This window comes from Callithrix jacchus, chromosome 5 (genome assembly GCF_049354715.1).
Source record: "Callithrix jacchus isolate 240 chromosome 5, calJac240_pri, whole genome shotgun sequence".
NCBI classification, from domain to species: domain Eukaryota; kingdom Metazoa; phylum Chordata; class Mammalia; order Primates; family Cebidae; genus Callithrix; species Callithrix jacchus.
Window position 1 is genome coordinate 57791063 of NC_133506.1, and position 275659 is coordinate 58066721.

Consider the following 275659-nt stretch of genomic DNA (forward strand, 5'->3'; position numbering starts at 1 on the left):
AGGGTCAGAGAAACAGTCCCTTCCCTCCACAAGGCCCTGAACCAGGGTGGGGGTTGAGAATTGCTCAAGGGAAACCTCCCTCCCCCGCATCTGGGCACAAATCACTGTCACTTGCTGCCTCCACGCCTCCCCCCACACACTCAAACACACTCACACTGAAACACACACTTCCCCATTCCACACATACACCTCCCCATTCCACACACACACATACATGCACTCACACGCATACACACATTTCCCCATTCCACACATACACACGCACTCACAAACATACATGTTTCCCCATTCCACACGCACTCACACACATACACACACACTTCCCCATTCCACACACACACACAAACACACTGTCCCCAATTCCACACACTTCCACTCAAACACACACACACACACAGACTTCACATTTACACTCATACACACACTCCCAATCCCACACATGTCCACTCACACACACACATTCACTTCCACACACATGCACACCCCAGTTCCACACTCTCTCACACACACTTCCACTCCACTTCCACACGCACATTCACACTCACACACTCTGTTACACACACTTCCACACACACACAGCCAGAAAGCAAGGGAGCAAGCCATCTGCCTGGGCTGTCCAGGGAGCAGGGGGAGTGCCTGCGATGGAGGGGCTTGGTGGCCTTGTACAGCTGTCTTTGGGCCACACCACAGCGGCACTGTGTGTCCTGGCTGCAGCTGGAGCCCGAGGTCCCCGGGTCAGATCAAGGGATGAGCAGGGGCAGTGCCGGACCTTGACGGAGGACGATGGAGGAGCTCTTACACCCAGGCCAGGAGCTGCCTTTGCAGAGGATGGTGGGGCCCGCTGGGCTCCCCTCATGCCTGGGGGAAGTGCTGTCCACATCCCCGGGCGCTTGTTACCCTGGTGCATCCCCTGCCCCCTCCCTACACCAGCCTGACCTCCATCTGGATCTGTGTCTTCCTGGCAGCCCATCATCCTCTCGCTTGTTCTGAGGTTGCTCGGCTGATCCAACAGAGATGGGAGTGCCCAAGGGATGTGCGGCGAGGTCCCTGGGTGACCCCTCCCTGGGCTCTGTGTCCCACCTGTGCAGCACTGGATGAGCCAGTGGTGGAAAGACATCTGGGGCTCCTTGGTGTGTGTCTTGAGTGCCCACCTGTGTGTCGTTCTGAAGGGAGAGCCCAGACCCAAGTGCCCTGATGAGGAGAGGAGGGAGTCAGAGACCTGCTGGGACAGGTGGCCGTCCTCTCCCTGTGTGGAGAGCTGGGTGGATGGCTCAGGATGCTTCATGTACCAGGATGGAAACCTTGCATGCATCCGAGAGTCCACCGGTGATGCTTTCTCCCTCAGGCATGGCTGGATCCAGGAGCCCAACGGCTATCATCAGAACTGGTGTCCTCACCCTGGGCTCAGCCTGCGGTCCTCTCAGGCAGCCCTTACCCTTGGCATGGCACCTCCAGGCTGACATCCCAGCTCAGACCTGGGGTCCATGAAGGACCCAAGTGCAATGTGCCTGATTCTCCCTAGGCAATGAGTGATGCCCAGGTCCCAGGCGCCCCTGTCTGGGGCAAGAGGTGGGCTTAGTCTAGTACCAGCCTATGGATGATTCCCAGAGGAGGATTTGGGGCTGTTCCTAGATGTGGTGGATGCTGGGCAGAGCCCTGGCAATGCCCACCTGCCCTTTAGAGGGCTTTCCCTTGCTCTGCCTCCTCTGAGCCTCACCAAGCCCTGAGGAAGTTGAGGCTCAGAATGCCTCTGTGGCCCATCTAGGACCTCCATTAGCAAATGGCCAGGCCTAGACCCCGTGGGCTCCAGTTCCACCCCAACTCCCAGCCATCTGCCCAGATCAACTTGCACGGGCTTCTGGCAGATGCCCTGGGCATTACTGAATGCCTATTTCCTGCAGTCAGCCAGTGGGTGGGAGCACTGGCCAGCATGCTCCTCCCTGGTCCTGGGGATCTCCCAGCCCGGGGCCATGCGACTCCTGGGCAGACTGCCTTCCCCCAGCTTGTGCAGGCTGGCACCAGGCACAGGAGCCCAGCACAAGGCCTCTTATCAGCCCCTTCATCTCTTCCCCAGAACAGGCCCAGCCTGCTCGCCTGGCTTGTCACCATGCTGGGCAGGGATGGCGTCACCCAGCTGGCTGCATGAAACTGCTGAAGCCCTGTGGGCTGGGCATCCTGAACCACACCCTCCTCACCCAGGGTGGCTGCAGAATTTACCAGGCCCTCTGCACAATGAAAATGTGAGATCCTTGCCCTGAGACGACAGAGAATCTCAGGACGGCCATGGCAGAGTGGTGCGTTACCCTTGGTGCCCTGAGCCCTGCATGATGATCCTGGTGGGGCAGCTTGGCCTCCGGGGTCACCCCTCTCTACCATGCCCATGAGGACTGGGCTGTGACCAGTACCCTGCTGTGACCCCTGACACACAGACCCCAGCCATCTCCTCCACCCACTCCCTGACTTCCTCTTCCAGGGATGCAATTGGGGGAGCACACACATCCCCAGAAGGACCCCGGATGCCTGGCTGTCTCTTACCCAACCCCTGCCCCCAGCTACAGCTGAGGGGCCAGCGTGCCCTGTAGATTACTCCTGAAGAGAAACCAACGTCACCACCCGCAAGCACCCCAACGCTCCTCATCCTGAGCCCCATCTCTGCCCCATCTTGGCTCCCCAGGCATATTTAAATATTGCCCCTCCCACCCCCGTGCCTGGCAGATCCCCTGGCACTGAGACCCAGCCAGTGGCTCCGGCCAACGCACTTGGCTCCTGTAGCAAGTTAAATCTAACCCAGCCCAGCTGTCTCTCCTCCGGCTCCCACCTGTCCCTCCCGTTCCCTGAAGGGATGTGCCCACATCCTGCCCACCCTAAACGGGCCCTCAGGAAGGGCACAGAGGTCCCCAGGGTCCCCCACTTTCCCACGCTTGGGAAGCCCTTTGCCTAGCGGTCTCTGGGGTCTCTGCCCTGGCCATGGAGGTACCCTGCTGCCTGCCCAGGGTGGGGCCGGCAGTGCATCGAGTTTTTAACAGGCATTTCGAGAAGGAGCAGGAACCCACTTCGCATCAGCCAGGGTGCAGCCAGGAAGAGGGAAGCTCCAGGCCAGCACTGAAGCTGGCCATTCCAGCACCATGCTGGGGTTATGGGGGTGGGACACAGACCTCACGCTGCAGGAACGCCAGGGAATGTGTGCTGTCCGCTCTGCCTCGCATCTGGGGCTGTTGCTTCTTCCGAGGCAGGGCACTCGTGGGCTGCTTCCAGAGATGTCCGCATTTCTGGGCCTGGGATGCTCTAGGCCTGGCTGTGGGGCCACCTATAATCTGCTCCCTGTAGCCGCTGCATGTTTTGTTTAGGCTGGCAATGCACTCAGCTAAAATGCTGCTGTCCTGGCAAAAGTGGCATAGGACAGAGTTCTGGGTGAGATGTGAGCAGAGGTGCTGGGTGTATCTTCAGGGAAAAATCCTCAAAGGGTGCTGACTCATCCAGGGGCAGCACTTCTGCTCTCCCTCTTTTCTTTCCTTTTTTCTAGTCAGTTGTGCTTGTGATGGCTGGAGTACCGGCAGCTGTTTTGGGCCACGAGGCAGAACTGAGACTGGAAGACAGCACAAGGACAGTGATAAGTAAGACAGGAGTCGCATCCTGGAAGATGCATGGTCCCTGCCAGCCAGTCAGCCCAGGCTTGTGTCACCTGAGAGAAAAGTATTATTCTACCTTGTTGGAGCCTGTTATTCTGAGCTTTCTCAGAAACACAGCTCTAACCAGTCCAAAGGGCAGGCAGCCATGTTGGCTCAAATGCTTCCCCCAGCAAGGCAGGAGGCCACTCCAGTGTCCTGCAAGAAACTTCATAGGAAAAAGGCTCCCATCCCCCTACGTCAGGGGTCCGCATCAGGCCCTTCCTGGGCCCTGGAGTCTCCATGTGCACCTGAGTGAGGGGCTCTGGGAAGCCTAAGGTTGTGGAGGGCGCCTGTTGACTTCGTTTACATAGTTTTCTCAAACCTACTTGATGGAGGAACCCCTTCCTCCCGAAGCAAGGACTTACAGTCAGAAAGGCCTCTGAGAGGCCGCCGTCTTCCCTCACAGCGGGTGGGACATGCCCCCAAACTGCTGCACTCGGAGGAGCTCGGGCCGGCCCTGGGCACACAGCAAGCCCTCAGGAGGCTGGGGCTGCTGCCAGGGAGCCCAGCAGTGGGGCCACTGCCAGCCCCGTGAGCGGGAAGTTGGGGGCCTTTCTCCTCTCCCCAGCCTCCTCATTCCGACTGCTGTGGAGCTGTGGCCTGAGCGCTGCCCTGGCCCTCTGCTCAGACCGGCCTGTTCCCTGGGCAGGCCTCAGTGCCGATATCATCTGGCAGAGGCTGGGAGTGGGAGGGGGCTGTGGAGACATGTGGGATCACCCCAGGAAGAGTGGGTTTGCAGAGTTGCAGCAGCGTGAAGGCTGTGGGGTTAGAAGTTTATAAGAGGAACACTATTTTTCTCTTTTGGCAGATTTTAATGGGTGCAGATTGTTCAGGTCCCAAAGACATAGAAAAAAAAGAGAGAAAGAAAAAGCCCTTTACTGCTGCTATTGATAACTTGTCTCGCTCCACGTGGTGGGTTCAAAACTAAAAATACTCTCCTTCCAACGGTAGAGAAGCCAGGGCTGTCACGTTGCAGAGGAGATTGGAGAGTTTCAGTGGGGAGGGGTCAGCTGCAGCCACGTGAGGGCCAGGGCCAGGTCTCGCTCTGGCTGCCCAGGCTGTATCCACATGGAAGATTCCATAGCTTTCCACAAAAGAGAGTGGGAGAATGTCCTCTCCGAAGGCCTGGGGAGTGCCTGGGGAGAGGAGACAGCCTCAGCCGGGGCTCACCAGCCAGTAGCTGCCAGCCAGGCCAGCAATGCCAAGGCACCCGGCGTTCCTGGAAGCCAAGCCCTGTTTGATCTAATGGGGCAGCTGTGGGTGCAGACCCAGATAAAGAGATAAACCCAGACCCAGAAACCGGGAGAAGAGGTAAGAGTGAAGCGGGGGAAAGGGCGGTGGGTTGTGGGCGGGACCGGTGCCGCCAGGCCCTGGGCAAGCTGCTTCTGCTCTCTAAGCCTCAGTTTCCCCATCCAAAAGGTGGAAACAACAACCTCTCTTCCGCCTCCTTCACAGTGAGAGGAAAGGAAGAAGGATGGCATAGGTGTGGCTGGAACTGCTGGACCCAGCACGCCAGCCCTGGGGGGCACATGGGTCATGATATCTGCCCACTGGTCACCTGCCCCATTGTGAGGGACGGAGAGAGCTTCTCCCCTTCTTGGCTAAAGAGGACAGAGGGAGGAGCCTAGAAATTCTGTCAGGCAGCAGAAATTTGGTCTGAAAGCAGTGCAGGTGGGAGAAGACACCCCCAAAATTACCTGTAAGATGAGCAGGTCTCGAGCTCTGGAGAGCATGTGTGGCACACACAGCCGCCAGTGGACCTGCTGTGGGGTCCAGCAGCCACAGCCATGGGAACAGCCAGGCACATTGTTCACATGCAGATCCCGGTTCGAGAGCCTGGGTGGGGCTCTGCCTCGAGGATGACCTCTGGGGCCAGGCCTGGTCCACCCTGGAGCTGTGCTGGGCCCCTTCCCATTGCAGGGCTAGGGCAGTCACTTAACCTGTCTGGGGCTAGGCCTGCTCATCTGAAGAGTGGGAGTGATGGCCCCTGGTACCCACTTGATCAGCTGTTGCAAACATGAAACCAGATGGGCCTGTAAATCGAAGGGCACTCAGCCGCCATCATCATCCCCATTATTGTCATCCTCACCATCGTCCTCAGCATCATCGCCCCAGTTCATCCATCTTTGTTGCCTTCTCCATCCTCATCTTCCATCCCTGGAGAACGGTGCCTCTTGAACCGGCCTTGTGACCTAGTGAAGATCATCACACAGATGCCTAAGTTGGTTTCAAGGCACCCTCCCTACCACCCACCAACCGAGGAAGGATTCTCGCCTGGTGCAGGCAACCGGCCCCGGGGAGGAAGTGCCTGTCCAGTCCTGGCAAGAATCCAGCAGTGCTGGCTGACGGCAGATTGCCCTCGGAGCTCAGTTACTGCATCTGTGAAGAGGGGTAGAGTCCCTGTCCTGGACCCGGGGCCATCTGAGATCACACCTCCTACCCCCAAGGCCAGCGTGGTTCTCCCTGCTCGGCCCTGGGGTGGTCCCTGGGCAATGAGAAGGGCCTTCTGCCAGCCTCCGAGGCTGCCCTTACTGCAGAGCTCGAAGTCAAGGGGTGGGTGGGCAGGTTGGGGCCCCTCAAGGGCACAGGGGTTAGAGTCTTAGAGACTCAGGGTGAGGGGCATGGAAGGGGTGGGTTTCTGGGACCCTGAGCTGGCCTTGGCCAGGCCCACAGGGGAAGCTGTGGAGCGTGGTCATCTCCGTGGCAACTGGCTTCATCGTCCTTGTCCTGGCTTGGGAGCTGCATGCCTTCCCTTCCCTTTCGGTGGCTGGAGTCACTTTCTTCAGGGGTAACCATGGCAACCCCTTTGTTTCTGAGGCCTGCCCGCCACCCTCCCCGTTCTCTCTTCAGGAGAGGCTCAGCCGGCTCCTTCCTAGTCCTGGCACGTCTCTAGCTGCACCGGCTGACAGTGGCCCACCAGTGAGTGGGGCCAGCCCCTGGGATGGGGGAGAACTTCCCTGCTGGGCCCAGAGATGTCGCCTGGGCCACCCCTGCCTCGGAGGCCACATTCATTGGCTCACTCATGCCCTGACACTGATCGAGTACCTGCATCTGCCAAGGGATCACAAATGGGGCAAAGGCCTGTCACTGCCCCTGAAGCCCTGTGAGGGGCAGCCTGGGAGTGGGGAGACAAGGCCTGAGGAGGGGGTGCAGAGGCCTATCGGGGGGTGGCTCTGCTGCAGGATGCACTGCGGGAGTCACAGGTCATTGCCAGGGCCCTGGAGGCTGCAAGCAGCCCAGGACTCTTGGCTCTGCCTCAAACTGGCTGAAGCAGAAATGAGCATGTGGTTCATGTAACTGAAAAGTCAAGCACAGCACCTGCTGATGTGCTGTGGGGTCCACGTGCACCAGCCAGGGTGGCTCCTGCTTTCCTCCCGCTGGCTTCATTCTCACGGAGCCCCGTCCTCAGGTGGTGAGATGTGGAAGAGTTGCCCCAGACTTCCATCTCTCTCTCACCTAACCCAGTTCTGGGGAGGTCTGTGGGCAGATGGGAGAATCATTTGGCTTCAGCCCCAGCTCTAGTCTGAACTCTGACCCCACAGCAAAAGTCCCAGGACTGAGCTGCTTTGGTCAGAACTGGGTCACAGGCTGACCCCTAAACCAACTGCTGTGACTCTGTGTAGCCAGCCTGGTTCATGTACTCCATTCCCCTCAAACCAGACCCGACTTAAATGAGATGATGACAGGGGAACCGTGGTTTGCAAATGAAACTCTGGGTGCTCACAGACTCAGAGAAGTTAATTTGTCCAAAGCCAGGCAGCTGGTAAGAATGAAAGTTCCAGGTCTGATTCCAGAACTTCTGGCCTTAACCGTGGAGCCACTGCAGGTCAGTGGGAGTCCAAAGGATTTTAAGTATGGCAGTGGAACGGTCAGGGATGCACCTGGGTGGGTAAATTGGCGCTGGATTTTGGTTAGCGGTGAATGGCATGCAAAGGAGGTAGACAGTATTCAGGATTTGGTAGGACAGTGGGAGCAGCGATGCCCCAGCCATAGCACGGTCCCCAGCACCTGTAGGAAAAAGCCCCCAGGGCTTTGGGTAGCGGAGAGGTGGGCCTATGAGGCCTGCACCGCCACCAGGGCGCAAAGCACCCGCGGGCGAAGAGCCCACGCCCCGCGCCACCTGATTCACTGTTTGTAAACTCAGCTTTCTGCAGCCACGCCCTTTCCTCCTTCCCTCCCTCCCCTTTTGGCTCAGGGACTGAAGAACCCCGCCTTTCTCCTGCTGTGACTGGCTGTTCTCACCGTCACTCCGCAGCGTGGGCGGGGCTCCGAGGGGCACCGGGAAAGACTCCTGGGCAAAGGGATTAGCATAGTCCCGCCCCCCGGCGAGAGCCTCGGGCCGGGCGCTGATTGGGCAGACGGCGGCCGACGCGACGCCGCCGGGCGCAGCGAGTGGTGGGCGTGAGCTGTCAGTCGGCGAGGCGGCGGGCCGCACTTCCGCCTCGGTGTCAGTGGGTCGCGGGCCTGCGGGGCGGGGGCGGGGCGGCAGCGAGCTCTGCCAGCTACCGAGGGACCCGTGTCCAGGTGAGTGGCCTCCGCTGCCGCCACGCGAAGGTCCGGGACCCCGGCGAGCTGCGGGGCCTGGGTCGCGGGCCGGGGGCGGGGAGGAGAGGGCGGGCCGGGTAGGGCCCGGGCCCGCAGGCCGCCTCCAGCCACGGCCCCGGCCTGGACCCCCACGGGGAGGCGCGCCCGGCGTAGGCCGCAGCTCGGCGCCCGGGGTAAACTTTGGGTGGAAAGTTCCGGCCGGGCCTGGGGCCTGGGCATGGGTCCCACGGCCGCTGCGCCTCCCCCTACGGTCACCAGGCAACTGTGGTCCCGACCCCTGGGATCCCCGGCCCGGCTGCCCCGCGGAGCAGAAAGTGGGGACAGGCGCACCTGCTCGCGGCCTCGCGCCCGCCCCCTCTCTGGGAACAGGGAAGGGTTTCGTGCGCATTTAGGGCGATCCCGCAGGTGAGGAGGGCGAGTTCTGCCGCGAGGAAGAGAGCAGGGAGACGCAGCCCCACCCCGACCCTGGCCTCCTTGTCCCCCAGGCCTGTGTGCGCGTCCTCCCCACGAGGGTATCCACGGGCGCTTGTCCCTTCCCCTGGACTCTCGTATTTTTAATATATAAATTTTAGCGGACTGCACACGGTTGAGAACTTACTACCTAACACCTACCTTTGGTCATGTAATTTTAAGAGGTTCCTTCTTTCGCCACATATGTTGGTTCTCAGAAGAATACGTCTTTAGACTTTCTAAGTTTATAAGCTCGGACCAAGACTGTTAGGTCACCACAGAACCTTAGCCTCCCGATTTCATGGGAGGGTGTACCGGTGGCGAGGCGGTGGGTGTCAGGGTGTTGCAGGCTCTCCTGGGGTGAGGTTCACGTCCTAGGGGTGTTTCTATCTGAACGTTTCTCTAGGACAGGCCCTGGCCTGGCTCCGGCATCTTTGAAATGACTGCCGGGGACACCTGAAGAAGGCGTCCGGTTCGGTTTGGTTGGACAGAAGTTTCTCGAATGCCTGCTGCGGGCCTGGTTGTGGGCTGTGCGGCCTTGCCCACCCGCTGGATGTGTGGCGAGGACAGAGGAGAGTTGAGGAGGCCGGAACTGGCTCAGGGGCCACATGCTGGGGAGCCACGGCCCTCCCTGCTGCCCTTGCTGCCCTTCCTAACTGGTGGTCCCCACAGCCCCTTTCCTGGCTGTCAGCCTCAGCTCCTTCATCTGGACACGTAGCACTTTGCTGATAAGAGAAGCAAATGAAATCATTTTCTCGTTTCATGTTTTGAGACGGAGTCTCGAGGCACTCTGTCGCCCGGGCTGTAGTGCAGTAGTTCGATCTTGGCTCACTACAACCTCCACCTCCTGGATTCAAGTGATTCTCCTGCCTCAGTCTTAGGAATAACTGGGATCACCGGTGCACGCCACCACGCCTGGCTAATTTTTAGTAGAGATGGAGGTCTCACCATGTTGGCCAGGCTGGTCTTGAACTCCTGACCTTAAGGGATCTGCCGGCTTTGGCCTCTCAAAGTGCTGGGATTACAGGCGTGAGCCACCGCGCCCCGCCCTTGAAATCATTTTCTACTGCAGTTTCTGACACCAAGTGTGTGCCCTGGACTGCCAGTTCCCTTCCCCTTGTTAAGGACAGGAACCTCCTCTGTGGCACTTCTCCCTGCCCAGCCCAGTACCTGCCACAGTGTTGTCTTTTAGAACGTGGTGGAGAGTGAGTGGGTGATTGAGTCTCCCTCGTAGAATTCACCTTGTTTTCTTCATGTGTCCATCTGTTAATGACAGCTCTTACCTAAGCAGACGATGATATTTACAATGATTGTTCCGGGACTGTTATGAGCATGTGGTCTTCACAGCAGTTGACAGGTACTGACATTATCCTTAGTTCATTCATGAGGAAGCCAAGGAACAGAGAGGTTAGGTAACTTGCCCTAAACCACACAGCAGTAAATATGGATTTGAACCCAGGCTCCAAGGGTCACACTCTTAAACATTACCCTGTATTGCCTTTTAATATCAAGATTTTCATTTAATGTTTTTGTTTAGAATATTCTAATTGTGCTGCATTACTGTGTGTCAGAATTTTGTTTTTTGCTGCATATGGAACTAAGAGATTTTCTCTTTTTTGTGAGCCTAAGCGTTTACAAATCCATTTTGTTTCTTCTGAAATAATTTGCTGTCTGGCTATTCAGTATTTAGCCAAAATGCCCTCCCTGCTACCCAGTTCCTTTGTTACTGGCAGATTCAGGGATGTTCTCTGTGTGAAGGGGGAGAATTGGGGCCATGGGTGCTGATGGGCGTGCAGTCCAAAGTATGAGGTCTCCTTTTGAGTTCAATTCCAAGTGGACTTCACACAGTGCCTTGGAGTACACATGTAGGACATTTTTCTTCCTGCTCCCAAGTGCACCAAGAGGGTCAGACTCTGTGTTCCGTGTTTTAAAGAGTGGCGCTGTTTGAATGTGGAAAGTGCTGCTTGCTTTAACCCCAGCGTCTCCTCTGTGCCCTCCAGGAGATGCTATCAGATGGGGCTTGGATTTGTCTTAAAACTTTCTTGACTTTTAAAGTTTTAATACATTCAGCCAATTACAAAAGTGACTTTTTTTCTTGAGATGGAGTCTCGCTCTGTTGCCAGGCTGGAATGCAGTGGCATGATCTTGGCTCACTGCAACCTCTGCCTCTCGGGTTGAAGCGATTCTCCTGCCTCAGCCTCCTGGGTAGCTGGGACTACAGGTGCATGCCACCACACCCAGCTAATTTATTTTTATTTTTATTTTTAGTAGAGATGGGGTTTTACCATGATGGCTGGAATGGTCTCGATCTCTTGACCTCATGATCCGCCCACCTCAGCCTCCCAAAGTGCTGGGATTACAGGCGTGAGCGTCCGCATCTGGCCAAAAGTGACATTTTTTAATAAGGGAATTGTTGATAGATTTTAGGTACTGTTATGCTGCCTTCAAACAGGGAACCTGCTAGCTCCTGAAAGTGATTTCTTTTGTGTCCCCGTGCAAGCTATGTCTTGTCTGGCCACGCAGGTGCAGCTGGTGCCTTGCCTTCCTGAGTCACAGCATCTTTGGGAAGGTAGTGCCCTGGACCAGGGCTCTTGGGTCCTGGGTGAGTTCCCACTGGCTCCTGCCCTCAGTGTCTTTGCCTGTAAGATGGATTATTGCATGGAATCTGTGTCTGATATGCTGTGGGTGCCAGGGACACCCTTGGGTCCGCCACCTGCTGAACCTGGCGCCACCCAGCAGTGCAGCAGCCACGCCCTCGGGTGTCCTGGGATATTTTTATTCCTGAGTGACTTATTTCAGACAGAACACAGCTCTGCCATGCAAGGCTTTTCTCGGCTTCTGTGCTGAGGCGCCCCGTGTGTATGGCATCACTGGCGGTGTCGGGACCTCTTTGGGCAGTGCAGTTGGGTGTGGGCTGCTTTTCTCCTAATCATCGTCATACTTCCTGTTTGGGTGTTGACATTTGCTTTAGTGTTTAGCACTGATTGTCAAGTACGAAGTTTAATTCCAAAATGTAGTGTGTTTTCAAGTTGATTTATAACCTTATCTACACTGAAAGGAAGTCAGTATTTGAACACGACTGATTATTAAAAAGCCTGAGTCCTGAGTTAATATGTTGGCTTCTGGTTTGATAGTTTAAGTGTACTTCCTGTGTGTGCTGGTTGATTTGTATCTCCGTTGTCATTTTTGCTTTTTCAGAGTGTTCTTGCTAGTAAGCATCAGGCGTGGTGCCCCAGCCTCTCAGGCTGCTGGTTTGGGCTAGGGTCCTGCTGTGGAAGCGTGCCAGCAAGCCGGCCTACCTGCTGCTCTCTGTGATAAACATCTGTTAACTGGTTCACGGCAATGTTTCTGTGTAATTTTTGCCACTTCTTTCCTTTTCCTTCCAGATTCAGAAAAGAACTTAGGGTCATTTGGCAGAATTTCAAAGCATCCTCATTCTTTCAGCTGGAGCTTCTGTTGATACAAATCCCCTGACCTGTGAGTTGAGCTGGGTGGTGGAGTGAGCTTTCCTAAGGGACCAGACCTAAGACTCGTGCCTGATGTGTGTCTGTTTCTCTTTTCTTGCCTTCTTTTTTCAGCAGAATACTTGCTTATTTTGAGAAACAAACTCTGGGATCAGTCCTGTCGAGCTGGTGGCTGGCTCCATAGTTTGGGGCCTGAAGAGCGCCCTGCATCTTCAAGGCTTGTGGCAGGCGTCTGGCCCTCGCTCTGGGGTGTAAAGTGGCTTCCTCATCTGTGCACTGAGGGCCTGGGGGCTCTGTCTCTGATGCTGAGGCATGTCAGCAGTGGGAAGGGTCTGAGGGGCTGTTGGCTGAGCAGGCACTGAGCACATTTCTTTATCAAAGGGACTGGGACCACAGCCTTCCGGGTGCCTAGAGAGTGTCTGTTCTGGGGTGATACGGGGGGTGCCTGATACAGGGAGTTTTTGGGGGAGCACCAGGCAGTGAGGACTGCGGTGTGTAGGGAGTTGTGTGGAGTCTTGGTTCTAGAAAAGATGAAGGCAGTGGTAGAGGAAGGGGTGCTGTGGTGTGGAAGCGAGTGCCCGTGCCTTGTACTGAAAAACCTAAGGCTGATCCAAGGCTGATGGTGAGAAGGAGCCCGCTGTGAGCTGCCACCTTGTGCCACTGTGCTCGGCCAGAGAGCAACTTCCAATATTGCCTTAAAACCAGGGTAACCGTGATTCGGTGTCATTTCGGGGACCCTGATAATGACAGCAGGTGTCAGGTGCACATGGGGCCTGGGGATACCCCCTCACTGTGAAAGAGGACACGGGCCAGGTCTGCGATGCTGAGCTCCTGCGGGTGCCCGGTTCTAGCTTGGCCTCTCTTGATGATATGGTGGACCCTGAGATGCCTGAGCTGGGGTTGAGGGAGGTAAGCCTCACTCATCTTCCAAGTAAGCCTCACCTGCGGGAAATGCTGAACACTTGGAGGTGCCTGAGCTGGGGTCCAGGGAGGGGTCCCAGTGCAGAGGCGGCTGAGGAGCCCTCCCACCTGCTCCACAGCTCCTGCCCCACAGCTCTGCCTCTGCACTGGTTCACCGGTCAGGGGAGAAGCCTCCTGGGTTAACATCTTGGAGTTTTCAACCCTGGCTTCTTATCAGAAAAGCCTGGGGAACTTTGTAAAAGTGTGAGTTCCAGGCCTAGCCCCAGCTTCACTGAGCCTGGTTTCCCGGGAGGGGCCCAGGGAGCCACATGTTTAACAGATTCGGGGTCTGGGGTGGGTCCCCGGCAGGGAGTCCAGTGCTGCAGGCTACTGCAGGGGGTCAGAACCCACTTCTAGATCAAGGACCCCTTTGAAAACTTCATGAATATGAATAATCGGAGTCATTGTTCTAGGGGAAAAAATGAACACAAAATTTTTCCTTTTCTTTTTTTTGCAGAGGGTAGGGGGTTAGCGATTCCTGGATTTCCTGGCCTGGTTTGAAGCCCACCCTGTAGGTGCTCAGGAAGTATAGTTGGGAGCCACGTGGGCAGGTCTGATGTTAGGGTGACAGGTTTCTCAGCATAGGGGGACCTGTTAGGGAGGCGCAGGGTGAAGATGGGCACAATGGTGACGAGGGGCTGGAGCCAAAGCCACAGAGAAGGAGGTGGCCAGACGGCGAGGGGCACTCCAGTGAGCCAGGCACGCCTTGGTTGGGCGGGTGCTCTGGGGACGGCAGGGAGCTCTGTAGGACAGCAGCCTCTCACGCTGTATACTCCCTTCCGTCTGCTGTCTTGGTCGTCCTCCTGCTCCCTTACCGCCGCCCCCGCCACCGAGGTGGCCCCTGCTGGGGTGTGACATGTGGGTGGAGGTGTCGCCTCCTCCTCCAGCCGCAGCCGCAAGCTGGGCTCCTCTCAGGACTGTGGGTTTGATCATCAGAGACACACAGTGGCAGCGGGCGGCCGGGCAGTGGGGGGGCTGCCCGATGCTGCCGCTGCCCTCGGAGTGCCCGCCCTGTCCTCTGGCGCAGCTTTCCGAGAGCAGGGTGCCTGAGAGCCGTGGGCATGTTCCCTGTCCAGTGCTCACCCGCCCAGTCTTGAGGGCTGCACTGGAACCGCTTTTCATTGAGTTGCATAAGGAGGAGGTTGGTTAAAACAAATGATTTTCTGCAGAAGAGCTTGCCTTCATCTTGTGTGTTTGGAAATACATTGCACCGCAGTATAAGATAACGTTCCTCGAAGTGTGTGATGTACTTTTGGCAATTAATATCCCACAGAAGCAGATTAGTCAAGTCAGCGATGGTACTCGAGGGAGCTGACTGCGGTGAGTGGGGCTTGAGGCTCCGCTTCTGGGGCGTCGGACCACATTGGCTTCGAGGCCCGGTGGGAAGAATTGCCACTCCCCGCAGCTGCTTCTTGCTCACCTTTGCCTGCCTCCTGAGGTCACCCTCTTGGCATGGAGAATGGTAAACAGTAGGCGTGCTGCTGTTCGCACAGTGAGAGCAGCTTCACCTGCCTTTCTCAAGTCTCAAAACTGTTTCCTGCATGAATTCCAGGCGGATTCAGAGCCCTCATGTGCTCCTGGTAAGCTTGCTTGGCTGGGGTGCTCAGCACAGGGCCTTCCCGAGTCAGGGTTGGGCCATTCTCTTGGGATGAAGAGCTGAAACCTGTTCTTTTTCTTATTATTTTTTTGATATAGTGGCTTGCTCTGTCACCCAGGCTAGAGTGCAGTGGCATGATCTCAGCTCACTGCAAACTCCTCCTCCTGGATTCAAGCGATTCTTGTGCCTCAGCCTCCTGAGTAGCTAGGACTACAGGTGTGTGCCACCTGTAATTTTTTTTGTATTTTTAGTAGAGATGGGGTTTCGCCATGTTGCCCAGGCTTGTCTTGAACTCCTGACCTCAAGTGATCTGCCCACCACGGCCTCCCAAAGTGCTGGGATTACAGATGTGAGCCACCGTGCTGAGCCTGAAACCTGTTCTTCAGCTAAGAGGTGTTACACTCTGTGTGGTGTTAGGTAGCTGATGAGCCACATACAGCCCCACACTAAGAGAAACCATGGAGATCTGAAGAAGGTGGACATGTTTGTTGAGATGAAACCGTGTAGACCTAGAGCCTTCTGGTTTGCACTCAGAAGGGCTGTGTCCTGGAGCTTCGTGTGCAGCCGGACTTAACCTCATTTGGCCAAAGCAGAAAGCGCCAGCATTCAGTAAAGGTCACTCTTGATTCCATCCCGTCGCCACCAAAACCACAGTGCATTTAAGGGCAAAGGTCTGAGCACCTGGTCTTACGTGCCTTGCTCATGACAGGCTGCAGACGGTGACAAGGACAGACAGCTACGCACGTTTCCCTTTTTTAAAAAGGTTGTTGTTGTGAATGGCATATGACTTGTTTACTTGGTTCTAAATTTATAGAAAATCTGTAAAAATAACCATTAAGCTTTTACAATGACAAGAATATTAGGGCTTGATTTTTCCTCAACAATTGGCAGAAAGCATGTTTCAGTGAGCACAGATGGAGCGATCCCAGGAGGTCAGGAAGGGGGAAAGGAGGAATGGCGCCTGGCCTGGCGGCGGCCTTGACAGCACTCCATCATGTCGGGTTGGTCAGGGTAGCTGCGGTGCAGGGACTGCCAACATTCCCAAGGTTGCAGAGGCCTGGTCCTGCAGCTGGGGCTGGCAGAGCCCCTGCTCTCACTGCTGCTGCCTCCTCCATCTTCCTCCATATCCCTCTGGTGGGACATGGTCCCGTGATGGCTCAGTTGCGTGGGGCCCTGGGACGCCGTGTCTAGGCTGGACGCCACTGCCCTGGGTGGCTGTGGAAGTGTAGTCAATTCAGTTAATTAGCATCCAGCATTCACTTCTCCCTCACACCCGCCGCATCTCAAGTGTTTGCAGTCACCTGTGGGCCGCAGGGACTACACTGGACGGATGACATTTCCAGTGCCGTAGGAGAGTCTCCAGCTCAGCTCTAAAGCTGTGAGATGTGGAGTCTTTAGTTAAGTCTTGTTTTCCTTTGCAAAAGAAATGAGATTGTGGCGTGGTGGCCAGCTGGCTGTCAGTGGGGCGAGGGCCTCTAGGCATCGGGGTGATGTGTGGGCTGAGTTTGCAAAGTGGAGGTGTGAGACTGAGATACCGAGGAGCATTGCACACGCAAGGGCTGGACGCGCAGTGAGGGATGAGGTGCCCGAGAGGCCCTGCCTGCTCCTGCCCCTGGGCTTAGAAGGTGCTGGGTGAAGAGAGCTGCGCCCTGCCCCTCAGCCCTTGCCCCGGCCTCTTGCCCTCAGTGCTGCATGGAGGCAAAGGCATCTCACACCAGCTTCTCCCTTGGTGTGCTCACGTCACTGAGCAGGCTTGGTCTCGCTCTCTGTGATTTCATGTTCCCACCCTCCAGCCTTGATCCGGGAGACCTTCTGATCTTTAATTCCCACAGAGAGCTAATTCTGTCCCTTGTGTTAAACTTTGTGACTCTGACGCTCGTAGGTGACACTTGTTTCCCTTCCTTGTGCTCTGGCAACCTTGTAGTGTTATGGTAGCATCTTTCTGAGCATTTGAGTGGCTGGGTTAGGCCCTGCCAGGTCGCTAACTGCTTTGGGGAAGAGAAGTCCTGCGGGGATGTGACGGTGGCTTTGGTTTGCTCCTTGGCTGGCCGAAGCCTGCCCTAGTTCTGCTCTCCACTGTGGTTGGGCTCATGTGTCAGCCTTGACCTTCAGCGGATGGCAAGGGCTCTTCAGTGCACGATGCCACACCGGGAGCTCTCCTCGGCTGTGGAAGCTGGTTTGAAGTTTGCATAGGCTTGAGCGAGTGCAGGGATGGCCTAGCTTGCCTCTTGGCTTAGGCACTGAAGAGCTTCCTGTGGTTCCTTTGGGGTCACTTGCTCTGTGGTTGTGCTGGATGTGACCTCTTGTGGGGCATAATCAGGAACATGGAACCCATTCCTTGTGGCTGCCCTGGCACCTTGGCACATGATTGCTGCTCCCATGCCCCAGCCGCCTCCCTGTTAAGCTCAGCGGGGCTGCGGAAATTGAGGGACTGTAGCTCCCTGGCTGAGCCTGGCCACATTGTGATTCCCCAAGGGAATGAGGTTGAAAGTTTCTGCCTCGTGGCTTTGAATTGTCAGGAGGAGGAGCATTCTCTGAAGTGGAAGCGTTGAGTGGTCTGTAGGGTCCTGAGACAGACCCTATTCTTGTTAATCATGGGAACGTTTTCTCTTTCAGCAAGGCGCCACATAAGGCTCTGTGCACAGTTGATTTGTTAGCACTGGTTGCTGATGTATTTTTAAGTTATGAAATAGAACTTACATTTTCTTTCTTTTTCTTTTTGGAGACAGAGTCTCGCTCTGTTGCCCAGGCTGGAGTGCAGTGGCAAAATCTTAGCTCATTGCAACCTCCACCTCCCAGGTTCAAGCGATTCTTCCACTTCAGCCTCCTGGGTAGTTGGGAGTACAGGCGTGCGCCACCATGCCTGGCTAATTTTTGTATTTTTTTGGTAGAGACGGGGTTTCACCATGTTGGCCAGGCTGATCTCGAACTCCTGACTTCAGGTGATCTGCCCACCTTGACCTCCCAAAGCACCGAGATGATAGGCATAAGCCATTGTGCCTGGCCAGAGCTTATGTTATTTTCAATAATTTAAACTTACAACTAATGTTTAACCTCAGAAGTGGTTTTAGAATCTTCACGTGATCAGTGTACTTGTCTGTGCCCAGCATACTGGGGTGCCCTGGCTGTTACTGATGGACAGAGTAATGGTGTGCAGTTGAACTTCCAGCGAGTCGCCCGTGGTGGTCAGTAGCAGATCCCCAGTCTCTTTCGCCGATGTCCTCAACTGGCAGGTCTGCTTTATTTATTTTTCTGTAAGAGGCAGAGTCTCGTTCTGTTGCCCTGGCTGGAGTGCAGTGGCAGCTTGGAACTCCTGGGCTCGGGCAGTCCTATTGCCCTAGTCTCCTGAGTAGCTAGGACTACAGGCATGTGCCACTGTGCCCAGCTAATTTATTTTACTTTGTTTTTTATACAGACAGTATCTGTGTTGCTCAGGCTGGTCTCAAAACTCCTGGGCTCAAGCCATCTGACACCTCGGCCTCCCAAGGTGTTGGAATTCTAGTGTGAGCCACCATGCGGGTCCCAGATCTGTTTTTCTGAGAAAAACATAAAGATGGGTTTGTAAGACTTGAGTCCAAGTCTTCATACCACTGGTAGGACCTTTTTAGATCCTGATGGGATGGGGACAACACTTTTAAGAAAATGTGCTGGGGTCCTTTTCAAGGGACTGGGGGGTGCCTTGGGCTGGGGGACTGAGACTCGCTGGGGCCTGAAAGGATGGCACCCTGGGGGCCAAGGCAGTGCCCCCCCACCCCTACCCCCGGAAACTCTGACTGGAGAAGGATGAAGGGTGAGAGGCCAGCGAAGATGCCCAGCACAGGCGCAGGCTTCAGGGTTTCTCTCTAGACGCGCAAAGGAGAGTTGACCAGAAAGAGCCCATGAAAACACACAGAAACCCCAGCAAAGTTCACTCCTGAAATACTCCCTCCTGGATTGTTTTCTGAGTGCGGGGTGAGAGCTCCATGTGCAAGAGCATGTTCAGGAAATACACTCTGCCTTCTTAATGCTTTTTCTTGAACATTTAACTTTCTGTATATTCCTCAACTTTGGTAGAGTACTCAGTTATGAAGCCTTACTTTTGCTTTTTAAAATTATTTTCCTTTTAAAATTTTTATTTATTCGAGACACGGTCTCTGTTTCCCTGGCTAGAGTGCAGTGATGTGATCATGGCTCACTGCAGCCTCAACCTCCTGGGCTCAAGTGATCCTCCTGCCCCGCCTCCTGAGCATCTGGGACCACAGGTATGTGGCGCCTTATGTCACACACGTAAATAAATTAAAATTTATTTTAATTTTTAGAAGAGATGTGGTCTTGCCGTGTTACCCAGGCTGGTCTTGAACTCCTAGACTCCAGTGATCTCCTGCTTCAGCCTCCCTCCATGCTGGGATTACAGGCATGAGCAACCATTTTTGCTTCTTTTAATGGAAGATTCTTAACTCTGGAGGGCTTTCTGTACACAGCCCTGTAGCCCACCTCGGGGTGTTTTGGCTGGATGGCGGTGGTCCCAGGGCTTCTAGACAATCAAGACCTGTGTGCCCAGTCCTTCCTGCCATCTGCCCACCCAGGCCTTTGAGAAGTCCAGGGGTGGCAGATAGGAGGAAGGACTGAGGACCTGGCTGGGGTGGGTACTCCTCCACCCCATGGGCCATCTGTGCTTCCCAGCATACCCCGGTCCTTCAGTCTTTTCTCCCTGCCCCCAAGGCTCACTCTGGGGTCAGCTCCGGGGTTGTTCCCCTAAGGACTTGTCCATGAAGGGCTCTCCTGGGAGCACCTTCGTGATTGGCTTCACAAGGGCTGGACCGCCAGTTTCCACCTCAAGGCCTGGCACTGGGGAGGCTCTCTGTGAGTGTTCAATGAATGAGTGAGATCCTACTTGTCTTGCCTTGATCATCTGTAGCAATTGGGTAGTTTTATAGGTTCCGGATAAAGACTCCTCATTTTTCTGGGCCTTGGTAAAATGTAGGAGACTCAGGGCATGTTGGCTATTGTGGCAACTTTTCAGGAGTGTCCTTGAGGCTGTGTTAGAATTCACTGTCGCTGGTGCAGATGTGGGGGTCTGAGGGCACTGTGACCTCGAGGGGGCTCCTGGTGGTTGGGGGGACAGGCCTCCCAAGTGGGTCATGCAGCACGAACACACGGTGGCAGGTGGTGTTGGTGTCTCACTGTCCAGCCAAGCTTGTGCCTGACATCTTACACCTCATTTTAAAGGTTTTCCGTAAGCTATGATTGATTTACCTTTGACCTTAGGACTTCCGTTATCGGTAGGGAAGCATTTAAAAAAAGGAAAGTGGGCTGGGTGCAGTGGCTCACACCTGGAATCAGCACTTTGGGAGGATCACTTGAGCCCAGGGGTTCAGCACCAGTCTGGGCGAAAGAGAGAGACCCTGTCCCTACAAACAGTTTTTTTAAACAGTTAGCTGGGTGTGATGGTGCATGCCTGTGGTCCCAGCTACTCGGAGGCTGGGGTGGGAAGGTGGCTTGGGCCCTGGAGGTCAAGTCTGCAGTGAGCTGTGATTGCGCCACTGCACTCCAGCCTAGATGACACAGCAAGATCCGTCTAAAAAAAAAACCCAAACCAAACAAAGGGGAGAATGAAATGGTTTCTAACCTGCTTTCTATTCTGGGAGGCTTTTTGCAGAGTGCAGAGCAGTGGACAGGGTTTCCCTAAAAAAGATACTCATGTTATCGTGACATCTTAAAAATGAGCAAGAATCCTCCTGTCATCAGATATTCACTCTTTTCACATTTCCACCATCTTATAAATGTCTCCATCAAATCCTGTCTGGCTGAGTGAAGGCCTTGTGTGAATCCTGCTTCAAGCAAGTGGTGTGGTCATGGCTCACTGCAGCCTTGATGTCCCAGGCTCAAGTGATCCTCCCACTTCAGCCTCCCATGTAGTTGGGACTACAGGTGGGCACACCACCACACCCTACTAATTTTTGTATATTTTGTAGAGATGGGGTTTCGCCGCGTTCCCCAGGCTGATGTCCAACCCCTGGGCTCAAGCGATCCACCTGCCTCAGCCTCCCAAACTGCTGAGATTATAGGTGTGAACCATCGCACCTGGCCAGTGTGTCTTTTTTTTTTTAAAGATCGCTTTTTTGAGGTATAATTGGCATGTAATACATTGCACACATGTAACGTGTATGATAGGTTTTGACATGCATGTGCACCCCTGAAAGCATGACCATAATCAAGATGGTGAGAAGTCCTTCTCTCTCCCTCTCTGTGTTTGTAATTTGCTTCTTGAAGAGACCAGGCTGTCCTGCCTGGGTTTTGCTGATTGCACCCCACGTTGACATGCAACTTAACATTGTGCCCACGCCCAAGTGGCCACTCAGTCAAGATCACGAGGTTTCCTTTGTCCTTTTCCCATATGGCTGATTTTCTGCAGAGGCCGGGTCTGCCAGGTGAGGCTCCTGGGGTCCAGGCGCAGCCGCTGTGCCCCTATGATGTGGCCTCTGGTCTCTGTGCTTCCCCACATTGCTATCAAGAAATACTGGAGACTGGGTAATTGATAAGGAAAAGAAGTTTCATTATAGCTCACGGTTATGCTGCACAGGGAGCATGGTGCAGGCAACTGCTCAGCTTCTGGGGAGGCCTCAGGGAGCTTCTACTCATGGTGGAAGATAAAGCAGGTACAGGCGCCTCACATGGTAGGAGGAGGAGTGATAGAGGGTGTGGGAGCCACCAGACACCATCACAAAAAGCATCTCCTGGGAACTCATCCTTGCCCTACCAGAAGGACAGCACCAAGCTGTGAGGGATCTGCCCCCATGACCCAACACCTCCCATCAGGTCCATCCAACAACCAGGAGCACATCTCCACAGGAGATTTGGTGGGGACACATCCAGACTGTGTCAGTTGATGAAGCTAGAGCCTGGACACACGTGGGCTTAGTGGGCTTAGTGTTCCTGGCAAGACTGCTTCAGTGGTGGCAATGCCATCTGTCCCTGGGAGGCACCTAGGGCTATCTCTCGGGAGTCAGTGCCTGGATGTGTGAGTTCACCAGTGTCATCTAATGGTGACGGTCACATGCCTGTGTGCCTCGTTCGTCCATTTGCTGGGATGAGTCCATAAAGCACAGTGTCCTCACCTGTTACCTGATGATAGTGGCACAGTGTGTGTAGGGAAGGCAGGATGCTGTCCCCTTGTTAACCAGTTTCAGAGTAACTTGTGGGCTTACTGGCATCATCCTTCATGACGAGTTCATCTCCTTTCTAGTGTCTTAGGAACTCTGGACTTGAGTGTATCCTCTGTGTTTCAGTCTCTTGCTGTGTACTGGTGCTCAGATTGTCTCCTCTTTCTTGTGGGAGTTTCTGTAGGTTCATCCTGAGTCACTGGACCAGAACCCCTGGAGTAGTCTGTATTGTGCTGCTACAGAAGTGTCCCAGGCGGAGCAGTTTAGAATAAGCAGCAGTGTGCTGGCTCCTGGTTCTGGAAGCTGGAAGTCCAGTTCAAGGTGCTGGTATCTGCTGAGGGCTTTCTTGCTGTCATTCTGTGGCAGAAAGTGGAAGGGAAAGAGAGGAGGGAAGAGGGGCAGAGTGGGGAGAGAGGGACAGGAGAGAGAAGGAAAGGGAAGGAAGAGGAGGGAGAGAGAGGGAGGGAAAGAAGGGGAGAGGGAAGAGAGAGAAAGGGAGGGAGAACGGGGGGGGGAGACAGAGGGAGAGGAGAGAGAGCACACATAAGGGGGCAAAACTCACCCTTTTTAAAATGTATTTATTTATTTATTTGTTGAGACAGAGTTTTGCTCTTGTTGCCCAGGCTGGAGTACAATGGTGCGATCTTTGCAACCTCTGACTCCTGGGTTCATGTGCCTCTTCCTCCTAAGTAGCTGGGCTTAGAGCAGGAATGTGCGTTCTTCACACGCATGCTGAGATCTCACTGCCACGTGACAATGTTAGGAAGTGAGGCCTCTGAGAGGTGGTGGGCCATGAGGGCTCTGTCCTCATGAACGGCTCAATGCTATCTTATAAAAGGGTCTGTCGGCCGGGCGCAGTGGCTCACGCCTATAATCCCAGCACTTTGGGAGGCCGAGGCAGGTGGATCACGAGGTCAAGAGACGGAGACCCATCCTGGGACTACAGGCGTGCACCACCATGCCCAGCTAATTTTTGTATTTTTAGTAGAGACGGGGTTTCATCTTGTTGACCAGGATGGTCTCGATCTCTTGACCTCGTGATCCACCCGCCTCAGCCTCCCAAAGTGCTGGGATTATAGGCGCACACCGCCACACCCGGCTAAATTTGTATTTTTAGCAGAGATGGGGTTTCACCATGTTGGTCAGACTGTTCTCAAACTCCTGACCTTGGGTGATCCATACGCCTCAGCCTCCCAAAGTGCTGGGATTACAGGTGTGAGCCACTCCGCCTGGCCTTTTTATTTTTTGAGATGGAGTTTTGCTCTTGTTACCCAGGCTGGAGTGCAGTGGTATGATCTCGGCTCACTGCAACCTCTGCCTCCTGGGTACAAGCAGTTCTCCTGCCTCAGCCTCCCGAGTAGCTGGGATTACAGGTGTCCACCACCACGCCCGGCTAATTTTTTGTATAGTTTTAGTAGAAACAGTGTTTCACCATGTTGGTCAGGCTGGTCTTGAACTCTGGACCTCAGGTGATCCATCTGCCTAGGCCTGCTGCAGTGCTGGGATTACCAGCATGAGCTACTGTGCCCGGCACACTCACCCTTTTATGACAGACCCTTTTTTCTTTTTTTTTTGAGACGGAGTTTTGCTCTTGTTACCCAGGCTGGAGTGCAATGGCGCGATCTTGGCTCACCACAACCTCCGCCTCCTGGGTTCAGGCAGTTCTCCTGCCTCAGCCTCCCGAGTAGCTGGGACTACAGGCGTGCGCCACCATGCCCAGCTAATTTTTGTAGTTTTAGTAGAGACGGGGTTTCACCTTGTTGAGCAGAATGGTCTCGATCTCTTGACCTCATGATCCACCCGCCTCAGCCTCCCAAAGTGCTGGGATTATAGGCATGAGCCACCGCGCCTGGCCGACAGACCCTTTTATAAGACAGCATTAAGCCGTTAATGAGGGCAGAGCCCTCATGGCCCATGACCTCTCAGAGGCCTCACTTCCTAACATTGTCACGTGGCAGTGAGATCTCAGCATGCGTGTGAGGAACGCACATTCCTGCTCTACATTCCTGGATTCGCTGGGTTTCCTCTGGGAGCCCTGGCTGCTCAGTGGCTCTGAAGGGAGAGCTCGCTGCAGCTGTGGAGCGCTGTGGGTAGAGGACCCGAGTGAGTGACAATAACCTCTCCAGTCTGCAGGGCGAGCACACCCTGGCCAAGGGCAGTGTGCTCTGTCTTCGCTGGTTTTCAGGGGGACCTCAGACCCGCTGGGCAGGAGGGAGGAACCAGGAGACACTGGAGAGTCTCTCGGGAGGCAGTGGCTGTCCTGTTGTCTGGAGGGAAGCTGCTGCTGCCCGGTGCAGCTGTGGCAGGGCTGCAGGCTGAGCCACTTGGGGGGTCGCCTGGCACTGGGGACTGTTCTCGCCCCTGGCCCCCTCACCCTCAGAACTGTGCAGAGAGCCCTAGGCTGGATTTTGTATTTCTGACTCAAGTAAGGGTGCTGATTTTGGCTTAATTCTCTTGTCATTCATCAAATGCTGCTCTTCCCGATGGGAGACACTAATGTGCACGAGTTCTAGAATGTCGAGCCGAGGTAGTTGTGAGAAAACGTAAGTGTACTTCAGTTTATCCTGGCAGCAGCCAACTCACATAGCAGCCTCAGTTCACTTTAGTTTATCCTGGCAGCAGCCAACTCACATAGCAGCCTCAGTTCTCTAGAACATTGGTTTCAGGGAGATGTCACATTTAGATGTAAATTTTCCGTTACCCACAGCTACTTCAGCCTCTGGTGAATGTTTGCAGTGATTTTCAGCAAAACTTCCTGAGCTGTGTTTGAACCTCACGGAAGCTAATCTGCTCATTTCAACTGCCCCCATGGCTTTTTCTTCTTTTCTTTTCTTTTTTTTTTTTTTTTTTTTTGAGATGGAGTCTTGCTGTGTTGCCAGACTGGAGGGAAGTGGTGTGATTTCAGCTCACTGCAACCTCTGCCTCCTGGATTCAAGTGATTCTCCCGCCTCAGCCTCCTGAGTAGCTGGGATTACAGGTGCCCACCACCACGCCTGGCTAATTTTTGTATTTTTAGTAGAGATGGGGTTTCACCATGTTGACCAGGCTGGTCTCTGAACCCCTGACCTCAGGTAATCCACCTGCTTCAGCCTCCCAGAGTGCTGGGATTACAAGGGTGAGCCACCGCACCTGACCTCTCCCCATGACTTTTCCCAAATTAATGTTTTATTGTTTTCTTACATAACTATAGATAAGATTTTTTATTTTATTTATTATTTATTTCAAGACAGAGTCTCATTTCATCACCCAGGCTGGAGTGTAGTGGTGCGATCTCAGCTCACTGCAATCTCTGCCTCCCGGGTTCAAGAGATTCTTACGCCTCAGCCTCCCAAGTAGCTGGGACTACAGGCATGCATCACCCTGCCTGGATAATTTTTGTATTTTTAGTAGAGGCAGGGTTTCACCATGTTGGCCAGGCTGGTCTCGAACTCCTGGCTTCAAGTGATCTGCCCACCTTGGCCTGTCAAAGTACTGGGACTACAGGCGTGAGCCCCCCGGACTGGCCGATAATGCTTTTTAGAAACAGCTGTTTTGATAGGAGCGCTTATTGGTCTGTTATTCATTGATTGATCTTACATTATAAACGTTTCCTCTCATTTACTTCTTGAAATATTGTTTGTGATGTGATAATTTTACTGATTTGCTTACATGTAATTTAGATTGATTTTAGGATGGTGAGTGGGTATTTAAAATGTTTCTAAACCATGAAACTTCTGGAAGCTAAGTCTGCAAACATTTTTTTTCTCTTTAGATCTTGAGTGTCTATTGGATTTTTCCAAGAGAAAGTTCAAAAAGTTCCTTATACTGTAGATGTGGGTCAGATACGATGGTTCAGTAGAAGACCGCATGTCAGGGGCAGTGGAGGCCGGCTGCTGAAGGATGAACGGAGAGGAAGAGTTCTTTGATGCCGTCACAGGTGAGTTGAAAGGGGACCAACTGGGGCCATAATGGAAGGGTGAACGTCCCTGGACTCATATGCTGGACTTGGCGTTTGGGCATGAAGATGGCTCAGCAAAGCCACGGGCGAGTGTTCACAATCCCAAACTCAGCCTGTTCAACACAGCCTGGCGTGCATCTCAGATGGGGGAGAACCTTGACCTTGGCTGACAGGGTTTGAGTCTTCAGAAGAGTTTCCTGGGGTGCGTGTTTCATTTGGCTCCTGAGATGGCCGTCTTGTTATTCCTGCTTCGTGATGGGGACGTTACAGATCTGATGCCCTGTCTTGCTTGGCGTTGCTTAAGGCATCCCATCAGACAGTAATCCCACTGGCCCCACAGCAGCCCGCACAGCCGCAGCGTGCAGTTATGTTCCTCTGTGTTCCTCCTTCGCATGGTGATTTAAAGCACGGCAGACTGTAGTCTGAGTGAAATCCTGTGGCCTCATTGAAAAAGAATGTGTTTTGGAGTCCAGTCATTCTGAATAAAAGACAAAAATGAAGAGTATGTTGCCTGGCTCATGGGTAGGGAAGGGCAGGTGGGACTGGCAGATTGACCTCCCGGAGCCGCCCCTTCTCCCTGGCACTGGGAAGAGCCCTGACCCCTTCAAGCTCATGTCTGTCAGGTCCTCACACTCGGTTTCCACTCTCTGCACTCAGAGTCAGCATCTGGAATTTCACTTGGTTTTTTGGGGAAGGACCATTGCTGGTGGGCAGGGGCATCAGGAGATTCTCCTGGCATTTCCTTGTCCTTAGGTGTTGGGATCAGAAAGGAGTGGCTTTGAAAATGTGGCCGCAGGTCAGGAATTCGTGACAATCTTTAGAAGCGCTTCGGCAGTTGCTGCGGCCCAAGGACCTGTAAAGGTCTCTGTGGCCACTCCCTGAGGACATGTTGATGGCTCCGTGCCCTGTGTTCTGTGCCCTGTGGCATCTGGTCTGTGGCCTTGCCGGAGCAGTTGTGTCAGGAGTGTCTCTGGCCATGCCCTGAGCACTCATCGATGGCTCTGGTGGTGCCTCCGGTCTGTGGCCCTGCCAGAGCGAGCTGAGTGTTCCGAGGCTGTGCTGTTCCTGTACTTGTGCTGGCAGCCCAAGCTGATTGACTTCCTCTTATCCAGCATCCCAGGAGAAGGAAATGCTGCACTGCTGCGCGCCTTACGCCTTCAAAGGCTCAGTTGCTAAGTCATGTTCCGTGATTTCATAGCTGGATTCTCTGCAGCATGTACTTCTCGGATGCGCTCCCAGAGGAGAGTCTGCGGAGTGGGCACCTCATCAGCGGTCGTTCTGTGTTCTCTGCTAAATCCCACGAAGTGGAGGGGTGGTCAGGCACTCATACCCTTGGGCTGCCTCGCCCTTGAGTGGAACTCCACGTCTGTGACAGAGCGCGCAGCCTTGAGGTTCATTCTCTCCCAGGAGTCTCATAGGATGTCCTTTTTGCCTGGGGTCTTGGGGGACTGATACTTCTCCAAACACCTCTGAGCATTTTGAGTCAGTTTGCTGTGACTTCCCAGAGGCCTCAGCTATGTGTAATGTGGAGCTCGCCTGGACTCTGCCGTCCTAGGAGCCATAGGGGGTGTGGGGCTGTGGGGCTCTGCTCCTGCATGGAGGGCTTCTGTGTGTGTCCCTGAGGGTAAGGTGGAAGGGACAGACATCTAGGTGACAATAATTTCTCCCCTTACTTCTTGGGCTTCAGAACAAATAATGGAAGGAGAAAACCACTGAGTCTCTTACTGCAATGAAATACCCATGTAAGAGGCAGACTTGACTCCTTCACCGCCTGTGATTCATCTGAGTCTCATCTGAAAAGTATGTGAACTAAGCAGTTCTTAAATGAATGACTTCATTAGGCATTTAATTTGTCTGAGACTCAGTGCCTTTCAAAGGAAAGGTTTGGAGGACATGCGCAGTGTGTAGGGGATTCAGGGCTGTGAATGCAGAGGGGTCTATTAAAGCAGGTGTTTCCGAGGGAGCCGATGATAGGTGACGCAGCTTCCTCCTCTGCTCATCTGTGTTTTCTGTTTTTCTATGATAACTGCTTGTTGTGTCTTAAGAGTGTTGTTAAGCCATCCATGTAGCATTGGCTAAATCAGAGACTGCAGCGGCTGCCAGGGAGGTGCTGCTTTATTCTTCTGGGCAGGGGCAGCTCCTACCCCATGGGATTCCCTTAAGTGGGGAATGCTTTCAAGATAACTTCAGAGTGAGGAGTTACAGATGTTGCTTTTGGGATAGATAGCAAAACACAAGAGGTGGCGGGCTATTTCAGAAACCATGGGCCATTTAAGGATTCCTTTTTAACCTACCCTCTCAAAATCATGATGCCATCCACCCCAGCACTGCCTTTATGGATGAACTCTGCAGGTGTGGAGGGATAGGACACAGCACCCTGGTTTGTTCTCATGGAGCCTGTAGCAGACCCGCCTGCATGTGAGGTCCGACAGTTGTCGTCCACTTGACCCTCCCGGGCCTGTGTCCCCCGCGTGGAACCCTCAGCCCCTGGAAGCGTTGATGGCCACCGGCTCCTGCAGGCCCAGAGCCCCTCACAGAATTGACTCATCATGGGGCCACAACCCCCACTCCAGCCAGATGTGGAGACTTGGAGTGACAAGAGTTGAAGGGAGAAGCGTGTTCCTGTTCCCCAGTCCCCTGTTCTGTTATGGGGAAGGGCCCTGGAGCATCACCAGGGCAGCGGCCGTTTCTTCTCTGGGACTTTTGGTCTAGGAGCACGTGCATGGCTGCATTTCACTCAGATTCTAAAGAGCTCCTTCTCTAGAGTCCCCCTTCGTCTGGAGTCCACTGCGAGTCCAGCCACACGTGTGGCATTTCTATGATTGCTCGCTGGCTGGTACAGTTGAGTGGTGCCTCTTCGTGCTAGGATGGTCTCCCTTGAAACATCGTCAGGAGGCGTGTTTCAGACCAAGACGCAGAGCTTGGTCACAAGCCCTGAGCCACAACGGGCGCCTTGTAGCCTTGGGGTGGGTTGAATCTCGTAGAAGTGGCCCACCCAGAGCGAGAAAGTCGCAGTCTAAAGTGATGAAAGGGTTCCTTCCGGAAGATGGAACTCGTGGCCTGGGACTGGACCTCAAGTCACAAGCGTGGGAGGAACCTGAGGTGCTGGAGCTCCGCTGGGAGCAGCGTTCTTAGGAGGGAGCGCCCTGGTGTGCTCCTGTTCTCTCTGTACCTCTTCTCCTGGGGAAGCAGAGTGAATTCTTCTAAGTGTATCCATTGAGAGCAATGTCGAGCTTTAGTAGTCTGCTTGCACAGTCAGAATTCTGGAGGTTTTATATCTTCCAGGTCTAGTGAAAATGACCATTTTCTTGTCTCGCACAGGCTTTGATTCTGATAACTCTTCCGGGGAATTTTCAGAGTCGAATCAGAAGGTCACAGGAATGATTGACTTGGACACCAGCAAAAATAACAGGATTGGGAAAACTGGGGAGAGGCCGTCTCAAGAGAATGGAATTCAGAGGCACAGGTATGTTCTCTCACGTCTGCTGTTTCTACCCCACAGTGCTCTGCAGTACCCCTCAGCCCTCACGAGCAGTGAGCTGGAGCGGCACCCACATAGCTACTGTGTCCGGCCAGCAAGGGTTCTGAGAGACTTGGTGCCTCTCTGTTTGGCTCCTGGAATCAGCAGATGGCAGTTTTTTGGGCAGTGCTTTTCTCCGTTTATGCCTCCGCTCCCCTCGCTGCCTTCAGGACTTGCTGTGGGAAGATTAGGGGACCCTGGCTTTGACAGGGCCTGGAAAATAGTACCTGGTGTTTTGATCGGCAGGCCCCTTGCTGATTTCCTGCAGACCTGCCTGTTCTGCCGTCGACAACAAGCTCACCCTCTTCTCGCTGGAGTTCTATTGCAGTGTGTTGGTCTCTGACCCTGTAGGACAAGGAAGGTTTAAGTTGCTTGGTGTAGCATGGCCGCGCTCCCTTTCCTCCTCCACCTCATTCATTTTCGTGTAGGTAGAGTCCGAGGACAGTGGCCATGATGAGAAGTCTTCATCATGGCCGGGCACGATGGCTCACGCCTGTAATGCCAGCACTTTGGGAGGCCAAGTCAGGTGGCTCACTTGAGCCCAGGAGTTTGAAGCTATGGTGAGCTATGGTGGTGCCGCTGGACTCTAGTGTGGGCAGCAAAGCAAGACCCTGTCTCAAAAATAAAAGGGAAGAAGTCATCAGTCTTTGTTGGTAGAAGCAGGAAGGCAGGACAAGCTGTTGGTGGGGCAGGCAGTGGCCCTGGAGCTGGTGGCACTGTGGTGCGGGCTCCAGGCACAGCTGCCAATGTGTGTCTCGGCTCTGGGAGCTGCTCCAGCCTGGCCTCAGGCTCTGCTTTGAGCTGTAGCCCACATGCCTGCTTGGTGCTTCCCCCAGTGCCCACGTCTGCATCTCACCTGTTGTTTGTTCATGTCTCAGCCCTGCTCCCTGTTCTCCAGCCCTGACTCTGGTCATTTTAAATGCTGTTGGGTCCCTCAGTTCTTCCATCTCCTTTGTCCCATGCCTGTGTATCCCACCATCCTTGTTTCCAGAGTGGCCTCTGCATCTCTGCCTTTTATTCCTGCCGTGTACAGAGACATTTATATATGTATGTATGTATTGTTTTTGAGATGGAGTCACACTCTGTCGCCCAGTCGCCCAGGCTAAAGTGCAGTGGCGCAATCTCGGCTCACTGCAACCTCTGCCTCCCAGGTTCAGGTGCTTTTGCCTCACCCTCCTGAGTTGCTGGACTTAGAGACATGTGCCATCACGCCTGGCTAATTGTTGTATTTTTAGTAGAGACAGGGTTTCACCATGTTGGCTAGGCTGGTCTCAAACTCCTCAAGTGATCCACCTGCCTCGGCCTCCCAAAGTACTGGGATTAGAGGCGGGAGCCACCATGCCCAGCCCAGAGGCAGTTTTCAGAAGACAGATCTGGACCCCCCTGCCCTGTCACTGTCTGCCTAAAACTCAGACAGGATGGCCACATGGCCGGCCTCACACTCCTAGTCCTACAGAACTGTGAGTAGCACTGTGTTTTACTGGGAGAAATGACATGCCTTGGACACTGCCTTATGTGGTCACTGTCCTCTTAGGTTGAAGGCCAGCATGCTCGCCTTGTGCCCTGGGCCCGGCCCTGAACACTCCCGTGGCTCTGGCTCCCCAAGCCCTCTTGCCTCCAGTCCTGGCTGCAGGGGCCTCTCAGGTCCTCAGGTGCAGCCACTCCCCCTGCTCCCTCGCTCCGGGGCCTCTGTCCTCCTCCTTCATGTCTGCAGTTCTGTGTATCCCATCTCCCTGCAGGATCGTATCCTCAGGGCGGTGTGACCTGATCCTCTGCAGAGCCACGTCCCCTCCTGGTGGCACCCCCCGAATCACAAGGTGTGCACTGGATGCGTGCACGAACAGTGGTGGAGTGGAGCTGAGTGCTGGCTCCCACCTGACACTCAGCAGATGTTTGTTTTCTTTTCTGCCTTGCCTCACAGCTGCTGTGTCCTCTCCCTCCTGCCCCCTGACACCAGTAGTGTGTCCTGACCCAGCTGCCCTGATGTGGCATTCCGGGACATGGACCAGAGCAGGCAAGAGCACCTACTTTCCTTGCTCTGGAGGTCTGCTGGGAGCAAGGCAAAATGCCCCTCAAGGCAGCTTCCGTGAAATGGGAGTTCAGCAGGAGAGCCCTGGGGTGTCCCTGGAGGGCTATGAGCAGCAGGGAGTCCCAGGACCTCACTCTGCAGCACCTTTGCTGCACCCCACTCTGGGTGTCTTCTGCAGTTCTGGCACGCCTCTCTCCAAATCCAAGTTTATGTCTCCAGGCGCTCCCGAGACCAGGGCCCCGGGTCTGTGGCCCCCAGGTCGATCAGTGGTGAGCAGTGGTGGGGCGTGAGGATCTCCAGGTGCAAGCGTGATGGTGCGGGTTCCCCATTGCAGCTGACTGGAAGATTGCCTGAAAAGAACACTTCTCAGGAAAGCTAACCTGTATTTAAAGCGCTGAAAAGCTTCTAATTTGGGTGACTCTTGGTGCCCTAGTGGGCTGACCTATGCCTGAGGTCTGGCAGCTGCCCTGGGACCCAGCAGGAGACCCCAGAAGCCTGTGGGCTGTGCAGGCAGAGGGACCCTGTCCTGCGCCGACCTGTCCCCCAGCTCTGGGAGGAAACCAAAGTGCAGCCACTGAGGGCCAAGACTGCAGAGTCGTCTTTGTTGTCACGGCCACTCCCAGGAGGCCCTCCAGAGTGCTGTGTGGAAGCCCGCTAGGCCCCCGTGACCCAAGGCATGCTGGATTGCAGAAATGCCGGGGTTGAGGCATTAAAATTTAAGGGAAATGGTCATTGAGCAAAGCCGCCTTGAGAGGTCCAAGTCCCATGCTGAATTCACCCACATGTACCCCTTTGGTGCTCCCGCAGGACGTCACTGCCAGCCCCCATGTTCAGCAGAAGCGACTTCAGCGTGTGGACCATCCTGAAGAAGTGTGTCGGCCTGGTGAGTCCGGGGCCTGTGCTCACTCGTGGGAATGTCCTGCAATGCTGGTGGTTTAGGAAAGTGCTCATGTTTACAAACAGCATGAGATTAAGACAGTAAGACAGAAAGAACAAACGTCCCGGGGCAAGGTGCTGTGTGAAACAGGGGACGTGAGAACTGTCCTGGGGGCACCCGTCTAGCCCGTGTCCTGTGTAGCAAGGTGGGTGGGGCTTCCCTGGTGTCCTCCCCGGCCACATGCTGAGCTGCAGGTGGGGGGCGTCAGCCTTTGTCAGTTGCTCAGGGTTTGGGACAGAAAATCCAGCTGGGTAATGAGGGCCCGGAATTTGTAAGCCTTCCCTTTCATGGTCTTTCTTGACTGAGAACCCAAGCTGTGCCTCACAAGGGAGGGGTTGTCCTGCGCTACCTCACCGCCCGGCCGACCGTTCAGCGCTCATGACTGAACACTCAAGTTAAACTGCCTGCGGATTCGCGTCACCGTTGCTCAGCCCACGTCTCCTAGTGCTGGTGATTTTTTTGCCCTTACCCATTTTAGTCCTTTTTCCCCAGAGGGAACTTCACTTTCTCTCAAGTTTTTATTTTGAAATAATTTTAGACTTACGGAAAATCACAGAATACCACAGAGCATTTCATGAAGCCCCAGCCAGCTCCCCCAATGCTGGCACCTCTTGCAATAACCGTAGCCCAGTGACTAAAGCAAGGGAGTGCATCCTACCTCCGAGTGTCAATTTTGTTTCCTCAGTCCCCGATGTCCTTTCCTGTCCCAGGACCCTCGTGGCATTTGGGCTCCTCCACTTGGTGGCAGCTGCTCCTGGTCTGTTACTTAGAAGACTTTTCCTTAATTTGTGTTTGTCTGATGTTTTCTTCTTAGATCGAGGTTCTGTATTTTTGGCACTCAGAGAAGTGAGGTACCTTTGCCAGGGCCTTGTCTGAGGGGTTCTCTGGCATCCACATGTCAGTTAATGGGGCTGTTAACCTGCTCAAGTGTCTTCACTGCAGAGTTGCTGTGTTTCTCTTTGTAATCAGTGTTTTGGGGAAGACACTTGGATTCTGCTTGCTAATTTTAGCATCTATTGGTGGGTTTTACTGAAATTCTAATGGTGATTTTCTATTTTTGTTCTTCCTTCTACCTTTATTAATTGGAATTCTTCTGTAAAAGAGAACTGTCCCTGCTTCCCTAGTTATATATTTATTCAGTTAATATTTGTATTAGTGTGGACTCATGAACACGCGTTATTCTGTGAGTCGAATTCCAGGATAGTCCTTATTTGCACAATTGCTCACAGTGTTCTGCCTTTGGCATTGGGAGTTCTTCCAGGCTGGCTTTCCCCGTTCTGTGGGACCCCCTTTCCCCTTCTGCTGAACCCCCATCCTTTCTGAACACTTATTTCAGGCACTAAAGAATGCTCTAGTTCAGTTTATATTTTCCTTGCCTTAACCCTGGAATCAGCTACTTCTCCAGGGAGCCCATTCACTGGGTAATGGTGTTTAGGCCCCGGCCAGGTGCTGGGCAGTCATTGCCTGCAGGCCCACTCAGCAGATGGCGCTGGAAAATACAAGTGTGTGCGCTAATGCTGATGCATACACCTCTGTATTTCTGTATGTATCTGTATGTTTCTTTTAAAATAAACCATTTGAGATTTTTTTTTCTTTCAGCAGTATTTTTTGTACATTTTTGACTACGTGGATAATTCAGGTCTTATCAAAAGTATCTCTCTTGGTATAGATGATGAATGTCTTTTTGTGAACTTGACAAAACCACCTAATTTTGACTCTTTTAAATTCTGAGATAGGCTGGGTGTGATAGTAGCTCATGCCTGTAACCCAGTGCTTTGGAAAGCTGAGGGAGGAGGATTGCTTGAGGCCAGGTTTGAGACCAGCACCTGGGCAACATATCGAGACCCACTTCTGCAAAAAAAAAATTTTTTTAATTAGCCAGTGGTGCATGTCTGTAGTCTCACTTACTCCGGAGGCTGAGACGGGAGGATGGCTTGAGGCCAGATGCTTGAGGCTGCAGTGCACTGTGATTTCACCACTGCACTCCACCTGGATGACAGAGGGAAACCTTATCTCTTAAAAAAGAAAAAAGGCTGGTAGCTGGTGGCTCATGCCTGTAATCCCAGCACTTTGGGAGGCCAAGGCAGGTGGATCACAAGGTCAAGAGATCGAGACCATCCTGGCCAACATGGTGAAACCCTGTCTGTATTAAAAATATTAGCTGGGGGTGGTGGTACCCACCTATAGTTCCAGCTACTTGGGAGGCTGAGGCAGGAGAATCATTTGAACCCATGAGGTGGAGGTTGCAGTGAGCTGAGATGGTGCCACTGTACTCCAGCCTGGTGGCATAGTGAGACTCCACCTCAAAAAAAAAAAAAAAAACAGTTCTAGGACCAAAGGTATTTTTTCAACAACATGAAATGATGTCAGTTGCATTCCCTAAGTAAGGATCATGGAGGGGTTGAGGTAAAAGTTGCATGTGAGCATGTAGCACTGGCAAGCATGGAAAGGTGCTGGGAGGGGACACACAGACTGGCTCCACCCCTCACCCTTCACTTCCAAACACTCACCTCTGGAGGTTTTGGTGGAATCGTCAGATACCTGCCCTGTGTTCAGATGCCCTGCGGTCTCATGTGCCGTCTTCTGTGTCTTCAGTTGTGCGTGTGGACCTCATTACCCGCCCTGTGTTCAGATGTCCCGTGGTCTCACGTGCCGCCTTCTGTTTCTGCAGTCATGCATGTGGACCTCGTTACCCGCCTTGTGTTCAGATGTCCTGTGGTCTCATGTGCTACCTTCTGTGTCTGCAGTCGTGCGTGTGGACCTCGTTTGCATCTCTCTGTCAGGAAGTCTTCTTTGTTGCTCTTTCTCTGAATTTAAAAGCTGTGAGCAGGCCAGGCGTGTGGTGGCTCACACCTGTAATCACTGTCAGAAGCTGAGGCGAGAGGATTACTCCAGGCCAGGGGTTCAGAACTAGCCTGGGCAACAAAGTGAGATCCCGTCTCTACAAAAAATAATTAGTCGGGCATGATGGCATATGCCCGGGGTCCCAGCTACTCGGTTGGTTGATGGGAGGATCGCTTGAGCCCGGGAGGTTGAAGCTGCAGTGAGCGGTAATCACATTACTGCACTCAAACCTGGGTGACAGAGTGAGACCCTATCTCTAACAAACAAAAAGGCTGTGGGCACTCAGCGCGGGTCCAGTAACTCACAGAGTTGCTAGTTGGAGCCATGCCAACATGATTGCTTGGGATGTTGCCATAGTGAGAAGTTTCCCTTCTTTGCTGTAAATGCAGTTTGTGTAGGAAAGCCAGGACGGGTGAGCAATTCCTCCTCTTTATTTAACTTTTGACATAATGCGTTAGCTCATTGGCATCACCCAGTGTCACTCGTGTCACCAGCTAGTTTGTCTTATTTGCCTCCTAGTGTTTAGGCTAGTGGATGTCTTCCACACATTGTTCCATCTTTGGTCACTGAGAGTCTCTTCAAGGTGGCCTGGAGTCCTTTACAAAAGGAGCTTCAGGCCTTGCCTGTGCATTTACTGTCTGGGGTCTGGAATTAGCTACTTGTCCAGCGACAGAAGAAGAATTCAGGACCACGGCCGGGCTCTTGGGAGGCCACTGGAGTGGTCTTATTTCGAGGTCTGTCCTACAGCTCAGAACTGTGTTTTTGTTTGTTTCAGTGATGCTTCAAATTGGGGCTGACAGGCTCCGCCTAACCCCTTGGTCTTCTGTCTGTGTCCTTCTCCCTCACTGATGATCCCTGTTTCGGCAGCCCTGGCGAGGATGGATTTAGACAGGAACGTAGTTGTGACTCACTCGCTTTGCCCCACTTACTCGAAGGACCGGCTCTGCTGCTGACGGCGTTGTCGCTGAGACAGCATGTTTGTGGCTCCTGCAGCTGTCTTTGTCTTCAGGGCCTGTCTCAGATGCCAGCATTTTTAAACCATCTGGGCACCTTTCTGGGTGATTGTGCCACCAAGGGAATGACATAGGTTCATTTGTTTCATTTTTGATATTTAGATATGACTTGTTAAAATTTTACTTTATTTAAATAATAGGTTCTGCCTCAAATTTATCAAGCAAGGTATATTCCAGGAGGGTCAGCTTCCTATCCCTGTTCCCTCCAGGTGCTCTCTGCTTTCCCTGCAGGTGGCCAGGAGCCACGTTCAGGGCATGTCTTTCATGCATCACAGCTGGTTCCACATGTATATTCTCCTCAATTCCTTACGTAAATGAGAGGCTTTCTCCACCTTTTAAATTTGACCATTTATCCATAGCAACGTGCAGTGACTTCTTAATCTTATTATTATTTATTTTTAGAAATTGAGTCTTACTCTGTCACCCAGACTGGAGCGCAGTGGCAGGATCATGGCTCACTGTAACCTCAACCTCCTGGGCTCAATCGAACCTCCCATCTCAGCCTCTGGAGTAGCCGGGACTACAGGCACCCACAACCATGCCCAGTTACTTTCACAAAATTTTTTGTGGACACAGGGTCTCACTTTGTTGCCCAGGCTGGTCTTCAACTCCTGGCCTCAAGCGATCCTCCCCGCCTTGGCCCCCCCAAAGTGTTGGCATTATAGGCGTGAGCCATCTCCCCTGGACGACTTCTTAATCTTTTAATGGCGCGGCGCTCTCTCACTTGGCTGCCCCCAGCTCACTGACTGGCGCCCTGTTGTTAGACACATGGGTCATTTGTGGTGTTCCATGGATCCGGCCATGCTGCAGCAAAGAGCCCTGCATGGGTGTCTGGCCGAGGCTCTGTGGAGTAGGTTCCCAGAATTGGGACTGCCGGGTCGGGGGCAAATGCCCATAGAGTTTTCTGGAAGCAGCCCATTCGCCTTTGTGGGGCTGCATCACTATGCTTTTCCACAGCAGCCGGGGGGCTTTCCTGGGTGGGAGCTGCACGCAGTTGTGATACCATCTCTCCTGACCTGAGAGAGGCATCGTCTCCCCACACTCAGGGCCACTGCCATCCACACTTCCTTCCTGGCCTCCCTGGCCCCATCTCTGGCCGCTGTGGGCTATGGCCTCTTGTAGTTTTGCAGGCGTTTAGAGCCCGGGAGGGCGAGTGTAAATTGCAAATGCTGCCCCATCTGTCTGCTCCTCTGTTCATTCTTTCGGGGCTTCCTTCTTTGTCTCCCATGTGCTCCTACAGTGCTGAGCTCCGAGTCACGAGGGTCACATCTCTTCCTGCTCTCCTCGGCAGTCACATTCCCCTGTGCAGTCTCGGCCACACCCACACGCTGGGGCTGCCTCAGTTGGAACCGAGTTCTAGCCCCTCCTGAGCCCCACAGTCCCTGTGTGTCCGGTGCCATCTGGGCCTGCTGGTCCCTGTAGCAGCCTGGGCCGCAGGTTCTGTACATCTGCCCCATGCTCTCCACCATGGTCCCTGCACTCACCCTCCACCCAGTGTCTGAGCAGAGTCCCCCATGGACGCTGAGTTTTGGCAACCTAATGGCCCAAGCCAGGTGCATCCTGTGGTGCAGTGCTTTGCACACCCCGCCCACCCTGGGACTTAGAGCAGGTGGCCCGGCAGTGCCCATGGTGTCCTGAGGCCTTGATGGGGCCGTCCTAGTCCCTGGTGCAGACCAGGAGCCTGAGAGGCTCCGCAGCTGGTGTGTGTCGGCTGGGAACCACTGGCAGACAAGACCCAAAAGCTCATGCTGTCCCTGTTGCCGCCGGCACCTCCTCTGCTTCCTCCTGGCCTCTCTGGGTCCTCTCCTTGTCCATCTCCCTCTGCCTCTGCTTTGGCCACCCCAGACCTTGCTCCTTCCTGAAGAGGCTGCCCTGAGGTGCACAGCTGTGCTTTCGTGGAATGCCTGCTGTCCAGCTGTTGGGATCCCTTTCCTAGAAGCCCAGCTGGAAGAGTGGCTCCTGTGGGCACTTGTCCCCTTGGCTCCTTCCCAGCTTCTCCCATTGACCCAGGTGCTTTCTCTGTGCTGCACAGGGCCTGTGAGCAGACAACTGAGGTGCATTTGCCAGCTCGGACGGCCTTAGGGCAAAGCTGCGTGGGCCACAGTGTGGGAGGCCTCGTTTGCCGGGTTCAGGCATGTCCGAGGCACCCTGGAGTTGATGGGAAGCCAGGGACTATTTTTAATGTTGTGAGTGGCTCTGCTTTGGAACCACTATTCTGTTTTTTGTTTTTGAGATGGAGTCTCACTCTGTCACCCAGGTTAGAGTGCAATGGTGCCATCTTGGCTCACTGCAACCTTCACTTCCCAGCTTCAAGCGATTCTCCTGCCTCAGCCTCCCCAGTTGCTGAAACTACTGGCATGTGCTACCATGCCTGGCTAATTTTTATATTTTTAGTAGAGTTGGGGTTTTGCCATGTTGGCCAGGCTGGTCTCAAACTCCTGACCTTAGGTGATCCACTTGCCTCAGCCTCCCAGAGTGCTGGAATTACAGGTGTGAGTCACCATGCCTGGCCTTGGACCACTACTCTGGAAGTGGGGTGGAGATGTGGAGTTGGGGAGGGGGCATGGGAGGGTCCAGGAGCCCCTATGGCAGTCTCTGTGTTTGGAATGGGGCAGTGCGCTGGGGAGGCAGAGAGGATTCATGCTGGAGACCTCTCCAGGCCCAGCCTAACATTGTCTGTTAGGTCTGATGTCAGCCGAGGCTCACAGGGCAGGGGTGAGGGGGCAGGCAGCAGCTCATCCATGGGGGATTTGAAGATCCTGTTCAGCCCTAGAGTCTGCAGCTCCATGAAGGGATGCTCAGAGCAGGGGCATGGGGCAGCCCGGCAGTGTCAGGAAGGCAGTAGTGACCAGCATGTCTTCCCCATCCCTCCAGGAGCTGTCCAAGATCACGATGCCAATCGCCTTCAACGAGCCTCTTAGCTTCCTGCAGCGGATCACGGAGTACATGGAGCATGTGTACCTCATCCACAGGGCCTCCTGCCAGCCCCAGCCCCTGGAGAGGATGCAGGTGGGCCTTGGGGGTACCAGGTGTGAGTTTGTCATGAATTTACACCCATTGCATGTCTGGCCAAACAGTCTTGGGCCCTGGGCATCTGTGAGAAGGGCATGCATAGCTCCCCGCAGTGCTCAGTGCCATCCTGCCTGGTGGCTGTCAGCACAGGTGTGTGATGACAGAACTTGCAGGAAATGCCGTTGAGCTCTCAGCGGCCCCAGGGGCTCCTTGCTGCCGCCTCCTGCTGGGAGTCTCTGCCTTTTGGAGCTGCAGGTGGCGGTGGGCTCTGCCCTTGGGCTCCTCTTGGGTCCTGTTGCACTACTGCCCCTGTGCTTGTGTGTGACCGTGGGCTGGGCACACATGGTGCCTCACGCCTGTAATCCCAGCACTTTGGGAGGCTGAGGCAAATGATTCGCTCCTGGAGGTTGAGATCAGCCTAAGCAACACAGGGAGACCATATTTCTACAAATTTTTTTTTTAAACTTAGCCAGGTGCAATGGGGCATGCCTGCAATGCCAGCTACTTGGGAGGCTGACGTGACAGGATCACTTGTGCCTGGGAGCTACAGGCTGCAGTGAGCCATGATTGCACCACTGTACTCCAGCCTGGTTGACAGAGTGAGACCCTGTGTCTAAAAAAAATAAAACACAAGGGTGTGAGTGTAGGCACGCCTATGTGTGTCCCTGCATGTGTGCATATGCTTCTCTGTGTGCTTTGGGGTGTGTGTCCATGTGCATGGGTGAGTGTGTAGTGTGTGTGCATGGGCGTGTGGGGAGTGTGCGTGTGCATGGGTGTGTGGAGTGTGTGTGCATGGGTGTGTGTGGAGTGCATGCATGGGTGTGTGTGTGGAGTGTGCATGGGCATGTGCGGAGTGTGTGTGCATGGGCGTGTGGGGAGTGTGCATGTATATGGCCGTGTGGGGAGTGTGCATGTGCATGGATGTGTGTGGGGAGTGTGTGCATGGACATGGGGAGTGTGCATGGGTGTGTGTGGAGTATGTGTATGGGCATGTGTGTGGAATATGTGTATGCATGGGCGTGTGTGTGTGGGGTGTGTGTGCATATGCATGGGCGTGTGTGTGGGGTGTGGAGAGTGCATGGCCATGTGTGGAGTGTGTGTGCATCAGCATGTGTGTGGGGTGTGGAGAGTGCATGGCCATGTGTGGTGTGCATGCATGTGCATGGGCATGTGGAGTGTCTGTGCATATGCATGGGTGTGGAGTATGTGTGCATGTGCATCGGCATGTGTGTGGAGTGTGTACATATGCATGGACTGTGGAGTGTGTCTGCATGTGCATGGGCGTGTGTGTGGAGTGTGTGCATGTGCATGGGTGTGTGGAGTGTCTGCATGTGCATGGGTGTGGAGTGTGTGTGCATATGCATTGGCATGTGTGTGGAGTGTGTGTACATATGCATGAATGTGTATGTGGAGTGTGTGTGTGCGGAGTGTGTGTGTGCATGTGCATCAGCATGTGTGTGGTGAGTATGGCCTTGTGTGCATATGGGACAGAATGACATTACTGCAGCATCTTACAGGAAGGGGCCTGGGGATGGAAGGCAGCTCCCAGTTCCTTCTTTTTGTGCTGTTGGGCAAGTGGTGGGTGGTGAAGGGTGTTCCCTGGAAGTCATATTGAAAAATCACCACAGAGCAAATAGTGACACAGAGAAAGCAGGTTCCTACCGCTCTCCTCGAGGGCCATCTTCTCCAGTGCTTTTCCTAATTGAAGCTGTTCCTGCCTCCCCTTGTGGATTATTTACAGTCTGTGGCTGCTTTTGCTGTTTCGGCCGTGGCTTCCCAGTGGGAGAGGACCGGCAAACCATTTAACCCGCTCTTGGGAGAAACGTATGAATTAATCAGGTAAGGGAAAAAGGCCCCATCATAAATATCTTGTAAATATAATTCCTTGGATAACAGATGAGTTTGATTCTTTGACCAGCGTTGATTCCTCTGTCTGAGAATAAACTTAGAATTCGGAGCTTACTAAAGCGTGTGGCTGCTGTAGGCGAGGTGTTTCACATGGGGGTTGTGCTCAGACGCCATGGGCCTGAGTGAGCATGAGGCATCAGCAGTGGGATGCTTTAGGTGCTCCACTCAGGCTTGGAGTCAGCGCGTGCCTAGACGCTTCTGTGTATGGGTACAGCGTCTGCGAAACGTGCAGGATTGTTTGAGCTTCATCAAAAACAGAAACAGGTGCTAATGAGCAAAACTAGGCTGTTTTGCCAAAGCATTTCGTGACTGCTATTGAAAGAGCAGGTAAATCCAAAGGCAGAAATGATTCCAAAGAGGGGTTTCACTCCGGAGGCCACGTTTGCCACCACACGGCCTCTCTGGAGTTTCAGGAGTGGTCAGATGGTGCTGGCCAAGGGAAAGTTCACCAGACATCCCAAAATTTCTTCCTACGGAGCTTTCTTCCAGGGAGCGTAACGCCTCAGCTTCTCTCCTGCCCCTGCTGGCCCTCAGCTCACAGACCTGAGACTGACCCCAAGTCCCAGGACTCTGGCCCCAGAGGTCCAGCCAGACCCCAGATCACGCTGTTTGTGGCTAGGCCCCTGGAAGGACTCAGGGTTCTCTTCACCCATGTGGTTAGCCTGGGGACTGCTGTGGTTATTCACAGAATCATCCTGGAAAATTCTGCCCAGGTGACAGTGCCCACCCAAACCAACAAATGAAGTCAAAAGCAGACCAGACCACAGCGTGTATGTGGCAGTGTGCTAGTTCCTCAGCCACTTATCAGCCTGGCTGGGGCTCTGGGGAGCTGTGGATGAGAGAGTAGAGGTGTGTGGCTTATGTCTAAAATGATTTTTATTCCACTGCCCCTGGCCCCCCTCCTTCTCTTGTAGATGTGTGCAGGTGCCTGCAGGCAGATGTGTAGGGAGGGTCTGCGGGGCCCAGCTGAACCGCCATCTCCACGACAGGGTTAGGCTGTGGTTCTGAAGGGGGAAGGGGCAGGGTGCTCTCAGCTGGACCCTTCTCTCTTCCATCGTCGGTGTAGCCCAGCACACAGAGCTCGCTGCGTCTGGGGAGAAGGAGCTTGCTGGAGGGACGTGGGTGGTTATCTAGATGAGTCTGCTGTGCAGAATGCAGGCTGTTTGCCATGGACTGCTGGGCTGTACGCCTCCCTGCCCAGGAGCTGAGTGCAGACGGGAGAGAAGGTGGGCTCCTTTATTATCTTGTTGTATTATTATTCTATGAAAAAGGGAGTTGAGCCAAAACAATTAGCCTCTTACTTGAATTCTGATTAGTTGAGATTCTGTTGGGTTATTTTATTAGGAAGTCTTTGTTTTTTTAATTACAATAGCGTGCTCTTTATAGAGAATGTCTAATGTTGAGAAAGGTACAAAAGATAAGTCAGGCATAATCCCATAAAAGACAATAGCTGGCTGGGCTCTGCCTGTAATCCCAGCAACTCGGGAGGCTGAGGCAGCAGGATCACTCGAGCCCAGGAATTCTAAGTTACAGTGATGCCGCAGCACTCCAGCCTGGGCTGCAGAGCCAGACCATGCCTCTTTAAAAAAAATACAAACTAAAAAATAACTCTCAACATTTTGTCAGATTTTTGTGTGTGTGTTTCAGAATATGATAATGTCAATTTGTATGTTTTTATTTAACATAATATGTTATAATCATTTTCCTGTGATATTTTCTAAATTATAGTGTTTCATTGATTTTAAGACACATTTTTCATGTTGCAGCATTTCTGCATGTCAGTTTCTTTTTCCTTTTTTGAGACAGGGTCTCACTCTGTTGCCCTGGCTGAAGTGCAGTGGCATGGTCACAGCACACTGCAGCCTCGGCCTCCAGGTCAAGTGATCTTCTCACCTCAGCCTCTCAAGTAGCTGGAACTATAGGTGTGCGCCACCATGCCCAGCTAATTTATATATTTTCAGTAGAGATGGGGTTTTGCTGTGTTTCCCAGGCTGGTCTTGAACTCCTGAGCTCAAGTGATGTGCCCACCTTAGCCTCCCAAATGCTAGGGTTACAGGTGTGAGCCTGTGCTTACCTGGCCCTTGTCACAGTTCCATTTTGCAGCAGTTTTTTTCTTTCGTGTGCAGTGCAATTAATGGTGTGCAGTGCAATTAATGGCATCTTGGATTCAAAGAAGTGTAGTTTCTTTGAAACTTCAGGTCACTGTTTCGGGGCCTGTTATTGTGTTTTATGTGTTATTAATGACTCATAACTTTTTTTTTTTTTTTTTGAGACAGAATCTCCCTTGGTTGCTCAGGCTAGAGTGCAGTGGCACGATCTCGGCTCACTGCAACCTCTACCTCCCAGGTTTAAGCGATTCTCCTGCCTCAGCTTCCCGAGTAGCTGGGATTACAGGCGCACACCCCTACACCCGGCTCATTTTTGTGTTTTCAATAGAGACGGGGTTTCACCATGTTGGCCAGGCTGGTGTTGAACTCTCAACCTCCGGTTATCTGCCTGCCTCAGCCTCCCAAAGTGCTGGAATTACAGGCGTGAGCCACTGCGTCCAGCCATGATTGAGGTTTTTATCCGTAGTGAGCAAATGGTTGCGGGATTTGGTTTGCTCCAAATGGGCTCTCTTCTGGTACATAAAGAGTTGAAAAGCGTGTGCCTGCATTTGTCCTGGAAGGTGTGAGTGTCTGCACTAGCTGTCAGACCATCTGGGGAGGAGCTGCTGTTAGTAGCGCAGGCTTTCCTGCGTGTCTGCATAGAATCACTATGCAGTTTGGAGAAGCAACATAAATGTCACAGCTTCAAATTCTAATCTGTTCCTGGCTTATCCTGGATGGGTCAGCTGCTGGTTCTTACCCACACGCTGCTGGTGCATGAATGCCAACTTTATGTTTTTTGTTTGATTTAGAAGTTGGCTGGCACTGGGCAGTCGAGCACCTGTTCTCAAGCTCTCATTGCCTTTGAGGAAGCAGGACTAGCGTGGGCAGAGCGTGGTGTGGGGATGGCAGGGTCCAGCAGGCAGCTTTGGGTCGTGGCACATGCTGCAGGGAGCAGCCCTGCTTCTGCTTCTGGAAATGGGGAGACTGGGGCCTTGACAAGGGGAAGACTGGCCCTAAGAATCCCTTGTGAAGGAGTCTTCTGTTCTGAGTTCGTGTGGAGTATGCTTCCTTTTCTGGATATTTCTCTGGAGCAGTATCCCCTTTGCTGCCTGCCGGCCTTCCCTTCCTCTGGTCAGTGTGCTGTGCCACTGTCGGAGGGCACTGAAGGGATCTGGCTCTTAGAAAATTACTAAAACGTCTTGAAAAAGATAAATCAGGCTGGGCATGGTGGCTCATGCCTGTAATCCTAGCACTTTGGGAGGGTGAGGCAGGTAGATCACTACATCAGGAGTTCAAGATAGTGAAACCCTGTCTCTACTAAAAATACAAAATCAGCTGGGTGTGGTGGTGGGCACCGGTAATCCCAGCTATTCAGGAGGCTGAGGCAGAGGAATCACTTGAACCTGGAGGTGAAGGTTGCAGTGAGCCAAGATCACGCCACTGTACTCCAGCCTGTGAGACAGATAAGATTTTATCTTAAAAAAAAAAAAAAAGAAAAAAGAAAAGAAAAAGATAACTCAGAATAGGAAAAAAGTTCTAGATGCTGGAGAAGAGGCAGTGCGGGTAAGAGGAATGCAGGCCGCCGGGGCTGGGTAGAGCAGGGCTGCCCCCAGGGCCGGAGCTTGTGCTTTGTGGCAGGAAGCACACCATGCACCTCTCAACACCGACACGCGTCGTCTGTCATGCACTCACTTCCAGATCGTCCCTGCTGGTGTCTGCCGTGTGCTGTGCGTCTGTGAGACCCTGGCAGTCTGTCACGTTAGGGGCCATGAATATGAACCTAGTCTTTTCCTGATACTCTGGATCCCTGCAGATGCGTTATAGCTAAAAATACACTTTCTTTTCTTAGACAAGTATTCATTTTGTAAATTACATACCTTGGTAGACAACCTTTTAAAATCTAATTTTTCAACTTTCCTTCCTCTGTAATGATTGGAAATTCTGATTCCAGTTAAGTTAGTAATTATGTGGTTCAGCTTTTATAATTTTTAATGACTACACCTGTAGGTGTATTCACAGTTCCGGAACAATTAAAAACCGACATTTTTTATTGAAAAACAGAATATACTAAAAATCCTGTTTCCTGGCCAGGAATATTTTGGATTATAAGCCATTCCATCACTGAAATTTCAGGGGCCTTGTAGAAAGGCAAGGAGTACCCCTTCAGAAAGGGTTTCGGGTCCTGAGTTCCCAGGCAGTGGGAGTCCTCAGGGTTCCTGAGGGTTTGGAGTCAGGGTTCTGTAAGGGGTGCTTCTCCACCCGCGTCTCTGGGCACCTCTGGCCAGACACCACTGTGGCTCAAGTGCTCCCATGGAAGGTGAGTGGGGCATCGGGGTGGAGGCCTTCCTGCACCGTTGCCTTCTCTGTGTGGTCAGATGGGCTCGGGAAGCTGTGGCTGTGTGTGTCTGTTGCCATTGTTAGGCCAAGTGCGGCATCAGAGCGGTGGGCGTTTCCACCACATCTTGTGGCATGGAGGGCTCCTGCTTCCCAGCGTCCCGTGAGGGGCTGTGCGTGGTGTCTCAGCTGCTCTTTCTTTTATGTTGCTGCCATTAATGTGTCTGTTTCTCTTTTTTATTCTTGGACCTAGGGAAGATTTAGGATTCAGATTTATATCGGAACAGGTCAGTCACCACCCCCCCATCAGTGCGTTCCACTCGGAAGGCCTCAACCACGACTTCCTGTTCCATGGTTCCATCTACCCCAAGCTCAAGTTCTGGGGCAAGAGCGTGGAGGCGGAGCCCCGAGGCACCATCACGCTGGAGCTGCTCAAGTGAGTATCGGTGCCTCCTGCTGAGACGGGCTTCCTGGATAAACTGGAGTGGGTGCTGGTGTTGTGGAGGGCAGTCCTCCTTCAGGAGGAAGCCCTGTCCTCTTTCTCCTGCGGTGGTGGCCTTCCCACAGCAGAAGGGTTCACATGAGCTTCCTGACCGTCTGAAGATGGGTTCATGCTGCTGGGGGATGTCCTCATCTCTGACTGCACTTGGAATTCATATCCCTTTCTGTCAACTGATTGTATTCCTTGTCTTTTACTGCATGACAGCCCCAAACTTAGCAGCGTACACCCCGGTCTGGCAGGGTTTCTGAGGGCTGGGGACTGAGGGCTTGTGGTGGGGATGAGGGTTGGGCTGCCCGTGGCGCCTGTGTCCCCCTCGCCTTCGAGGCTGCTGGCTGGGCCCCTTCAGGGCTATATGCTGCAGGGCACTGCCTCCCACAGCGGGAGAGAGCTTAGAAGGAAGCCAGGGAAGTGGCTCTACGCCGTGTTCATGTGGCAGGAGTGACTGAGGGTTGGAATTTCAGACGGCCTGGGAGGGGACCATCCAAGAGGCTGCCCACCACCCCTCTTCACTCTCAGCCTACATACTGCCTGATCCAGTGTCGACCAAAGACACCTCAAAGCAAAACACACTTCTCCAGCAAACACCGGCCACTAAAACCCGGCAGACACAGACTAGATGCTGGTGTCCCCCTGGGCCTCCGGTTCTGAGGTGTGAGTCTTGCTGAGCCACTGCCTGTGGTCTTCTCGTAGGCACCAGGTCCTGACAGATGAATAAGGAGATCTGTAATCAGCGCCACCTCGCCATGATGAAGCATTTGATACGGGTTTTGCTTCACATTGGCCCAGCCTGGATGGCTGCTAGAAGGTTCCACAGGGACCTGGAGAAGCTCCCGAGGAGCATCCTGGGGCTGGTGTGGCCTTGTACCTGTTGTGCAGTGGCCTTGCTTACTCAGGAAGAGGCCTGCAGAAGGGAAAGTTGCACACCTTGCTGATGAGCATGCTTGGGCCCTGCCTAGGAAATTCAGAGGATCCCACACGCGTCATGAAGTACCCTGCTCTGAGCATATTTTCACCTTCACTATGGCTCCTCAACATAGCCCCTCAAAAATGGGGCTGCTGATCTGCTGCCTCACGTTTGTGGGGTGTTTTCTTCTTGGGCAGGGCTATTTGGGAGAAAGCCATGCACCCCTCCACAGCCATGTGCCAGCTCCCCAGATGGCCAAGGCCGCGTGCCCATGACCTGCATTACCGCAGATGTGTTTGGTGAGGTGGCTTTTCTTTTGAGACTTCACAGGAAAGCCGTTTCCCTTTGTTCAGTCTTCTTTGATTGCTTATTAACGTGTCTTGACATTTAAGTAGAAAGCTTTGTAGATGCTACAAAGGAAAGAAGTACATTTCAAACGCTTGCTAAATACACAGCCCCCGTCAGAGGGGCTTCAAAGCAGCGCGCTGCTCTCCTGTGGGCGCGGGTGGTGTGGCCCAGCCCTGCCTGGCCTTTGCATCTTAGGTCACAGTGTGTCTTGGCCTTTTTGGACTCTGACTGCTTGTCTTCTGGTGTCCTCACAGGCATAATGAAGCCTACACCTGGACCAACCCCACCTGCTGTGTGCACAATGTCATCATAGGGCAGCTGTGGATAGAGCAGTACGGGATGGTGGAGATTCTAAACCACAGGTGACAGCCCCCATGGTGGGGTGAGCAAGCCGGGAAGTGGGGATGCCCGTGCTCCTGGTGGGGTTTAGCTCAGTCTCACGAGCTGCTGCCGTGTCCTGGCTGGAGTTGACTGACTGGTGCTGCATCGCCACGGGTGATCCTTGTTCACAGCTTTGTTTTCAGTCACAGTCGTTACTTTCAGGCTTTGAACTGTGCCCAAGAGCCGTCCCATTGCCAGGCACAGCACAGTGGCCGTCCGCAGCGGTCAGCCACTGTCCAGGCGTGAATGCCTGTTCCTGGAAGCTTATGATGGGTGGGCTTTGCCTTTTCACCACTTTCGTGAGGTGTAATCGATGCATCCTAAAATCCACCCATTCTGAGTTGACACCCAAGTGGTTTTTAGCAAATTGACCGGATCATGGAGCCATCCCACAGCCAGTTTCAAACATGTCCCTAGCTCCAAAGGCCCGCTGCGCCCATCCACAGCCTCTCCCCTGCCCACCCCAGGGCCTCCACCTCACTTCTCCCGCCACGGAGGTGGCCTTTCTGGCTGTTTGCTGTCTCACAACAGAAACCTGTGCATGTTTTTCCCACAGAACTGGACATAAGTGTGTGCTTCACTTTAAACCGTGTGGATTATTCGGAAAAGAACTTCACAGAGTGGAAGGACACATTCAGGACAAAAAGTAGGTCCTTGCCAGGTGGTCCCTGGACACCACTGCAGCCTGCGTGTCCACGCTTGAGGGCTCGGGTGCTGCTGGGCCTGCGTGTGCCAGTGTGCACAAGAAGCGGGTCCCAGTGCCGTCTGTTCATGCTCCACAATATGACTCCTTGTTGTTTAGGAAAGACATTTGGTTATTGAGCATAACAGGAAATAAAGGGTATTTTTGAATGTAGTTTCTAGGCCACTTGTTACTGGGACCATCTTCTTTTGATAAAATCGTTTTTGTTTTTTGAGATGGGGTCTTGCTCTGTGGCCCAGGCTGGAGTGCAGTGGCTTGATCTTGGCTCACTGCAACCTTTGCCTCCCGGGTTCAAGTGATTCTTCTGCCTCAGCCTCCCGAGTAGCTGGGACTGCAGGCACATGCCACCATGCCCAGCTAAGTTTTGTATTTTTAGTAGAGACGAGGTTGTCACCATATCGGCCAGGGTGGTCTCGAACTCCTGACCTCATGATCCACCTGCCTCGGCCTCCCAAAGTGCCAGGATTACAGGTCTGAGCCACTGAGCCCAGCCAATAACATTGACTTGAGAAGCCAGCTGTTTGCGCTGGGAGGTGAGACGAGACTGGTTCCACAGCAGAGCTGAGGTGGGAGCATGGCTGTGCAAACTTTCCCCCACCGGTATTCCATGCACATTGTCAGGCGAGATTCAGATATTAACTTGTGGGGTGTCAGTGTCATGTGCCTGGTTCACTCGAGTCTTTAAATCAGGGACTTTTACAAGTTTTTGTGAGTAGAAAAACGGTCAGTACAGTTTTAACAAATTTTTCAGCTTTTGTTCTCCCCATTTGGGTTAATTACGTTGTGATCTGAGTCTCAAATTTGTTAATTTGTTTTTGGTAAGGAATTTGAGCCATAGAATGTCATGAGGGTCCTTCTAGTTCCTAAAATCCATACATTTCCCATTAAAAACTAGGCCCCCATTTGAAACAGTTGGGCCAGGTGCAGTGGCTCATGCCTATAATTCCATCACTTTGGGAGGCTGAGGTGAGCAGATCACATGAGGCCAGGAGTTCAAGACCAGCCTGGCCAATATGGTGAAACCCTGTCTGTACTAAAAATACAAAACTTAGCTGGGCATGGTGGTGCATGTCTGTAATCCCAGCTACTCGGGAGGCTGAGGCACGAGAATCACTTGAGCCCAGGAGGTGGAGGTTGCAGTGAGCTGAGATCATGCCACTGCACTCCAGCCTGGATGGCAGAGCAAGACTCCATCTCAAAAAAAATAAGACGGGTGATGCTTCTGCTCTGTCCACCCTCTGCTGTGTGTCAGAAATGCACCTGTTTCAACAGCCTGTAAAATAAAATGCCCAGGCTTATAACTGACCATTTCTCCCCTAAAACATGAGAGGATAAATGTGTGGACCTAGAAGGGACAGCAGTTTATGATGAGGTGGCAGTCACCTTGATCCCCCCCCGTGGAACTCAGCCCAGGGAGCAGCTGGATGTCAGTTTCCAGAAATGGGCAGGGGCGCCGAGGCCGGCACTTGCTGTCCTCAGTGAGCGCGTGTAAGGCGTGTTTTGCTTTTCTGGTTTTTCATCCTAAATTAAGGGTGTCTCATCCTTGGAGAAATAGAGTTGTCCCCAGGCCGTCTGCTAGGTGAGGCCTGGCCCAGTTCCCTGTGCCCGTGTGCTGGCTCTGTAGGGTCTTGGGCCTGTCAGAGCCACACTTCCAGGGGGTCTGTGGTTGCGGTGGACTCTTCCCAGCAAGAGGCCAAAAGAAAGAGAACGGAGCCTGGCACTATTTGGCTCCATCCCTTTTGGAATCAGGAGCTCTGGTGGCTGCTCTGCACAGGTCTCGGGGTTGCTTTTGATGAAAAAAGGCAGGTGGGGAAGCAAAGACCCAGCAGTGTTGACAGCCCTGTTGATAGAAAAGCACTGAAGGACACGTGCACATTCAGTGTGTTTCAGACCGGCAGTGGGCGCAGGCAGCTTTTCACCTTAAAAAGCTCCCTTTCTTCGCCCCCTCCCACCTCCCGCAGCCCCGTGGGCCATCTGTCCGTTGGGTTTCCGGCCCTTCATTTTCCTTTCCTTGGTGTGTTTCAGGGCTAGGAATGGTCCCAGAATGCAAATTTTCACCTTTGCGTTTATGTCCAGAGATGTCCCAAAAGGCATAAGAAGACGTGCCTGAGGGGAATTTATTCCAGGGGCAAAATTAAGGTGCTGCATGTTTAGACAAATGGTTTGTGATGACTAAAACTTGGCTTTACAAATCTCATTTAATTATAGCAAAAAGAAGCTCTTTATGATCTATGGCAAGTGGACGGAATGTTTGTGGGGCATAGATCACGCTTCGTATGAATCCTTCAAGAAGCAGGAGAGGAGAGGCGACCACCTGAGGAAGGCCAAGCCGGTAAGGGCTGGGGCGCCCCGGGAGAACTGTGCCCTGGGTGCTGAGGGCTGTCAGGTGCTGCGGCCCTTAGCTTACCTGTCGGGGGCCCAGGGAGCCTTTGGCCCCCACCAGGAGAGATGAACATGCAGAATTTGTCCAGATTAACTGCGTGTTGTTGTGGGTTCTAGTATTGGTGGGGAGTTTATCTGTATTTCTTTCTGTTTTTTTTTCCAGCCTCTAGTTACCAGGCTCAAGTGATCCTCCCTCCTTAGCCTCCTAAGTGGCGAGGACTGTAGGTGTGCACCACCACGCCTGGCTAAATTTTATTTTTATTTTTTCATAACGTTGGGGTCTTGCTATGTCTCATAGGCTAGTCTTGAACTCCTGGGCTCAAGCAGTTCTCCCGCCTCAACCTGCCAAAATACTGGGATCACAGGCATGAGCCACAACACCCAGCCGATATATCTATATTTCAGTTGCACAGAGGCTGCTGCTATAAACGGTGGGCACCGGTGCCCTGGAGTCATAGTCCCCTGCCCCCATGGCTAGAAGTACCTGAGGGAACCTCATGCAAGGCTGTTACTTTTCTGGAAGCTCCAACTTCTGGGTCCTTCTTAGTAAATCTCGCTTTCTTCAAATTAACTTAGATATGTTTAAAAAATAAAGTGAAATTCAATTTTCTGTTTTTAGTTGTGAGTACCAGATAATATATTCAACAGCCAGAAAGTATTGGCAAGGTTTTCCCCAAGAGCTTTGGTGTACTGATTACCTTAAGACTGGTTGTTCTTGAGCTTAAAAATAAGTGATAGTTCAAAAGAGGTGTCACACTTTCTACGTAGTGAATTGGAACACACCAAACCTGAATCGTTCACTATTTCACGAAAACATTCAGCCTCCTCCAGGATCCTAAGTGTTTTTACATTGTAGTATTTGATGTGTGCCGGTAGACACCTTTTCTAATCCTTTTTTATTTAAAAAGGTGAAATTCTGCTTACAGACTCCACAGGCCTGGAAGGGTAAACCCATTTAGCGATGTCTTTTGATGCTTTCCTGCTCCTGGAGGTGACCTAGAAACAGGAGTGTTTTCTGTGAATGCTTGTCCTTGAACCTCGGCTCTCCCTCACCCGGCCTCAGGCCAAGTGGCCCACAGCCAGTGTAACACAGCCCCACTGATGCAGGAAGCCCAGGGCTTGACTCCCTTGTTTTCAGTAGTCTCCCTGAACAGCAGCATCTGGTAACCATTCTCTTCCTTTTGAAAAGCAACGTGGCAGGTTTTGTCTTCTCATTAGGGTGTGCTGTACAGTGGGTTCTGTCTGAGATGCCGAGAGATCCTGAAACCCCCACACGAGTCACTTCTTGATGGAGGACAAAACTGCCCCATCTAGGAAGGCTCTCAGTCCCAGAGCCTGCCTTCTGGAGAGGCGCCATGAGCGTGAATGAACGTGTTATGTGGAAGGCATCGCCCATACAGCAATGCTCAGACTCCATAGAGCGCCCTTTCACATGCCTGCTTCTCCCCAAAGGAAACACGCCCTGTTACCGACTTGTCATCTTCTGAGTGTCAGAGTAGACAGCATGTCCCCATGAAGGGAGCGTGAGCTGCTTTAGGGACTGGGGCCCGGCTCCTCTCCGAATAGTGACAGACAGGGGATAGACTAGGGAGGAAATTCGATTTTCTCCTTAGTTTAAGAAAAAAAAGGCTGGGCGTGGTGGCTCATGCCTGTAATTGCAGCACTTTTGGAGGCCGAGGTGAGTGGATTGCCTGAGATCAGGAGTTCAAGACCAGCCTGGCCAACATAGTAAAACCCTATCTCTACGAAAAATACAAAAAATTAGCTGGGAGTGGTGGCGAGTGCTTGTAATCCCAGCTACTCAGGAGGCTGAGGCAGGAGAATCGCTTGAACTTGGGAGGTGGAGGTTGCAGTGAGCCTAGGTCTCGCCATTGCACTCCAGCCTGGGCCACAAGAGTGAAATTCTGTCTCAAAAAAAAAAAAAGGAAAAAAAAGGCCAAGGCCGCCTGGCTGTGCTCAGGCATGGTGACTGGTCTGAAAAGCACTCTGAGAATACCTGTCCTCCCAGCCAAAGGTGGCCTGGCCCCGGGTGGCCACACAGCAGGGTTCTGTGTTTCAGGAGGACAGCTCCAGGAAGGCTGAGAGTGATGTGGCTGACGACGTGCCTGTAGCCCAGGAGACCGTGCAGGTCATCCCTGGCAGCAAGCTGCTCTGGAGGATCAACACGCGGCCCCCCAACTCTGCCCAGGTCTGTGCCCCTCTGTGGCCTGACGCCTCTGCCTGCCCAGGTCAGACCTGCCTTGAGACATCCCAGGCCAGCCCCTCTGCTCTTCCCTGTCCTTGGGCCCTTGTCTGCCACCTCGCCTGAGCCTGTTGTCCCTGAGCAGATGGAGGGGCCTTCGCCAGTGGGGTGGGCCTCTGCTCTCCCTGGAGCTGCATCCCGGCCTGTGCCTACCTGCTGGTCTCGAAGCCTGCTGTTGGGATCAACACCGCTGCTCCGCAGGACGTGCAGGTCGAGGTACCGACGCACGCTCAGCTGTGTGTCAGAGCCGCCTGCGGGGCACACACGTGCTCTTCCCAGGAACATCAGACAGGCACATGGCCATTGCCTGTCAAGGCCTGCACTGAGTGTGTCTTACCACAGAGGCCTCCAGACCTGCCCTGGGAAATTGTTTTCTAACTTGTCAGTTCACGTGCTTAAATACATTGTGATATTTATTTTTGAAAATTACACTGATAATTTTATTAAATATATGGTAAATGACATGTCTTACATATATATAACAAAATAATTGATATGTGGTTTATGATAAATATAACCAAATTAATATCTTGATATCTTTTATAAATTCTTATTTATATACAAAATATATGCAACTTAAAAAGTTTTGTATGTCCCATAAACAGAGCAGAACATGTAAAATACAGAAAAGGAGCAAAATCTTCACCTCTGAGCACATTGCCTCAACAGTCACTGTCATTATTTGAGTACAGCATGAACGGGTCTAACAGTGCTGTTTTCTTTTTTAATAGAGGCAGAGTGTCACTCTGTCACCCAGGCTGCAGTGCAGTGGCGGGATCTCACTGCAGTCTCCAGCTGCTGGGCTCAAGTGATCCTCCTGCCTCAGGCTCCTGAGTAGCTAGGACCACAGGCATGTGCCACCATACCAGACTAATTTTCTATTTTTTGTAGAGAGGAGGTCTTCCTATGTTTCCCACGCTGGTCTCGAACTTCTGGCCTCAAGCAGCCTTCCTGCCTTGGCCTCCTGAGTTGCTGGGATCACAGGCATGAGACACTGTGGCCTGCCAATGATACTATTGGTATTTTGGATTTTTTTTTCCATGGAAATCTCTTTCAAGATAACTTGTGCTTCCAGCCTTTGGCTCAGCATATGTGTTGAGTCCACCTGCCTGCCAGGCACTGTGGGCCTGGGCACAAGGACCAGGCGGACGAGGCCCCAGCAGGGAGGCAGGGCAGGTGGTGGACTCATGCTTGAGAACCCAGTGGTGCCTTAGGTGCCAGTGAGGGCATCTGAGTGCTGTGGCTTTGGTCATGGAGTGGGGGTTGTCCAGTGATTGCATTTGGGCAGAGGGGGCAGCCAGGGCAGAACCCCCTGGAGTAGACTAGTGTGTGAGGGCCAGAAGGCCTAAGGGAGCCATGGGGATGAGGGTGGAAGGGTGCAGGGGTCCCCAGATGACTTCAGCTTTTGCTCTGAATGACATGGGACACCATGGAAGTCATTTAAGCAGGGGGTGACGGTTGATGTTTCCTGTGGCCCTTCTGGCTGTTTGAGATGCCGTAGGGGCAACAGAAGAGGGAGGACACGGGTGGCAGCTGGAGGGCCTGGCTGTGGCGGGAGGACCTGAGAGGTCCCAGGGCCATGAGGGATGCAGACCGTGGGTGCAGAGTGCTGCAGCAGGCCTTCCTGGGTGTGCTGTCCAAGAGGCACTGAGCAGACAGAGCTGCAAGCCAGAAGCGAGGCAGAGCAAGGCTCAGGGCATCCTGGGCACGGGGTGACTGTCATACCCTAAGCATTTCAGTTTTTGACATGACAGGTTAACTTGCTCCCAGGGCTGAGGCTTTGGCAGCTGGAGAGTAGAGAGGAGGGACCGCGGGCAGGTGTGGTGAGGGCAGGGAAGGAGCAGGTGCAAGCTGAGAGTTTAGCAGTGGGAGACAGGTGGCCTTGGCCAGAGTGTTTCCAGCAAGCTGGTGACAAATCTGTCGATGACATTGTGATGACAGAAAAAGAAACGTGTGTGTTTTGCTGTCACACCTCAGACTGCAAACGTTACAGGTGCAGCACAAGATAAGTGCTTAGTGAAGATGGCAGAGGCATTACATTTGTGCGACAGCTCGAGCGGAAGTGGGTTCTGGACGTGGCAGTCAGGTAGCACCTGCAGGGTTTCCAGGGCCCACTGGGGGTCTCGGAGCATGGTCTGTGGCTCAGCGGCCCTGCTGAGGCCGCGTCCCTGTGTCTGCTCCGCAGATGTATAATTTCACCAGTTTCACTGTGAGCCTCAATGAGCTGGAGACGGGCATGGAGAAGACCCTGCCGCCCACGGACTGCCGCCTGCGCCCTGACATCCGTGGCATGGAGAATGGCGACATGGGTGCGTGCTACACTGCCAGAGAGGGGAGCTGGGGCCAAGGACGGCCAGCTAGGGTGGGGAGTACAAAGCACCCGCTGGCAGAAGCCAGGCTCTCCCCTTCAGGGGGGCGGTCCCTTTCCCTAAACAAACAAGCAGGCCACGGCTTTCTAGAGCCAGGCTTCTCAGACCATCTGCGGCAAAGGACTTTGAAGAGCTCTCACCTGCCTCAGACCAAACCTTTTTGTAAATAAGCTAAATAAATTTGTAAATAAATTTACATTACTAGAAAGTGAAATGAAAAAGAATACGCAGAAAGTACAAGTCCTAGGCCAGGTGTGGTGGCTCACGCCTGTAATCCCAGCACTTTGGGAGGCCGAGGTGGGTGGATCACCTGAGGTCAGGAGTTCAAAACCAGCCTGGCCAACATGCTGAAACACTGTCTCTGCTAAAAATATAAGAAGTTTGGCATGCTTGGTGGCATGTGCTTGTAATCCCAGCTACTCTGGAGGCTGAGGCAGAAGGATTGCTTGAACCCAGGAGGCAGAGACCCTATCTCAAAAACAAAGTGAGAGTTTCTGATTTTTTAATATTAAACAGAAGTTAAGGTGACATTTTGAAAACTGCACGTGTTCCACCATGAGGATCCGTGCAGCCATCGGTGCCGTCACTGCACGTGCATGGCGTGTCCTGCAGCCTCACACTCCCAGTGAGCACGCAGCATTCATCTGCAGCATGGCAGGTGCACGACTTACTCATCTAGGTCGAATCTGCAGTGGAACTTCTGGCTAGGGAGGCATATTTAAAGTGTCCTAGGTTTTGAGTTAGTGATATTTTATTTATTTGTTTGTTTGTTTTTAGAGTTGGGATGTCTGTCACCCAGGCTGGAGTGCAGTGGTACAATCACTGCAGCCTCAACCTCCCAGGTTCAAGCAATTCTCCTGCCTCAGCCTCCCAAGTAGCTGGGACTATAAGTGCATGCCACCACACCCTGCTAATTTTTGCGAGGTTTTGTTTTTGTTGTTGTTTTTTTTTTTTTTTGAGATGGAGTTTCACTCTTGTTGCCCCTTCTGGAGTGCAGTGGCACAATCTTAGCCCACTGCAATCTCTGCCTCACAGGTTTAAGCAATTCTTCTGCTTCAGCCTCCAGAGTAGCTGGGATTACAGGCACCTGCCACCACACCTGGCTAATTTTTTGTATTTTTAGTAGAGATGGGGTTTCACCATGTTGGCAAGGCTCCTCTCGAACTCCTGACCTCATGATTGTCCCCACCTGGGCCTCCCAAAGTGCTGGGATTACAGGCGTGAGCCACTGTGCCAGGCCTAATTTTTTTATTTTTTATGGAGATGGGGTTTTGCTGTGTTACCCAGGCTGGTCTCCAACTCTTGGGTTCAAGCAATCTGCCTGCCCCAGGCCTCCTAAGTGTCCTAAGTGCTGGGATTGCAGGCACGCATGAGCCACTGTGCCTCGCTTGAGTTAGTGATGTTTTAGGAGAGAAACCCCGGTCACACTGAGAAGCCACGTGGCAGTTAGGAAATGGAAGCCACGTGGTAGGAAATGGAAGGCTAAGTCGAAATGGAGCTTGTCTCTGTTGAGAGATGGGCTGTGATTTGCACAGCCAGTGATTGGGCCGACTCTCCTTCCTGAGTGCCCTCTTGAAACTAGGGTCTCAGGTGGTGCTAGGGCCCTGCGTGAGCTCCAGACTGCTGCACTGCAGACCATACCTTGAGTAGCCTGTTGGAGAACACGCAGCACATGCAGCCCCATGCTCTACTGAGCTCCATTTAGCAGGGGCCCTGCTGCTGCAGGGGCAGCTGGCCTCAGCAGCTCTGATTACGTTTGGTCTCCTGATGACAAAACCTGTTGTCTGTGGCTTTCTAGCCACAGTAGGACATGCCATCTAAGAGGTCTAGGTGCCTGGGGGGTGGGGGTTGGTTCTAAGGTCTCTGACCTGAGCTATTTACTTGGATCCTAGATCTGGCCAGCCAAGAGAAGGAGCGGCTGGAGGAGAAGCAGAGAGAAGCACGGAGGGAGCGTGCCAAGGAGGCGGCGGAGTGGCAGACCAGGTGAGCGTGATGGTAGCCACACAGGGTGGGGCAGCAAGGACACCCAGGGACAGTGAGGAGGCTTCATACACACCCAGGAACAGTGAGGAGGCACACACACACAATCCTGGGATAGTGAGGAGACACACACACACACACACACACACCCCCCCGGGGACAGTGAGGAGACCCCCCCACATACACACACCCAGGGACAGTGAGGAGACACACACACACACACACACACACCCGGGGACAGTGAGGAGACCCACACACACACACCCAGGGACAGTGAGGAGACACACACACACCCGGGGACAGTGAGGAGACCCCCACACACAAACACCCGGGGACAGTGAGGAGACCCACACACACACCCCCAGGGACAGTGAGGAGACACACACACACAGACACCTGGGGACAATGAGGAGACCCACACACACACCCACCCAGGGACAGTGAGGAGACACACACACACAGACACCTGGGGACAATGAGGAGACCCACACACACACCCACCCAGGGACAGTGAGGAGACACACACACACACAGACACCTGGGGACAATGAGGAGACCCACACACACACCCACCCAGGGACAGTGAGGAGACACACACACACCCGGGGACAGTGAGGAGACCCCCACACACAAACACCCGGGGACAGTGAGGAGACACACACACACACCCCCAGGGACAGTGAGGAGACACACACCCAGGGACAGTGAGGAGACACACACACCCAGGGACAGTGAGGAGACACACACACGCACACACCCAGGGACAGTGAGGAGACACACACACACACCCAGGGACAGTGAGGAGACACACACACACCCAGGGACAGTGAGGAGACACACACCTGGGGACAGTGAGGAGACACACACACACACACACATCGGGTACAGTGAGGAGATACACACACCCAGGGACAGTAAGGAGACCCCACACACACACACCCAGGGACAGTGAGGAGACCCCCCCCACACACACACCCAGGGACAGTGAGGAGACACACACTGGGTACAGTGAGGAGACACACACACCCAGGGACAGTGAGGAGACACACCCAGGGACAGTGAGGAGATACACACCCGGGGACAGTGAGGAAACACACACACACACACACACCCAGGGACAGTGAGGAGACACACACACACACCCAGGGAAAGTGAGGAGACCCCCCACACACACACCCAGGGACAGTGAGGAGACCCCCACACACACACACACCTGGGGACAGTGAGGAGACACACACACACACCCAGGGACAGTGAAGGAGCCTTCTCACCACCGCATACCCCTGTGGCTGACCAGTTGCTTTTCCATGGCTCCATTAAGGTAGTGACACCTGCAGCTGCCCAGCTGCCCCTGTGCATGCGGGTCCCACTGCACAGGTAAGAACCAGTCCCAGTTTAGCACATACCTTGCCAAGACCACCTGGCTGGGGGTGGCCTGTGCAGAGCGCCTGTCACCTCAGACCTGGGTCTTCTGCTGGGCCTCATGGTGTGTTGGCCCAAAGCTTTCTTCTCAGCTGTGGCAAAGTTAAAGAGAAAATGTTGTCTGAATGTGACTGTTCCCTTCAGTGTATATATGGTGAGTGTATAGGTGAGGTCCCCCAGGGGCCACAGCCCCCATGTTTGGGCACGGAGCACTGTGTGGAGGCCACGTCCGCTGCACCAATACCACATATTCCGGTCAGCACTGCCCAGGCTGCTCTCACGTCGTGACCCGGAAAGGTTTTGTGAAATTCAAATGCCATGCACTGTGCTGTGGCATCTGTGCACACGTGGGTCTCACCGAAGCACCAGACAGCATCAGCTGCGGGGACACTATTCCTGTTTCCTGAACCGTCCAAAGCTGGGTGTATTTTTTTCTGTAATAGTCATAAGACAAAGAACTGTTTAATAAGGATTCAGTCAATAATGTACTGTAATAAGCATAATTTTAAAATGTATATATAAGTAAAAAATGTTAGTCCGTTACAAAAATCTTCAGGTGTTTTTGAGCCATTTTCATTCTGTTAGGCCACATGCTTACAGGATTTGTTTTGAAGCCTCTGTAACAGTGATACCCAGTGACTTCTGTGCCTGGCATTTTTGAAACCAATTCTTACTGTTTTGGGCTTTCAATTTAATATTAGCCTTCTAATGGTTTGCTATTTACAATTTGCCTGTAATCCAGAGGAAAATCAGCTTCAAAATAGGTAACCTTTGTTCATTGTTTTTTTTTTAAGTGTTAAAAAAAATACTGTGAAAAAAATGATCTTTTGTCCTTTGAAGAAAATGGCTTCTCCCTTGTGAGTCCCCCTACCCCGATGGCCCCAACACTAAGGATGCCCCTAGGGACCTGGGGCCCTGAGTGCCAGCCGGGGCTGTGGATGGGGGCTGAACCGGGCCCAGTGCTGCCACCTCTTTGCCTAGAATGTCTTCCTTTGTGCTCAATTAAAAAAACAAATACTTGGTTTGCTTTAAATGAAAGCAAGTGTGAGTAGTGTGACTGCTCTTGACTTGAAAAGGGAGAAACATTTCTTAGGCTCCAGCAACTTCCCTGATAAGGGCCCAGTGTGAGGGTTTTGTGTTGAGTTCAACCCTCCAGATGCTGTCGGGAAGTGAAACCGACATGGGTGGCTGGGTCTCTCTAGGTTCCAGCATTCACGTGACCACGTGATCAGTAATTCTCAGTTGAAGTTGTTACCCTGGGCTGCATTTTAAAACCCATGTTACTGTCATGGTGCTGAATGAGGGGAGCAGACTCCTGCACCCAGAAGAACCAGGGCTGCGTTTTCTTTTTGGGCTGAGCATCTTCTGACCCCTCCCTTGTGTCCGGCAGGTGGTTCTACCCAGGCAACAACCCCTACACTGGGACTCCTGACTGGTTGTATGCAGGGGATTACTTCGAGCGGAATTTCTCTGACTGCCCAGATATCTACTGAGGGACTGGAGGGTCCTGGGGCCGGGACTGGAGGCCCGTGAGTCTGGACTCCCTCGGGTGGCCACTCTGAGCTTCGTCACAGCAGAAGCCAACTTTTCTAATGATTGTTTGTGGAGATAGCACCATCCCCAATCAAGGACGTAATTCTGATTCACTGTTGATTGCCAAACATTTCACTCTGCTGTGCAGTCTCTTCATAAAGCTTCACGTGGGATCATCGTCTTCATTAAGGTTTCGACAGGGAAATTCTTCATGGCCCCCTTTGAGGTAGCAGAAATCAGCTGGGGCTTGTTTAGCTAGCGTCCGGCACTCTCAGCCATAGAATTTGTAGCTAAAGAAAGTATGGGAAGGGTCCATGTTCTCCTTATAATGCAGTGGCAAAAGGTTTCTGAAAGCCTTTTAATCTCGAACCAGTGGGGGAAAGATGGATCTTGAAAATAATCCTGCAGAGAGCTTTATAAAGGCCAGGATTGCTTTCTAAATTACGGTAAGACAGAAGTGAAGATTTTCAAAGCATCAGATTGAGTGAAAAGTTGTCAGAGTCTGTATTTTTTAACAGTCTTCAATAATGTAAAGATTACTTTTAAAATATTTAAGTTAAAACTACTTGAATAGTATTTTGCTGAAGAGCAAGATATGCATTAATCACCGGTTTATACTGGCCAAAATGAAGCTTCACCATGAACACCCAGAGCGGGCAGAAGCATTGAGAGTTGGACGCGAAATCCCCAGACGGCTCCGCCGCGCATGCGCTGTGGCCAGCAAGGCCCAGCCGTCTCCGCGCACCGCGTCCAAGTCTCCACGGGGTCATTTCTTAATGACACTTTGCCTGTATCCATAGCACTCTGTGTTTCTGTTTTTCCCAGTATGCATGTATAAAATAGAAGTGATAAGAGTCACATCTGGTTCAGAGGCAGAATCTACTTACAGTGGTGTAATTAAAGTTAGGTAACCAAATAGGTATGCGTCCATCTCAGCATTCACCTTTATCAAGTGAGTGATTTTCCTTTTTTTTTTTTTTTTTTTTTTTGAGACGGAGTTTTGTTCTTGTCTCCCACACTGGAGTGCAATGGTGCGATCTTGGCTTATTGCAGCCTCAGCCTCCCAGGTTCAAGCAGTTCTGCCTCAGCCTCCCGAGTAGCTGGGACTGCAGGTGCCCATCACCATGCCCAGCTAATTTTTGTATTTTTAGTAGAGACGGGGTTTCACCATGTTGGTCAGGCTGGTCTGGAACTCCCAACCTCAGGTGATCCGCCTGACTCGGCCTCCCAAAGTGCTGGGATTACAGGCGTGAGCCACCGTGCCCGGCCATGACTGATTTTCTTTATATAGAAGTGTCAGCACAAGAGCTCACAGTGGACCACTTTGAAACACCATCAGTTGTGTGCACACACATGCACACACACAGCTGCATGGAGTGCGGGTTACTAAGGCCAGTACTTCTGAATGGGGGGTGGCACTGGCGTGTGTCAAGGCTTTAACGTCACCTCTGTAACGGAAGCAGTGCTGGAAGCAGACGCTCGTTTTGAAAGCTTGATTTCGTAGCTTTGGAAACTGGAAAGATGGTGTCTGGGGCTCAGTCCTGTGTCATCCCCTGGGCCTTGATCTCTGAACCAGCCACTCAGAAGCGTCTGAGCAGAACCACTCGGTGACTTTCAGATGGGTCTGAGGATTTAGGGTTGTGACGTGATTCCAGGAGGAGACTGAAATCCCCGATGACCGGAATGCGGAGCCCACGTGCCTCTGGTGGAGGCTCATCTGCTTCCCCGGACTGTGCTTGTGAACGGGCTCATTCTCCAAGAGAGACTGAAAGCTGCGAACATCAAAGGGTGAGACTCGGACACACTGAAAACGACTGTGTGTCAGGAAGTTTAGCGGCTTCTTGCTGATCATTCCACTCTTCACTGCTGAAGGTAATTTGCCAATGGATGTGGTTCCATGTTCTCTCCCAGGGCCAGGCTCCTGGTATTTCAGGGGCTCGTGGGCTGCACAGACAGCCCCACTGCTGCTGTCCTTGAGCGCAGGTGGAGGAAGAACAGCAGGAAGGTGATTGTGAAAGCAGCCGTCTGTCGGGGTTATTTTAATTTTTTATGATTTTTTGTTGTTTCTGCAAATGCTAACACACAAACTATCACCTGCCTTTGGTCACCTTTGATATCTATTGAATGTCAAACCTCTCTAATAAAGATGCCACCCCTTCACGTGTGGAAAGTGATGGCCTTCTCGTGGGCCACACGTTTGGCTGCGAGTGTGGCCTTGACCCAGGGTCTCAGTGCTTTATTCACTTTTACAGACAGGATCAGTTGCCCAGGCTGGAGTGCAGTGGCGCAGTCACAGCTCACTGCAGCCTTGACCTCCTGCGCTGCAGCAGTCCTCCAGCCTCAGCTTCCAAATAGCTGGGACCATAGGAGCATGCCACCAAACCTGGCTATTTTTAAAAAGTGTGTTTTGTAGAGACAGGGTCTCACTATATTGCCCAAGCTGGTCTCAACCTCCTTGGCTCAAGTAATCCTCCTGCCTCTGTCTCCTGAAGTGCTGGGATTACAGGTGTGAGCCACTGTGCGAGGCCCTTGGTTCTTTTAAAATTAATCCTGTAACTTAGGATGTCCTTGTGGAATGAAAAATCTAGCAGGCTTTTTCCCTACAGAACCTAATACCTGGATTTGATTTGCTCCTCACTGAAATTAGAATTGGGCTCCATGGTCATCGGTTCAGGACACGTGCATTGTGAGCCCCTGGAGATAGAGGTGAATGGGCGCGCGCACATCCTGGAGAGCTGTATGTGGAGCACGTGTTGGCTTCACAGCACATGCTGCTGCTCACCAGCCTCATTCGGGATGACGGCGTGGATCTGTGCCTCTGGCCACATAAAACATCTGCCCTGCCCTGGTGTCCAAGGTGGGTGAAGGGTCAGCTGTCACCAGCACCTGCAGCCTTCTCACTGGGCAAGGCTTGGGTTGTGGGAAGTGGGGACAGCTGGCCCTGGTCCCCGGCCCTGATGGGTGTCTGGTGTTCTGCTGCTGCCCTGAGGCCAGACCCTCCAGAGACTGCTGTCTGGAAGGAGAGGGAGCCAGCAGCCCAGATGCCTCGATGAGGGGAGCCACCTGTGTGTGCCATGTTTCTCAGCCTCCGTGAGCAAGTGGGAAAGCCGGCACGGGAAGAGTGGTGCCTGCAGGGAACCCCAGCCTGCTCCCTGCAGGTGCTCACTGCCCCTTCCAGACGCCAGCCCCAGAGTTCACATCTTTGTCAGGGCTACAACTCTGCCCGATAAGCAGTCTGGTGCAGGGGACACAAATGTCAGACCCAGCAGGACCCAGCTCTTGGAGAAGTGCCATGTGCCACCCTGATGGCCTCTGGGTGCCCCACTGTCCACGTGTCAGCATGGAGCTCTCCATCTGGGGCATTGGCATGGAACACCAAGGACCTGCCACAGCTTGCCAGGCACATCTGAACACAAGGTCAGGAGGTTAAAACAGGACAAGAGAAATGCCTAGAGGCCTCCTCACAAGGCATCCTGCTCTTTGGGGAAAATTTCTCCCCAGCAGAAATGGGGATTTACAGGTTTATACAAGTCGTTGTCATTTCCCTGATGGAAAACAAAGTGAAGAGGGTGATGAGTTCTAATGAGCTTCCCATTGTGCTGGGCAACCCTGAATTCACAGGGCACAGGGAAGGGGCGCAGTGGGATCCAGAGGAGAGTTCAGTCCATCTGCAGGAAGTCCCGACAGTTTTCTCTGATGGCCACATCTGGACTTGCCTGTGTGTAAAGTGGGCACGAAAGACAAGGACCCTACTGTGGCAGAGAACATGGCTGTGGCTCCCTTGGGACCCCTCAAATGATGGTTCCTCACCGTTTTCTACAGGCTAATGGAAGATTTCTGCAAGGCAAAAGCCATGTTTGCCATCTCTGGGTACAAAGTTCACTTTATAGCCGGCCCTTCACTGGGTGGGCTTTGGAAGCAAGACTGCTGTGGCCAGATCTTTAGGAGAGTGATGGCGGCTCTGCAGAGGGCAATGGTGTGCGCAGCCGGGTGTTCCTGCCACCCATGCGTCGAAGGCCCTCAGCCCCCGTTGTGCCTGTGCCCACCTGCTCCTCCAGTGCCATTCATCCCACCAGGCAGCGTGGACACGGCAGCTGAGAAAAGATGCCAGCAGAGCACACTTATTTGATCGTATTTAATAACTGTCAGTGCCAGTCTGCATTAACACAGTCAGCATATTTTTTGGAGGACTGTGTATACATCTGTGAAAATGTTAGCCTCCAAGTTCTGAATGAAGATACTGAGGATGGGCGGCACGTGACATTTGTTTTACATTGAGCAGTTTTTCACCATCTCAGCCATTCTGGCCATTTTGAAAAGGGCCACAAATCGGCTATGAATGAGTCCTCATGCCCAGTCACCAGAGGTTGACTGTGTGTTCTTGAGAACTGGCCAAGCAAATGGCTCGTTTCCAAAAACTGCCCTGTGGAGAGGGGACTGGGGGACACTTGTGACACTTGTCAGGCAGCACACGTGGTGGATGGCTCGCCCAGGTTCTCCAAGCAGCAGGAGGTTCTGATGGACCCCCCTCCCCTGGCAGCTACTGCTGTAGAAGCAGTGAAGTGCCCAGAGTGTGGGGGTCAGAGCGTGGGGTCACCACCACCCGCAGGTTCTGGCTGCCTGCCTCTGCCCTGAGTGGCCCCAGCAGCTTGGTGCTTTTCAGGAGGGTGAGCTGGGCAGACACAGTTGTCCCAGTGGTCGCTGTGACTGGGGCAGAGGGACAGACAGTCCTTGAGACGTCCATGCCCTTGGAATGCTCCAGGTGTGTGGCTGTGGGGCTCCACCATCACTGCCTGAGCCTGGAGTTCCGGGAGGCACAGCCCACCCTGCCTGGTCTGCCCCACAGATCATCAGCACCATGTCAGATGCAGAGAGCAGCTGTCACCAGACAGCCAGGCCTGCCGCCCCATTGACGCTGACTTCCTAACCTGCAGAACGGCAAGAAAGTGAGTTTCTGTCCTTTATAAACTGCCTGGTCAGGGGAGGTGTTACGGCAGCACAGACGGACCGATGGTGGGCTGTGACAAATGGCCGACACTGGGTGCTGACCCGGCGTTGGTGCAGCCCACAGAGCACCCAGGGGAACCAGAACTCTTTACCTTCCGCTTGGTTGTGACTTGTCTGTTTTTTAAATGTTAAAAAAAAAAGAAAACCCCGAGAGGCGCGGTGGCTCATGCTTGTAATCCCAGCTCTTTGGGAGGTCGAGACCAGCCTGGCCAACATGGTGAAACCCCGTCTCTACTAAAAATTCGAAGATTAGCTGGACGTGGTGGCGGATGCCTGTAATCCCAGCTACTCAAGAGGCTGAGCCAGGTGAACTGCTTGAACCCGCTTGAACCTGGGAGGAGGCTGCCGTGAGCTGAGATCGAGCCACTGCACTCCAGCCTGAGGGATAGAGCGAGACTCTGTCTCAAGAAAAAAAAAAAAAGTTTAAAAAAAACCCTACCCCGGACGAACACTTTTCCCAAGTAGCTGCCACTGATGTTCCCACCGAAGCTGACACCTTCCGTCATTTGCTTTCAGCCTGGCAGGTGTATTTAATTTGCATTTCTCTCGTGAATTATGGTGTCGAGCAGCTTGCCACCATGCCTTTGCCACCTGTGATCTCTTTGGTGAAATGTCCAGAGGTGTCTTCCACCCACGTGGAGGTGCAGCCTGGCTCTGCTACCCAGCCTTTCACCCGAGGAGCCTGTGGCAACATGGAGAGCGTTGGGTTGTGCTTTCTTCAGTTTAGGGCTTTTATTGAGACAGGGTCTTGCTCTGTCACGCAGGCTGGAGTGCAGTGGTGCCGTCACAGCCCACTGCAGCCTTGACCTTCACCTCAGCTGCCCAAGTAGCTGAGACTACAGGCATGCAACACCATGCCTGGCCTTGTTTTAATTTGTATTTTTGTAAAGACGGGGTCTCACTGTATTGGTTAAGCTGGTCTTGAACTCCTGGGCTTCAAGGGATCTTCTCACTTTGGCCTCCCAAGTGTTGGGATTAAAGGTGTGAGTCACTGTGTATGGCTGGGGAGCGGTCTTTTTTTTTTTTGCTAAACAGGTTGAATAGAAATCTCCTTTAGAGGATCTCTTAATCCAGATCCTTTAGCCGAATGCACCTGTCCCGGTGAGGCTGCTCTTCTAGATGCTGTGGGCATTTTGTAGATATCCCACCAACTGCCCTCAGCGACCAATTAGAAGATAGCCATGCTGCGCTGGTCACACAGCCCTCCGCACCTTGTGTGTGCTTCCAGGGCTGCTGGTGCTCCGGCTGCCACACCCCACACTCGCACAGAGCGGGTGCACGGGCCGGCTGGCTGCGGCTTTTTTCTCTGCAAGCGTGCTCACAGGAATGTGGGAATTTCACTTGAAGCCTTAAAGCGTAGGTAGAGTTCTGTTTTTTGTATTTTGAGCTGTCCCCAGCCACAGGGCCCCCAGGAAGAGGAAATACTGAGTCCAGGGTCCTCTTGGCCACTGCCTTGGCTTCTGTACACATTGCCCCTGTGGCTGCTTTACTGTCTGTGACGTAAACAAGCAACACTTGCCTGCCAGCCTCGTGCCAGGAAAGCTGGATTGGGTTTTCTCATTTCCGCCTTTTCCCTGTTTAATACGCGGGCCTGAGGACGGGGCTGCAGTACCAGTGACACAGATAACTGGCACCTGTCGCCAGCGGGTTGGAGCTTTGTGTTAGCCCTCCTCAACCCCTTTAGACTCTGGAACCCTCTAGATTCTTAAAAATACGGGACCACAAAGAGCTTTTGTTTACATGAGGTTTATTGACATTTACCATACTAGAAATTAAGAGGACATTTAAAATTATTTACATAAAAATAACTACTTGTTAACATAATTTTAAAATGAAAAATAGCTACATTTTTCAAAGCAAAAAACCTGAATCTTTAGATAACTAAATGTTTCCATTGGAAGCATTATGATAGTGAAAAGTGGCAACTGAGCAGGACAAGCTCTGCCCCGAGACAGTGGAGGCCTGGGCTGTAGACTCCCTTCAGAATGGGAGGGCTGGGGCTGCCAGCGTCCATGCCAACACATCTCCAGCAAGGGTGAGTGAGGGCACACACCTGAGGACCTCAGAGAGCAGGTAAGCACACAGCTGTGCACAGGCTCGGAGGGTGAGCCACCAAGCACAGGGTGACCCCAGGGAGCGGCCGAGTGGAGTGGAGCCTCCGAAGGCGAGAAGGAAGCAAGCGGTGGGCAGGCGAGAACCTGACGCTGGCACGGTCTCAGCTGCAAACATCTAGTCCCGCTTACCTGGGCGCCGAGGCCACTGCACCTCAGGCCCCTTGAGAAGCGCCTGACCTATTTTTATTTTTAATATTTTTTATTTTTAGTGATGGGGTCTCGCTCTGTCTCCCAGGCTGGAGTGCAGTGGCGTAATCTCCACTCACTGGAACCTCCAATTCCCGGGGTTCAGGCCATTCTTATGCCTCAGCCCTCTGAGTAGCTGGGATTACAAGCATGTGCCACCACACCTGGCTAATTTTGGTATTTTTAGTAGAGCTGGTGTTTCACCATGTTGCCCAGGCTGGCTTGAACTCCTGGCCTCAAGTATCGGCTCGCCTCGGCCTCCCAAAGTGCTGGGATTACTGGCGTGAGCCACCGCTCCGGGCCCCTCTAAGCGCCCCCGCCTGGCGTCGCTGTAGGCAAATCCCACAGAACGGGTCCCTCTGCAGCAGCCTGCTGGGGCTCCACGAGCGTCTCTGTCGTCTTCCCTTTAGTTTGTGTCCAAGTGACTCAGAGTTACTGGACACTGGCGAACGACTGCAGCCTTTCTACTCCGTGGCCTTTCCCATCCGGGCGTCCAGAGGGTGAGCGGAGGCAGCCAGGTGGTGACTCCTGACCTCTGCCCTCCCGGATCCACCCCTCTCCTCTCGAACCCTTTCCCCTCCGTGACCCCTCCTTTCTAGCACCTCTCCCCTTCCTGACCCACCCCTCCCGGATCCCTCTCCTCCAAGACTCCACACCCACCGGGCCCACCCCTCCGAGACCCTTCCCCATCAAGACCCCACCCCTCCCTGACCTCTCCCTTCCAGGGCCCCTCCCCTCCCGCACCCTGCGGTACTACACATTTGCAGCTGAGACCGTGTCACCGTTCTCACTCCTGTCCTCCCCTCCTGGACCCCTGCTCTCCCGGAAGCGTGGACTCCAGCTCCTGCCCGGGGTCCCGAAGCGTTGAATCCACGGTCATTTCTGTGCGTAGCCCTGGTGCCCGCCGCCCACAGCCGGACCGGACTCCTGGGCCTCCGCCTATCCCCTGGCTCCGCCCCACGAGTCGGCCTGCCCGGGCTGGCGACGCCGAGGGGAGGGCTCGGCCCCACCTGAGCAGGTCCCCAGCGCCCTGCTGAAATCCGCCTGCGGTCCCCGGCGTCGCCTCTAGGAGCCGCCGCCGCTCCCCTATGACACAGCAACAATAGGGGCCGCTCTGGCCCACCCGCCCCGGGGCCGACGCTTCCGCCGGAAAAGAGCCGCCGGCGTGGGGGCGGACCGGGGAGGAGCGAGCGCGATGGACGGCCACCCTCGCCAATCGGTGGCAGCTTAGGGCGGGCTGCGCGGCCGACGGGGTCCAATCGGCGGCGAGAGCGGCAGGCGGGGCGGGCCAAACGCGGGCTTCCGGCGAGGCCCGGCAGGCGCCGAGGAGGAAGAGCGATCCCGGACGGCGCGTCTTGAACGAGTGTGGGCGCGGGCCAGGTGCGGGGGCCGCCGGGCCGGGGACGGCTAGGGGCGACCGGAGGCGGGGGCAGGGGCTGCTGGACAGGGAGTGGGGCGGGGGCAGCCAGGACGAGAAGGGGGCTGGCGCCGGCGCGGCGGGCGGGGCCTGCGGGGGCCGGGCTGGGCGGGGGCTCTGGGGTCTTGGGCGCCTCCCGGGCTCCGCCTGCGGCCCTGAGCGTGGGGCTCGGCGGGGGTTCGGGAGGGTCTGCCCCGCGGAGGGGGTCGCTGGTGCGGTGCGTCGAGGCTGGTGCCCGGTGGAGACGGCGTCACGCCTAGGACCGACCCCACTGGTCTCGGCAGGGCTGCCCCGGCCCCGCGCCGACTGCGGGCGGTGCGGTCGGCGGGCGGGAGGGAAACGCGGAAAGCAGTCCGCCGTAGGCTCCAGCGTTTGGGGCTCTGTGGCCGGCCCGAGGCGTGCCCGTGTACACTGGGCCCGCGAGGCCTTCGGCATCCCTGGGCGCAGGCTCCCGGTTTCCAAACACCCCGGGTGGTGGGGGCTGGCCGGACCGCCGGCCACAGTGACCGCCACGCCTCGGCGCCGTCTCCGCGCTTTCAGGATGGCGACCTCAGGCGCGCTTTTCCCAAGCCTGGTGCCAGGCTCTCGGGGCGCCTCCAGCAAGTACCTGGTGGAGTTTCGGGCGGGAAAGATGTCCCTGAAGGGGACCACCGTGACCCCGGACAAGCGGAAAGGGCTGGTGTACATCCAGCAGACGGACGACTCGCTCATTCACTTCTGCTGGAAGGACAGGACGTCCGGGAACGTGGAAGACGTGAGTGTCCCCGAGCCGCAGCAGCGGGACAGGCGACTTCTCGGGAGTTCGCGGTGGGGGCTTGGTCGCATCTGGGGACCGCTCGTGGGGCGGTCATCGGCTGCCCTGCTGATGGGTCGTCCTGGTCCTCGCGGTGACAGGGGTGTCTCGGCCACTGTGTATCTTGAACTTTCCGTGTGGGGTGCCTGGGGTTGGAGGCCTCGGCCCTGGAGAACTTGGAGCTCTGCGAAGCCGCTTCACGTAGTCGTCTTTGTTCTTCAAACTCTAAATTGTTCTTTGTTACATTTGAGAGCCGCTCAGAACTGACCTTTTAACTCTCCGGGAATGTTGTTCCCCACACGTTGCCACCTGAAAGGCCCTACCCTGCTCGCCTTTCATGGGGTGTCTCCCACCGTGGCTTCTCTGCTGTGTGGAAACCCTGCTAGTGAGGGGGCTGGCGGTTTAGCTGCCCCTTTGTGCACCTCGCCCCGTTAGACCCGGGCCTGGTGTGCTCTGCCATCTGTGCTGCTGACTCTCCTCCTCGGCTTGCCAGGACTTGATCATCTTCCCTGACGACTGTGAGTTCAAGCGGGTGCAACAGTGCCCCAGCGGGAGGGTCTACGTGCTCAAGTTCAAGGCGGGGTCCAAGCGGCTTTTCTTCTGGATGCAGGTATGGGGCAGGGTTGGCTTGCGTTGAGCTTTTCTTGCTGTCTGCGATTCGGTTAGTAGCGTTCTTACTGTGTGGTGCACTTGGGTTTAACACAGGCGGGCGCCGGCCAGGCGGCCTGAGATGCTCCTAGGGCTGCGGTGTGTGTTACCAGGGCCGAGGTCCTCTCCCAGTACAGAGGCCCAAGGCTGGGCTCTGCACACCTGACTGTGGTGTGGAATTTCCAGGCAGGCAGGCATGCTGCCTCTGGTTCAAAGGACGCCTGGCGCCTCTGCCTCTTGCCAGAGAGAGGGTTCATTGAGGCAAGTAGAGACAGGGTCAGACAGCATGGAGCCGTGAGCACACAGAGCTGGGGAGCAGGGCGCCAGGGACATAGGTACTCCCTGCCCTCATGACATGTGCATGCACACACCCAGAGCGGAGGCAGGTTGTTCTGTGTTGCTTCCAGAAATGCATCCTCCCTATGCTCTCCACAGCCCTGCCCCTTCCCTTGCAGTGTGTCCTGGAGGCCGTGGGTGTGCCTGGGCTTTCTCTGACCCCCAGCTGCAGAGCGCCCTTCATGTCCGGAATTTCCCGGTCATTCTGCCACCTGGTCAGTGGCTGTTGGGCTTGTTGTCATTGTGCTGTTAGAGGCAGTGCGCAAAGCATTGCCTGAGATGCAGTGTTTTCCTTGCGAGAGTGTGATCTGTAGGTTGAAACAGGCAGCCGGCCTGTGTGGTCAGAAGGTGTGTGCGTTTGCAGTGCGGAGAGAATGCGGGGCTCTACCAGAGGTGGAGCTGCCGTCCCCCCATCCACAGCACTTTCTAGAGCAAGGTGGACCCTGTGTGACAGGCCTCTGTGGGGAGCTGGTCTGTGTTGCCGATGCTCACCTCTGCAGGCGTCGTGCAGGTGACCTGGGAGAAGGAGCAGGCCTAGTTGAGGGCGCGTTAAACTTTATTTGCAGGCACAGATGGGGCCACAGTTTGCCACCTGCTGGTGTAGAATGTGTTTTTCCACAGTTTTGGAAAAACTGTCCAACCGTTACTACCCCGTCCCTTTTTTCCTTGATGACTTTCTTCACCTTTCCCCGCTTTGCCATGAGGGCAGGGAGTCCCTCTGTCCCTGGTTCCCTGCAGCCTCCAGAGGTGCTCAGGGATGGCATGGGTGCTCTGCTTCCCAGCTCTGGGTACTTATGGGGCGATGCTGTCTGACCATGCTCTGCGCATGTGGCTGCACACATGCGTGCTGGTCTGTGAGGGCCTGCCGTGGCCCTGGGCCGTGGTGTGCTGAGCCAGCCAGTTTGCTGCCTTCCACTGGTTGAAGGAAGGAGACACTGTGTAAAGAGCCACACCCCAGAGGATGACAGGGCTTGGCTTGGTGGCAGCTAAGTGCCTTCGGGGATCTAGACTCCCCATCTGTGAAATGGGCAGAGGGGACGGGGCACGGAGCATTGTGCTCGGGAGGCACCACTGCTGTCCCCTCAGCTGCTGGGCCGGGTTGTCTCCGCAGCACTGTGTGGCCAGGCACACATGCCTTTGCCTCTCAGGTCCGTCACCTGTAAGCCAGGTCAGAGGATGGCTGTGGCGGCCCTCAGAGCTGGTGCCGGCCCCTGCCCTTGCCCTTACACGCCCGGCCTCTGCAGGAACCCAAGACAGACCAGGACGAGGAGCACTGCCGGAAAGTCAACGAGTACCTGAACAACCCCCCGATGCCCGGGGCGCTGGGGGCCAGCGGGAGCGGTGGCCATGAGCTCTCAGCGCTAGGCGGTAACTGTCACGTGTGTCACATGAGCTCAGGGTTTCCTGGGAGGCCAGAGTCTACTGCGGGTGACTGCCCCTCCACGAAGGTTGTTTAGAAGTGGAAATAGAAGATGCTAAGTTAGAGGCCCCATTTGTGAACGGGGACAAGGCTCCCTGGGGCAGTCCCCACTCCCATTTTCATGGGGTAAGATGGGGCTGAGTCCTGCCCATTGCCCCATTCCAAGAGTTCAGGGGCAGCCGAGTGGGGGCTGGGCAGTGTCGTGGGGCTGGCGTGCCTGAGCTGAGGTGTTTTCCAGGTGAGGGCGGCCTGCAGAGCCTGCTGGGGAACATGAGCCACAGCCAGCTCATGCAGCTCATCGGACCAGCTGGCCTCGGAGGACTGGGTAACGTGTGCCACCCCGGCTCTCGGGCAGCTTGCGCTGGGAATGCTGCGAGGCCCAGCTGTGATTCCCTTAAGCCGCTGCTGGCTGTGTGTGTGGTGTCAGGAGCCTGTGTGTCCCCAAGCTGGTTCCCCTTTGGGAAGGTGCTCGCTGGCCTGTGGCCGAAGCTGGGTAGGCACAGGCTTTTGTGCGCCTGGTGAGGACCCCAGCTGGGTCCTTTGGAGCATGGCTGGCCGAGCAGCGGGGCTGGAGGACGGGAGTGAGCTGGGGTTCCTGCCCAGGGTCCCCTGGCCCCACATGGCTGCCTGCCTGCTGCTGCTAATGAGTGCAGAATGCTGTGCTTGACCCTTCAGAAATACTTGTTCCTTTGGGTAGGACCTGGACTGAGTTTGCTTTGAATCTAAGCACATGAATGGTATAAACGGGATGGAACAGAAGTGATCTCGCCTCCAGCACACAGCCCCACATGTCCACCCTGCTGCCCCCAGGACCGTGGTTCCCTGCCGCCCTGCTTGTTCCTGGCTTTGGTGTTGGAAATTCCTCCTCCTCTGGCCTGGGGAGGGCCGGGATCTTCCTGGTGAGCTGGAGGATATCCTGACCTCGCGTTCCCTTGCCCCTCGCAGGTGGGCTGGGGGCCCTGACGGGACCTGGCCTGGCCAGCTTGCTGGGGAGCGGCGGGCCTCCGGGGAGCAGCTCCTCCTCCAGGTGAGCCTCCATACCCTAGCCCCACCATGCAGGCACTGCTGTGTTAAGGGAGGGGACGTAGGGAATCCTGGCCTGGTGCCCCAGACTCTGTAAGTAGGTCCTGCCGTGTGGGGCGCATCTGTTCCAGCCCTGCCCTCTCTCCACAGCTCCCGGAGCCAGTCAGCAGCGGTCACCCCATCATCCACCACCTCTTCCACCCGTGCCACCCCGGCCCCTTCTGCTCCAGCAGCCACCTCAGCAACCAGCCCGAGCCCTGCGCCCAGTTCTGGTAACGGAGCCAGCACGGCAGCCAGCCCGACCCAGCCCATCCAGCTGAGCGACCTCCAGAGCATCCTGGCCACCATGAATGTGCCGGCCGGGCCGGCAGGCGGCCAGCAAGGTAAGTGTGCCAAAGTGTGTCATCCCCCAAGCTGGGGGCCGCGGAGACTGCTGCCCCTCACGCCCGCTCGCCTTCCAAGGTGTCTGCCCAGTGTGCACTTGGGGTGGTCGGGCCATGGGCTGAGCCCCTGCTTGCACACTCTCCGCATGGGCACTTAGGCTGGCATCAAGCTGATGGCCCTGTGTTTGCACCCCAGTGGACCTGGCCAGTGTGCTGACGCCGGAGATCATGGCTCCCATCCTTGCCAACTCGGACGTCCAGGAGCGCCTGCTTCCCTACTTGCCATCTGGGGAGTCACTGCCACAGACCGCAGATGAGATTCAGAACACCCTGACCTCACCCCAGTTCCAGCAGGTAGAGGCCGGGCCCAGGAAGTGGGCAGGAGGGAGGAGGAGGCCCTGCCCCACCTTCACCATGGCTGGTGCCTCTTGTGCCCGGCCCACAGAGCTGGCAGCTGAGTGGCATGGCTGTAGGCGCAGCCCAGGGGAAGCTCAGCCCTGCGCCTGGCTCTTCCTTGCAGGCCCTGGGCATGTTCAGTGCGGCCTTGGCCTCAGGGCAGCTGGGACCCCTCATGTGTCAGTTTGGTCTGCCTGCAGAGGCCGTGGAGGCCGCCAACAAGGGCGGTAAGTGGCTGCACCTCCTGGCCAAAGCCAGAGGGCAGGGTACATTCCTGTCTGTCCCCCTGGATTTGCACAAGTGGGACTGAGGGGGCAAAGGTCATAGCCTCTCTGCCCTTGACACCATTGCATTGATTCCAGTCTTGGGCAAGGGTTACACACCACCTTGTGTCCAATGCGTTCCAGATGTGGAAGCGTTTGCCAAAGCCATGCAGAACAACGCCAAGCCCGAGCAGAAAGAGGGCGACACGAAGGACAAGAAGGACGAGGAGGAGGACATGAGCCTGGACTGACCCGAGTGCCGTCCGCCGAGGGACCGGCTCGGCCCGTGACGTCGGCAGACACCTGCAGTGCATGGCACACCCTCACCTGTCCTACCCACTCATAATAAAGTCTTTTCTTTTACCTGCCAACGCTCACTTTCTTTGCCCAAAGGGAGTTTTCTAGCGCCAAACAGGCGCCGCTAGTATGAGAGCTGCTGTGGGACCCCAGAGAAAGTCCTTTGAGTTTGGTGCCTGTGTCTAGGCCAGTTCCATACCTGTCTTGAGACTGTTTTTCTCCATATTTAAGTCAACACTCAATTACACAGAAGTTGCTTTTTAATTTTTGAGGAGGAGGAACCAGTGATTTACAAGTCTCCCACAATTAAAAATGGGTGGAAGGGCCATAAAAAGTATAAGAACATTTGTATATTTTATTCTTATTCTTTCATTCAAAAAGTTATAGCTTAAACCATCTCCAGAAACAAGCTCTGTCACCGGTAGAGCCTAGAGTCCCAATAACAGGAGAAGGGCATGAGGGCGGCGGGAGTCACCGCACAGGGCCTGGCCGGGGCCGAGGTGGCTGCACCCTAGGTGGCCGGGCAGCCACCAGCCCCTACTGCCCCATGGACCTCTGCAGAGCCAGCCATGGTGACGGGGGACTGGTTCACCACCAGCCGCCTCATGCAGCCACGGTAGGGGGGGGGCCAGGGCTTCGCAGCCATGGGCTCTGGAAGCAGGGAAGAGGGAAGAGGGCTGGTTGGAGGGCAGCCGGGGTCCAGGGGCCCTTCCAGGGCATCAGTTACCCACCCAGCCTCTGCCTCATTCCGTATCACAGAAGGATGGGATGGGGGTGGGTCCTGAGGGGCAGTCCCCCCCCGCCCCCCGCCACAGGCCAAGGCTGCACTTACCAGGCAGGCCCCCAAGATACAGAGGGACTGTGGCACTAGCCATGGCCGCCAGCGAGGGGCCCTCAGTGTGGTTGCTCCACGAATCTACCTCCAGCCGGAGCATGTTCCCGCCTTTCATCACTGTGGGGGTGGGGGGGACTCCTGAGTCCAGGCAGCTCCCAGCCCAGCCTCTCCAGCCCCGAAAGAAGCTGCCCCACCCAGAGTCTCGCCTGACTCCCAAGCTGTAGAAGGGTTGGGGGTGGCAGGGTGCCCTGGCCACAGGAGGGGCCTCACCTGCCAGGCGGTGCCACTGGCCGTCACATAGCACTGAGGGGCGGGTCACCGATGTGGAGAACTCCCCTGCTCCATCATCTGCCCGCAGCAGGACCTGATAGGGTGGGAGGAGAGGGTCAGGTGCTGCTCCTAAGGTCACCAGAACAAGGAGGCAAACTGCCCTGGCACTGCCACCCCTGCCACACCTACCTGCTTCTCAGTCACCTCCAGCTGCAAGTAGGGGGGTGCCTGGGCCTGGCCCAGGTGCAAGATCAGGCTGGCGACAGCCAGGGGCCGCACCTCCAGTTCCAGGCTCATGTCAGGCAGTGTAGCTGCTGGGAGGGGTTGTGATGGATGAGGAACGGGGAGCCCCCTGCCCTACCCTGCTGGGGCCTAGGACAGCAGCACCCACAGACCTAGTGTGACAACTCCCCCGCTGCCCAGGAAGAACAGGCCCTCCTCCAGGGGGCCCGAGATGCAGGGTGTGACCCCTGCCAGCCGTGTGGGGGCCCCCAGGGGCCTCCTGTGCAACCTCAGTCTCTTCACGCAGCCGCTGAACCCGACGGTCACCTATAGGGAGCAGATAGGGCTGGGATCAGGGCCCAGGGTGGCTGAAACGGGTGAACGCTGGGTGGGGAGGGTGGGGAGTGGGGGCTATGGTGAGATGGTTCTCACCGGGAGTTTGGAGCTGTGCCTGCTGGCCTGAAGGCCCCCCACAAAGAGGGTGTGGGGCTGGGAATGCTCCGCCCCCTGGTGCTGCTGACTCAGCCCCTCCTGGCTCCAGGCCCGGGTCCCATCCACCAGCAGCAGGATCCTGTTCTTCTCCCAACGCACAGAGACCTGGGGGCGGGAGGCAGGGTGGGAGGTGGGGCGGGGTGGGAGGTGGGGCAGGGCAGGGCAGGGTCCGGCTGTCCCTCTTCCTTGCCCTTACTGTGTGCCAGTGACCAAGCCGGGAACGCTGGTGGCTCTGGACACGGAGCTGGGGTCCAAGGCCTTCCATCTGAGCGACGAAGTGTCCATTACTCAGGAAGAGTGCCAGGGAGGGGCTGCCAGGCTTGGCGGGGGCCGCAAAGAGCAGGAGGCCTTGGGGTCTTCGTGGGAGGACATGCAGCGAGAGGCTGGGCCTAGAAGCCAGGGTGGGTGTCAGCCTGCGTGGCCCCCCTCAGCCCACCCCAGCCAGGCCCGGCCTTACCAGTTCCTGTGTGGGGCCAGGATGCCCACAAACTCCAGGTGACTGGACAGGGAGCCCCCAAACTGGTAGGTGTCTCGGGTGGTCCTGAGGTAGGGGGGCAGCATGCAGGCAGGGTCCTGGGAGGGCTGACGGCTGCGGCGGGAGGCCTGGGGGTACAGACGGTGAATGCAGGGTCTGCCCGCATGGGGGCCACCCTTCTAGCCACCCAGCTTTGCCCGCTCACTGCTGGGACACCCACCTTCCCTCCGCTGGCCTGCAGTCCTCTAGGCCCAAGGTGTGGGGTCTGGGCTGGCAGGGCAGGGGCACAGCCTGTGCTCACATTGACGCTACCCATGTTCTGCTGCAGGTCAAACACGCGCTGCGGCCCCAGGAGCCTGGGCAGGGTGGGCGGGTGGGCAGTCAGCAGCTGGAGAAGGCCAGCTGGGACCTCTCCCCGCTCCACAACACCCACCAGGCTCACCGCCGCACAAAGACGTTGCTGATGCAGCCACTGAAGTTGTGAAAGGTGCCAGACTCAGGCAGGCCTCCCAGGAGGAGCCTCGGGGGCCCCTCAGGCTGTGGCTGGAGCTCAGGGGGCAGCCCCCGGTGGGGCTTCATCTGCTGGAGTTGGTCATCGACATAAAGCCAGACCCTGGGGGGCAAGAGGCCGGAGGCTTGGTTTTTCACCTCGATGCCCACCCCCACCCACCTCAGAGGGAGACAGAGGTAGGTACAGGCGGATACGTCTCCCAGTGAGGGGCCAGCGGCTGAGCTCACCCTGTGGCATTGCTGTAGAAGGCGACGTAGTGGGGGGCACCATCGGCAAAGCCCCCCTGAGTTTTCACCTCAGTCCTCAGGAGCCGTAGGGTCACATGGCCCTGTTGCAGGGACACCTGGCATGGCCCATCCTGGGGACAGCAGCCAGGTCAGCTGGCCGCAAGCCTGGGGGCCCAGCACTCCAGCCACCTCAGTCCCGACTGCCCCCACGGCCGCCACAGGTGGGGAGTGAGCAGGGTGCAAGGTCTCACCGGTGATGCCCGGTAGTAGAGTAGGGCACTGTCCTGGGTGCTGTGGAAGCCAAAGCCGGAGTAGATGTCGCCAGTGAGGGGTGCCACGTTTGGGAATGCCAGCAGAAGGAAACCGTGGCCGTGGAAAGTCATGGCCCGCCCCACCTGTGGGGAGGCCATCCCTGAGTGCCCTCGGGCACTACGCATGTCCACAGATGCCACCCTGGCCCAGGGAACGCTGCTCACCAACAGGTCAGCGGTGCAGCCGGCGCTCACGCCCGTCGTGTTCAGCCGCTTGAGGTCCACGTACTTGCCCAGGGCCTTGATACCTTTGATGCAGCCTCGGACTGAGCCTCCGGTGGGGAAGAGCTGCCGCAGGCTGCGGGGATGCAGGGATGAGGGGATGTGGGGATGTAGGGATGCGGGGACACAGGTCAGGGTGCCACCTCCCAGCCCAGCCTGCCACCCCAACAGCCTGGCCTCAGTGCCCCAGCCTCAAGTGCTCATCTTGGGGGCAGCTGTGAAACAGTGGTGGGTGGATGAGGGGGATGGGGGAATGCGGGGACTCGGGGGACATGAGTCAGGGTGCTACCTCCCAACCCAGCCTGCCACCCCAACAGCCTGGCCTCAGTGCCCCAGCCCTCAAGTGCTCACCTTGGGGGCAGCTGGTCAGGCGGTGCGCCCCCCAGGAAGTAGGAGTCAGCCTGCTCCAGGGCACTGTCCTGCTCCACGCTGAACACCGTGGCCCTCTCCACGCGCACCAGCACGCGCTTGCGGCTGCCCCCCAGCAGGAAAACCTGGATCTGCAGGACCGGTGGTAGCTCCAGGGCCAGCTGTGTCCCTGTGGCCTGCCCCACCCCCATCATCCCACCTCCTCTCCCTGCCGCCCTGGTCCCCATCCTGGTCCTACCGCCTTGCTGGCCGCGGTTAGGGGCGGTGGGGGTTGCAGTGGGACAGCTTCCTTCAGGCCAGCACCGAAGTCGTAAAGCAGCACAAGGCTGCCTTCTCGCACCGCCAAGCATAGGAACTGGCTCTGCAGAGAGGAGCCGGGGTCAGTGTGGGGCAGGGTCAGCGCAGGGCAGATTCAGCGTGGGGCGGGGTCAGCGTGGGGCAGGGTCAGGGCAGGGCAGGGTCAGTGTGGTCAGCATCAGCGCAAAGTGTGCCACGTGTGTGTGCTGGGCGTACCTGCTGCTTCAGGAAGAAGAGGACCCCGCTGTAGGACACCAGCCTCAGCTCTTGCTCAAAGCGCTTGGTGGTGCTCATCTGACTGTCGAAGGTGATGCGGGCAAAGCCAGTGCCATCCAGGTAGGAGCCGTCTGTGAGCCACGGGTCCCCAGTGGACTTGGAGCTGCAGGTCAGAGGTTCTGAGGTCAGCAGAGGGTGGGGTGGGCGGAGGCAGGGAGGGCAGGCCACACTCACCGGGCACAAGGCCTATCCACAGCCGTGTCCAGCTGGAAGGTCCTCTCAAAGTTGTAAAGGCTGACCACCTCCTCGTTCAGTGTGTCCATCTCGATGCAGCCCCGGTAGCCAGGGAAGTGAAGCAGTGGTGGGGGCTGTGGGCACAGGGCTGGGTCAGGGCATCTGGCCTGAGGCTCCTCCTCCAGGATGTACCAAGGGGACTTCAGACTATAGCAGGACGGACCAAGGTGGAACCCATGACTCTTCGGGATATAAGAGACTCAGGGCTGCCCTGGCCAGGCAGGCTCACCGTGAAGTTACTGGGGTACCCCCCAACGTAGAAGACAAAGTCGTCTGGCTGCAGGCTGAGCAGCCCCTCTGCCCCGGGGGCCACCGTGTCACCCTTGGTTTCCTGGATCATCTGTCTCTCCACTGTGACAGACATGTGGCCAAACTGAAGAGTCCTGAGGGCAGAGGCAAGGGTAGTGAGTGGGCAGGGAGCCTTGCAGTCGGAGGCACCCAGCCTCCCTCCTGGGCCTCCCTCCTGGGCCTCCCACCTGTCCAGGCTGACAGCTGCGAACTGTTCCCCAACGTCCTCCTCGATGCTCAGGACTGCAGGGTCTGCGTTGCCAAGCCGGTACACCCAGTGCACCTTCTTGTCACGCAGAGACACGCCCATGTAGTCCCCAGTGGCCTGCAGCAGGGACAGAAACACAGTAGTGACAGGGACCAGGCATTTCCAAACAGAGGCTGAGCTTGGACCCCATCCACCCAGCAGCCCGGTACCTGGCGGCTGCCCATGTACATCACAAAGTGATCCCCGGCACCCTGCCCAGGCGCAGGCTCTGGGTCCTGCAGGTAGAACTTGAGGGCAGTGTAGGCAGCAAGGTCAGCGAGATCCCGTGGGGTGCGCAGCTGCACCCATGAGCGTCCGTTGAACTTCATGGGGACCTTGACCTGTGGGGCATGGTCCCTTAGCATCTACCACCACGCTCCCCGATGTCCACCTCCCCCTGGGACTCTCATCCACCTTGCTGGCAGCCCCCCGGGCCTGGGCTATGAGCCCTCGCACACGGCTGATGCTGGCAGACAGGGCCAGGCTGGCATTGTGGGTCCCGCGGTTCTCCAGAATGCTCAGCTTGGCCAGCAGCTGGGGCAGAGTCTTCTCCAGGGTGGACGCTGCAGAGAGGAAGGGACAGCCCTGAGACCTTTGCCTCCCACCCTGCCCCGCCTCCATCAGGAGCACCTCGAGGGCCATAGGCGCACCTGAGCGGCCCGCGTCAAGCACCACCTGGCCCAGGTCCTGGCCCTGCAGGCCCTCATACTGGCCCTGCCACCGTTCCACGCTCTCCTGCATGGCTTGCAGCTGGGACTGCACATGGGCGGCCATGTCCTGGGCTTCAGCGGCCACTGCCTTGGCGTGTGCGATCTTCTTGCTTGTCTCGTCTGCGGTGGGCAGAAGGCAGGCTCAGCAGGGGCCAGCGGGGACCATTCTGGCTTCATGTCCCCAAGTCCTTCCACTGGGCCATCAACAGGGATACAACCCACTATGGGTCTTGTGAGACGCTTGCACCCTGCAGCTCAGTGCAGTCCGAACCTATCCTAAATGCCCCACCAGATGCCTGTCCATGCCAGGATAGGCACCCAGCCTCTCAGGTGACGGCCAGTCCCTGGACATCGCCTGTGTCACCTCCCAGCACCTGGCCCCACCATCTCTCCTGGGCTTGCTGGGGACAGTCAGCAGCCACAGGGGTCCCTGAGAAACTAGGTGAGATCGCATCATCCTCTGCTCCAAGCCTCTCAGGGTGGGAGGCCTGGTCCTCGCTGCCTGAGGTCTTGCCAGCTCCTTGGTTCTAGCCACGCTGACCGCTGTGCCCTCCTGGGTGCCCCTCCTGCAGGGTATGCCCCAATGTCCCCCCAGGCCAGTGGCAAGGTGCTCCAGCTCCTGGAAGTTGAGTGGACTTAGCAGACCCTCATCTTGCTCACAGCCACCTGACCCACAGCCCTCCCAGCTCCACCTCAACTTCTGCCTAAAGCACGTCCAAGCCAGCCGGGCTCCCCAGTGGCCTGGCCTCCCCAATGGCCCAGTCTGCAGCCCTGGCTGGTACCCAGGCCACCCACTGTGGGCAGAGTGAGCGCTCCCCAGCCACATGTAACCAGCGCCACTGTCACAGAGCCTCGAGGTCCACTGGCTGCAAGGGCCCAGCCGAGGCTCGGCGTACCTGTGTCCATGGCGAGCATGGCCTGCACGTCCTGGATGTGTGCCTCCAGCTGGTCCTTCCTGGCCCGGATGTCTCGGAGCTGAGTCCCGGTGCCCCGGAGGGTGGCCCACACTGCAGGGGAGGCAGCTTTAGCTCCCAGGAGCCCCCACCCCTGGTACACCAGTGCAGCCCACCTCCACGCTTCTGATCCCAGGAAGACCAACACACAGTCAGACAGATGCACAGGGACACTCAGACGGGGTCCCCTGGCCCGTGGGCACAGCCTCTGTTCCCTGAAGACCACTGGTCCCACCACAGGCATGACTGTCCCCATTTTACAGATGGAACAATAGAGGCTCCGAAGAGCCGGCCCTCTGGTTCTAGCGGCTCACACCTTTTTCATTGCGCAGCTTGGCATACATGTGGCCCTTAGGTCAGCAGAGCAGAGACCACATATCCTCTTGCCCCGGTGCCTCAGTGGCAGCCAGTGCCTCACAGGAAGCCGTCCCTCCCTGGCTCCCCTGCAGGTCTCCCAGGGGCTGACACACAGCAGCGGGGAATGCAAAGGGATGCCGTCTCCAAAACTCCTCCATGCAGAACCATGCCGCGGCAACCCACAAACCCATGTGTGCATGTGCCTCGGGGCTGAGGGTCCCGGGAACTTAGATGCCCAGCAGGCCTGAGGGTCCCCATCAGAGCCCAGCACTCACCGAGACCCAGCCTCCGCTGCTCCTGGAGCACAGCCTCCTCCAGTGCACTGCTGTTGGCCAACAGCTGCCGGGCTCGGCCCACCAGGCCCTGCTGCACCACCGTCTGTGGATGCAAGGACACACCATGGCTCAGACCACAGGCCGGGGCTGTGAGAGGTACAGGCTGGGGGCTGGCGCTCTTGCTGGAGTTGTGGGGAAGGTAGGGCCTCACCGCCCACGTGTGGTCTGCCTGCTGCAGGGCCTCGCCAGCAGCATCCTCAGCAGCCTGCACAGCCTGCAGGATGCGGCTGTAGGCACTGGAGGCCTCGATGGCCCTCTGGGTGAGGCGGTCCTGGTTGATGTCCAGGATACTGCTGCAGTGGAAGGCGGGTGGAAGGAGCAGGTAAGTTTGGCAGCCAGACACCCTCGGCCTGGCTCTGCGGCCTCCTGCACTCACGGGCAGCTGTGCCAGCCGCACGGGCGCCTGCCTGCCCACCAAATCCTGCCTCCAGGCCTTTGCCCGTGCCTATCACCTGCTGGGTGTGCCGATCCTGCCTGCTCCTGTCACTCTAGGCCCCAGCTTGCCGTGGAGCTGAGGAAGGCCTGGCTTGAGGACTATAGCCTCAGCCCTTAGGAGCCCTCCTGGACCAGCTGGCCCTCCCCAGGCCCCAGCTGTATCCCCAGGGCGGGACCAGGCCCCTCCTCTCCTGGCCACGTACCTGGACAGGTTGAGCGCCAGCTGGCCCAGCTGCTGTGCATGGGCCTCGGCGGCCTCCACCAAATGCAGCTTGCTGCCCGCAGGGGAGAAGGCCTGCATCCTCTGCAGCAGTGGGGTCCGAGCCCCATCCAGGCTGGCAGCGAGGCGCTCTAGCTCCTGAAAGCGGAGTGGCCTTAGCAGACCCTCATCCTGCTCACAGCCCCCTAACCCATGACCAAGGGTGGCACTTGCACACAAAGCTGCCCACAGGCCTGGGAGGGAGCTAAGGGATGGGGTGGTGACAGGGATGGGGGCTGTACTCACCTCCTTGGCCTGGTCCAAACTGTGCAGCAATCTGAACACGCTGGCCAGGGTGTCCCTAGCTGCATTCAGAGTGGCCCTCAGGGTGGCATTGTCCTGGGACAGCTCCTGCTTCCTTTGCTGAAGGCAATGTGGGGGAGTTGGGGACAATGAGGGGCGAGAAGAGAATGTGATGGGGGTGGGGCCAGTGAGGCAGGTAAGGAGGATATAAAAAGAGTGAATATAGGGGGGAAGAGGGGAGGAGGAGGAGGGAGGATGGAATATGGAAGAGGAGGGGAGGAGAAAGGAGAAGAGGAACAGAAAGAGAGGAGGAGGGAGAAGGAAAGGAAGGAGGAGGCAGAGGAGGAAAGGGTAGGAGGGAGAGGAGGAAAGGGGGAGAAGGGGGAGGAGGAAAGGGGAAGGAGGGAGAGGAGGAAAGGGGAAGGAGGGAGAGGAGGAAAGGGGGAGGGGGAGGGGAGGCAGGAAGAGGAGCAACAACAGGTCCCAGGTCCTCACCAGGGCTTCCTCCAGGCGCTCCTGGTTGTGGCTGTTGAGCTCCTGGGCCTCCCGGGTGGCATCCACTGCCCGGTTCAAGGCTTCTCTCAGGTCCATGAGGCCAGCCTCGTGCTGGGCCAGCCAGTCCTGAGTGCGTGTGGCCAGCTCCTGGTTCTCTTCCCAGAGGCTGCGCAGCTGCTCCTGCACTCGGGCCAGCACTGTTCGGGGTAAGGGTGGTCACTCCAGCAGCCAGGGCCCTTTGTGACCCCTGCGTGGTGCCCGCCAGCTTCGTTTGCACAGTGAAGCCCACCTGGTGCCACTCCATGCTGACCTCCCCCCCCTTGAGCTCCTCTCCTCACCCCACCTGCCAGGACCAACACCACTCACATCTCTGCACTGCAGCCAACTCAGCCTCAGCAGCTAACCTCGGGGCCCCCAGGTCCCGGGCCTGCATCTCCCGGAGCAGCCGCTCCACCTCAGCCATCGTCCGGCGAAGATGCTCACCTGACGGAGCCGAGGCATTGCCCAGCCCCAGGTGGCCCATCTGGGATGTGAGCTCTGTGGGGCAGGGCTTCGTCAGAGCCTGGGCTGGCTGTATCAGTGCACCTCTGCCAACTGGCTTCCAGGCCCAAGACCACAGCCCCACCATCCTACGCAGGCCCTCGGCCCGGAACCTGAGTGCACCTGGGAGGCCCCCAGGGACCCTGAGCCAAAGGCCACGGCTGCCTGGCCTGCCCAGCCCCCACCTCCTGCAGTTCCCCAACACTGACACCAGTCTGCTCAGACAGCTCCCAAGGCCTTCTCATGCTGGTCCTGCCCCTCTCTGCCTGCCCACCCTGCTCCCAGTCCTGCTCTCTGCTGAAATAGCACTCCTGGACGACCCTCAGGGTGGGCCAGCAGGTCCTGTTAGGTCAGCTTGGGGAGCCACATCTGTCCTCAACACTGTCTCAGTTTGCATTATGGGGTCTGTGAGTGTGAACATGTAACGCATGTTTCCTGGGGAGGCTGGCGAGGGGTCAGGTGTCTCTTGGGCTGCCTGTCTGGCCACACAGCTATGCTGCCCACCTCCCAACCGTGTTCTACTCCAGAGGCGCCATCTCCCACCTAAGCACACAGACCTTGCCCGTTCCTCCAGGCCAAGCTTGGCCAGGACTCCCTCCCCTGCCCCAGGTGGCCCTCCTGGCTCTGAGCCCTGCTGGGCTGGCCCCTACCACTCAGGGTGCTGTCCACAGCCCGGATGGTTGCCAGAAGCATCTTGGCCTGGCCCAGTGTGACATCGGTGCCGGCCAGCAACCGTTCCGCCTGGTCTCGGGTCCCTGCAGCCTGTGGAGGCAGAGCCCACTAGCCCGAGCTGCTGGTGGGTGAGGGTCAGGGGTGGCAAGGGAGGGCCTGGGGTCTGGGGTGCACTGAGGGTCCCAGGGAAGAGGGAACAGGGACCTCATATCTATTTTACTATCTGATGACTTGCTGTTTATTGCTTGTTACTTAACTAATTGGTTATTATTTGCCATTTGTTAATTACTGTCAATTTAATAATAGTTACTCATTAAGATATTTGAGGCTGGGGACAGTGGCTCACACATGTAATCCCAGCACTTTGGGAGGCCGAGGCCATGTGGATCACCTGAGTTTGGGAGATTGAGACCAGCCTGACCAACATGGAGAAATCCCGTCTCTACTAAAAACACAAAAGTAGCTGGGCGTGGTGGCAGGCACCACACCTATAACCCCAGCTACTCAAGAGGCTGAGGCAGGAGAATCACTTGAACCCAAGAAGCGGAGGTTGCAGTGAGCTGACATCACACCATTGCACTCCACCCTGGGCGACGAGAGAGAAACTCCATCTCAAAAAAAAAAGATGTCTGAGTGAGATTATATGCTGTAAACAACCGCATTATGTAAACAGCAATTCACTGACGTGGCCAACCCCTACCACTCTTGAGCTTCTGTCCCCTACACGGACACCTGTGCAAAGCCTGAGGTAACATCTGCTAAACAAGGATGAGGGAAGCGCTGGCAGGGAACCCAGGTGAAAGCTGCCCGGGGCCCTGGGGATCTCGGGGCTCCTGCCTGGCCGCCCAGTCGCTGTGCGTCCTGCCTGAGGCTCTCGCTCTGCTGCTCCAGCACCTCCAGCCGATGTGCTGTCTCGTGGCGGGGGCCCAAGGGGATCCGGAGCTGGCTCTGGGGGAGGTGGAAGGTGAGGGCCTGCACTGGCCCCGGATTAGGGAGGGAAGGCCAGGACGCTCAGTACCTGCAGGTTGGTGATGGAAGCGTTCAGCCTGTGCAGACGGGTCCAGGCGGCGGAGCTGGCATTGATGCTACGCAGCTGCTGGCGGATGGCAGGGAGGAGGACGTCGGCCTGCTCCAGGTCATCCAGGAGCAGGACCACGCAGTGGTCACACACTGCAGGCAGTATGGAGTCACAGGTCAGAGTCATGGGGGCAGGGCAGGGGAGGATGACCAGCTGGGGTCCCAGGGTCATGAGGTCAGCTTAGGGACACAGGACCCATGGAGAGGTCCTAGGGTTCTGGCAGAGTCATGGGGTCAGGTAGAAGTGAGATGAGGATGAAGGGCCCGGAGTCAGCCAGGGAGACAATGAGGCCAGCACCAGGGTCACGGGGGAAGCCAGAGGAATGGCACCAGGGTGGGGTCATGAGGTCAGCATGGGGCTGGCAGAGGAGACTGCGCTGGGATGAAGACGACAAGGTTAGTGGAGGTCAAAAGCCAGCATGGGACTCCCAGGAACTGAAAGGTCATTACAGGGGTCAGGTCAGCAAGGAACTGAGTGGATACCAGTAATTCAGCACAAGGAAGGGGTGAATATACGGTGAGGTGGGGATGAGGCCCTGAGGCCAGTGGAGGGGGCGGGTCCCGTTGGTGAGGTGGGGCCAGGGCCAGTGGAGGCAAGGGGTGGGGCCAGTGGAGGGGGCGGGTCCAGTTGGTGAGGTGGGGCAGCATGTGGGTGGGGCCAGAAGGGGCTGGGCCATTGGAGGGGGCAGGGCCAGTGGAGGTAAGGGGTGGGGCCAGTGGATGGGTGGGGCCAGTGGAGGAGGTGGGGCCAGCGGGTGAGGTGAAGATGGGTGGGGCCCGTGGAGGCAGCTGGCCCAGTGGAGATGGTGGGGCCAGCAGAGGTGATGGGGCCAGCAGATGGGGTGGGGTCAGGGCGCATAGGAAGGCTAGGGACAGTAGAGGGGTGCAGCCAGCAATGGAGCCACAGCGCTCCACAGCATGGATGGAGTCGGACAGGCATGGGTCTCCACAGGGAAATGGAGGGCAGCTGGGAACACTCTGGGAGGTCGAAGTTAACACAGGTCACCAGGCAGTGTGGGGCTCAGATCCCACTCCACCCAGGTTGGGAAAGTGGGGTGTCGTAGACGCACCTTCACAGTGGATGCTGTGGCCCCCAGGCCCGCCCGGAACAGGCACCTGGTGCTGCTGGCTGCAGGTGTCGCAGCGCTCCCCGCTGAGCCCCGGGGGGCAGGTGCAGTGGCCTGTGTGAGGGTCACAGCGGCCCCCGGGGCATTGGCAGCCTGAGGTGGAAGGCTTGGGTGAGTGTGGCTGGCCTGGGACCTTGGGGCATCCCCTACCTAGAAGTCCCCACCCACCCTCCTGTGACCCTCTGGCACTCACGCCTGCAGCCCTGCTCTGGGATCCCCCAGTAGCCAGGGGCACACTCGCGGCACTGGGGTCCCCTGGTCCCTGGTTGGCAGTGGCACTGTCCACTCTGGGGGTGGCACTCGGAGCCCTCGGCGGCCGGTCCACAAGCACATGGGCGGCAGCCCACACAGCCATCGAAGCCGAAATGTCCTTCCTGTGGCACAGGTTGTGGTCACTGTCCTGCCCAGCCCTCAAGACTGTCCCAGACCAACCTGGAGGCTAGGGTTCCTGCCCATCTGGCCCCAACCACAGAGGCTTTGCTCATCAAACCCTGCCCCTCAGCTCCATCTATCACCCTCTCCCCAGGCCCCACCTCTAGTCCCAAAGCCCCACCCACCCAGCCCTGCTTAGCCCACAGCCCTACCTGACAGCGGTCACAGCGCTGCCCAGTCACGCCCACCTTGCACAGGCAGCGCCCGCTGTGGGGGTCACAGGCCTCTGTCCCACATGGGGTGCAGTCACAGCCTACAGAAGGGGTCCGTGACTGCAGCCCTAGGCCCTCTCACCCCCCAGATCCCCCCTAGGCACCCCCTCCAAGCCCTCATTTCACTCCTGCTCTGTCTGCTCCAGGCTGCCCAGACCACCCAGCTACCCACTCCCATCCCAGGCCACCTCCACCAGGCCTGAGGGACCTGTGGACTCCCCACAATGGCCTGCTCTGAAGGCCTATGTGCACTGAAGTGGTGGGGCATTGGTGGTAGTGTCTAACCAGGGGGCCTGATTGTGGGGGGAGAGGGGAATGTGATCGTGAAGTGGGGGGCCTGATCATGGGCCAGGAGTGCCTGATCATAGGGGAAAGGGCCAGATCATGGGTGGGGGCAGGACTGTGATACTGCTATGAGGTGGGTCTGATTGTGGTAGGCAGAAAGGGTGTGATGGAGAAAGGCCTGATTGTGAAGCGGCCTGATTGATCATGGCAAGGGACAAAGGGTTGACCATGAGCCCAGAGAGCCAGCTCCACCTTGTCCTGGCTGGGTCCCAGCACCGGGCACGCAGCCTACTTTTGGGGTACGCCCAGCAGGCCTCCCTCCTCCCTGTGCAGCCCTCCCAGGGCGTGGCTCTCCCAGCCCAATGCCTACGGGTGCAGTTGCTGGGCAGCAGGGCGTTGCCATAGAAGCCGGGGGCGCAGAGCTCACAGCGGGGCCCGGTGGTGTGGCGCAGGCAGCCACGGCAGGCGCCTGTCAGGGGGTCGCAGTCGCTGAAGAGCAAGTTGGGGTCACCATTGCCACTGCAGTCGCAAGGCTGGCAGGAGCTGCCCAGTACCAGCGGGTTCCCAAAGAAGCCAGGCGCACACCTGGGGGGGTGGGGAGGGACCGTCAGTGGCCTGTGGCCCCCACCCTCTCATATTCTGGGGTCAACACTCAGGCCCTGCCTGGCTGCCCCGGCCCTGGCTCACCGCTCACAGGAGGTGCCTGCGTAACCAGGTTTGCAGAGGCACTGGGTGCGGCCACCTCGCAGGAAGCAGCCCTCAGCGAAGCTGCAAAGACCAGCAGTGTCGGTCACTATGCCCCAGGTGGTGCCTCGGCCTGGGTGAGTGCACTGTGCTCAGGCTGGGCCACACGCCAGGGATTGGGGGTCCAGGCCTCTGGCGAGGGCAGTGGGGAGAGGGTGGGATGTCAGGGCTTTGCCCCTCGAGGAGGCTGGCTTACTTGTTGGAAGGCACTGACAGGGGGCAGGGGCAGCTGACACAGGGGGCGCTGGGGTCCTCCCCGCTGCTCACGAAGCCAGCTTGGCAGTGCTCGCAGTGGGGCCCTTCGGTGTTGTGCTGGCAGCCCTGGGGCAGAGTGGACAGTCGGTGCCATGGTGGATTCCCACATCCTACCCCCGAGTCTGCAGCTCCCCCCACCCTGCCTGAGACTGTGCCCAAGGTCAGACAGTGCCCTCCCTACCTGGGCAGTGCCCTTTCCCACACCTCAGCTGACCTAGAAGTGCAGCTCCTGGCTTTTCCCTGGCACACCTGACTGTGCCTTTGGTGAATGCTGCCCCCCTGGCCCCACTGGTCCCCACTCACCACACAGATGCCAGAACCAGGGAGGCAGCGGTCTGAGTGTCCATGGCACTGACATGGGATACATCGGCCCAGGAAGAGACCTTTGACATCCCGATAGAAGCCAGGGGCACATTCCTGGGGGAGTACAGGGGGCGGAGGCGGCAACAGTGATTGAAGAAAAGGGCCCCACCCTTCATGCTCATAGGTCAAACCCTCAGGGATCCTCAGGCACAAGGCACTGGGAGCCCCAGGCCCACGGAGCATGGTCACCTCTGGTCAGAGGTTGGTCAGGAACTCCTGGTCCCGGCAGGCTGGAAGGGGGCCAGCACCTGGCTGCTGTGCGAGGACACAACTCTCAAAGCCACATGGATGTCCTGGCTTGGGAACAAACCAGGCCTTGGGGCTGGGGACCACCCCTTCCAATGGGCCAGGGCCTTCTCTTTCCACTCTTTGCAGCTCTTTCTAGGAGATGTCCAACCACAAACCTCCCCATATGGAAGGAGCAAAGTTACAGCAGACAGACTAGCAGCTGGACGAATGAGCACAGGCAGATGTCAGGATGATTGGTGGGGGACATCCGGGTGACCCAGTGAGCAGGGACTGGGATGGGTGGGAAATGGGTATGGAGGATATGTTCATGGAGGGCCAGGCAGAGGGGCAGGTGGGCAGGCGGACAGGTGGCAGGGGACGGGCAGACCCATGAGTCAGCCAGCAGCATTCGCAGGGCAGGGGAAGAGAGGTGAGGAGGGTGACAGGAGGTGGAGGCAGCAAGGAAGTGGACACCAGCACGCTGGAGGGAAGGCCATGTGCAGGTGAGCTGCCTCACAGCCTGGTGTTGTCCTGACCTCACCTGGCATGAGTCTCCCCGGTAGCTGGCGGGGCACAGGCACAGCTCCACATTGGTGGCCAGGGCTCCCTGGCCTCCTGGGCTGGCCACCTCCAGTGCCACCCTGCCGAGGGAGACGGCTGAGGAGGTCTGCGAGAAGAGGGCACGAATCTGCAGCTGCTCCAGGCTGGCCAGCACCATCATGAGCTCCTCACGGGACACAGTGTTGCGAGTCTCCGTGTGCCGGAAGTTCCCCTGCAGGTCCAAGATGGCACCTCAGTGGAGCCACACCCAATAGGACAGAACAGGGAGCCTACAACAGATCTCCCCAACCCCATAGGGGATGGAGGGGCACAAAGACCACAGGGGAGGGGGAGGTACACACAGGTAGAAAAACCAGTTTCCCATGTGGCCAGCTAGCACCTAGATCCCTGCCTCACACCACACATCAAACAGCTCCAGACACCTTAAGAACTGAAATACACAAAGACAACAGCCAAGCTTCTAGAAGAAAATATAGGTGTGTACTTTCTGATCAAGTAGAGATAAATACTTTCTTAAGATGCAAAAACGCTTGTTGCCAAAGAAAAAAAGGACAAATTCAAGCCCTACCTGACAGTGGTCCAGACCTCTGACAACTATAAGACCATTCATCAAAGACAGCTCAGGCTGGCCATGGTGGCTCACACCTGTAATGCCAGTGCTTTGGGAGGCTGAGGTGGGAGGATCACCTGAAGTCAGAAGTTCAAGACCAGCCTGGCCAACACAGCTGAAATCCCAACTCTACTAAAAATACAAAACTAGCTGGGCATGGTGGTGGCTGCCTGGAGCCCCAGCTAGGCTGAGGCAGGAGAATCGATTGAACTTGGGTGGTAAAGGCTGCAGTGAGCCGAGATTGCACCACTGCACTCCATCTAGCCTGGGCAACAGAACAAGACTCTGTCTCAGAAAAACCAGCTTAAGGGAAACCAGATGAGCTGTGAACTGGGAGGAGACAGTTGCTACTCTGAAGTGTGACAGGACAGGCACCGAGAATAATAAACGGATGGAGAAAGATCCACAACTCAAAGAGAAATGGGCGAAAGACGCTAACAGGCAGTGCACAGAGGAGCAAGCCAAGGGCCCCTGCACAGCTGCTCACCCCTCAGCGATCAGGGACTCACAAAGCAGGCGGGAAGACAGCGTGAAACCCCCAGGATGACCAGAGCAGAAGACGTCTGACAATGGGTGTGTGGACTCCCCAGCCCCCGCCCTGCTTCTGCTCCTGAGCTGATTTCCACCGTGGAGAATGGGCACAGCAGACTGGTGACCCTTCCAGTCTTCCTGCCTGTGCTGAGGTCCAGGAGGGACCTGGGTGCCCAAGCCAGCTCCCCTCACCTCCACCAGCTGCAGCTGCCTGTGGTGAGCGTGGCCAGGCATGGGGTATGCTGGCTCCAGGAATGCAATGCTCATCTGGTTGCCCTGGGGAGGCACATGGGCCAGGTCAGGGTGGGCACACACCCTGGGCCACACCCACCCATCCGCCCTGTGACGTCAGCTCAGTGCCCTGACCTGCAGCACCACATCTGGCCTACTCTCCATGGGGACAAAGACATCTCCCCGCTGCCTCTCTGAGTGCAGTTCATAACGGAGGGTCCCGCCATAGGATGACACCTGGAGGTAGACAGACGGAGGTGACCTGGCCAGACCCTGGCCACAGACTCAGAGCCCAGCAGCATTGGTCTGGGCCCCCGCCAGGACTGGGCCCTGAGCTGGGCCCAGATACCTGTGCTCAGGGCCCCTCACAGAGCTCTCCTCCCTGGACAGAGCCCCACTCCCAGCTCACAGCCCTCCCAGGTATCCTGGCTACCCTCATGGTGCCTTCCCCAGACCTGATGCCCTGCTTACCCGGTCCCCTAGGTAGGAGGGCGGGGCCTGCCAGTATAGCTCGGGGAAAGTCTCGGGCACCTGCCGCAGGTCTGCGTGGAGCACCTCTGTCCCTGGCCGCCGCTCATGGGGCACCACCTGCCTGTCGGTGCTCAGCAGCACCCAGCCGTCCATGTCCATGAACTGTGGGCACACACACGTCAGAGGGACCCATCTTGTGTGCAGTCCCATGTGCGCCCTCCCTGGAAGGCACCACACCCCCCTGCAGGCCCACCTCCTGGCGGGTGTAGGCTGAGCTCCGGCAGCGCTCCGTGGCCCCAAAGCAGAAGCAGCGGGTGCAGCCTTTGGGGTTGGCAGCATCCAGGGAGAAGGTCCCAAGGCTGCACTGGTCACACCTGGGGCCCTGCACGTTCTCCTAGGGATGAGAGGACAGCGAGGGTGGTTGGCAGGTGCCAGGTGCCTGACCCCAGGTTCCCGGTACCCACTTACCCGTGGGGATGACTCTCCCAAAAGCTTCCAGGAAGCCCAAGCTGCCCAGAAAGGTGCTGTTTCAGCTGAGGAGGCTGGAGGGAGAGGCCAGATCTGGGCCCAGCCCTCATTTACCTTACAGTAGCACTGGCCGGTGACAGGGTCGCACACACCGGGCGCAGTGCCTGCGTCATGGCAGTCGCAGGGGTGGCAGCTGGGGTAGCCATGAAAGCCCGGAGAGCAGGTATCACAGCGGCGCCCGCTCACATTGGGTCTGCACCTGTGGCGGGGGCAGAGGCTGAGCCCCTCCACCCCAGGTCACTCAGGCCTAAGTAAGACCTTGTAGGCACCCCTCACCCAGGCAGCATCTCCCAGAAGTGGAGGAGAGGGCTTTGCTGCATCCAGGGAGCACAAATCGGGGCAGGGCGGGCACCAGGATCCGCTGTCAAGAGGAAATTTTGACCCTAAGGCTGCCGGGGGCTGCAGTGATCCACTCTGGGCCCTCACTTGCACTGCCCGCTGTCCGTGTCACAGGTAGGGTCTGTGAGCTCCTGGACGCCAGGTCCTGAGCAGTTACACTCCTCACATCCGACCAGGGGGTGGCAGCCGAAGGTCTGGGGCTGGCACAGCAGGCAGTCGGGAGGGATGGTGCGTGGCGGACAGATGCACTGGCCCGTGAGCTCGTCGCAGAGGCGGGCACCGCAGTCACAGGCTGTGGGTGGGCACAGGGACTGCTCACCCGTCTTCCCCAGCCTGCCCCTCTCAGAGGCCCCGAATGTAGCCCTAGGGGATGGGGCAGTGTGGTGGTGGGGAGACAAGAACACGAACCCTTGCCCCAGGCGCTGAACCTTGGACAGCTCTTGACGTGGGGCAGCTACTCAGAATCAATGTCACCATCATCGGGGATGGGGACCACCTGCTGGTCCCTGAAGCCTGTCCTGGGCCCAGGCCCACGGATGGGGCAGCAGCACTGCCCTGCCGGCTCCAGACATTCTCCTGACCTCTGTGCCCTGCTTTCTGGTCGCCCTGTCCACCTTGGGCTCTAGCACCATCTCCCCACCACTGGGCACCCTGGGACTGGGGTACTCACGCCTGCAATGGGGGAAGCCCCAGTAGCCAGTGGCACAGCGGGAGCAGTCACGGCCAATGACGTGGGCACGGCAGGGACACTGGCCCCCGAAGGGCTCACAGGTGGGACCCATGGCACCCACTTCGTGGCAGCCACACGGACGGGCTCCGTTGTTATAGAAGAGGGAGAGGGAGGCAGCAGCATTTCGGCAGAACAAGGGTGAGCTGCTGGGGCTGCATGGAGAAGCAGGTGGTGAGACCTGCTCCCGGCCCACCCCGCCCCAGACCCCACCTTGCCGGAGCCGGCCCACCTGACATGGTAGCCCTGGGCTGCGCAGTGGCTGATGAAATCATAGGACTTGTCCAGGGGCTCCTCCCGGAGGTAGCCAGAGCTGTAGGTGTTCTCAGGGACCACGAGTACATAATCCTAGGGGTGAGGCCTGGTCACCCTCACGCGGGGAAAGAGCCTACAGCGGGGAGGCCCCCAGAGGCTGGCCGGGACAGGGTCCTGCAGGCAGTTCAGGGTCCTGGTGACAGCAGCACAGCCCACTTCTAGGCCCTGGCCGCTGGGGGAGCCACTCCTAGCCAAACAGCAGCTTTGAGGGGAGTGAGATGGCAGCAGCGTGGATGAGGCCTCCTGGCGTCTCCACATCTCTGTCTACTGGCCACGCTTTCCTGCTCCCTCTCTCATAGTCCAGGCCCCACCTCCTGCAGGAAAGCCACCCTGACCAGCAGGGTGCAGGGTGCAGGGCCCAGGGCCCCTGTGGAGCCTCACAAGATGGATTGGGAGGTCTCCAGAGGCAAAAGCTGCTTTGCTGGGCACAAGGCTGGGCCTTAGCAGGCCTAGGAAAGGGCAGGCCTAGGAAAGGACAGACCCAGTCCAAGTGGTGTGACTAGTATAAGGACAGCTGGTCCCTGAGCAAGACACCAGCTTGGACTCACCAGCCAGAGCCACCGGCCCTCAGGCACGCGCACAGTCACAGTGAGCTCGCTGTGGGTCACGTCCAGCAGGACCTGGCCCTCACACACCACCAGGGTGCGGCAGCCGTAGCCATGTGGGCAAAAGCTGGCATTGGCGTGGCCTGGGCGGGGGACAAAGGCAGGGTCAGGCCCAGCCCCAACACCCTAGACTCCCAGAGGGAGGAAGAAGGCAGTGCCAGGGCAGTCAAGGAGTGTCCCCTGGCCGACGGCCACAGGCATGGGGCATGCCCATGAGGCCTGCCAGGCCCACCCCTCACATCACAGGGGCTGGCCACATATGACAGGGCAGATGTCACGTGGGGCACCTAGAGGTCAACTCTAGGTATGGGACCCCAGCTTGGCCAAGCCAGGAACCAGAACAAGCTGAGGGTCACACATGCTGCCAGCCAGCATCCTGGGGCAAGCTCTCAATTTGCTGAGTGCCATGGAGCCCGAGGGGCTTCCCAGTGCATGAGGCAGACATGGGACCCAGGCTGGCAGATCCAGGCTTTTCTGGGAAGGGGGCGGGTGGGCAGGTGGGTTGGGGCGGCGGCCTACAAGGGCAGCTAGTTTGAGAACTGACAGCAGGATAGTCACGTTGCCCGTCACTCGTAGCAGGCAGCAAAGGCCACGCTGTGGCGCAGGCTTTCCAGGCTCATCGTGTGTGGGAGCCCCTCCAGCCCCCACCCCAGATACTCACCCTGCCACACGCGACCAGCGTTGATGAGGACTTCCACAGGGAAGGTGGGGTGGGCCGGCTGGTAGCCGTGCAACAGGAAGGCATAGCGGCCCAGGCTGGGCACGTGGGTGGTGAAGACCACAGTGGCCTGTAGAGACAGGCTCCAGTGAGCAGGCTGAGCTGTGAGCCGCTGCAGCCCCCTGGACCGCCTGCCCTGGGTTGGGGCCCAGAGTCCTGCCCCGACGGTCCCATCCCTCCAGATGTTGTGGCCCTCACCTGGGGCTCACGTAGCAGGGTGGGCTCTGCATCGGGGTCCACAGCGGTAGGGGGCCGAGGCTGGGGTCTGGTTGGGGACGTGGCTGGCGTGAGGTCCTGTGCGTGGGTCAGCGGGAGGCCGGGTGGCAGCGGGAGCACCTGGCAGTCCCTGAGGACGATGGGCTGGGGCGGCTTTGGGAAGCGTGAGGGCAGACAGGCGGCACTGGTAGGAGCACCATGGGTGAGTGAGAGCTGGCCCCATCGCCAGGCCCTTGGCCACTCAGCCCATCCCAGCCCCACTACCTGCTGGGGCCAAAGGCACCGTGGCTGCTGATACAGTGCACCCGGGGCTCCACGAACTCTGGGCTGAACTCCTCCATGGGTACCAGAGTGATCCTGTGCTGCAGGCAGAGGGACAAGATGCTGCAACACCAGGGAACGGGGAGGACAGGAAGGATGGGAAGGATGGGGAGGACAGGGAGGATGGGGAGGATGGAAAGGACAGGGAGGATGGAAAAGATGGGGAGGAAAGGGAGGACAGGGAGGATGGAGAGGAAAGGGAGGACGGGGAGGATGGAAAGGACAGGGAGGATGGGGAGGATGGAAAGTGCGGGGAGGATAGGGAGGATGGAAAGGACAGGGAGGACGTGGGGATGATGGAAAGGACGGGGAGGACAGGGAGGATGGAAAGGGCAGGGAGGACAGGGAGGAAAGGGGAGGACGGGGAGGATAAGAAGGAAAGGGAGGACGAGGAGGAAAGGGGAGGATGGGGAGGACGAGGGTACAGCAGTACAGTGCGGAGTGGTCACCCAGCTCAGACCCAGGAGGGGGCAGACGAGGTGTCCCACCCAGTCCTGCTCTGTGCAGGCAGCCCCCCTGCCCCTGCTCCGGCTGCACAAACCATAGCCCTGGACCAGTGTGGGCCGGTTCCTGGGCCTGTGAGGCTCCTCCTGCGACCCTCTTCCTCCCCCTCCCCTATCCCGTCTGCCACTGTCCCCCTACCCTCATCTCGAGAGTTGCTTGGTGCCAGCAGGTGGGACAGGCCCAGCTCTCCCAAGACCTGGCGAAGGCCGTGAATGAGCCCTCCCTGCCTCCCTCCCCTGCGTGGTCAAGCCAGGCTGGCTTCTCGGAACACGGCAACCCATCCGCAGACACAACAGTGGGAGACTCGGCTGCACAGAACACAATGTGTGGCACTTCTAGAAAATTCCAGACCAGGCGCAGTGGCTCCCCAGTCTGTAATCATAGCACTTTGGCAGGCCCAAGTGGCTGGATCACCTGAGGTCGGGAGTTCAAGACCAGCCTGGCCAACATGGTGAAATCCCATCTCTACTAAAAATATAAAACATAGCCAGCCGTGGTGGCAGACGACTACAGTCCCAGGTACTTGGGAGGCTGAGGCAGGAGAATCACTTGAACCCAGGAGGCAAAGGTTGCAGTGAGCCGAGATCTCGCCACTGCATTCCAGCCTGGGCCGCAGAGCGAGACTCCATTTCAAAAACAAACAAAAAAGAAAAAGAAAAAAGATCCAGAACAGAAAACCAGCCAACAGTGTCTGTGCCAGAAGGCAGCTGCCTGGGACCTGGGGGCATCTAGGGCGGGGCCTGGGCTCCGGGAGCTGTGACTGTAGGTTCTGTCCCAAGCACACAGAACGGCTTGAGGGAACGGCAAAAGGGACTGAATCTGGAGCACTCACAGGAGGAGTTCCAGAAAAAACATGCTGGGCACGAGTCCATAGGTGCAGCCACCATGGGGACCTGGGACCTCCACTGTCCTCTCCCATCCAATGATGTTTCAAATCTTCCAAAAGAAGCTGACCCCTTGGGGTGGGGCCGAGGGGTCCTTACCAGGAAGAAGCGCGCTTGCTCGGCTATGAGCCGCACGCTGGCCTCAGAGTCCAGGTGGAAGACAGCCAGGTGGTCCTGGGAATCCCGGGCAGTGCCCCGGCACAGGGTGCTGCGGCAGGGGGGGAGGGGGGAGTGGTGGTGGTGAGCAGGTGGGGCAGCCCCAGGCACACCCTCACTCCAGCTCCTCCGGCACCCACTCACCTGTACAGGCAGGGGTGCAGGGTAAGCAGGCCCTGCTGGGGGCCCTGCTGGGGGGTGTGCACAGCCACGCCCACCTCCTGATGGGCATCCTCGTTGGCATACTCCACCACCAGGGCATAGCGGCCCGGCTGTGGCACTGCCACCTGAAGCTGGACATCCACCTGCAGGGAAAGCGGGGTGATGGGAAGCCCACCACCCCTTGCCCTTCCCACCACCCTCCCCTCCCACTCCAGTAACTCCCTGAACCCAGGGTGTGCCCTGCCCCCGCTCAGTCCCAGCCCCCCTGCCTGGACAGCTCCTGGCATGTGGTGGGGGCTGGGCTGTCTGTGGAGGCCGCAGCAGACCCCATGTACAGTTAGGCACCAAGGTCACACGTGGGAGGCGGGAGGCGGGGGGCTGGGTGCCCCGAGTAGGTACTGGGCTCCATCGCCTGAGGCAGTACCCTGCTCCTGTAACCTGCCACTGATACAGGACCCCCAACCCCCGGGCCAAGGTCCTACAGCACCCACTGCCCTGCAGGGTCCCAGGACACGCACGTCACTTCCCGTGCAGGTGACCATCGGTGGGTGTGATGGGCTGAGCTGCTCTGTGGGGCAGGGCCGGGGCAGGCTGTTGTCCTGGCGACACAGGGCCTCCAGACTCGCGGCCGAGGGGAAGCCATCCAGGGGGAGGTGTGTGTAGAGGAGGCAGCTGGGGGGACAGAGGCTGTGGTCAGCCCCAGGTCAGCTCAAGTCCCCAGAGCCAGCCTAGGTGGGGGAAAGCTAGGCACAGCGGGGGTCCAGGCAGCCCCCCCCCCGTCCCGCCGCCTGCATGGCTCTCACTTGTCCCCGGACTGCTGGGCAGGGGGCCGGTACGTGCAGGCCTCAGTCACCCGCAGCTGCAGGAGCGCTGCCTCGTAGTACGAACTGGGCAACAGAACCAGGTAGTCCTGCAGGGTGGAGGTGGAGGTGGAGGTGGTGCTGAAAGTGGACAGGCCTCACCTCCCAACCCTGCCCCCAAGTCCCCCGACCCAGCCCCCAGCCCCCCTACCCTGCCCCCAGCCCCCCTACCCTGCCCCCAACCCCCCTACCCTGCCCCCAACCTCTGACCCTGCCCCCCACGGCCCTGCCCCTGCCCCCAGGCCCCCAACCCTACCCCCAGGTCCCCAACCCTACCCCAGGCCCCCCGGCCCTGCCCCCAGGCCCCCTGACCCTGCCCCCAGCCTGCACTCCGGCCCTCGCCTCACCAGGAGCACCCCTTCGGCCTCCACTATCAGGGCCCAGGTGCCAGGGTTCAGCACAAAGGGGTCTCCAAAGCCCCTCTGGGGCACGGTGATGAAGGCAGGTTCCGTGCTGGGTGGGAAGTCCATGGGCTGGCTCTGTGCTGTGCCTGGGGAGGTAGGGTGTGAGACTCCTGAGCCCAGCCCTTTGGGACACCCCCAAGGCTGCATGCCCTACAGGGTGGGGGACAGGTCAGTCCTACCACCCACATGACCCAGAGGAGAGTGAAGGGGTTTGGGGGTGGGCAGGGCAGGAGGTTCGGCCCAGGGACCCCACTCACAGTTGGTGCAGGCGGCCGACCTGCCCTCCTCTTGCACAGAGACCCGCCCACTCACACTCGTGGGCCCCCGGTTGACATATCGGAAGACGAGCCAGAAAACATCAGGGGAGGTCAGGTTCAGCCTGGCCACGATCCGGGGCTGGGTGTCCAAGAAGCGTCAGGTCACTCTCCCTGGCCACTGCCAGCCTGAGGCCTGGGCCCTCGAGGGGCCTACCACCCCTTCCTGCCAGCCACACCTGGCTCCACTTCCATGCTGAGCCTGGGTGGGGAGCACGGCACCCACCTGGACGGGAGCCATCTGTGCGTAGCCCCTCCAGCTGAAATTCTCGAACTCGAGGGGGTTAAAGGCAAAGCGCACGGCATGGCCCTTGGGCGTGGCAGCCTCCTCCAGCTCCAGGCGCAGGTGGTGCAGGTCCGGGAGGTAGTGGTCCCTTGCAGGCCTGGCCACGGCAGGGGCTGGTCAGGTGCAGCCCAACCATCCTGCCTGGCCCTGCACAGAGGCCCCGGATCCCCAGGGAGGGTGAGGCCTGATGTGAGCCCATGGTGAGAGAGTCCCGGAGGACAAGCTGCCTGCCCTGCCCCCTCCATCCAGTGGGAAAGGGGGACTCACTCGCTGCAGGTGGGGCCCTGGGTGTTGGGGCGGCACAGGCAGGCACCTGTCCTCGGTTCACAGCTTGGGCCCAGCGCACCGCCAATGTCACACCGGCAGCCTGTGGGGAAGGCGGGGTGTGAGAGGTCAGAGGCTGCCCGGTCCCCACACAGCCTCCGATAGCCCCTCAGGCCCCTGTTCACAGGGGCCCTCACAGCCAGGCTGAGATGCCTGCCTGGGGCTCTCTGGATGGTGGAGTCAGGCCTCGGGCTCGGGCTTGGGCAAGGGCGCTGGGATTTGTCAGTGCCCCTGCCCAGGGGCAGAACGGGGAGAGGGAGCTGCACATCTGGTGGGACCACGCCTCCTGCCCCGCACCCGGCACGGGCTGGCCAGGCACCAAGGGGCAGCTGTCCGGCACCCGGGCCTCATGTTGCCCAGGCTGCATTTGTCCCTCCAGGCCTCGGTTCCCCCTCGTGAAGTGAGGGGAGGCAGGGCGGAGATCTGGGCCGAGCGAGTGGACACTCACTGCGGCAGCCAAAGTAGTCAGCCCGATCCAGTCTGAAGAAGCCGTCCTTGCAGGCAGAGCAGGCCTGGCCGCACACGTGGGGCTTGCAGAAGCACTGGCCGCTGCCCTGGGAGCCGAGGGAGAAGGTGAGGTGGGGCAGGGGAGGGGCCAGACCCACCTTCCCCCAAATCCCCCACACCTCAGTCCCCAGACTCACTGGCTGGCACTCAGCAACTCCACCCAGCGTGCCCCTGGGGTCGCAGCTGCAGCCTGGGGAAGGCAGAGCAGGACTCAGATGCTTGGCGGGCAGGAGAGCCCAGCCCCAACCCCCCGGAGTAACCCCTGCACCCCAACACTTCCTCCAGGGAACCCTTACAGGTTCCAGCCCCCCGAGGAACCCCTGTATGCCAACACCACCTCCAGAACACACTCACAGACTCCAGCCCCCCACCAGAACCCCCATACTCCACCACTCCCTCCAGGGCACACTCACAGGCTCCACCCCTCCCCCCCCCCCCCCCCCGAGGAACCCCTGTGCCTCACCATTCCCTCCAGGGCACACTCACGGGTGCAGCCTTTGGGGTTGCTGGGGCTCAGTCCCCAGAACCCAGGTTTGCAGCGGTCACAGCTTGGACCTTCCACGTGAGCCCGGCACATACAGGGAGCCTGTGCCTGATAGAGGACAAGACTGCTGGTCAGAGTAGACCCCTGCTCTCCCACCCATAAACCTCAGCCATGGAGCCCTGACAAGGGGTAGTGAGGGCAGCTAAGGCCCCTCACCTGCCGTCACCCTGATCATAGCAGTCACCCGCAGTGAGGACCAGCCCAAAGAGCAGACAGGCCCTGGGACTGCCATGGCAACTGAGCAACAGGCGTGAAGCCCTAAGCTCAGCATGCTTAGGACTCTGAGCTTGGCCTGGGTCCCTGCCTATCTCCTGCCCACAGACAGACTTGGGCTCACCTGAGGAAGGGCAGGATCCACTGGGGCCAGACCGGCAGGATGGCAAGAGCCAGCTGTGGAGAGACGAGGGAGCCTCAGTCATTCCCCAGTGAGCAATCCTGAAGGCCGAGGGCGTCCCAGGCCAGAACCCACGACCCCACAGTAGCTGAGGGGCAGCACAGGCGCCTCCCATCCACATGGACATGGAAACACACTTCTCTGCTTCCTCCAGAACAACACACGTGCCACACCGCCACACAGCACCTGCTCGTGGGCATGCATGCAAATGGCCCTGCACAGGATACCCGTGGACCCTGCACACATAGCAAATGACACACGAACAAGCATACGAACACATGAGCATTCACCCACTACACATGCACCAACACGTGCACAGGCCCATGAAGGAACATAAACACACGCGCTCAGGAAACGCACAACATACACACTCACAAAACACCACACACACAAAACACGTAATGCACACCCACACTAACAAAACACATGACACACACACATGCTCACGAAACACGCAACAAACGCAGCCATGCTCACGAAAATGCATGACACACACAGAACACGTAATGCACACCCACACTCACAAAACACAACACAGCCACACTGACGAAACGCACAACCCACACACCCACGCTCACGAAACACGCAACAAACGCAGCCATGCTCACGAAAACACATACACAGAACATGTAATGCACACCCACACTCACAAAACACATGACACCACCAATGCTCATGAAACATGCAAATGCAGCCACGCTCACAAAATGCACAACACACACCCACTTATGAAACACAAAACACAGCCACGCCAACAAAACGCACGACACACACACTCATGAAACACCACACACAAACACATAATGCACACATATGCTCATGAAACACGACACACACACACTCACGAAACGCAACAAACACAGCCATGCTCACAAACACATGACACACACAGAACACGTAATGCACACCCACGCTCACAAAATACACAACGCAGCCACTCACGAAACGCATGACCCACACCCATGCTCATGAAACACAACGCAGCCACGCTCACGAAATGCGTGACACACACTCACAAAACATGACACACACACCAATGCTCAGGAAACATGCAAACGCAGCCACGCTCACAAAACGCACAACACACACACCCACACTCATGAAACACAAAACGCAGCCACGCCAACGAAACGTACGACACACACTCACAAAACACCACACACAAAACACAATGCACACCGACGCTCACGAAACACAACACACACACACGCTCACGAAACACGCAACGCAGCCGTGCTCACGAAAATGCACAACACACTCACAAAACACATGACACACACACCAATGCTCACAAAACACACAACACACACACCCACACTCATGAAACACAAAACTTAGCCATGCCAACGAAACGCACGACACACATCCACGCTCACAGAACACACTACACAGACACACACGAAACGCATGACACACACACCCACACTCACAAAATACACAACGCAGCCACACTCACAAAACGCACGACACACACACCCACACTCGTAAAACACACAAATGCAGCCATGCTCATGAAATGTGTAACACACACACCCACGCTCATGAAACACACAACGCAGCCACACTCACGAAATGCACGACACACACACCCATGCTCATGAAACACATGACACATCCACACTCACAAAACACCACACACATGCAGAACACATAATGCACACCCACACTCACAAACACATGACACATGCACCCACACTATGGAACGTGATCCACACGTGCACCCTCACGAAACAGGACAGACGCAGATGCTCACACACAGACACGCCTGCACAGCACGAGAACAACGTATGAACACAGAGCATGTGGATGCAGTCGCAGCACACCCAGCACACGGCTGCACATGACAGGGTCGCAGGATGGCAGCGTGTGAATAGCATGCAGACCCTCAGACAGGCGTGGTACCTGGTGCACACAGCCACCTGCCCACTCACCTTCACAGTAGGGGAAGTTGTAGGCGCCAGTCACACACGCGTCACACCGCAGCCCTGTCACCCGGGGCCGGCAGCTGCACTGCCCACTCCGGGGGTCACAGGCTGCGTACAGGGAGCCTTCGGTGGAGCAGTGGCAGGCTGTGAACAAGGATAGGGTATGGGCACGCAGTGGGGACTGACCCCACCGTCCCCGCTTCCTCCCTGGGCACTCACGGACACAGCTGGGGAAGCCGTGGAAGCCGGGGCTGCATTCCTGGCAGGCGGTGCCCATGTAGCCGGGACGGCAATGGCACACACCACCCACCCCACAGAACTGGTCCAGGGCTCCCCGGGGGTCGCAGGTGCAGGCTGTGGGGGGACAATGGGGTTAAGCCCTGGTGCCATGTGGGAGGCCGGGCCCCTTCCTGCCCTGGTCGTCTGCCCACCTTGGCAGTTGGGGAAACCATGGTAGCCAGGGTGGCAGCGGTCACAGTGAGGTCCAGCAAACCCAGGCTGGCATGGGCAGCGGCCAGCCTCGTCACAGCCCTCGGGCAGGGTTCCTGCGGGGCTGCAGCTGCACACTGCAGAGCAGAGAGGGTGTCATGGCAGGCCAGGCCTGCAGGCCTCCCCCACCCATGCCCACATGGAGAGGTGCCACTCACACTGGCAGAGAGGGAAGTGGAAGTAGCCGGGGGCACAGCGATCACACATGGGCCCCTCGAAGCCCTCCCGGCACCTGCACTGGCCTGTGTCGGGGTCACAGTGCTCATCGGTCACTCCGGGGCTGGAACACTGGCAGGCTGCAGGGAAGGGCGGCCAACATGCTCGGTCAGAGGGTCAGAGGGTCAGAGGCACTAGGCCCCTGGCGTCCGCCTTGAGCACAGGTGGGGGTGAGCAGGGACCAGGGACTCACGCTGGCAGCCCGGCCCATGGAACCCTGGTGCACAGAGCTCACAATGGGTGCCTTGGAAGTTGGGTTTGCACATGCAGTGTCCCACACGAGGGTCCTTCCGGCAGGCGTTGCCCTGGGTCCCTGCCACGCTGCAGTCACAGTCTGGAGGGTGGGGACAGGCAGGGGAGTCTCAGATGCCCTGCAGGCCCCAGCCCATTGCTCCTGGCAAAGCTTCCCTCTCCACAAACTCATTTTCTTACACTTTTACAGGACACTAACTAGAAACTAAAAGAATAAAAACCCCAACAAGGGAGAGGAGGCCTTTTGGGAAAACGGTGGCGTGCAACCAAGTCAGGCCGACTGTAGAAAGCTTTGTCAATTATCCGTAATGTGGATTCCAAGTTAGCTGCAAGCGTCAACACAAAGAGAAAATGCACGAACAAAATCCTAACAAGCTGCAAGACAAATTCTAGTTTCTCTAGAAACCATGTCAGTAACTGGGAAGAAGACAGAGAGTCCATCCAATGTCTTCATTCATGCATGAAAGGAGGGCCATGAACACGCTTCAGCTTTTGTGACTGAGAAAAATAAAGGTTCAATACCTGTCCAAAGTGTAATAGGGGCTGGGCGAGGTGGCTCACGCCTGTAATCCCAGCACTTTGGGAAGCCAAGGTGGGCAGATCACCTGAGGTCAGGAATTCAAGACCAGCCTGGCCAACGTGGTGAAACCCCATCTCTACTAAAATACAAAAATGAGCCAGGTGCAGTGGTGCGTGCCTGTAATCCCAGCTACTCAGGAGGCCGAGGCAGGAGGATCGCTGGAACCTGGGAGGCAGAGGTTGCAGTGAGCCAAGACTGTGCCACTGCACTCCAGCCTGGGTGACAGAGCAAGACTCCGTCTTGGAAAAAAATATATATATAAGAGTAATCGCTAGTCAAACTAGAACACAGAAAGAGAACTTGCAAACCCTCCCCAGAGAGGAAACAAGAGCAAAAGCAAATACCCAGACCAAAATCAAAGCACATGTTCTTGCTCTAATTTGCCAAAGTCAGTAAAGGAAACATTCAGCAGAAAAGAAAGATACAGGGCAGGAGCGAGCCCACATTGACAGTGGCAAGTGCGATCGTGGAGCCGAGCTGTCTCCTTCAGGAGATAAAAGCCGAAGATGTTAGCATGACCACAAGGAAACCCTAGCTACAGCCTCTTGGAGGAGGATACCTTCAACCAATGCCTCAGACAGGTGGTAAATGGAGAGCTATGTGCAGGGAGCTGGGGTGGACGCAAACACGGAGGTGAGTGAGGATGGAAGGCACAGGAGCCATGAGACCGAGGGACGCTGGGGCACGCCTCCCAATGGGGCAGCAGAAACCACCCTCTCCTGGGGTGAGTGAAGCTGAAACTATTAAAATGGCCAGGAGAATCTGGCAAAACCAGAGTCAGAGAAAGACTGGGTGGAGATACAGGGTTAGAATGTGGCAGGCAGCTCAGAGGGACAGAAATTCAGCAAAGGCACAGTGGGACTGAAGAACATAATGCACAAGACTGCCTTTTTTGGTTTCTTTGTTTGGTTTTTTGAAATGGAGTTTTGCTCTTGTTGCCCAGGCTGGAGTGCAATGGTGCAATCTCAGCTCACTACAACCTCTGCCTCCCCTGGTTCAAGCAATTCTCCTGCCTCCGGAGTAGCTGGGATTCCAGGCATGTGCCGCCACGCCCAGGCTAATTTTATATTTTCAGTAGAGATGGGGTTTCTGCATATTGGTCAGGTTGATCTCCTAGCCTCAGGTGATCCGCCCGCCTCAGCCTCTCAAAGTACTGGGATTACAGGTGTGAGCCACCGCACCTGCCCACAAGCCTGCTCTAACACTTGAAATCAGTACTCCATAGAGAACACACATTCCTGTCCAGTGGTCCTGGAACAATCTAAAAGTGGTCACGTTCTAGGTCAGAACAAAGAAAATCTTAAATTCCAAAGACAAAAGGCAGAAATAGCACTTTGGGAGGCTGAGGCAGGTGGATCACCTGAGGGGTCATAAGTTCAAGACCATCCTGGCCAACATGGTAAAACCCCCTCTGTACTAAAAATACAAAAATTAGCTGGGCATGGTGGCATGTGCCTGTAATCCCAGATACTTGGGAGGCTGAGGCAGGAGAATCACTTGAACCTGGGGAGGCAGAGGTTGCAGTGAGCTGAGATCACGCCACTGACGCCTGGGCAAAAGAACAAAACTCTGTGTCAAAATAAATAAATAAAATTTAAAAAATAAAAGTGGTCACATTCTAGATTAGAAACAAAGAAAATCTCAAATTCCTAAAACAAAAGGCAGAAACCGTCAGTGAGTCAATCTAACCATGATGCAGCAAATCCAGAACTAAATGGCCACAGAAAGGACAGGAAGAAAACTTCAGCACCTCAAACCGTGACAGGTCATAGAAAACCCAAAATGATAGACTATTTTAAAAAAAAAACAGCAGTGAGCCGGGCGCGGTGGCTCATGCCTATAATCCCAGCACTTTGGGAAGCTGAGGCCGGTGGATCACGAGGTCAAGAGATCGAGACCATCCTGGTCAACAAGGTGAAACCCCGTCTCTACTAAAATACAAAAATTAGCTGGACATGGTGGTGCGCGCCTGTAGTCCCAGCTACTAGGGAGGCTGAGGCAGAATTGCCTGAACCCAGGAGGCGGAGGTTGCAGTGAGCCGAGATCGCGCCATTGCACTCCAGTCTGGGTAACGACAGCCAAACTCCGTCTCAAAAAAAAAAAAAAAAAGCAGTGAGAACACCCCACATCTCAAACTATGAGACACCTAGCCAAAGCTATACTCTGAGGAAAATTCATAGCTTTAAACTTGAGTTTCCCAGTCTCAGCACTCCTGACATTCTGGGCTGGATAACTCTGTCGGGTTTGCAGAAGCGGCCCTGTGTTATAGGATGTTAGCATTCCTGGCCTCTACCCACTGGATGAGTCACAACCAAACATGTCTCCAGGCATCACCAATGCTTCCTGTGGATCAAAATCACCACTGGCTGAGAACCACTGCTTTAGGTCTTTTTGTTGAGAATGAAGACAGACTAAAAATAGTAACTCAAGAAGCTATAAAAAAAGGTACTAAATCAAAGAAAGTGGATTAAAGAAGTTGAATATTAGAAAGAAAAATCTCTCCTCCCAACTAAATAAAGAGAAACCTCGGCAGGTTTTATCAATAAAACATTACCTGTTCTTTGAAAAGACCAATAAATTCAACGAACCTCTGTTTAGTCTGATCGACCAAAAAAAAAAAAAAAAAGGAAAGTAAATAAAAAAACAGGCACGAACAGAAATGAACAGAAAAAATTTTTTTTTTTTTGAGACAGAGTTTCGCTGTGGTTACCCAGACTGGAGTGTGATGGCACAATCTTGGCTCACCGCAACCTCTGCCTTCTGGGTTCAAGCAATTCTCCTGCCTCAGCATCCCGAGTAGCTGGGACTACAGGCGCGCACCACCATGCCCAGCTAACTTTTGTATTTTTAATAGAGACGGGGTTTCACCCTGTTGACCAGGATGGTCTTGATCTCTTGATCTCATGATCCACCCCCCTCGGCCTCCCAAAGTGGTGGGATTATAGGCGTGAGCCACCGCACCCAGCAGAAATTTTAACTTTACAGCAGGCCACTGTGCATAACTTTGTCAATACACTTAAAAAAAAAAAAAAAAATTAAAAATCCAAACAAAATATACAATTTGCTAATACAAATAATCAAACCTGACTTAAGATGAGGAAGAAATCTGGCTGGGCACAGTGGCTCACGCCTGTAATCCCAGCAATTTGGGAGGCTGAGGCAGGTGGATCACTTGTGGTCAGAAGTTCAAGACCAGCCTGGCCAACATGGTGAAACCCCAACTCTACTAAAAATACAAAAAATTAGCTGAGCATGGTGGCACGTGTCTGTAATTCCAGCTACTCGGCAGGCTGAGGCAGGAGAGTCGCTTGAACCCGGGAGGTGAAGGTTGCAGTGAGCTCAGATCCCACCACTGCACCCCAGCCTGGGTGACAGAGTAAAACTCCATCTCAAAAAAAAAAAAAAAAAGATGAGGTAGAAAACGGAATACAATAGCCACAGAAGAAATTAAAACCTTAATCTAAGATCTCTGTTTAAAAATGCATATTGGGACCTGAGGGTTTCATAAGTTTGACCAGACTTTTAACACGTAGATAATTTCTGTGATTTTCTTTTTTTTTTTTTAATTTTTGAGATGGAATCTTCCTCTTGTCACCCAGACTGGAGCGCAGTGGCCGATCTCAGCTCACTGCAATCTCTGCCTCCTGGGTTCAAGCAATTCTCCTGCCTTAGGCTCTGAGTAGCTGGGACTACAGGTGCCCACCACCACACCTGGCTAATTTTTTGTATTTTTAGTAGAGACAGGGTTTCACCACATTAGCCAGGACGGTCTTGATCTCCTGATCTCATGATCCACCCACCCTGGCCTCCCAAAGTGCTGGGTTTATAGGCATGAGTCACTGTGCCTGGTCAATTTCTGTGATTTTTTAAATTGATTGGGAGCATAAAAAAGTATGGATCATTTCCCAAGTATTTTACAAAATCAAACCAATCTCACTTGTGAATTCAGACAAAATAAAATATTTGTGTTCAACACTGTGTCTCCATTAGGAACAACATTAATATAATTCGTGGTAGTGGACACACTGAAAGTAAATAGCACAGCCACGGGCGGTTACTGAGTGCTTACCATGGGCCATGGGCTGGGAGAAATTGTCAATAGTTTACACCAGGGATTAGCAAACTATAGTCTATGGACTTCTCGCTTATTTTTATAAAGCTTTATTGGAACACCGCCAACCCCACTCATGAACTCATGTTCTGTGGCTGCTTGCAAGCTACAGCTGGCAATGGTAGAGCTGAGTTGTTTCCCCACAGGGACCACACAGCCCTGAGTCTACCACATTTACCGTCTGGACCTTTTCAGACAGTTTGCTGACCCCTGGTTTACATTACTGATGAAAAACGAAACATTTCCACGTAAAAAAGAAACTACCACAGAACCAGCAGACAAGCAAATTCCTGGGTGAGGGGACAGCATCTAAGTGTAGCCCAGGCAGAGCTGCAGGAGAACAACATGGGCAGATTCACTAAAAATTTTAAAACTGAGGACGCAGAAAAAAGACCCTCTAAAAATAAGGGGCAAATGAGCCATCAGGAGAAAAACACACAGCTTGTAAGAAATAAGTGATACAGGCTGGGTGCGATGGCTCACACCTGTAATCCCAGCACTTTGGGAGGCTGAGGTGGTTGGATCACTTGAAGTCAGGAGTTTGAGACCAGTCTGACCAACATGGTGAAACCCCGTCTCCACTGAAAATTCAAAACTTGGTTGGGTGCGGTGGTGGGTGCCTGTAATCCCAGCTACTCAGGAGGCTGAGGCAGGAGAATCGCCTGAACTGGGCAGGCGGAGGCTGCAGTGAGCCAAGATAACGCCACTGCACTCCAGCCTGAGTGACAGAGCAAGACTCCATCCCCTCACCCCCCGGAGAAAGAAAAGAAACAGGTGATACAGAACACACAGGAAGAGCTCATACGGATGAATATGTAAAAAGCCAACACCAGCAGAAAAGCAAAGACTGTGGGTGGGCAACGAGTCTAAGGAATCAGTCAAGATTCAGGCTTGCAGAGCAGTCAGGGAAGTGCAGCTACAAGGATGCAATATCCAATCCAACCTAAGACCCCGCTCCCCGGGAAAGATGCCATGCTTTTCTGTCCTTCACGAAAGGGAAAATCCCACCAACTGGACAGTGACATACCAGAAACCAAAAGATGCATGCCAATTCCAGAAACACTACAAAGCAAGGGGACGTGGGTCTGACTAGAGAATACTTTTTGCCAATCAAGCTGACCACACTAACTTTGCTACATGGTAAAGGCAGTGATTTGGGCAGCAGGTGTCATGCTGCTCCTCTGTGGTTGTGACTGTGTGCTGCTAGAACATATATATGTATTTTTTTTTGGAAATGGAGTCTTGAACTGCTGCCCAGGCTGGAGTGCAGTGGTGTGATCTCGGCTCACTGCAACCTCTGCCTCCCGGGTTTAAGTGATTCTCCTGCCTCAGCCTCCTGTGTAGCTGAGATTACAGGTGCCCACCACCACACCTAGCTAATTTTTGTATTTTTAGTAGAGACGGGGTTTCACCATGTTGGCCAGGCTGGTCTCAAACTCCTGACCTTGTGATCCACCCATCTTGGCCTCCCAAAGTGCTGGGATTACAGGCGTGAGCCAGCGCACCTGGCCTTTTCCTTTCCTTTAGAGACAGGGTCTTGCCGTTGCCCAGGCTGAAGTGCAGTGGTACAATCAGGGCTCACTACAGCCTCCAACTCCAGGACTCAAGCAATCCTCCTACCTCAGCCTCCCGAATAGCTAGGACTACAGGAACATGCCATCATGCCCAGATAATTTTAAAGTTTGTTGTTTTTTTTTTAATAAGCTGTGGGGTTTCACTATGTTGCCCAGGCTGGTCTTGGAACTTTTACCTCCAAAAATGCTGGGATTTTAGGTGTGAGCCACGGCACCCAGCCTGGTAAGACTTTTAACTGAGCAACTGGCAAACTAGGGCCAAAAATGGCCCCAAACACACACATCTAGTGACCTAGAACCTTCTAGGGAAGGGCCTGCAGAAGCAAGACTTCCTGCGGTTTTAGCTGCAAGGACATTTATCACAGCATCGTTTACAAAACAGCAAAGGAAAGAACCGAAACTTCCACCCGCGGGGGCTGCAGTCCCTGTGACAGGGACACCAGACGAGGCGTTTACAGGATCATGGCTGGGACGTACACACAGGATGGTGCAGAGCGCACACTGACGCCTGGGAAGGGAATTGCTTGCGTACACAGTGCATTCAGGTGTTGTGCAGAGGTGGTAAAATTTTTTTTTTTTGAGATGGAGTTTCGCTCTGTCGCCCAGGTGGGAGTGCAGTGATGTGAACTCAACTCACTGCAACCTCGGCCTTCCGTGTTCAGGCAATTCTCCTGCCTCAGCCACCTGAGTAGCTGGGACTACAGGCACACACCACCACACCCAGCTAATTTTTGTATTTTTAGTAGGCATGGGATTTCACCACGGTGGCCAGGCTGGTCTTGAACTCCTGACCTCAAGTCATCTATCCCACATTGGCCTCCCAAAGTGCTGGGATTACAGACATGAGCCACTGTGCCCAACCAACCTTTTTTTTTTTTTTGAGATGAGGCGTCACTTGCCCAGGCCGAAGTACACTGGTATAATCACGGCTTGCTGCAGCCTCAACCTCCCAGGCTCAAGCAATCCTCCCACCTTAGCGTCCAGAGTAGCTTGAACTACAGGTGTGCACCACATGCCTGGCTAATGTTTGTGTTTTCTGCGGAGACGGGGTTTCGCCATGCTGCCCGGACTCTTTTCTCTCTGGCTTTATGCCGCCTGTATTTCTGAAGCCTGCCCAGTGTGAATATGCGTAATTCACATAAAAAGAAATCAACCACAAATGAAGTGACCTAAATGAGAACTCTCCCTTTCCCCAGGAACTTCCTGTGCAGCTGTCCCACGGGCCCAGAGCAGGCCAGGAGCCCGGGGCCTCAAGGACACTTACTCACAATCTGGCCGGCTGGCAGCACCTGCTCCCCGGTGTCATTGGAGGACGAGGGCACCGCTGAGGGGAAGGGACATGCATGTTGGCCAGCTCTGCTCAGAACCCCAGCACCGCCCACCCTGCCACCCTGAGTCTCTCAGTGCAATTGGAGATGCAGGCAAGACAACAGGGTCCCCCCCCAGGAATGCCCCCCACACCCCCCAAGGGCTCCTGGAGTCCTACAGGCAGTGGTTTCTATTCGGATGCCCCCTGCAGGTGCTCACGGTAGCAGTTCGGGAAGCCAGTAAAGCCCTCAGCACACGAGTCACACTGCTCCCCGGAGAAGCGGGGCCGGCAGTAACAGCGTCCCGTCAGGTCCTCACAGGTGCCGTCCGTGAAGTCAGACTCACAGCTGCAGCCTGAGCAGGCACAGGAGCCAGGTCAGCCTGCAGCTACCAGGTCCCAAGGGTGGGCTCCAAGATGGGGCAGACTCTGCCTCCCCAGCCAGGGCCACGAGGACAAGGGCTACAGCCAGGCTGCCTGAGGGACGTGAGGGCTGGGCACCTGCCATGTGGCCTGGGAGGCTTCTTCCTGAGCTGGCCTGGAAGCTCAGGACACCCCCCGCCAAAGCAGTCCCAAAGGCCCTGGGACATCTCCTTCTGGGCAGAACCTGAGACCCAGGATGCCCGCCCAGCCAAGCCCACTCACGGCGGCAGACGTAGGGCGAGTCGAGAGGGTGGTCAGGGGAGTGGTAGAAGCCGGGCAGGCAGCGCTCGCAGTTGATGCCAGTGGTATGGTGCTGGGGGTGCAGGGGCTGTTGAGTCCAGGGAGGTCCCTTCCCCACCTCCGGGCCAGCCCATCCCCAGCCCTGGAGCCCAGCCCACCTGGCAGTCGATACAGACACCCCCACCCTGATAGGTGCCATCCATGCTCTGGCTGGCGTGGCGCCGGTCCACCTCAGGGTCGTAGTAACAGTCGGTGGCATGGCCATGGCAGTTACAAGCTGGAGAAGAGGGAGCACAGCTGTTGGCACGCCCTCCACAGGCATTCCCATGGGTCAGGGTGAGGGCAGCACACCTGTGTGGGAGGAGGCACTCACACTGGCACTCGTTGGCACTGCTAGCAGTCGCAGGCTTCCACGGCTGCTGGTTGAAGCCAGGGCAGCAGCGGTCACATGTACCCCCACAGGTGTTGTGCTGGCAGGTGCACTGCAGCCTGTGGGGCACACAGGAGGGGACTCAGGCACAGCCGGAGGAAAGTGCCCAGTGCTCAGTCCCTTCCCCAAAGGGGCCTATAATCCCCTCAACGGCTTTGCCTGCCCTGGCCCCGGCACCACGCTGCTCTGTTACCCAGCTGTCAGGCAGCCAGCCCTCACTCAGACCCAGCATCCACACCCAGTGGCTCTGGCACAATGCCCCCAGCCTCAGGGAATGGACACGGGGCAAGATGAGGTGCAGGACAGGGTCTCACAGTGGCAGGGGCCATGCAGGGCCTTTGTGGAGGCCGGACTGGGGAGCAGGTGTGTGTTGGCTGGGCAGGGCTCCTGAGGGGTCAGCCTGGAGCCCTGGGTTCTCCAGGATCGAGCCATGCCCTTCCCACTACAGCCAGGACCATGCACAAGCCCAGGACCTCCCAGAGCCAAAAGGGAAAGGGGTCCATTTGTACCCCCTCAGGCTCATATTTCACTTAGCGGGCAGGACCCCTGTGCATCCTGATCGCCTCCCTAGGAGCAAGTGGCCAAGGACTGCTTCCTTCTTCCAGCTGGGGTGGCTACCAGGTCAGAGGGCTGGAATCTTGCCTGCTATCCCATGGGCAGGGTGACAGCTGATGGGAGACGAGGCCTGAAGTTGGAGGCACCTACTGCTCAGAATTAGCCAGGACACTCAGGCCAAGCCCCTTCCTCTCCAGCACACAGCGCAGCCAGGCTGAGGCAGGAATCCTGGCCCCGGCCCAAGCTCTGCCTGAGGCTACAGAGCCGTGCGTTTCCTAAGCAGGACCCCAGGAGTCAGCCCGTGAGGACTAGACCCAGAGCCTCAGCTGCCCAGCTCTAGGCCTGCCCTCCATGGGGCCCACAGGGCATCAGGAATCAATACTGCTTTCCCTCAGAATCCAGAAACATCTGGAAGGGCCATACCCTCAATGGGAGAGAACTGGAAAATAAAGTGCCCGTCAGCACAGGTAATCAACAAAGCTGCCGCTCCATCTTCACCCCAACTCCAAGCGCCTATAAGCAAGGGCCTGAAGCTGGTGTTCCGTTTTTCAAACATCCACATGGTCAAGAAATTGACAGGAAAATTGGTGCCAGGCTGGCGATGCCCTGGGGCGTTTAGCAAAAGCTCTCCCGAAACCATCCCAATTCCAGGGTGCCCCAGAAGCACAGAGACAAAACACTGCTAAAGACCTAGCAGAGAAAAAGGCAGCAGGTCAGCAGGTGCAGCAGATGACAGGAAGAGCCCCAAGACCCTGGCATTACGGAGTAAAGCCGTAAAGAATGTTAAAAATGATCCTAAATCTAAACCTAGCGCTATGGAAAACAGGCAGATATGAAAAAGAACCAATCAGAACTTCCAGAAATGAAAAGTGAAACTATAAAGTAAGACTCAACAGATAGGCTGAACAGCAGACCAGACGCAGCAGAAGAGAAATTTAGTGAAGTGGAAGCGGAGCTAAAGAAGCTATCAGAGGACAGCTCAGAACTGAAATGATGAGACGGAAACCAGAAGGTGTTCCTGTGTCTAACAGGGACTCAAAGGGAGAAGAGTCAGGAGAGGGGGCCAACAGTCAAAGAGACTTGTGACAGTGGGGGTGACGATCGTGATGGTGGGGTGATGACACTGACAGTGAGGGTGATAATGGTGGGGGTGACGATGGTGACAGCAGAGGTGATGGTGGGGGTGGTGATGGCGGGGGTGACGATGGTGACAGTAGGGGTGATGATGGTGGGGGTGACGATGGTGACAGTAGGGGTGACGATGGTGACGGTGGGGGTGATGGTGGGGGTGGTGACGGCAGGGGTGATGATGGTGACGGTGGGGGTGATGATGGTCATGATGGGGGTAGTGACCGTGAAGGTGGTGATGGTGAGGGTGAGGGCGATGACGGTGACAGTGGGGGTGATGATGGTGACGGTGGGGGTGAGGGTGGGGGTGGTGATGGTAGGGGTGGGCTGGTAGTGGGGGTGATGATGGCAGAAGTGTGAGTAGGGTGATGGTGGAGGTAACGAGACAGAGCAGAGCTAGCTAAAGACACAGAGCTCCGTTCCCTGGAGGAGAGGTGGGGTGGCGGGTAAAGGGTACCCGGAAAACACAGGCAGGCTATTTTGGGACACTGGAGTGTGACCAGGTGCTGGTAACAGGGTCTGTGGTCCTGGGAAAGGGGCCCAGTCACTGCTGCTTACACCTGTAGACAGAGCCAAGTTCAGTCCACACCCAGGTGTGGTGAGTCAGGAGACAGCAATGTCTTCCCCGCAGGCCAGAGCAAGCCCAGCTCCTGGCCCTTCCTCTCCTTGAGGCCCATTTGGCTGCCTGGCGGGTTCCACTCCCAGCTGTCATGTGCTGTGCCGCCACCTTGGCACTTAATTTCCCAGGACAATTTAGTTCTGCTGGAGTTCAGCAGCCTGAAACTGTGCTGGCAGTGACTGGTGCCCAGGGTGGGTCCCCAGTGCTCACAGCTCCTGGCAAACAGCCCAAGTCCTCTGGCTCAGGTGACTGCGTCACTCCCCCACTCAGACCCATCAGCCGCAACCGAAGGGGTCTGGGGTTCCCACCTCCACTCGGCACAGGCCATGAGAATGGGGTTGAACCTCTGTCCTACCTGGGCTCCACTGCCTCCCCACCTCCCCTGTAAACTGAAGAGTGGACAGAGCAGTAAGACCCCAGCAAAAGGCAGGGGCAGGTCCTAAAGCCAAGCGCATGAGGTTGGGCTACCGGGTTTCGGGCACTGGATGAGCCCTGGCGGCTCTCTACTGGGGGATCCAGGGGCCTCATCACTTGCTCAGCCTCGGCTGCACCACTCTGGGCAGCTTCAGTCCAGGCCCGGCCGGCCCAGTCACCCTCAGGTGTTACCTCTGGGCACCACCACGCTGGGTATTGGTTCACACGTTTCCCAGCTGCCTCCCTCAGAACAGGTGCTCCTGAGGCTGGCTGGGGTCCCAGCCTGTGTTCCCAGTCCCAGGAAAAGGGCCCGGTGTGTGCTAGGCGCTCAACACACAGCTGCTGGCTGAAGGAACAAACGGAGGGAGGGAGGGAAGGATGGACGTGCCCCAGGGCTGCTGCCCGACCCTGCCTGCCTGCCTGAGGACTCTGGGCGGGGCTGAGGAATGTACAGGTGCCAGCACCAGGGCTGCTGCCCTCTCCATGAGGGGCTCCTGGGAGGTGGAAGCTGTGCAGTGCCCTTGGCCGCCCCCGAAGGCAGCACACTGGGCATGGCAGACGTGGGGTGTTCGCCGCCCTAACCCTGCCGTCCCTGTCCTGGGCCATGGTCCCTGCTCAGCTGAAGGGAAGGTCAGGGCTGGGGGCAGCAAAGTTGTCTGTTGTGTCCTGAAGGGTCAGGAGAGCTGGGGGGCACCCCCAATGTGAATGAAGGCTGCCTCAGCAGGTAGTGGGCACCTGCCCATTCTGGGGGACCATCCCCGCCACTGACTGCCCCCAAGGCCCCGGGGGTCTGCTATAGTGGAAAAGGCAGCTGGCTTGGGGATCTGGAGAGCCTCAACTCTGCTGGCAGCAGGGTAAGGCCCCCCCAAAACAAGGCGGGGCACCCTGGGGAGGCTGCACACGGCCCTGGCCTCCACATCACTGCAGACAAGAAAACCGAGGCCCATGGGACAGCGGTTGGTTCAGGTCACATAGAGAGCAGGGTTGTCGTGGGCCAGGTCACCCACCCTCAGGTTAGGTAGGGATGACAAGGACAGGCAAGGAGCTGAGGACCGAAGCTGAACGGGGCCTCACCTGAATGGGTCTGTGGGGTCTTTGGCGTCGCAGACATCCGCATGGCCATGGCAGACACATCGGCCCCCGATGCTGATGTCCTTGATGCTGTAGTAATACTGTACCCGCAGGCCTTGTGAGCCTCACCCGCCCCACGTCCCGGGTCCCCCCAGCCAGCACCCCCGCCCCGTCTGGGCCATGGGGTGGCTCACCCGGCGGGTGACTGTGGGGTCCCGCAGCGCCTTGCCCATGAGGTGGCCCAGCAGCGTGTTGGTGCGCAGGAAGCGCAGGCGGATGTTGGTGGCCTTGGTGAAGTTGCGCAGCAGTGGCGAGTAGGAGAAGTTCATGGCGCCAGGGCGTCCGTTCACCAGGGACACCACGATCTGTGGGCAGCACATGGTGAGGCCGGTGAGGGTCCAGCCCCTGAGCCCCCAGCCCCCTCACTTCTCTGCCCCTGCCGGGCCCATCTCCCCATTCTCCAGCCCTGTTTGGCACTGCCACACCCTGGCCCACCTCTGCTCTCCAGCCCTGCCCTGCACTGCCCCACCCAGCCCACCTCTCCGTTCTCCAGGGGCACAATTCTTGAGTACTCGGTGGTGCAAATGGCCATATCGTCCCTTGTGATGCGTTCCAGCGTCTGTGGCCCGAACCGCTCCAGGCAGTCCCTCTTGGAGGCTTCGGGGAACAGCGGGAGGGGAGGGTGCTGGGTCCCCAGAAAAGCCTGGGCCCCCACATTGCCCCAGACCCCTTGACATCTCTGGGCCTCACCCAAGCCTCCCACAAACCAAGAGGCTGAGGAGGGCCTGGCCCGTCGGACTAACTACCCCCACGACTCTCCCTGGAACGCTTTGAGAACGAGTGACCCACCTCATGATCATCCTCACCCCCTTCCTTGGGGACAGACCCCTGGTGCCCATTACTAACCTGCCCTCCCCTATTCTCAGGCCAGGGAATTTTTGGGGACATGTGACCAGGCCTGGCCTATGGCAGAGGTGCACCCACTCCTGCTAGCATGACTGGTCAGGGTGGCACAGGGCCAAGGACGGCCAGTGTGCGTGTGCTAGAACTCCTGCGCTCCTGACTCAAGGGCTAAGCTGGCAGGAGGCGAGTGAGGCGGGAGCTGCCAGGGCCCTTTGGTCACCACGGGGAGCTGCAGTACACGAAGCCATCCAGAGGCAGCTGAGAGATGGCACCAGAGATTCCTGGCACCACAGCCCCTGGACCCGGCTGTGCCTGACGTCAGGGTTGGGAGCCAATAAATTCCCCTGAGCCTTCAGGTCCTCGGCTGACGGTCCTGATCGCAGTAGCCGGGAGCAAGGGCAGGGCTGGGCGTTTGGAGACCTTGAGAAGCCTGGTCATGGAGGCCCGTCCAGGGACCCCCAGCACAGCCCGCCCCAGCCCCCCTTGGCAGCAGAGACTCACAGGCGAAGAACTGCCAGGCCTGGTAGGTGCGGCCGAAGTCCATGGACCGCTCCAGTACCCAGAGGTCCGGCCGGGGCGAGTTGGCGAACTTGATGAGGACGTAGGCCACGTGGAAGACCTGCAGGGCAGATGGTGTCAGGGCGCCTGCCACGCCCACGTTCCCAGGGGCCCAGCTCGTTTTCTACCCCTCAGGTGAGACCACAGCAAGGGATGTGGCATCCTTGCCACACAGGGCAGATGAACCAGGGGAGTGGGTGCACAGGATGGAGGTGAGCCTCCAGGAACAGCCCTCATGGAAGGGCTCCCCGCTCCCTCCCCTCTCTGCCCAAGAGCTTAGGGTCCCTCTGGTCCTTCAAGCTCTGTGATTCCACAGGCGGGGGACTGGCCAGGGTGGGGATAGGAACACACCCCAGTGTCCCCACGGCCCCCATGCCCAGGCAGGCCCAGCACCAGACAGTGGTCCCCACCACGGAGCAAGTCCAACCCCTAGTGCCTTGGACAGGTCAGCTGCTCTGGGGATGGGGCCCCTGCCCCCACCTTATGCAGGGCACCCCTGCCCATGGCAGAGGGAAGCTGCCCCAAAACCCCAAGCCCCAGCCCCAGCCCGGCCCTGGCTCTGCCCACTTTATCCCTCCTGCGTCAGCCCAACTTCCACCCAGGGATGGCCCAGGTGTCTGTGCCCCGGGGTTGAGGGGAAGCCTGGCTCAGCCTTCACAAAGCACTTTGTACACCTCCTCAGAGAAGCCTTCCCTGACCCCAGTCCCTCCCCACAACCCTCAGCCGGGTCATGTCACAAGGCCTGCTGGCTTCCTTCAGGCCTCAGCTCAGGTCGGGTTTCCTCCCTCTCCAGCCCAGCCCCAAAACTCCCACCCCTGCCCTGCCCTTAGGACCGCAGGCCGGAGCCTCCCCTGTCCCCAACAGTCAGTGCTACCCAGCCTCATCTCTGCACCTACCCAGCATGACCATGGCCCTCCCTCTGTGCCTGTATCTGGGGTGTACGCACACCCGCCGCCCCAACGGTGAGACACCATGGGGTGGCTCCTCCATGTACGCAGGCCACAGACCCCCTCTGAAAAGGTCTCTGGTCCCTAAAAACAGCCCATGGCCTCAATGGCAAGAGGCTGCACCCCAGAGCAGAGGGGTCCAGAGGCGCACAGGAGGGGCGGTGCCCAGGCAGGACCCCACCTTCAAGCCCCTGCAAGCCAAGGCTCAGGGCTCAGCTTCTGTCTGCTGCACCAAGTGCTCCCACCTCCATATCCTCTTCGGGGACCTAGGCTCCCCTACAAGGGGGCGAGGGAGGGAAGCTGTGTCCAGGACGTCACAAGCCTGGTGGCTCCAAGGGAGACTGAACCCCTCCCTGGCCCCTCTCTCCACCAGCCCCCCACAAACCAAGGGGAAAGGGCTTTTTTCAGGCAGAGGCTCCACAGGGGCCAGCAGGGAGGTGGGGAGAACACGAACCTCCCCCCCGCCCCACGTCTGCACAGGGAGCCTGGATGCTGGGGAGAGAGGCTGCTCATGGACCCACAGCACGGGGTATCCTGCCTGTCCGCCCCACCTAGCGCCTGGGACTTGGGGGCCCCGGCCCACACCTCCCCCCACAAGCCTGCAGGGTCTGAGATGGAGTCCTGGGGACCTCAGTACTCAGCCCAGCTCCTCTCGAGCAGCAATGGGGACCAGCCCCTCCTCTGCTCACAGGCGGGCCCCCAGGTGGACCCTGAAAAAGCCAACAGGCCTCTGAGGCTCACACTACATGCCAGGGTCACCCATTGAACCTCTTCGGGGCCTGACCCGCCAGTGCCAGCTCTTCCAGAGGGCTTCTGGGTGCGGTCAGCTGGCAGGTCTGGGAGCCTAGGGCCCCATGGGGGGAGAGAGGGGTCCCCCAGAGCTGCACAAGACCTACAGTCACCCCAAGGGACTGAGCTGGACTGAGACTGCTGTGGGGTCCCCCATGGAAAGACCACAGACCCTCAGCTTCAGCCTCGGGCACCAGCTGCCCAGACTCCAGCAGAGGGAGGGTCCTAGGACTCCAGACACGTGGGGTCTGAGTCCTGCCTTCTTGGAGGGTTTGGCATTGCAGGGACTGTGGGAGCCAAGCGCAGCCTTCCCGGGATGGGGGCAGGTCCCGGGCCTATTCACCAGCTGCCAGGCTGTGAGGTCATCGTCCACTTCCCTGTCATGGTGGGGAGCACGGAGATGTGGCCTGTCCAGCGCAGACCCTAACCCAGCCCCACACCTGGGCCTCACAGCCCACCACGGGCCTGACCATAAGTGTCTCAGAGAGCCCCAGGGGAGAGGGAGTGGCCCCTGCGCCTGGACAGGGAAGGGTCCACTCAAGGTGGACAGGGGCACGGACACAGGCTGCTTTGGGGGAGCTGGGAGCACAGCCCCTCCCATCAAAGGCTCCTGAGACTAAAGGTCCTAACTGAGCACTGGGGAGCCACCCCCGCTGTTCCCAGAGCACCCGGAGGCTGCGCCCTCCTTGCCTGGACCCGTCCTACCCCTCCCTTCAGCAGGCTAGTCACATTTTTCCCAGCTGAGAGCACTTGCACAAATATTGACTTGAAGACACTGATCGGCAGGACGAGGGGGGCACAAGCTCCGCCCCTCCCCACCCTGGGGCTCAGGGGAAGACCCTGGCCTCCTGTCTGTCCCCTGACCCGAGCATCTGTCTGTCAGGGGCCCTGAACAGCTGTCCTCGAGGGCCTGGTGGCTGCACAGATGCTCAGGAAGGGAAGCCGGCGCTGAAGGGCTCCCATCTGTCTCCACCTTGGCTGCGGCTCCCAGGGCCACACCAGCCGCCCTCAGCATGACCTGGAACGGGCGCAGACCCCGGCCTGCGGGACCAGCCCTTCCCCCTCCACGCCCCACTCAGCTTGGCGGCCAGCGCTGACCTTTCCACTGCTACATAGTTCTATGCAGAAGGAAAAAAAATTCTTTTAAAGCAAAAGCCAAACAAAGCTGCCTGAGTTATTTTTAAAGATCTGGCTATTTTGGGGCAGGCACGTCTCCAGGACAGCAGCCGGGCCCGCCTCTCAGCCAGGCACCCCCTGGTCCCCCTGTACCCAGCCTGACCTGGGAGGGCCACAACTCCCAGAGGAGGCCTCTGCCCGGTGACCACGGCCTCAGAGGGGGTCGGCGAGAGCCCCAGGAGCACGGGGCCTGGGCAGCAGGGCCCAGGTAGGCTCCAGGCTTCAGGGGCTGCGTGGCCCTGGGGCAGACACCTCCCCTTGCTGGGCACAGGGCAAGGGGAAGAGGTGCGGAGGGGGCATCAGAATCAAATGCCTTTCGTGAGGGCGTGAAGGTTCCAGCGCCCCAGAAGGGAGGACGCCAGCTGCTCCTAGAGGGCAGGCAGCTGCCACCCAGCAGAGACACTCCGAAGGCAAAGCTGGGGACGGGCTGGGGTCTGGGTAGCATGGTGAGGACTGGCAGAGCCTCCGGGGGCCCTGGTGTGGCCTGTTGGGGTGGCGTGGGGCTGTTGGCCAGCAGCCTCCTGGGTTTAGGCACCCACCTCACCATGGGGTGGGCTGTGGCTGGTGGGCTCTGCCCTGATCCATCTTGGGCTGGGGAGACCAGGGCCAGGCCCAGGTGCCTGCTGTGAGGCCACTGCTGGGGGGTGAGGGCCAGTCCAGCCTTCCCCAGCAGCCTGGATCACAGTGGTCTGTGACTCAGGCCTAGCCCTGCAGGAAAAAGGGCCCTGTGCCAATTCCCAGGGCAGGAAGCCCCTCCTAGCCCCAGGCGTCCGGGCCAGCACCATGACCTCGCTGCTCGGATAGGGCACCGGGGTACCCAGCCCCCTTGATTGACGCCTGGAGTTCTGGGCCAGCCCAGCCCTTGCCTGCTCCCACCACCTGCCTCCCCTTGCAGAGACCCCATCTGGAAATGCAGATAAGCCCCACAGCAGGGGCAGGGCGGGCAGCGGGTGGGTAAGCACAGCATCCACACAATCAACCTGGCGGGTCACACGCCCTGAGGACATTGCTCCCAGGTGTCCTCAGGGGGATGCAGTCCCCAGAGGGATGCAGACTGGAGAAGCCGGGGCTTCCCGCAGCAAGCCCACCACAGGGAAGCAAAATAGAAACAGGCAGAACTCCAAGGCCAGGACCCCCGGCTCGGGCTGGATGCCGCCATGCCCAACTACGGTGACTTCAGCAGCACAGGGCAACTGCAGGGGTGTCCCCAGCTGGAGATGGGGACTGGACATGGGGGTGGGCGGGGGACAGGAGCCCCCAACTGGAGGTGGGGACTGGATGTAGGATGGGCGGGGGACAGGAGCCCCCAGCTGGAGCAAGTCCCAGGGGTCTTGCTCAACAAAGCTAGGCCTGGGTGGATTCAGTGACCCCAACTACTGCAGCCCGAGCTCGGGGCTCCCCACTGCAGCCTGATCCAGGTCAGGCCTGCTGGTCAGCTGTGGACAGGAAGTAGCAATGATCCCAAGGGGACCCCTCGGCCCGAAACCAAATGGTTTAGTCTCCGCTGAGCTGTATTGTCAGAGACTGATGTGGTGGGTCTTGTTTAGAAACAGACAGAAAACAGGAAGCCTTTTGGGGCTGCCAGGGCCAGGGGGGTCCAGATGGCGCTGGGGCATCTCTGTGCCCAAGTGCCAGGTCTGGCAGTGCAGCCACCAAGGACAAGCATAGCAGCGGGGTGCAGGGAGAGGAGCAGCTCCAGCCTCACCTGGCACAGCAGCCCCTCGGACCACATCCTCCTTCCAGGACAGGTAGAAGGAGGGTCTTGAATCTATCCTGTGCCAGGGGAGGGGAGTGGTGCCTCCCGGGACCACCCACTGTCCCCCTCCCAGGAGTCCTGCTCCAGCAGCTATCTGGCCCAGCCTGTGCACCTGTCCTGGACACCGAGCCCTGTAACCAGAGCCTGGCCGAGGCTGCACTTCCTGTCCTCCCCTGGACAACTCGCTGACTGTCCTGGGGCACTGACCACATGGCTGAGTGCCCAGCCAGGCCCTGGGAGCCAGGCCAGTGGCACCCTGGACCAGGAGGCCTGCCCAGGGACCAAGCCAGCCAGCCAGAGGGCAGGCAGGCCTGAAGGGCAAGGCGGCCAGGGCGTGCTGGGCCTTCAGCAGGTGTGCTCAGCCATTGACAGAGGAGGAACCAGCCTGGGAACCAGACTCCAGACAGCACGGCCGACCTGAGTCCTCCAGACCCCAGCACTGGGACCTTGGGCCCTCCACAATGTCCCCAACCCTCTCATGACCCCTGCCTCAGTTTCCCCAAGTGCCTAGGAAAACTCACACTCCAGCAGCCATAACTTCAGCAGAGCTCTGCCTCCCCATTCCCTCACCCAGAGGGGGCAGCTGACCGCGTCCACTCTGGCCTCACATGGCTCCCCAGCATCCCCAGGGCACAGGCCTTCACCTGGTATCCTCGCCTCCCACGAATACTTCTGGCCTCATGCCTGACGACGCCGCTACATCCTGCTGGACCCAGTTCCCCCCACCTTGACCCTCACCTGGGCCTCCCCATTTGCCCCGAAGCTCTGGGCCTGGAGCTGGGACAAAGCCTTGCCCTAAGCATCCTCACTCCTCAGCTAAGCAAGATGGGAGGCATGCTGTCGGCTGCCGGAGAGAGCCCTGCCCCCACACTCAGGCCACCCAGGAGCCTTCTGGAGAGGGAGGGGCACAGGCCAGAGCCAGCCCCACTCACTCCTGCCCAGCTCCTTACACCCTGGGCCCCATGGGCTAGCGTGCTGGTGTGGCTGATGTAGTGGGCAAGAGGCTGGACCCTGCAGCAGAGCCAGAGGGTGGGGGCGCCCAAGCCAGGACCCACAGGCCATGTGCCTGGGCCATTGAGAACGTGCTCACCCTTCCCTGGGCCTGGGGCCTGGGTGTGGTTCTGGGAACAGGGAGCCTGAAGCCAGTGACATCACCACTCAGTTCCAGAAGCTTCCGGAGGACACAAGGAGACAGGCAAGAACCACCCCCAGAAGTACCCCCCAGGCAGGTCACGTCTGGAACTCGGAAACTGCCCCCTGAGTCACCAGTGACCAGTGCTGGAGCTTCTTCCTGAGGCCCCACCCTTGGAGAGAAAACCCTCCACAGCTGGGGGCAGCTGGACTCAGGCCAGTAGCCCGGCTGGCACTCCTGGGGGCCAAGGCTCAGCCACTCCTGGTGGACAGAACAGGAACAGCCTCCCCCTCCCCCTTTGCTGCGCCAGCCCCCTGCCCTGCCACACACCAGGGGCTTGAGACCCAAACCAGGATGCAGCCCACCCCACCCTTCTCAGCCTTGCAGGAGCAGGAAGACTTCCCGATGCCCAGGGTCAGCTGCCCCCACCCCCTCCCGGGGCATCCGCTCCAGATCCCAGAACAAAGGCTGCTGGCAGCCTGCTACAGGGGGAGTGCCCGGACCAGCCGCCACCAGCCTGGCTTCCTGATGGAAGCCCCAGCTCTGCCCCAGGATCAGTCCCGAAGCCCAGGAAGCACATCTTACCACCAACCAGGGACGTCTCCCCACCCAGTTCCAGGGACTCCCGGCCCTCACCCCGACCAAGGCTGGCAGCCCCTTGGCCCAGGCCGAGACAGGGGCCCTGGTGGATACATCCAACAGGGTCAGGAAAGCAGGTGAGAGGAAGGAAGGAAGACGGTTCAGGTGTGGAGGGAGAAATGAGATGGACAGATGGAAGCAAGGAAGAAAGGTGGGTGTTGGATAGGCAGGTGGGTGCTGGATGGGCAGGTGGGGTGCTGGATAGGCAGATGGGTGCTGGATGGGCAGGTGGGGGTGCTGGATAGGCAGGTGGGGGTGCTGGATGGGCAGGTGGGGGTGCTGGATGGACAGGTGGGTGCTAGATAGGCAGGTGCGGTACTGGATAGGCAGGCGGGGGGTGGGTGGATAGGTGGGGGGGGATAAGTGGGGGACTGGGTGGAGGGATAAGGTGGATGGGTGGGTGGATAGGTGGGGGGTGGGTGGATAGGTGGATGGGGAGGTGAATAGGTGGGGGGGTGGGTGGATAGGCGGGTGGCGGGGTGGATAGGTGGGAGGATAAGTGGGTGGGGGGGTGGATAGGTGAGGGGTGGGAGGGTGCTGGATGGGTGGAGGGATAGGTTGGGTGTAGGTAAGTAGATAGGTAGGGAGTGGAAGGGAGGGTGCTGGATGGGTGGGTGGGTGTGCAGAGGGATAGGTGGGTGGTAGCTGGGTGGGCAGGCAGAGACAGGTGGGTACCATGTGGAGTGGAAGGTTCCTTTTCCCTCCATATTATTTTCCAGTTCGTGAAACTGAGGCTGGGAGAGGTAAGATGCCCACATGGTGGAACCTGATTTCTGGCCCAAAACAATCTGAAAGCAAACTGGCTTCAGCCCTAACTCTCTGGCCCAGTTCACAGATGTGCTCAGAGAGGCCCCGAGCCAGGAGGCAGTGGAGGCTGCCCATGTAGGTCCGAGCCTCAGTCCCATCCTCCTTGGCCCCACCCAGGCACATCAGGCATCGTGCCCACCAGCTCTGCAGACACCCTGGGTTTGCAGTGGAGACCGGGCCGTCTCCCCTCCCCAGCCGAGCCAGGCTAGTTCCTGGAAGGAGGAGGGGTGGGAAGAACCTGCTAGTACCTAGCTTCCGCCCCCAGCAGCTGAGAATTCACGTACACTGATGCCAAGGTGGGGCCTCCAATGCTGTGCCAGAGAGATGAGGGACTCCCCCAGGCTCCAAGGACAGGGGAGCCAGAGACAGCGAAACCCAGGGAGATAAAGAGAACAGGCAAAGCCATACCCAGACCCAGACCAGGTCAGAGCCAGGGTGGGGAGCCCAGGACTGGCAACCCCTCTCCCACTCCCCTCACTGCTTTTCCACATGGCCTTACGGCGGGTCCGGGACCCCCTGGAAATTCCTGGCCACTCACTGGGGCTTGAGCTCTCCCCTCACTGCCTGCAGGCCACTAAGCCTGTCAAAGCTGCCTGCCCCTGGGGGCCAGCCCTCCAGCTAGACGTCAGGAGACCTCCTCTATCTTGATTATTTATTTACTTATTTTGAGACAGTCTCTCGCTGTCCCCAGGCTGGAGCGCAGTGGCGCGGTCTCATCTCACTGCAACCTCCGCCTCCCAGGTTCAAGCGATTCTCCTGAGACTAAAGTCACCTACCACCACGCCTGGCTAATTTTTGTATTTTTAGTAGAGACATGGTTTCACCATAGTGGCCAGGCTGGTCTGGAACTCCTGACCTCCCAATCCGACTGCCTGGGCCTCCCAAAGTGCTGGGATTACAGGCGTGAGCCCCCGCGCCTGGCAACCTCCTCTATCTCTAACACCTCCAGGATCATGGCTTAGAGAGAGTGAAGACCCCGTAGCCACACAGTGGGACACAGGCCTCTGGGTCAGCCCTGGAGCCCCCACCCCAGGCGCTGGCTGCTCGCAGGCCCAGCCTCATCATGTGCCCCCGCCCCCCACTGTCCCTGACAGAAGAAGCACCAGGATTATTGGCCCATTTTACAGGCCAGGACCTCAAGGCCAGGTACCCAGGCCAAGTTGCCTCCTGTTTGGGGGTGCTCAGGGCTGGCAATGGGCATGTCCACTTTGGGGGGCCTACTCTTCGCTTAGAGGCACCCAGTTTCAGCCTCTTGCTGTGCTGAAACTGGGGCCTCCAAGGCCAAAGAGAGCCCAAAGCTGGGACGGGGGAGCAGGCACTGACCCCACCTAACCCCTCGGGCTGCCGCCAACAGGTATCCCAGGAATGTCCACTTCCGCCAGCCTTCTCTGCATTCCAGCAGCCCGGCCCCTCCCCTCCCCAACAGGAATTCCTTCGAGTAAACATCTGCTCACAGCACCTCTGCCCTCCCGGCCACCCCTACCCAAACCCTATGGCCTCTGGAAGCACCCCAACAGCACCCCCTTTGCCTGTGTCATGGGGGTGCCGAAGGCACAGCCAAAAGAAGCCGACTGCCATGACTTTGTCCCTATGGGGACTGCCCCCCGCCGCCACAGTCCTTCGTGTCCAGCCTCCCAGGGCCCAGATCTTGCTCAGAGTGAAGATCTCGCCTTCCAGCCCTGTGGCCCAAGGTAGGCCTGATGGCCACAGAGGCAGAGGTGGGGGATTCGGCAGGCAAAGAAAGGACCCTACCTGGCCCAGGTCCAGGGTGACGTTGACCTCGTTGTACTCCAGGCCACGGGACAGTGGTGGGCTCTGCCACCAGCGCTCCGTGCCATCGATGGCATTGCTGGCAGGGTGTGCCTTGTTGCTGTTGGCCGCTGTGCAGATATCACAGTACTGGCCCTGCAGGGGAATGGAGGGTCAGGAGGCTGAGAGGGGCCAGAGACCCCCTTCCTCCTCCACAGTCACCCTCCTGTCCTGAGATGAGTCCTGGCCCCACCAAGCGGGTCCCACGCCCATAGCCTCAGCACCGCTCATCCACTCACTCAGCAAAGCTCGCTGAGCACCTGCTGCTCCCCGATTCCGGGGATGTGGCTCATGTGAGCGCTGCTCACTGTGCTAAGGAGGAAAGAGGAAGATGGGGGGGAGAGGGCACCTGCCTCAGGTTGGGAAATCTCGGTGGGCCTCCTTAGGGTGGCATCTGAGCCCTCTGTAGTAAGGGGAAGGTACTCTAGGCAGAGCCAATGCCTGTGCACGGGGCCCTGGAGCAGGAGGAGTCTGAGTAAACCGCAAGGTGCCAGCCTGTCTAGAGCCAAGGGGGCAGAGGGGCAGGAGCAGGGCAAGGCACAGCCACCCTCCCTGCTGGCCCTGCCAGGGGCTCCTAAGGACTTGGACGAAGTACAGCAAGGCAGGGGACGAAGTGGGAGGAAGGTGGCGCTTCGGACAGAGGGGCCATCAGCTTGAGGATCCAGGTGGCCAGACCCCACCCCACCTGCAGATCCTGCCACAGCCGTCCGGATCCGGGTCTCCAGAGAGACAGAATTAACCTGTCCTGGCGGCTGGTGGTGCAGGCCTGAGTGGAGGTGGGCCTGGGCCTCCTGGCTGCCACTTCTGAGTCCTGGGAAGGCACCAAGTCACAGCAACCACTGAGCCTTAATGTCCCCATCCAAAGAGTGGGGATAAGCCTGCACCTGCCTGGGGCCACCGTGAGGATTGGTGGCTCACACACAGGGCCTGGCTACGGCTTCTATCCCGGGCCAGCACCTGCTGGGGGCCTGTCCTGTGTGGGTGGGTGGGGAACAGGGGAGGCTCCCCGCAGGGTCCTGGCCTGCATCCTGGCAGGGGAGGGGTGGTGCTGGGATCCCGGAGTGAGAACAAGGAGAGGGGGCAGAGCTGGGCCTGGCTGCCCCAGTGGAGCTGCCCCCCCGCAGGAGACCAGACCTGCTGTCCCTCCACACAAAGGCACCCTCCCAGACTTGGCATTGATTGAGGCCCTAGAGCCCGAGTGTGAGAAAAAGTCAGCAGCCCCACCCTGCCCAGCCTCCCAGGGGGCCAGACCTCACCCCAGGAGGAGGAGGTGGAGCGTGGGAGATCCCCTGCCCCCACCCCGCAGGCCCAGCACCTACAGAGGGCCCAACTCCCTCAGTCACAGATTATTCCCTCTGCCTCCACTGAGCACGAGGGCAGCACCTGGCAACCGTCCCACAGGCTCCAAGACCCCTCCCTGGTGTCTGGGTTACCCCACCTCAGATTTTGCCCTAGACCACCCATGATGCGGTTCCACAGCTCCCCGTGTGGCCACTGCTGTATTTCCTTTCCTGCATGTATGAGACCTGGAATTATCGGGGTGCTTCCCTGGCACCCCCCAGAGCTCTGACCTGGAATTACCAGGGGGCTTCCCCGGCGCCCCCCAGAGCTCTGACCTGGAATTATCAGGGTGCCTCCCCGGCGCCCCCCAGAGCTCTGACCTGGAATTATCTGGGGGCTTCCCCGGCGCTCCCCAGAGCTCTGCGGTGACAGGGTCCACACGTTCCTTGTTGCCACTGTCCCCAGCCCATCACCCAGGCAGTCTTGTGGATGGGGCTAGAGCAGCCAAAGACACCCAGTTAAGTGCCACGACCTCAACATGCACACCGCACTGCCAAGCTTAGATGGTGACCCCCAAACTCAAGAGTCCACTGACAGTAACTCACACACAGGTCCTGCTCAGGGTGGGGGCGGGGGCTCCTGGAGAAGGTGGGTGTGGGCAGAGCCCTCTGGCTGGGGAAGCCAGGTCTTCCAGGGAAGACTGCCTGCTGGCCAAGACCCTCCCAGACAGGCGAGCAGCAGAGGAAGCGGGTGGAAGGCTGCGGGTCTAGGGTCAGCCTCTACTCTTCCAGGAGGTCAGGGAAGCAACTGCTCAGTCCCTGCCTGGGCCAGAATTGGTCCAGAGTCATTGGGAGGCGATTCAAGTCCCCAGTGGGCCACTCAGTGAGCCGTAGGGGACAGGGCTGGGAAAACCAGGCTCCCACCGCCTCCACTGCAAGGGTCCCGAGAGAAAAGAGCTAGGAAACAGTAGAGGGCTGATAAGGACTTCCCTTCCCATGAGTCACCTCGCTGGCCTGGCCGCCCAGCCCCCGCCTTCCGCCGCTGGGCTGGCCAGGGGTCCCCTGATGTCCACCTGAGGCTGCGAGGACTGCCACCTCCCCTTGCCCTCTGCCTGCTCCAGCTGCCCAGCAAGGCTCACCCCAACCCCCATCCGGGATGCCCAGCTAATGCCCAGCTCCTGCAGAGGGTCCCTGAGAGCCCCTGGCCTACAGCCTTGGCACCACACTGCCTGGACCCAGGCCCCATAGCCTTAGTGAGACCCCCGGATGGAGCTGCGGCTTCATCTCCCGGGTACCTCCTGTGTGTGCCCGCCTTGCCCCCACCGAAGCTGCACTCTGCTCACATGCCTACTCTGCAGCCAGGATAGTCAGCAGACCTGTAGCTCTCAGAGGAAGGTGTCATCCAAGGTCACGGGCCACCCAGCTTGTGTCTACCAGCCTGGCAGCCTCAGAACAGGGACACTCACTGCTCAGAGCTGGAGGCTTCTGAAGGTAAGGGCTTGCCTCTGTTGCCAGACACGAGCTTGGCCAGGCCGGGCTGGTTTCTCACCCAGGCCAGCTCCAGGGCATGGAGCGCCATAGGCCATAGCTGCCACGGAAACTGGCCGCTCTCCAGGCCAAGCTCACAGCCTCAGGTGAGGTGGGCCAGTGCGCTGTGCCCATTTTAAAGACAGGGAGCTTGAGGCTGACAGAGGGAAGCCACATAGCTAAGGAGAGGCAGAGGAGAGGGGCGCTGACTCCAAGCTGGGCCTTTACACACTGACTAAGAAGCCCCCATGGAGAAGTAACCCCAAGACGGGGCCTGTGACCCCCAGCCAGGCAGGCAGGGGCAGGCGGTGGGAGAGGGGAGTGGTCTGAGGTTCAGAGGGCACCTGGAGCCTCCCCTGCTGGAACAGCAAAATCCCAGCTGAGCAAGGAGGGCCCAGACGCTCAGCTCAGCCAGGCCTGGGGCGCTCCCTCCTGAGACCCGGCCCCTCTGAATCCACCAGCTAGGGAGGCAGCAGGGGGCGCCCAGGTTCCCATAGCTAACTCGGCTGGACCCTGTTCTGGCTGGGGGCTCCAAGCAGGTGTCAGCGTCTTTCCAGGGCTCAGGGCTTGAAACCTCCGATATCAGAGGACCGTGCAGGGCTTAAGGACAGAATGGCGAGCGCCGGGAGGCTCCCTCCCAGGATGGGCCATCTCAGCTCCTTCCGCCTCCCCCAGGGCCAAGAGGGCAGGCAGGAAGGGCAGGCCCAGCTCAGGCTCCACCATTCATCCCCCAGTGTCTGGTTCCTGGGCCCTTGGCCCCCACTTGGCAAATCTACTCTCCTACCAGGAAAGCGGAGGTCCCAGGGAGGAGACAGCTCAGGTTACACAGGCCCTCAGGGCCCCTCGACTTTCTCTAGGTGGGGCCGAGGTGGGGCTGAGGTGGGGAATGGGCCTAGAGTGGGCCTTTGCTGCTCCTCACCAAGGCTGACCCCAGGCCCACCCTAAGTCTAGAGGGCCCCCAAAGCCTTGGTTTCCTGATTAGGTGCCCATGCATGAGCTCCCAACAGAACCCGCCTACAGGTTAAAGGCTTGTGGGGAAAGGGACATGCACTCCCGGGGGTCTTCAGGGCCTGAAACCACATCTCCCAGAAGACTGAAGCTACCACCTGCAGAGACGCTGCCCCTCCTGGGAGCCACGTGTTCCCAGCCCCAGTTAAAACTTCGCAGCTGGGCCCCCTTACTTTGGAAGTCTTGCCGAGGCACTAGACTCCTCTGGGAGAGGGCGGGGGAGCCTCAGGTGGTTGGCCCCTCCCACCCCCATCCAGAGGCCAGCAGGTTCCAGCCTGTCCCGGGTTGGGCGGAACTGCGCCCCCTCCCCACGGGCAGCCGGCGGTGGAGGCCAAGTCCCGCCCTCCCCGGGATCCTGGACTCGGGGCCACCAGGGACTGGGCACGGTCCCCACCTCCCGCCTGGGTCACCGCAGCCGAACTGGACTGGCGCCCGGCCGCCCCCGAGTCCAGCCGGGGACTTTAATTCCGCCTTCCCCGAGGGACGCGAAGTTTCCCGGCCGAGACTGAGCGGCCGGGTCGGGGTGGTTCTTGGGCCACCAAAATGCGGAGCCGGAGCGTCCGGACGGGAGAGTCCGCACCTGGGCTGGCCCCGGGCCACGGCGCTGCCCCCGGAGTCCGGCGGGCGTTCCGGGTCCCAGGCCCCGGGAGGATGCCCCGCACCCCGCTGCGCTCACCTGGATGGTCTGGTTGGGGTCGCCGCCGGCCACGGGGCCCCCCACCAGCTTGCAGTAGAGGTCCTCGGTGGGACGCGGGGAGCCGCGCGCCGGGGCCTCCTCGCCGCAGGTCGCGGACGCGGCGATGCGGGCGCCCTCGGCCAGGTTGAAGTAGGGCGGGTGCAGGCTGAAGCCACTGCCCGCCGCCTCCCGCGCCCGCGCCGCGCCCAGCAGCGCCAGCCCGACCAGCAGCAGCCGCGCGGGGCCCCAGGGGCCGCGGAGGCACCGTGCGCTCCCGGGGCAGAGCGGCACGCCGCGCTTCGCCATCTTCCCGGCTCCGGGCCGCGTCCCCGCGCTCCAGGGACTGCGCGCGCGGCGGGAGCCCGGCGGGTCTGAAGCCAGGCGGCCGGCCCAGCTCGCTCCGCCCGCGGACGTCAAGCCCCGCCCCGGCCCGCCCGGGCGCCGGAGCCCCGCGCCCCGGGAGGGGTCGGGGGTGGGGGGGAGGAGAGGGCAGGGGGAGGGGCGGCCCGGCGACCTTAACCCTTCGGACCCCGGCCCGGCCGCCTCCCGGTAGGGGCACCTGCTGGCTCCTGGCCAGGCCGTGGGACGACAGCGCTGCCGTGCCCCGACCCCAGGTCGTAGCTCCGGGTTCCGGGTGCGACCCCCGAGCTCCCCACGGCGCCCCGGCACCCCAGTGCGCCCGCCCGCTTCTCCCAGCCCAGCCCAGCGGCTCCACTCTTTGTTCCCCTAACTTGGGGCACCTCTCGGCCGCCCCCATGCCTCCCCCCATAGCGCCCATCCTGCTGGCTTGCGGGAAGGTGTCCTCGGCAGCTGCGAATGACCATCTATGGAGGAACAGGGGGAGCCTAGGTGGGACCTCCTACTTCCTGGAGCGCCCAGGTCAGGTTCACCTCGGCCTGGCTCCTGCCTGCCCCAGCTGGACTTAAACATACTCTCCCATAGAGAAATGGGGCAGAAGGGTTGGCCCTGCAACCACAGCCCCCTTTAGAGGACAGGGCGCTGCTCCTGGCCCCACGGCCGCCAGATTGGCTCCTAACGAGGTCGGGGGCTGGGATCACAGCTGCTGAGCACCTGCTGGGTGCCTAGAAGCACCTGTGTCCCTGGCCCCGTGGACTCCACCAGCTCTGTCTGCCTGGCCTCTACCCCATTGCACAGCTGCGCACATGCTCCTGCCATGGTCGGCGGCTCCAGGACGCTGGGCAAAGGCACAGGACCTGGAGGCTGAGATCGGGGCTTCGTCCTGCGTCTACCTTTGGGTGTCTGTGGCCCTGGGTCTCCTCCCCTTGGGCTCCCAGGCCAAATCTGCCACCAGGGAAGCCCTGAGGGGGTGGCAGTGGGTGGGGCTGCAGCTGCTGAACTGGCAGCAAGCCCCCATCTCTGAACCAGGCCAGCTGGGCCAACCATGGTCCCAGATGGGCTGTGGGGGTCCTGTCTCGCTGGGTTCCCTGGACAGTCCTGGGGGCCTGGGTGGGCTTGTGGGGCACTGGCCAGCCGATTCTGGTGGGGTCCTGAGCTAGCAATGGTCCCTGGAGGGTGCACCTCGGTCGGTGCACACCCTCCTGGCGCCCCGGCTGCCTACACACTTCAAATCCTAAGAGGGTGTGTGGGGCCCTTTCTCTTCGGAGTCCAGAGGGCGATGTGACCCTCTCTCCCTCTTTCCCTCCTCCCACCTTGGGCGATGTGACCCTCTCTCCCTACTTCCCTCCTCCCACCTTCCGGCCGCGCAATTATTCGGTTACTTCACAGTTCTCCCACCTGGGGGAGGGGGAAGGAGGCGGCTCTCCAGGGCAAGAGAAGCTCCGAGTGGGGGAGGGGCTGGCTGGAGAAGGGCCGGAGACAATGAGGAATCTGCAGTCCAGGCGCAGAGTCTGGCTCTGAGCTGATTTACGATCCCGTGTGAGGCAGAGCGGCCTCTGGGCAGTAGCAGGTCCCCAGATGGGGGCTTGGCCCCAGGCCGTGCGCTCGGACTCTGGGCTCCCCTTGACAGCGTTGGGGGACTGGAGGCCAAGACTCCTGAGACCCTGAGTGCTTCTCGGGATCCCAGGAGGGTCGGGCGGATGGGGGAGAGGGGGAAGAGCCCTTTCAGTCCCCTAGCGGCCAGGCCAGGCCAAGCCGCCAGGCCTCTGCGGTCCCTGGGCACTGGCTGGGATGGGAGCCGGGCGGGCCCCGAGAATGCGCTGTGTCAGCTGGAGCTGCCAGCACCTGCAGGGTTAATCACCGGGCTCACTGCTTCCCGACAGACAGCTGCCCTGGAGCAACTGGCGGGCAGGCGAGAGTGTAGTGGACGAGACAATGTGGCCCAGGGGCTGGGTAAAGAGCCCACCCTGTGCCCGCTGGTGCGAGGACTGGATGGGGAGGGGCAGCTGGGGCAGGAGCTGAGCCTTTGGAGGGTGGAGGGGCTCTCCCAGCCCGGCTACTCACAGGGGGTTGGGGAGGCGGGCAGGGGCAGGGGCAGCTCATCTCTGCCCACCCCCACCCCCTGCTGTCTTTGTCAAGGTTCCAGTGAGTCATCACCAAATGGACCAGCCAGGATCTCTCTCGCCTTGCCTTTCTGAGTCCTGCGCAGCCCTCTTCTATTTAATTTACAAATGGGGTGACACTCCGTCTGAAAAAAAGAAAAGAGATGGAGTCTCACTCTGTTGCCCAGGCTGGAGTGCAGTGGTGCGATCTCAGCCCACCGCAACCTCTGCCTCCCGGGTTCAAGTGATTCTCCTGCCTCAGCTTCCCAAGTAGCTGGGACTACAGGCACATGCCATCACTCCCAGCTGATTTTGTATTTTTAGTAGAGAAGGGGTTCCCCATATTGGCCAGACTGGTCTCGAACTTTCAACCTCAGGTGATCCGCCTGCCTCGGCCTCCCAAAGTGCCAGGGTTATAGGCGTGAGCCACCACGCCTGGCCCAGTCATTCATTCCTTATCCCTACATTTACTGGGCATCTTTTGGCCACTAGCCCCTACGTAGTCATCCCCACAGCAGGTCAGACAGAACCCAGCTACTTGGGAGGCTCCCCCACCACCACACACATGTTCTATCCTGAATCCACGGAGGGAGTTACCCAGTGTGGGAGCGGAGGGGAGGGTTAAAGGAGGCAGCTTGCCAGGGGCGGGGCAGGGAGAAGCTGTGTCCCACCAGGCTCTGACTGCCCTCCGGGAACAATCCAAGACCCAGAACCCCTGCCCAACTCCAGGGGGACAGAGCCCCAGAAGAGGTGGGTTTTGGGGAGGGATCAGTGCAGCCAAGAGAAGTAGGGGCACTCCTGGTCCTGGAGAAGGGGTCTCAGATCCTCCCTCAGCCCTCAGACAAGGCCTGCTGAGAAGCCCTGGGGGCAGCCCCCTCACCTGAGCCCGCAGCGCTACTCCAGCCGGGTTCCTACAAGTGCCCCCACCCTGCTCGGCCACACCTGCAGGCAGTTGTGGGGGACCCCGAGGGCCAGGCCATAGGCACATGTGACTCAGCCGTGAACTCCTGACCTCAGGAGCCTCCTGGGACACAGCTGTGCTGAGGACAAGGGGTGTCCCGCACCCACTCTCAGCTGCGTCATGGGCGGCCACAGTCTGGTGACAGATGACTGCAGATCCTCCCATACCAGAGCCCAGCGTTTCTGCTGGCCCTGCCCCAGGGTCCAAGTGGGTGCTGCACCCTGGGAGAAGCCCCCAGGAGGAAGCTGGGCTGCACAGGCCTTCGAGGGAAGGCAGGCTGGAGGCTGGCCTGCTCGGGCCGGGCCTGCGGGTGAGGCCTGTGGCTCCCACTCCAGAACTGTGAATGTTGCTGAGCCGGGTTAGGGTTTGGAAGAACGCCAGCACCATGGTTTGGGATGTTGGAGGCCACGGTCGCTTTCTCAGGACTGCTCGGATGCCCTTCCAGGGAGCCAGCCGGGAAGAACCTCCTTCCCTGTCCATGAGATAAAGAAGTGGGAACTGAACTGTTGGTCCGGCTCAGGCCCTGGGAGCAGGACACACCCAGCAGGTGCTGGCAGGACCGGGTCTCATCAGGACTGCACAAACCCAGCAGGGCTAGGAGAGCTTCTCTTGGCCATTGCTTGGTCCAGGAGGCCCCCCACTGTGGGGACAGACTGCTGTGAGAGCCAGCCCAGACCTGCTGGGGGCCGGCCTCAAAGGAATGGAGGCTGGGCCCCAGGAGGCCCTGAGCCACACAGCCTGACCCCGCCCCAGGCCTGGAGCCTGCATTCCCTGAAGGGCTGCCGCTGTCTCCAGTCCACAGGATCCACAGGCTCCTGCTGCCAGAAGGATGCAGCTAAGGGAGACTTGGGCATTTCTGGCCTAGGGAGGATCTGGAAACAGCCTGTTTGGAAGAAGTGGTGCTTTTTCCTCCCTGCTGTGGCCCCAGCTGGGCCCCTGATGAGATCTGGGGCACGTGGTTGGAATGCACAGAGGCCAGGCTGTGGGCTGGCACTAACCAGGAATGGAGGATTCTGTCCCCCAGCTGCCTGGCCCAGGCCCCTCTGCCACTTGCAGTGTGTGCCCAGCTCATGGGCCACACAGCCCCTCCAGAGACTTGGGGCTCTTCAGAGCCTTCCAGGCCAGGAGCATGGCCACCATCTTAGGGCTCCTGGGGACAAACTGCCTGTGCAGGCCGAGTGCCCACCCACTCCCTGTGGCCCCTGCAGGCCTGACCCACGGGCCACCACTGGGTTCCCACATGGGGGGTGTGAGGTGGGCCCCCATGCGAGAGGGGGTCAGGCAGGCTTAGGGGCTGCCCAGGTGTGGGGGACCTGGAGAGGGTCAGCATCCCAGGTCCTGGGCTCTCCACAGATAGTCCCCAAGGCTCCTCTCGACCATCCATCTCCTTTTCTTCCCAAGTGGCAGGGAGAAGCACCTGCCCCCATGACAAGAACACAAACCCTGGGGTGCTTAGAAATGGGGGAGCGCTTCATGGAGCTCTGTGGGGTGGTCTGCTTGACAACCGCAAGTCCAGAGCCCAGGACCACACCCGGGCGCCCCCACCCCAGCTTTGGCATGTGTAGCTGCGTGCAGGGGAGCCTCCACCCTGCCAAACTCAAGAGGGAAGGGGTAGGGGGCCCTGGGAACTCTCAGGGAGGGGGCCCGGACCTCCCTGGGATCTAACCACCTACAGCTTGGCAGGGAAGGGGCCGGTCCAGTAAGAAGGCTGCTCCTAGGACCCTAGCCCGCCCCGTCCCTCAAGTGGGGCCCCATCAGGGCACCTCGCAGCACCTTGCTGGGGTATGAGGCGGGTACCAGGACTCCTGTCCCCAAATCTGTGGGGAGCCCCAGAAAAGGCATCACCCAGGGTAAACGTGCAGTGGCACAGGGCTGCAGCATCCATCCCCACGCCAGGCACCTATGTTTCCAGGTGTCACCTTAATCTTATTTACCTGCGGGCCCCACCCTCACCCCTGACCCCTGTTCTTACTACTTGCCTGCTTTGGGCTTAGACTGGGCAGCTCTAGGGAGCCCCGGAGACCGACCCCCAGAGAGACAGGTGGAATGGGGGTGCTCCAGCATGCTGGGTGGGGTGGCTAGGGACCCTGAGCCCCAGCCCCTGTGTCCTGACCTGCCTGTGCCCTCCTCCCCTCCCCTGCAGGACCGTGGCTCCAGCGGGCCCTCCCCAGGCTCTGTTCTTGCCTGGTGGAGCTCTGGTTCTCATACAGGGTGGGGTGGTGACGGCTCTGAGCTTCTCCAGGAGGTGCCCAAAGACAGCCTTATATGGCCAGAAGGCCTCGAAGCCCAGGAGGAATCTGACTTCCCAGGAGGGCCCAGTGGGCAGAGCCAGAGCCCAGGCAGGGACCTGGGACTGTGCCCTGGGTGGGGCCAGGGCCCCCAGGCCCAGGAGCCCACCCTCAGCTGTCTCCCATGACCTTGGCCTCCTGGGCTGAGAGCCCCTCCCCCACCTTGGGACATCTGGCAGCAGGATGGGGGAAGTCCCATGTGGAAGGGAACCTCCAGCTTGCAAAGGCCCCTCCTCAGGGCAAAGGGCTCCCCTTGTCCCCCCAGGCCCCACAGTCAGCTGCCTCCAATCACATGAACGCCCACAGGGCTTCATCCCCTCCACCTGCGCCCTGATGGTGCCCAGCGGCCCCTGCTGTGTGCCTTGGCCAGCCAGGGCAACTGGGGCAGAGGGAGATGCTCCCTCCCACTCCTCCCTCTCCTGACTGTCCCTCAGGCTTCTCATTCTCCACCGCTCTCTGTCTCTGTTTCTCTGTCTCTCTCTGTGTCTCTACTTTGTTTCTCCCTGTTTCTGCTTGTCTCCATTCCTGTCTCTATCTGTATCTCTCTGTCTTGATCTCTGTCTCTCCATCTCTGTTTCTCTCTCTGTGTTTGTGTATCTCTCTGTGTGTCCTTCTATCTCTCTTTGTCTCTTTCTCGCTCTCTCTGTGAGACTCCTGCTACTGCCCTAGACCTGCCAAGCTCAGCCGAAGGTCTTAGGAATTATAGATGTGAGCCTCAGTAACTTAATTTGATTGGATGGAGAGTGACGCTGGGTCCACTCTAGGGACTGGTGCCATAGCAGGGACACAGCAGGCCACAGTTCCTACCCAGGAGCTGGTCCAGATTTTGCAGTTAACCAGGATCCTGGGCGCCGCAGCTTGGGTTAAGCACCTCCACACTGAAAGTGCTGTCCACGATGCAGCTGGCCCCTCTGTCCTTGTGCCCTCCTCCCGGGAGGCACATTGGTGCCCCCAGCTTACAGAGGACAGTGCAGCATGGCCTTAGGCGTCCAGGATGAGATGTCCTGGCCCACATCAGGCCCCCACACGCAGCCCACAAGGCAGGGACAGCTCCATGTGCTCACTGCGGTGTCTGAGCCGAGCACTAGGCTGCTGGACGATGGTGGCCGAACGTCTGATCACCCCCTCCCATCACCTTCCCACTGCCCACAGACCCATGTCCGTCCACACCGTGGTCCTCACTCTGCAGCCACCGACAGAATCAGGAAGTCAGACAATTGCAACTGTGGGCTGGACCCTGCAGGGACCAGGACCCCTGTGCAAGAGCTGCCAGGACACCGGCTGGTGGTGCCTCAAATGATGGAACAGACTTGCACTTGGCCCAGCAGCTCCACACCTGGTAGCTGCAGAGAGAAGCGTAAATAGGTGCCCGCACACTTAGGGGTTAACATTCATGGCAGTGCCCAGGCATGAGACCCATCCGGCAGAAACAGCCCCAATGGCCATCCAGGGTCAACAGGGGAGAGAAACGTGGTCCATCCACACAGTGGACATCAGCCATGAACAGTAACGGCACTCTGGACAGGTGGACTCTTGGAGGGCTGCCCAGGGACTGGAGGCCCGGCATGTGCATGGCCAGCCCCCTCACCAGTGTGGGGAGGGAGAGGGAGGCTCTGCTGGGCTGAGACCAACAGCCAGGGAGGGTGTGGGTGCTGAGTGGGCCTGCAGAGGCCTGTTAGGGTGGGCAGGTGCCTGGGGGTCTTCAGGTGGAGATCAGTAGAGGTGGGCCCGTGGGCCACAGCCTGCCAATGCCAGCTGGACCTGTGCCCATGCACAGAGAGGCATGGGCTGGTGTTCAGGGCCATCAGAAACCCAGGACATCCAGCCCTAAATACTGACAGCCTGGAGTGGGAGACACGGAGGGGCTCTGAGGAGCAGGAGTCACGGCCCTCTGCTGCCTCCGTCTTCGGCCTGGTCTGCCAGGAGCCTGAGTTACTTTGCAGGTCCAGGGCCTGACCCCATCCCCTAGGGTCTCCAGTGATTCACACCGCTAAGCAACGCCTCAGTCACCTCCACCTACTGTCACCCCAGTTTCACAAAAGGATTGCTGAAAGGTGGGAGGAGGGTAGTGCCACCGAATGCCCTGGGCTGGCTGCCCAGGCTCTGCCAGGAAGATGCCCCAGCTGGACCCCCACATGCCTGCTCAGCACCTGCCTCCTGCCAGGATGGGGAAGGGGTGGGCCAGGTGAGGAGGTAACTCCAGGATCCCACTGGGCCCCCCATGCGTGGAGGGGCAAGGTGGTGGGTGGGCCAGCTCCATGCCTCTGTTTGTCACAAGGTCCAACATTAAGAAAATATTTGCAGCTCTTCTGGGGAACTATTTCCTGGGGGAATGTAAACACATGGAGACTTGGAAGGCTCTGCTGACCACAGATGGTGCTGGGGTCCACTGGGAGCCCAGGCTCCTTCTTGCAAGGGACCTGGACGACCCCGGGCAGCCAGGTCGGGGGTCTATGCATGGCCTTCTGCGGGGCTTCCTCTCAGAACCCAGGGAGTGGCAGTGGGGATGGCGGGCAGAAAGCTGCTGTGGTAGAGCCTCCTGGAGGCCAGCCCAGTTGCCCACTGCCTGCTCTCGGCTCCACCAAGGGCTCGCTGTGCAGCCTCAAGTCAGAGGCGCAGCCCCTGCCTCCAGACCCCTGAACATGTGGGGTTGTTTTCCTGACTTGGGCCCCCTGTACCTCCCTCCCACCTCTGTGCAGGAAGCCCAGGTGGCCCTCGGAGCTGCCTTCAGGCCAGGTGCTGGGCTGGCTCTGATTTCCTGATAGGAACCTGCTCTTGTATTTTTTTTTTTTTTTTTTTGAGACAGAGTTTTGCTCTGGTCGCCCAGGCTGAAGTGCAGTGGCGCAATCTCAGCTCACTGTAACCTCTGCCTCCCGGGTTGGAGCGATTCTCCTGCCTCAGCCTCCTGAGTAGCTGGGATTACAGGTGCACCACCACGCCCGGCTAATTTTCTTATTTTTAGTAGAGACAAGGTTTTACCATGTTGGCCAGGCTGGTCTGGAATTCCTGACCTCAAGTGATCCGCCTGCCTCGGCCCTTCAAAGTGCTGGCATTACAGGCGTGAGCCCCAACCTGACCCCCTTGTTATCTGCATTTTACAGATGGGAGGCTCCGGTTGGAAGTGTTTGTGTCCTGCCCACGCAGCCCGCCCTGTCCTGGGGCTGGTGAATCCCTGCCTTATCCGCAAATGGCTCCTCCCCACCCCGAAAGGCAAAGGCTACCTTCCTCTCGCTCCAGCAGAGGCCGACTGGAGCCACCGTGGCAGGGCTCTGGGTCCACTCCAGTAGCCAAGAGCTCAGCAGAGCCTGGACAGGGCTCCCCGGCCCCTATCCCCAGCAGGAATGCGCTGAGCCCCCGCATGCCTGCCCACCCAGGTGGAGGAATGCGGCCGGGGTGCTGGGATCTGGGAGCCTGGAGAGCTTCTGAGTCCTCCGCCTCCTGGAATTCCCCAGGCCTGGCACCCGGCGGGCGCGGCTGCTCCCTTGGGACCTGCCTGCCTCTGCCTGCCCCAGGCGGCAGCGCTCTCAGAGTCTCCTCTCCCCAGGCCTTGGGGACCTGCAGAGGGACGAGGCTGTCAGTTTCGCTCACTCTGTGGAAGTCACTAATGCAGAGAGGCCTTCCCTGGCCATCTGCCCCTGGAGCCCCTTCATCTGGGCCATGGCCCTTCAGAGCCTGGGATAGGCGCCAGGTGGACAGGCTGGCTGGACACTGCCCTGAGTCTGAGCAGCAGCTGGGCCCCCACTTTGCAGAGGCCAGAGACACCTGCCCTCCAGCTGGGACAACCAACAACGTCTTCTGAGGGGCTGCATGTCCAGGGGGGTGCTCTCCTGGTGAGACCCTGCCCTAGACCCTCCTGGGATGCCAGTTGTCCCCCACCCCAGGCTGCAAGCCCCTGGGGACAGGGCTGTCTGTTCCATGCACCAAGGGGCCCCTGTACCCACCACCGGCTTGGACACGGTGGGTACTCTGTGCTCGGTGGTCCCCGACTTCTGATTTGCAATTGTTGCATAGAAACCGCACTTCAAGTGCCCAACAGAGCCAATCTGCTCTCTCTCGTAGGGCGTTGGAGCGGTTCACTGCATTGTTATAAAGGAGGCTCATGTGCGGTGATTTCGCCCGCTGTAGGCTAATGTGCGTGTGCTGAGTGTGTGCAAGGCAGGCAGGGCTCAGCTGCGACTCTGTGAGTTAAGTGTATGTGTCGTTTCAGCTGTGGGTGTTCCTAACGTACCATGGGTTTATGAGGACGTGGCTTCCCTGTTTGGGGAATGAATGAATCAATGGCAGGTGCTCATGTAGCCTTGTAATGCAGACTTGGAGCTCAGAGAGGGTTTCTGACTCCCAATGCAGGCTCCCTGAAGCTGGGGACAGCGGCCAGGCAGGGACTGCCCTGTGTCCTGGCCAGGATAGTGGGGGAGCTGGCAGGCCTGGTCCATTCTTTGCCCAATCTCAGCTCAGTGGGTCCCTAGCTGGGAGCCTGGGAGAGTCTTAGGGCTTTGAGTGTTGGGTGGGGACAATGGTCCCTCCCTGCTGGGTGGCTGTGAGGCCCCGAGGGGAGTGGGCAAAGCACCCCCTGAGGCAGAGGCCCCAAGCTCTGAGAGGTGGTGGTGCTGTGGGAGGGAGGTGGGGGCCGAGGCTCTGCCCGCCTCCCAGGCCGGGTGCCAGTTTCTTGGCAAGAGCCCTCCAGGGCCCTGCCGACTGCTGGGTGCCTCCCACCAGCATGGCGGGTTGAGAGTCCTTCGTGGCACACAGCGGCTGGGCAGGAAGTGCAACCCCATCCCCTCTCTGAGGTCTCCTCACAGGGCTGCCTCAGGTTCAATCCACCTTGGCCCAGAGCCCAGGGCAACCTCAGACCCTGCGGTGCCACCTGCGGAAGTCCCAGCAGATGGGGGCCTCTTGCTGCCCCTCGGGGGCGTGTTGGCTCCCGCAGGTCGTTCCAGGGCCTGGGAGCTCCAGCCGGGCCCAGAGCTGGGCCGGGCTGGAGCCTTGAGGAGCTGGGAGGGCCAGGCTGAGCAGGACAAGCCTGGGCGACTCACCTGGGGCAGGAATGTGGATTCTGTCACTTTCTGTGGAGGCTTTCAAGACGTAACAAAGCCTCTCCTCTGGGCTGCTTCCTGCGGTGCTGGCATGCAGGGTTGGTCTGGGGCTCAGTAAGGCTGCACTGTGCTGGGGGAGATGGGGGCGGAGCAGGGGTCCGAGGTTCCTGGCTGGGCACCACCAGGGCTGGAGAAATGAGGGCCCCACACTGCTGTCTCTGAACGTGCTATGCCCGAAATCCTGCCATTCCCACTGGGCACACCTGGCCCTCCAGTCTTCACTCCCGGGGAAGCGACTCCATCCCCTCTTGGCCTCAGTCCCTGCTCTGTCAATGGTCTGATAACTGTCCTTCCCAGAGGGCTGCCATGGGGTCTCCGCAGGGCCCCACAGGTGCCTGGCTGCTGGTCAGGAACCCCGTGGGCTTCCCGGACGGTGACTCCTCTCAGGCCACAGTCACAGGTGGAAGGACGGAGCCTTCTGACGAGGCTCTCCTGGCCCTGCGGTCTGGCCCTGGCGCTGGAGACCCTGCTCCGTGGAGCCCTGTGTCTGTCCGCCTGCTTGCTGGCTTAGACATTCTGGACGGTTCTCCAAGGGCAGGAGGAGCTGGGCCCTGGAAAGCCAGTCCCAGGCCCCTTCTTGGATAGACAGGCAGGCAGAGGAGGCCCATTTCCTTTTCCTTTTGTTTTTTTTTTGAGACAGAGTCTCACTCTGTTGCCCAGGCTGGAGTACAGTGGCACAATCTTGGCTCACTGCAACCTCCACCTTCCGGGATCAAGTGATTCCCCTGGCTTGGCCTCCTGAGTAGCTGGGACTTCAGGTGTGCACCACCATGCCTGGCTAAGTTTTGTATTTTTAATAGAGATGGGGTTTCACCTTGTTGGTCAGGCTGACCTCGTGATCTGCCCTCCTCAGCCTCCCAAAGTGCAGGGATTGCAGGCGTGAGCCACCGCCCCAGCAAGGAGGCCCATTTTCATTGGGAAAACAGTGACAAAAGTGAACGCAGTCAAATTACTATATCTCTGTGTCTATTCGCACCCCCTGCCTCTGCATAGTGTACCCCTCATGAGGTCCCTGGCAGCCCCTTTCCTAATGAATCCTCACCTCCACCCAGGGTTAAGGAGAAAAGATTCTGCCTCCAGATGGGGAAGCTGTGGCTTAGAGAGGAGACGGACTGGTGTGTGTGGAGGTGGCACCAGAAACAGGCCTGTCTGGTTCCTGGGTCTCTGCCTTAATTAGGGTGCTGCCTGGCTCTGGAATGCTGGGGCCTGGGGTCTGGAATGCTGAGGCCTGGGCTCCAGAATGCTGGGGCCTGGGGTCTGGGGTGGGAATTTGGCCTGGAGCCTAGACTGGGGCTTGGCCTATGCTGGGGTCAGAGGTCAGCTTGGGCCCAGCTCAGGACACAGGCCCACGGGTCCCAGGTGGGGATGGACGCCAGCCTCTGCCCAAGGCGGGCCTGGTCCTGGAGGCCGAGTGGGCTTTGCTTCCGGTTTCCCCTTCAGCTTCCTCTCTTTGAACCAGCTGGCTGAGCTGGCCTGGTGCCCGGCCAGTGTGGGAGCCCTCGGCGTGTCCACTGGGATGGAAGTGCCTCATTTGGCTCAGACTTTGGCCAGCCCCCAGGAGGTGTTGGGACAGAGGACGGGACATGCGTGGGTGTTTCCAACTTCTCCGTGTCTCTGCTGGGTTGGCCTGTAATCCAGGGGACTCATGGTGGGACCCAGTGCACAGGCCTGGCCAGCTCAGCCCCTCTGCCCGTCTTCACCATGTCCTGGAAAGGGGCATGAGGAACCTCCAGGGAGTGGAATGCGGAAGGTGCCCTGGGCCCCCAGGCTCTGACCCAGTGCCAGCCATGATCACAGCCGATCTGGGCACTTCCTCGTGGGTAGGCTCTTCCCTCAGTGAAAAAATTCTAAAGCCTCATCTAATACAATAAATTCAAACAACAAAATAGTAAAGGGAATTAAAGTAAAACTGAATGGCACAAAATGGGAAGGCACACTGGCCCAGCACTCCCTGTGACAAATGCAGTGACAGTCTCCAGGGCTCCTGGGTAGCTGGGCCTGCCCCTAGTGTTGGTGACCTCACTGGAGCATCTGCAAGCCTGAGGCGGGGCTGTTACTCCCTCTGTCTCTCCAAGACCGGAGGATGCCCGGAGTCATGGCTAAGGAGGCGGTGCCCCAGGAATCCCCCCACAGCTCAGGACCAGGTCCATGTTTTCCCCACACCCCATGAATCCCACTCTGACGCTGGCTGTTGTAGCCTTCACCCAGGCAGATTCTGCCTGGGGCAGGTGTAGGGGCCGGTGGCTATAGCTAGCTCAGTGTCAGGCTAGCTGCAGGAGAAGGCCTATCCCAGGCCCTGACCTGCCACTCACCAGGACACCCACCTCTCTGGCCTGGAAGGAGGATTTCCTTGTTGTGGGCTTATTCCCTTCTACGCACAATGCATTTGGGGCTGGCCTGGGTCCTGCTTGGCCCAGAAACAGATGCTCTGGGAAGGAGAAGGGAGGCTCCTCTCACAGGCTGCACTACCACACGTCTGAGAAGGTCAGGTTACCTGCCTGTGAGGTGAGCCTGCGGAGAGCTGGAGAGTGGAGCAGGGCTGTTGTGCACAGACACCTGCCTGGGCAGCCTGATAGGTGCCTGCGTGAGATCAGGGTGGCTACAGTGTGGCCTCCTGAGCCAACAGCCTCAAATCCAGACCTAGCCTTGTGATCTTGGGCATAGAAACAATGACAATGATGGTGGTGGCAATGGTGGTGGCGATGGTGATGGTGGTGATGATGGTGGTGGTGGTGGTGATGGGTAGTGGTGATGGTGATGATGGTAATCGTGGTGGTGATGGTGATGTGTAGTGGTGGTGATGTCTTGTGGTGATGGTTGATGCTGGTAGTGGTGGTGATGGTGATGGGTGGTAGTGGTGATAGTTGATGCTGGTAGTGATGGTGATGGGTAGAGGTGATGGTGATGGGTGGTGGTGATGGTTGTGTGGTGATGATGGTGATGGGTAGTGGTGGTGGTGATGGTGGTATGGCGATGGTGATGATGTAATGATGATGGTGGTGATGTGGTGTGGTGATGGTTGATGCTGGTAGTGGTGGTGATGGTGATGAGGATGGCGGTGTGGTGATGGTGATGATGTCATGATGGTGATGGGTAGTGGTGATGGTGATGGGTAATGGTGGTGATGTGGTGTGGTGATGGTTGATGCTGGTAGTGGTGATGATGGTGGCAGTGGTGATGGTAATGGGTGGTGGTGTGGCGATGGTGATGATATAATGATGATGGTGGTGATGATGGCTAGTGCTAGTATACTGAGTAACTCCTGGGTGCCACATCTTTTTCTGAGCACCGGATAGGTGTTGATTTGTTGAAAGCAGCTAACTCCAGCATGGCTGGGTGGCTCCATGATAATCGCTCCACTTTATGGCTGGAGGGAGAGGCAGCTAAGAAATTTGTGCCAGGTCACAGAGGCATAAACCTAGGTGATACTCGCAGTCAAAGTTATATACAGCAATTGCGGGGCATAATGGGGGCAGGAGCAGGTGTGTGCATGCTCTGGGGTGGGTGCAGGGGCACTGAGAGACCCCGACTGTGATCACCCTGCCAAGGCAGCGGCTGCTCTGAGCTGCTGGGGCTGCTCTAGGATTCTGCAAAAAAGGCTCAGCATGCTGGGTGAGGTGGCTCACGCCTGTAATCCCAGCACTTTGGGAGGCTGAGGTGGGCAGACCACCTGAGGTCAGGAGTTCGAGACCAGCCTGACCAATATGGTGAAACCCCATCTTTAAAAAAAAAAAAGGCTCAGCTTGACAGTATCTTCCAGTGCTGGGTCCTCCTGCTCCTGAGTCCCTCCTTCACACCTGCTCTCTGGACCTTTCCCACTTGAGATGCACTGGAGGCTCAGCAAACAGCTTACTGTAGAGAGAGGGGGTGAAGGGACCAAGGTAAGGGTCTCAGCTCCCTTCAGCCAGCAGGGAGCCCACAGGCCAGCCCCTCCCTGCTCCAGCACTGCTCTCAGACACCACCTAGTGGCTTCTGGGGACAGTGCTGGTGGCCCCAAGGCTCCTGACAGCTAAGCGGTGCCACCTCCTCTACAGGTCCCTGGAGGCTCTCCTCATGGAGAGACCCAGATGGCTTCCCTTGGGAGGACACTCCCTTCTCTGTTTTGGGGGTCTGCAATTTTGTACGGAGGTTTTCTTAAAGAAGTGCTTCTCCATATTGCATGCACCCAGGAGATGCAGGTTGCAGGGTTTCCCCTGAAGAACTCAGCCTTGGAGACACGGTGCCGAGAGTGGCCTTCTGTGCTTTGTGTGAGTGTAGTCTTTGAAAAAATTTTGAATTAACTGATGCAAAATAAAATACACTTTTTTTTTTTTTGAGATGGAGTCTTGCTCTGTTGTCCAGGCTGGAGTACAGTGGTGCAATCCTGGCTCACTGCAACTTCCACCTCCCAAGTTCAAGGGATTCTAGTGCCTCAGCCTCCCAAGTAGCTGGGACTATAGGTGTGCACCATCACGCCCAGCTAATTTTTGTATTTTTAGTAGAGAAGGGGTTTCACCATGTTGGCCAGGCTGGTTTGGAACTCCTGACCTCGTGATCTGCCCACCTTGGCCTACCTAAGTGCTGGGGTTACAGGCATGAGCCACCAGGCCTGGCTTCCCTTAACATTTAAGCATGCCACATATATATGTATGTATGTATGTACGTACGTATGTGTGTATGTATGTATGTACGTATGTATGTACGCACATATGTATGTATTTATACATTCCTGTCTCTCCTTTATTAGCAGCTTACCTTTTTTCTTGTGAGACGAATTCTCATTCTGTTGCCCGGGCTGGAGTGCAGTGGTACGATCCTGGCTCACTGCAACTTCTGCTTCCTGGGTTCAAGCGATTCTCCCACCTGTCTCCCAAGTAGCTGGGATTACAGGCGTGCGCCCCCACACCTGGCTAAGCACGCCATTTATAATTCTGCTCTAGCTTTCATTCCTGCTTGCACTGAACGTACAGGTGGCCAGTGGTCTTCTCACATCTTCTCTGAGCGTGCATCCTGTCCTGGACGCGCATGTATGTAGCTTTGTCAAATTCCCTAGTATAGAGAAGGGTTTTTTCAAAATGGAGTCTCGATCTGTCGCCCAGGCTGGAGTGTGATGTCGTAATCTCAGTTCACTGTAACCTCTGCCTTCTGAGTTTAATTGATTTTCCTGCCTTAGCCTCTCAGATAGCTGGGATTACTGGCATGTGCCACCACACCTGGCTAAGTTTTGTATTTTTAGTAGAGATGGGGTTTCACCATGTTGGCCAAGCTGGTTTCGAACTCCTGACTTCAGGTGACCTCCCCGCCTCGGCCTTCCGAAGTGCTGGGATGACAGGCATGGGCCACTGTGCCTGGTCCTGGATCTTTCTTATATCTTCATGTCTCTGCTAAAATGTTTTCAATATACGGAAGGTGTTATATAAAAACTGTTATAGGCCTGGCGCAGTGGCTCACGCCTGTAATGCCAGCACTTTGGGAGGCTGAGGCGGGCAGATCACGAGGTCAAGAGATCAAGATCAACCTGGCCAACATGGTTAAACCCTGATCTCTATTAAAAATACAAAAATTAGGCTGAGCGTGGTGGCTCATGCCTATAATCCCAGCACTTTGGGAGGCCGAGGCGAGTGGATCATGAGGTCAAGAGATCAAGACCATCCTGGTCAACAAGGAGAAATCCCGTCTCTACTAAAAATACAAAAATTAGCTGGGCATGGTGCTGCGCGCCTGTAGTCCCAGCTACTCGGGAGGCTGAGGCAGGAGAATTGCTTGAACCCAGGAGGCGGAGGTTGCAGTGAGCCGAGATCGTGCCATTGCACTCCAGTCTGGGTAACAACAGCGAAACTCCGTCTCAAAAAAAAAAAAAATTAGCTGGGTGTGGTGGCTCCCGCCTGTAGTCCCAGCTACCTGGGAGGCTGAGGCAGGAGAATTGCTTGAACCCGGGAGGGGGAGGTTTTGGTGAGCCAATATCCTGCCACTGCACTCCAGCCTGGGCGACAGAGCAAGACTTGTTCTCAAAAAAACAAACAAAAAAACTGTTATAATGTCCTTGTTTGCTAATTCTAACATCTGTGTTAGGTCTGGAACAATTTCCATTGATCGCTTTTTTTTTTTAATTACACGCCGTATTTTCCTGCTTCTTTTTTTTTTAATAAGACGGGGTTTCACCATGTTGGTCAGGCTGGTCTTAAACTCCTGACCTCAGGTGATCCACCCGTCTTGGCCTCCAAAGTGCTTGGATTACAGGCGTGAGCCACCACACCTGGCCTTTCCTGCTTCTTTAAATGTCTGGTAATTTTTGACTGGATGCCACACAATGTGTATTTCACCCTACTGGGCACTTGTTATGAATGTATTCCTGTAAAAACTCCTAAGCTTTTTTTCTGGGATGCAATTAAATTACTCGGAAGCAGTTTGATCCTTTCAGGTTTTGCCTGTATAATTTCTTAGGTGGGACCCAGGAAACATTCAGGGCAGGGATAACTACTCCCTGTTACTGATGCAAGACCTTTCTGAGTACTCCATCCAATGTCCTGTGATTGTGAGCTTTTCTAGTCTAGTTGAGGAAAGCAAGTACTATTTCCAGGCCTGTGTGAGCCCTGAGTAATCTTCTGAATGGTTCTTTCTCCAGCCTTTAGGAAATGCGCTGACAGTACTCTCCAGACCACGCAGGGAAGACCCTCTGCAGACCTCGAGTTCTTTCTGCTACTCTCTCCTTTCTGGTCCTCTGGCTGCCCCTGTCTCTGGCTTTCCAGCTGGAGAGAATCTCTAAACTCCCCAGGCCTCGCTGGGCAACTCACACACAGACACAGACGGGCAGGTCAGCTGTGCAGATCTCCAACTGCAAACAGCAAGTCATCTCCGCACATGTGCTGAGGGTCTGAAAAGAGCAGGCATCTCAGGGCCCACATGAACAGTGACCTTCCTGAAAGACGATGGCCTCAGTGACCTCACTTCCGATGCCTGGTTGCTGGAGTCCAGTGGAAACCACCACAGACACCCACATGAACACGTGGCTTCCAAGCCCAGCAGAACTTGTGGCCTCAGTTCCAACCAGGTCCAGATGTTAATGAAGTCGGCCTGACTCGGACCATGCTGTGTTAGGGACCCTTAGTGCCTTCCCTCAATCCTGTGTCCAGCGTGCAGCCCCAGAGAACTCCCAGGCACTTGGAAGATGCCTCAGGCAAACAGTTCCAGAAATCAGTGGCTAATGACAAGTGAATTGGCATGAGAAAAGTGGGTTCTCTGAGAGCCCTTAACAGTATAAGCTGACATGGGCTTGGGTCAGGAAAAGATGTGAGAGATGAGACCTGGAGCTCAGCCTGGAGTAGGGCTGTCCAGGCAAAGGGGCAGCGCAGGCACCAGCTGTGTTTCTAGAGGCTTCTGTGGCTTAGCCTGTGGGGCCCCTATGGGAGAGGTGGGATGTTCATGGTCCTGAGCCTGTCCTCTTGGGGTCTTGTCTCATCTGGAAGACAAAGTCCCAAACAGACATCTTAACTGAGGGACTGCCATGCACACTCCCACAGATGTGGGGTGGGGGCGTCTCTGGGATATTTGTTTTTTCCATGAATGGACCCTTGGCACCAGCAATGGGTATGGCATTAGCACTGCTCAGTCCGCACTGCTCTGTGGAGGAATGGGATGGTGGAAATTGGGAGGGGTTGGGGCAGGGAGAGGGCTGTGGGGTTTGGCCCATGTTCTGCCACTAGGCTCAGCCAAGCCCCTTCCCTGCTTGGGCCTTGGTTTTCTGAGGCTAGCTCTACATCCTAGGATTATGTCCCCCCACAGAGAAGACCCCAACACAGGCCCCGATACCCCTTCCATCTATCTTGGAGCTTCCTCCTGGCAACAGGGTTCGGGCTGCAAGACCCCACCCATCAATGATCACTCTTCGTGGGCCCATCTTTGTGTCATCTTTACTCCTCGGAACACATTCCCAGGAGTGGCTTGGAGGGGCCAAAGTGCTTCAGGGGAACGATGCCCCAGTTTGCATTCTTTTTTGTTTTTCTTTTCTTTCTTTTTTTTTGGGTGGGGGGACGGAGTTTCACTCTTGTTACCCAGGCTGGAGTGCAATGGCGCGATCTCGGCTCACCGCAACCTCTGCCTCCTGGGTTCAGGCAATTCTCCTGCCTCAGCCTCCCGAGTAACTAGGATTACAGGCATGCGCCACCATGCCCAGCTAATTTTTTGTATTTTTAGTAGAGATGGGGTTTCATCATGTTGACCAGGATGGTCTTGATCGATCTCTTGACCTCGTGATCCACCCGCCTCGGCCTCCGAAAGTGCTGGGATTACAGGCGTGAGCCACCGCGCCTGGCCTGTTTTTCTTTCTTTCTTTTTTTTTTTTTTTTTTGAGACGGAGTCTTGCTCTGTGGCCCAGGCTAGAGTGCAGTGGCCACATCTCACCTCACTGCAACCTCTGACTCCCGGGTTCAAGCGATTACTCCTGTCTCAGCCTCCCAAGTAGCTGGGATTACAGGCACCCACCACCACGCCTGGCTAATTTTTGTTTTTTAGTAGAGACGGGGATTCATCATGTTGGTCAGGCTGGTCTCGAACTCCTAACCTCATGATCTACCAGCCTCATCCTCCCAAAGTGCTGGGATTACAGGGATGAGCCACCGCGCCAGACCCTCAGTTTGCACTCTTCCGCACATTTACGTCCACAACTGCTACCAGTGCTGGGGAAGCAACACCAGGCCTGGTTTTGTTTGCTTCCCCTGCCCTGTCCTGGGGGTCTGACTGGTGAAAAATGGGACCCCAGGGTGGCCAGGTGCTTCTGACTCCGCGGTGGGCCGGTGTCGTTCCCTACCCTCAGGAACTGTCTGAATTTCTCCTCTGTGGAGTCCCTGCGGGCGTCCTTCGCCCACCAGCCCGCGGGAGTGTGACCAGCAGGCACCTGGGGAGGAGGCCTCCGCCCGCAGCGGCTCCGTCCACGGGCAGGGGAACCTCCCCACGCCCCAGGTGGCCGCAGGGTCAGGGGACCGGCGGGCTGGGGGCGCGCTGCGAGGGGCACGTCCGTATCCCCGGCCTGGCCGGCAGCAGGCAGCTAGGCTCAGCCCCCGCCCCTTCTCCCAGGTGCCCATTCGCGGCTCCCGAGGCGCTCGCAAGGGTCGACTGCGTCCGTGGGGCACAGCCAAGGGGCTAAGACAAGACGCCGCGCCGGGCGACCACCGCGTACCCTAGGACCCACCGGGCAGGTCCGGGACACCCACCACCACAACCGTCGAAACAGGAAGTGCGTCAGGGAGGCGGCCAGCAAAAACGCATCGCGCAGACTCGCTGTGGCTGTGTGACCCGGAAGCACTCACTAAGGCCCCGCCTTGCCCACTGGTTTCTCTGCCGGGTGACACGCCGCTTCCTTCCTCTACTCGTGCGCGGTGTGGTGGTAACAGGTATGGCGCGCGGCGCGGACTGTGGGCTCAGGGCTGGGCTTGGGTAGGAGCGGGGGCTTGGACACGGGGAACGGGGTGCGGGTTGCGGCTGGGGCCGAGACCCTAGGGGCGGGTTTGCGCCGGGAGCCGGGGCACCGTTCCGACCGTCCTCATGCCGCCGCGCGGTGACCCCGTAGGCGCAGCCTCGAGATGCAGAACGACGCCGGCGAGTTCGTGGACCTGTACGTGCCGCGGAAATGGTGAGTGCCCTCCCCACGCCCCGCTGACTGCACCCCCACATGCCCCTGCCCCTTCCACATCGCACGCGTGCGTTGGCCTGCTCTTATTCCCCGCATCCCTGCCGTTCTTACGCCGCCACGTCCCTCGCGTGTCCTTATTTCCTCCGACGTTCGTCTTTTCCATCCACACTCCCTCAGCACTCCTCCATGTCCCTCCTCCCCTCTGCTCACTGCGCCGTCTTCCTCCACAGCTCCGCCAGCAACCGCATCATCGGTGCCAAGGACCACGCATCCATCCAGATGAACGTGGCCGAGGTGAGCTGGGAGCCCCGAAGGAGAATGTGGGATGTTTGTGCCGGGAGAGGCAAGCCTGGCCCATTAGGGAGGAGTCCCAAGGGGGAAGATACAGGCAGAGGCTGGCTTTGAGGATTGGTTTCCCAAACTTAGGGGAGTGGTTTGTGACCCTTCTTCTCTTTCTAGGTTGACAAGGTCACAGGCAGGTTTAACGGCCAGTTTAAAACTTACGCTATCTGCGGGGCCATACGTAGGATGGTGAGTGTTTCCTGGGCAGTGCTCATCATCTCGGGACATGGTGGACTTTTCCCTGCGCATTTGATCTGTGATGGTGCCTGAGCAGATTTGCTGACAGCTGCACTGTGCTGCCTGCCTGCCTCTCTCTTCCTGGGATTGGAAGAGGGGTGCCATGAGAAAACACTCAGGCAGTAGACTCTGCCTCTCACTAGGAGGCACCTCACGCCACATAGTCAGGCTGGAGGCTGCCCCTGCTCCTCCCGGGAGAGTTGGCTGCCCGCCTGCGCCAGTGTCCATTTGCTTAGTGGGGTGGGGGATGTGGGCTGGTCACACAGCTGACCACCTGCCATCTTAGGCAGCTGGAGTGGAAATCATCTTAGTGTGCTGTTTTTTTTAAGGGTGAGTCAGATGATTCAATTCTCCGATTGGCCAAGGCTGATGGCATCGTCTCAAAGTAAGGTTGGGGGCTCCCATTTGGGCAGAGTAGGTGGACAAGGGCTGCTCGGGATGTGGTCCTAACGTCCTTTTCTCCTGGTTCTAGGAATTTTTGACTGGAGAGAATCGCAGATACGGAGTATTTGTCATAAATAAATAGCGAAAACCTACTCGTGCAGGTTCATTCTCTGCTGTGGGCCCAGGGCTGGGGTTTTGTTGTCAGTGGGCGACGGGGATGGGGTGGGTACTCAGCTGAAAGGAGGCAAGTTGTGACGTGTGTCACAAAACCAAGGTTTAAAGTACAAATACATTAGCCGTTTAAAACACCTGACAACATAACTCAAACACCGTGAGGTCAGATAACCTCTTCGCACATTTACATCCACAGCTGCCACCAGTGCTTCGGAAGCAACGCCAGGCCTGGTTTTGTCGAGTCACAGCTCAGACACCTGGACTAGTGCTAGAGAATGACAAGTTCAGACTGTAGTTTGGTTTAACCACTGGCTTTGTTGCAATAATCCTCAAGTACCACACAGTGGCAGCTCTTGGCATTATTAAAATGGACATACTGAAGGGAAGGCTTCACATAGTCCGGTTTGGTAACGTAAAAACACAAATACTGTGCTTATCCATTTCTTGCTTTCATATGTAGAAAGAACCATGGAGCTGTATGTCCCTGGAGGGCAGGTTGTAAACTGCAACAGTTACTAGAAGTCCATCCCTCACATGCTGGTAACAAGGACAAGCTGTTGTGATGGGATCTGGGTGGTAGGAGGGTGCTTTTCAGAGCTTGGAAGACAAGTCCTCCTCTGGGTGCATGCTTGGTGCCAGGGGATCATCCTTGGCCTGAGGGCATGCTGCTTGATAGAAGGGGATGTTCAGCAGTAACCAGGAACAAAGGCTTTGGTTTGTCCTCATCCGGGAGCCTCTCCCACACCTGCCATCTCTGGGTCTCGGCCCCAGCAAGTAGGCCTGGAAAAGGAGGGGGGCCGGGTGGGCGCTGGCAGCTGCCTTGCACCGCTGCTGGGATCGGGTGGAGTTCTGTGATAGCAGAATTGGCATCTCCTTTCTGCGGAGGCACCCGTCCACACAAGTAGCATAGAATGTATTAATGGACTAGAGACAAGTTGGACTAGAGTCCCTACAGGGCCAGGCAGGTTTGTAAGGTAGTGGGAGGAAAAAGCTTGGCTGGGCCAGTGGCCAGTTTTGAGACCAGCTGACCTAGGAAGAAAAACAACATTCCTCGGTTATTGAGTGTTTGTGATGAGGCTACTAGTTGGAGAACCGGACCATGCAAAGCTCACTGCAGGAAACTTGGACAGATATGGGAAAGCTGGAGATGGGCCCTGCTGGCCTGCACAGAAGGGACAATGACCACTTGGGGACCTTTCAGCAGCACGGTGGGCTGCCCTGGCTAGGGTGGCCAAGAGTACCTGTTTCCTGTGGAAGAGGCGGCACTGACACACGGACCCTTTGGCAGCCTTGGCGGTCGTGTGGGGTGCAGTCAGTGCCTTCCTGCGTGAGGTCAAGTGTGGTTTCCAGTTGACTTAAGCAGACCTCATCTAACCATTTTTTGTTCCCTTAAAAAAAAAGACCCAAAAAACCGAATCCCAAATCATAATAAATATGTTAATTTTTCTCCGTCACAATATTGCTTAGAATGTTAAGTCAAGAGCTGGCAAGCAGCAATTCTTCTGGAGGCCCAGAGTGTCTCCCAGTGAGGCACAGGGGGCCTGGCATGGGACAGCAGCTGTCTGTCGTGCCGTCAGTTTGTAGGACACGGGGTGTCAGGATTTCACAGTGACACAATGCTTGAACAGGTCCAAGAGTCCAAAAATGACGTCAAGGTGAGTTCGGAGACTGCTCCTGCTGGCTGAACCGGATGCCAGAAACCACACTCGGCAAGGCGAGGTGGGCGGAGAAAGCTCTGGAGCTTGGCTTCAGGCGGCAGGGGGGCCAGATGCATTCGGGGTTGGGAGACGCTGCTGGGGAACCCACACCCGAAAAAACAATCTCCAGTTAGACTTGGCGATCTGAGTGTATTCAGTGAGGTCTAGAAACCCAGCTCTCCACCCCGATGCTGTGGTGGCTGTGGTTGCTTGCAGGAGGCGAGGCCAGTGAGAGACGCTGTGAACCAAAGGTCCTGGTGCCAGGCTGGTCTTGGGCACATGAAAAAAAATAACAAAACTGATACTTAGTTTATGTAAAAATCCAGAATTCTCAGAAGTACCCTTGGAGGTGCGGTGCACCTGGGGTGACAGTGACGTCCCTTTCCAAGGAAAAAGGCAAAAGGAAGAGCCTCGCCAGCCAGAGGCCAGGTGCCTCCTGCAGTGGGTGCTGGGGGCGCTGGCAGGCCAGGCGGCGTGGGGCTTGAGTGGCTGGGATACCTCCCAGGCCAGCAAGTGCGCCTGGTGCCCTGAGCCTTCGTGGCGCATCTGCTAGAACTGCTGGGTGAGGCGCCGGTAATGAGGTAACACTTGGTTCTCGGGGAGATACAGGGCCAGCTCCAAAGCCACGAGCACCGTGAACTCAAACCCGATCAGATCGCGCCTGTTGAATCGAAACCTTTCTTCTAACTTCTGCAGGGAAGGGAGAGAAAGGTTACACGGGAGCCATCCTGCCAGCCGCCCCCGCAGGGCTGCAGTGCCCCCCCACCCCCCCCACCCGCTGTGGCCCTGCCCGTGGATCCAGCACTCACATCGATGAGCTGCTTCACGCCGCTCTTGCGCAGGTCGCTGCTGATCTTGGCGGCCAGCAGCACGCAGGCACCGGCGCACAGCTTGCGGTTCTGTTTGCTGAGCTTGCCCTGCAGGACCAGCTTCTCGAAGTACACGTAGGCCATGGCCACCGTCACGGGCTCCAGGCTGCACTCTTCCGACAGGCTCCGCATCTCCCGCTTTAAGCTGTGGGTTGAGACAGAAGCCATGTCCCCAGGAGCAGAGGCTGGGGCTGAGGGGGCAGCCCCCTGCCGCCAGTAACTGAGCTCAAGTGATGTGAGTTTGGGCCGTGAGAAACACCACCGCATTCTCCAGGGGATGGTACCCTCTGTCATACCATGTAGGATGCCCAGGGCAGAGTGGGCATGTGGGCAGGTATGGGTGGGCTGGGTCTTGGCTTCCTTGTCCCTTGGTTGGGCACCCACGGCAGCTTCCACCTCTGCCTGGTGGGTGGAGCCATGGAGAACAGGCCCTGCTTTCGGTGGCGGGGGGCAGTGGCTTCTTATGAGGGGCAGTTTTAGGAAGAGCCTTGAAGGGAGGTGCTGGGGTGTAGGGTGAGCTGCCCTCTGGAACACTGGGGCAGAGGCTGGGTGGGGCAGGCCCCCAGTATAGGACGGTGGCCAGGAGCCCAACGTGAGCCCAGCAGCTCTGCCGCCTTTGGCTTGGTTTCCCCTGGTCACAGGTCCTCGGCGTGGCACCACGTGAGAGCAGAGGCACGCCTGGATAGCCTTGGTGAGCACACAGGGTGCCTGGATAGGGGTGCTTTGTGGGCCAGGGGAAGGGCCACGGAATCTACTCAGCAAAATGGCACACACTGGGAGGGGCCAGGCACAAGAGGCCTCGTCCCACTCAAGTGTTTTTTTTTTTTTTTTTTTTTTTTGAGACAGTTTTGGTGTCGTCCTGGCAGGAGTGCAGTGGCGTGATCTCAGCTCACTGAAACCTACTCCTCCGAGGTTCAAGCGATTCTCCTGCCTTAGCCTCCTGAGTAGCTGGGATTATAGGCACGTGCCATCATGCCCAATATTTTTAGTAGAGAAGGGGTTTCACCCTATTGGTCAGGCTGGTCTTGAACTCCTGACCTTATGATCCGCCTGCCTCGGCCTTCCAGAGTGCTAGGATTACGGGCGTGAGCCAGCACGCCTGGCCCTGCTCACGTTTTAAGAAGATCCTGGGCTGTGGTGAGGGTCGTGGCGTGTGGGGGATGTCGTGTGCCAGGGCTGCAGGAGGCCTGGCTGGGCCAGTGGTGGGGGTAGGGGAGCTGCTGCTGGGGGCCTGGTCAGACGGTCGGAGGGGGCTGGGGCTGGGCAGTGGCTGGACTTGTCAAGCTGGAGAATCTACAGGAAACTGGAGGAGAGGCTGGCACCTCCCAGGATGATGAGATGGCCTAAGGGGATGTCCTCACCTCCTGATTTTGCTCAGCGTCAGTTTGACGTGTGGGAACTTCTCCCTGAAGGTCTCGTTCATGTCCTTCTTGAGATCCGAGGGCTTCACATATTCTATCACTGTGGTCTGCAACAGACAGTGGGCAGGGTTGGGCCAGCCCCTCGAACAGTCCCTGGGGCCCACCTGCTGGGTGCCATGAGGACGGTCGCCGTCCTGGGTTTGCAAACATGCACACGGCGCAGCTTGGGAGGCCCCAAATCTTTGTGGGAACAAAATGGCTCCAGGGAGAGGGCCCCAGAGCACATGGGTACTCGGTGTGGGGGGAGCCAGGCTGCCAGGTGCTGCGGGCTAAAGGACAAGGGCCAACCCAGCCGGAGGGGCCAGCACTGCTCCCGGCCCGCTCTGCATGTTGCCATCGTCTGTGGTGCTATGATCGGGATGGGGGCATGTCACGGCCCTGGGGTGGCTTGCCCACAGCCTGTCCCACACACCCTGGCCAGGTCAGCTGCGCGGCTGCTGCGCCCAGGCCCTGGAGAGGGCGCTCACCATGTACGACGCGAAGATGAGGACACGCTTGTGCTTGCCACAGGGCCATTGCGGGTCATCCAGGAGGTTGGGGTTGTACTCCAGGGTGTCCCCCATGTCACTCCCTGTAAGAGAGGCAGCCCCTGACCCACCAGGAGTCTTGAGCAGAACCTGTCTAGCCCCGAGGTCTGGCAGGCCGGCACCATGGTGGGACAAGGCCGAGCAGGAGGGGCTCCAGGCCATGGTTCTCTCTCTTCTGAAGGGCCCAGGGCTTAGGGCAAGAAAGGGATGTCCTGGGAGGAAGGGCCCTCCCTGGAGTCATCTGTGGACGAAGCTCCTCTCCACTGCCTGGCTCAGGCCAAGCCCGGTCAGCGATGCAGTGTGGAGCTGTTTCTTCCTGAGCAGCCGCCACCTGACCCTGCTCCCAGGCTCCATCTGCACTGGGGGCTACAGCCTGAAAGGGGCTTGCTGGTGCTGCTGCCGTCCCTGGGACATGGTGAAGGCATGTGGCCACCCTGTCCAGGGCCGTGGTAAAGGCACGTGGCCACCCTGTCCGGGATTGTGGTGAAGGCACGTGGCCTCCCTGTCCGGGGCCGTGGTGAAGGCATGTGGGCTACCTAGTTCTGTGCTGGCTGGTGCTGACTTGGTGGAGGCAGGTTTGTGTTTTGATCCTGGCAGAGGCCGGGGGATGCTGGGCCGAGGTGTGGGCAGCACACCATGGCTGTCACTCTTGTGTGTGACCAGGGCGTTGGTGGGGTACAGGAACTTCGCGTAAGACACAACCTGGAAAAGCAAACGCATCTGGGCTCAGCTCTGCTCCCTGGGACCAGAGGGCAAAGTAAGCTCCATCTGCTTACACTGCAGGAAACCCAGATACACATGCTGGGTGCCCTGTGTGGAAAATGAAGGGAAAACAGATCAAGACGTCGAGGCTGCTCTTCACATAGCTAGAACATTCCCGAACATCACCGTTTCCCCGCTTTTTCTGGGTTCTGTAGCCTATAACAATCTCCCTGCCTCTGAAGATGGCTGACCACCAACACAGAGGCCGGATGGTGGGTGAGCCCCAGGCTACACGGGGAGGCGTCCAGGAGCCGTGGCTGTGATGCCACAGCACAGACTTCAGGCGTGGCCAGGCTTCCGGGATGGGGGTGGGGGTCCGGTGGGCTCTGGGCTGTGTTCTTAGGGCTGCATGGGCCATACCCACTCCACCCTGGCGCTTTATGGCGAGTGAAGCGTGGCTCCGTGTCTGCCTTGTGAGCACTGCAGTGGGACTGCTCCCACCCGCCTGCCTGGCCCTGATGGCGCTGGGTGTCTGCCAGCAAAGAGGCTCTTACCTTTCCATCTGCTCCCAGCTCCACGCCTTCCAGCTCAAAGACCATCTCGGAAGATACAGAGACGCCGCCGGAAGGGTGCCTCTGCTTTTGGCTGTCCACCCTCAGGTCACTGCAATGCATGGGAGAGGTGAGGGCTGCGGCCTGTGCTCAAAGTGGGCTCTGGCTGCCCAGCCCACCTGTCTGCTGCCTAGGGCGCCCTCAGGAATGGTGTCTACATAGCCGCTTGGGGAGACAGGCAGCACTGGGTGAGCAGGAACGCACACATGAGGAGTGCTTTCACGGAAGCACTTTGACCCCAATTCCCGGTACAGATAGCAGCTGGTAGAGCTCCCGTGTGGCGCCACCTTCAGGAGCCCACCAGGTGCCCGTGCCCACACTGGTCAGCTTTTTCCACCACTATTTTTAAGCCAGGGCCACCCATAATCCCCACCCCACAGCTGTTTCTTTCTCCTCTGAATGACACACGGACTGGACGGATGGCCATGGGGCCCTACAGGTCTGTCCAAGGAGGTAGGACAGCAGGCCAGTATATCAACGGCGTCAACAGAAACCCATGCCCCCCAACCCCTTGAGAACCAGGATGCAAAACTGCCCCAGGTTCCTCAGTAGCACTGGTGGAGGTTGACGCGCTGCCCCTGGCGTGAGCCTGGGGGGCAGCCTCATGGGGACACAGCCTCACCTGGGGGTACTATGCTCCCCGATGCTTCCTGGGCCTGGTTGGGGATCAAGCCTTGCCTTCTGCCCAGATGTGCACCAGGGGCTGTGAGGCGGGGGCTGAGCACTCACCTGATCCGCAGGCCTTCGCCATAGGGCAGGACTGAGAAGGCCGCACACAGGGACCGCTTGGCACAGATGAGCACGATCCTGCAGGAGACGGGGTCAGGAGGGCAGAGGTCAGGGTGCTGCTGCTTCCAGAGCTGCAGACATTTTTATGGAAAATTCCTTCTGCCTAAATTCAGGTGCTGGGAGATTGCCCACACTGCCCAAGGGGACTGAGGCCCACGAGGCCAGTGGCCAGCATCACTAAGTCTGGACCCCCCAAACTCTCAGCATGGATCCGAGGAGCTCCCGGGGTGCCCTCCCTGGGACGCGGCTGCACACGGGCAGGCATGGCAGTGACATCCCGAAGGCTCCTCCCTGACCTAGCACAGTCGGGCTGGAGGCCTCATGTTAGGATCTCAGCTCATTCAGAGATGAGAGGCAGTCAGAGGGGACGGCATGGCGAGGCCAAGGGCTGCCTCAAGCCAGCCCTCAGAGGTCCTGGGTGGAGCAGGGCTGCATGCTACCAGAAGAGGCCTGCTCCAGGTCCAGAGAGGCTGGCCTGGTGGCTCCCTCCCAAGGTACTTGAGCAGCCAGGCCCTGGGTCCGGGGAGCACAGGCAGAAGCCACTGCTGCTCCTCCCTACGCTGGTTCAGCCCTGCCCAGGGGCTCACCAAGGGCACAACAGTGGGAGAACCTCTCCCCCTCTCTGGCTTGGATGATAAGAGGCAGGGCTGGCACTCACATTTGCTGGGAGCTGTGTAGGACTGACGGGGAGGGAGGGTCCGGTCAGACCCGAGGTCACCATAGGGAGGGTGCCCAGCAGGGGAGCTCCAGAAGGAAGGGAGCACTCTGGACCTCAGGACCCCTCAGAACCTGCAGTGTGGGGAGCACAGGGCCACAGGAACACCCCTGGGCCCTCCACCCAGCTTTGGGCAGCCAGGGGTTCGTTTTATTCAGCCTCTCCTCTGTGCTCCCAACAAAACCCAGCTCCTCCCCAGGCATCTCACAGCCACGAGTGTTTCTGTGTCTCCCGTTTTCCTTCACGTCAGCATTGTGGCTGGAGGCTGGCGTCTACACCTGGCCCTTCACCTGGGAGCCCAGAGAGGTAGCCTCGCCGTGGTGATACCAGGGACCTGCGGGTGCTTGGCTGATGTGGAGCGCAGAGTGTGGTGGGGAGGAGGGTCCCCCTCTAGGGGTGTGGGATGTGGGGCAGGCGGGAGCCTTGGCAGTGGAAGGAGGATTGCTTGGCTGGCACAGGCAGGAGCCCCGGGGACCACAGCCGGCTCCCAGCTCCTGGCTGGCCACACACCTGCTGTTCCTGGTGTCGTACTGCCTCATGTTCTTGATGAAGTGCGTCTTCTTCAGGCCTTTGTGTCTTGGTGACCCAGATGTGTGCTTGGTTCTGCCAGGCAAAGACACAGGTCGTTCTTTTCTTCCCACGCCCCTCTGGCCCCGCAGGGTTGGGGCAGCCCAGGCAGTCGTGGAGCTTGGGGTGGGTGGGGGCTCGTACCTCTGTGCTGGAGCACATCCCACGGCATCTTCCAGAAACTCCAGGGAGCAGCGCTGGGACGTGACTCGCCTCCTGCAAGATGACACTGGGGCCTCAGAACAGGCATGGGGCCACCAGCCCAGGCACCACCTTTGTGGCCAGAAACCGAGTGCCGCCTGCTGCACAGGGAAGGGCTGCTCTCCAGTCCAGCTGCACACCCACAGGCCGAAGGCTTCCGCAGCCCGTGCAGACCAAGGCAGGGAGGAGGGGCACCTTGAGAGGGTCCTGTTTCGGAGGCACTGAGCTCCTCTCTGGGGACCAGCAGCCCTTGGGGACAGGCTTCTCAGGCATGGCATGGCACAGCACAGGACACCAACCTTCCCTGCCCACCGAGCAACACCCTGTGGGGGCACTGCCAGCTCTGACAGGCCCATCCCACCTAGTGCTGCCTGAGGCTGGTGCTGCCCACCCCACCCTGAAGCACAGCTCGGCATCGGGGCACCAAGGGGTGGGAGGTGGGGTGGGCACCAGGCAGCCCTTGCTCTCAGGCCACCTTCCGTGGACTGCAGCTCCCTGCACCAGCCACACCCTCCCACCCCAGCGCTGTCACAGGGGCTGTTCCTCAGTCTGGAATATTCTGTTCCTGTTCTTCTGGTGGCCACCTCTTTCTGGACTTTTCAGCTCATACGTGGCCCCAGGGGAGGCTTCCTGGACCCCGCTATCCTGTGACCGTTACCTGCTAACCACTGGTCACCATGGGAAGGAGGCGTCCTTGCCTCACCACCCACTTGATGTCTGCCTCCCTCTCCAGAGCGCCAGCCCCACCCACGGGTGGGGCAGGTCTGACACTGCTCACTGTCTGCCTGGACCGCGGGGTCTCCCAGGCACTTCCTGTGAGCCAACTTGTGGGCACATATCTGTCGGCAGAAGGAATGCACAACACACTTCCCTGAAGAGCCCCACAGGGCACAATGCCCACTGCTCCTCAGATGCCTGGGACAAAGCAAGGCCATCCTGACGCGGAGCCACAACATGGTTCAGTAACTCTCGGGGCCACGAGACTCTGAGCGCAGAGCTGGCCCTCGAACCAAGTCTTTCGGGGACTCCAAAGCTTTACTCTCTCCCTTACACTAGGAGCTGTGATGTGTGTGCCTGGGTACTCAAGGCATCCCCCAAACGCAGCTTATGAGATCAGGTCCAATGCCAGTTTATGCAACGCGCAGCACTGGATTGCAATGTGATGGGTGATGTGACGTGTCTCAGGAGCCTGCCCTGCAGGGATGCTGGTTCCCAGAGTGGGGCGGTTGGTGGTGGAGGTGGTGACGTTGGTGGCGAGACCCTCCGTGGGGTGCTGTGTGGTTTATTAAATGGAGCAACTTGGCCCCCGGGCCTGGTGTGGAGTGCTCTCAGCATGTCAACAGTAGCCTTATTATGCGTGAGCCAATCTGGACTCCTGGGCGAGGGCAAGTGTACTGTTGGGGGTCATTCCTGGGAACCCTCCAGGCGCCAGGCCAGCGCTGTCCTCAGGGTCCCACGGGCCTTCCCCCAGCAGGGCCCCGGCTTCACCTGAGGTCTGGTGCATGGAACTGGCCTGCAGTCCAGGTCCCCACACTATGCCCTCACTAGGAACCTCCCACTGAGAGCCAGTGTTTATGCCAAGGAGCTAGGTTGGCCACAGCTACAGTCCCATGCTGGGTGCTGCTAGTGCCAGCGAGGGCGCCACAGCCACCACCTCACCAAGACTCAGTGGCTCACAGTGGGAGCAGTGACAACCACGCCCACTTGGCAAGTGGCACAGAGAGACCTGGCACTTGCCCAGGTCACACAGCCAGTGCAGTCCTGGCTAGTATCAAGGTTGTCACCCTGACACCAACACTGAAGCTGTCATTTTTTTTTTTAACAGACGCTCCAATGATGACGGAGTCAGGTATTTTTCTTTTTCTTTGAGACAGAGTTTTGCTTGTCGCCCAGGCTGGAGTGCAATGGTGCAATCTCAGCTCACCACAACCTCTGCCTCCAGGTTTCAAGCAATTCTCCTGGCTCAGCCTCCCAATTAGAGGATTACAGGCATGCACCACCATGCCCAGCTAATAAATTTTTTGTATGTTTAGTAGAAACGTGGTTTCTCCATGTTGGTCTCGAACTCCAGACCTCAGGTGATCTGCCTGCCTCGGCCTCCCAAAGTGATGGGATTACAGGTGTGAGCCACCAAGACTGGCCAGGTCTTTTTTTTTTTTGAGATAAAGTCTTGCTCTGTCACCCAGGCTGGAGTGCAATGGCGCAATCTTGGCTCACTGCAACCTCTGCCTCCTGAGTTCTAGTGATTCTCCTGCCTTAGCTTCCTGAGTAGCTGGGATTACAGGAGCCTCTCAACACACTCGGCTAATTTTTGTATTTTTGGTAGAGATGGGGTTTCACCATGCTCGCCAGGCTGGTCTTGAACTCCTGATCTCAAGTGATGCACCTGCCTCTCAAAGTGCTGGTGTTACAGGCGTGACCACCACACCCAGCCAGGGTCAGGTCTGATAAAACCATCCTGAGTAGAAAATAGAGAGTTGCAAGTGAACTTAATACATTTACCTACCGATATCACAGCTCAGCCCAAACAAACTCGATGCGCTGAAAGCATGTACGTTCGCTGCAGCTGGGCAGTCCTCTCACACAAAGCCTATCTTGTTTTTTCTTTTTGAGATGGAGTCTCACTGTTGCCCAGGCTGGAGTGCAGTGGCTTGATCTCGGCTCACTGCAAACTCCACCTCCTCAGCCTCCCAAGTAGCCGGGATCACGGGCACTTGCCACCAAGCCCCACTAATTTTTGTATTTTTAGCAGAGACAGGGTTTCACCATGTTGGCCAAGCTATTCTCGAACTGCTGACCTCAAATAATCCGCCCACCTTGGCCTCCCATTGGGAGTGCAGGCGTGAGCCCCCATATTTTCTAACGAATTATGGAATTTGTCGAGTACTGTACTGAAAGTGAAAAGGGATGTGTTTGTAGGGGCACCAAGTCTAGTTTGAAGTCAGGAATTTAAGATGTAATTAAAATCTGCGGTGGCTCAAGCCTGTAATCCCAGCACTTTGGGAGGCCGAGGCGGGTGGATCACGAGGTCAAGAGATCGAGACCATCCTGGTCAACAAGGTGAAACCCTGTCTCTACTAAAAATACAAAAATTAGCTGGGCATGGTGGTGCGCGCCTGCAGTCCCAGCTATTTGGGAGGCTGAGGCAGAAGAATTGCTTGAACCCAGGAGGCGGAGGTTGCGGTGAGCCAAGATCGTGCCATTGCACTCCAGCCTGGGTAACAACAGCGAAACTGTCTCAAAAAAAAAAAAGATGAAATCTTTTAAAAGGCAAAGGCAACAAGAGCTTGTGGAAAACAAAAACCCAGTGAAATGTGTGGTGCCTCACACTGGCCCCATCGCTAGACACAGCTGGCACCCAGCCATTCCCAGTGGGAGGTAGGGGCAGGGGGCCTGCTGGGCGGCTGCAGAAGACGGGTGAGCAGTTGGCCAGAGGCGAGCACTTGGGCAATGGGGCCAGGAGGGGCTGGGGATGCAGCAGGCTGGCCCGACAGCAGGGTGGGAGGGGAAGGAGGGGCAACGGGGCTGGGGCAGGCATCGGGCTCCGAGGGTAGTAGGCGGGGCAGAGCACCCAGCTGCATGCTGAGGGGGTACGTGGCAGGCGCTGGCTGTCTTGAGAGACCCAGGTGGGCACTGGCCTGTGATGCGTGAGGGCAGCAGCCTGCCCCAAGAGGAGCCCAGCGGAGGCTGTGGGGAGATCCCATAAGCGCAGAGGCAGGAGCAAAAGGTCTCAGCCTATTTCCATAGAAATAATGAAGACGAAAGTAACTAAAAATATAACCGTAGTAGTTATTAGTTATTTATATGTGCTCTTAGTTATTCACAGGTGATCCTAATTCCTTTACTAATGCCTCTCGGGTTGGAAGCGTGAGCCTGGGGTGACATTGTGAAATGAATGACACTAAGGCAAGATGCTGTAAGCCCTTTGTCATGCCCGCGTAAGGGCTGCTGGAGGGTGCCTCGGCTGTGTGGCAGTGCCAGTGCTCGGAAAGCGCCCGTGCTCGGAAAGCGCCCGCTGTTTAGCCAGCTAGGGAAGGAGATGTCCAAAATAGCTGAAACGTCTCCTTCCCTGAGGATTTAGGAGAAAACTCTGCTCCTCCAAGCTGTTGTGGTAGGCCTGATGGCTGTCAGGGAGGCCAGCAGACACCTGGGGCTGAACTATCTCTGTGTGAGGCTGTGCTTCACCGGTCACGTTCCACGTCCACTCTCAGGTTCTGCATCTGCACCTGGTTCCTTTTGTCTTAGAAAAGATTATTAGTCATAGTAATATAAATCTGAATGTTTTAGTTCTTTCTTGATAAGTATGGAAAAGTGCTGATGCATCATGCTCCTTACCTCACTTCGGGTGCCAGAAATTCCTGAGCCCCCACCTGAATGACACGTGATGTACTTGACCCTGTCACTGCCATGCGCTATCTACCCTGCCCCCAGATTTGCAATTCAATAGAAGTGAGAGCGTCCTGGCGATCTGGGTTGCAGTGGACCCTTGGGCCCAGCTCTCTTTTCTCTATCTCTGTGTCTTGTGTCTTTTATTTCTATAATTTTTCATCTCTGCACCAGCTGGGAAAGGCTCACAGAACCCTGCAGGGCTGGACCCTATAGCTGGATGGGCAGGGCCCATACTGGGGAAAGAAGCCAGTGGAGGAGGAGATTAGGGGACTGTCCCCAGAGAGGTGTCTGTGTGTTCTGCCCTAGAAGACTGGGCCTGGAGGCCCTGAGGACCAGCCTGTGTGTTTTTCTGGAAGCTTCTTCCCACAGGTAACTACAAGGGGATGCCTGGGTACCTGCCCACCTGGGACCTCGTCTGCAGGCCTGTGGGGGCCACAGCAGAAGCTGGGGGCCCCATGGCGGCCTGCCTGGCAGCGCCGTTGGAACTAGCCCAGGACGCAGAGGAGCTGCAGGTGGAGGCTGCTGCTGCTGCTGCTAGCCAGGCTCCTCCATGATTTTCTGGTTGCTGCAGGAACGATGGGTTTCCACCAAGCTGTAACGTCTGTTCCCGGCTGACCCTGCAGGTCTTTCTCTGTGATTTCCCTCTTTCTTTGTAAGCATCTTATTGGTGAAGTAAAGCTGCATGGTTGGAAGAGGGTAAACTGAGGCACAGAGCTGTTTAGCAATGTGCCCGAGATGACAAGGCTGGCAAAAGACAGAGTGGGACCTGAGCCCACGTGGATGGCCAGGCGTGGCCACTGGCGCACTGCTCCTGCTGTGTCAGAACGGCGGCTGCTCCCTGCTGTTTCTCAGGTGCTCACTTTCTGAACCCCGTCCCTTCCAGGCCATATTTTTTGGTTTGAGTCCAGAAGACTCTGACGATGCTGATGGAGGTGGCTATACCTGGGTGCCGAGCAGGTGGCTGACTGGGGAGGACGACACTTTGGCCTTCCCTTCCCCTCTGCCTCCACGGGAGTGGGCATTGAGGGAGAACGAGGGAGGCACTTCCCTCCCAGAACCAGGGCAGTCACGACTCATCACCGCAGCAGGGCGCCACTACTAGCAGGATGGGCGCCAGCAAGCACAGATGGGACCCAGGCCAGCGTCCACTGCTTGGCCACTCTGGAGGCTGGGCTGAGAAGCCATGAGCAGGACCCCTGCTCGCCCTGGGCTCCACAGAGAGGAGATGTCCATCTGTCCGGCAGACACGGAGAGGATCACGCATGTGCAGATACACCACCTGGCTACGCCCAGCTGGGAGCAGCATGCATGCCGGTCAGCAGGAGGTTGGACATGCGTGATCACGGACGGCACACACAGCATGGCCGCACAGGCACACGGACACCATGGGGGCAGAGAGGCCCGACATGCAGGGGCACAGGTTGCTGTCTCTGCGTGGGGGAGGGTCTGAAGAGGGGCACCAGGGAGCTGGGGGGCTGGCCTGTGTCTCAGCAGGGGAGTGCCACTCATCCTGCGAGCACCAGACCCTCACCCAAAACATGCCAGGAGCAAGCCAGCAAAACAGAAAGAACGAGGCCCTCGGCGAGGCCCAAGCCCCATGTCCCACACACCCTATGCCCCATATGCCCCGTGCCCCATATGCCCCACATGCCCCATGCACCCTACACGCCCCACACACCCCACGCGCCCCACAAACTGGGGCAAATGCAAGTCCTGCTGAGTCCTGTGAGGGCCCGCCTCCACTGAGCCACGGTAGATACACCGGAGGTACCTACTTGTGGTTCCCCTAACACCGCAGTGGCAGGGACCAGCTGGAAGCTGCCTGCATCTGACTTTTGGGAAGAAGGGGTTGGGGTGGCAGGGAGGCTGCCCCCTATGTGCGGGCACACCTCACTCTCAGCACTAAGCGGCGGGCCACCACGCCTGCACTCAAAGTCATGCTCACAGACAGGAAGAAAAATCTGCTCCTGATTAAACACTGCTTCCAGTGCTCCCTACACTTCCTTTCCTTTGTAAGGGAAGAAATGCGCAGAAGAGGGAGGCCTGACGCCCCATCCCCATTAGCAACCCAAAGCTGTGTGCAGGAGCTGCTGTGGCTCACAGGAAACTCAGCAGGCCTGGCCAGGCAAAGGGGCGTGGAAATGCCCTTGACGGTAGGTCTGACAGCGTGACAATAGCTGGGTCTCTCCACCAAGCAGCCGCTCCTGCCCCATGGTGCGCCCACTGCAGCACCGAGACCGGAATTCTCCCTCGCCAGGAAAGCTCAGGCAGTGGTGCTCTGCGGCTGCCCCCAGCTCTGAGTGTGGGCAGTGGTTTTGTCTGGCTACCCCCAGCCCTATCCCCTGGCCCACGCACCTGGCAGGCCACCGACCCTGGCGGCATGGTACTGAATGCATGGCTGGTCTCGGGTGCCCCATCTCATCCAGTCCAGCACTCCCTCAGGGGCCTACAGCCTCACCCAGCGAAAGCATTCATGTGGTGTCACAGGGCTGGGCAGAGTTGGGGGTGTTGAGTGGCCTTTGGGCTGCCACAAGAGGTGTGCCCCCAGGCTCTGGCCTCAGCTGACCACTGCCAGCTGCTTGCCAGCTGGAGAGCAAGAAACCCCCAAATCAGGCTTGTAAACAAGCGCCAGATGCCAGACTGAAATTGGTTTAACTTGGACAGCAGCTTGGTGACACTGAGTGGCTCCTGGCCCAGACAGCAGCCTGTCCCACAGCTGCCGCCCCAGGCCTTTCCCTAGAAGCGTCTGGGCACACACCCTCCAGAAGCGGGGGCTCTGCTCCCAGCTAACAGAGCAGGCTCTCTTGCTGATGGCTGCACCCTGGCTCCTGGCTGGGCCACATGTGGCTACAACTTGGGGAAAGTTGTTTGCTTGGGAAGGGGGGAAGGGGGGCACCACTGCCAAGTCCTTAGTGCTGTGGACACTGACTGGGGCTGTTGTGGGTGGAACCGTATCACCCCAAAAGACAAGTGGAAGTCCTAATCCCAGTATCTGTAAATGGGCCTCAGTTGGAAAGAGGGTCTTGGCACATGTCATGTCATCGAGTTAAGATGTCACAGGGTTAGTCCTAATCCAATGACTGGAACTCCTGTGAGGAAATCGCCACATGGAGACTCAGACATGTGGGAACAGGACGGCGCTCAGGCAGAGGCTGGAGCTGCACGGCCACAAGCCCGGAGCCCTGGAGCCACCAGAGGTGGGAATAGGCAGGGAGGATCCTCCCTGGAGCCTGAGAGGGAGTGGGGTCCTGTCCACACCTTGAGGCTGCGCCTCCAGAACCGGGAGAGGCAACACGTTTGCAGTGCTGTGGGCCACTGGGTTTGGTAGGAGGAGGGGGCGGCAGGCGGAGAACCCCGCACCTGCTCCAACCCGGCTGGGACCCCCCCACTTGCTTTTGGGCATCAGGCAAAGGCAATGTTAAAAGTGAAAATAAACCTGGTTGGAAGTTCTATGAGGAAAACAAGGGTTCCGATGACTCACTGACACAACAGAAAGCGCCGCACAGGCTGAGCCTCCCTGGGAAAGAATAACTCTCCTGGGGACCGAGTGACGAGAGACTGGTCTGCCTGGTGTGGTGGCTCCCATTGGAAATCTCAGCATTTGGGTGGCCAAGACAGATCACTTGAGCCAGAGTTTAAGACCAGCCTGGACAATATAGTGAAACCCCATCTCTCCTAAAATAAAAACTTCACCACTGCATTCCTGCCTGGGAGATAGGGAGAGACCCTGTCTCAAAAAAAGAAAATAAGAGGCTCTGCTCACCCCACACTGACTCCCGCCAGACACCTTGCCCAGCCCTGGGCCTGCATCTGACCTCTGACCTCAGGGAGGCCACGCCTGGTGCTCAGTGTGAACCTGCTTCTCAGAGGAGCCGAGGCTGAGGCTATGCCACCTGCTCACACAGAGCTACTGAACAGTGCGCTGGGATTCCAAGCCAGGTCTGTTCCAAGAGCTGGTCAAGACCCCATGCTCACGATATTGATGTCAGGGCTTCCAGAACTCTCTCCGCCTCCCAAAATCAACTCATTAGAGAACTCAAGCCAGGAGCCAGCACCCCTTTGCTGGGGCAGCTGCCCTTCCCTCGCTCAGCAGCCAGGCCCAGGGAACGCAGGGAGAAATGGATGTCCTCACGCTGGGGGCTACCTATCAGGAGAGGGGCCACCTATCAGGAGAGGGGCCACAACCCTCAGACACAGGTCAGCACCATGAACGCGGCAGCAGAGCCCCAGCAGGGACAGCCCCGGCAGCAGAGCCCTCCCATCCAGGAACAGCTCAGGGTTCAGGAAAGACCTGAGCAGGGAGAAGGAGGCCCAGGAGGGAAGGGAGGAGACAGCCCTGGGTGAGGCAAGGTGTGGGGGCGCAGAGGACCACGGTGGGTACTGCAGGAGGACCACGTCCCATCCTGTGCCAGGGATGCTGGCCGCAGCGCACCCTCTTGGAACCCCACAGGGCAGGGCCGTGCCACACATGCCATGCTCAGGACTGCTGGCACGGAGGCCCCTGCAGGAGATGCCTCCTCAGTTATGGGCCCTTCCCCGAAGCATTGCCGCGCCCTGCCGCCCGAGAGTGGGCTCCACTCCACGCCAGGCCTGGTGCACACAGGGCTGCATGAACTCTGTGGAAGGAGAGCCTGTGACAGCACCCGGCCTGCCTGGCATCACCACCGGTTCTGAGCACTCAACGCAGGACTGAAGGAGAAAGCTGTTTCCATAGCAAACAGCAGGGCCCAGGGTTAAGGTAAAGCACCCGCACCTGTGGACCTGGGCCGCTGGGGTGAGCCCACTTCCCTGGAGCCCACACTCCGGGGCCTTGCTGTTCCACCCTGGAGGGTGCCCTCTGGTTCCATCTCTCGTGCTTTCCCCGAAGGAGCTGGCCAAGTGCACGTGCCCATTCATCCCTCCGCCCCAGTCACCCCCCTGGCCCTCCTGGGAGTGGTGGCCAGGCATGTCCTTGGGGGGACATCTTGTGGACAGGCCTGGCTCTGCAGGCACCCTCAGCCTGGCTGTGGCCAGGAGCACTTCCAAGGTTGAGTGCTCTGCGACCTGCGTGATGCAACCTGCATGTGATGTCACAGTTTTTGAGGACAGAGTGCTGTGTTCTGGGCCCAACCTTCCTCAACCAAAGACCTTAAAGGAACCCAACGCCGCGACCTGCCTGAAGGCCAGAGGTGTGGGGTAACTCTGATGACCTGCAGGTAACCACGGAGCCCGTGACAGCCTTGACCCAAGATCTGTGGCAGCCCGTTCACTGCACACCTGCAGGGGCTGCTCCAGGCACAACCGTCCAGTAGGCGCAGGGACCTGTGGATAGTGGCTCCCTCTGAAAAGGAATCACAAGCAGCCAGTCCTGGGCCTAGGGCCCACAGTCACTCCTCAGGGTGAGGGCTGTGGGGTGGGATAGCCCCGGGGCCCAGAAGGCAGGGTCACCAAGGGCCTGTGCTCTTTGGGAGAAGGACACAGGGTGTCTGGCAGCCAGGGGTCACCTGGGCAGGGGGCACACACTGGACAGGCAGGGCTCATGGTTGGGGCTGCCCTTGGACGGGCTGATGGGGTTTGCAGAAGTGCAATCAGGACAGGGGGAGCAATAGCAGACCCAGGGTGTAACAGGTCCAAAGACACCGAGCTGAGAGTGATGGGGGGCAGGCGGGGGTCAGCAGGGAGGTGACAGGGAGGGGAGGGGTGCCAGAGACCAGCTGCTGTGGGATGGGAGGTCTGGCTGTGTAGGGGGCTCTGGGAACAGGTGTCAGTGACAGTGCCGGGAGGGTCCCAGCCCACATGCTGGTTCTGAGGAGGTGGGCACGGAGGGCATGACCCGGCTCAGAGAACGCGAGGAGATGCACAGGGGTTTTCTGTGTACAACCCTGGTACCAGCGCAGGGGGTGGGGCACGTCCAGAGCCCATAGGGCGGGGGTCTCAGAAGTCCTCAGGGCTGCATGAACCCCGAAAGCCATGTTCAGAGGATTGACAACACGCAGACTCCGACCCCATATCCAGCGGCTGACAGAATTCAGGGAACAGGAACCCTATGTGTGGGGGCTGATAGGGCCTGGGGAAACCCTCAGCAGAGCCCCAGAACCCCCAGTTCTATATCAGGACTGACAAGGTCCCGGTGAACTCAACCCGTGTCCTGGGCTGACGAGGGCCTGGCTCACCTGACCTCTTTGTCCTGGGCTGCTGGGTCCCCAGGCCACCTTCACCCCTGTCCTGGCCTCATGAGGCCCCAGGTGACCCTGACCACTGTGCCCTGGGCTGATAGGGACCCAGGTCACCTGAACCCGTGTCCAGGGCTGACAAGGCCCCACATCACCTGAGCCCCTTGTTTTGGGCTGAGGAGACCCTAGATGACCCTGACCCCTCGTTCTGGGCTGCTGGATCTCCTGACCAGTCTGACTCCTGTGTCCTGGGCTGATGAGACCCTAGGCCACCCTGACCCCTGTGTTCAAGGCTGACAAGGCCCCAGGTCACCTGACCCCTGTGTCCTGGCCTGATGAGGCCCGAGGTGACCCTGACCCCTGTGTCCTGGGCTGATGGGGGCCCAGGTCACCTGAATCTCTGTGGCCAGGGCTGACAAGGCCCCAGGTCACCTGACCCCCGTGTCCTGGGCTGATGAGGCCCCAGGTGACCCTGACCCCTGGTTCTGAGCTGCTGACCCGGCCCCCATCCCTGTCCCTGTCCCCGTCGTCCTGAGCTGACCTGGCCCGGCCCCCACTTACCTCTGGCGCTGCCCATCCAAGCCGAGGCCGGCGGGCGCCTGCGTGGGGCTGAGCAGGCCTTGGGGCGCGGGGGTCCTGGCGGGCAGCCCAGGCAGGCCGGAGGGGGGCTCCGGCGGCGGCGGCGCTGGCGGCTCGCGGGTCTCGGCGGGCGGCGTCGAGGGCTTCTCTCCGCCGGGGCCCAGGCTCGGGGGCCGCCCGTCCAGGGAGATGTTGTTAAGGAAGAAGAGCGCGGCCTGGCGGCGCCGCGAGTCCCCGCGCCTCCGCAGAGCTTGCGGCGGGGCCCGAGCGGCCGAAAGCGGCGCGGCGGGAGACGGGGGCCCGGCGGGGCCGGGAGTCGGGCCCGGGGTTCCACCCGCCGCGGCCGCGGCCATCCTTAGACTGCGCCCGCCGCCGCGAAGCACCCCGCCCCCTGCCCGCGCGCCCGCGCGCCCGGCGCCCATTGGCCGCGGCGCGCCCACATGCAAATATATCGCCGTCGCGCCCGCCCATTGGCAAGCGCGGTGCCGCACTAGGGGCGCTCCCCTGGGTCCTAGAGGCCGTCAGGCGCAGGCGTTGGGAGTCGGAAACTGCGCCCCGTGCCGCCGGTTCGAGTCCCCATATCGGGAGCCGCGGCCGCGTGGCTCCGGCCTTCTGTTTCCTTTGTTGGACGGCGGCTTTCGTGGTCAGCCTCCATCAAGCACGTATTTTAAGGCTCCGGACTCAGGGCAGCGTGGGCGAAACCCAGCACACTTCCCTGTCCTCAGGTGTGTCTGGGCGGTGCTTCAGCGAGCGCAGGGCGGCCACTCAGGAGCCCCACCGCTTCCCGGAATGGCCGGCCTGCGACTTGGCCTCCTTCATTGATGGAAGGGACCGAGGGTCTGAGTGAACAAGGCACATGATTGGGATGGAAGCCCCGGGCGGGCAGAGTTCTGCACTTCCTGCAGTAGCAAAGTGACCTTGAGCCTGCCTTGTGCCCAGGCCTATTTCCTCTCTGTCCCCAGGTGTCCTTGACTTCAGAAGCCACGAGCTGGCCGTGCCCAGACACTCAGGAGCTGCCTCTGGGGCCTGGGAGCCTGCCCGCATTTTGGAGGGGAATCCACTGTATCTTTGTGGAGGGACTTGGGGCCTGGCACTCACCTCTGTGCCCCCTGCCTGCTCTTTCCAACTTTCTTTTGTGGGTTTATGTATCTTTAAAGAAGGGATGATGATTTTAGCCTAAGAGTATAGTCAGGATGAAACTGGCTTAGTGAAGGGGTGGGCTATGGCTGGAGGGCAGGCACTTGCCAGGGTCAGCCCGCAAATGCACTGCAGTACTGGGCACCTGCCCCACATGCCCAGTCTCTGCTGTGCTGGTGCTGGGGACTGGGTGGGACCGACAGGCACAGCACTGGCCCCAGAGTGCCTGGAGTGTGGGGAGGCAGCATGATGGCCAACACAGCAGTGAACATATGGGCGAGACAGGGTCTTTATCACCACCTGCAGCTTGGGCCCCTGCCCTTCAGGTCCCTCCCCACCTCCCACTCGCCCTTCTCTCTCCTGTGGGCCTTCATGGGCCACATGAAGGCTCATGCAGCACACAGTCCCTCCGCTTCCTTTCCATTTGCCCTTCTAAGTTGGCCTCCAAGGCCTCTGCCAGGCCTAGGGGACAGTGGGCAGCTGTCCTGTGCAGGAGAATTTGGGGCTGGGCCCAGGTATTGGGTGGGGAGCAGGTGTGTCTCAGCAGGCACTCCTGGGAGTGGGTTCCCAAGAAATAGAAAGACTGCACATTGATAACCCCTCTGGGGGAGTCACTGTGTTGGCTGGCATGGCACATGGGTGGCTGCGGATTGTGGATCCACAGAACGGGGTGCTGCCTGTGTGTGTCTGGGGGCTCCCGTGAATGGGGACTTTGACCAGCGCTGTAAGGTGCTTAGGCTGGCGCAGGCGCACAGCAGGTCCTCCATCCCTCCCTCCCTGCTGGCTGTGAGCAGGAGGAGGGGACTCACAGGGGAGGGTGGGCCAATCACTCGTGGCTTGCAGAGTCTGGTGCCAGGTGAGAACAGAAAGGGGCAAGTGAGGGCAGAGGGCAGGAGGCAGGCGTCAGTTATGCACCAGCGCCAGGCCCTGGTGGTCGGCTGTGCAAGAGGGAAGGCCCCAGTGGATTCTCCTTTGCTGCCGCTAAGCTTCACTTTGAGGGTCCGGGAGAAATGCTGAGGGAGGAATGGGTTTCTCTTCTGGGGCCTGGGGAACCCCCTTGCTAGGCTCCCCAGGATGTCGATGGGTGGCCTGCAGGTGGCGTGTAGGGACCCACAGCTTTTGTTTCATGTGATTCTGGAGAACTCAAAGCAACCTTTAACACATCTGGACTGCCCTCTTGGGAATTCAGTCCCTCCTGCCTCTCAGGCCACAGGCTGCAGGTGGGAGGTGGGAAGGCAGTGCCCTGGAGCCAGGCCCACACCCCCAGTGTGGCCCAGACCTCACCCAGCCCCGTCGTGGGCCCATGTCCTGCCATACCTATGGTGTGTGAGTTTTAAACGCCTGGCTCACCTTGGTGCTTGGCTGCAGAGGAGCCTCATCAGAGTTTCAGTGTGTCCTGCCGTCCCTGTGACAAGTGAGTTTTAAATGCCAGCTCACCTTGGTGCTGTGGCCACAGAGGGCCCTGCTCATGAGTGTCACTCCTGATTTTCTTTGGCTTACATCATGAGCTGTGAGCAGGTGTCAAGTGCAGGGCTCTGCCTGGATGCCCCGACTGCAGGCCTGGCCCTCAGGCTGACTTCCCAGTTTCCGCCATGGCCTGGCCCCTCCGGAGCCCCCACCTTTTCTTCCACCGATCCTTGTCCACTTTTCTAGAGTTGGGGTTTCAGCAAACTTCCCATAACATCCCAGCCCCTTGTCTACTTGGCACACTCCTATTCATCCCTCAGCACCCAAATTCACTTGCAGGTGCCACCTGCCTTGACCTCCCAGGGACACCTGCTCTCCTCCCCATTCCCCAACACTGGCCATGACCTGGTGCTGCAGCTCCTTTGCCCACTAAACTTCACGTTTAGGAGAGCTACCCCTGGGAGCTTCTTAAAACAGACTCCAGGCCCACCTCCAAGGTCCTGGTTCAGTGGTTCTGGGGTTGGGCCCAGGAATCTGTTTCTTAAGCTCCTCCCATGGTGCTGGGAGCACCAAGACCTGTCCTCCCTAGAGGAGCAGACAGCCCTGAGTGCTCCTGGTGAAGTGCTGGTGAGCTGCGCCGCGGCTGCCAGGCAGGGTCTAGTGAGGATGGACAGATGCACGTGCCCGCCACCGTTGTCAGGTGCTTCCCCGAGGCACCCTGGTCCCTTCCTGCTGCAGACAACACAGAGGAGCTGGTTTCATTCTGCCCTCCTGCAAGGGGGTGACCCCCTGGTCCCTGGTGCAGTCAGGCACCTTCTGGGGCACAGGCGGGAGGAGGCCCGGCTGACCCCAGCCCTGCCAAACACACGTTGTTCTTGACGGGTTTATTCTCTGGCATTCAGGGGCCCCTGTCTTCGAGGGCTCCGCCGCCTACCACCTCCCTCCACCCTCACTGCTCACTTGCCCAGAACCCATGAGAGGGTATCCAAGACTGTGCTCAGAGCATGGTGGGCAGGGGTGGGGGCCGGGTGGTCCATTGCCTCCCAGAGCGTGGGCACTGCCTGGGAAGAGCTGCAATGCACAGTAGGGGTGGGGCCTGAGTGATCCTGCCTCCTGGTCCTGCACTCCCAGGGAGCAGGTGCTGGGCTCGGGGAGGGGCCGAAGAGCATTTCCCAGGAGGGTGGAGGGGTGAATCACCAGCCTGAGACCCCTCTTGGTCCTCCAGCCCCTCTCCTGACCTGCTGGTTGGGTGGCGTGGCCTCTCCAGGCCGTGGTGGGCTTGCTGTGGGGCCGGTTTGGGCTGACTGGGTCCCTGTTGGGTGGTGTGGCCTCTCCGGGCCTTGGTGGGCTTGCTGTGGGGCCAGTTTGGGCTGGCTGGGTCCCTGTCGGCTGGTCGGGTGGTGTGGCCTCTCTGGGCCTTGGTGGTCTTGCTGTGGGGCCGGTTGGAGCTGGCTGGGTCCCCTCCCTGGGGCTGTCTGCTGGTTGGGTGGTGTGGCCTCTCCAGGCCCTGCTGGGCAGGTGGAGGCTGCCCCAGCTTGCTGTGGACGCCAGTGCAGGCTGGCTAGGTCTCCTCCCAGGGGCTGGTGCTGGGGGAGGGACTGTGGTCCTCGTTGTCCCTCGGGCTCGCGGGCCCCTCAGCAGCTGTCAGTTTCCTTCTCCCTCTGGAAGGCTTTTTGGAGGCTATGGGAAGCAGCTGGAGGTCAGGAGGGGCCAGGGTGGCCCTGTGTGTCTTCCTTTGAAGTGACACTGGCTCTCACCTAGGGCCTCCTGGGCCTCCTCTGGGCACAGGGAGCTGGGTGCTCCAGGGCCAGCCCTGGGGTTTCACTGGCCACCCTTGTTCCTACAGAAAGCAGTGCCCAGGAGTAGCCTGATCTGACGGTGAGCCCTGAGAATTGGGTCACAACACTCTCCCCATTGTGTGACCCTGAAGACAGGTGCTGACCCCAGAGGCCCCCTTGCTGCCTCGCAGGGAGCCAGGTCATACTGGCAGGCCGGATACTGGCTGTGGCCTCTGGGGGCCTGGCCCGGGGCTAGGGCCATAGGGGAGGGGCGCCTGGTCCCTGCGATGGTCCGGGGATGGGGATCCTGCTGAGATGCTGGGCCCAGGCCATTTTGGAGGCACAGGGAGCTCAGGCTCTGAGCTGAATGGGTAAGGTTTGAATCCTGACCCAGATTCCAGCCCTGTGACCTCAGGCAAGTGACCTCTCCCCTCTCAGCCTCAATCTCTGCACCAGCCAAACAGTGATGATCCTGTCTGCTGGGCAGGGTCTGAGGCCACAGGCAGCAACAGCTGCATCCATTCTCTCGGGGCGACAGGCACAAGGGTGCTGGCTGTGGCCCTGAGCTGTGCCCATGCTGGGCAGGGCCCTGCTCTCACTGAGTGCCACTGTGGTGTCTCAGGAGCCCCTGCCAGCATCCCTGGCCTTGGCTCACGTAGGAACACACTGCGATGGCAGGGGGGTTGGCTCACAGGCTGCACCCCTGGGGCCATTTCCATGTTTCCACCCACTCAGCAGGAAGTGCCTCCGATAAGGCCATGCTGGCCTCCACCACCTCTCCCGGCAGACCTGGGCCACTCCGTCTGCAGCAACAATGGCACATGGTGGTGGCACCACCCTGCCGGCTGCCTGCGGACCCTGCCTGACCAACACCAGGGCCACACGATTAGGTGTTCACAGGCACTCATGGGCGCTCATGAGCTGGAGCTGCCACTGTGCCCAAAGCAGGAAGTGAAAAGTCATCCTGATACCCTCGGACCAGGGCTGAGGCACCTGCCCGCCTTATCAGAAGGAGCTGGGCCCAAGGACACCACCCTTGGCAAACACTGGAGCCATCCCCAGTTCCCCGGGGGAGCAAACATGCCCTCTGCGCTGCCCCTGTCTACAGGTGGACAAGAGGCCTTGGGGGTCTGCCCTTCATGGCAGGGGCTTGTCCTGTGCACCAGGACACCCTTCCTCCCAGGACAACAGTGGAGCAATGACCATCCCCTGCCCGCTTCTCACTGAAATCTCCTGAACCCAAATGTCAGCTCCCTACAGGCGAGGAGACTGAGGCTCGGACTGGAGGGACCCGACACTGGGCCACAGTCACCCGTTGCACAGGCAAGACTCCCCCGGCCAAGCCCCGTCCTCTTCAGGGTTTGTTTCGGGAGGTTTGAGGTTCATTTTTGGCTCCATCATTCTGAGGCTGCCATTCTCCAGGCAGCCAGGAGCGGGTGGCACTGTGGAGAAGTTGGTGCCGCGGCTCCCCTGGCCCCGTCCCTTCACCTGTCCCGAGCCTGCCCGGTGCCGTCTGTACCTTTGTCCTCGGGCTCCGAGGCTCGTTTCCTCTTCCGAGGCAGACCCTGCTTGTGCTCCTGGGCGCAGATGCACCCGGGCCCCTCCCTGGGCTTGCACGTAGTGGCCTCAGTCTGGGAGCTCAGGCCAGCCTGGGGAGAAGTGGGTGTGGTCAGGGGGAGGAGCACCTCCCGCCCTGCCGAGGGTGTGGCCGGGGAGAAGGGGGTGTGGTCACGGGGAGGAGCACCTCCCAGTCCTGCGGAGTGTGTGGCCCGGGACCCACCTCGCTGCCTGGTGTGTCTGCCTCTAGTTCGTCGGACTCTGGACTCGGCACTTCAACCTTGCTGGGTCCTGAAGGATGCAGGGGGTGGGTCGGGCCAGACTGGTGCCCCCCGGGAGTCTCCCGAGCCTGCCAGACTAGGATGGGTGGAGCCAACTCTGCATATGGGGAAACTGAGGCACAGAGGGCCAAGTGACCTGCCCTAGGGTGCCCGATGACTGGAGGCAGACTGGGGTTTGGGCCCAGGCCCAGAGTCCCTGTCAGCTGGGGTGCCTGCCCCCAGCTTGGATGCCGTCTGAGGGGCTCACTGCCTGCCTGCCCTGATTGCTGAGGGGCTCACCGCCTGCCTGCCAGACCTCATTGCTAGGGTGGTTTTCCCCTCACTGAGTGTGGTTCCAGAAGCTCCTGTGGGGCTTTCAGCTTCCTCCTGTGTCTGTGGGTGGAAGAGCCAAGCCCAGGAGCCTGGGGTTGCCTGCTGGGCCTGGAGACACCCCTCACAGTGGGCGCTGACCACCACCCGCTCTCCCCTTGGGGAAAACACTTCCCAGCTGGATTCTGACCCTAGGTGTTCACTGTACCTGAGTGGCCATCCGGGTCAGGTGGTTGTGGGTGCGGAGGCGGCTGAGGCCTCCCTGTGTCTTCATCTCCTGTCCTGCCTAGAGAGGACAGGCCGAGCTGGGGCCCTGGAAATGGGCATGAGGGGTCCTGTGGGGAGGCACGTACGTGGCTTGAGTTTATTTGGGAGACTTCCCTGCCCCCAACTCAGCCCTGGACAGCCTATGGGACCCCACCTGGGGCTGCAGCTGGGCAGGGCCACCCTTTCCCTTTCTAGTGTGAATGAGGCAGCCTTACTTTCTCCCTGGGAACCATCTTGGGCAGAGGGCAGAGAACAGCCCAGGGTCTGGCTAGAGGGTAGCCAGGGGTGGGGGCAAGGGGGTGTCTGAGCCGGGGCTGGGCTCCTTACCGTGGGAGTGCTGGCCTCGTCCTGCTCTGGTGCTCTGGTCCCCTTGGTGCCATTGCTGAGTGGCTGAGGGCTGCGAATCAGGGGTCTGGACTGGGTGGGTGGCTCGGGGCTAGGAGCGTGGGCAGTGGTAGGGCTGAGTGACCCAGGCTGGCCAGCTGGCTTGGGGGCATCCCGGCCCCGGCCCCGATCCGAGAGGTCCAGGGGCTTGTCTGGGGCACAGTCCTGTGTGACTGTAGCCTCCGTCCTCTGGGCGCGGCCTGGGCTGGCGGGCTGTGTGTATCGCCCTCCAGGCAGGACTGCTGTGGCTGGAGTGGCCCTGGCCCCCTCGCTCTCAGGGCCCTCTGAGTCCAAGCCGACTGGTGGGGAGGGTAGCGTCTCCCTGGGTGTGGGCTGGTCCCTTGGCCTGGCACTGCCCGCCCTGGCCCGAGCCCGAAGCTGCTGCTGAGCTAGGAGCAGGTGCAGCGCCCCCTCCAGGCGAAGGTCCTGCATGCCTGCCAGGGAGCCGGGCAGCCCCAGCAGGTCTGTGGGCTCCTCCCAGGCCTCTCCTTCTCTGGCCTTCCGGTCCTGGAGTCGGGGGTCTCGGGGGCCTTCAGCAGGGGCCAGGGGGCTGCTGCGGGGGCTCCCAAGGTGCAGAGACAGGGGGCAGTTGAGGAGGCAGAGCCGGTCCACATTTGGGGAGCACTTGAGGGCCTCGTGGGTCACTGTGGAGGGCCGGGAGGCCCGCAGGAAGCTGTGAGAGAGAAGCCGTGATCAAGGCTGTGGTGAGCCGTGACTGTCCGAGTGAGCCCTGAGGGGGAGAGACAACAGGCACCCCACTCCACAGGCGAGGAAACTGAGGCCTAGAGGGGTGGAGCAAGCTGCAGGGTCCCATGGCCAGTAGTGGAGGAAGGGGAGGCTCAGCCCTGCTTCAGAGGCTGTGAAGAGGTGGCCTGTGGTCTGGGCTCTAAGGCGGGGCCGGTGCTGAGGCCTCCATGTCTTCTTGGCAGGGACATCAGCCCCCTGCTCCTCACCTGGAGGGTCCTGGCCACCTGCCCAGCCTCCACACCCCACTTGTCCTCTGACAATGTCCCCATACCCTGCCCCCACACCAGGCCTGGCCACTCTGGAGGTGTCCACATGGGAACTCTGCTCCAGGCTGGGTGCCCAGAAAGAGCCAAGCCAGAGAAGGTTGGGGGCTCTGAGGGATAATCGAAGGGACTGCCCTGGGACCAGGGGCTGAGAGAAGAGCTGGTCTAAGGCCACTCTGGGTGGGGTTGGGGTGGGAAGGCACCTGTCCAGAGGGAGGCTGCGCTCGTATGCTGGGCTGGGTGGGCTGCTTCTAGTGAGTGCTGGTGGGGGTGTCCCATTGGTGGGGCCACGGTTGGCAGGGCAGGCCTGGGACCCAGGACGAACCACAGCGATGGTTCCGTGCAGCTGGTTGGAGATGCGCTGGGGGCTCTGTGAGGATGGGCGGGTCAGCCTGGGCAGGGGCAGCGTGGCCTCTGCTGGGCGGGTCAGCCTGGGTGGGGGCAGCGTGGCCTCTGCCGCCTGCCCTAGGCTGCTCCCAGTCTGCCCCTGCTCACTGCCGGACCCACCCTCTCAGAGCTGCACCCCTACCCACGCCAGATGGAGCACGGTGGCTCCTGCCCAGGATGAAGGAGGGGCACATCTGGGGTGAGGCACATGAGAGGCTGGCATGCTGTGGGTGCAGTCTCCTCCAGCCTCCTGCCTGCACTGACCCAGCTGTGCTTGGTGGGTTCTAGGTTCCTGCCCTTACCATGTCTGGGGCCCGCGGCTCAGGCAGGGTGGCACCTGGGGAGATTTTGGCCACTGGAGATACCCTGTGCCCCGCTGGCTTTTCTGTGGGAGGAGAGGCCAGGGTCGAGAGCTTGGGAGGTGCTCAGAGGGACAGCAGTCCAGCCCCAGGCAAAGGGTCTCTGGTCCTGCGGGGTCCCAGTCCCTCAGCCCCAGCCAGTTCCCACAGCACCTTCTCCCCGTGGACCCATGCCCTGGTGGTCTTCCTCAGCCTCCTCGTGGCCTCCCGGTGGCTTCTCTGTGATGGCCTTCCAACCGCCAGGGGAGGGGAACAGCAGGGGTGAGGGGGGATCTGAGGTGCTCTCCTTGGCTGGGGGCTTGGGCCTATCTCTGGAGGGGAGGTAAAGACAGTGAGGGTGAAGGATAGCAACGTCCCCAGATGATCAGAAAAGCTGGGCCCCCTCCTGGGTGACCTCAGGGGACACAGCTCCCCTGATGCTGCCTGAAAGCCCTCCATGGCAGTTCCCTAGGGAAGTGCGCTGAGTGCTGCTGGGGGGTGCTAGGGGTTCGGTGTCTGAGCCCCGGTGCCCTTTCCCACTCACCCCAGCCCCTGAAGCCGCTTCACCTCCTCCTTCAAGGTTTCGTTCTCCTCCTTCAGCGTGTTCATCTCGTTGGCTGCAAAAGGCACTGATTAGCAAAGCAGCCAGGGGTGGGAGGGACAGGGTCAGGGGTAGGGTCATAACAGCACCAGGGAAGCCCCTCAGCAGTAGCCCCAGCATGTGGCCCGGGGCCTGGCAGGCAGCAGTTGCGCAGTGGATGCTGGCTGCATGAGTGGCTGGTTGGATGCCATTGAATGGGCAGTGCGGTCTTGAGGGAAGGGGGCTTGCCCTTGGTCATCAGGAGGGCTACTGGGGCCTCAGGACGTCCTCATCACAGGGAGGACGTCATGCCCTCTGAGGGCAAGGGATGCCAGCAGCCCCGGCGAGCGAGGCTGTGTTGAGGGAGGGCCATGCCAGAGCCAGCTGCGGGCTGTGTATGTTTGTCTGTAAATTGGGTTGTGAGGTCCCCCCAGTGGTGTGAGACCGATGGCCCTGCCTCCTTTCCCCACTCCCCTACACGGGCTGAGCAGGCTCCAGGGTCGCCTGGCCCTGAGGGAGAGGACCCTGGTGGCCGGGCGGGCGGGACTCACTGAGGATGAAGATTCGCTGCAGGCTGTGCAGGTGGGCGCTCTCAAACTCCTGCTGCCGCTTCCTGGCCAGCTCCTGGGTGACCATGCAGCGGTCGCACAGGCCGGCCCGCAGCCTGCAGGGTGGGGAGGCGGGGGTCAGGGATGGCACGGAGGCTGCAGAGGGCCTGGGACTCTCACTGCCCCACTGCTGGGGACTGCATCTGCCCTTCCCAACCTTTTCTGTGGAGCCCCAGGCCTCTTCCCACCCCATGTCCCATGTCCCACTGAGTTTGGGTAGAAATCTTGAAAATACAATTGACTTAAGGCTCTGGAGAAGTCCTGTAATGGAGAAACCTTCTTGGTTCAGGGTATCCTGGAGTTTCCCGAACATTCTTCGAGGAGCCCCCTGTCCTGGCCATACTGTGAGGCACCCTCCCAGGCCCACCTGTTCTCCAGCACCCGCAGGTTCTCCTTCAGTGTCTTCTGCTGCTCCCGGAGCTGGTGGTTCTTGGCAAAGAGCTCCTCAATCCTCTGGGCATCTCTGTGGCGGGAAACAGCGGGGAGTGGGAGGATCTTGCCGTCCCCACCGTCCAGCCTGGGGCTAGCGCCCTCTGGCACCCACAGCCTTGGTCTGGGTCTGGACCCTGTGGGGACTTGCAATTGAAGCAGGCCCTGTGGGGGCAATGCCTAACCTGAAGCCCTCCCCAGTCATCTGCCTGCCCCTCTGTGCTGTCTGTCTTTTTTTTTGAGACAGAGTCTTGCTTCGTCGCCAGGGGCCAGGCTGGAGTGCAGTGGCAAGACCTCAGCTCACTGTAACCTCTGCCTCCTGGGTTCAAACAATTCTCCTGCCTCAGCCTCCTCAGTAGCTGGGACTATAGGCGCGCACCACCATGCCCAGCTAATTTTTGTATTTTTAGTAGAAACAGGAGTTTCACCATGTTGGCCAGGATGGTCTTGATCTCTTGACCTCGTGATCCACCTGCCTTAGCCTCCCAAAGTGCTGGGATTACAGGTGTGAGCCACTGTGCCTGGGCTGTGACATCTGTCTTGTCCATGCACCACTTTATCGCTGTGGTGCAGGCAGAGCCACAGCTGGGTCTATGAGCTCGGAACATGGGGAGCCTGAAACATGGGGAGCCTTCCTGCCCGCCAGTATATGGCAGACATGACCTCAGCTCATCACCAACGTACTGTTGATATTCTGATCATGACCCTTGGGTGGGAGAGGCCCGAGTAGGGGGCTTGCCCTGCTCTTGGGAGGCCAATGCACTCGGGTTCAAGTCTTGGCTTCCCTGCCTGCTTGCTGTGTGACCTTGGACAAGTGACTCCCTCCTGCCCTCACGCTGAGCCTCCGTTTCCCCTCTGCACCATAGGATGGTGGCAGTGCTGGCACAACCATGCCTCAGGGGGATGAAATGGCCCCTGTGGCCCCCTCGGGGAGGGCCCCTGCTTGGCCTGACTCACCGGCACCTTTCTGAGTTCAGTTCCAGAAGCTTATTCTGCAGGCCTAGGGGAGCAAGCAGAGTCACAGGGGGTCAGGCCCAGCTGCTGCCTTCCCTGAAGCCTCCCACCACCGGGTCTGGGCAGAGCTGCAATGTAGCAGTCCTGTCCCCTGCACCCCGGGGAAGCCCTGCCTGACTCCCCAAGGCTCCCCTGCCAGGTGGGCCTGTCTGTACCCAGGTCTGGGGCTGCCTGAGGTTCCGTGGTCTTGATCCAGCATCTGTCGCTTCCCCTAGGGTTTCTGGCTCTGACATCTATCTGGGGGTGGGCAGGGGCCCCAGTGCCATGAATGACTAGCCACTTATGAAAGGCAGAGGGACTGAGAGGGACCATTGTGTGTGTGTGTGTGTGTGTGTGTGTGTGTGTGTGTGTGTGTGTGTCACAGCGTTGAAATAGATGAGCTTTTGGGGCAGACCTCACCAGACCCCATCCTTGGGGATCCAGCCCAGGCTGGGCTAGCCTGGGACTGGGGCGGGCGTTGGGGAGGCTCGGCCCAGCAGCCCCACCTCTCTTGGTTGTCTAGGAAGCAGCCAGGTCCCTGGACCTCCAGGTGGGCGTGGGTGCTCAGTGGAAACACCATGGGGAGGTGCCAGCCCTGGGATTGGACTGAGGGGCTGGGGGGTGCAGGCGTGTCCCTGGTGGGGGAGGTGGACAGGGATGGGGCCCGGGGCGTGTCCTAGAGGGAAGAGAAGAGTTGCAGCTCAGTGCCTTGACGTGCTCCGGGTGGGAGCCATAAGCCATAAGCTCCTGTTTCTGGAAGCAGCGGTGTCTACCCTGGTGAGCTCAGCAGGCTGCCAGGGTGGACATTTCTTTCTGCCACACTAGAAGCCGGCCCAGGGAGAACACAGCATGTGCAGTGTGGGGCCTGTGGGTGGCAGGTGGCTGTGAGGTGTTGGTGGCAACCCTTGAGAGTGCCCCTCCCCTCGGGGCCACACTCTGGGAGTGGTGTGAGGACATTCGGTGTGAGGGCAGCACTTGTGGGGCCCAGGGCGGGTGTCTGGCCACCTTGTAGCTCTGGGCCTTGGGTCAGGACTCCCCTGTCTGGGCCAAACAGATGGGGTCTGTCCTCTGGCTTGTTGGGAATTAGAGGTGATTCATGGGTGCACCCTGACCTGTCCGGCCCTTAGGTGAAGGCTGTCGAGACTCTTCCCCGGCCCGGCATCTGCCCTGGCCCCTCACCCAGGACTTCCTTCTCGTGGATCTCCTTCAACCTGTTCAGCGACTCCATGAAGCTCTCCATGGCTCCCTGTGGCCCCTCTGCGCTGGAGGTGTGGGACGCCTGCAGCCTCTACTGTCCCTCTGCGCCCATCCTGAAGAGGAAGAAGTGGGGACAGGGACCCACTCAGGAAGGGCCCATGGGCTGTGGAGTCCAGAGAGGACTGGGGTTCCCTGCATCTGTGTGGAGCAGGACCCTGACATAATGGAGGGGCTATCCCCGGGAGGTGGGCTGGAGGCCCCTGAACCCCATGGGCAGGTGCAGAGATGGTACACTGTGCGGCTTCCTCCCCTGCTGTGGACCAATGCAGAGGGCAGGGTGCTGGCTGCCGTGTGGGAGGGGCTGCAGGGGCCAGGGAGCATCTGGGGTGAATGCTGGCTCCTCTGAGCCACCCAGTCCTCCCCAGGTACCCGGCCCATCAGTGCCTGAACTGTTCCCACATAAACCCTGTCCCGTGGCACCTCAGTGGAGGGACAGGGAAACCTGGCGAGAGCCGGATGGTGCTGGTAACACCTGCCCAAGGCCTCACCAGCAAGAGCCCGCAGACCCGACCATGCTGCCGTCCATGTCCCTGCCCCAACACCACTGTCACAGCGCCTCTGTCCCTCTCACCTGGACCCTTGGACTCAGTCCCCTCCTGGAATCTCTGCCCCCTTCCAGTGCCATGGAGGCTTTGATCCTGTCACAGGCGCATACACACACACGCGTACACAGATAGCATGTACACTCAACATACATGCACACACATGCAAAAGACACACACAGAGCATGTACAACACAACACACATGCACAAAGACAGACATGCACACACAAGCATGTACACACAGCACACATGCATAAAGACAGACATGTACACACAGAGCGTGTGCACACACAACACACATGCACAAAGACAGACATGGACACACAGAGCGTGTGCACACACAACACACATGCACAAAGACAAACATGCACACACAGAGCGTGTGCACACACAACACACATGCACAAAGACAGACATGCACACACAGAGCGTGTGCACACACAACACACATGCACAAAGACAGACATGCACACACAGAGCGTGTACACACACAGCACACATGCACAAAGACAGACATGCACACAGAGCGTGTACACACACAACACACATGCACAAAGACAGACATGCACACACAGAGCGTGTGCACACACAACACACATGCACAAAGACAGATATGCACACACAGAGCGTGTGCACACACAACACACATGCACAAAGAGACATGCACATACAGAGTGGGTACACACAACACACAGATAGCATGCACATACAACACACATGCACACACATGCAAAAGACACAGCATGTACAACACACATGCACAAAGACAGACATGCACACACAGAGTGTGTATACACACAACACACATGCACACACCCAGAGACACACAACACACATGTACACACACAGGCATACCCACACACAGCACAGACACACGCAGAAACACATAAACATGGGCACACGCAGACACAAGTATGTGCAGACACAGAGATACACAGATACACACACAGATGCAGCACGTGGGGACACAGCCACAGGGACACCCTCTGCCCAAGAAAGCAGCTCCCACATGCAGAGGCTGGAGGGGGCCAGGAAGGGGCAGGAGCCACTCTGAAGAAGACAGCTGGTCACCGGCTCCTTCCCTCCCTCCTGCCTCCCCTACCCACAAATCCCAGGAGATCCTTGGTAGGCAGTGGATATCTTGTGGCCTCACAGACTGAGGCCAGAATGAAGGGGCCGAGGGGCCTTTGCAGTCTCAGCTTGGGGACCTGGGGCTGGAGCCTTCATCCTCAAACCCTCCCAGGCCTTTCCAAATTCCCAGTGGCCTGGAGAGCTCCCAGGCAGGGCCGATGGAGTGAGCTTGTGGGGGTTGTGTGCCTGTCCTCCCCTGACATACCCCTCCTCCCACAGATTGGCCTCCAGGCCTGGGAGGTTGCGATACTGGTCAAGTGGCCGGGCATCTGCAAGCCAGTGTTTGTGACACTGTAACCATGACGGTTCAGACTTCTGCACCCGGTGGCTTCCGAGTCACTTGGTTGGGAGGGGCAGTGTGCTGTGTGTGTGTGTGTGTGTGTGTGTGTGTGTGTGTGTGTGAAGCCTGAGCCAGTCTGCACGTGTGTGCTGGGCGTGTGAAGCCAGTGTTTGTGTGTGTGCTGTGTGTGTACAGCCAAAGCCAGTGTGCAAGTGTGTGCCAGGTGTGTGAAGCCAGTGTTGGGTGTGTGTGTGCTCGGTGTGTGTGCTGTGTGTGTGAAGCCTGAGCCAGTGTGCATGTGTGTGCTGGGCGTGTGAAGCCAGTGTTGGGTGTATGTGTGCTGTGTGTGTACAGCCAAGCCAGTGTGCACGTGTGTGCCAGGCGTGTGAAGCCAGTGTTGGGTGTGTGTGTGCTGTGTGTGTGAAGCCTGAGCCAGTGTGCACGTGTGTGTTGGGCGTGTGAAGCCAGTGTTGGGTGTGTGTGCTGTGTGTGTGCACTCTGGAGCCAGTGTGCACGTGTGTGCCGTGTGTGCATGTGTTTTTACCCTGTGTGTGTGCACTCAAGCTAGTGTGCATGTGTGTTCGTGCACAACCTGCTGCAGAACCGCTGGTGTATCACCTGAACATCTGTGTGGGCCTCCTCCCTGCCTGCCTGCCTGGCCTCCCACTCAGCCTCCCCTGAAACCCCTGCCTACCCCCAGCCCCTCCAGGACCACTCTCCAGGGTGGCCGTCCCTGGGAAGCTCTGGTCTCTGTTCAGATGCACACTGCTCTGCTCAAAACCTAACTTCCAGCTTGCAGCTGGAGGCCACGCCCAAGGCCTCGCCACAGCCAGCCCAGCCCAAGCGGGTCACAGACGGGAGCAGCCGTGGCTGCATCTGGGTTCTCAAAGGTCAGCCTGAAGACGCCACACAAGGGTGCTATCTGCAGCAGTACTCTACACAGCCATCCCAAACGGGCCCCCAAATCCTGTCCCATGATGGGCGGAATGGCAGCCACCCAGCCCATGCCCATCCCAGCGTGGCCAAGCCACCCAAGCCAAACGTAAGAGGACATCGAACACAGAAAGAGGCACTTGCCCTGGGCCCCTGAAAGTTGGGGTGGTGGGTGCCTCTGACTCAGGGAGGCAGGCCTTGGACCCAGAGAGAAGTTGCAGGGCCTGGGGAGGGGATGGTGACTGGAGCCATTTGGCAGGAGAGTCTCCTGACTCCTGCTGAGCCCATGTGCTGTTGTCAAACGCGTTAGTGCTGGGTCTGGTGGGGCAGTGAGGGGTGTGGGACAGAGTGTGGCCTGTGTTTGGAGGTGGCCGCAGCACCCCTGAGGGCCCCTGACAGGGCTGGTGGGCTGTGTGGGGGGCGGGGCTCCAGGATGCTGGGCTCCAGAGGCTCAGTCCGCAGACCCAGCTGGGCTCTGGGACCTCCAGCCACCCTCGGAGGGGGTGGGGGTGACAGTCGGCTGCTCTGTGTTGGGCGGGTGAGGGATGCTGGGATGAGGAAGACCTGGAGCCTCCTGGGCAGGAGGCCAGTGCCAGGGAAGGGGACCAACAGGACGCTGAGCTCCAGAGGCTGGGGACACCGTAGATTCCATGGGATGCTGGTCACGTGGCCAGCATCAGTGGTTTTGGCCTCGTTTCCCAAACTCCATACACACTGAGACCTTCACGACAGCCATGGAATCTCGACCACACCATGAAGCCCCTCTCCAGATGCGAAAACGGAGGCGCAGACACATCAGGCCCCCGTCTCAGTCACCCAGTGGGAAGTGGGATCTGCGTGGTGCCCGGTGGGTCCTGGGGTTGTGGGTCCTGTGTGCTCCGCCTGTGTGGACTGGGGCGTCTTCCCCATGGCTCTGGTGTGCCCGGCTGCTCTGACTTTTCCTGGCCAAGGGCCCCCTGGGAGGAAGGCACCGGAGCCAGGGCTTCCCTAGGCTCAAGTAGCCGAGGAGGGCCAGGAAGGGGCTGAGCTGCAGCTCCTGAAATTGCACCCGGCCCCGCCCAACATGCCGCTCTTCCCCGGCCCCCAGCACCTGCCATGTGGGCTGGGCTGACGCCCATAAAGGAGCTACCCAAGGGAGCCCATGGTGCCTGCGGGCTCTGGATAGGCCTTGGGGGTCCAGGCAAGAGGTGGGCTTCCTTCCCAGTGACGTCATCACCATGCAGAGCCTCCTACTCACAGGCTCCTTCCTGTGTCCCACCGCCCCAACTGCAGGCTCCACCTGGCTGCCACTCTCAAGGTCCCCAAAGGACAGCAGGAAGAGTCCCCATCATGCTGGGCAGGGGATAGCGCAGACAGGCAGGGCTGCTGGGGCACCCTGCAAGGGACCCTCATTTCCCAGAGGCCCAGAGTGGGAGTGGGCCTGGGCAAGGCCACTGGGCCCTTGAGTGACAGTGTCTAGCTAGGGCTGGGGGGACTTCCTTCAGGACCAGCAGGTGACAGAGATGCAGGGTGGCCAGGATCAGTCTCCTGGTTTCCAGCCACCTCTGGGGCAGCTCTAGTCCCAGCTTCCACCCTCCTGGAGTGCCGAGGAGCTCTGGGAAGGGAGGGGAGGGAGGGAGGTTGCCAGCCTGGTGATTTTGGGGAGAAGTTGGCAGCTGTGAGCAAAATGAACCGGGATTGTAGAAATTTACTCAGACGGGCACCTGCACCCTCATGCCAGAGGTCAGCAGGGGGGTCAATGGGGCTGGCTTTTTTTCCCCAAGTCTGCCTTCTCTGGGTTTATCCGGCTTGCCGAGGGCAGCTAGGGGAATGAGCCAGGGGAACTGGGAAGGAAGGTCTCGCTCAGGCCTGGGTGGGGGCTGCAGTAGGGCTGTGAAGGGGAACAAGCCTGCCAGAGTGTGAAGGGGGAGGGGCAGGGAGGGGGAGGGAAGGGGCTTCGGTTCATGCGGGCTTCACATGGCTGGATGAGACACCTGAGCTCTGGTCCAGGGTCATCCTCAGCCACTCCTCCCACCGCAGCCCTCCCACTCTGGAAGTCCAGGCTGGAGGCTCTCTGCGGGTGCTGAGGCCCCTTGGAAGGAGCAGGGCAGGGGGAGAGCAGGCTGGTCAGCTGTGGTCCCAACAGCGGCTCTCAGCCGGGCCGTGGGAGGGACAGGTGTGAGGGGCACGTGGCTGCCCCTGGTCTACACCACCCTCACTCCACCATGCCTCACCCTCTGCTCCATTTTGCCACTGGTAACACAACCCAGAGGTGGGGTCTGGTTCACGGTCAAAGCTAGCAAGAGCGGGGCTGGGCTTCGGCTCACCCAGGCCCACACCAGCCTCCTGCATGAGGTGCTACTGTCGCCAGCATCTGCGCCTTCTGGGGACTCCTGCGCCTTCCAGGGACTGCTCCTACAACCGTAGGGCAGCGTGCTGCTCTCACCAGGATGGAACAGAGCGAATCCAGTAAACCAGTGCCTCTTATCCCCCAACAGGGCCCACGAGAGCCCTCCACGGGAGCCTGAGGCTTGCAGACCACCTTCTACCTCGTGTCCTCACCCAGGGAACGAACATCCATTGTGGGCTCTGCCTGTCCCCCAGGGCCCCCACCCACCCTCCTAGGGTCCTCTGGAGTGGCCGCTCAGAGGGTAGAGGTTTGCTATTGTTGATCCCACCCGATGGGTTCTCAGAGCCGCAGCAGAGAGGGTGCACCCCCCCATGCGGAGCTGGCTGGGGCGGGGGGCAGGGTCGCACTCCTGAAGGGTGCTGGCTGGAGAGTCTGTCTGTGCAGGGGGCTAATGGTGTGGGCTTCCCAGTTTACAGCCCTGGGGAGGCTCTGGGACCGGTCTGCTCTCTCTGCCACCTTGGGCATGTTGCTTTTCCTCTCTGAACCTGTGTCCTCGCTTGGGGGTGACAGCTCACCTGCCCCTGTGTCAGGCTGTCATGAAGCTCCTAGCAGGTGATGCCTGCTTGGCCACGAGCTCCGGGGACAGGAGTCTCAGTGAGCAGCAGAGGGAGACCCTGAGTTCACCTGCGCCTCCCTCATGTGGGTCCCCAGGGGTCTAGCAGTGCTGATGGCAGGACCCTCCACACTTGGACAAGGTCAAGTCCCATTGCCACAAAGACTTTGTGCAGGGGGACGTGGCCCTCCCCACCCTCAGGGCAGAGGTCCAGCTTCCTCCTCATCCTTGGACAGCCGCTCACTAGGGACTCCACCAGGCTAACAGTGTTTCTGTGGCTGTGCCCAGGGGAGGTGCCACCTGCCTCCCACACACAGGCCAGGGAACCACAGGCCCAGCCATGGCCCTGGTGGGACTGGGCATCATCTGGCCGAGTGGCAAAGCCCACAATGCTGCCTGCTCTTGCCCTGCCCTCTGGGAGACCGGGCCCCTGGGCTTCTGTTTTCTAAGCAGGTGGCATCAGGGCATCACTGGGCTCCCCGCCTTCCCAGGGCACTCAACTGGAGGAGCCGCTGGGCACCAGGGCTCAAGGATGTCTGTCAGGCTGGCTGCTCTTCACCCCAGCCACTGCTCCCCAGCAGGCCCTTTAGGGCAGGAGTGCTGAGCTGGACCCGGGTACCCTCCGTCTCTGAGACCTGGGCTGTCTGTGTGTCCATCTGAGTGACTGCCCACCTATCCAGGAGCAATGGTGACACTGCAGCAGTGGCAGTGGCAGTAGCAGTGGCAGCAGTAGTGGCAGCAGCAGTGGCAGTAACAATGGCAGTGGCAATAGCAGTAGCAGCAGTGGTGGTCAGTGACAGTGACAGTGGCAATGGCAGTAGCAATAGCAATAGTAGTGGCAGTGGCAGTGGTAGTGGCAGTAGCATTGGCAGTGGTAGTAGCAGTAGCAGTGGTAGTGGCAGTAGTGGCTGTAGCAGTGGTAGTGGCAGTAGTGGCAGTAGCAGTGGTAGTGGCAGTAGTGGCAGTGGCAGTAGCAGTGGCAGTAGTGGCAGTAGCAGTGGCAGTAACAGTGGCAGTAGCAGTGGCAGTGGCAATCACAGTGACAATGGCAGTGGCAGTAGCAGTGGTAGTGATAGTGGCAGCAGTAGTGGCAGTAGCAGTGGTAGTGGCAGTAGTGGCAGTGGCAGTAGCAGTGGCAGTGGTAGTAGCAGTGGCAGTGTTAGTGGCAGTAGCAGTGGTAGTGGCAGTAGCAGTGGTAGTGGCAGTAGTGGCAGTGGCAGTAGCAGTGGCAGTGGTAGTGGCAGTAGCAGTGGCAGTAACAGTGGAAGTAGCAGTGGCAGTGGCAATCACAGTGACAATGGCAGTGGCAGTAGCAGTGGTAGTGATAGTGGCAGCAGTAGTGGCAGTAGCAGTGGTAGTGGCAGTAGTGGCAGTGGCAGTAGCAGTGGAAGTGGTAGTGGCAGTAGCAGTGGCAGTAACAGTGGCAGTAGCAATCACAGTGACAATGGTGGTGGTGGTAGTGGCAATGGCAGTGGCAGTGGCAGTGGCAGTAGCTGATGCTCCTCTCATGCTGGTCTGTGCTGAGCACCATGCCCAGGCTTTTTTTCCACTTGCATGGGCACTGAAACCATCCTGCAGTTTTGCTGAGGAAGCCAAGCTCAGAGCGGTGCCCTCTGCACCTCAACCTGTCTCTGTCCCCGTCCACATCCTGCCTAGCCCCATGGAGCACCAATTGCATAGCCAGGCTGGACACACGCATGTGGTTGGGGACCACCTGGCCTTGGATGAAGTGCTGATTGTCTCATTCTACCGGTTTAGAGAATGAATCAGATCAGAGATGAGCAGGTAGGGCAAGATTTGGGCCTGGACATGGCCTCCAAGTCTCCTCCCACCCTCTGCGGTAATGGGCAAAGTCTCTCCCATGGAGACTTTGGCCAGGTTGCTTGTCTGGCCATGCCTCAGTTTGTCTGGCCATGCCTCTGTAGCACAGACGGCAGTGGTCAGTTCTGACCCAGGCTCCTGGGGGCTGTCAAGGGACCTGGCACCTGGTGGGTGCCCCAATGCCAGATCAGGGCCAGGCAGCCAGGAACAGCCTGGGAGTGGAGCTGCCTCACACCTGCCCATGGTGTGGCCGAGGCAACCCTCACTTTGTAGAGGAAGAAGCTGAGGCTCAGAGGTCACCTGTCCATTGTCCCCAGCGTGCAAGTACACAGCCAGAACACAGCCAGGGCCTCTTTGTGACCTCCCAGGCCAGTTCAGGTCGGGGGATGTGGGGGGTATGTCCAGAGAGATGTCTCTGCCAGTGCAGTTTCTGATGTCCTCCAGACACAGAGACCCACAACAGACATGTGCACACGAGTGACACCCACACCCACACACATGGACAGCGGCATCCTAACTTGGAGAGCACACACTGGTCCAAAAAGCAGACGCCCAGCATCGCCGCCGACACCCTCCCCTGCTGTGCACACAGCTGCCATGCGCATTCTGTGTGTGCACATGCACGCATGTATCCCACAGACTTGTGCCCCCCCATGCACTTGCGTGCACACATGCACAGAGCAGCAGGTGTCCCTGCCGCTCAGGTAACAGCAGCCCTGCAACCTGACTCCCTCCCGGAGGTGGGCCAGGCTGCTCTCCTGCCCGCCAGCTGCCTCCCTGAGGCCTGGCCATGGGGGAGGGGGTGGAGCAAGGTCTGCCTTTATGGCTGCCTCCCCACAGACACAGTGGCAGAGGAGTCCCCCTGCTCAGCACCCAGCTGTGGGCTCTGCACCCTGGCACCTCCCTCACCCCCGTGGCTGCGCCCAGGTATGCTCTTTCGAACCTGGATGGTGGGGCGGGGCAGGCCCAGGGTGGAGGGTGAGGCCAGCAGCCCATCCCCGATCCCCCAAGCCCCTCAATAGACTAGGGACACTTCCTGGGTCATGGTGCGAGACCAGGCCTGGCCTCTTTGCCCCCAGCTCCTGGCCTGGGAAGCCCACTGAACTCTCTCTGTTGCTAGGTCCCTGGAGCGGAAACAGCCTTGTGCCATCCCATAGGGAAGGCGTCCCGTCCCACCCACCCCCATGGCCCTCCTCTCAAGAGCCTCAGCTGGGCCTCCAGCCTCCCTGGTGAGTGCCCCAGCCAGGGAGCCCAGTCCACCCGCTGCTTAGCTGCTTGTCCCTGGGGTCCCCGGTACTCACATGGCCCCTGGCCTTGCCTCGACCTCCGTGGACCTCTGTGCCGAGCCCCCACGCTGTCCACTGGGAGAGAGAGCAGTGAGTGGCGAGAGAGCTTGCACAGGCAGCAAGACATGATTTTGGCCAAACCCGCCTGGCAGGTTTGTGATTCTCCCAGCCAGGAGCAGAAAGGAGGCAGAGCCTGCCCGAGCCGCCAGGCAGGTCCCGCCGGCTCTCAGAAAGTGGCCAGACAGGTCAGGTCTGCAGGCACAAGGGATGGGATTGTTTCCTTATAATCGCAGGAGGTGGCCTTGCTGCAGTGGGAGCCAAGCTGTCAGCACCGAGAGTCCAGGCTGGGGCCTGGACACGAAGGGCCTGGGCAGGGAGGGTGTGGGCTTGCAGGGGTGCTCGGGTGGGGGGCTGCATGAGGGAGTGAGCAGGTGTGCCAAGTCTGCAGCTTGGGACAGGTGGTAGAGCCTCTGACCCAGGTGGTCCCCCCTGCTGTTCATAACTCAGCTCCCATGGGCGGTCCCCTTTCTGGCCTTGGTTTCTCTGTATATAAATTGGGGATAATCAGTTCAAGGCCTGTCTGTGCCAAGCCCAGTGGACGGAAATCCAGCAGCTGCTATTGGAAGCGACCCACCCAGCATGTCCCACCCTGCCTGGGACAGTGGGCCTTCCACTTGCGGGGGACTGGGCAGGTGGTGGCCTCTGGTCTGCCCATCTGCTCGGGGTCTGCGTGTGCTCAGTGAGTGGCCTTCTCTGGTCTCCAGGTAGGCTGGTGTCCCTGACCAGGTGGAGCCCAAGGGGGCAGATGGGCTGGGGGACAGGTGCTAGAGCAGCCTCACACTATGGTCTCACATGTGTGTTCCCTGGATGGTGACGCTGTAGCTGTACTCGTGGGGAAGAGCGTGGCCCTGACCCCCATGCCCCACCCCCGTGTCCTACCCATGACCCCTCCCCACTCCCTCCTCCCACCTCCCTCATTCTCAGCCTGTCTGAGCTCCACACAGAAGCACAGCGGGGGTTCCCGAGTCCTTAGGGCCACGATCCTCAGGGCACCCAAGTGGACCCAGGAATGCACATGGCTCAGAGGAGGAAGCCTGGGGGCCTGGGCTGCAGCCCTGCCTCGAGGGGAAGACGGACTTCCTGCTCCCCCAAAAAGCCCCTGCTGGTGTCTGGAGGCCCAGCTCTGGGCTTGGGATGAGGGCTGGGTCATCTCTGGCCCCACGATCCCCTCCCACTCAGGGCTGGGCTCTGGGGAGGGGGTTGTGGTCAGCAGGGGGCCACTCCAGCTCTGGCCGGCCCCTCCTCAGGCTGCCTCCCTGCTCCTGGCTGGGCCCTTTGTGAATGGGGTCTGCTTGCTGCTGGCGTGTTTGGTGTGTACCTGTGTGGGGACTGTGCACATGTGTGAGCATGTGTATGTGCATGTCTTGTGCATGTGTGCCCGTATGTGCATGAGTTACATGTGTGTGCACGTGTGTTGCACATGTGTGCATGTGAGCATGTGTGTGTGCATGTGTTGCAAATATGTATGCTGTGTGTGCGTTTGTGCCTATGATGCACCTGTGTGTTGCACGTGTGTGTGCCTGTGTTTCGTGTGTGTGCCTGTATTGTGTGTGCCTGTTTCATGTGTGTGCCTGTTTCATGTGTCTGTGTTGTGTGTGCCTGTGTTTCATGTGTGTGCCTGTGTTGTGTGTGCCTGTTTCATGTGTCTGTGTTGTGTGTGCCTGTGTTTCGTGTGTGTGCCTGTGTTGTGTGTGCCTGTTTCGTGTGTGTGCCTGTGTTTTGTGTGCCTGTGTTTCTTGTGTGTGCCTGTGTTGTGTGTGTGTGCCTGTGTTTCGTGTGTGTCTGTGTTGTGTGTGCCTGTGTTTCATGTGTGTCTGTGTTGTATGTGCCTGTGTTTCATGTGTGTGCCTGTGTTGTGTGTGCCTGTGTTTCATGTGTGTGCCTGTGTTGTGTGTGCCTGTTTTGTGTGTGACTGTGTTGTGTGTGCCTGTGTTTCGTGTGTGCCTGTGTTTCGTGTGTGTGCCTGTGTTGTGCATGTGCCTGTGTTGTGTGTGTGCCTGTGTTGCGCCTGTGTGTTGTACATGTGTGTGCGTGTGTTGTATGTGTGTGCATCCGTGCGTGCACACGTGTAGCTGCTTTGTGCTGTGGTCTGGATGTTCTCTGATTCTCTTTGAAATCCCAACCCCCAAGGCAATGACGTCAGGAGGCGGGGCCTGTGAGGGATGACGAGGTCATGAGGCTGCCACTCTCCTGAGGGGGTCAACGTCCTTCCACAAGAGGCTCCAGGGAGGTCCCTTGTCCCTTCCACCACGTGAGGACCTGAGATGGTGCTGTCTATAAACCAGGAAGTGAGTCCTCTCTGAACACGGACCGAGCTGGTGCCTTGATCTTGAACTTGCAGCCTCGAGAGTGCATGCGAGTGCAGCGCCACCTCTGAGCTGCTGCTCTGGTCTCACTGCCTATGGGGAGACCTGCCTCACAAGGAGGGGCCCCTGTGCTGCTGCTATGCACGGCTGCTTCAATAAAAGCTCCTGTCCAACACCACTGGCTCGCCCTTGAGTTCCTCCCTGGGTGATGCCAAGTGCCCTCCTGCCCTGAGCCCAGTGCTCGAGCCTGCCTGTCCTCCCTGATCGGCCAGGGACCCCACCCCGCCGTGTGCAGTTCTTGGTGATACAGGACAGAGGGGCCCTTGCAGGCTGTGCCTGTGGCTGGGTCCCCAGGGGGAAGGCGGCACCCCTGGGCCCGCAGCCTCCTACCTTGAACTCCAGGCCACATTGTGGGCCCCCTGGCACTGCACCTGCACCTCAGGCAGAGATGGAGGGAAGGCTGGAAGAGGAGGAGGAGGGTGGATGTCCCTGGAGGTTGGAGTCCCTCTACAGCCATTCGTTTGTGTGCTCCTTTGTTCATTCGTGGAACCATCCAAGACCCATTTCCTGGCCGTCCACTAGGCCCTGTCCAGGCACGTGAATGGCCATGAATGTGACCCACACATTTAGGGGTCTTTTGGCTGTTAGAGTCGGGCACATAGTAGCCACTGAGCCTGTATGTCCTCATTCTCTGCAGGCTGATGAGGATGAAGGGGGACTCCTCCTGGCATCACTCCCCTGTTAATTCAGCCAACGTCTGTAGAATCTTGATCAGCCAGGAGCTGGGCAGTGCGATGGACACCCAGACGCCGGGGTCCAGGCTCACAGAAAGCATCGCAGAACCAGACAGCAGGCCCTCAACATGCTGCTGGCAAACCACAGCCTGGTTTCAGAGTTTCGGGGACTGTGCCATTGCCTCATTCTACAGCTGAGGCATGAGGCCCCTAGGGGGTTCGTGGCCTCCCAGCCCCAGCAGCCACCCCCACCTGCACCTAAGGGGCTGGAGCTGCTGAGCCTGGGGAGGGGGGTCAAGAGGGCTCCCCATGGCCCTCCATGTCTGTTTCCTGCACCAGATGGGGGCACCATGCCCCGCCCCAGGGGTGAGGCTACTCTCCTGCCTTTTATCCCCGAGCTGGGAGGGGTGGGAGATAAGCTTCAACGGCATTTCGCTGTAAATGCACCTTGAAAAGCCGGCAAGCCAGCGCTGCTGCCTGGTATTTGTATTGCTGGAGTGATAGATAAGGGATGGGGTGGGCAATGTGATGGCCAGGCCAGGTCAGCCCTGCAGTCCTGGCCTCCAGATAAATGCGTCACCTATTAGCATGGCCCTGGAACAGGGGAGTTGCCTTCTGTGATGACCTGGGCCTGTCTCCACCTTCCCTGCAGACAAGCCCTTGCTGGCCTGGCTGGGGGGCATCCTGATGGTGGGTGCTGTCTGCCCCCGGGCCAGGCTGCACTGGGTGGGAAGGGCACAGATTCGGGCCTTGCCTGGGTACCTGGGAGGTAGAGGGCCTGAGGCTTTCTTGGTGGGAGGAAGGACAAAGCCCCCATCTTCCCTCCACATGGTCTCAATTCTACTCACCCTATTTTATGTTATCATACTTTTTTTTTAAGACAGAGTCTCGCTGTCACCCAGGTTGAAGTGCAGCGGCCCGATCTTGGCTCACTGCAACCTCCACCTCCCGGGTTCAGGGGATTCTTCCACCTCAGCCTCCTGAGTAGCTGGGATTATAGGTGCTTGCCACCTAGCCCGGATAATTTTTGCATTTTAGTACAGATGGGGTTTCACCATGTTGGCCAGGCTGGTCTTGAACTCCAGACCTTGTGATCCCCCCACCTTGGCCTCTCAAAGTGCTGGGATTACAGGCATGAGCCACTGAGCCGGGCCCATGATTTGTTTGTATGGATTCCTGGGGTCTAGATACAGTTTTGTGCACGGAGAAGTTGCCTTGTGGTGAGGGCAGGGCCTCCGGTGTGTCTGTGGAAGTGCGATGCACGTGGCACCCCTAAGCAGCCACCCGCCCTCTCTGCCCCCCACCCTGCACGCCCCCATTGTCCATCCGTCCACACTCTCGTGAGCACATGTGACTCAGCTCCCTCTTATGCGTGAGAACCTGCAGTATTTGTCTTTCTGTGTCTGAGTTGTTTCACTGAAGATAACGTAGGCATCCTCTTTTAAAAATTACTTTTTGATAACACAGGAACTGCACGGAGGCCCCCCACCCGCCTGCGAAGCACTAAATGCGGCAAATAAGACCAAAGTCTCCTTTTATTGTCGCGCCTCGTCCCCTCCCTGGGAGCCTCTGCTTGGGGTGCGCTGCGGCCATCTCAAGGTGAACGCTCAGTGCCATTTTGTACCTTTGCAAGTCTGTGCCGCCATCACTGTGATCTGATTCCAATGCATTTCATCACCTCAGGGAGCACCTGTACCTGTCAGCAGTCACTTCGCTAGCATCTCTGCCTCTATGGATGTGCCTATTCGACATTTCATGAAAATAGAACCCTAGAGTACTGGCCCCTTCATGTCTGAGCTCTTTTTCTGAGCACCATGTTCTTAAGGCTCAGCCGGGCCTCACTCCTTTTCCTGGCTGAATAATATTCCTGGACATGGCTGGACCACATTCATCAGCTGAGGGATGCTTGGTGGTCTCACTTTCTGCTGGTGTGAATGAACATGGTGTGAAGATTTTGGTTGAACACTTGCCCTTAGTCCTCTTGGGTGGAATTGATGGGGCTTATGGTAACCCTAAATTTAACTTTTTTTTTTTTTGAGACAGAATTTTGCTCGTCATCCAGGCTGGAGTGCAGTGGCACTATCTGGGCTCACCACAACCTCCGCCTCCTGGATTCAAGTGATTCTCCTGTCTCAGCCTCTCAAGTAGCTGGGACTACAGGCATGCGCTACCACACCCAGCTAATTTTTGTATTTTTAGTAGTGATGGGGTTTCACCATATTAGTCAGGCTGCTCTTGAACTCCTGGCCTCAGGTGATCCACCTGCCTTAGCCTCACAAAGTATTAGGATTATAGGCGTGAGCCACTGTGCCCGGTCAATGCATTATTTTTAAGAAATCTAAGTTAATGGGAAAAATTCACAATGAACCAAATATCTACGTTTCATGGAAAGACAGGCTTAGGGTGAGCAGGCGAGGGCCTCATGGGGCTGTGGGAGTTGGGGGGTGGGATCTGCTCCAGGGCCCTGAGATGTGGCAGGAGCTGGGCCTGGTAGGGAAACCTGGGCATGGTGCTAGCATCTCCTGCCTCTGTCCTGTGAGGGTTTGCTCTGCCTCCTCAGATTGCTCTAAAGGTGTGGCACAGCGGCACACAGGGCCCAGGCTGGGGTGGGTAGGCCCCTGGGTGGGCCCCTCCCTGAGACCTACATCCGCCACTGAGGCGGGGACAGCCGGCAGCCTCCTCAGAGCCTTGGGGTCTGATCCTCCTGGATCAGCCCAGAGATGCAGACTGGAGTCCCCTGCGGATGCTCCTCTCCCTGTCCAGCCAGCTCCTGGGCACTCAAGCATTCCTCTGCCGGGAAGCCCTCCATGACTGTAGGGAGGTCAGGCCTTTCTCGCACAGGCCTGTCTGATGCGCGTCTTGGGTAGAGACTGTGTGTTGGCTTGGGGGTCTTCAGCATGCCACCTCCTTGAGGCAGGAAGGGTTTGCCCGTTCACTGCTGAGTCCTGCCCCCTGCCTGGCACATGGTGGGTACTTCATAAACATTTCTTCCTTTCTACCGTTCACTGCTGAGTCCTGCCCCCTGCCTGGCACATGGTGGGTACTTCATAAACATTTCTTCCTTTCTATTTCTCTGAGACAGGATCTTGCTCTGTTGCCCAGGCTGGAGTGCAGTGGCATGATCATAGCTCGCTGCAGCCTTGAACCCCTGGGCTCAGGTGATCTTCCTGCCTCAGCCTCCTGAATAGCTGGGACCATAGGTACACGCCACCAGGCCTGGCTAAATTTTTAAAAATGTTTTGTAGAGATGGGGTTCACTTTGCTGCCCAAGCTGATCTCGAACTCCTGGGCTGAAGCGATCTTCCTGCCTTGGCCTCCCAAACTGCTGGGATTACAAGTGTGAGCCACTGAGCCTGGCCCCGCTGGGCTATGTCTTACACAGAAAACTCGAGCACTTCAGAGAAAGCCAAAAGGCTCCTCTGAGCTGAGACGAGGTGACCCCTGGGTGGTGAGAACTGTGGAGTGGCTGTTTCCTAAAGAGCCTACAGACCTGTTTACTCTGATTAAGCTATTTGTGCCTATTTCTTTGTTAAAAACTATGACAATTAGGGAACCTGTGGAGTGGTGACCCTGTGTGTGGAATTGGGGGACTGGCTGGGGGCAGAGGGGTCTTCCCAAGGCCAAGTCCTGGTTGGGCTCTTGCCTGGGTTGTGTGGGGTGGAGGCTCTGGGGAGCCGGGCAGAGGTGCCTGGGGGTGAACCCCTGGGTGCCTTGGGCCATTTCGACCTCTCTGGCCTCATCTTCCTTTTTGGGAAAGTGGGGCTGCTCCTGGTGTGTGTGTCTGTCCTAGAAGATGTGGTTATATGAGAGGGGCTCTGTGTCAGGGACCCCGGGCTGTGCCGCTCTCTGCGGGTCCTAGCAGCACTCCTGAGATGGCTCTTATTTCGTCGCCATTTCCCAGGGCAGTGCCAGCCTTGGCAGACGGGCCAAACAGAGGCGGGATGACAGCTTAGGACAGCGGGGCTGGGTCAGTGATGGCCACCTGGAGCCTGGCTAGTGCGTCTGGGCTTCCTCTCTGCTGACTTTGTCCCCTGGCTGGAAACAGCCGTGGCGGCGCTCCCAGACCAGGCGTCTGCACAGAGTGGTCTCAGCTTCCTTCAGCTGTGGAAATTTAATGAGAGGAAAGTGGGACCATAAATCTCTGTCGGTCGGGATAACTTGATCCATGATTTTGGAGGGCAGACCGCAGCGGGGATCAGGAGGTGTGTGTGATGGGAGCGGTACAGGGACTGAGCTGGGCTGTCACAGATAATAAAACTTCGTGGTCCTGTAGCACGAGGAGACTGTCAGACCGAGATGTCGTAACCTGTGCCTCATGGCCAGCAGCCTGGTGTTGGGGAGACACGGTCCATACCGCACAGATCCCGCACACATCATAAAGATACAGTAATGGTCTATGTGTCTTTAAAGAAATACTAGTATTGTTGTTTTAATGAGAAACGAGAGTTGAAAATATTAAGTCAGAATTTTACGGCCTAGAAGAAAGTGAAGTGATGAGGATGTGAGAAGGGAGGCTGGAATATCGGCTGCCGCCCAGGCCAGCGTCCCAGATGGGGATGTGGCGGGGGAGGGGTGCCCAGCTTTGATGAACTTGGCTAGCTCTGGCAGCCTCTGGCAGCCTCTGTGTGAACCCTCTGCTCAGTTAGAAACTTCCTCCTTGGGAAGGGTTTGGAAAGCTGAGATAGAGGACGGGGGCGTTGAGGTTGTCCAAACAGTTGCAGGGCTCAGCAGAGGGGGACACGGCAGGAACAGAGCCTCCAGGAAGCCCGGGCCCCTCCTGGTTTGGGGCAGGAACAGGGAGTGTGGATGAAGACACCAGAGGAGTCGGTTTCACCCCAGCTCTCTCCAGAAGGAAACTCTCCGGGTGCCACATGCTCCTTATCAGATAACAATTTTCTCTGGTTCAGGTTTAAATTTATATGTGACAGATCGGCTTAAATGGCCCTCGGGAATGGGCAATGGAAGGCACCATGGGTGCCCGAGGTGTTGGTGCTGAGGTCCTGGCCTGAGCTGTGCAGCCGAGTGTGGGGCCGAGTCCCCAGACCCCGGGACCAGCTCCTTCCACCCTGGAATCTGCACTGATGAGTGCCTGTGAGACAAGGGAAGGAGTAATCTGAGCGAATTTCTCTTTTTCCCTGGCTGTGGGAAGTTGTGCCCCTTGCCCACTGCTGCACTCTGGGCTGGAGTTGGTGGGAGGCTCGGGGCCTGATGGCTGTTTGCAGCTCTTTCTCGGGGGCCCCTAGGACATGGGCACACCCAGGGCAAGGATCTGCCATGGGTTTGCTCAGGTTGTAAGATGATAATTACTAAAGTGAGAATCCAGGCAATAAAATCAATCATTTTAAGGGAGTTGGTTGAGGGGTGCTCAGTGCATTCACTGTCGTGAGCCCTTACCTGGACCTGGTTCCAAATCGTTTTCCTGCCCCCAAAAGGAGACCCTGTGCCCAGCCTTCCCTGCCTCCCTTGCTCAGCGACACCCCCTGCTTCTGTCCCTGGATTTGCCAGCTGGGTGCTTCGTGTAACTGTGTTCACACCACGTGCGGCGTGGCTGCTTTTCCTGAGCACGATGCTTTCGAGGTTCACCCCGTGATAGCTTGTGTCTGTGCTCTGCTCCCTTTCAGGTCTGGACTGCAGTGACCTGCTCATCCGCTGGTGGGTGGCTGGGTGGCCTCCATGTTCAGCTGGGAAGAGGCCGCTGTGGGAGTCCAGGCATGCTCCTCATGCCTTCAGTCACTGTGGGCGTCTCGGCACACTCCTCCTCCCTTCAGTCACTGTGGGCGTCTGGGCACACTCCTCCTCCCTTCAGTTGCTGTGGGTGTCTAGGCATGCTCCTTCTGCCTTCGGTTCTTGTAGGTATTTTGCCCAGACTCTGAGACACGTTTTCTCTCCCTCAGAGGAGCGCCTGTTGAAGAATCACGACCTCCGTTGAGCACTTGCCTGGTCACAAACATTTTGCTGAGGAGTTCACAAGTTCATATAAGGGCACACTTCATCTTGAGTGTCCAGTTGAACCAGTTTTGACACACAGGGACAGTCATGTGACCCGAGATCACAACAGAGGACGTTCCGGTGGTTACGGGCTCCTGGGTGCCTCTTCGTCGTGAGCGTCACCCCATGCCCTGCTTTCTGTTGCAGGAGATGAATTCTCTTCCAGGACTTTGTACACATGGAGCCACATGGGGCAGGAGGTGGGGCTTGACCCTAGAGGCAGGGCTCAAATTCTGGACCATATTGAAGACTCGCTGAAACAGGGAAGAGGCACCTCTCCACAAGATGCCCGCCAGTGCCAGCCAGTTTACCGCTGCCAAGGCAACACTTGGGAGTCACCCTTTCCATGGTGATGACTTGGAAGTACCACCTTTTTCTAGAAAATCCAGAATAACCCCCCCGCTTAACTTGCATGTAATTAAAAGCAGGTATGGCCAGGCACGGTGGCTCACGTCTGTAATCCCAGCACTTTGGGAAGCTGAGGCAGGCAGATCATGAGGTCAGGAGTTCAAGACCAGCCTGACCAACATGGTGAAACCTGTCTCTACTAAAAATACAAAATTAGCTAGGCGTGGTGGCACACACCTGTAATCCCAGCTACTCAGGATGTTGAGGCAGGAGAATTGCTTGAACCTGGGAGGTGGAGGTTGTAGTGAGCTGAGATCACACCACTGCACTCTAGCCTAGGCGGCAGAGCGAGACTCCATCTCAAAAAAAAAAAAAAAAAAAAAGCCGGTATGAACATGAATGCAGCACGACCTCTGAGCTGCTGCTCTGGGCTTGCTGCCTGTGGGGGTCCTGCTCACAGGCATGGTCTCTCTGCTGCTGCTGCTGCTGCGTGCAGCCGTTTCAATAAAAGCTGCTGTCCAACGCCACCAGCTCACTCTTGAGATCTTTCCTGGGCGACGCCGAGAGCCCTTGTGGGCTAAGCCCCAATTCTGGGGCTCACCTGCCCTGCCTCCGTGCCCTGTGAGGCTGGTGCCTGACTTGCAGCCAGAACGATGGACTGGAGGCCATGTGTGTGGCACAGGGGCCCCAGCTGGCTCCTTGTGTGTGTGGCACTCTGCTCACCCATTCACCTGCGGTGGCCGTCCAGTCATTTGCAGGTTTTGGCGACTGTGAATGGAGCTGTGATAAACACCTGTGTGCCGGTTTTGTGGGAACCCAGGCATGGATGGCCAGGTCCTGTGGTAAGCGTCTGTGTCAATTCACAGGAAACTGCCCGTCTGCTTCCCAGCCGTGGCCACGCCATGTTCATTCCTGCCAGGGCGGGAGAGTTCCAGCTCCTCCGTGTCTTTCCAGCACTTGGTGTTGTCTGTCCTTTTAATTTTAGCATTTCTTGTTGGTATTAGTCCCAATTTAAAGCTCAGAAAATGGAGGCCCCGAGAGTGAGATGAGCTGTCTGAGCCGCACAGTGGGGAGCGGCAGGGTCAGAACCTGCCCTGAACTTTGGGCTGTGACCTCACCTCTCAGACAGGGCTGGTCTGTGCTGGCCCCTGGGGCCCCAAACAGACTGCAAAGGCCTTCACTTCACGCAGCAACCCCATGCCCTGCTGCCGCTAAAGCCCTCAGTGGCCCCCTGCCTCCAGCCCATCCCTGCCCGTCTCCTGCCCGCTCTAGCCATGCAGGTGCGTTCCTGTCCCTAGGGCCTTCACACAGCTGCTCTGGCCGCCCCTCCCCTGGTTGTATCTTCCCCGTGAGCTGGGAGCAGTACCCCTGGGCCGTGTGCTCACAACTTTCATGCAGAATAATGCATTTGAAATGACAGCAAGTGGCAGGTGACACCTTTCTGTCCTGCTGGAAAGCGAGACGCAGGAGGGCAGAGACCAGGCCTGTCCTTTTGGCCCTGGGAGCTGTGCCTGGCACCTGACTATTGATTTGGGCAGCATGAATGTGGGCGGGAACACCCCTGCCAGCCTCTCTCTGTCTATGGGAGGAAGGCAGGGGTACGCCTCTGGATGAAGGTGTCTGGAGGAGTTATCAGTGGACACTTCAGCCTGTGGGAGAAGCCAGATAAGCAGGTCAGCATTTCTGCCCCGAGACTGGGGGAGACCCCTCTGAAACTTCAATAGTGCCCCCACAGGGTTGTCAGGGACCTCACCTCAAATCTGGGCACTGGGGGTCTTGAGAAAACCTGGATGGTTCCCTGGCCTCCATAAAGCCATGGGAGGTGGGCTCTGGAGCCGGGGTTGGCCATCTGCTACCAGGGGCCAGGCAGGCCAGCGGGCTCTGGGACACCCTCCCTCACCCGGGGGTCACTGCCTGGGCTGAGGCTGAGGTCTGTGTGGTCCGTTACTGTCCACGTTACTTTCCTAGACATGCACAGTTACATAAACGATGATAACACTTCATAAACATTTTTCTAACATACGGAATGTTTGACATGAATTTCAGCTATTTTAAAACTAATAAACAATTGTCAATGTCCTGGCCGTTGGGGAGCAGGGGCTGCAGTGCTTTATGGAAGATCAAAGGCAGGAGAAAAATCTCTTCTTCAGAGAGCGGAAAGGAAAGAAACTCATCCTGTCCCTGACGGCAGAGCCTTCAGAGAGCAGCATGGGCTCAGCCCGTGGGTGGAAGGGCCAGCAGCGTCCGGAGCCAAGCACCCCGTCCTGTAGCCACCCACTGCCGGGGCTCAGCGGGCAGGCAGGGAGATGCCTCGGCACATGAGCATGAGGGGTGTCGGGTGGGGGCCGTATGGGCTCGAGAGCACTGCAAGCTGCCGGACGCTGGCCAGCCGCCCGCCTCAGAGCCACAGCTGGCGCCGGGGAGCTGGCAGCCAAGCACCGTCCTTCCAGAGACGTGGCGCTCCGGGGCACTGGGCCCACGACTGCCGCGGGTTGTCGAGACAGCTGAGGCGAGTCCTCACTACCGGCTGCCTGTGCTGCCTGCTCTCGGCCTCCTAGTGCGTGGTGTGATGTCAGGCTTAGGGGTGGGTGGGGGCCATGTGAGAGGCCTGCGAGGATGGGCACATGGAGGAGAGGGAGTGCGCTATGTGATGTCACCATGGGGCAGTGGTGCAGAGCTACCAGGCCAGGACTCCGCCAGCACAGCCCTGCCGGTGCAGCAGGGGTGCAGGAGTGCAGGGGGGTGCCGGGGGTGGCAGAGCCTGGCCGGGCCCCAGAGCTCTTGTGCAGAGATGCCACTGCTGTTGCCAGGCCCTGGGGGGGCCTCATGAGGGCCTGGTCCCACCCTTCTGGGGTCTGGTGGAGGTGCTGCCCGGATTCCATTGGAAAATGCAGGCAATTCCACGGGAAAGGCCTGGCTGGGGTGGACTGGCAAGGTGGCGCTTCCTTGGCCTCTCCTGTGAGCCTCTCACTCCCCGCCACGACACCAAAAGACTTGGAGCGCAGGATGTTGGTGAAGCGCCGACCCCACCCTGGTGCAGTGCCGAGAACGGCACACCCAGCGTTTGGTGTGACTCCCTCCCCAGCCCAGGCTCAGGAGTTGGTTGTTCATCCTTCTACAGAGGAAGATACTGAGGGTCTGAGGCACACAGTGAGGAGCGGGGGACGACTCATGTCACTGGAGCGGGGGGCGACTCGTGTCACTGAAGATACACTGAAATTCTAAGCCCTGGCACCTGCAAGTGGCCCTTGGTCCCCAGTGACCTTGTGTGGCCATAGGGGCTTTGCAGATGTGGTCACATTGAGATGAAGTTGTGGAGATCTGACCAACATGGCTGGCGTCCTCACAGGAAGCTCGAGTGACAGCAGACCCACGGGGATGCCTTGGAGAGGAGGCGCAGCCCGGGGCGAGGACGCTCAAGGTTCACAAGTAGTAAAAGAAGCCTGCAGGGCACCCTGTGCTCCCAGCATCTCACATCTGCACCCCAAGCAGCCCACACCTGTGTCCCCAGCAGCCCCCACCGGTCACTTCTGAGAACTGCTCTAGGAAACCAGAGCCACCTTACCAGGGAGGGACTGGGAGTTTGTGTCTTCCCACCTGCCCCCCCAGGCAGCCCATAAGCAGTGACTGAGCAGTGTCGGGGTAACACCCAGCCTGGCCTCGGAGTGGGAGAACCTCTGCCGTGCAATTGATGCTCAAGGACTCCGCTCAGGGCCAGACTGAGGCTGGGCACCTCGGGGACCCGATCCTTGCCCAGCCCCTCCTTCCCCCACCCGCCTTTTCACCTGTCTCCTGAAGGCAGCCGCAGTGTGTCACCAGATGCTTGGTCTCAGGCTTTGCTTGTGGAGAACGCAGCGTGACGGAGGTCCCAGCCTGGGTGGACTCAGGTCCCAGCCTGTGGCATGTGTGTTCATGTGACGGAAGTCCCAGCCTGGGTGGACACAGGTCCCAGCCTGTGGCTCGTGTGTTCATTGTGGTGTTCCTGGAGTTGTCATTGCTTTTTAGTCCCAGGCGTTTCCCATCAAGAGGCTGAGCACTCAGTGCCTGCCCTGTAGGGTCGACTCCCAGAGCAGCAGCCGCGTTCTGGAACAGCCTGGCTTTCCTGCTGGGAAACGGGGTGTCCAGGGGTGTGGACTTTGCTTGGGGACAGGATCTGCCTTGAGGCAATGGCTGGTTGCTGAGTGAGGGGTGTTCATGTCACCCTGAGGGCTGGGTTCCTGACCAGGGCCCAGAACGTTCTTTTTACAGAAGTGACCACTCTCACTGTTGGTACCCACCCAGGTCTTAGGTAGCCCCCCTGGCTCAGGGCACCTGTTCCAGCTCCAGACCTCAGTCTAGAGGGAGACACTGTGAAGGGGGTGGTGTGGGCATGGCTGGCCTGCCACCTTTGGTGACGCCAGTGGCCGAGGAGGAGGGAATGGGGTTACCTCTTGGGGGACAAGGGGGACTTGTGCACCTTTAAGCAGTTTTTGGGATGAGTTTTTGGGGTGTGTGCTTTTTGTTTGTTTCTTTAGACGAAGTCTCTCTCTGTGGCAGGCTGGAGTGCAGCGGCTCACTGCAACCTCCACCTGCCTGGTTCAAGCAATTCCCCTGCCTCAGCCTACCGCGTAGCTGGGACTACAGGCACATGACACCAAGCCCAGCTAAGTTTTTTTTTTTGTATTTTTAGTAGAGATGGGGTTTCACCATGTTGGCCAGTCTGGTCTTGAACTCCTGACCTCAGGCCTCCCAAACTGCTGGGATTACAGGCATGAGCCACCGTGCCCAGCCTTGGTGTGTGTTTTTAATACTTTGCAAATGATTTTGTAAAGTAGTTCTCTGGTGGGAGGCCATGGAGGAGGGGAAAGGGCCCAGTCTGAGGCTCCCCAAAAGACGCTGGGGTGTCACTGTGGAGCCAGCCCCTGGGAGATGCCAGGAGGAGGATCTGGACTGGGGCTGCGGGACAGTGGGAGGCCTCACAGTTTACAGTGTGTCCTACCTGAGGCCAGAGGCATAGGGCCCCGCCCGCTGGTCTGAGAGCTCTGCTGGCTGTGCTTGGGTGACTGTCACTGACTGGTTTGCAAAGTTCCATGCCATGTTGGCCAAGGCCGGGGTCAGCTCAGAGAACCTGGGCTGTCAGCAGAGTTCCCAGGCAGAGCTGAGTGCTGACCCGGCACAGCAGGCTTGGCATCTGCTGGGCACTGGATCTGCCGCGGCGTGCCTTGGGCCCCTGGGGGAGGGCCTGGCCCTGGTGTCTGGAGCTGAAGGGGCAACTCTGGGTGCTCCACTCAGCTCTGCCTTGTAGAGGGGCTGGAGGCCTTGGGGGTGTCCTGCAGGCTTTGGGGGCTGCAGAGGCTCCTGCGGTCCATGTCTGAAGGGCTGTGTGGTGCTCCTTCCCAGCTTGTACCCCACACAGCGGTAAGTGCCCTGCCTTCTGCTCCCAGGGTCACCAGCATCCCAGCTTGCTGTGCTGCCCTGTCCACAGTATATAGCCAAGGCCCCCTCCTCTCCTCCAGTTAGTCTTCCTCCCACACCTTTGGGGATCCCCTTACTGAACCCCGCTTTGCTGCAGACTCCCCTGGGCCATTGCTCCCGCTTCCCTTGGCTGGGTCTTAGCTGGGCCTAGGAAAAGAGCTCACACCTCCTCTTCCTTGGGGGCAGGGGGTGGGTAGAGCCCTCCCAGGGAGGGGGAGGGTAGTGAAGACACAGAAAACCCTGCCAGGTGCCTTGTGCCCCTGAGAGGAGGGGGGGTGCCCTGGGGAGGGGTGCTGAGTGCAGGGAGATTCACCTGTGAGGCAGCCTGCAGGCCACCCTGGACCTTCCTCCTTCATGGAGGATACCTGCGGACACTGACGGACTGTGAGGGCTCCACGAGTCTCTTTGAGTCACTGCAGCTCCCATGGGGCCACTCATGTAAACCTATTTTGCAGGAGGCAGATGGATTCTCAGAGAGGCTGAATCATTTGCTCTGGAGCATTCTGCCAGTGGGGCTGAGAGCCAGGGGTGAGTCCAGTCTAGTCTATTCATGATCAGCCCTGGGTGATGGTCAGTCAGGGTCATGGCCAGTTGGGGTTACGGCCAGCCAAGGTCATCGGGTCATGGCCAACCAGGATCAGGGTCAGTTGGGGTCATGGTCAGTCAGCTGGCTGGGGTTGAAGCAAGCCTTCCAAGCCCCCCAGTGGGTTAGGAAGCCCCACCATGGCAGAGAGATGTCCTTGGATCCTGGGGTCCAATGCGCTCTCTGTGCAGGTTGAGGAAATGATGCCCAGAGCAGAGATGGCCCTGCCTCTCGGTAAGTCCACTGTGTGCTGCTGGAGTGGGGCTGGTGGGGCCTCCTATGCCCCACCACGTGTGGTAGCCGGAGAGGAGGAACCATGTGTGGTTCCTGCACGTGTGGGGACTGGAGGGGAAAGTGGGGCTAGCAGAATGGCTTGGACAGGAGGACACCACCCAGGAATGGCCACATGGGTGCTGCTGAAGATTCTAAATCCTGGGAAGGAAATACACACCTGTAATGGCGAAGAAGCAGTCACCCACAGCCCACAGCCCGCTGCCCCAAATCACACGGCGCATATTCCGGAACTCTCTTTCCATGTGGACACATTTACCTCCGTATCTACGTGTCTGTCTGCCTGTCCTCCAGCTATTGCTGCCATCATGGTTTTCTTTCTCTTTCCTCCTTTCACAAAAACGGGGTCATCTTGAGCTGCTGCAGACACTGCTCCCTTCACTTAGCGACATTTCATGGGCGCATTCTTGCATTTTTGAGTCTCACTGTATAATTTTTAAAACTGCATGAAGTTTGGTGGGATCAGTGAGCTGCTATGAGTGGGCACCAGGGCTGGTTTGGAGCAGGCATCTTTATATGGACACCTCCAGGCACATCTCATCTGAGGCTTTGTCTTGGGAAGGCCCCCAGAGCCGAATGTTGGGGGATACACCACACCCATTTCTTTCTTCTTAAACGAGAGCTTGACTCCCCAGTGATGCTGTGCCCATTTCAAAGGCTCTTTACACACCGCGTTTGCCCTGTGGGAGTTTCTTCCCCCGACTTCTGTGGCAGGCCCAAGATGATCTACCTCTACACATTCTCACCACCAAGGGCATCACATATTTTTCAACTTCGCCAATTTCTGGGTAAAGCAGTATCTCATTTTAATCTGAGTTTCTTTTTTTTTTTTTTTTCTGAGACAGAGTTTCGCTCTTGTTACCCAGGCTGGAGTGCAATGGCGTGATCTCGGCTCACCGCAACCTCCGCCTCCTGGGTTCAGGCAATTCTCCTGCCTCAGCCTCCTGAGTAGCTGGGATTACAGGCACGCACCACCATGCCCAGCTAATTTTTTGTATTTTTAGTAGAGACGGAGTTTCACCATGTTGACCAGGATGGTCTCGATCTCTTGACTTTGTGATCCACCCGCCTTGGCCTCCCAAAGTGCTGGGATTACAGGCTTGAGCCACCACGCCCGGCCTAATCTGAGTTTCTTAGATTACTTGTGAAGTTGACCATTTGTCATATTTATCGGTCACTTATATTTCTTTTTTGGTAAATTGCCTTCACATTGTCTGGTGTCTTTTTTCATGATGGGGTTTTCATCTTTTTCTTATTGATTTCTAAGAGCTCTTTATATTTTTAGGCAAATAATGCTTTATCATATATGTTGCAAATGTTGCAGCCCATTGACGTGTTCCTTCTCATGTGTCCATAGTGCTGTGGATAGGAGGGTAAACTTGGATGTAGACATGCCTGTCAATCTTCCCTGCCTCTGACCTCCAAACTGATCCCGGGACTCCTGCAGGGGCAAGCTGGGAGTCCTTTGGGATTCTACACTGAGGCCAGTTCTCGAACAGTGCAGAGAAATCTGAGTGGGATATTGCTGGTCAACTCAGGGCAGGGCTGGGGGCAGGGATGAACAGAGGAGCGCCGGGTGTACAGCAGGTGCTTACACCATCCTCGTTGAATTAAAACACAGCTGGTAGGTGACCAGGAAGGGAGGCTAAAAAGGAAGAGCAATGAGGGAGGTCAGGAGCAATGGCCCATGGCCACAGGTCTCAGGCTGGGGCTGCTGGAGGCTCAGCCCTGCCTGGGCACGGATCTCAATGTCCAATCTCACCATCTCGACTCAGCATTGTTTTTCCATCTGGTGAACTCCTACACATCCCTCAGAACCCTGAGTGCTCACTTGCCCCTACTGGAGCTGCCATACTCAGTGATGAAACCCCTGCACCTGCCAGTCACCAGTCCCCAGGCTGGGCCTCACCCCCCATGCACAGGGTGGGAGGAGGAGGGTGGAAGAAGGAGCAGCCTGGCCAGCTTTGGGCCTGCAGGGCTGGGGCTGACCAGGAGACCTGTCACCCAGAGCTTGATATCACTCAGGACTTTAATGATCCCAGTGAGGCTCAGGGCTTCAGAAAAGACGTCCCCCTAAGTGTAGCCCCTTCTCCAGCCTCCTGGCTACTGTTGCAGGTTGCTCTGAGGAAGGAAGCTTGGGGTCATCCCAGGCCACATGTGCCCATCCTGCTGGCTAGGCTGTAGCTGTGGCCACACGCGCACACCACCAGGCCCAGATCACTCCTTTGTGTTTTCTGTAGTGATGCGGTGTCGCCATGTTGTCCACGCTGCTCTTGAACTCCTGAGCTCAAGCGTCTGTCTGCCTCGACCTCCCAAAGTGCTGGCATTGCAGGCTCCTGGTCTCATAAACTGATTTTTAATGAGATGAGTAACACAGGAACTTGTTCTCTTTCTAAATAGAATTCTCATGGCAAGGGTCCTCTAGCAGTGGCGACGTCCCTGCACCCCCAGCCTCACCGAGAGGTGGCAGAGGTTCCCGGGATGTCCGTCCTTCCGGCCTGAGAGCCGCTGTTGGTGCAGCTCTCATCTGGTAGCGGGTTTCTCTATGGGCAGTGAGACTGGGTTTCCTCAGTACAGCACTCAGAAACAGGACTCTGCCATGGAGCCCTCGGAATGATGGGCTTGGGGCTTTTGTGCTCCGCAGTGACAGGAAGAGCCTCAGGACCCTGCGTCACGCCTCTTCTACTCTGCCTTGCGCTGAGCTGCCCAGGTCACCCCAGGGGTGTTTTACCCACACCAGGCACAGAGAAGGAAGCGCCTGCTCAAGGTCACACAGCGAGGCTGTCAGAGCTGCTGCCGGAGCCAGCGTGGCCTGGTCTCTACCTGCCCGTCCCTGAGGATGCTGTTAGATGTGGGCGTGACCTCTGCCGTCCAGGTCTCACCCTCTGGGGTTTAGAGGACCCCAGGTGGGCAGAGCCCGGGGCTCTGCGTTCACACTGCCCAGCAGCAGGCGAGGCACACGGTGGGCTCTGATCGGCGGGCTCTGGACTGTGGTCACTTGCCGGCTACACCTGGGGACAGAGCGGGTCCTTCCCTGTACCCCTCCATTCAGATATTCACACATGGCCTCATTCATTCCTTCATACACTGGCTCCTCTGCTCAGCATGTGCCATTTGCTCAGCTCATCGTGGGTGGCAGAGGGGTCAGAGGTGGCGAGGGCAGAGTGGGGGCCTGTGGCCTTCTCTCCAGAGCTGTGCTACACTGGCTGCCAGCTCCCGGCTGGGGCCTCCCAGGGCACATCCTCCTGTCCCTCCTCCTGTGTGTTTGCTGTTAGCCACCACCCAAAGCAGCAGCTCTGGAAGGGACCAGGGCCCCTTCTTGTCAGTAGCCTCCCCGAGGCCTGGCCGAAGCGCTCTCCCTGGAAAACATGAGTCTTCCCTCCCTGCTGCTGGCTCCCACCAGGCCCCCTCCTTGCCAGGGGCAGCAGCCGACACCTCCGCCTGGCAGAGGATGCTGGCATGACCCTCACCCTGCCTGGGTGGCGAAGCTGCTCTGGGAGCTGGCTGGAAGGCTGCATGGAAACCCCACCCCATCCATCACTGATCAGGGATCTGCCTATGGGCCTGGGGGGCTCTGCTGGGCTTCTGCACGCTGACTCAGCCCTTCCTCTGTGGGGCTAGAATGACAGCCACAGGGGTCTGGCTGGCCAGGGCTGGGATGGGGGCAAAGCCCCTGTCCTGGTTCCCTGTGGGTTTCATGGAGGAGACTGAGGGTGTGGTGTCCCAGATCCCCCTCCCCTCCTCCTGTCTCCTGGGGAGGGCACCAGGGGCAGAGTCCCACCCTCACACCCAGCTCTCTCTTCCCACCCACAGAGCCACGTGTGGCCTCCCACCCACCCACAGAGATGTAGCCTGGCTTCAGCCCAGCCTGTGTCACAGCGCATCTGTCCATCATTCGTGTAGTAAGTATGAATAATCGCCTACAGGCTGGCGTGCCCTCACCTGTAGGTGTGAAATGGGGTGCCATGGAGCCATCTCCTCTGGCTCAGTGACTCCGAGTCATGCTGGCTGGTCCCTGCTGAGCTGTGGGGCTGGTGTGAAGCATGTGTGGACTGCGAAGACCAGGGGTGAACAGAGGAACACTCGCTGAGTGTAACGCTGACAGCGTGCTGAGGTGATGGCATTTCCATTGCGCTGGGTTAGCGTATATCGTTAAAATAATCTTTCTTTTTCCTCTTCTGAATATGACCACCTGCACCTTTGAAGTCACACACGGGGCAGTGCCAGCCTGGACAGTGAGGCAGACATCCCACAAGTGACATCTCGGATGAAGTGACACCTCGGGTGAAGTCAGCACCCGCCTTGCTCAGCTGCAGAGTGGACCCTAAGTGGCTGGCCCCACGTGGCCAACCCCGAAGTGGGCAGGTTTCTGGGGGGCAGTCTCTGACCTACTGTGGTCCACGTACAGAACCCTGCCTTCAAGTCTCTGGGCCTCAGTTTTCACATCTGTGTGATGGGGACAAATACGCCACTCAGCTGTCTCACCAGGCTGCCAAGCAGCTTGAAAGGGCTCTGGCTGGGAGGTCAGAGGCACTTTGTTTGAAGGGTCCAGCCCGTATGAGTGAATGGGTTGTGGTTTTGGGTGATATTAGCAAGGTTAAATCCTTTCCCCTGGGCAGATGACTCCAGACGGAGGGTGGGAGGTGGTAGAGGGGTGGGGTCTGTCGTGGGAGGTGGTGGAGGGGTGGGGTCTGGAGTGGGAGGTGGTGGAGTGGCCGTGAGGGACCTGCTTCCACTCTGGGCTCCCGGTGCCGTGGCTTCCGCTGCTCTTCTGCTCATGGATGCATCATGGCCTGTCTTCACCCTCACACCTGCTCCCTGTCCTGTCTGTGCCATTTCCCCTTTTCTGAGGACCCAGGCCTGTTAGATAAGGGCCACCCTCACCTAGCATGACCTCTTCTTAGCCAGTTATCTTATCAGTGACCCTATTTCCAATAAGGCTGCTTTCCGGGGTGCTGGGAAGGTCTTCATGTGAATTTCTGCATCACCCGGGTGTGTGAGCATGAGCAGCCCTGGGCTCTGGACCCTTCTGCGGGTGCTCTGAGTCCCATGGGTTGGAGCTGCTGGAGAACAGGGCCGGGAGCCCCACGGTCAGGGTGAATTGGTGCTGGGGACATCTGGCCGCCTCGTCCCTCTTCCCAGGGTTCCCACAGGCTTTATTACGACACACAGGTTCTAGGTTCCCTAGAAGCAGAGTCTGAGAGGGAGATTTTTGTGTAAGGGGCTCACTGGGAGGGGCTGCCAGGAGAAAAGAGGTGTGGGACACAGGGTTGGGGTAGCTGAGCTGGGAGGGGCTCTCAGCCCAACTATAGCCCCAGAGCCTGAAACGAAGCCAGAGTCAGCCCCACTCACCCACAAGGCGGGTCCCCGCGGCCTCCTCCAGCAGCCATTGGCTGTGGTGGCCTCACAGGCGGAGCCTGGGGGTCTGTGCTCACACTGCCCAGCAGCAGGCAAGGCACATGGTGGGCTCTGGACAGTGGGCTCTGGACGGTGGGTTCTAGGACTGGCCACTCCTTCCTGACCACAGGGCTGCTGTTCCCCATCCTCCCTCCTGGAGGCTTGTCCCGCCAGGGCTGGCAGGGTCTTCAGGACAAGGCTGAGGGCCCTGGGGTAGTTCCTCTGGCCGGGGGAGGACGCTCAGTGGGTGAGAGCCATGAGCTGGGGTGGTGGGCACGCCAGGGCGCCGGGCTGTCCCCTATTCCTCATTGACAGCGGACGGCGGTCTGCCCTGGAGGGTCCAGCCTGTGTGGTCTGGGCCTGCAGCCCCCAGGTCTTCCCAGGCGGCTCCTAACCTCACTGTGCCTCTAAGTGCACAGGGTGATGTCCCCTCCGACTTCCAGTTTCCTAGGAGGGTGGAGTGTGCCGATTTGTGCTGGGCACCAGTACGCAGGTGGCTGTGCAGGGCCAAGTGGCCGCGAGGTGGACAGTCCATAAGAGTGAGTTCCCTCCTCTCCTCCCAGGACCCCTCAATCCTCCTTCCAGGACCCCACCTCCATCCTCCTTCCAGGATCCCCTTGCTCCTCCCAGGCCCTCCTCCCTCCTCCCCCAGGTTCCCTCCCAGGATCTCTTCCTTCCCCACTAGGCCTCCCTCCCCTCCCCTCCCATTAGACCATCCCCTGACTCTGAGGAGAGGGGCCCCCATGACCATCATGGTGGGGGGTTGAGGGGACAGAGTTCCTTGTCAAGGACCTGGAGACCCCTCTGGTCAGCCCTGAGCCCCGCTGACCTAGAGCAACCCTGGAGGGAGCTGATGCCAATGCTTTCCCCCAGGGCAGATGGTGGCTCCCTGAGCCTCAGCTGTGGTTCTTCAGCACCTCAGACCCACCTGCTCTCCAGCCCAGCCCTCCCTCCACCTGGGACCCAGGCCTGGGGGGTCCTTTTTGGCCGGTGCCATCTTGGCATCATCCCCCAACACACGGTGGAATGGTGGAATTGGGGGTCTCACTTGGGCCATGGAGGTCTGGGTGGTGACATTCTGATCAGGGCAGATGGAGGGGGTGCTGGCTCTCCCAGGCTACTTGAGTCCCCCCACACTGCCCTGGGCCTCACAGCCTCCTGAAGGATGAGCACATGCATTTGGGAAAGGCAGGGATTTGCGGGGGGAGAGAGAGGAGAGAGAAGTCAGAGAGAGAGAGGGAGAGAGAGGGAGAGAGAGAGAGGGGAGGGAAGAGAGAGAGGGAGAGAGAGGGGAGGGGAGAGAGAGGGAGAGAGAGAAGGGGAGAGAGAGAGGGAGAGAGGGGAGAGAGAGGGAGAGAGAGGGAGGGGGAGGGGAGGGGGGGAGAGAGGGAGGGGGGAGGGGAGAGAGGTGGGGGAGAGAGAGAGAAGGGGGAGACAGAGAGAGGAAGACAGGGAGAGAGAGAAGGCGGAGAGAGGGAGAGGGAGACAGAGGGAGAGAGAGAAGGAGGAAGAGAGGGAGGGAGGATGAGAGGGAGAGAGAGGGAGGGGGGAAGGGAAAGGGGGGAGAGAGGGGGAAGACAGGGCAGAGAGAGGGGGAGAAGGGGAAGGAGGAGAGGGAGGGGAGAAGGAGGGAGGGGGGAGGGAGGATGAGAGGGAGAGAGAGGGAGGGGGGAAAGGGAAGGGGGAGAGAGGGGGAAGACAGGGCAGAGAGAGGGGGAGAAGGGGAAGGAGGAGAGGGAGGGGAGAAGGAGGGAGGGGGGAGGGAGAAGGAGAAGGAGAGTGAGAAGGAGGGAGAGAGGGAGAGAAAGGGGAGGGAGAGAGGGAGAGAAAGGGGAGGGAGAGAGGGAGGAGAGGAGGGAGAAAGAAATGGGGGGAGAGAGAGAAAGAGGGAGAGAGAGGGAAAGAGAGGGAGGGAGAAAGAGATGCGGCAAGAGAGATATGTGGAGAGACAAAGGCAGAGCTGAGGAGGGCAGAGGGTGGAGAGGAATTTGCAACTCCATGGTGTCCTCCGTGCTGTGAGAAAGCCAGCGTGATCCTAGTGCCCAGAGCCCAGCGCCAAGGCCCCCAGTCTCTCGGTGCTCAGGTTCATCTTAGACCCCTCTGGCTCTCAGAAGCCCCGAGCCCTCCTGGGTCCTTCTCCTCAGCCCTCACTGTGCCAGGCTGTTCGTGGGGGCGGGGATGTCCGTGTTCCTCTAGGCTGCTGTCCTTTGGGGGTGATTTCTTACTGCTTTTACTTTTCAGAGCAGGTAAGTGAGGTTCAGAGAGGTTCAGGACCCGCCTGAGGCCACACAGCAATTACCAGCAGAGCGCTGTGGCTCTGGGGCCTCTTTGGGCTCCACCCAGATCACCTCGAGTGTGGAGCGCGCTCCCCCACAGGTTCTTCAGATGCTAAACCCTGGGGAGGAAATGCGACCATTTTTCAGGCAGGGGTCAGGGTTCGAGGAGGCAGGCTGGGCCTGAGAGCGGGGCGGAGTCGGGGCAGAGCTGGGCGTGACTGGGGCTGTGGGAAGTCTGGGGGGCAGGGAACCCTTTACTGTGCTGCTTCAGTGACATTTCACCTGCTCTGTGATAAGTGGGGGTGACTTGTCACCTGCCCAGCTGCACCCATACCCTCAGGCCAGCGCCCGGCAGCCCCAGGTGGTCCCTGGCCAGACTGGCTGTCCTTTGCTGGGGTTTGGCCACTGAGGCCCTGGCAGGAGCCCTCAAAGGGGACCCCGGTGGGGACTGCATGGTCCCAACTACCCATCGGGGCTCTACTGAGCACCTGCTGTATGCCAGGCCTTGTATAGGCCCCTTCGTGTGGTGACCAATGTCCACACGGGACCCGTCCTCCCGGGGCTGGGATCAGAGACAACTGCAAACAGCCGGTAACACCAATGACAAACGGGCTGTGAGCCTGGCTGAGCTGGGGGGGGGGCACTGAGGGCCACACAGACCCACGTTTGCCAAACTGCCGGTAGCACCAATGACAAAGGGGCTGTGAGCCTGGCTGAGCTTGGGGGTCCCTGAGGGCCACACAGACCCAAGTTGGCCTGGAAGGACGCTGGGATGCATGGGATGTTGGACACGGCCAGGCAGAGGGCGCCCAGGCTGGGGAGGTGGGGGTGGAGGGGGGCCCTGAGGAGCCACAGGGCCTTTGTGGGAGGGGAGTGGGCAGATGGCAGTGTGGAGTCAGTGGGGAGAGAGGGACACCGACGAGGTCACCCAGACGGGTTGGGCTGACCGCAGGGGTGGGGGGCAGGGTCAGGTGGAGGAAGTGGCACCCTCTCAGGGGGCAGGTGCACGGCCGACCCTGGCTGCCCGGGAGGTCCTTCTCCTCAGCCCAAGGATGGCCTTGTCCCTTGACCAAGGATGGCCCCAAGGTCCTATGGAGTCACATGGAGGTCCTGTTGGCTGAGTCAGGAGCCGGGTGGGGGCTGAGGGCAGGGGTCTCCCATGGGCCTGGGGACAGGACAGAGGTGGCCTTAGCGTGGTCCCAGCGTGGCCCCAACCTTCCCTAAGCAGCTGCTCTCAGTGGCTCCAGGGGCGACCCTGCTTGCTTTATTTTCCCTTTTTTTTGTCTGTAGCTGGATTTAACTATAAAGAGCAATAAATTATAAATCTGGAAAAACATCCCTTGTCCCCACAAAGGACATGGCTGTCCCCAAATGACAAATGACTCCGAATTAATGTTATTTAGTATTTACAACTTCCTCGGACACGACTTACAGATGTTACTGGCAAACCCTGCCTGCCTTTGGGGTATTTTTAGAGCCCATTGTCCGTCACTACGAGGTTCCTCTAAACTCATCTCTACCGAGGGGGCAGTCTGCCTGTCTGGGCCCAGAGGAAGGGCCCGGGGTGCCCCAGCTCCTCTGCAGAGCTGGAGCGGGCCTGGCGCCCACGGGCACATTCTTCCATCTGCAGGGAGACAGGGTGTGAGGGGAAGTCAGGAGCTCCCCGTCTTGCTCTGGGACAGGGTGAAGGTGGGCAAAGCAGAGCTGAGGCCAAGTGGCAGCCCCATCCATGGAAGGGGGTCAGGAATAAAGGCCACAAGGATGTCTCAGGACCAGGCGAGTGGCCAGCACTGAGAACCGGGCGGGCATGTGACCAGAGTCTTCACTGGCTCTCTGCAGGCAGGGAGGCCGAGGCACAGAGCACTTACGCTGGGCACTCCAAATTCAGGGGCAGCAGGGCCTCGAACCCCGGCCTGAGCCATTTCCCAGCTGACTGCACTCTGCCAGACATCCACGGTGCCTGGCTGCTGTGGACCTCCAGACTCTGTCCTGGACCTGGACTCCAGGGCCTCCCACCCCGCCCTGTGTTGAGTGCTGTGCCCCAGCCTCCCTCACGGCCTCCCAAGGGGCTCGGCTGGGAATTCCCATGGGCCCCCACAAGAACTGGGGGGTCTGAGTGTCTCTTGGGCTTCCAGTGCGTGGAAGGACAACTGTATTTGAGTATTTCATTTCCCCCTCATTCATAAAATAAACAAGGGAGCTGGATCTGAAAGTGGCTGTGAACTCCTCCAGGCTCTCTGCGGAAGCGCGTGTGCCGCTCAGAACTCAGCCCCAAGGGTCTGCGTGCAAGGGAGGGGTGGACAGGAAGTGGCCAGACCTGGTGTTTTCGTTAGGGAGGTTAGCGGGCTGGGATGGAGGAGCTTAAATGTTTCACTAGAAAATCCTGGTGATGCTTCGGAGGAGGCCTGGGGGAAGAGCTGGACCTCGGCGCAGCCTCTGTCAGCAGAGGCATCCGCTCGAAAGTGCTGTCGATTTAAGGATGCCAAGGTATTCAGGGTTTTCTGTGTTTAGTTTAAAATCTTCAGAAAACTCATCAGTGTTCCCCCAACGGTGCTGTTTCAGGAAGTGGAGCCTGGGCTCTGGCTGAGGGCTCAGAAAAGGCCGCTGGACGCGGAGACTCACGAAGGGCCAGCCGTCCCCCAGATCCTTCTGGAGCCTGGGCTCCTCTGGGTCACTGAGGGGAGGAGCCCTGAGTGCTATCTCTCTCACCTGATCCTATTTCAGCTGAGGCTGGGTGGACTCTCCGGCTCAGCTGAGGAAATGACACCCCATGTGACTGCAGGACCAGTCTCTGAGGCTGCCCCACCCCCAGGCCCCTTCTCTGCACCCCTCAGATCTCCCTGAGGTGGGTAGATGGGCCAGAGGGCACTGAGTTGAGGCTGACAACCACCACCCATCCTCTGGGGGGAGGCCACCCCCAAATCATCCGAGCTCAGGGCCCCAAACTCTGAGCTGCTTGATGTTGGTGCCCTGTCTGGAGCCCTCCTCTGCCTCCCTCAGCCTCCCTGCTGTCCTCCCGGGCTGTGTCCCGGGTGAGGGGACTCTGGTCTGTGGAGCCTACAAAGGCCACCTTTGTTGTTGCCTCCTGGTGAGCAGCGCCGATTCCCTGGAGAAGGTTTAGGAAAAAGAACTCAGAACATGCTCTAATTGTCAAGAGAGAACTGTGGTTATCATCCATCCCCTCCAGAAGCAGCATCATCGCACACGAAGGACTTGTCCACATAGGGGATGTGACACCCTGTACATGGCTGGAGATGCCACATTTCCATGGGGAGTCTGCATTCTCACATCCTCCGAGGGCACAGAGGACTCCTCCACACATCTGCCTCCAGCCACCAGAGCAGCCACTCTTCTTTGGAACCCTGCTGTTCCATAGTCCCAGGGCAGCCCAGGGGCCGGCGATGGCTCCATCTGTTGGAGACCTGGCAGCAGGTACCCGAGATGGGAGGTGGTCCCTGGGCAGCCACTGAGAAGAGGACCCAATGCCGCTCATCACAATGTCCGAACACCTGGTATATCCACACATCCGGCTCTCAGGTGCATGCAGGTGTGTGCACGCCGTCATGCGGGTTGTCCACACAGCCAGGGGCCTCCTGGGAGGCCCTGTGCACCTTGACTCCTCCTGCTGCTATGGAGGTGGCAGTGGTGGCATCAGAGGCCCTCAGCCGACTGCTGAGCAGTATGTTCTGGGCTGGATGGAGGAAGGAGGGCCGTGGGTCCGAGGAAACAACAGGTGTGGAGACCCCGAGGCGTGAGGGGCCTGGACACCGCAAGGGTCCTGCAGCTGACAGTGCAGCAGGTGTCAGGATGGGCGGGCCTGAGGCCACGGGGCACCAGGGTGGGGCCAGTGGCTCGAGGTGCCTGCAGCAGAGCCCAGCTGGGAGGGAGGGAGGGTTTGGATGCAAAGAAGAAATAGAACCAGATTTGCATTGGGGAAAGTTCGAGCAGGGCAAGCGAAGGGGTGTGGGGGGTGGGCTGCATGGGGGGCAGGCTGCGCTGGAGCCGAGTGAGGGGCACGGAGAGGAGGGGCCTGCTGGGGCTTTGCCGGGACCAGGGAGGGCAGGTCTTGGGGGCCGCTTGTTCTAGGCTCACTGGCTTGTTGGGCTGTGGAGAAGGCTGGCCCGCATGGAGGAGGAGGCAGGGGGATCCCTCAGTGTCCCTGGCTGTGGTGTGGCCGCGGCTGGGCTCGGTCCCCTGCCCGCCTTCCTCCTCCCCCAGGCCTGTGGCCCCAGTGCGCCCAACACCGTCCAGCAGCAGGGCCAAGAGTGCGTTATCAGGTAATAAATAAGGCGGCTGGAGCCGCCCGTGTCAACAACTTGGCGGCCACACAGGGCACTGTGGGGGAGGGGTGCCCACCCCAGCCACCCCCCCGCCCCGGGAGGCTATGGGCTTAGGCAGCCTACGCTACTGAGGTGCCTGTAGGGGGTTGGATGTGGGCACCCTGGTGTCTGTCCCCAGCCACAGCCTCACAGCCTCAGGGGTGCCGGGTCCCTCAACCCTCACTTTCATCGGTGGCTGGGGTTCCTGGTGTGTGGAGGGCCTGGACATGGTGCCGAGGCAGATGTCGGAGGGGGGCCTGGGTGCTCGCTCCCTGGGCCTCACCTTCCAGCTGCTTGCCCTGCACCTGGGGGCCACGTGGAGATGGGGCCCGGGCCAGCACAGGCGGGGGTTGCTGCTGAGGGGATCTGAGCCTGGGCCTTGGTGTATGAAGAGCTGCACGAAGCCTCCCTCAGGAAACCCACCACGTACACACCATGCCCCTTTCCACTGTGGCCCTCCAAGGAGGAGGCTGGACCCAGGGTGCCCGAGGGTCACTGCCGGCTGCTCCTGCCGCGGTGAGCCTGGGCTGGGGTATATACCGGGTACTGGCCAGCTTCGGAAGGCAGGTTTGGTGTTCCCAGAAACACAAGTCCTGAGGCTGTGGATCCGGCTGCTCTCACATGAGAGCCTGTCCTGCCTCCCCTCTGTCCTGGGCATCCCCACCTTCTCTCTTCTCTGCTCACTCAGCCACCCTACCCTGCCCTCCCCACCTCACACCCGGCCCTGACTCAGTCCATGTCCAGTTGGCTGTCCCCGAAGGCAGTCCACACCCCTGGAGAAGGCAGCCAAGCCACACACAGCCTGCAGCCTGCGAGGCTATGGCACCAGCACAGCAGGGTGAGGACGTCCCCTTCAGGCATGACAGCAGTGTCCCTGGTGGTGGAACGACCTCCTTAATGATGGTGACAGTGGGAACCGTCTTCTGAGAATATCCTCACTGGAGGCACCACTTGTTAACAATGTTCCTCTTTTTTTGAGACTGAGTCTTGCTCTGTCACCCAGGCTGGAGTGCAGCGGTGCGGTCACCCCTCACTGTGACCATCCCACCTCAGATTCCTGAGCAGCTGGGACAGCAGGCAGACGCCGCCACACCCGGATAATTTTTTTATTTTTATTTTTGTAGAGATGGGCTGTCACTGCTGCCCGGGCTGGTCTCGACCTCCTGGGCTCGAGTGATCCTCCCACCTCAGCCTCCCATCTCCCTCCTGAATGAGCATGGTGCATGTTTCAGAAGAGCGCCTGAGAGGTTTCACCAACACTTAGCCATGAGCTGTCTTTTGCAACAGCAAAGGAGAGGCGGATCCTCTGCCTGAGCCCACCCCTGGAAGCTCTGGCCTCGCACAGTGGGGATGTGACACGTCCCGGGACCCAGCCACCCTGTTGGGTTTAAGGCTGTTCCGGCGGCTCTCAGGATCCTGAGTCGCTGCTTGGCCAAGGGGCACCCATGGGCACCAAGGAGCGCCCTGTCGGTTGGCCGATGCGAGGCTGGGGAATGCTGGGAGAGTGAGGCTGAGGGCCTGCTTTGAGGAGGGAGGGCCACAGCCCCAGGGCCCCGGACACTGTCAGCCTTGCTGCTCTGCCCTGAATGAAGCAATAAATGAAGGGCTTGAAGTGGGAGGCTCTATAACTGGCTCCGGGTTGAGGCGCCCCAGTTGGTGGCCCTACGGCTCTTCTTTCTTTGTGTCTCCTGCGTTTAGTTGTGAGATGTCACCAGGGTCTTCTGCCTCCCGCAGGACGGAGCACCGTGGGGCTTGTGGACACTTTCTGCAGGCTGGAGGGGCCCCTGCAAGGCCCTTGGGGACTTCCAAGCGTGGTGCCTCCTCCCGCAGGCACCTGGCATCTGCTTTAGGTGATGGGGAGTGAGTGCGCCCAGGTCCCTGCAGTGCAGGTAAAAGGACCTTCCTTTTAGTCCTGTCGCTCTCATAAGGGGCCGGGACACTTTGCTGCCAGCCTTCAGCTCAGCTGGTTGTTTACAGCCCGCTAGGCAGCGCACAGGGTGGGTTGGCAGGAGGAAGGGCGGTGGGAGGGGTGCCTGGTTGCTATATTAAGGGCCTGGTCCTCATGGCTTCCGCCCCAAGAGGAGAAAGGCTTAAATTTAGCAGCAGTGACCATGCCCACTGGTGGAGCTGTCAGCCTCCATCATCCTGGACACATCCCTAAAATGGAATAAAAACAGGGAAAGGGTTGCTTCCCCCTTGCTCATGAGCAAACCGCCCCTTTTCCTCTGGGGTCCTCCCTTCATGGATGGGGTATGTCCAGGGCCAAAGTCCCCCAGCCCGGTCAGCATCTGGACTCCTTCCTCTCTACCTGTGGGGACCCTACCTGTCCTGCACGCCCCCTGAAAACACCTCCAGAAAGCCTCTCCAGGTAGGGATCGGTGCCTGGTACTACCTCCCTATACTGGGCCTCCCCAGAACCCGCCTGCTACACAAGCGCATGGATTACAAACATGTAATCCATGGATGTGGGGCACCCCCTCCCCAGCAAAGGTGGGGAAACTGAGGCTGGAACAGAAGCAACAGGGCAACTCCACTGTACCCAGCACTGTGGTCTGGGGACGCTGTGCGGTGCCCTCTGACCCTGGCACCTGGGTCACCTTGCTAAGCGATGGTGTTTCTCATCTGGGAAGAGGAAAACCAACACCTGCTTCCTGGGAGCAGGGAGTGCGAGGGCAGAGGCTGGCAGTGCCACCCAGCAGCAGGCATGGGCAGGCGCCCATGTGGAAAAGAGGACTCAGACAGTCACCAACCGACTGCCTCCAGCCCCAGCTCCTTGGCCCAGAAAGCTCTGCGGCTTCCCGCCATCTCCTGAGACCGAACTCAGGCTTCCTTCCCCCGGGTCTGTGGCCCCATCGTCCCCTCACCCAGGGTCTGGGGTGCAGAGAACTGGTTGGGCTGGCCTTACCTTCCATAGAGACATGGACTCACTCCCCAGGTCAGCCCTGCAGGTGCCAGAGACAGCGAATGTCCAACCTGCGAGGGGACAGACTGCCCTTTCCTGCTGTGGCCTGCGCTGGAGAGGCCTGTAGAGGTCACTGTCACCTGTTTTCCCATTCGGGGACCCAGTGGCCCAGCACGAGCCCTGAGGCAGATGTGCAGGTGCCATGCAGGAGCCAGGATGGGGAGGTGACCCTCAATCTCCCTGGGCCTGTGTCCTCACTGCACGGGCACCCAGGAAGGCAGCCTGAGGCTTCTGAGCTTGGAGACAGGACAGTAGCGAGTGAACCCCAATGGCGCCTGGATGCCACATGGGCCCCATATAGTGGGTACCATGTCACCTACAGGTGCCACCTTGCTGCAGCCCGTTCCCCCACACCCCCTTCCCAGGCCAGATGAGCAGGGCCGGGACTTGAATTGGATTCAGATCCTAAAGCCATCCTAGAGCACGGTTTCTCAAAGTGTTGGCCTCCAGGCACCTAGCAGGTTCGAGGGGTTCCTGATTAAAATGCTCACTCCCGGGCCCACCTCAGATCCTGCGGAGCTGAAAATCCCCAGCGTGGCTCCCACTACATGGGCTGGAACGTGGGCCTTGTCTGAACTCTTTCACGAGCCAGGTCCAGTGGCGGGGGCTGGCAGCTATAGAAGTTACTAGAGCTGCCCATAGCCCCCACCCCAGTGCCTGATAGGATGGAGGAGGTTGGGAGCAGGCAGGGAAGGCTTCCAAGAGGAGAAGGCTTCAAGGAGCCTCCTTGGCTGGGAGGAGGCTCTGAGCAGGAACTCAGCCTGGGGGAATGGAGGTATCCACCAGGCTAATCCCTCTGCTGCAGCACCGGGCCAGGACCCAGGCCTGTTGAGTGCCACTGCTGAGCCTCGTGCCTGCCTGCCCGCTGCCCCCTCCAGTTGCTGGGGACCTGGGGGCATCAGTGGTCCTGAGCACCAGCAGGGCCTGGAAATGCCCTTGAGGGCACCTGGCGGGGACACAGGGGGCCGGGGATGTTTCTGAATGTAGAGGGCTGCTGAAAATCCCCAGGAGGGTGGTGACCAGACGGCGCGGTGGGGCTGTGAGACCCCATGGGTGATGGATGGGGGAGAGTGAGGTTCAAGGCTTTATTTCACACGTGGGACACAAGTGTTTTTAAATATAAAAGTTTTAAATGGGGCAGTGCATGGGGGTCTAGCTGGCTCACAATGTTGAAAAGGTTTTTGAATCAAATTGGAAGACTTAAAATCCAAGTTTCTGGCTTTGCTGGAAAAATCAGGCCTTGCAGGTGAAATGTAGCAACTGGGCGGAGGTGAGGACGCGGGGCCTTGGCTGAGTTCTCTTGAGCCAGGTGGGAGAAGTTGTGCAGGGCGCTGTGGCCAGCCGGCTCCTCTGCTCCCTATGGCCTCCTGGACATGAAGTCACTGGCATTCACAGCTGCCTTGGGCAGGGTGCCTCTCGCCAGTGTGACCCACTGAGGTATCACCCAACCCAGTGTGGAGGGGGCTTGCAAGTGAAAGGAGATCACTAACGATTCTGTTGGGACAAGAGACTAAACTGCACAGCCCCACATAAGCCAGGACACGCGGCCACATCGCCACCAGCCCCAGCAGCACTTGGATGGGTCAGGGCAGGGCTCCCGGACACTTCACTCTGCCTGTAAAAACCGTTATGATACAGAGTCAGCCAGGACAGGGCCCTTCCCAGCCCCTCTGGAAAAGCCGTCTGAACAAGTGCACATGCCTGTGATGACCGCAGTAAGAACGGCTTCCCCGTGGCGTATCCTGGCACCATGTGTGGCCTGCACGCCCATCCTTGGCAGTGCTGCATCGGCTGCGGGACAGCTCCCCGCACCCAGCTCCGTCTCAGTGGGGACAGCGAAGGACAGCGGAGGCCCTGGGAGGCCCATGCCCAGCTGCTCCCCTCGTTCCCCTCCCTCAGGCTCTTCGCTTGGCATCTTGGTTCTGCACTGGGAGCTTGATTGTTTTTCCCCAACTGTTGCAACTATAAACAGATTGACGGTGCGCGCTGAGGACGGAATTCGAGCTGGCGGTGGTGCCCTGGGTTGGCCGCCGCAGGGTGGCCAGTGTGGGCCGGAGCCTTGGCCGCACATGGGGAGTCCCTTGCTGTGCGTGGGGTGGGGAGCTGGGCCCTTCCTCACCAGCCTTCTTGCTCTGGGGCTGACTGCCCGATGCACAGAAGGCCTCCCTACCGCCTCGAGGAGACTCCAGGACACCCAGTCTCTGGCCTGCTGGTTTCTGCTGTGCTGGAGTGAAGGAGTCACGTAGTGAATCAGTGGTTGCTCTGTTCCAGATTGTTCCCCTGACGGAGGCTGCCTGGGGACCTAGGCTGAGGCCAGCGCACACCAGGCCTCCTGGCGCAGAGCCCCCCCAAGGCCAGCCTGGGAGCTCAGGGCTGTGGAGGGGAAGGCAAAATCCTCAGGCTCGAACTTGAACTCCAAGTGGCCGGGGGCAAAGGAGTCATCCTCCTGGCCGGAGGCCTGCAGGGACAGGAGAGCATGAGGATTTGGGGTGGTGGGAGGGGCTGTGGCCTCTGAGGTCAGGAGCTCCCATGACCGCGGTTGCCCTTCGGGACCCCTCGATGCCTTGGAATGGCATGTGGGACCCCTCCTGAGGCATCAGTGCTCCCCCAACATTGGCCACAGAGGTAGCTCTGGGGGAAGGGATACCACAATGATGGTCCAAAGCTGACGGGGTGTCCAGCCCACCTGGCAGCAGTGGCTGCGAGGGGCTTGGATAGGATCTGACTGGGCTGAGGGAGCACAGGGGCCCCAGCTCTGGGCACCCCACCAATGCCCACCCCCTCACCTGGGGGTCCGCACCGGACCCAGGGCACATAGGGGACACCAGGCGGGACTCAGGTTTCAACATGACCACTGAGCTGTCAGTGCTGCGGACAGTAGATGGGGAGGCGGAGGCCTTTGCTGTGGCTCCTGGGAGGGAAGAGGAGGTGTTTACAGAGGGGCCAGGTGTGCCCTCACTTCCCCTTCCTGCCATGTGGCAAAGTCTCCTGTGGCCTGGGCCCAGAGAGGTTGGAGACTACTCTCTGGCACACCTCGGGCGTGGGTGGGGACTGGGCAGGGCGTGGCTTCCTCAGCCCCTGCCGCCCACCTGCTGTCACCACCCTGGCCCCCCACATCCCCCAGCAAAGTCACTACAGGGCAGATCTGGGGGCATTTGGACTTCCAGAGGACAGAGCTTGAACCAAACACACACAGGTCTCTCGTGGCAGGACTGGAGGCAGGAGGCCTGACAGCAGGGCTGCTGCGCACCTGAGGGGCCCCGGGGCTTGGTGGCTGTCTTCGGCTTCCGCTTCCGCGTCTGGATGCTTTCCTTCTTCATGGCCAGAGGCCGCGGCACCTGGCAGGGTCAGCCAGGGTGGAGGCTGGTTCCGTCCTGCTCAGCCCTAGGCCCCTTGCACAGCACCCCCTCATTTCACCTCTCAGAGCTGGTCACTACCTGGGCTGGCAGTATCCTCACAGCCCTGGTGGGTCAGCGGCCATCTGGGCTGGGGAGGGGGAGCCTGTGGGGCTGGATTCCCATCCTCGCCTCCCACAGAGCTGTCAGGGTCCAGATGGCACCGGGGGTGCCCCATGGGCAGGAGCCCTGCCCTGTCCAGCCCAGGCTGAATGGCTGTGCTGAGCCTCGGTCAGCGTGTCTGTGTCATGGTGTAATCGGAATAGCCCGGGCTACTGGGGTGGTGCCACATCAGCGGGGACATGTGTGACACAGTCAGCCCCAGGGAAAGCGGCCCTCCTGCTGGCTCCTCCCCAGCCCCCTGGTCTGGGACTGGGGAGGGCTCCTGCTGGGAGGCTGGAGAGGGCCCCACCCGGCCAGGGCCACACTCACCCCGTGCAGCTTCATGTAGAGGCCACAGGCGTTGCACACGGGCTCCCCCTCCGAGCTCCGCCGCCACAGGGTGGTGTTGGTCGTGTGGCAGTTGGTGCAGCACAAGCCAGTGCGGCGGGATGAGGACTGGGGGCGAGGGAGACTGCAGTGAGCCCTGGGCAGGGCCGGGTTCGAGGCTGGAGCAGTGGACAGAAGCAAGGCTCAGGGCGGCCTTGCAGCCATGCAGGACCCAGTGAGAAGGCATTTGGAGCATAAAGGTTGTGAGCTCTGCCTGGACACACGCTGGAGTCCTGGGAAAGGTCACTTTATCTTCCTGGACCTCAGTCCCCCCCCCAGTAAAATGGGGGTGATAACAGACCCACCACAGGCTGGTTGTGGCTGAGAGCCCCTCAGGGCCGGGCGCCTAGGCACCTCGGTGGTTTTCCTGTGGTCTCTTTTAGCACCAACCCCGGGCCTGGACCCCCAGGTCACAGGACCTCCAGAGGCCAGGATGCAGCAAGAGTCAGGGCCTGTGGTCCCCCTGGGCTCCTGCCTCCCAGACTGGGGGCCCCACCAGACAGCAGCTGAGGGCTCCGGGTCCCACCTGCTTACGTCTCCCCTTTTCTGTGCACTGTGCCTGGTGTCAGAGCAGGACTTATCTGGAACCTTCCAGAGTCCTCAACGTTGCCTCCCTCTTTCCCGTGGCTCCCAGTAGAGAGTGACCCCCCCCATTCTGGCAGGTCCAGGCCCAATCAGGGGTCCCGAACCTCCAGGGCCCCAGTCCATGGGCTCGGCTGGGGGGAGCCTCCCAGATGGTGGCCTGGGGGTCCCTGTTGAAGGTAAACCTGGAGCCTCCCTCCAGCTCAAGCTGACCTCTCTCCCGTTGGCCTCACAGGTTGGTGCTTGGAGGGAGGTAGTGTTTGGGAGCTCCGGCCCAGGCTCCAGAGGCCCCTCAGACACAAAGCCCTTTCCTGAATCTCAGAGCGCAGCTCTGCTGGTGGCACCACCTTTTCCAGCCACCTGTAGCCAGCCCTGGTCCTCCGGGGGCCACTGTTTCTAATCCCAGCCCCTGCCCTGAGCCTGTAGGTTCCTTCTCTCAGGTTGCACAGCCCCCGCCTGTTCCAGGTCCCACCTCTCTTACCAGGACCACAGTGGGGGCTCTGTAGGAGCTCTGTGCTCCCTCCTTGGCGGTAGCTAGGGCCAGACTGTCAGTGTGCTGAGGCACAGGACGCAGCCCGTGAGGAAGAGGCCCCCACACTCAAAGCCATGCCCTAGATTCTCTAGCCAGGACAGAGCCAGAGAGCAGTCACAAGTGAGCCAGACACACTGGGGAAAAAATCCATCCTGGACGAGGGCTGAGCAGACACAGCCAGCCTCGGTTTCCCCATCTGTTATTGCTGAGTACACACAGCCAGCCTCAGTTTCCCCATATGCTATTGCCATGAGTAGACACAGCCAGCCTCAGTTCCCCATATACTACTGGCATGGCTAGACACAGCCAGCCTCAGTTTCCCCATCTGTTACTGCCCTCTATGATCAGATAAGCGCCAGCCTTGCTGACCATCTCCTGCCCATCCTTTCCCCAGGCTGCAGCCAAGGGCACAGGCTGCCCTTTTGAAGGCCTGAGTGGGAGGGTGGGGGCCTGCCTGCGGCCCTGAGCACCAGCCAGCCCCCAAACTCAAAGGCCTCTTCAACCCCCAGCTGAGGCTGCAGGCAGTTGCCAAAGGCTCTGGGAATGCTGCCCCTGCTTCATCTGAGGCCAGGCCTCCTGTCTCCAGGCAGGACCCTGCCCTCAGCTCCATGACACAGAGGCAGAAAGGAAAGGAAGGGGCCAGGCCAGTGAGGCCAGGGGAGGCTTGAGAGGTGCCTCGGCCTGCAGCTCCTGGCTTGGCTGGGGACACTGCGGAGGACAATGTCCCCTACCTTGGGCCATAGCGTCCAGCCACTCAGGGTCTCCAGTGGTCTCCTGGGGGGGGGGCGTTGGGGGTGAGATTTGTGCTCACGCTGGAGGGCCCAGCCCAGGCTCCGGCAGAGCTGGAAGGGAGATGGTACCAGGCCCGACTGGATGGAGGCACCCTTCCTGCAGGAGCAGCTGGGGTCCCCTGGGGTCCCCAGCTGATGTCTCTCCCTGGGATGCACACCCTGATGGATCTAGAAGCAGCTGCTGTTACTGGACAGGATTTGAGTCTGGCCCAGCCCCTCCCTCTCTTCTATGCCTGTTGGGTGCCAGGAGCTGTGGCTCCCTGCCTCTCGGACACCCACCCAGCCGTTGATCTGCCTTAAGTGGAAAGAGGTCTCCCCAGGGCTGCCAGATCTATGGACCCTGGATGTGCAGATAAACCTTGAGTCTCTGCTCAGTGACGGCTCCTTTGTCTCCTGCGGTATTTGGGACATGAGTGCTGAAATGTCTGTGTTTATCTGAAACCACACGGAATTTCAAGTGCTCTGTAGTTTACGTGCTGACCCCCTCCTCGTGGCCCACAGCAGTCCCTGCCTTCACTGAGGGGCATCCGTAGCCCAAGGCCGGTCCTCTTCCCTGAAGCAGAGGGACCCTCAGGTCTGGGACCAGCCATCGCCCCTTAGCACACACAGATGGGGTGTACATACATATGCACACTCCACATGCCCATAATGAAGCAGCGTCTGAGACACGGGGTACAGAGAGAAACAAGGTGTGCCCATGCAGGTGTGTGGGCTGGACCCCCCGCAGTGGGCATGCCCATCAACCCGCACCCATGCGAGTGCCACAGAAATGCCTGGAACCCACCTTGAGTCTCTTCACAGTGAGCTGCTTCATTTTTATCAAATTGAGGAAAAGGGAAAACACGGACTTCCCCGTCCTCACCCACCTTTTCCTAAATCTTCACCAGGTCGAGGTTGTATGGGTGGGAGACTGAGGCTCAGAGGAGCTGCGGGACCGGAGGACACTGAGGAGGCCTAGGGTGGACAGAACTGCTCCTTGGCCAGACACTTCGGGGACATGCTCCTAGCAGCTCGCGGGCGCTGTGCCATGACCATGCCTCCATCTGTCCTTTCTCACTGTGGGACATGCGCTCAGCACCCCGCCCCTCAGGCTTTTCTCCCACCCCAGGCTTCTCCCCTCAACACCTCTCCCCAGCCCCAGGCCTCTCCCCTCCCCAGGCCTCTTCCCCACCCCAGGCCTCTACCGTCCCCAGGCCTCTCCTCTCTCTGGCGTTCCCCCAGGCCTCTCCCCTCTCCGGCCTCCCCCCAGGCCTCTCCCCTCTCTGGCATTCCCCTCCAGGTCTCTACCCTCTCCAGCCTCCCCCCCAGGTCTCTCCCCTCTCTGGCATCCCCCCTCCAGGTGTCTCCCCTCTCCAGCCTCCCCTTCAGGTCTCTCCCCTCTCCAGCTTCCCCCTCAGGTCTCTCCCTTCTCTGGCGTCCCCCCTCCAGGTCTCTCCCCTCTCCAGCCTCTCCCCCAGGTCTCTCCCATCTCTAGCCTCCCCACCAGGTCTCTCCCCTCTCTGGCGTCCCCCCTCCAGGTCTCTCCCCTCTCCAGCCTCTCCCCCAGGTCTCTCCCCTCTCCAGCCTCTCCCCCAGGTCTCTCCCATCTCCAGCCTTCCCGCGCAGGCCTCTCTCCCTGGCTGCATTTTGTTTTTCTTTTTTGTCGGTTCTTTTCAAAAGAAGTCAAACTTCAAAGTCTGCTTGCCCACAGCAGAGCCGCTCTAAGCACCAGGCTCTGCGTGCATCTGAGACATCCAAATAAATGAGGCAGGGGAGGGCCCGGGGTGCTGGCGGAAATTCAAGGAGCACAGGAAAGGGAAGGAGCTCTGAGCCTGGCTGGGAGGGATGAAGCCGGGAAACATGGGCGTGAAGGTGGCAGGTCACAGTGACCCTCAGTGCAGCAGCCTCCTCTGAGATGGAAGACCAGGCCGTGGACAACCAGAGGCTGCTGCGCTGCAGAGTCTGACCCTTGGGTACCAGCGAGTGGCTGGAATGTCTCTGAATTCAAACGGGTTCCCGATTGGGAGGGAGATGTGGTAAACACTGATACTTTCCCATGTCCCTTGCTGGCTGAAGGCAAACTGACTTGGGGTTGTGGTTCTGTGAGGGGCTCGAAGGAGGAAACCCTGGGGCTGGGTGGGTGTCAGGTGCCCGATTCCAGGTAAGGGCCGGGTTTGCTCAGCAGCAAGGGAAAGACGCTCAGCCCAGTGTGACACTGGCTGCTTCCTGGAGCTGGTGTCAGAAGTTGCCCTGGGCTGGGGGTATGCCGTCCCCACTGACCTTGGCTGCCGGGCCCTAGGCTTCAGCCTGGGCTCCAGTGTTCTTGGGGGTGGGTTGCTTGGGGCCCAGGTGCTCCCAGCAGTGTCCATTCACAGAGCCAGACCATGGGGAGAGGGCACGGTGGCACCGGATGGTTCCTACCCTCCGAGACCTCTGGTCTTGGCAAGATGGACAGTAAACAGGATCCTCCCCCACAAGGCATCTTAAAGCCCACCCCATATCCCCCAGACCAGGGAAGGGAGGCTTTATCACACTAAAGGTCCCCATCGGTCAGTCTTCAGAGCCAAGGCCCAAACACACACCAGCCATCTAAGACAATCTTAACAGCAAGGTGTGGGACGGCCCTAAGTTCCTCTCCCCACTCCGAAGATGAGGGGACAGAGGCTCAGGGAGCTGGAAAGCCGCCCACGAGATACCACAGCCCAGGAGTCTGGGTTCCAGCTGGACACAGGCATTGCCCGGCTGGAGACCCAGGGCAGGGCAGGGCAGGGCAGGGCAGCAGGACGGCTCCCTCCCAGCACCTCCTCCTGACACCAGTGTGTCCCGGTGCCCGGTTCGGGGCCTGGCAGTGGGAGAGAGGACACAGCCAGAGGAGGGGGCAGCCTTTTACATGGGCGAGGGTGGGGAAGGGAGATCTGGGCTGTGGTCTCACAGAAGCTGGGCTGAGCTCCCTACCACTTGTCTTTTTTAAAAAAATTAATTTAATTTAATTTAAAATGTAATGAAATGGAAGAGAAGAGGTTAATTTCATTTTTTTTTTTTTTTGATGGAGTCTTGCTCCATTGCCCAGGCTGAAGTGCAGTGGTGCGATCTTGGCTCAGTAGAGCCTCTACCTCTCGGTGCAAAAGATCCTCCTGCCTCAGCTTCTCAGGTAGCTGGGACCACGGGTGTGTGCCATCTTGACTGGCTAATTTTTGTAAAGACTTGGTCCCCCTATGTTGTCCAAACTGGTCTAAAACTCCTGGGCTCAAGTGATCCTCCTGCCTCAGCCTCCCAAAGTGCTGGGATTACAGGCATGAGCTATTGCACAGGACAGATTTATTTACTTTTGGAGACAAGGTCTCCCTCCACTGCCCGGGCTGGAGTGCAGTGGTGTGATCACAGCTCACCCTACCCTTGCTCGCTGGGACTCAAGTGATCCTCCTGCCTCAGCCTCCTGGGTGGCTGGGACTACAGCTGTGTGTCACCATGTCTGGCTAATCTATTTTTAAAAAATTTTTGGTAGAGATGGATTCTTGCTATGTTGCCCAGGCTGGTGTTAACTCCTGAGCTGAAGCAATCCTCTTGCCTCAGCCTTCCAAAGTTCTGGGACTATAGGTGTGAGGCACTGTGCCTGGCCCCAAACCCTCTCAACTTCTGTTTCCCCCCCAGTGAAGGCCACATGGATGTCAGGCTGGATGAGTGCACCTGGGACCACAGGCATAGTCACAGGGCGAAAAGGCCCGGGGAGATGGGCTTCCAGGAGCCTTCCCTCTGAGGGGCGGGCATGAGAGGCGGGCATGAGAGAAGGCTGGGCCCACAGACCAGCTCGAAGGAAGAGAAGTGACGGCTGCCCCCAGCCTGCGGTCCTCCTTCCCACCTGCTCTGCTGGGACCTCCCATGCTCAGGTCCTGGTTCCCCATAGCCCAAGGCCCCAGGTTTTCTCCCTAAGCCTGTAGCCGGAGCTGTACAGAGCTACTCCGTGCAGGATGCAAATCCAGAGACATCTAGAACAGCAGCCCCACAGGACAGTGGCTGGAGGGCCAACCTCTAGCCAGGGTGACTGCCCGAATCAGCCCATGTACCCCACACGAGTCCATATCACCCGCAGAGGAGGGCTTCACCCCACAGAGTCTACACCACCACCCCAGGAGGGCTTCACCCCACACGGAGTCCACATCACCAGCCGAGGAGGGCTTCACCCCATATGGAGTCCACACCACCAGTCAAGGAGGGCTTCACCCCACATAGAATCCACACCACCAGCCAAGGAGGGCTTCACCCCACACGGAGTCCACACCACCAGCCAAGGAGGGCTTCACCCCACACGGAGTCCACACCACCAGTCAAGGAGGGCTTCACCCCACATAGAGTCCACACCACCAGCCAAGGAGGGCTTCACCCCACATAGAGTCCACACCACCAGCCAAGGAGGGCTTCACCCCACACGGAGTCCACACCACCTGCAGAGGAGGGCTTCACCCCACACGGAGCCCACACCATCCGCAGAGGAGGGCTTCACCCCACACAGAGTCCACACCACCCACAGAGGAGGGCTTCACCCCACACAGAGTCCACACCACCCACAGAGGAGGGCTTCACCCCACACGGAGTCCACACCACCCACAGAGGAGGGCTTCACCCCACACAGAGTCCACACCACCAACCAAGGAGGGCTTCACCCCACACGGAGTCCACACCACCAGCCAAGGAAGGCTTCACCCCACACAGAGTCCACACCACCAGCCAAGGAGGGCTTCACCCCACACGGAGTCCACACCACCAGCCAAGGAGGGCTTCACCCCACACGGAGTCCACACCACCCGCAGAGGAGGGCTTCACCCCACACGGAGTCCACACCACCAGCCCAGGAGGGTTTCACCCCACATGGAGCCCATACCACCCACAGAGGAGGGCTTCACCCCACACAGAGTCCACACCACCCACAGAGGAGGGCTTCACCCCACACGGAGTCCACACCACCAGCCAAGGAGGGCTTCACCCCACACAGAGTCCACACCACCAGCCAAGGAGGGCTTCACCCCACATGGAGCCCACACCACCCACAGAGGAGGGCTTCACCCCACACAGAGTCCACACCACCAGCCAAGGAGGGCTTCACCCCACACAGAGTCCACATCACCAGCCCAGGAGGGTTTCACCCCACACGGAGCCCACACCACCCGCAGAGGAGGGCTTCACCCCACACGGAGCCCACACCACCCACAAAGGAGGGCTTCACCCCACACAGAGTCCACACCACCAGCCAAGGAGGGCTTCACCCCACACAGAGTCCACACCACCAGCCCAGGAGGGTTTCACCCCACACGGAGCCCACACCACCCGAAGAGGAGGGCTTCACCCCACACGGAGTCCACACCACCAGCCAAGGAGGGCTTCACCCCACACAGAGTCCACACCACCAGCCAAGGAGGGCTTCACCCCACACGGAGTCCACACCACCAGCCCAGTAGGGTTTCACCCCACACGGAGCCCACACCACCCACAGAGGAGGGCTTCACCCCACACAGAGTCCACACCACCAGCCAAGGAGGGCTTCACCCCACACGGAGCCCACACCACCAGCCAAGGAGGGCTTCACCCCACACAGAGTCCACATCACCCACAGAGGAGGGCTTCACCCCACACAGAGTCCACACCACCAGCCAAGGAGGGCTTCACCCCACACGGAGTCCACACCACCCACAGAGGAGGGCTTAGCGCTCAGGAACATACCCTTGCCCAGCCTTCCAGCCCGGGGCCATGGTGGCCCCTCAACTTTCCATAACTTGCAAACATGTCAACACCCCAATCCTTATTTGTAAAATTACTTGAAAGTGAGGGTTTGCCTGGGAAACAAAGTAGCTTTCAGCCTCTCCCAGCCTCTGGGGACGGTGCCCTCCCTGGGGCAGAAGTCCGACTCCAGAGTCCCCCACTCCCTCCTCAGCCAGAAGCCAGGAAGAACCAAAAGTGAAAACAAGTTTTTGCTCATGAGGCAGGGGACAGGCATAAACCTGGTGACCCTGCGGTACCTGAGTATGGGTTGAAAATGCTCCCCCAGGGGGCTGCGGACCCAAAGACTCAAAAGTATCCAGCAGCCACCTTCCCTTGAGCCTCATCCCAGGTAGGGTCACCTTGAGGCCTTGGAGACCACAGTCAGCCACCACCGACTTGTGGGGCTGAGCTCCTGGCTCCCTGCAGCAGCCCTTCCCGGACCCAGCCCTGAGCAGAGCCCGGCTGGCACCACTGCTCTCGAGCCTGGCTCCCAGAGCTCTCCCAGGGCTGGGTGCTATGAGCTAGTGGCCCTGGCATCCCCACTGGGATCCCTGCCCTGCCCCGAGACCCAGCGGGGTGGTCATTCAGGCTGTTTTTGGCACACCCCCTGCCCCTACCCCAGAGGTTCTGGCATCACCTGGGTAAATCGAAGACGTCCCCTGGAGTGAGCACTTCGCCCAGCGCCCCCCCACCCCAGCCCGAACTCACCAGGCGCTTCTGGGGCCTGACGAGCGGCCGGTTGACGCCGTTCATTTTGTGGTAGAGGCCGCAGGCATTGCACAGGTAGTGGCCGGTGCCGTCCCGGCGCCACAGGGGTGTGGACAGGGCCCCGCAGTTGACACACTCACGACCCTCACCCGGGAACTCCTCCAAGAAGTCAGACACTGAGGGGACAGGCAGCTGGTGGGCCCTCCCCTCCCCCTCACCAGGAGCCTCCCAGCTCCCAGCCGGTGCCCTCCCCTCCACAGAAGCCTGGCCGCTTTCGTCAGATGAATAAATTTAAAGCACACATTTTGTGCTTTAAATTTATCTTAAAATTTACTTGCTTATTTATTTACTTAATCTTATTTAAAATTTTTAAATTTACGTATGATAAAATTTGTTAGAGTTGCTTTTACAAAACTGGTGTTAATAAACACAGCCTGAAGACAGACGCCTGGGACCCCTCCCAGACCAGGATCCAGCACTGGCCTCTGCTTGTTGGACCTGTGGGGAAAGCAGGGTGTCTACACTGGCGGGGGAGGAGATGAAGGGTTTTTGTTTTGTTTGAGACAGAATCTTGCTTTGTCACCAGGCTGGAGTGCAGTGGCGCAGTCTTGGCTCACTGCAACCTCCGCCTCCTGGGTTCAAGCGATTCTTCCACCTCAGCCTCTGGAGTAGCTGGGACTACAGGCACGTGCCACCAGGCCCGGCTTAAGTTTCTTTTTCTTTTTTTTTGTATTTTTAGTAGAGATGGGGTTTCACCATGTTGGACAGGATGGTCTCGATCTCTTGACCTCGTGATCCGCCCACCTCGACCTCCCAAAGTTCTGGGATTACAGGCGTTAGCCACCGTGCCCGGCCGGCCGACGAAGGGGTTTTATCTGGCAGCCCCTCTTGGGCTCCCTTGGGCTCTGCTGGGACAGCTAACCCTGCTGGCCTCCTTTTCTGCAAAGCGGGTCCATGGCAGGGGTGGGGGCTGGGAGGGTGGAGGAGGTGGGTTGGGAGGTGGAGACCGCCCTCTGTCAGCTTTGCTGTGGTGGCAACCAGTGTCCTTTAGAGGGACAGCTCCGTCTCGTAGCCCCCTGGGACCGGTTTCTCACACTGTGGCGGGGGTGGAGGTCTTCCTGGTCCCCTCCAGACCCGGCCAGGCGCCGGCGCGAGGGAGGCCTGGGCGCCGAGTGGGGGTGGGGCAGGGATCCATCATCGCCCCGCCGGGGGTGGGCGCCAGCCAAGGGGCTGCCCCGGGAGGCCGGGGCCGGGGTTCTGTGGCTGCGGCTGTGTCCGCTTCCTGCGCCAAGGGGCCGGGAGGGTCCGAAAGGCGGCTCCGGAGCTGGGTGTGAGGCCTCCACGGTCCCGGAGGGGCGGGATGGACCCCGGGGAGCTCAGAGGCGCCGCCTCCGCGGGAAAGTGCCTGCGCTGCACCCGGGAAGAGCTGCGGCCTTTGCAGGCCTAGAATCCGATTCTCCAAACTGTTACTCAGGGAACGATTGAAACCAGGTCTCCAATTAAAATAGGTAAACCTCCTAGAACCGAGGCGAATGTGGCCACTTCAATAAGCCGGCATTTCGGACTTTATAAAAATAGTTTCCAAAACTTTTCAAAAACAAAACAAAACAAAAAAGCGGCGATGAAGGCTTTCGCGGCCCCGCACCCGCGGTCTGGAACGCCGCGCGGAAACGCATGTTCTTTCCCGTGAACAGGTGAACACACGGAATCCCGGACGGAGTTTCTCGTGCGGGGTGTTTACCCTGGGTACTGCGGTGGCACCTGTCGGGGAGGCTTGGGCTGTGGGAAGGGGGGAGGAGGAAGCGTTTCGCAGGGTGCGGGTTTGCACCCGGATTCGGCCAGCCCGGGCCCCGAGTCTGTGGAGCCCCGTACTCACCCAAGGTGGGCCTGCGGACTGGGAGACCGGCCGGGCGGCCCTGTAGGCTGTGCAGGACGCTGCCATCGAAAGGCCCGGCGGTCCAGGAGGGGGCCACGTCGGGGCTCACGTAGGCCGGGTAGGTGGTGGAATACGAGGTGCCCATGGGCCGCCCAAGCGGGGCCGCGAACTGTTCCCGAGGCAGCAGCGCGCCTTGGTAGGCGCCGCGGTCCCCGCCCCGGGCGTTGCTGCCGCTGCCGGGTCCCTGGGTGCTGTGCGGGAACGAGAAGGCGGTGGCCCCGGGCGGGTGAGGGCTGCCGGGGCCGAAGGCCGACGAATCCGAGGGGGCGGGTTGCGCCCAGCAGGGGCGCGCGGCGAGCTCTGGGGGCTGTGGGCCCGGCTCGCACCGGGGCAGGTAGGACAGCGTGGAGGGGACGCGCACCGGCGACACGAACATCGAGGAGCCGGTGCCCGGAGCGTGCAGGAAGGAGCCCGAGTCGGCGTAGGCGGCCTGGCTGGGGCTCGCGGCCAGCGCCAGGCTCCGGTACATCCTCCCGGGCGCGGTCCTGACCTGCGGGGCAGAGGAGTGTGGAGGTCTCCGAGCCGTGCGCCCTCCGCCGCGCTTGTGCCCGGCAGGTGCCGCCGCTCGGGCGGCGCTTCCCACTCCCCAGCTCTGGCCGTTCCCCGGGCAGGTCCCCGAACCGGAGGGAAAGGAACGGCGGGGATGGAAGCGGCCAGCGCGTCATCCCGGGGCAGCCACGAAGCCGAGCCCACCTCCTCCCTGCCCGGGTTTCGGGGTCCCCGGGGTGGGCTCGGTGGGGGGCGAGAAGGACGGTCAGGGCGTCGCGGCGGGACGCAGGGCCTTGGGAGCCGGACTCCCCCGCGCCAGGCGGGGCCGGGTGGGGAGGGCGCGCGGCTGCGGCCAGGGCTGGAGCACTCACCAGCGGGCAGGGCGGGCGGCAGGGCGCGACGGTGGCGGTGGGTCGGCGACCGGCGGGCGGAAGACTGGGAGCCAGAGCCGGGGAGGCTCCGCAGCCCCCACCGCGCCGCCCCGGCGCGCCCCGCCGCACCGCCCCTTCCCGCGCCCGCGCCCTCCCCTCCTTCCCCGCAGGGTCGGAGCTGGGGCTCCGGCAGCAGAGCCACGTGACCCGGGCGGACCCAGCTCCAGGGGATGGGCGACGGGGACTCATGACAAGGGGCGGCCAGTGCCCGGACACAGGCCGCGAGTCGGGCGCAGAGACTCCTCTAACTCCGTGTGGGGCGCGAGCCCTCTTCGCCTGGGGCCCCCGCTCAAGGCTGGTCTAGAGACAGGCTCCGCGTCTCGCGGTGGAGTCGGTGACCCCCGCGCCGCTCACCCACGGACGCGGAGCCCCGGGGGCCCCCTTGGTGCGCGCCCTCGCCGAGGGCTCGGTGCAGGGACCTGGCTCCCATAGGGACGGCTCAGCTCGGGTCGCTGGACTGGGACAGGGTGCCCTGGCTGGAGCCGCGCGATTTCCTCGGTTTCTGAGCAAGCGGACCCGGGGGACTAGGGGTGGCAATGGAGGCGGGCAGGGTCCAGCCTCGAAGGCCTGATCTGGATGCCAGGTTCGAAGCCCCCACCCAGTGGGACTCTCAGGCGGCTCTGGGGACTCGGGGAGAGTTTCCTGCAGGTGCCAGAAATGCGGGCGGGTCGGAAGCGACTCAGGTCAGGGAACCGAGCCCCGCCCTCGCTCCCGGTGAGGACTGGATGGAGCCGTCGCTGCGGCGGAGCAGTCCGGCACATGGCGGAACCGGAACGGCGGGCTCGGGGCACCGCGGGTGGACAGAGCTTGACCGAGGTGCTTGGGCCATGAAAGTTTTTCTTTTTTTTTTCTTTCTTTTTTGAGACAGAGTTTCGCTCGGTCGCCGAGGCTGCAGTGCAGTGGCGCGATCTCAGCTCACCGCCTCCCCGGTTCAAGCGATTCTCCTGCCTCAGCCTCTCGAGTAGCTGAGATTACAGGCTCCCACCCCCACACCCGGTTAATTTTTGTATTTTTAGAGAGACAGGGTTTCACCATGTTGGCAGGGCTGGTCTCAAACCCGTGACCTCGTGATCTGCCCACCTCAGCCTCCCAAAGTGCTGGGATTACAGGCGTGAACACTGCGTGAAAGTTTTTCGTTGCAGAAAGGAGCCCTCGGCTCCTGTCAGTCAGGGGCAGAGGGGAGGACGCTGGGTTCTCTCCTCAGTGGAGGCTGAAGACCTGGGAAAGAAGGAAAGCTGCAGTGTTGTGCCCTCGAGGTGGGTGTCTCGGATACCACTGGGGTCTGGGGAGAGCTGGGGTGCCCACACGCTCCCTTCTCTCTGGGACTTCCTCTTCCCCTGCAACAGATAAGGATTCAGGGTGCCTGTGGAAGAGCCCAGGGTCTCTGCGCCTGGTCTGTAGGGGCCTTGGGACCCCATGGATGGTTCGGCAGTGGGCTCAGACCTCTGCAGGAGAGAGTGCGTCTCTCCGGCTGGGGTGGGGGTGGGTACCACTGGGATAGGGAGCTAGGCGACCTTCCATCACCCCTTTCCCAGCTCCCAGCCTCCTCCCCGCCCGCTTCCCACTAGGTGCTCCCTCCTTTCCTCTTCTCAGGAACCTGGGAGGTGCTGGCTGCCCTGTGTGGACTCCCTTGCTTTCTGCTCTCCCGGCACTCAGGGTCTCCATAAGGGTCTCTCTTTGCCCTCACCCCTGCAGACTTTGTGGATGGCAGTGTGCTCCGTGAGGATGGGGAGAGGTGCCGGGCGGTGGTGGTGCTGGCGGGAGGGAGGTGAGGCTCAGTCCACCGGCTACAGAGGGCTCTAGCGCAGCAAAGCTGGTTGGACCTAGCTCTGACCCCTCAGCTCAAAGCCTGGGTTAGGAAGTTTTCATGAGCACCGAGAATGAAGAGAAGTAAAAAGGGACACTTGTGACTTGCTGGGGCTGAGCCACCCCTAACCCCAAGAAAGGTCTAGAGAACAAGAAAAGAACCACTGCAAACCTGGGGTGTTGCAGGCGAACTGGGGGGGACTCGGGGGGGGGCGCTGGGGGGACGGGGGGGGGACTCGGGAGGGGGTTTGGGGGGGGAACTCGTGCTTTTTGTAATAAAATCTGTAAAGCTGGTGAACAGGAAACACCAGTGTTGCCAGGTGCTGTGTTTTGTCCCGACGTTTCCACGTAGTTCCCACATCGATCTTACCCAATAGATCACGCTGTCATTTCTATATACAAATGGAGAAACAGCACAGAGAGGTGAGCTAACCTGCCCGAGGTCACACAGCTAGCAGTTTAACAAGCCAATTAAAACAAAGAAGGGAGTCTCTGAGTGATGGTGATTGGTTGCTTTTTTGAGTTAATAAGTATCTATTTACAATGGACATTTGTATTAAACCCTGGCCTCTCCAGGAGGGCGGAGAAGGGAACATTTACTCCTCAAGGCTTCTCCAAGGCTGCACCTCACTCAGGGCGGTACAGGGCTGTTCTGGCTACTCGGGAGCAGCCTCCGCAAGCGTGCGACAGCCTCCCTGCTAGGTGGATCACAGCTCACCTGCTCTGCAGCAGCAGCAGGAGCCGCTGGTGGCGTGTTTTCCACATGGATCCTGCTGCCTCCACGGTGGCCGGTGGTGTGGGCACATATCCATGGGGGTTGTCTATGATAGTGTCTGGACCCTTTCACAGATCTGTTTCTACTTGAGCCAAAAAGACAGGAGTCTCAGCTCAAACCTCAGAAGCCAGGTGTCGTCAACCCCCTCCACCCCCATGGTCATTCTCCGTGCAGCTCTCACCCCAGTGCACTGGGCCCCTCAGGAAGGATGCGGCCCTGAGCCAGTGACCCAGCCTGCCAGACCCAGGCACCCCTGTACTCCGCCCAGCTGCAAGCCTTCTTCTCCCCTGTCCCCGTGCCCGTGCTACTTCCTGCAGGGGCCCTTTGCCCTCTTCTTTACTTGCCAAACTCCTACACATCCTTCAAGGCCCGTCTTGCAGGTCCCTTCCTGGTGCCTCATTGTGCTGTGTGGTCAGATGGCTTTGTGCCCTGTCTTGTCACAGCAGAAGCTAAGCCAGGAGAACAGCTTCTGGAACAGTGGGTCAGGGCATCGAGTGGGTACAGTCAGAACTGTGGGACTCAGCATTCCTTCTCTAGGCTGTGTGGCCTTGGGTGAACTGCTTCCCTCTCTGTGCCTGTCTTCATCTGTAAGAAGGGGGTGATGATAGTGCCTGCCTCTCACAGTGTCTTTGGGGAGGCATTAGTGGTACTGGGTACCAAGGGCATCTGTCCTGGGATGGGCATGCAGCAGGCATTGTGCTAATGATGGCCAGCAGAAAAGGGTTAAGGGTTTCAGTGTGGGGGCGGAGGCTCTGAGCTGTGTGCCCAGGGCCCGGAGAGCTGGGCAGCTGGGGTGAGTGATAAAGCCCAGGAACAAGTTTCTGGCCCTGCCTCGGATGCCCCTCTCTCCTGAAGGCTTCCCTGGTTCATTGGGACCCAGGGACCTGCCAGGGCTGGCCTGTGAGGACACATCTCTAGGGTGGCGACCCCATTCCTGTGAGATAAGAGGGTGGGTATGTTAACCCCTTGGTGACCATGCAGAGTTTAGTTCCGTGAGTCCTGAGCTGTGAGGGGCTTCTGGGGGCCTGAGTGGCTGGGGGTGGGGCTGGGGTGGGAGAGGGGTGGGTGTTAGGGGGTGGGGCTGGAGGGGGTGGGTGTCGGGGGTAGGAGCTGGGGGCTGGGGTACGAGAGGGGTGGAAGTTGGGGGTTGGAGGCTGGGGCGGGAGAGGGGTGGGGGTTGGGAGTTGGGGTTTGGGGGTGGGAGTTGGGGGTGGGGGCTGGGGGCTGGGGTGGGAGAGGGGTGGGTGTTGGGGTTGGGGGTAGGGGGTGGGTGTTGGGGTTGGGGTTAGGGAGGAAGGCTCTAACCATCAGGCTCTTGGTTTCATTTCCTGCTGTCAATTTCCTAGCAGCCCTCGAATCCCCCCCAGCCCACCCCCAGCTTGGGAACCCTTAACTCAGACTTACTTATCAAGGAAAAGAAAACAGTCTCATTGTTCAGGAGTATAAGGAGCGTCAGGGCCTCTGGACCAGCTCCCCGGAGACACCTCTGATTCGGCCCCTGTGGGTGGAGTCCTGGGTACAGGATGCCCTCCCCCAGGGCCGGTGGTCCCAGCCTGGGAATGGCCCCAAGGAGAGCCCTGTCCCAGGAACACCCCAGGCAGGGCCCCCCTCAAGGATTGGCCCTGGCAGGTGAGGTCACCTCCTTGCACGCTGCCTGCAGGTGGTGGATGCTCTGCCTTTTGGGCCCTGGGGATGGTTCCACTTGGGGCTTTGAGCTCCGGGAAGGCCATCTTCTGCCCAGCCAGGGGGAGGGTGCCCCTTAGAAGGGGGCTGTCAGGGTTGCCTGAGGAATGCGGCTGGGATGACCCCCTCAACCCTAGTCCTGGGTTCCTTGGCTCTTGCCCCTCCCTGCAAGTGCAGACGCCGTGGGAAGCTGTGGGGAAAGGCCCCAGAGACTCCGGGGCAGGGAAGGAGGCCTAGGGACTGTGCTGAGGCCTGGGGGTGGGAGGGCTTGTGCTGCTCCCTGTGGTAGGGTGGGGGGACAGGATGTTAGAGGAGGGGAGGGCCTGCTTTCAGCAGGGTGATCATTGCCAGCTGGAGGTCTGTGTCCTCAGCAGTTATTTCAGGTAAAGCTCATGCCCCTGGGCCCCAGAGTGGGGGAAAGCTGGTTCATGCCCCTCCCTGCCTCCTGCAAGGCCCCTCTCCCAGGATCCACCCTGGAGGGCTGTGGGGCCCGGGGCATCGGCTGACCCCACCAGGCCCACAGCACCCTCAGGACCTCGCCACCCCTTGGGGATCCACAGGGCAGCATTCCGGGGCTTCTCCAATGCAGGGGGCTCCATTCGCCCAAAGGCCAAGGACTGCAGTGCACATCAGGGTGAGGGGTCTGGAAGGTGGGTGCTTTGGGGGTGGGCCCAGCTGGGTGAGGCTGGGGAGCCTGGGGGCACCTCAGGGTGTAAGGATTCATTTCGGACAAAGCATGTGCTCCCTTCTATAGGAACCTTGAGCTCAACAGCCAAGGCCAGCCCAGGCCCACTTCCCCTTTGGCTGGTGCCACTTCTGGGTCGGGCTTCAGAGGCAAGGACAGGTCGGCAATGTCCCTTCTCTGCCCGACTGCAGCCTGGGGCTTCTGGAGCGTTCCTGTTCCTGGTTCAGCTCAGCAAGCTGACATTTGAAAGCTTCTGGAGGTGGGTGATTCTCATGTTTGTTTCATGAATGAGGAAACCAAGGCCAGGACAGAGGTGACCTGCCCCAGGGCCACAGCCGGGCAGGGGCAGGGGTGGCATTTGAACCCAGCTCCTTGCCTCTTGGGTGTTGCTCTGTGGCAACGCCCTCCTGCTGGCGCCTGCTCTGTGGGTGTTCCTTCATCCAAGATGCCTGCAGCCCTCTGAGGGTCCCTGGGGTGGGGCGAGAGCTCATCGCCCCACACCCACCAGCTCCATCTTCGACCCACCCCCGGGCAGGTTTCGTGTTAGAGGTGGCAGCCATGTCCTGTCGACGGAAGACGCTGGGCCTTGGAAACAGCCTGCCCTGTGAGTGACCTGGCCGGCCGGGCGAAAACTGGCTGCCGAGAAAAGGGAGCGGGAAAGAAAACAGCTCTCAGCCTCGTCGCGTGTGTAACCGAATCTGCTTTCAAAGCCCCTCTCGATGTGGGCTCAGCATTCAGCATGGCAGGCACTGGCAGCCAGATCCCCGAGGACTGTTGGCAGGGGGCGGGGGTGGTCTTCTTGGGAGGAGCTCAAGGCGAGTTTGTTTTCGGGGAGGAGGTCATTGCACTCGAGGTCCCCCTGTGACTGTAGCATTTGCAAACACCCTGCCAGGTGTTGGGATACTCCCACCCGCCACACGCGGGCGGTCCGGTCTGGGAGTCAGGATGGGATCAGGTTTGGGCTGTTAGGACCGAAAGCCGAGAGGCCTGCAGGGTGTCTCAGTGAGCTGCTTTGGTGTCGCTGCAGTTGGTGACGCCCCTTGTCACACACCCTCCGCAATCCCAGAGCCCCCCAGATGGCAGACTTACCTGGGGATGCAAACGGGGTGGTGACCTTGGTCCTGTGCGGAGGAGTGGCTGTTTGCAATGGGGCCTGCACTCAACTCCCTTTCAGGCCCAGATTCAGGGGCTGAGGGGTCAACTGGGCTAGGCTAGGTAGGACTAGATGGTGGCCCCATCTGCGGACGCCGGCCACCGCCTCAGCAACGCCACCTCCTTAGGATGTCGGGGTGGGATTTGCTGTGGAGGCTCTTGGATCATCGGCTGGCTGGAGGCTCACAGCCTGGGCCAGGCAGCTGGGGAGGGGCTTTGCCTGGTGCCTGGGACCCCCCCCATCCCCTGCATTCTAGCCTTTGCTTTCTCTTTTGCTCTGTCTTTAAAAATGTCTACCATGTTTTCTCACCTCTCCCCGTTCCTCCCCTCTCTCCCTCCTCTGGCTCCTAACTGCCCCATGGAGGGCCCTGGGGAGCCCACGGCCACCTGACCCCATGTTCCTCATTTTCCCCTGTCTTCCTGGAGACGTGTGACAGCAAGGGGCTTGGACCCATTAAGGGGACCTGTCCTGGGCTGGGCCCTCCGTGGAGGAGCAGCGTGGAGGAGCTGGGAGCATCCAGCCTTCCTGTGGGCCGAGTTGCTCCTTCCTGCCCAGCAGCCCTGTGGCCACCTTTCCGCCTCTGAGCAGGACCATGGGGTTTCTGGCCAGCAGCAGAGTTTGTCATGTTCGAGTTTTGGCTGCCCGATGTTCAGCTTTTGGTGAGTGTCACAGCGTCAGCTCCGCTCCATGGGTGGGAGGGGACCCGAGATGAGAATCCGGGGGAGTTAAGAGGTTTCGGAAGGCATTAAAAAGTCTATGTGAAAACAGGACGGCCGAGGGCTGGGCCACATGAGCCTTTATCCTCGTCCTGTCCTTTCTTGCAAGTTCTGTATTTTCCGCAGTGAACAAAAAGCTCATCGACACTAGACACTCAGACATTTAATGGGTGATCCAAAGAGGTACTCTGAAAAGGGAAATCACATGTTTCTAGGGTCTGGCTGAAGCTGCTCTGGTGATTATGCACAAACCTATCCGAGGCAGTGAGAGCGCAGGTGCACCTGAGAGCCAGCCACGGTATCAAGCTCTGAGGATTCGAGCAAAGACACACATTTGCTGGGCCTGAAGGAAGAGGGAAAGCTGCTCTCCCGACGACGAGAAGGAGCGCTGAGGTCTTGGTTTGGCTTTCCAGGTGAGCACTGCCATTCCAGAGGTGCAGGGGTGGGGTGCAGTCCTGTTGGGGGGATACCAAGGGCTGAGCTTGTGCATGCACACCTGTGTGCAGCCACACACATATGCCTGTGCACATGCACGCATAGTCATATGCACTCACGTGTGCACACGTGGAGGCCCATGCTCAAATGCATGCACACCTCTGTGCCCCACACTCACATGCACATGTGCACACACAACCACACGCACTCCTGTGCACACAACCCAATGCTCAGGACACACCCACATATGGTCCTGAGCATTGGGTTGTGTGCACAGGAGTGCGTGTGGGTGTGTATACACATTGGATGTGTAATGTACATGCACCCACACACATGTATGTACACACGTGTACAGCACCCACATGTGTGTACACACATGCACACACATGCAGGTACACATATGCACACACACTCCCGTGCACACACCCCAATGCTCAGGACACCTGTTTACAGTATGTGTGTAATCCACATGCACCCCACACACATGCATGTACACATGTGCACATGCACACACACATGCATGTACACACTTGCATGCATACCCCTCTATATGTACACCACGGGCACGTGTGCACAGAGGCCTGGAAGGTGACTGTTTCTCCATATGCCAATGGCACTGTGCTGGCCGGGAACAGCCATATTGCTTTCTGCTTCCCTGCCTGAGTCTGGCCGTCATCCTCACCCTAGTCAGGCTCAGGGTGGAAGAGGTGAGTAGCCCGGAGTGGCCTGGTCATGTAGGTGGACAGCCAGCTGGGGCACTGACTTCCAGACGGGCCACCAGGGCCCCTCCTGCACCTGCTGAGTCCCTGAATCAGTGCCCAGCGAGGATCCTGGGGCTGCAAACGAAAGCCCTCTGGTGCTCTGCATGTGGGCAGGTCTGGCCTTATGGAAACTTCTCCCCGGCAGGTGGAGGCCCGATTGAGTGGTGCAAAGGGCAGGCATTCCCAGTCACCAGAGCTGGGGCCAGACCTGCTGCCGCCTTGGTGCTGAGGGGGCCAGAGCAGCTCCGTGCCGTGCCCCACAGGCTGAAGGTCTTGGCAGTTAGAGCAGACAGACCACGCGGGGCCAGTGTTACAGGGCACACTGCAGGCAGCTGGTCTCCCGGTCCTCTGGATTGGGCAGCTGGAGACCCGGCCTGGAGCGGTGGCCCTGGCACCCCAGGATACCTGTTTGTACGCATCACCCATTGTTTGGAGGCTGCAGCAGAACACAGTTCTGAGCAAGGAGTGGGGTGTCACCCTGGAGTGGCTGTGAGATGTGTGGCACCCTGGGGGGTCAGCCGGGGTCAAGCCCAGACCTGCCCCTTGGGCTCTGGGGCCCTGGGGGAGCTACCTCGCATGCTCTGCACCTCAGTCCATGATCCTGGTGGAGGGTGGTGATGTCCACCTCCTGGGATGATGGTCACATCCCAAGGTGAGGCCCAGGCCCGCCAGGTTCTTCGAGCACAGTCCAGGGCGGCCAGTCCCTACTGGAATGAGACTCTGTTGCTGGGATCGGGACCTGCTCTGTTGCTGTCGGGAGAGGTTGCCTTTGTCAGATCCTAACATTTCTGAGCCTCAGTTTCCCAATCTGTGGTGAGGTCAATGTGAGGAAATGAGAGCAGCACCCAGGAGCACTGGCCAGTAGGCAGGGCAGTGAAGAGGTGCCCTGCTGTCACTCCTGGAAGAGTCCCCAGCCCTGCGCCAGCAGAACAGGAAGAAAGTTTGAGGCGGCTGCTGTCCTGGCCACCCAAGCCCTTGAGAGGCAGCAGCCCGACCACACTGCTGCCAAGAGCCAGTGCAGGGGCCCAGGGCCGCTGAGCTCACTGGGCAGCTCCCAGGCTGGCTGGTTGTCCCCTCGTCAGGAAGGCAGGGCCAGCAGGTTTGTGGATGCCCTCCCAGGCTGACGCCCGAGATAGCCGCTCTGCTCCACCCCCAATCTACCCGTCCCAGGCTGCGCCTGCCTCTGAGCTCCTGCCTAGAGATGGCCAAGCCCATTCCTCATGTGCAAAGAATTTCCCGAGCAGCCACAGCCGCTGCAGCTGGAACTTGTCTCCTGGTGGGTTGTTCTGAGGGAAACCAGCATCTCCCGTCTCCTCCTGCAGATGTGGGCTGGCGTCTGAGCCCTGGATCCCCTGCCCTGGCTTGGCTGCCTTTGGAGGGGAGATAAGGGGCTCCTGGCATCTTGTAGGCTGAAGAACTCGCCCGGCATGCTGACAGGGAGGCGCCAGAGGCAGCCGCAGACCTTGGGGCCCAGACTCCTCCCTTGGCCCCTGCAGCACCCTCCCCTCCTGCTGCAGAAAGAAGCCCTCAGGGCCGACTCATTCCTGGGGGCACCGTCTCCCACTCAGAGCCAGCTAGAGCTGAGCACAGCCAAGGACGAGCCAACATGTTCTCTCCTGGACTCCTTTGCCAAGTTTACATGGCATCTGCCACCGGCCAGACAGGGGGACACGAGAGTGAGCTAGCGGACGTATCTACCCTCTGGAGCCTTCCAGGGTGGGATGGCAGGCGTGGAGAGGTGCACAGGGAAACCCTGGGGTCTCACTGGGGTATGGGCAATGCAGAGAGGGCCAGGGGGTTCCCATGGAGACAGTCAGGGGCTCCCTGTGCAGAGGCTGAGACCCTCGCCCTGCCCCCAGCACCTCCAGCACCGTGGCACCCTGGCGAGGGATGCCTTCCTGTCTGTGAGGTCAGAGGCTGCAAACCGGTGGCTGTGGTTGACGCATTGTGTTTTTAAAAATTGGAACAATTCATGTAAAAGCCCAAATTTATTTTTTATTGAAAAACTTTGACAGCCAATTGTGAGCACGGTGGGCACATTTCTGCACGTCGAGGGCTCTTCCCCTCGGAACAGGCAGAGGCGCTCGGGTGCCGCAGAAGCTCCCACTCCCTGCTGTCTCACCCGATCCCTGCTGGGCCTCTTTGTGGCCCATCCCCTGGTTCAGATATTTCATTGACAGGCCCAGCCCCCATGGGCAGGTCATCCTTCTCAGGAGGTCACTTGGCCTGGACTTGGGACTGGACACTCATTACCAGTCACCCTGTGACTTGAGGGGGACATTGCCTCTCTGCACCTTGCTTTCACCATTGGAAGAGGGGCTAACGCCTGTGTCATGGGACTGTCCCGAGGTGCTTAGAGCTTGCAGCTGGGGGTGACCCCATGCCACAGCTCCCTGCGTGCACCCACCTCCTACTGTGGAGCGCAGTGCTGTGTGTGCCCACGTCTGTGCTGTGGACGAATCCTGTGAACCGCACGGCCTTTGACGGCGGCCACCTTGGTTGGAACACTGGCCTCTGAGTGTGCTGTCTGTCCGCATACGGTGGGGGAAGTTCTCCTCAGTGTTGGTGCTTGGAAGGTTTAGCGATGGCTTAGAGAGCCGTTGGGATGTGAGGGGCTACGTGTATCTCCATCTTCTTGGGGACAGACCTTGGAGCTCCCTCTCTCACCCTTGAAGACCTGGATGAATGGAGTCCACGAAGCAGGTTTTTTAAAGCAAGACTGGTGGGGCTCTCACAGGCCTTCCTGGAAAAGGGCTGAGGGGTTAAAAACACAAGGAGGAAATAAACAGAAAGGGGCTTAGGAAGGGTCTCTGGGAGGCCTGTCTGCCTTTCCTGGGCTCTGGAGCATTGGCTGGGGCTGGGATCGTTTACGTTCTCCGAGGCACTGACCATGGCTCGGCGAGAAGGGTTTCTCTGGACACTTCTTTCAGCCGCGCTGGACTAAGCCACGGGATAGGTGGCTCCCCGCTGCCCCATCGTTGCCCCCTCCACACTGAGAGCTGGGGGAGGGTGTGATCTTTTCTCTGTGTGCTGACTTCAGCTTCTGGAGTCCAGGAGTCTTAGGGCCGGGGGAGGGAGGAGTGGGGCTCTCCCTGCCTTGGGCTCCTTTTCTGGATGAGGTGGGGCCTGTTCTCCAAGCAGACCCAGGCTCTCAGCCTCCTAAGATCTCCTGGTGCTTCCCACAAGACTGTTCACACGTTCCTCACTTAGGGGCTGATAAGTCACGCAGCTGGCAGCATTTGCACCTGATTCAAGGAGGTGAACATTTTCCCTTGAGATAAGCCTTGCAGACAGGGCCAGTCCCCACCCGGGATGAGGAGAGGACAGGAGGTTACAGAGGGCTGCGCCAGGGGAGAGCCGAGGGGTGTCCACCCGCCCCGCTGCAGCGTTCTCCTCTGTTGGTTTTGCCGAGGTCTGATAAGCCCCCTGCTCCAGCCAGAGGCCTTATCTGGCTGCATAATCCCCTGGCCTTGGCTGGAGAACGCCAGGGCTTTGCCCAGTCCACCCTCCCCTCCCCCATCCTGGCCCCTGTAGGCTGTTGGGGCTGGGGGTGGAGTGAATACCCCCTTCCTCTTGCTCTTTCTCTTCTAATGGGGTGAGGGGGGCTGGTGGTTGAAGAGTCTCCTCTGGGCAGGAACCTCTCACCTGGGGCTCAGGGGAGTGGCACTGTCCTCCGCTGTCCGCCTCCCAACTATGGCCCTGAGCTGCACTGGCCCTGTGACTGTGGAGAATTTAGCAGGACACGCTGGGAATATTAGGAGGTGAGTTTGAGACCCAGTCCCACACACAGGTTTCTGGTGCACAAACTCAGATGCAGCCAGAGGCCTCCTGGCACAAGTTTCAGCTCTTCCTCCACTTTGTGTCTGGGGCAAGTCAGCACCCCATGTGCCCAGGATTCTCATCCAAGTGGGGTGATGGGCCCAGCCTCGAAGGGAGCTGGGGAGTGGGAAGAGCTCACCCTGGTCCGGTCTGGCTCTCCGTCCTCACCACAATGACATCGTCATCATCATCCTTGTCGAACACTTTGAGCCCATGATGACCGCTCCCTCAATCAGGCCCTGTTTGTAGCTGAATACCAACCAATGCAGGCTCCATAAGGAAGAACCTAGAAGCTCCCTAGGTCAGCCTTCCCCAGCCTGGAGCTTATCCACCATGGAAGGATATCTGCTGGCCTTACAGAAGAGAGGGCATTTGGGCAGGGCTTTGAGGTATGAGTAGGAGTTTGCTGAGTGAAATGAGAGGAAAGGGTTTTCAGGGCAGAGGGAACAGGTTAGGGGTGGTAAGAAGGGTCTTGAGGACATGGAGAGTGACTGCTATGAGTGAGTGGTTGGAACTGGGGTGACTGAAGATGACGAAGGACACCTGGGGATCGGCGGTTCTCAAGGAGTTGGGAATTTATCTGGTATATAGTGGATGCTAAGGCAGAAGAATCAATTCCTTTTATTTTTGTCAAAGCAAAGCCCTATATAGAATTTCCTTTTGGACTCTTCAGAAGAATAATGTGCACTGACAGTAACCGTTTAGATAATACAGTTTCTAAAAAGAAAAGCAATGATCATTTGCCTCTCCCATACCACCCCTTTCCCCAGAAGCCCCCAGAAGGCTGGGGTCTGCTCTGCTTCCCTTGCCAGCTGCAGGATGTTCTGGATGGGGTGTGTGAGGGCTTCGGCCAGTCCCTGGCAATGGATGCTCAGGTGTCTCCAGTTTTTCCAGCCCAGGTAAATGGCTGCAGCGAGTGACCTTTGTAAGTTCCCAGAAGAGGGCCTGCTGGGGACAGTGACAGACACGTCATGAACAAATGCTGCAGAGCCCTTTCCAGAAACAAAGGACGTCTCAACTGTACATTTGCAGGTCTGTTTCCTCCCCTGCCACACCTGAAGTTTCTGTTGAAAATCTCTGGGTGCTGGAGGGGAAGACACTGCCTTTACCACCCAGACTGAGTGGCTCCAGGCTGCGCTCTGTCCTGGAGTGGCTCAGCCCTCAGGTTCACCTGGGCCTTCTGCCCCTGAGCTTGGGCTTGGCCCTGCATGGCCAATGGGCTCTGGGACCCTCCTGCCAGTTGAGCACTCCTGGGGCAGAAGCCTGGCACAGCAGGCAGGCAGCTCTGGACTTTGAGCCTGGGCCTCGGCGGCCAGGGAGAGGGCGTCCCCCAGCACACACCAACCTAAACTTTAGCAGCATCCCAACTGCAGGTGGAGGGCTAGCGTTGAAAGTTGGGCACCCTGAGGGTTGGGGCAGGAGGGCAAGGGGCTGCCCCAGGGAGGTGGTGCCTACACAGCCTGTAGCAGGCATGACTCACTGCTCACCCGGCCATAAAGTCAGGGTGACAGGCTCAGTGTCCCAGCCCTGTTCCCTGCCCCAAGCTGGGCAGATCTCCCTCCCCAGGGGGCAGCCTGGGCCACTCTGAGACCACCACCCATTCCAGACCCACCTACTCCAACTCATTTCCTACTGCTGGGGAAACTGAGTCCCAGGGAGAAGAGCAAGGGTAGCTGGAGAACTAACAGTGTCACAGAGTTCACAGGTCATCTGCTCCCCTTCCACTTTACAGAGTGGGAGGGAAGCCCAGTGTGGGTAGCAGGGCTCAGGGCCAGGGGTGCTCAGCCTCTCCAGGCTTTGTTCTGGGGGAAGCAGACACTCTCTGCTTGGCCCAGGGCCCTCCATGCTCCTGGGGGCTTCGAGGACAGATCCAAGAACATGAGCCCTAGGGCCACGGTGTCTGGTTCAAACCACACGTCCTCCCTCTTGACACCGGGCTACCTGCTGAGCTGCTCCTGCCTCAGCTTCCTCGTTGCAAAATGGGATTCATAGTAGCTCCTCCCCGATTGCCTGTGTGGAGATGGGTGAGTGATGCTGTGGGACAGGATCGTGATTTACCGGGAGCCACTGACTCAAATGTCTCCTTTGGCAACACCCTCACAGATGCGCCCAGGATGGATACTTTGCATCCTTCAATCCTATCAAGTTGATACTTAGCATTAACCATCACAGGAGGGCAAGGCCAGGGCAGGGGCAAGGGGCAGGACAAGGGGGCGGGGTGAGTGTGTGAGAGGCGGGGCAGGGCAAGGGGGCGGGGTGAGTGTGAGTGTGAGGGGTGGGGCAGGACAAGGGGGCGGGGCGAGTGTGTGTGTGTGTGAGGGGCGGAGCAGGACAAGGGGGTGGGGTGAGTGTGAGGGTGAGGGGCAGGGCAGGACAAGGGGGCAGGGTAATGTGAGGGGTGGGGTGAGGGAGTGACAGGCAGGCAGGAGAAGGCCGCTGCCCTGGGGTCTCTATAGTTAGAGCCCTGCAGTTCAGGGTAACCCTTGAAGCACAAGGACCCCAGGGCCAGTGGCCCTATTCCTGGCCCTGCAGAGCCTGGGGCATGAAGAGATCCTGCCAAGGCTCTGCACAGCAGGCCAGGGCCCAGCCCTTCCACCTGCTTAGTCCCTGGGAGACCCTGCTGTCTGGTGGGGGTGGGCCCTTCAGGGCCCTTCCCTGCTCTGGGAGAACGTAGGGGCTCCTTTCCCAAGGACTGACCCTGGAGCCTCCCAGGCAGGGCTGGCCTCAGGGGTTGTGGGCTGTGACCTCAATCCCGGGTGGCCCCATGCTGGTGTTGTGCTCTGCTTTCTGGGCGGGCTGATTAGGAAGTGCTAAGGGCCCCAGCCCTGGAGGGGTCCCAGCAGCGCTGTGCAGGGAAGAGAGCAGGGAGGTGGTGGGGGCGTCTTGCCTGGACCCAGCAGGGTGAGGGTGGACCAGACGCCCCTCGTGGACTGAGTGCCTCTGCGCAGGGCCTCCCGTGGAACCCTGCAGACATCTCGGGTCTGTTAGTCAGCAGGCTCCTTAACAAATGACCACACGCTAGGGCCCAAGGCCACACTAATTCCTCAGGGAACAGTCCTGGGGGTCAGAAGTTCTGAATGAACCTTAAGGGACTGAAGTCAAAGCTACTGTCTCTGGAGGCCCTAGGGGAGGCTCCTTCCTGCCCTTGCAGCCTCTGGGGGCTCCAGGCATTCCTGGGCTCGTGGTGCATCGCCGCAGTCCCTGCCTGTGTCTCTATGGGCCTTTCCTTCTCTGTGTCTTTCCAATCTCCCTCTGCCTGTCTCTAGGACTCCTGGGCTTGCATGTAGGCCCCTGTGGAGAAGTTGAGGTAATTTCTCCATTTTGATGTCCTTAACCATCTTTGCAAAGTCCTTTTTGCCACGTCAGGTGACATACTGAAAGGTTCTCGGATTAGGATGTGGACATCTTGGGGAGCTGTTATTCTGTCTACCATGGGGTGGTATTACCACCCATTTTACAGAGGAGAACTTAGAGGCACTTGCTCAGGCGTCCCCCAGTGGGGAGTGCTGGGTTTGGGATCGGAGCCCAGGACATCCTGAAATCAGCTCCTCAACACCATCAGAACAGGGCAGAGTTGATGAGGACATGAGGCCTCTGCTGGGGACCCAAAGTGGGGAAACTGAGGCTCGGGGAAAGCAGGTAGCCTGTCTGAGGTTGTGAGCTTGCCAGAGTCTGTGCCAGGGTGGAGCCCGGGCCTTGAACTCACCCCCAAGCGTGGGCACTGCCTTCCCCACTGTGCCTTCTCAGGGTGAAATCCTGCCTCACGAGGTCCCTGCCCCCGTCCCAAGACTACTTTTAGGGCCGGGCTGCAGATACAGGAAGGTGGGAGGGGTCCTTTGCAACAGGAGTTTACTGAGGGTCCTTGTGAGCACTGTTCAGATGGAGGTTCCAAACGCCCCAAGACCACCCAGAGCTCAGGCGTCAGACCTCCACCTGGGCCCTGGGACAGGACACAGCACCCCATGATGGAGGCCCTGGGAAATCTGCAGAGTCTCAGATACTGGCCTCCTGGGTGCAGAAATGTTGGCGGGGGGCGGGGGGGGGCGGGCATGGTGGATTGCAGACATCAACTTCACAGACAGGAAAACTGAGGACGCTCCAGGTCTCTAGCATGAGGGCCCTGCCCTGGGACCCTGGCGCTGGCCCTGGGTGCAGATGGAGCACCAGGATGGGGTGTGGCACTCAATTCTTCTCCTTTGAGGCTCAGGAGATGTCAGCTGGTTTGAAAAACCGCCAGACTAAATATAGCTGTGAAACTTCCCGGAACACATTTTTCCAAGTGTCCAATAATTAATGTTCAACAACACACAGTGTCTTCCAGAAAGCGGAATCCACTCTGCATGTCCTGTGGGGTGGGCAGGGGCTCGTTACCAGGAGTAGGCATGTGGGGTCCCTGATGGATAGGCAGAGCAGACAGATGGACGCGGGCAAGCATGTCCTCAGTCCCTGCTGTCCCAAGACTGGCAGAGGTTGGTACCCTACTGTTGGATTGGGCTGTCCTCAGGCTGTGGGTGGAGGGGGGCCCAGGCCCCAAAGAAGTTGTGGCCTCTTTCTGCTGGTGGGGCAATCGCTGCCTCCTACAGGAAGCTTTCCTTGCCTGCCCTGGCTCCGAGGGCCCCTCATTCAGCTAGTCTGTCTGATGAAGAGAGATGTTTGCTGAGCACGCGTGGGTGACAGATGGAGGCTTCTGGAGGGAGGGGACAGATGGAGGTTCCCTGGGCTCTGGCCCTCGTGGCCTCCCTGGTCCTCCCAGCCCCGGCCCAAGTTCCCTGCACCTCCCAAGGAGCTGGAGGCCCCTGGACTCACCTGGCACCCAGGAAGGTGATTACTTCAAAGGCTCCCAGAATGCCCTCTACCTTCCCCAGGCTGTTTTCTCACAGGTCAGGGCGAGGCTGCCCACAGCTCCTCTCAGTTTGCAGAGGAGAAAAAAATAGCCAGTACCTGGCTGCCGGGGTCTCCCGGCTTCGCCTGAGTCCAGTTTTTGGGCCTTGCACCCCTTCCTCCTGCCGCCCACTCTGCTTTGCGGGGAGGGCTGGGTGGCCTGCGTGCCCGTGCCTCTACCTGGCCCCGTCCCATGGGTCAGCAGTGGCGATTTCCATACGGGGGTTGAGCGTGTGGATGCAGGTGGGGCCCAGCACATCTGAGGGCTTTTCCGGCTTTCTGGGGGCTGGCCTGCCTCTGTTACCTGGGCCCTCAAGCAGTCCCTGGATGGTGGCATTGCAGAGATGCTGGGGCTGGGGGTCAAGAAGGCCACCTGGGGAGGTGGAGCACTGGGCTTTGGGGGCTCGGCTGAATGGCACATTTCCACCCCTGGGGGTCAGACCCAGGGAGACTGTCTGAGCTGTAACCAGCAGGGCCTGTTAGTCCTCCACCCGAGCCCCCTTCCTGGCCCGGTCCCTCCTGGGTGGGTTGTGGGGATGGGGGTTGCGGGGTGGGGGGTGGGGTGCCGACTGGTGACTTGTGCCCCCTGGTGGCCTTGGGGGTCTCCAGGAGGTCCTGGGAGTTTGGGGCCGGGAGCGCCAGGGCTTTAGGTCCCTGATCTAATGTGACTCTAGCTCATTGCAAGCATGAGACTGAATCTCCTCTCCCAGGGCCACCAGCACCCGAGCATGTACAGGGCATGGATGGGCCAGAAACTCTCATTTCTTGAAGCCAAATTAAATCCAGGCAAAGCACAGCATGCTTAGACACAGATGGAGGGTCGGAGGGCGGCCTAGGGGCGAGGGGGGAGGCTGGCGGAGGGTGAGGCCCTGGTGGGCAGGGCTGCACGTCCACCGCCTTTGGTTGTGGGGAGGCTCAGTTGGGGGCTCTGGCCCTGGGCGTCTCTATAACTTGTCCCCAACTGGCATGAGCACTGCCTTTGGCACCTTGGGATCCACTGTGGGGCTGCAGGCATAGTGCTTTGTCCCCCAAAGCTGCTGCTGAGTCTCTGTGACCTCCGAGGTGGCTACAATGTCAGCCCCAGGGACCCGAGCCTCAGGGGAGGGCTGGGAGGAAGGTCCTACAGTATTCGATACTTGGGGACGGGACGGGCCACGAGAAGAAAGCTTCCCATGGAGCCGCAGCCACTGGACCTCTGTGGGGAAAAGAACTAAGGGGGGGCGTGGAGCACAGCAGGGATCCCAGGCGCCCTCGCACACCCAGAGGAGGGTGAGCACAGCAGGGACCCCGGGTGCCCTCGCTTTTCTTAGCCCAGCACAGGTACTGGGGACCAAGGAGCCGCAGGCTGGGGTGGATGGGACTCTGCCGAAGGTCCTGATTTATTTTTATGGTCACTGTTTGGGTAGTGAGTGACGCTGCTTTCCCTCTTGTGGTCACCATGGTAGGGTCCTTTAGAAAGAGACTTATTTAAGGACATTGGAGACTCTGAGTGGCAGCTGCCTGGGACAGCCTGGCATAGGGAGGTCTTATCTTCCTTGGCAGAGTTGGGGGGGGTTACACCTGCTGAAATGCAGACAGAGAAAAAACAGGAAGACTTGATCATATGCAATAGATTTCCTCAAGTTAAAGGTTCAGGGCTCCAGAGAGGAGTGTTCAGTGAGGCCCACAGCCTCCCCAAGCCAGGCCAAGAACCGAAATTCAGATAAGGTCTGATGCTTACCCAGACAGTCGTCCCCTTGCCGTAGACAACACCAGTGCACCCCCACCTGGGCCAGCCACCACAGCCATCGGGGGGCCCAGCAGCTCCACTCACAAGGTGCTGAAAAACAGACCTAGACACCTCCATTCTGAACTCAGCAGTGAGACTGGGCGTCTGTGGGAGCCTTCTTCCCTCCAAGGCTGTGTGTGTGATGGGCCAGAGCCCGGGGGAGTCAGGAGCTCAGGGTCCCAAGCCCAGACTCAAGTGAAGCTCAGAGTGAACAGGGAGGTCACAGCCGTCCCGTCCCCACCCCCAGGCTCTCAGAATCCAGCGTGTGGGCCCGGTCTGCCCCTGCTAGTCTGTCCCCAGAGAAAAGGCCTGTGTGGGCGGTGCTTCACCACCAGGGGGTGCCCAAGGCCGTGTCCAATGTGGGTGTGCGGGAGGGCGAGTGAGGGGTAAGCCGGCCTGTGTGTCCATGTGTGCGGGGGTGTGTACAGGCATGTCTTATTGTATATGTGTGTGAGGGTGTGAGCCAGTGTGTCTGTGTGTCCACGTGAGGGTGTGTGCAGGTGTGTCTAACTGTATACGTGCAGGTGAGGGTGTCTCTGTGAGCATGTGTCATGTGTGCGTCCACACCTGTGAGGGTGTATGCAGGCGTGTCCTCCTGCACTACTGTGGGTGTGCATGTGTGCGGGTATGTATCTGCATCTACTGTGGTGGGTTGGAAGTTGTGGCTCCTGTGAAAGCCCAGAAGCCCCTGCTCTCCGAGCATCTGGCCTATGCTGGCAGCATCTCAGGTGGCTTGGCTGTGTAGTGGGGACCCCCCAGCAGGCTCCAGGACCAGAGTCTTCTCCTTGGCTCCAGGTGACCCCAGCTGACTGGCCTGTAGCTGGCACTGTGCTGACACCCCCAGGGGGTGAGCACACCCCAGGTGAGCAGAGATGGGGCACCTGTGAGGTCAAGGGTGGTCTGTGTGTGGCAGCAGGACCTCGGGCCCAGGGGCAACCTGTGGCTCTGAGGACAGCTGTGAGTACTTGGCAAGGCCCTGCCAGTTGAGCCCAAACCCGGCAGGGCTGAGATCTTCCGGCACGTGGCTCGGGCCCTTCACCACCCCAAGTATGGACCCTGATACGGTCTGGCTCTGTGTCCCCACCCAAATCTCGTCTTGAATTGTAATCTGATTTGTGATTGCCACGTGTTGTTGGCAGAGGCACCTCATGGGAGGTGATGCGATCATGATTAGATCATAGGTGGTGACTGCCCCATGCTGCTCTCATAACAGTGAATGGGTCCCACGTGATCCAATGGTCTCATAGGGGCTTTTCTCCCTTTTGTGCTTATTTCTCCTGTCTCCCTGTGAAGAGGTGCCCTCCACCATGATTGTGAGTTTCCTGGGGTTTCCCAGCCATGCAGAACTGTGAGTCAATTAAACCTCTTTTCTTTATAAGTTACCCAGTTGAGTGTTTCTTCATAGCTCGTGGGAACGAACTCACATAGACCCGCTCAGCAGATGCACCATGACTCAGATCCCTTAGGTGGGGCCGGGGGCCGCAGGCTGCTCAGGGGTCTCAGTGAGTGTGGTGGGCCAGGCCACCCGCGGTTCTGCTGTCCATTCCATCCCCTTGCTGGGGTGGGGCTACAGGAAGCAGCAGTGCCCTGGGCTGGCTCCCAGCAGGGTGGGCTCTTGGGAGCTGGGTCATGGAGGGTGGGGACATGAGGGTTGGGGGAAGGGCCCAGCTCCCTGACAGCTCCCGGGGCTCTGTGGCAGGGAGATCCAGTCTGCTGGGGGCAGCTCATGCTCCCATGAGGCAGCCTTGCCCTGACCCATGAGCTTGGTCAAGGGCTGGGCGGGGCTCCCGCAGAGCAGTGGGCCTTGGGCCTCAGCTCTTCCCAGGTGGGAACCCCTGGAGCAGATGAGAGGGGCCACAAGCACCTACGGGCTGGCTCCCCACATCCCTCTCCTCCTCTTCCTGGTCACCCTGCCAGCTGCCTCCTCCGTGCTTGACCTGCCAGACTCCCTACTGCCCGGCCTGTGAGCAGATGTGGCCCAGAGCCGTCCTTTCTGACCCTGGTCAGGACCCCAGGTGCCTGGTCCTCTGGTGGCCTTTGCCAACAGCCGCTCAGCCTGCAAGGAGGGGCAGGGAGCTGCTGACCCCACTCTTTGGGTCTGATCATGGGCAGGGGGAGGCAAACAGCCCCTGAGAAGGGCTGCCCCACAGGCACTGCAGAAGCGTGCTTGGGTCCCAGGACAGGCCCTCTGTTGAGTGCCAGGGATGAGGATGGCTGCCCCCATGCCACCTGGAGAATCTTCAGGTGGGAATCCTTTCAAGTGTAAATATTCAAAACTACCAAGCTCTCCAAGCTGTGGAGGGTGACACTCAGACTCCCCACCCAGCGCTGCTAAAATCTGTAGGATGTCCCCTAGGGTGGACGGGGTGCCCTGGCTGCCTCCCCCAGCCCCTGGCAAATCAGCCTTCTGGCCTTGGCAGGTCACTTGTCCGTGGCAGCATGGGAGGCCTGCTTCCTTGGCACCACCAGGAAGAATCTGCTACCTAGAGGTCCTCACAGGACTTGGTTAATGACTCTGCTTCTGTCTCAGGACGTGACATATGCTCCTCCCCCACTGCAAAGCCTGGACCCCGATGTCCCAGTTATCCCCCTCCTCCCTCAGCTCTGTGCTCCACCACCACCTTATCAGAGACCCCCCAGGCTGTGGATGGGGGCTGTGACCTCAGAGCCCCGAGTGGGCAGCACGCCCTTATCAGCAGTCCCTGGCTTCCCCAGCCTCTGACCCCTCTGATACCAAAGGTGTCAGATGTCAGGCAGGAGACATAGACGGCAGGAGCCAGGACAAAGTGGGAGGGTGAAGGGGAGGCTGGTGGGGGCTGCATCTTGTCTGCTCACTCCTGGCCCAGGCTTTCCAGGGGTGGCCTGACTGACAGGCTGGATCTGGCAGCTGGAGGGGCTGAGCATCCTCTCGGGGGAGGTGCGGAGGTGGGGAGGCCCTGTGGGAAAGGGCGAATGTAATGTGAGGTGCGGTGGTCACCTACCTCCCTCTTGGGCAGACCAAGCATGCACCGGCCACACGGGTGCCAGAGCAGGTTCCTGGATGCCATCACGGGGCTGGCAGTGCCAAGGTGGACACAGGTATGAGGGGTTGCTCACCCCTGAGACCAGGGAAGGGCCCCTTGTCTCCCAGGCAGGCTTGTGTCATGGGGACAGGGTGACTTCCCGCTCCCCACATGACACTCACTGCCGGCATTGTGTGAAAGGGAGGGGGCGGTGGGGGGGGGGCAGCTGCACTTTGCTTTGTGAGTTCCTGTCTCACTCCTGTCCTTAAGACCCCCAGAGTCCAGCCCATTTGTTGACCCGCCCCACAGCCAGCCCTACAGCCCTGCAGCCCCACAGCCCACACAGCCCACACAGCCCGGCAGCCCCACGGCACACAGAGCTCCACAGCCCACACAGCCCCACAGCCCCACAGCCCACACAGCCCCACAGCCCCACAGCCAGACCACACAGCCCCACAGCCCCACAGCCCCACACAGCCCCACAGCCCCACACAGCCCCAAAGCCCACACAGCCCCACAGCCCACACAGCTCCACAGCCCCACACAGCTCCACAGCCCCACAGCCCACACAGCCCCACACAGCTCCACAGCCCCACACAGCTCCACAGCCCCACAGCCCCACACAGCCCCATAGCCCCACAGTCCACACAGCCCCACAGCCCCACAGCCACACACAGCCCCAAAGCCCACACAGCTCCACAGCCCACACAGCCCCACAGCCCCACAGCCCCACACAGCCCCAAAGCCCACACAGCCCCACAGCCCCACACAGCCTCGCAGCCCCACAGCCCCACACAGCCCCACAGCCCACACAGCCCCACAGCCCCACACAGCCCCACAGCCCACACAGCCCCACAGCCCACACAGCCCCACAGCCCACACAGCCCCACAGCCCCACACAGCCCCACAGCCCACACAGCCCCACAGCCCACACAGCCCCACAGCCCCACACAGCCCCACAGCCAGCCCACAAAGCCCCACACAGCCACATAGTCCCCCACAGCCCCACAGCCCCACACAGCCCCACAGATCCCCACAGCCCCACAGCCCACACAGCCCCACAGCCCCACACAGCCCCACAGCCCACACAGCCCCACAGCCCACACAGCCCACACAGCCCCACAGCCCCACAGCCCCACACAGCTGCACAGCCCCACAGCCCACACAGCCGCACAGCCCCACAGCCCCACACAGCTCCACAGCCCCACAGCCCCACACAGCTCCACAGCCCCACAGCCCCACACAGCCCCACAGCCCCACACAGCCCCACAGCCCACACAGCCCACACAGCCACACAGCCCCACAGCCCACACAGACGCACAGCCCCACAGCTCACACAGCCCCCCACAGCTCACACAGCCCCATAACCAGCCCACACAGCCCCACACAGCCCCACAGCTCCACAGCCCCACACAGCCCCACACAGCCCCACAGCCCACACAGCGCCACACAGCCCCACACAGCTCCACAGCCCCACAGCCCCACACAACCCCACAGCCCCACACAGCTCCACAGCCCCACAGCCCCACAGCCCCACACAGCCCCACAGCCCCACACAGCCCCACAGCCCCACACAGCTCCACAGCCCTACAGCCTTACAGCCCACACAGCCCCACACAGCCCCACAGCCCATACAGCCCCACACAGCCACACAGCCCCACAGCCCACACAGCTGCACAGCCCCACAGCTCACACAGCCCCATAGCCAGCCCACACAGCCCCACACAGCCCCACACAGCCCCACAGCCCCACAGCCCCACACAGCCCCACACAGCCCCACAGCCCCACAGCCCCACAGCCCACACAGCCCCACAGCCCACACAGCCCCACAGCCCCACACAGCCCCACAGCCCACACAGCCCCACAGCCCCACACAGCCCCGCAGCCAGCCCACAAAGCCCCACACAGTCACATAGTCCCCCACAGCCCCACAGCCCCACACAGCCCCACAGATCCACACAGCCCCACAGCCCACACAGCCCCACAGCCCCACACAGCCCCACAGCCCACACAGCCCCACAGCCCACACAGCCCACACAGCCCCACAGCCCCACAGCCCCACAGCCCCACACAGCCGCACAGCCCCACAGCCCACACAGCCGCACAGCCCCACAGCCCCACACAGCCCCACAGCCCCACACAGCTCCACAGCCCCACAGCCCCACACAGCCCCACAGCCCCACACAGCCCCACAGCCCACACAGCCCACACAGCCCCACAGCCCCACAGCCCCATACAGCCGCACAGCCCCACAGCCCACACAGCCCCACAGCCAACCCACACAGCCCCACAGAGCCCCACAGCCCCACACAGTCCCACAGCCCTACAGCCCCACAGCCCACACAACCCCACAGCCCATACAGCCCCACACAGCCACACAGCCCCACAGCCCACACAGACGCACAGCCCCACAGCTCACACAGCCCCCCACAGCTCACACAGCCCCATAACCAGCCCACACAGCCCCACACAGCCCCACAGCTCCACAGCCCCACACAGCCCCACAGCCTCACAGCCCTACAGCCCATACAGCCCCACACAGCCCCACACAGCCCCACAGCCCACACAGCCCCACAGCCCACACAGCGCCACACAGCCCCACACAGCTCCACAGCCCCACAGCCCCACACAACCCCACAGCCCCACACAGCTCCACAGCCCCACAGCCCCACAGCCCCACACAGCCCCACAGCCCCACACAGCCCCACAGCCCCACACAGCTCCACAGCCCTACAGCCTTACAGCCCACACAGCCCCACACAGCCCCACAGCCCATACAGCCCCACACAGCCACACAGCCCCACAACCCACACAGCTGCACAGCCCCACAGCTCACACAGCCCCATAGCCAGCCCACACAGCCCCACACAGCCCCACACAGCCCCACAGCCCCACACAGCCCCACACAGCCCCACAGACCCACAGCCCCACAGCCCACACAGCCCCACAGCCCCACAGCCCCACAGCCAGCCCACTTGCCAGCCTGGATGATTTGAGGTATTCTCTAGGCTCAGGGAAGGTCTCCTTCTGGTTAGTGTTAGATCACGGGGGCTGACAGAATCTAAGCAGAGGGGGAAACAGAATAAAAAGCATGTGCCCCCTATCCCTCACAGCCTCTTCCCAGCATCACTGTTATCACCACCACCATCAACATAACCATTATCATCACTGTCATCCCTATCACCGCCATCCCCATCATCCCCATCATCACCACAGTCACTAGCATCCCCATCACCATCATCACCATCACCATCACCATGATCCCTATCACCACCATCACAGCCACCACCATCATCCCCATCCCCATCACCATCAGCACCATCACCATCACCATCATCCCCAGCACCACCATCACCACCACCACCACCATTATCATCACCACCACCACCATCAACATCATCCCCATCCCCATTACCATCAACATCATCCCCATACCACCATCATCACCACCACCATTATCCCCACCACCATCACCATCAACACCATCATCCCCTCACCATCACCATCGTACCCATCACTACCATCCCCATCACCACCATCAACACTGTTACCACCATCATTACCATCATCCCCATCATCACCACCACTATCACCCTCACAACTACCATCATCCTTACTACCACCATCAGCATAATCACCACCATCATCTGCATCACCACTACCACCACCATCATCCTCATCACCACCACTATTTCCATCACCATCACTATCATCATCATCACCACCACCATAATCACCATCATCTCCATCACCATCACTATCATCATCATCATCACCACCATCATCACCATCATCTCCATCACCAACACTATCATTATCATCATCACCACCACCACCATCACACCACCACCACCATCTTCATCATCATATGACTCACCATCATTCCTATCATCACCACCACCATCACTATCATCATCATTACCATCAGCACCATTGTCACCATCATTACTATCATCATGACCACCATCACCATCAACACCATTATCATTATAACCATCACTGCCACCACCATCATCACCACCACCACCACCGCCATCTTCATCATCACATTTACCACCATCATCCCCATCATCCTCATTATCACCATTACCACCACCACCATCACTATCATCGCTATCACCATCATCACCACCACTATCATCATCATCACCACCATCACCATATCACTATCATCACTACCCCATCACCATCACCACCATCATCATTACCATCATCCCTATCACCACTACCATCATCACCATTACCATCACCACCACTATCATCATCACCATCACTGTCATCACCACCACCACCACCATATTTATCATCACATTAACCACCATAATCCCCATCATCCTCATCATCACCATTAACACCACCGTCATCACTATCACCACCATCATCACTATCATCTCCATCACCATCATTACCACCATTACCATCATCATTATCACATCATCACTATCACCACCATCACTACCATCACTACCATCATTGCCATCATCCCTATCACTACCACCATCATCACCATTACCATCACCACCACTATCATCATCACCATTACTGTCATCACCACCCGACCATCATTCCCATCATCACCACTGTCACCATCATCACCACTATCATCACCATCACCATTTTCACTATCATCACCATCACTATCATCACCATCACCATTTTCACTATCATCACCATCATCATCATCATCATCATCTTCATTACCACCATTTTCAGTCATCACCATCACCGTCACCATCACCATCACCATCACCATCACCATCACCATCACTGTCACCATCACTGTGATTATCTTAGCACCCACCCCACCATGGGAAAGTGCTGTCTGAAAGTGTCCTCTTTTCTGTCCCTACTGGTTCTGGCCTTTTGGCTGTTGAACAGCAGAAGGTCAGAACAGAGCCTGGGGATTAATTCTAGAAAAACCCTCTTTTTTACCCTTTAGTTTCTGGTTCTCTCTGAAAACTCCTGGCTCTCTCTGAAAACTCCTGCCTGTACCTTTAGAGTAGACCTCCCATTCTCCACCTTCCTGAGATATATTTGAATTCCGTGAGACACCCTCCTATAATTTCAATTCACCTGCTGGATGATGGCTCAAGTGACTGCTCTGGGGGCTTTCTCATGGAGCAGTCACTGCCATTTATTGCTCCTTGGTGCCAGGTGGGGGCTTCTGTCCCTCCTATCTGCATCCTCCACCATCACCGTCCAAGGGCCGTGAGGGATCTTGGGCTTGAGGCTGGCCCCATCTTGGATGGGACTTGGTGGTTGCTCTGCTCTGAGCCAGCACAGGTGCACCTACCATGGTCAGTCACTGGCCAAAGGCTGAGGAGACAATTCCCACCCTTGTGGGCTCACAGTCCAGTGGGGTCATGGCATTGGCCCAGTGCCCCAAAGCTGGGGAAGCTGGGACTGCCTCCAGGGCTCATGGACCACAGCAAGTGCCCAGGGATTTGAAGCAGGTACTTGAGATTTCAAGCTCAGCAGGCTTCTTGTGTGAGGGACATCACAGGTCTGCTCAGTGCCCCAGAGGAGCCTGCTGGAGATGGCAGAAGGTTGACTGCATGCCAGGGAGGGAGCGGGCCCCTGCTCCGTTGAAGTAGGCAAGTAACAGCAGAAAGGCCACTCTCAGGCAGGGGGTTCCTGGAACTCCCTGACAGTGGGGACTTCTGAGTGCCTCCTGCTCCTCTTCAAGGAGTGTATGGGGCCCCCAGAGCACAGGGTGAGCTCTGGCCCCTGCTGAGCCCCGGGACGCTCGGCCACAGAGCACGCTGTGCTGGCTGCAGCTCTGTAGGGGCCCTGCCAGGCTGCACGAGAACCTCTTGACACAGCAATTCCCAGGCCAAACCTGGCCACGTTCGAGTCTGCGGCTCCACACAGACGGCCACGATTCCTGTCATCAGCACTCTCTGAGGGGAAGGAGCTGCCGTCCGAGGGTCACCTCCATGGCCGTGCTTCTCCCTCTGCCGCCCCCAGGACAGTGGACTTGCTGCGAGCAGCGCTGCTACTCACACTCTTGGGCGGAACAGCTATGGACTGGCCCCTGTGTCCCTGCCACATGCCCTGGACGTGAGGTTTGGCTTATCTCAAGGGCAGACGTGGGTCAGAGAGCCTGGCTGGCCGACATGAGGCTGAGTGCCAGCTCCTGCTTGCCCCTCCACCTTGAACTGCCCGGGGGGGCTTCGGGCAGGGAGACCCTGGCCCAGGGTGACTCTGACAACTCCTAGAAATGTGCCCGTGTCCTGCTGGTTTGCCCTCAGGTCAGGTCTCGTCAGGGACACTCTGTCTTCAGGCTGATTCCAAGGGTCTCAAAGATTCTCCAGAAAGTGCTGAACGAGGGGACCAGGGCTCCAAGGTGGCCCTGGGTCCTGTGCAGGAGACCACTCCCCAACCCCAGGAGCCTCCCAGCGTGTGGTGTTGTCTGCCTGGCCGGCCTCCCCCACTGCCCAGGTATAGAGCTGGGCTCCAGCAGACGTGCTCTGGGGCCCCAGAGGCCACTGGGCCTTGCACCCACCCAGGCTCAGACCCTGTGGTTCAGCAAGGAGGAGCAGACACCTGGGAGCCACTGGGGCTGAGGAACAGGTGGGACCTGCCAGGATTGCACGTAGACTTGAAATGCTACAGAAAATGCACCACTAGGGAATAAATTAGGGCCATTCCATGGTCCTTCCTCCTGCCCTATCCATAGTTTTTTTTTTTCCTTTTAAAAAAGTAAATGTAGTTCCTCTAAAAATGTATCCACGGTGATTTTTAAAAGTCGGCAGAAGAGTGGTCCTGGCTGCGGATTGGGGCTTCCAGAACAGCCCCCCGCCACCCCCCAAGTCTCTGAGGCTTCCCCAGCAGATTCCCTCCTGAGGTGGAGGTGGGTCGGGGCACCCAGTGCCCTTCGAGATGGCCAGGGGTGGGGGCCCTGGGTGCCCTCATGCTCCTTCCCTCTGTCCTCTGTCCCACACCCCTCCTGACCTGCCTGCTGGGTGACTTCAGGGAGCCCCCATCCCTCCCCAGGCCTCAGTTTCCCCATCTGCTCAGTGAGAGCTGGGTTAGTGCAGAGGCCACCAACCCAGGATGGGCCTGCACGTCCCAGAGGGTGACTGGCCAGGAGTGTCGGAGGGCAGGGATGGTGGCAGTGGGGACTCCGCTGGGCAGGCAGGTGTTCCTGGAAAAGTGGACCCCCCCAGAGCAACAGACCCTCGTCCTGGCCCCCTGTGGCTGGTCCTTCAATCTTCCAGGTCTGTATGCCCAGTCTCCCGATTTTAAAGTTGGCAAGTAATTAAAATAATTTTAAAACCCTGTGCACATTACACAAAGCCTTTGAGAAGATGCGACTGGCAGGTCGTCCTTTTAACTAACGTCTTTCGTTAGTGCGGCGTGTTTGTTATGACAAAGCAATCGCTGTTGACACATTTTGATTTTAAAAGTCCAAGGAGCCAGCTGCTCCCTCCTCCCTTGGGTTGGACCAAGGGCTGGGCCTTTGCTCCCGGCTGAATGAGCCCCTGGGCCAGGGAGATCCCAGTGGCAGGGCTGGCCCCAGTTGTTTGCCCCTTCACCTCTTTGGCCCACAGGTCTGTGGGCACAGTCCCATCACGTCCTCCCCCACCACGGCCTCCCCAGGCAACCTCAGTAGGAAGGAGAGGGGCAGAACTTCTGCTGAGAGCTGGAGCTGCAACGCCACCCGGGGATGGGGACACCTAGGAGCTGTGGCATCTACCTCTTGCACAATGGGACCAGCTGGCCTCTGGGGCCATGCCACATACAACCAGGGAACAGTATTGAGGAGGGGTGGGGGGCTTCCAGGACCGTCGCCTTGTTTTCAGGCTGTGGGGCATGGGGGCTGCTGAGCAGGGCCCTACCTGAGTGTGGGGTTTCTGGCGACAGGCTGGGAACACATCCTGGCAGGGCCAGTCCTTGGGTGGTGGCCCTGGCCACTGTCCCTGTGATGAACGGTGGGGACGCTCAGCCCCACCTCTGCCTGAGATGCCTTCGGGTTCCTAGCCTTGTCCCTGCCTTCAATTAGCTCAGAACTGGGGCGAGAGCTGTGGGACAACTGCTTTGCAGGAGGGTCGGACCCAGTGCCGCCTGTCCTCCCATGCCGCCAGTGTGTTCCTGCACTGTCCCACAGTGGAGGTGTGATGGTTCCTGGAGTTGTCCAGGGTGCTTGTCACAGAGCTGCTCCCTGCCCCAGGGGCCCTGGCGGAGCCCAGTGGGGTGGGGGCACTTTCCAGCCGCCTCTCCCTGCCACAGGGCCAGTGGCTGGAATACGCTGGAGGAGCCAGTCCGGCCGTGTGCTGGCCCTGCCTAGAGTGCCCAGTAGGGGAGGAGGGAGTCAAGGGCCAGCATCTGCTCCTGAAGGCAGGGGCACCCCCCTGGAGCAGGGCCGCCCCAGCAGAGGGGGTGGTGGGGTTGGACCTGCAGGTGGGGGAGGAACAGGCCCCAGCAGGGGAGAGGGCTCCGTGTGTACCTGCTGGCCTGGGGTAGCACCCACTGGACTTCATGACAGGTGGCTGGTATGATGGGTGTGGGCATGTCATCCAGCTGTCATCTGGCAGGACCCTTCCTGCCCCTGCCCCTTGGGGCAAACCCCCGTGGAGCTGAGGGCCTCAGTCCAACCAAGTACCTGGAGTCCACTACGCTCAGGATGTGGAGGGACCCAGCCAGACTAGCCGGTAGCCCCAAGGCAGGGCGCAGGGTGGGGGTTGAGGCGGCGAGCTCATGCAGAGCTGAGGTGCGGAGAAAGCACCGTGGGCTTCTCAAAGTGGGTTCCTCCCAGCATGACTGTCCAGAGCTGATCCAAGACAGAGGTGAGGGGTGGCGCCGACCAGCCCAGGGTGGCAGGGTACAGGGCATAGGCAAAGCTCGCCCGAGCTGAGAGTCAAGAGCCGTCTGCCTGTGTCCTGTGCCAGCACATCTAGAGTCCCACCACTGCTCCAGGCCGTGGTCATCCCTGCACGCCTCGGGCAGCTTGTGGAAAGGCGGCTCCATCTATCCTCTTAGCGCCTGGAGCCCGTGGGGGTGACGTGGGGGTGATCCGTGGGTGACACTCCATTCAATCCGAGGCCGTTCTGCTCTGTACTTTGCATTTCCATCCTTGCTGTTTGTGATAGACGGCTTGATTTTGTCCTCAAAAGCCTGTCCCCTGCACCCCTCCACCTTCCACCCCTCCACCCTCCACCCCTCCGCCCTCCACCCTTCACCCCTCCACCCTCCACCCCTTCACTCTCCATCCCTCCACCCTCCACCCTCCACCCCTCCACCCTCCACCCTCCAGTCCTCCACCCTCAACCCTCCACTCCTCCATCCTCCACTGTCCATCCCTCCACCATCCACCCTCCACTCCTCCATCCCTCTGCTGATTCACTACTCCCAGAACTCAGCACGTTCTGCAGGAATATCCCCTCTTGTGGGTCCCCTCACCTGCCCTGATGGTGAGGAAGGTCAGGCTCCTCCTGCTGCCCCAGGGCCTGAGTTGGGGCAGGAAGGCAGGGAAGAGGCCCAAGGTACTTGAGCAAAGCTGCCCCCAGTGAGCCTCTGTTTGCCTTCCCTGACGCCCTCCCACCCTTCGTCCCTCCCATGGGGATGCAGCCTCCGCTCACACTCGTGAGCCATGCGCCAGCAAGCCTGTCTGTCCAGGGCCCTTTGCTGCCAACACCTGACCAAGGCAGGCTGGGTGCTGCCCTGCCCCCATTGTAAAGATGAGGAAACTGAAACTGGGGTTGGTGAAGAAACTGGCTCAGTGCCGCAACCTGACCCAGGAAGGGCCGGGCCCACCTCGGGCAGCAGCCCCGCTGATGAAGATGTTTTGGAAAGGTACAGCGTGAAAGGCTTGGCCTTGCTGATAGAATTTTCCATGTCAGGGAGCAAGTGTTTTCTGGCCTTTTCAGAGACCCTGTAAATGGCCTCTGGACCCCCAGGCTGGCCCAGGACAGTGGGCCGCCGCTGAGTCAGCTTCCTGTGAGGGCCAGGTTGTCCTGGCTCTGCCACACCCCAGCCCATCCCCCACCCAGCCGGGCACCTCCTCCCTGCCGGGTGCTGGGGCTCCACCCTCCCACCGCTGCAGCATACGATGAGACCACCCTGGCCCCAGTGCAGGGGTGTCCAGGAGCCTCTGGGGTGCCTTCTGCCCCAGGCTTCGAAGCCTCCCATGCCAGCCAGCCCTCCTCCAGCCCTGCACACCGTGTGCCTGTCCATTCCTGGCTTTAAATAGCCATGACGAGGTACCCAGCTCCTCCCTGCTCTACTGGGGCCAGCACAGGCTTCCCCAGAATGCTGCCTCTTCCCACCGCCCATGGGCAAGCCATCCAGTCCCAGTGCAGTGGGAAAACAGCCAGAGGACACTCGGCGTGGCTGGAGAGCCGCAGTGCTTGGGTTCAGGCCACACTGGCCACTCATTTGCCGTGACCTTGGGGAGGACAGAGAGGCAGGGCTTGGGGCAGCGGCCCCGGTGGCAGTGGAGTGGCCTGACCGTGAAGGCTGGGCAGCAGCCACTCTTGAGTCCCTGCTGCCATGGTCCCCTGAAGACCATGGTGGTTAAGCCTTTTTGCAAGGGCAGGTGGCAGGTGCAGCTGCAGAGCCCAGAGTCAGTGCCTCTGCTGTCATCCCACCCAGCTCCAGGTCCCAGCAAGGGTGGAGGGCACCCCAGAGCGGAGCACGGAGCCCAGCTGAGGCCTGTCTCAGTCGCATCCTCCCTGGCCCTCCCTGCACCCAAGCAGAGGGAGCCAAGGCCACTCTCCATGGCTGCCCCTCAGTGCTCTGGATCCATGGCTATTTTTAACCTGAGTATGGTAAATGCATTTCTACAGGAAAACCACTCTCCTCGATCAATCCCTGCAGCTGCTTGGCGTGGATGGCAGGGCGCACTCGCAGCCCGACTGCTCCTGTCCGGGCCACTGAGGACTGTAACTGAAGCTCATCAGCTGACCAGGAGGACAGGTCTGGCTCCTCTGACAACGCCAGAGGGGCGTCTCCCTGGTCTCCTCTGAGGACAGACACCCCTCCCCACCCAGCCCTGCTGCTCCTTAATATAACTCTGAAGTCATGCCGGGTGCCCGGAGGGTGGCTTGGGCAGAGAGCTTGGGCCTGGGTTCCCAGTGACTGGGGCACAGGGTGGTGGTGGCCAGAGCAGGATCGTCAAGTCCCAGGCTTTGCTCCCAGGGAGTGAGGGAGGCTTGTCTTGGGGCAGTGCCCTGGCACCATCCAGCTAGGGGTGAACTCAGAGCCATGGTCCCCTTCAGGTTACCTACAGAGTGTCCTGGGGCTAAACTCATGGGGGATTTTTGGAGGGAGCTGGCTTTTGTCAGGTGCTCAAAGGGATCCTTGAACTAAGAGGTAAAAAGGCCCCCATCTGAGGTGCCCGTCTGAGGTGCCCATTCACTGGCTGGGGCTTGACTCGGCCTGTGCTATCTCCAAGGAGACATTGGTTTCACTCCACGGTCATGATTCCCGCAGTGCACTGCCCGGGCCAAGCCTTCCAGAACCCACGGCCACTGGGTCAGCGGTGCCTGGGCCAAAGGAGGGCCTTTCACATCATCTCAGCCTCATGAAGAATGCCCGTCGGGGAGAGGAAGTGAGGCATTGAATCAGTGCGGCCGGGTGGAGAGGCGCAGAGCCAGAGCTCCCCCCAGGCAGCCCTGGGTGTGGGGTCCACAGAGCTGTGGGAGCAGGCTGAAGGGGTGGGCAGTCCTGTGCCCACCTGTGCCACCTCACTGGGCCCCACACTGGCTCCTAACACCTGAGGTCTCCAGTCTGGGGCACTGCCCCTCCGCAGAGGCAGATGAGAAAAGGTACAGCTTCTGGGTACTTAGTACCCGGAGAGCGCACAAGAGCCGAGATTGCCTGGGCTGCAGCCGCAGCCAGCAGTTTCGGAGGCGCTGCATTACTATCGCATGTGGCGTAGAGTGTTGGCATTAACTGAGCCAATGATATAATTCCTGCTTAAACCGAGAGCTTCTCCAGGTCCCAAAGTTAAGAGTAAACTGTAGACATGTATCTTATTGCTGCAAAGGGACACATCCCAGCTGGGTTCAGCCAGGAGCCCGGCTCGGCCCCATCCTGGGGTCAGTCCCTCTGCTGACCATCAGGGTGGAGACTCCAGGTGGTGAACACTCAGCGGCCTTGGGGGCATCCACAACGGCCCTTTCCACCACGGGCCTATTTGTCTACAGCAGGAATCTGCGGGCTCATTAGTGCTGGGTGTGCAGCCTGGGGACACCCACAGCCACCTCTGACTCCCATCTGGCAGGAGACTCCGGGGGCCTATGGTCCTCCAGCCCGAGACCCCTGAGCCCCAGGTACACCCAGCCCTGGGCAGGACACCGTCCTGCACCGGACACTGTAGAGGCACAGACCACAGAGGCATGGCCAGCATGCTGGCTGGTATGAGAGGCAGGGAGTGGGGGACCTGTGGGGAGCCAGGGAGCATCTGCCCACCTGGGGACATGGCCCTCTGTGCCCGCTGAGGGGTCCTGGGAGGTCAGAGGCCCTGCCCCGTGTAGACCAGAGCAGGCACGTCTGGAGCTCACTTAGGCATGGGTTTCTGACTCCAGGGCCTGTCAGCATGGAAGCTCCATGGGACCAGGGCCTCCTGCCCTGTGTGAGCCCAGAACACAGCAGGCACCTGCTGTGAATGACTGAGAACATCTGTGAATGACTGAACTCAAGAGGAAGTCGGAGGCTTGGTGGAAAGAATGAATGAGCGGACGAATGGATGATTGATGGAGTGGGGACAGTTCGTTGTGAGGGCTGTGGAACCAGCCCCTCTGGGTTCCAGCCCCGTCCCCACATTCAGCTCTGAAAAGGTGCCAGGCCTTGGCTTTCTGATCTTCAATGAGTTGATGCTGAGAGCCTGTCCTCACCCTAGCGGCCTTCGGCTAGGGCCCCATAGGGTCTCCACAGCAGCTGAACAGGGGAGGAAAGGGCTTTGGGAAGTGAGGAGGGTGGGTCCTGTGCCAGTGTGTGGGGATCACAGGGTGGGCTCCTGGGAGAAGGATGAAGACTGAGGCAGTGCCCCCACCCTCAACCTTCCAGACCAATTCCCTCAGAGAACAGCTCTGACCTCAGGTGGCTGGGTTGTTACAGCCACACCTGTGCCGTGGCTGTCATGGGCCATCTACTGTTCCACGGCTGCCCTGGGTGACCTTCAGTCTGTGGGGCACATGCCTCAGCTGCAGGGTCCTCATTGCCTCCCCCCACTCATCCCTCACCCAGAGCCATGGCGAGTTTCCAGAACTAGACAGGTCCCCCTACATCTTGCAGAGTGGGTGCCATGAGGTCTGGTTCCCCACACAGCCTCTCCCATGGCTCCCACAGCCTCCTCTAGATCCCTTACATAGCCTCCTCCATCCCCCCAACAGCCTCCCCCATCCCCCCCCACAACCTCCCCCATTCCCCTGGCACAACCTCCCCTATCCCCCCCACAGCCTCCCCCATCTCCCCACAGCCTCCCTCATCCCCCCCACAGCAACCCCATCCCCCTCGAATAGCCTCCCCCTTCCCACCCCTGGCACAGCCTCCTCCATCCCTGCACAGTCTCCCCATCCCCCCCACACCCTTCCCCACACCCCCCAGGAAGAACAGCAGGTCTGCCCAGGATCCCTGGGCCCCCAGCCAATGAGGTCTTCTCAGGACCACAGGACATGGGAGTCCAGTGGGGCTGCCCCAGCACAGCACACAAAAGCCAGCCACGGCAGCTGCCAGCTCAGCTGTCAGAGGAAGAGGACACTATGGTCCTAGGACAGGCAGGCCTGCGGGCTGACCCTGGACCCCAGCGCCTCTCAGGAAGAAGAGCCACCCCACCCAGCTCAGATCCTGCAGCTGTGCTTGGGGACCCACAGACACCAAGGCAGTGTCCAGGGCACCCCAGCCTGGCAGAGGCCATGGTTTCCCACACTGCCTAGCTGGGTCCCCAGGGCTCTCGGCTAGTGTTCATTCCCCAAGGAGCCACCAGGAGCACAAGTCCTCTGCCTCCGTGAGGGGACCCCAATGTCATCTTTGTTACTGGTGGTGCTGGCAAAGATCAGGCCTTCCCAGCAAGGCCCCTAGCTGGCACCATAGGACTTTGGAGGTTAGGGTCCCGGCCACATGGCCCTTCTGAGACCACAGGGTTCTGTCTGAAGATTCTGAGTCCCTCTGAGGACCCCAAGATTCAGGTCACTCCTGGAGATTCTCCAGTTCCCCCCAGGGGAAGTCCCCTGAGCATGGGAAAGAGGCTGGGGTGGGGGGCGCCAGCCCAGGGTCTTCTCTTGAGGACTGGCTGCACCCCTTCCCCAGGAACAGGATGCTGGGGCCTGGAGGCCCCCACTTCATGCCAAGAGCCCCTGGGGACTTTGGGGCAGGTGTGTGGGGCCTCCTTGGCAGGTGCTGGTCTAGTTCTGTCCTGAGGCTGAGCTGGGCTGAGCCGCAAGTGGGCAGGAAGGGCCGGGGCTTGGACCCACCCACCTGCTGAGGCCGCTCAAACGCTTCTGGGATCAAGGGTCCTGAGATAGCAGCACTGGCTGGTGACCAGTGGGAATGCCTGTGATGGGGCTGGTGACCAGTGGGAACGCCTGCGATGGGGCTGGTGGCAGTGGGAGGAGGCTTCCTAATACTCTGGGGGTGGCATCCCAGTCACCCAGCAG

The 275659-nt window shown here is 58.5% G+C and overlaps 7 protein-coding genes, 2 long non-coding RNA genes and 1 pseudogene across 28 annotated transcripts; 5 read left to right on the forward strand and 5 right to left on the reverse strand.

Moving 5' to 3' along the window:
- Nucleotides 1-2422: 2422 nt before the first annotated feature.
- On the forward strand, nt 2423-3347 carry LOC100392417 (putative uncharacterized protein FLJ44790). Its single transcript, XR_008481119.2, has one exon. It is a non-coding gene; the product is annotated as a putative uncharacterized protein FLJ44790 (long non-coding RNA).
- Nucleotides 3348-8115: 4768 nt separating this feature from the next.
- Nucleotides 8116-62376, forward strand: OSBPL2 (oxysterol binding protein like 2). 3 transcript variants are annotated; one of them, XM_035299110.3, is made up of 15 exons: nt 8116-8192; nt 18834-18925; nt 25578-25742; nt 29085-29229; nt 32120-32195; nt 38981-39115; nt 40860-40957; nt 45704-45886; nt 47459-47566; nt 48142-48231; nt 50497-50620; nt 52730-52858; nt 55098-55221; nt 57174-57264; nt 60074-62376. In XM_035299110.3, exons 3-15 carry the CDS (start codon nt 25706-25708, stop codon nt 60174-60176), a joined length of 1443 nt encoding a protein of 480 aa, XP_035155001.1. In that variant the 5' UTR covers nt 8116-8192; nt 18834-18925; nt 25578-25705; the 3' UTR covers nt 60177-62376. The 3 variants fall into 3 exon arrangements, with proteins under 3 accessions (XP_035155001.1, XP_008994475.1, XP_008994476.1); XM_008996227.5 differs by lacking the exon at nt 18834-18925; XM_008996228.4 differs by lacking the exons at nt 18834-18925; nt 60074-62376 and adding an exon at nt 58583-59711.
- A 6454-nt stretch (nt 62377-68830) lies between these two features.
- ADRM1 (ADRM1 26S proteasome ubiquitin receptor) lies at nt 68831-74570 on the forward strand. 2 transcript variants are annotated; one of them, XM_035299113.3, is made up of 10 exons: nt 68831-68903; nt 69481-69694; nt 70227-70343; nt 71962-72085; nt 72376-72462; nt 73083-73164; nt 73311-73543; nt 73740-73897; nt 73989-74166; nt 74347-74570. In XM_035299113.3, exons 2-10 carry the CDS (start codon nt 69482-69484, stop codon nt 74451-74453), a joined length of 1299 nt encoding a protein of 432 aa, XP_035155004.1. In that variant the 5' UTR covers nt 68831-68903; nt 69481; the 3' UTR covers nt 74454-74570. The 2 variants fall into 2 exon arrangements, with proteins under 2 accessions (XP_035155004.1, XP_035155005.1); XM_035299114.3 differs by having other exon boundaries at nt 74064-74166.
- Nucleotides 74571-74741: 171 nt separating this feature from the next.
- Nucleotides 74742-131722, reverse strand: LAMA5 (laminin subunit alpha 5). 9 transcript variants are annotated; one of them, XR_013535270.1, is made up of 80 exons: nt 131350-131722; nt 126802-126954; nt 117747-117864; nt 116881-116999; nt 116537-116707; nt 116346-116443; nt 112499-112614; nt 112284-112402; nt 112108-112198; nt 111684-111818; nt 111421-111480; nt 103833-103973; nt 103582-103719; nt 103366-103500; nt 103154-103288; nt 102941-103078; nt 100953-101005; nt 100558-100663; nt 100209-100261; nt 100013-100118; nt 99508-99607; nt 99181-99337; nt 98898-99036; nt 98584-98726; nt 98180-98286; nt 97895-98048; nt 97359-97519; nt 97158-97266; nt 95614-95711; nt 95332-95533; nt 95077-95203; nt 94359-94498; nt 93728-93843; nt 93439-93650; nt 92856-93060; nt 92484-92628; nt 92155-92295; nt 91902-92063; nt 91566-91667; nt 91392-91475; nt 90039-90269; nt 89210-89323; nt 88848-88972; nt 88595-88675; nt 88278-88492; nt 87563-87663; nt 87172-87352; nt 86922-87071; nt 85793-85944; nt 85612-85722; nt 84753-84864; nt 83929-84099; nt 83563-83759; nt 83071-83187; nt 82769-82923; nt 82282-82423; nt 82071-82173; nt 81382-81492; nt 80426-80605; nt 80190-80338; nt 79946-80116; nt 79717-79853; nt 79470-79623; nt 79181-79314; nt 78947-79109; nt 78672-78794; nt 78416-78564; nt 78008-78140; nt 77783-77926; nt 77532-77662; nt 77227-77406; nt 77014-77149; nt 76776-76921; nt 76515-76707; nt 76259-76423; nt 76000-76153; nt 75794-75915; nt 75605-75698; nt 75332-75451; nt 74742-75150 (listed from the first exon to the last, which is right to left on the reverse strand). XR_013535270.1 is itself a non-coding variant. In XM_078372063.1 (80 exons), exons 1-80 carry the CDS (start codon nt 131653-131655, stop codon nt 75011-75013), a joined length of 11073 nt encoding a protein of 3690 aa, XP_078228189.1. In that variant the 5' UTR covers nt 131656-131722; the 3' UTR covers nt 74742-75010. The 9 variants fall into 9 exon arrangements, 6 of the variants coding, with proteins under 6 accessions (XP_078228189.1, XP_078228187.1, XP_078228191.1 ...); XR_013535269.1 differs by having other exon boundaries at nt 75794-75918; XM_078372063.1 differs by having other exon boundaries at nt 77236-77406.
- A 19762-nt stretch (nt 131723-151484) lies between these two features.
- On the forward strand, nt 151485-152872 carry RPS21 (ribosomal protein S21). The gene is made up of 6 exons (XM_002747741.7): nt 151485-151518; nt 151695-151757; nt 151988-152051; nt 152217-152288; nt 152666-152721; nt 152809-152872. Exons 2-6 carry the CDS (start codon nt 151708-151710, stop codon nt 152816-152818), a joined length of 252 nt encoding a protein of 83 aa, XP_002747787.2. The 5' UTR covers nt 151485-151518; nt 151695-151707; the 3' UTR covers nt 152819-152872.
- A 317-nt stretch (nt 152873-153189) lies between these two features.
- Nucleotides 153190-172475, reverse strand: CABLES2 (Cdk5 and Abl enzyme substrate 2). 3 transcript variants are annotated; one of them, XM_035299120.3, is made up of 11 exons: nt 172096-172475; nt 170639-170702; nt 160937-161008; nt 160736-160828; nt 159451-159528; nt 158665-158773; nt 157945-158110; nt 157349-157452; nt 156822-156928; nt 155401-155605; nt 153190-155281 (listed from the first exon to the last, which is right to left on the reverse strand). In XM_035299120.3, exons 1-11 carry the CDS (start codon nt 172109-172111, stop codon nt 155141-155143), a joined length of 1155 nt encoding a protein of 384 aa, XP_035155011.1. In that variant the 5' UTR covers nt 172112-172475; the 3' UTR covers nt 153190-155140. The 3 variants fall into 3 exon arrangements, with proteins under 3 accessions (XP_035155011.1, XP_078228194.1, XP_002747788.1); XM_078372068.1 differs by having other exon boundaries at nt 170538-170702; XM_002747742.6 differs by lacking the exon at nt 170639-170702.
- Nucleotides 172476-176070: 3595 nt separating this feature from the next.
- On the reverse strand, nt 176071-193918 carry RBBP8NL (RBBP8 N-terminal like). Its single transcript, XM_035299118.3, has 14 exons — nt 193787-193918; nt 184758-184888; nt 183543-183585; nt 182524-182619; nt 182100-182212; nt 181513-181585; nt 181143-181300; nt 180933-181015; nt 180447-180613; nt 179177-179906; nt 178791-178917; nt 178216-178283; nt 177955-178084; nt 176071-176337 (listed from the first exon to the last, which is right to left on the reverse strand). The coding sequence occupies exons 2-14, from the start codon at nt 184816-184818 to the stop codon at nt 176219-176221; spliced, it is 1968 nt and encodes a 655-aa protein (XP_035155009.3). The 5' UTR covers nt 184819-184888; nt 193787-193918; the 3' UTR covers nt 176071-176218.
- On the forward strand, nt 193302-196079 carry LOC108591713 (uncharacterized). The gene is made up of 3 exons (XR_001911552.4): nt 193302-193412; nt 193606-193714; nt 195962-196079. It is a non-coding gene; the product is annotated as an uncharacterized LOC108591713 (long non-coding RNA).
- A 788-nt stretch (nt 196080-196867) lies between these two features.
- LOC144582805 (uncharacterized) lies at nt 196868-201245 on the reverse strand (annotated as a pseudogene).
- A 24315-nt stretch (nt 201246-225560) lies between these two features.
- On the reverse strand, nt 225561-240423 carry GATA5 (GATA binding protein 5). Of its 7 annotated transcripts, XR_013535272.1 has the most exons (8): nt 239516-239581; nt 238596-239145; nt 236720-236895; nt 228317-228442; nt 227740-227827; nt 227276-227400; nt 226187-226947; nt 225561-226100 (listed from the first exon to the last, which is right to left on the reverse strand). XR_013535272.1 is itself a non-coding variant. In XM_078372072.1 (7 exons), exons 2-7 carry the CDS (start codon nt 239122-239124, stop codon nt 226857-226859), a joined length of 1050 nt encoding a protein of 349 aa, XP_078228198.1. In that variant the 5' UTR covers nt 239125-239145; nt 239516-239581; the 3' UTR covers nt 225561-226856. The 7 variants fall into 7 exon arrangements, 4 of the variants coding, with proteins under 4 accessions (XP_078228198.1, XP_078228197.1, XP_078228196.1 ...); XM_078372072.1 differs by having other exon boundaries at nt 225561-226862; XM_078372071.1 differs by having other exon boundaries at nt 225561-226947.
- Between the last annotated feature and the right edge of the window lie 35236 nt (nt 240424-275659).

Coding starts and splice junctions, on each gene's coding strand:
- OSBPL2 (XM_035299110.3), top strand. CDS start 25,706: ATGAACGGAGAGGAAGAGTTCTTTGATGCCGTCACAG. Junction 39,116..40,859: donor AGCCCCTGGAGAGGATGCAG/GTGGGCCTTGGG, acceptor GATTATTTACAG/TCTGTGGCTGCTTTTGCTGT. Junction 57,265..60,073: donor GCGGCGGAGTGGCAGACCAG/GTGAGCGTGATG, acceptor TGTGTCCGGCAG/GTGGTTCTACCCAGGCAACA.
- ADRM1 (XM_035299113.3), top strand. CDS start 69,482: ATGGCGACCTCAGGCGCGCTTTTCCCAAGCCTGGTGCCAGGCTCTCGG. Junction 73,544..73,739: donor GCCGGCAGGCGGCCAGCAAG/GTAAGTGTGCCA, acceptor TTTGCACCCCAG/TGGACCTGGCCAGTGTGCTG. Junction 73,898..73,988: donor CCTCACCCCAGTTCCAGCAG/GTAGAGGCCGGG, acceptor CCCGGCCCACAG/AGCTGGCAGCTGAGTGGCAT.
- LAMA5 (XM_078372061.1), bottom strand. CDS start 131,655: ATGGCGAAGCGCGGCGTGCCGCTCTGCCCCGGGAGCGCACGGTGCCTC. Junction 112,615..116,345: donor GACCCCACAGACCCATTCAG/GTGAGGCCCCGT, acceptor TGTGCCCCACAG/GCTGCAGTGCACCTGCCAGC. Junction 77,663..77,782: donor TCTACTACCGGGCATCACCG/GTGAGACCTTGC, acceptor TGCTGTCCCCAG/GATGGGCCATGCCAGGTGTC.
- RPS21 (XM_002747741.7), top strand. CDS start 151,708: ATGCAGAACGACGCCGGCGAGTTCGTGGACCTGTACGTGCCGCGGAAA. Junction 151,758..151,987: donor CTGTACGTGCCGCGGAAATG/GTGAGTGCCCTC, acceptor CTTCCTCCACAG/CTCCGCCAGCAACCGCATCA. Junction 152,052..152,216: donor TCCAGATGAACGTGGCCGAG/GTGAGCTGGGAG, acceptor TTCTCTTTCTAG/GTTGACAAGGTCACAGGCAG.
- CABLES2 (XM_078372068.1), bottom strand. CDS start 172,466: ATGGCCGCGGCCGCGGCGGGTGGAACCCCGGGCCCGACTCCCGGCCCC. Junction 170,703..172,095: donor TTGGATGGGCAGCGCCAGAG/GTAAGTGGGGGC, acceptor ATTCCTTTTCAG/AGGGAGCCACTATCCACAGG. Junction 159,529..160,735: donor TACGACACCAGGAACAGCAG/GTGTGTGGCCAG, acceptor CGTCTCCTGCAG/GATCGTGCTCATCTGTGCCA.
- RBBP8NL (XM_035299118.3), bottom strand. CDS start 184,818: ATGGAGAGCTTCATGGAGTCGCTGAACAGGTTGAAGGAGATCCACGAG. Junction 181,301..181,512: donor AAGCGGCTTCAGGGGCTGGG/GTGAGTGGGAAA, acceptor CCTCCCCTCCAG/AGATAGGCCCAAGCCCCCAG. Junction 179,907..180,446: donor CGCAGCCTCCCTCTGGACAG/GTGCCTTCCCAC, acceptor TCTCTCTCACAG/CTTCCTGCGGGCCTCCCGGC.
- GATA5 (XM_078372070.1), bottom strand. CDS start 239,124: ATGTACCGGAGCCTGGCGCTGGCCGCGAGCCCCAGCCAGGCCGCCTAC. Junction 236,896..238,595: donor AGTCCGCAGGCCCACCTTGG/GTGAGTACGGGG, acceptor CTGTCCCCTCAG/TGTCTGACTTCTTGGAGGAG. Junction 228,443..236,719: donor TCAGGCCCCAGAAGCGCCTG/GTGAGTTCGGGC, acceptor CCTCGCCCCCAG/TCCTCATCCCGCCGCACTGG.